Source organism: Lontra canadensis, unplaced genomic scaffold (assembly GCF_010015895.1).
Source record: "Lontra canadensis isolate GAN:19392208 unplaced genomic scaffold, GSC_riverotter_1.0 scaffold8, whole genome shotgun sequence".
Classification (NCBI taxonomy): Eukaryota; Metazoa; Chordata; class Mammalia; order Carnivora; family Mustelidae; genus Lontra; species Lontra canadensis.
Genome location: NW_022631002.1, coordinates 8,123,162 through 8,411,519, shown reverse-complemented (window position 1 = coordinate 8,411,519; position 288,358 = coordinate 8,123,162).

The window sequence follows — 288,358 nt, the reverse complement described above, 5'->3', positions numbered from 1 at the left end:
CAGCACAAGCTTCATGCACTACGATGTCACTGCAGGATGGCTGTTCTTTGCAGACGAAACATCTGAGGTCTGAGCCTTGAGCTCCTTAGCTAAGGCCATACAACCAGTAAGTATCAGAACTGGAATCCGAACCTAGCTCTTCAACATTCTAAAACTCATGTTCCCTCTAATACAGCCTTTGGCTCTGTCCAGAATAGTCCTCTGGGCTCTGTGCCTAAAGGAATAGAAAATGTAGACCAAGGACATCAGACTTGGGACCGAAATATTCTAGCACATTTTTGCGGTTAAATGCTCTGGACCTCAGGAGAAAGCCTTCAGACAAAATCTGTTAGGACAAGGGCCTGGGCAGACATCACCTCTGTTCATTCAACCCAGGAAGGGTGCTCCAGGCAGAGGGTGTGGCACGTGCCAAGGCATGGAAATGGGAACGGAAATGTGCTCACTGATGTAGGAGCAGAGCCAGCAAATGAGGGAGTGCCAGGAGGGATGGCCAGAAGGATGGCCTATATTGCTGGACCCTTACCCTGAAAAAGGACTCAGTGACTACACTCCCAAGAGTGCCTCTGATGGTAATGAGGCTCAGCCCGGTGACCATCTGAGTGGGGGATAGTCTCCCAAATATTAGAGGGTTGGCATACTTTCTCTACAAGCTGGTGGGTGGACAGTACTGAAGAGGAGGGAAAAAATACATAATTTTAGCTGATTCTGAAGAACTTAGAAGTAGGGTCTTGCTCTCTTCTAATGTATGTTTCTAGGAGAATAATGAGTAGAAACATCAGATTCACATTTATCCTGTAGTTCACACCAAAGAAGAGGACCAGGAGCCCCAAGACAGCCATTTTGCCCACAAGATGGGGGATGTTGTGATTCATAATAAAAAATAAATATTTGCTGTCTGGCCCCTTTTCTGGCACACAGTTCCTAAAACCCTTGGAATTTCCTATGGGGAGAGTGGAGACAGGTATCATTTGTTATGTTAACGAAGTGACCTTTGGAACTACCCAAAAATGGGGGTGGTTGCCAGGAGAACCAACCACTTCATTAGAAGGTTGGAGCTTTCAGTCCCACCTCTCACCTGCCTGGAAGGGGAGAGGGACTGGAGGCTGAATCCTTGGCCAACGGCCAGTGCTTTCATCTGTCAGGACTGCAATGAAACCTCCAAGAAAATCCAAAAAGGACAGGGTTCAGAGCGCTTCCTGGTTGGTGAACAGAGATTTGGGAAGAGAGGGCTCTCCGAGAACACAGACGCTCCCAGCCCTTTGTCCATACCTATGTGTCTCTTTCAGGGGTTGTTCCTGAATTATATCCTTTTATAATAAACATGTGATCTAGTACCTAAAATGCATCTCAGTCATCTGTGAGCCACTCCAGCAGATGAATGGAACCCATGCAGGGAGTCCTGCTAACCTCTGATCTACCGCTAGTCGGTCAGACGCCCAGGAGCTCTGGACTTGAAGCTGGCGTCTGAAGTTGAGGTGGGGGCAGCCTTGGAGGACTGAGCCCTCAACCCATGGCATCTGATGCTCTCTCTGTGTATGGCATGTGGGACTGAGTGGAATTGTTGGAGCGCGCAGCTGGTGTCAGAGAACTTCTTGGTGATGTGGAGAACCCATACACACACTGGCACTGGGAACAGAAACACAGACGTGACTGGTATTTTCTGTACTTAAACAGCATGGCCAAATGTCAGTGCAACTCATTCACACACACTGACCAGGTTCTTCCTGTGTGCCAGGAACTGGCCCCGGCCCAGAGGAGGAGCAGTGAACTCTGTCGGCATGGCCTCTCAGGGAACTTGTCAGCCAGGCATCAAGCACACAATCACACCCAAGCTCCGTGGCCAAGTCACTACCACTTTCTCACCTTAGTCTTTCACCAGCATAGTGGGGGTAATTTTGTAAGCAAAGTCAGGAAAGGGATGGGGAATACCTAGAGATACTAATATGGTGGCACCTGGGTGGCTCAGTGGGTTAAGCCTCTGCCTTCGGCTCAGGTCATGATCTCAGGGTCCTGGGATCGAGCCCCACATTGGGCTCTCTGCTCAGCAGGGAACCTGCTTCCTCCTCTCTCTCTCTGCCTGCCCCTCTGCCTACTTGTGATCTCTGTCTGTCAAATAAATAAATAAAATCTTAAAAAAAAAAGAAAGAAATACTAATATAGTACTTAGGGCCATAGGATTTGATTTCCATCTCTGGCAATTCTTCCCCCAGCCCCTTAAGACTTATTTATTTGAGAGAGAGCATGAGCACACGGTGGGGGGGGGTGGAGAGGGAGAGCCTCCTTAAGCACATCCCCTCCACCCCCACTCTCCGCCCCCCTGACTTGCTCAGTCTCACCACCCATGAGATCATGACCCAAGCCAAAACCAGAGTCAGAAGCTTAAACGAGGGAGCAGCCAAGTGCCCCTCTGGCTGTTCTTGAGAGAAGACATTATCTCCTCCTGTTCTCCCTAAAGAATCAAAGACTATTTAGAGTTTAGAACACAGTCCTCTCCCCCACTAAGGTAGCTCAGGCAGTACCATTCTGAACTGTAACGTTGCTTCATGGTAATTTTTGCCCCCCCAGGATCCAGAGACCTCTCTTTCCCTTTATTTTGTTTTCTCTTTTCCCTCTGCCAGCCTGGGTCCCAGTGTCTATGCTACTTTCTAAACCACAGGGGTTTTTTGTTTTGTTCTTTTTTTTTAAGATTTTATTTATTCATTTGACAGACAGAGATCACAAGTAGGCAGAGAGGCAGGCAGAGAGAGAGAGGAGGAAGCAGGTTCCCCGCTGAGCAGAGAGCCCAACGTGGAGCTCAATCCCAGGACCCTGAGATCACGACCTGAGCCAAAGGCAGAGGCCTTAACCCACTGAGCCACCCAGGCGCCCCAACAATAGGTTTTTAAACAAGTTCTGTCATGGACATGTGTGGGGGCTTGTCACTTCAACCCCAAGATTCCATGATGAGACTGGAGACTCACGGGAGTTTGTGGCCAGTCAACTCTACTCTCAGGACTGTCTTCTCTCTGGTAACTCATACCTTCCAAGAGCTCCACTCCTGGGTTTTCATGCTGGTATCCAACCACCACTTCTAGGTGGTCCCAGACCTCTTAATTCCTCTGGTCTCCTGGAAGACTGGTTCTGACACCGTGGTGTTTGTTTCTCCCTGGACGGCCCTGGGCCCACCAGCCGGCAAAGCAGACACAAGCTCCACATCTGTGGATGGAGATCGGAGCGAAATACATCTGATCTACATCCTGACAGAGAAAGGGCGAGAGGCTCAGAAGACAGTGTGGGATGGCGAGGTCCGGAAACACGGCTGTGAGATGAGAATGTCTGAACTAACCCCCCATCAGCAGGATTCTGACCGGCAGAGTCTTTGTTTAGGAAGAGATCCAGGGAGTTTGTAATCCCTCATGCCCATTTGGTGGAAAAGAAGTGGAAGCCTGAGTAGCAAGATTACGTATTTGTAAAGAGTATGAGAGCTCAGACTTGAACTCTTCTCCCTCCCAAAGAGAAAAGAGAAGAGATACACCCTCTGGGCTTGAAAGGCCCAGGGGATTTGGGCCAGTAGGAAGGAGACAAGACTAGCTGCTTGTCCTGGACAATCACCATCGCCTCAGACACTATGCTGAACACTTAGCGTCCGGTATTTTATCAAATCTGTATTGTCACTAAGCATTATAATCTGTGCCCATCTTATTGATGAGGTTAAAGAACTCACTCAAAGCGTCCCACTGAGAACACGAAAGAGCCAGGATTTGAACCCAAAATCCATGCTGTCCCCAACGGCAAATGCTGCCTCCACTGGGTGAGACAAAAAGACCATGGTTTTGCTTTTTAAGGCACAGTCATCCTCTGAGAGGAAAACCAAACCTTGCTCTAGAAAGACTTCCCCGAATTCTCCAAGCCACAACAAGCATTCTCCTGACACAGAGGTCTAATCCTAGGGAATGTGCTTTCCCCACCTTGTTTCCCGTGGATCTGAATGTCCACATCTTGAAGAATGACTCCTGCTTTCCTCACACTTCCTGGTACCAGTTCCCTCCATCCCACGCTTCCCACATTGAATGCAGCACCAAACTCGAAGGAGAGACTCAAAGAAGATGGGCTAAGGCACAGGGAGCACGTCGGGGAAGGGAAACCATGGGAATAAGGACTTTCCTGCTAATCCTTGATCTTTCATTGACATCAACACTTCAAGAAACTCTAAGGAAAAAGCAGCTGATTTTAAAATCAAGGCATTGTATCACCTTGTGAGTTTCCTCATCTGCCACTGGGAAGAATATGTTCAAAGCCCCCAGGCACACATGGGTGTTCCAGAAATGGGCATGATTATTACCGATATTTTTCAAGACTATGACCTCCGTTGATTAATTAACTTGGATGTATTCTGTGTTTAATCCGAACTCATTAAGCATAAGAGGGTGGGCAAAAAGTCATGGTGTAAAGACAGTCATTTAATCCCGACTGTGATCCTGATGCACAGGAATCACCGGGCCTCTCCCAGTCCCAATTCCCTTAATGTTTTCACCTCGGTCTCATCTCACTTGCCAACACTTGGTCATGGCACTGACTGACACCACATCCCCTAGCCTTTCTCTGCTCACTTCCCTTTTTCTTCTGGGTCCCCAGCTTGACCTGTCAGCCCACTGACTGAGGGAGAAGTACGCAGAATGCCTAGAAAACAGCATGGGGTTGCTTAAAAATTAAAATTAAGGATTAAAGATCAGCACAGCTAGTCTAACTGAAAATAACTTGGGGAGATAATTAGCCAAAACTCTCAGCTGGATGAAATCAAGTTGCACAGGCGCCATGACAGCAGGGCGCCCGCCAAGTCTGTGCATCTATCTCAGGCGAGGACTGCAAACCAGAGAAATCAATCCCCAGCCCACTGCTGGCCACCTGCAGCAAAGCCACTCACAAGCTCTATGGTCACCATGCTCTGGACCGGAGTTCTTCCTCCGTCACTCACAGCAGAACCAGGGGCAAGTCACTTCCCTCTCTGAAGCCTCCCTTTCTCTACCTGATCAGCAGGAATCCTAATCCCGACCTCCTCAGAGGCTGGGGATTGGGCTCAGAGCCCTGAGGAGCGGCTTGCTCCCAGCAAGTTTGGTATTAGCTAGTTTCCATTCTTTCTGCCTTTTCTTGCCCAAGTTCTTGCAGAGAGACATTAATGTCTTACAGCCCAGGCTCTGTCCCTGTGTGTCCCATACAAAGTGTTTGTTGAGATTGTTTATCACTCCAAGGTGTCTTTTGTTTGCCCCCTGGAACTGAAAACACAAGGAAAAATGGGTCAGAGCCAGGGGCTGTTCAGCCGGGAGTGACTGCTGACAGCACCACACACTTCTGCCTTGGGATCTGGAGGGGCCACCTTCTTCCTCTCCCTGCTGCCCCCAGGGCTGAGCCTCCGGTCTCCAGGTTCCAAGATGGGTTGCCAAGGCCATAGATTTTACACATCTTTCGCTCTCCCTGGCAAATGGGGGTACACGTGGAGACGTGGAGGGCCCTAAATCACAGCTCCCACCCCAAACAAGCCGATGCCTTGATTTTGTCACCAAGGGTTTTTTTTTTTTTTTTTTTTAAATCTAAGAAGTAGTTGAGATTAATAGCGGCCTAGAGCAGAAATAAGGTCACGGTGAAGATATGGCCGTTTTGAAACCCCGGTGAACTTCAGGGGCCAGAGCAGAGCGGTAATCACTTTGGTTTTGGCTCATCTTCCTTCCCTGTGGCCTGTGACTTCAAGGCCAGGGGCTGTCCCTGCCTCTCAGACTTCCTCTCATGCAAATTGCCGCAGGCGGGGGTGGGGGCACGGCAAAAGGAGAGAATGGAGTGGAGGGAAGTCATCAACTCCAACCTCCCAGACCTACTTTCTCTTTCAGAGGCAAGCCACACACAAGAGGGGCTCTACCTGAGCCCATCACGGCCTCTGCAAGGACCGGCTTGCTTCCACTAAAATCCCAAATCTAGGAGCATGGGCTTAGAGGCGAACCCAGCCTGACTGTTTCTCAAGAAATGCATTGGTTCCATTCAGAGAAAGACCACAGCTCTGAACGGTTTACGGGTTTTCCTGCAATCCAGTCTCCCTGTCATGCGGCATGTGTCAGAAATAGGAGTCTCAGAACTCCCTCTCCCTAATGGGTGAGGCTGCGGGAGCTACCAGGCACAGAGAGCAGGGAGCAGGAAGCAGTTAGGACAGAAGGCCCAAGGAACCCTCCAAAAAAGGTCCTGTTCACAGTCAGCCCCACAGAGAACGCCATAGCCAAAGCATCCCGGTGCCCACGTTTCTTTGTTGTGTGCTGACCTACGCAGGGGCTGCACGGGGCTCCTCTCTTCACTGGCTTCCGTTAAGGGTGACATAGTTCCTGAGAGCCCAAAGCGCCACGGCGGCCCTTGAAGGCAGAGGTGGCCACGGGCAGAGAGGAGACCAGGCCAGGGGCTGGTAGTCCTCGCTCTGTACTGAGTCTGGGAGACCTTGAGGCATTCAACCCCAGGTTTTGGGCCTCAGTTTCCCCCTCTGCAAACAAAGGGCCTGGAAGACACCATCTCTCCAGTCCTCTATTTCACAGGCAAGCCACTGAGGAGAGATTGTCCTAGCCCCGTCCTTGTGTTAGGCAGGACTGACTCCCTTCGGCTAACATCTAAGTTCAGACATAGTGGCCTCCAGCTCAGCTGTTTCTCAAGAAGTAAATGCACTGGTGACTGCAGGGAGGAGAAGGTGGAGAACTTGCCCCACTGGCCCCGTTTTGTGGGGACTGCTGCACGGGCTCCTTTCCTGCTGAACTTTCCAACAGGCTGAGTGACCCAGGGTGGCTTGGGAGGCCACTGCCCCCTTTGATCGGGAAGCACAGAGTCAAGACTTGTGAATGTGACTCACATCACAGACCTAGGTCCCTACTGCTCCGTTTACAAAGGTGGCACATAGAGCTCAAAAGGCCCATAACCTCCATAGGTAACTGTGAAAATGTCCAAGTCTCCTAGTATATGCAAATACCTTTAAGTCTCCGAATACAAATAAAGCTATTCAGTGCGGTGGAGCAAGTGCCAGTGACCTTGGCCCTCTCAGTAACACTTTTGGGATGGGATTCCTTTAGCTGCAAAATAAAGAGGTTGAGTTGATACCCCCTCTTCAATGTGTCCCCTCCAGCCTCTATAACTGCATATATGTAGACAGCCACAGGCTCTGGGTAATTAAAAAAAAACAATATCCATGAGCCCTCAGTTGCTTGTTTTCTCTCTCATACTCAGGTCTGTTGCTGTCGATAAAGGCTGGTGGCCGTTACTGATGAAGGACTACCAGTATACATCTTTATGGCTAAAATTGTTCTGGGATAGGATACAGAGCAAGGGGTGAGGTCTCTGTGGGTGATGACTTGGGACATCGATCGAGCTTTCTTGCTTCTTCTAGCCAATGGGACTAAAGGTTTTCTTTCAAATACATTATACATGGGGAGCTAAGGCGCTTGATGGGAGACCCAGAAAAATCTCAGGTGTCCAGCATCACAGGCGGGCTGTACTGAGGAAAGGACCTCTATCTTGGCCATAAAATGTAAAGGAGGGGCTACACACCATTCCTCTGCCTCCTCCACAGTCTCAAAAAGAATAAAGTGGGGGTCCCTACAGAATGGGGAACCCCACAGGGGCCTCCCAATCCTCCACAGAAGGCTGCTCAGAGAAACAAAGGTGGCCTGTTCTCCCAGGGACCCAGCATGTGAGCCAAGGCTGGAGGGCAGCTGTGGGGGCCCAGCAGGGGCCCAGCCGGGGCGGCTCTGATGGAAACGTTCAGCTTGATGTGGCCTCTCTGGGTTCCTCTGAACACATTCAGCGACAGGCACCAAGCAACGCTGTCTGTTTGAAGGTACTTCTCTACAGCAAACACCAGGGGAGGAAGAGAAAAACCCAAACCACTTCAAGTGGATTTCAATTTTGAAAGACGCCACATGAAAAGTGCAGAAACCGAAGCCCCCTTTAGTCCAGGCCCAAGAGGAACAGATCCGACGCGGGGGGTGCTGCCTGGCTCCTCGGCAGCCCTCTCCCTGGGGGCCCCATGCGGGCCTCTCCTCTGCCAAATGCCTCCACAAAGGGGCTGTATGGGCTTTCATCTCTGCACATGGATTCGGAGATGCCTAAGAACTAGACCACAGCAGTGCCCCGTGTGGATGCCCCAAGTAGGACAGCTTTCACTGGGGACTGTGCCACCCCAGCCAGCCCCGAAGGCCCTGGGGCTTAGGTTAGATCTGGGAAGGGGTGTGGCCTCCAGGGAAGACCTCAAAGCACACCAGGACCCCATCCTCTTCTTTACCTGTAACTATGCATCTTTAACACACCAACTGGGCCACTCTCTGGCCAGCCACCACCCCATAGGAAGGAGCCCCTACCTTCTCCATTCAGAGTTCTCTAAATCACTTTGGTCCTTTGGTCTTGGTGTGCACTTGCCACCTCCTGACAACTGATGTTTGTTGATAGACCCTTAGCCAAAGACGGATCCGAGGCCCTAAAACTTAGCTTAAATTATTTTGTCCCTCTCCTTCACCTGCATATCATATAATCCAAAATGTTTCAAGGTACAGCAGCATGCCAAGGAAGAAGTATGTAGAAATCAAAACAGCATCCATCCGGACTTATTGATCGTACAATGCTACAAATTTCACCAGTGTTGAAATTCTTTGTTGTTGTAGTTGTTTGTCTTGCCCTGTTATTATTTTTGCCGAGATCCTAAGACATGTTTAATTGGATCCTCATTAATCTGGCACTGTTCTTCATTCCCCATTCCCAACCCCTTGGGATCCTCTTGGGGTCCTGAGCCTGGCTGGGAGAGGAATTCCTTTCCTGAGAAAGGAATAACATGACTCAGAAAGACTGGCTTTTGCCCTTTCCATTACAGCCATACAAACCCACTCTCCGTTTCGCTGGTATATTAGATTCTTATTGCTGCTATAACAGATTGCCACAAATTTAGTGTCTTAAAGTGACACAGATTTATTATCTTAAAATTCTGGAAGTCAAAAATCCCAAGTTGGTCTCATTGGACTAAAATCAAGGTGTCAGCCAGGGCTATGTTCCTCCTGGAGGCTCCGGAGAAGAATCTGTCTCCTTGCTTTTTCCAGCCTCTGAGGCCACCTGCATTCCTTAATTCCTTAACTTGTGGCCCCTTCCTCTGTCTTCAAAGCCACCACGATTGCCCCTTGACCACCTCTGCCTCCCTCTTTCGCTATAAACCATGACTGAGATTACATTGGGTCCACCCAAATAGTCCAGGAGAGTCCCTTTATTTTAAAATATGTAATTAGCATCCTTAACTTCTCCTTCTATGTAACGTAATAGTCACAGGTTCTGGGGATTAGGGCATGGATGTCTCTGGAGCATGGTTACTCTCTCTACCACACGTGGATGTCCATAGGATCCAGATGGGTCTGGGCACTTCGTCTGTTATGCATCTGTATTTGAAACTCTAATCCCTAAGGTGATGGTATTTCAAGGGGGAGCCCTGGGAAGTGATTAGGTCATGAGAGTAGAACCTTCATAAGTGGGATTAGTACCCTTATAAAAGGGACCCCTGATTGTTCTCTTGCCCCTCGTACCATGTAAGGACACAGTGAGAAGATGGCCATCTATGAACCAGAAAGCATGCCTTTCCAGACACTAACTCTATCAGCCCTTTGGTCTTGGACTTCCCAGCCTCCAGAACTGTGAAAAATAAACGTTTGTTGTTTAAGCCACCCTAGCCTAAGACGTTTTGTTACAGAAGCCTGAGTGGATTAAGACATCATATCTTCTTCTTTTTATTTTCAGGTATATCCTCCCCAATCATACCCCACTCACCTCTGGCTCTCTTTCTTTGAGGAGGAACAGTGAAGCTGTGGCACAGCTGTGGCTCACAAAGATTCAGGAGAACCATGTGTCATGGCCACAAGTCACTAACACAGACATCTGGTTTACCAGTGGAGATTGAGATATACCAAATCTAAAAGAGGCCCAGGATTCTGCCTTTTAACCAGCCTGCCATGGGATTCAAATGCAAACGGTCTAAGAGCCACACCCTGGGAAACCCTGGACTCTGGGGAGCCAGGGACAGCACCTGGATGTGGGGATCATCAGTCTACTTCCAAGAAAGAAGCCCACTTGCCCAGGGCGGACAGTGGCCCCAGCACGGCTAGCAGTCACTGCCATCTACGGTCCAGCCTCACATGGGTCCGTTCTGGAGCCCAGAGAGAACTCAGGGCTTTGAGCTGCAGAATGACTTATGTGCCACTGGCTCTCCAACTCTGCCAGATCGGGGTGACCAGAATGCTATACCCTGCTCAGGCCTAGCATAAAGGATCGAAGCCATGGGTCATCTTTGTATGGGGGAAACTGTGTTTTCTGTTTGTTTTTGTTTTTGTTTTCTTTTTTAAAAAGATTTTATTTATTTATTTGAGAAAGAGAGAGATCACAAGTAGGCAGTGATGCAGGCAGAGAGACAGAGAGAGAGAGAGGAGGAAGCAGGCTCCCCGCCGAGCAGAGAGCCTGACACAGGACTCGATCCCAGGACCCTGAGATCATGACCTGAGCTGAAGGCAGAGGCTTAACCCACTGAACCACCCAGGTGCCTGGAAACTTTGTTTTGAGTGGAAATATGTTGAACAGTCCAACATGATATACAGGAAAGGATAAAGACTTTGGGCTCCAGCCAGGCTTAAATTCACGTGTAGCTGTGTGACTCTGGGTGCACTGCTGATACCTGATGACCTGCCAAATAATGCCTATTATTACAGGTGGTAATATTAACTGCGATGCATGTCAAGTTTCTGACACAGAGTTGGCTAAGTGAAGGCCCTCCTCTCTAAAGAGAAAAAAGAATCAAAGTAATAATTATATCTGTTGAGAACTTACATGACTGCCACTCTGTGAGAGTCTTTTTGTGTATTACTCATTGGTTCCTCACGACTCTGACAGGAGAGGGGTATAACAGTACCAACTTCACAAGGAGGAGTCAGCTGAGGTGTGGGCAGGGGAATTGCCTTACAAGGCACACAGACCGATGGAGGAGGTGAGATGCCGGCTTGGGGAATTAGTCTAGAGGGTGCCTTCATGAACAGACGGTCTCAAACAATTTAGGTTTTACATATCCTGCCCCATTGTCAGTCGTGGCTTCTGTTTCTGCTTTTTTATTTGGAAACTATGGTCACTGAATAGACAAAATTTACAGCATCACGATTTTTTATTTCCATTTTTGGTGAGAGGGGAGAGTAAGGGGGATCATGGTAAAGCCTCCTCTATCCAAAAATTGAAACAAAGGTCACTGGCTACCTTGTATTGATTGAAAATAACATATGAAATGGGCCCCAGACTCCATTTTGGAATATTTTCCAGCAAATTTTATCCAAACAGTGTACATTAAGGGACTTTTTATATAGCAGGTCCTCGACCCTTTAGACTGATCCAAATAAATGTTTGAAGTGGGCCTCCTTGGGATTTGGGGGCCCCACCACAGATTTGTCATCCAAGAAAGGAAGGTTATGAAAAGACCTAATGTTTACCCAGTGTTCTGCGGCTACCATTTTTCCGTCTTTCTGTCTCTTGAACATTTCCCTGGGGAGACGTCTACATTACACAAGTCGGAGGGAGCTTGGGAAAACATCAAACAGCACAAATGTGTGTATATCATGAAAAAAATATTTTTAAAATTTGGATGGAAATCAAACCAGTCTGCATTGAGCGAGTCCAAGTAGAGGATATGACTGAGACTTAGCAGCCCCATCAACACCCATCAGCACCAGTCAGAGCTCTGTGTTCTGTGATCTGAGTCTGGTGCCCTGCCTTGTACTCTACAAGGTAAAGATGGTGGATGGTGGTGATGGCAGATGGTGGTGGTGGCGGTGGATGGTGGTGGCGGATGGTGATGATCGTGGATGGTGGTTGTGGCAAAGGGTGATGATGGTGGATGGTGATGATGTCAGTTATGATGGTGATAACGGTGATGGTGGTGACAAAGATAAAAGGATAAAGCTTCCATATTTGTTTCCTAGGGTCACTCTGACAAACTACCACAGATTTGGAGACTTACAGCAATAAGAACTTATCTTTTTTTCACAGTTCTGGAGGCCCAAAGTCCAAAATCAACGTGTTGGTAGTGCTACAATCCCTCTATAGGTTCTGGGGGAGAATCCTTCATTTTCTTTTTTGGCTCCTTGTGGTTCCTGGAAATCTTTGGCTTTCCTTGACTTGAGGCTCCATAATTCTAATTTCTGCCTCTGTTCACATGGCCTTCTCCCCTCTGTGTATCTACATCTTTCCCCTTATAAGGACACCAGTCATTGCATTTTGGGCTCACCCTAATCCAGTATGACCTCATTTTAACTTAATAGATTATGTTTGCAAAGACTTGATTTCCAAAAAGATTGCATTCACAGTACCAGGATCTATGAGGTCCACATATCTTTTCAGGGAGGTGACACAAGTCCATCTACAGTAGTTTCGAAGAATACTTAGTGTTTATGGAATATTGCTTTATGTCCGCTATTCCACGCAGCATTTTACAATTATTAGATAGACCCCTTCAAGAGTGCTCCATCTCTAAGTTATAAATGGTTGAAGGTCAACGATTTTATATGACCAAACGTATTACCTTATTTAGCCCTCTGGGATTAGTATCTACTCTTACTATGCTCTTCCTATTATATCTGCTAACAGATGAGGAAACAGGGGCACCTGTATTTGTCAGGGAGATGGAATAGGGGGTGGCTTTAAGAATTGTAGTGAAGTTGATAAAATCTACCCCTTCCTCACTGTGTGACCTGGAAGAAGTTACCTAACTCCTCTGAGCCATAACTCCTCCATCTATAAAATCAGAGATAACTTTTTTTTTATAAGGTTTTATGTGTATAAATACAATAATCACTCCAGTCAATAATTTGGAGGCATCTTACAGGGTGTCTGTAGGTGCTATATGTGGTCCTGGGAACAGTATGCTTAAGAATCATCTGGTGGTAGGGCTATGGGGGGCGGGAGAAGCAATTGTTAAGAATGTAGGTTCCCAGGCTCTATCTGGAGCTACCGAATTGGAATCTCGGGGAGTAGAGCCTGGAAATCTGCATTTTAATTGGTGCTCTAGCGATTCCTCTGCTTGCAAAAAAGGCAACCGCAGCACTAAGTGAATACAAGTTTTTTGTTTCTTTGAACAGAACGTGGCAGTCAGATTAGGACTCGACTGAACTGTCCAGGTCCCTGTACATTGCCAGTTCCGAGACAGCAGGGAGAAATTCAGGGACCTAGTGACAGCCCTCTTGCCGGAGATGGGCAGGCTCAGTGGGGACCTTTTAGGAGGAAAGGGAGTCTGCAGCTCTGACTCCTGAGAAGCTGCAGGCCGGTGACATCTCCATTACTTGAATGAAAATAAGTACCAGGCTCAAAAATTGCATGTTTCAAAACCAACGCCATGTGCCTCCATGGGGCTGGTTTTTTTTTGTGCCTTGTGGGTATAGAGAAGACAAGAAACCAATCAAATCTCTATCCAAGATATTTTCCCCTCCTACAAATCCTCCAGCCTGCTTTCCATCAAATCATCCCCTTACCTAAGCACCATGATTCTCTCATGCACGAAGAGGCCCTTGACTTTAAAACCGAGCTTGTGGGAGTAAGATGCCTGCTTGAGGTGCCCTTTTCCTGTGTGTCTGAAAGCACAAATGCTGTTTACAGGCTCGTCGAGTGGCAGGTTCGGGGTTTCGTGGGTGCAAGGGACCAGCAGTTTCAGAAAGCCAGCCGCACTCTGCTCTCGGTATGTGCGATTTACGTAGTCAGGAAGCCTGGGGAGCTGCCCAAACAAGGACGCACCCTGCCCCAGCGGCCAGCACACGGCTCCCGCCTTCCTGCTTGCCTGCCTGCCCACCTGCCCGCCTGCACGCCTGCCCCTAGGGATCCCCGAGGGATCCCTGGCCTAGCCCGGGATCTGGGGATGAAGACATGACCTGCTGAAGCATCTATGAAACGTACCCAGATTGTGTGCCTGGGGACCGGAAGACAGAAATGGATGGCACAACACCTGCGTGCTGAAGCAGGAAGGACATGGGACTGGGACTCCTGCACCACCCCCCAAAGAGATGTATGCTTCCTGTTTTCCAAGGAATACGAGGAACATCCTGCTCCTATTTGCTCATTCAGTTCTCACCTCTGGCTTCCCGAGAGGAGCCCTGTCGTTAACACTGTATGGACGGGAGCGAGCAGTTTAGGAGGGGTCACATGACTTCTCCCTGGTCACACCCATAGAAAACGGGAGAATACCGATTCTCCTTCCCTGGTCATCTGACTCCACGGACACATACATGGGATGCTAGTCACCCGTCCATGTTTTCTGGCTGTGTCACTGCGGCCACCCTGGGTCTTCCTGTCCTCTTCTGGAAAGTGGGACGAAGGCCGCACCAAACTGGGGTGAGGAGGAAATGGGTCTGTAGTTTACAGCATTCTCCTCTGGTGAGGGGTGTATAAGGGTTAGCGGCTCCCACTTCTAATCTGCTCTGGGCTCTTCCAGGAATGCTAACTGAGGATCCGTTTTCTGCGCAGCTGAGGCGAATGGGCCCCGAGGCAGGGGAGAAGAGGGGCTCGCTCAGCTCAGGACAGAATGGAGGTGCCCTCTGCAGGGGGATCCCTGTGTCACTGGTGAAGGACCCAGAGAGGAACATTTGGGGACTGACCCCCACTAGTGGACTGTAAGCCCCTGGAGGATAAGGGCCAAACCTGGATCCTGCACCCACAGCACAGAACCCAGAGCCTGGGGGCTCCTTCCTCAGCCAGAGCCTCCTTTGAAGACTGAGCTCCATTTGAATAGGACTCCAGATTCTGGTTTCCCTCCTGCTTCTCCTCCTCCTCTTTCTTACACAAGCTGGCTGTTTTAGATAACCAGAGCCTTGGCAAAGCATTGAAGATTTGGGGGCAGGGGACAGGGGGCAGAATCCAGCTTATTCTTCATAAAAAAGCAATCCAAATGACACTGATTCAAATGTTATAAATCCAGGGGCTTGCCAGGGAACAGACTGGGGACTGTAGGTGCGCTCTTCAAAGTGATCTGGAGCAGGCTTTCTGCTGGCTTTGTCATGGGCTCCAGGCCCCCATGCTGCCTTCTCATGACAGTGAGGCTGTGGGTCGGCAAGGAAACAGGAAGGCCACCAGCCTGATAAGCTGCCTTCAAAGAGGGAAAAAATGACACTTAGGAAAATCCACAAAGGGTTAATCTAGTTGCAGGTGTCACTTAACAGGTTTAGAGCAGAAGGAATTCCACAAATAGGACTTTAGTCATGAACCTGGTTTTGGGTAAATGCTAGAAGAATAAAGGTCCAGGGTGGGCTCGCTCAAACATTTGGGGGAACCTGGCCAAGAGTGCAGCTGGTGTCTAAGTTTCTCAAAGTAACAAATAAAACTAACATACCGTTAAGCGAAAACCTCTATTCTCCTGCCTTGACCAATATGTATGTGACTATAAAAGTGGAGGACAAGTTTTCAATTATAAGTTTTAGAACCCCTGGAGTTCTGCACCAAAACCTGGAAGCACAGGAAACACCAGCCTGGGGCTAGTCACTCTTCTTTTCCCACTTGAGACTAATTCTCTGCCATAACAGGCCTCAGGAGCATACATCATAACGGTTTCCTGGGGCAGTCATAACAAAGGACCACAGACTGGGCGCTTAAAGCAACAGGAATCTATTCCGTTACATTTCTGGAAGCCAGGAGTTGGAAATGACAGTGTCACTGGGCCATAATCCCTCTGAAGTTTCCAGGGAAGGATCCTCCCTGGCTTCTTCCAGCTTCTGATGGTGGCCGGCCATTCTGAGCGTTCCCTGACTTGCAGCTACGTCCCTCCAGCCTCTGCCTCTGTCCTTGCATGGCGTCCTCCCCTGTGCGTCTGTGTTTCTCTGCTTATAAGGACACTAATCATTGAATCTAGGCTCCACCTGAGTCCAGTATGACCTTTTTTTTTTTTTTAAGATTTTATTTATTCATTTGACAGACAGAGATCACAAGTAGGCAGAGAGGCAGGCAGAGGGAGAGAGGAGAAAGCAGGCTCCCCGCTGAGCAGAGAGCCCAATGCGGGGCTCGATCCCAGGACCCTGGGATCATGACCTGAGCCGAAGGCAGAGGCTTTAAACCACTGAGCCACCCAGGCGCCCCGACCTTCTTTAAACTTACAAATGACATCTGCAAAGACTATTTCCAGGTAAGTTCATGTTCTGAGTTTCCAAGTGGACAGACACTATGGGAGACACTATGCTGCTGAGTACACATGTCCAGACTCCAGCTCGCATACGCAGCTCTGTGACTTCTCCAGATGGCCACCTGTCGGCCCAGGGGTGCAAGCGCTATTCTTGCATGGCCTGCTCTCGGGAAGACTGAACTGGGGAAGAGGATACACAGGACCCAGAGATAGGCCAGGGGAGCTCCCTGCTCCTGGCTACTCAAAATATGGTCTAGAAGGGATAAGTGGGTCAGCATGCCTCAGTGGCCCCCATGAAACCCTCCAGGGTGGGTTAGGGGGAGCCCCTCCATGATGCGGGACCCAGCACAGGGGCTACCGATGATGTCCCATGGAACTCGTGGAAGGATCAGCGTCATCAAGTCAAGCAGAGGAAATCTAAGGGTAATAACAGATCCCAGTAATAAGAATTTCCAAATAAATGCTCCCAGCACACAGAGACAAATGAGGAGCAGGACGGCCTGATCTTACAGACAGGCTCTGAATGTAGTTGACAGTAATAGCATGAAGGTTCCTGGGGCACCCCAGAACACCTCCACGCTTTGCAATGCAGCCAGAAGGAGGAGATGATCACAATAGGCGTAACTAATGAAAATAAACACAATGCAGATGGGAATCAAAAAGAAAAGGGGAGTTCTTAATTCTCTGGAATTAAATGGCACTTGAGGGAATACATAAGTTTAATGGGGAAGATAAGGAGTCTTGGGGAGGTTTTCAAAGGGCGGGTGTGTTACCTTGTAGATGTGGGACTCAGATCCCCTTTCCCGGGCTGGTGCACACGACCCTCCACTGCACTGAGCACTCAGCCACCCCTTCTGAGATTTGCCCTTGGCCATCAGAAGCCTTCCTCTAAAAATGCCTGGAGTTTAGGCCCTGCCCCTGAGGGCAGCAGCAGCCACAGGCGACTGGTTTGGGGGAACCACTACAGAGCCTGCCCCCCTCCACCCCGCAACAGGATCAGGCTGAGACTACACTGCCACTGAATCCACTCCACTGTCTGGCAACTTCGCCCGCTCTAGCCTGCTTCCCTTACCCCTTCTAGAGAATCACCTTCTCCTGCTCTACTCCTAGGGAACCAGAGACAGTGTGGGGGTACTTTCAAAGACTCTGATGCTGATTCTTTACGGGGTATCAATTTACTCTGTAACATCTGATTTCTCTTTTCCTTGATCCATGGTCAAGACAGTCTGACTCTTCCCAGCGCTGGCCATCGTGAGAGCAGTGGGTCTCCCAAGTCAGCATGGGGGACAAGCAGTGAAGAGAAAGAAGCAGAAGAAAGCGGGAAGAGAGATGTAATGAGATGGAAGAATAAAGAGCAGAGGGCCAGAGGGAGAAGAAAAAAAAAATCTATATATATAGAAATGAATGATTATCCAGAGGTGACCAGAATGAAGAACCAGGAGATAGGAGGTTGGACAGGACACATGCACACTCAATAAAGAGCTGAACACTTACAGGGAAAGGAGAAGGATATGGAGGCCAGCGAGCGAAGGATACTGGGTAATGTTGCCACTAATCCCCAAGTCAAGAGGGATGATGAGAAACCCAGGGAAGTGGAAGCCTTTGAAGAGTTAGAAAACATAATCTATGGTTTAATAAAGGAGGTTAGAGGTTATAACAAATAAAAGAGAGAGCCATGGAGCACTTAATACTCAAGATGGCCCTTGCTTTATGCAGTTGGTTATATTCTTGAAAGAAGTTTTATAAATAAGCTGCTTGTGTATCAAGTCCTGTCTGAAGCACATTGAGAGACAGAGTTCTTGGGAGATATTTGTAAGGGAAATCCATGACAATCTTTACACCTAAGGCACACACTCCCATCTGTTGTTTCAGTGACAGAATCCTGCATTTCTGCAGATGCTGGTCGCAGTCTGGCACTAGGGCTCTTTGATATGGAACAAGCCAAATGGGCCTCATGGTAAAAAGGATAAAAAGAAAACAGCAGACAGTTCCCTCCTGGAATACGGACGTAGAGATACTCCAAGAGCAGAAGATGACAAATGCTGCTTCTGGACTCTAGAACTGGCAGGAGAGGCAAAAACACCACCATATTAGAAGCAGACCATCTGTGCCTAACCCTGAGACACTGGTGGTTTCTCAGAAGAGAGGAGCCCCCATGGGGCAGTGGGACAATCTCATGAAGAGCCATGGCCCAGGCCTTGGGGACTCAGTCCAGGTCCTTGGGAGAGGGAGTTATGAGACTGACAGGAGCATGGGGAATTAACTTTCTTCTAGGTTTGAGATTATAACAACAGTAGAACTTCGACAACCACAGATGTGACATCAGTAGTGCCCTCAGCAAAAGCAAAATATTAATGGAAACACCAAAGATTGGGAGCCACTTGAGCTAAGAAAAGTCTTGCAAGTTGGGAGTTCTAGGAATCACGTGTTTGTAATTGACTCCAGAGCCATGGGTTCCCTAAAGGCTGAGGAAACAGGGTTAAATCATTCCCTTTTGCCTTTGAGATCAGTGCTCAGGTGCAAGTTCTCGAATTACTCAATATCAGTTTGTCATATAATCTTTTCCATCCCAAATTTAAGTAGATCTCTTTACTTTTCTCTTTAGTTCCATAGATAGCATTGTCAGATGGTTTTCTTTGGGAGTTTACTGTACCCCCTGGGACAATGTTTTATCCATTGAGGAGAATGACTGTAGGTACAAAACTACAAAGTTGATCTCAGGGAAGAAGCTGGGCTGTCAACTATGCTCATTCATTGATTCAAGATTTCTTCTGCTCATTAGTTTCACTAAGGACACTATTTAAATTCAATCAAATCCATTCACCAGCAAAAATGACAAGGATGAACTTTAAACCTAAACATGCCAAAGGTCTATTGTACCAGATTCCAAGCTCCTTGAGGGTGGGGATTAGGGAATGTTTCTGATTCAGGCCTGTATTTCTGGTAATTAGCACAGTGATAGGCATTGGGAATGAGTAAATGGATTGGTGGATGGATGGATGGATGGATGGATGGATATGGATGGATGGATGGATGGACAGGGTTTGTGTAAGATAACTAGTAATTCTTTAAACTCAGTGATGATCAAAGGAAACTACCCTTCTAAGAGAAGTGTATCGTATTGCATTAGACGTAAGAAACTTCCTCATAATTCCCAATAAGTATATTTCAAAGATGCTACAGATTGGGCAAAAGTATGCAGTATTTTGTTTTCAAGCTCTTTGGAAGTGGTGAGAATTATTATTATTATGGAGTAGTGTAAACATACACTTATACATTCTTAAAAGACCCCGATATCTTAATTTATAGCCCCAGAGCTTTGCATACATCTCCTTTTTAGTTCATTAATATGTTTTTCCAATCACTAAGGGAAAGGGAAACACAAAGTTATTAGAAATGTTTTAAAACATTTTGCAAGTCTTCGAAGCTAGATCACAAAAATCTTAGGCAGTTTCTTAAACTTGTCCAAATATGGTAGTGTGCCCTAACCAATTGCTCAGCAATCATTATTGACTCAGGGTTAGATGTGACAAAGGAAATAATATTCTGAAAACGAAAGTGTCTGAGAATCAAGCAGAGGCCACACTAAAGCCCCAGACACTCTGCCTTGGGGACTCACACTGCCCTTCCAAACCCTGGACAAACACAGCTGATTTCTCGTCATGCTGTTTGACCATACCCTTGAACAGAAGTGCCAGTCTCTTGTACACAGGGCAGCTAGAGGAGCTCTCCCATTCTGCTAACCTTCCATTTACATGAAACTTTTTTTTTTTTTTTCTTTTGAAAGCATGAAGGTAAGTGGTGGTGTGCTTGGGGGCGGGGCGGGGAGGGGAGGGGAGGGGCCTTTTAGGACCAATTTAACAACCTACCCTCAACTACAAGTTATTTTAAGAAAATTAGCCTCCCGATATTTGCCGCGAGCTATGGCTAGAAGTTGCTGGCATTAAATGGTAGTTTAGAAGAGCATCAGTCAGCGATCTTTGAACTTGTGAGCAGAACATAAACAGACAATGGCACATGACCACCACCTTCCTCAAAACCCAGGTCCTAGGGGGCTGGGGGAGCTCCCTTCATTATGCAGGATGTTGGTACGAAAAGGATTTTATGTTACCCTCTTTCCTCAATATGCATTTTTGCAGCAAGAAACAGTAAAATGAGTGTACTACTTTCCAATATGTCAGGATCCAAAGGGAAATGCCAAATTCACTCAGCAAAGTCACCCCTTACAGGGTCCCATAGGGTAATCACAAAATACCGACGTGGCAACCCCATGCTGAGCCAAAATTAAGGCATCAAGGGATTTGCCAGAAACCCTTCAGTCTGGTTCATTACTGTACTCTAAAACAAAAGGGCGCCAAGAAAAAAAAAATCAGGGAGCACTTCTAGTTCTGCAGGTGTATGCCAATGCTCTCCCCATAGTTTGCCAATGATCATAATAATCACAAGAATATAATAATCACAATACGTGCATCCTACATTGGGGGTGGTTTTTTTAAAGAAAGGCTGGGAAGTTGTTTTAGGCAGTGCAGGGCTGGTCAGGGTACAATGTCAAACTTTCCTGACTAACTTGTTTCTTCAGGTAGGAGCATTTTGCTTCCGGGGGCGATCTTGGCACTACAAGAGTTCAGCAAGCCTCACGCGCACCCCCTTTCTCTTCTCGGCCCATCTCTTGCCTCTCACCTGGACTCATTAAAATACAGAACTCCCCGTCCAGCTAGACTGAAAATCAGCTCTTCCCAACCAACAGCCCAAGCCTGGATCTCCACCGAGGCACACGGCTCTCTTTATAGATCGCACGTTTACATGGTAAAAATAGAAACACACGGCGTCACATGCATATGCAAATTTGCCAACCAAACTCTGCGCTGAAAATAGTTATTTACTATTTGGCTTGCATATTGGCCCAGAAAACCCTCTATACCTATTTCACGCTCATTGAAATTCTTTAAGAGTTCCTGACCCATTTAAATTCCTTGAGGGATGCCTGGCTTCACTTGGGCATTGTCTGCTCCTCTCCCTGGCTACTTTTAAAAAAATACTTCCTGTCTTTGCAGACTGGACTTTAGAGAAATATCCTGGCCGCCACTTTCTGGAGGCCCATTCTGTGCACTGCTCAGCCATCAGTGGCCTCAGACCTAGAATCGTAGCTTCCTTCTTGAGAGCTCCCTTAGATACAGGGAAAGGGGGCTCTTCAGCTGTACATCCAGAAAATTTCTGAAGGTCTATGATTCTGGGACACCCACATCAGAGTTATGTCGGGGAAGGGGTTAGGGAAAAAGCAAGCTCTTGGCTCCTCCTCAGAACCACTGAATTCAAATTTCTGGGAGGGGGACATGGAAAGACTGCTTCCTCAAGGAACTCAGTGGGGTCATACTGATGACCTCCAAGGGTTGGGGATCCATTACTGAGAAACCACCCAGAAATGCTGACAGCGTGCTTCTAGGGAGTTGCAGTGCTAAAGTCCAAGCAAAGCCAGAGTTCACCATGGGATGGTCACCAAGGGCAGTGGGGTACTAAAGTCCTGCAGGAAGATGGTGAGAGAGCAGAAGGGAGCTTCCAAAGTCAGTCCATCTCAGCATTCTTTCAGAATGGTTCTGTGGTTCTGAGGCTCCTAGAAGTAGCCCTTGTCCCTGATTGCAGAACTACAGAACTGGCTGAGCCTAGGGGCACCTTCACTGTCCTTGTACCTAGGGATGATGACTTGGAAAGTGTGGGGTCCTAATGCCGGGGATTATGTGTTCAAATCCCACCTCGACCGCCTCTTAGCTATGGTGGTCTATCAACTCTACAGAGGAAATAATAAATAATAAGGTTATTGGGAGGGTCAGATAAGATCAATGTTGAAAGGCCTCTGTGGCAATGCTGGCCACATGCAGCAAACTCTTAATAAGCATTAACTGTTATTTCAATGCATTCAAGCCCCCTTGGATTTTATGGTATACCACTGACCCCCAGAAAGTCCATCCACGTCAACAAATTTGGTTCCAAAAATAAGCCGAGGTGCAAAAATGAAGCCTAGAGGAGATACACAGCCTTCTCCAAGAAGTCCCTTTGACCCTCCTTTGCCATAGAAGGAAGGCAAGTTTCCTGGGTTTGGAAAGACACCACCCCATCTGTTGAAATACCCACACAGACACAAGGCGCCCCATAGATACCTGCCAGCTTGCTCGTAGCTGCCCACAGACCCATCCCCACATCTTTTCTATGAGAGACATAGCCATGGGGACGCCCGTGTGCACTTTCTGATCTGGCATAGTGCTATCCAGATCTTCTGCACAACCTGGACCATAGTCCTCTATGCACCAACACAAACACCTTTGTATAGACACAACTGTATGAATTCACACACATGTGAGGACCATTCCTAGGAGTATGGCAAGAATGTGGCTCTCTGGCAAAAACAAAAAACAAAACAAAACAAAAAACCTGAAAACAAAAATAAAAACAAACAAAAACCACTGCAGAAACCCATTTAAAAACAAAAACAAAAACTGAAGCCAGAAGGGAGCATTCCCTCTCCGTTATGTCAGCAGGCGGCAGATCAGCGAACAAGGGCTATGAACACAAACGAACATTCCAGAAACGGCTTTGTCACTCTCCATGTACTCTGCCTTCCGTTTTTGTTTTGTTTTTGTTTTTTTTCCTTCAGCAACAACAGAAATCTGTGAAATGACCGAGGGTGGTTAATTAAGCATGGCAGCCCATATTCCACTGCAGTTTCAATTGGATATGGTGTTCTCTCTCACTTCCTGTTATGCAGGATTGCAGCGGGCTGTTAGACACCTGCCAGGCTCCCAGCCCAGCTGCTGTTCTGCGGCGCGAGCAGGGAGGAAGCATTCAGGCCCTTGGCATTGAGAGGGTCTCACTCGGCAAGCCAGCCCCTTCCTGGTGAGGTGGGGGTAGGAAAGGCAGACACAGCCGATGTGAGTCCACACTGGAGGCTTAAGGGCCAGCAGCTGGCAGTGAAGACCTTGGTCTACTGTGTGGGTGGGGACAGGAGACCGACTATTTCCCCTCAAGCCCCTAAGCCCCAAGTCCTGCCATGAGATCTGGGATGGAAGCTGGAGCATCTATGTGGGCCAGAATTTGATGTGATTATCTGGTTGGCCTTGTTCCCCAAGGCCAAGAACAGCACTGTGTGCAAAGCGCTCAGCCACTCATTCATTCACGCAGTAGCTGCATGGGAGAACTCTAGCGGGTCACCCTCGCAGGGCAAGGCAGGGGCCAAAGAGATACAATGGTTTTTATCTTAACACTATTAACACTCCTGACAATAGCACCCATTTAGTGAGAACCCGTTATGTGCCAAATAACTCATCAATGAGGTCCAGTCCCTTTATGTGAAGAAATCACTTTTAGTTTAATGGGGAGATTTTACACCATTTATAATTATTCAGTTCCTAGAGGAAAGCAGAGAAGGGGTACCCAGGGGTTGGGGGTGAATCAAGCAAAACTTCACTTTCTCCTTAAGGACCTATTGACTGTGGGGCGTTAAAGATGGCCACAAAATTTTTGCACACCGGCCACTGAAAGGTGGGGTCTGTATCCCCTCCCCTTCGGTTGGAATTGGTCTGTGTTGACCGACAGCCCACAGCAGGAGTGGCACTGAGCCAGTCCTGGCCTTTTAAGAGGCAGTCTCTCTTTCTCTTCTCTTGGAGACCTGAGCTGCCATGTCAGCACCCCGAGGCTGCCATGCTGTGAGGAACCCTAGGCTGGCCACCTGGAGAGGCTCTCAGCCCCCCAGCCCCTGGAGTCATCTCGCTTTGGCCCCCAAGTCATTGAGCAAAGTAAGCCATCCCTGCTGTACCCTGTGTCATTTCCTGACCCATGGAATTCTGAGAAATAATAAGTTGTTTTGAGCCATTAGGTTTGGGAGAGGGGTAGTTTGTTGTGCAGAAATAGAGAATCAGAATAATGAATGAATAGTGGAAGTTTAGTGAATGAATTAGGTGAAGGTGAAGGAAGGGCATTCCAGGTAGAAGACAGTAAACAAAACTGAGGGAGAGAGAGACGGTCCTCCAGTAGTTCTGTCTCTCTGATGTGTGAGGCAAGGAAAGGTCGTGCAAGGACCCATCTCCAAGGTTGAAGAAGTTTTGCTCTATTCCCAAGATTGTGGGGAAACCCTGGAGGAATTTCAAGCAGGAAGTAACAGGATCTCTGGCAGCACAGTGGTGGGGATGGGAAGGTCAGCGAGGAGGTGGTCCAGACGGCGAGGCCTGAGAGAGGGGGGCAGTGGGGTCGAGGAAAGGGAAGAGATCTGGGAAATATCTAGGAGGTTAAATGGGCAGATCTCAGAGAATGGCCGGATGAGGTGTTAGGAGGCGGCTTGGGACAGTTGGGGATGACATCCAGGTGTCTGGCGCAGGGGCTGTTTTGTAACTCACTATGAGAGAATGCAGAGAACAGGGGTTTGTGGAACTGCAAGGAGATCTGAGTGTAATTGGTTAAACCAAAGAGCATTTCTAGATGATTCCAGGACCTCTGCCTAATGCAAGGGAACAGTGTGTGATGGCTGTGACCATCATGTGCCCATCAGATGAGGCCCAACGTGGTGGACCCAGGGTGTGCACAACAGCCTTGAGAAGTAGCCTAACAGGGCACCTGGTACCTATGTCAGGGATGTGTAAACTGAAGCTTAGAGAAGTCACGTCATTCTTCTAAGGTGTCAAAACCTGCAAGAACAGAGCTAGATTTGGACTCCGAGTGCTCAGAGCCACAGCTAGCTCCCTTAGGCAGATTGCCCCCACTGAGATGAAGGAGAGGCCAGATACGGACTTCTAGATCCTTTTAAAATCCCGAGACTGGGACCCCAGTGGGGTCTAATCAGATATAAGAGCTGTCTCCCAGGTGGCTTAAATTAGAGGGCAAGGTATGTGGGCAAGACCTGGTGCTTATCTGGCAAGAGACATGGGCAACCTTAACATATTAATTTCTCTTAAGTCATTAGGGCTCCACTGCAGTTGTCTTTCCCCAGGACTAGTTACGTGGGGCACTGAGTCAGGGCCCAAGATGGAGAAACCTTTTCTTTCTGAATATCCTTTGGATTAAAGAAGGTAATGCCAGCATCATTGTTTTAGGGGGAGTGTAGCCAGGAAGAAGTGGGTTTCTACCCGGGCGAAGCTGACTTAAGAGTTCACATGCCTACCCTCCATGCCATGTCTGTGCCATTTCTTCAATCTAGAGTCAAAACCAAACATTTTAGGTACAAGATTTGGGCTGGAGAGATGACCGAATGGCTCCTATTTTCTTGTTGGTCTCATGCATTAAATAGATGTGCTTTCAGGCACCATGTGAGATATCCTTTTTTGTTGTTGTTTTTTCAAATTTATTTACTTAAGTCCTTTCTACACCCAGCGTGGGGCTCAAACTCATGACCCCGAGATCGAGAGTCACACACTCTACTGACTGAGCCAGCTCTGCGCCCCTCTATGCAAGAGTGCTGTTCCATACACCAGCTTGCAAAGATGCCTTGTTCCTTTCTGTGGAATCTGAAAGCCTGTCCAACTCCTGGAGCTAACTCCGTGTTTCTCAAATTATTGACCTTTGATCAACTGCGTCAGAATTAGCAGGGTTGGTTCTCCATAAGAGGGCAGCCTCTGTTAGAAATACAGTTCCCCAGTCCCTGTCCCCAAAGGGTATAAACCGGAGACTCAGAGTAGGGCCTGGGAATGTGGATTGCACATGTCTCCTCAGAGTTCCTTATGCACAGGATGGTCAGGGACCGTGGGGAAGAAAGTCTAGACAAGTCTAACTAGAGACTGCTTTCCATATCTTCCACAGGACCCAGCACAAATAGCAGGAGGCCGGTTCACGGATGCATCAGCCCAGGGGAAATGGGGAAGTCACCTGCTTGTTGCCCCAGGATTTCTTCCTTGCCCTCCTCTCCCTTGCTCTGCATGGCAGGGCCTTGACCCCTAAGGATGACATCCCCCTAGCGCCTCCCTTGGCAGACTGTGCCAGGATAGATGTGAACAATGGGAGGTGCTGGCAGGAGGTTGGGGGATGAAGGTCCCTACGTACCCTCCTCAGGTGTGACCCTGTGTGACCCTCCTACAGTAGACCCTGTAGACCACAGGCTCTACTCCCACTGTATTGCCTGACTTCCTTGGTCCAGCTTCTGCCTCTGGCCTCTGGTCCCCAAGTCAGGCACACCTGGGTAGTAGTGGCTTTCTGCACTGGCTGATCTTGGGGCAACCTTACCTTTTCTTTTTATAGCCCTACTAAGACCTTAGGACCTAGTCTCACATTACGTTTCCTCCTCTGAGATGACCTGAGGGTGAGTTCTGTTTTCCCCACTGTATCCTGAGTAGCACGAGGATGAAGTCAGCAGGAGTCACATCATGGGAGTGACTAGGGCTAGCTACCAGGGATGACGTGTCCCTGGTGGTCTGGTGGGCCAGGCATGGTGCTAAAGGTTCTATGTACATGATTTCTTCATTCACAAGTATTTATTGAGTACCTATGAGATGCTAGGTACTGGGCTTGCTTTTAGGGGAGCACAAAGAGGGGGTCCCTGCCCTCATGAGGCTTCCCCTCTATGAGGAAGGCCCACCCTGCACAGGAATCACATAGATGATGCCTGGAGCATAGCAGGGAAGTACACCAGGCTAGGGCGGGTGTGACAGACAGCCGAGCTTGATTAAGCAGGTGGCATGTCCCCCTTTTGAACAGGAAACTAAATCTCAGAAGGGAACAGATAACATCACAAAGGTATGTGTGCCCTCATCCCTTATAAAGGAAGGACTAGTGTAAGGTTTTGCAGGCTGAACCTATAGGATATATCGTGGGTTGAACTGTGTCTCCCACCCCCACCCCCCACATTGAAGTCCAAACCCCTGGCACCTGTGAATGTCACCTTATTTGGAAACAGCGTTTTTAAAGATTCATTTATTTATTTATTTGACAGACAGTGATCACAAGTAGGCAGAGAGGCAGGCAGAGAGAGGGGGGAAGCAGGCTCCCCACTGAGCAGAGAGCCCGATGCAGGGCTTGATCCCAGGACCCTGTGACCGTGACCTGAGCCAAAGGCAGAGGCTTTAACCCACTGAGCCACCCAGGCACCCCGGAAACAGCATTTCTGAGCTGTAGTTAGTTAAGATGAATTCATACTGGGTTAGGGAAGACCCAAAATCCAATGATGGGTATCCTTAGAAGAGGTGAGACCCAAAGACACACAGGGGAGAATGCCATATGACAAGTGAGGCAAAGATGAAGCCACAAGCCAAAGAGTCATTGGAAACCACCAGAAGCTAGAAGAGGCAAGGAAGGATTCTTCCCTAGAGCCTTGACAGGGAGTGTGGCCCTGTCAGCACCTTGATTTCCAACTTCTAGCCTCCAGGACTGTGAGGCAATGGACTTCCATCGTTCTAAGCCACCTAGGTTGTAGCCCTTTGTTTGGTTGGCCGAGGGACGCCTGCTTTCCCAAGTAGAAAGAAAGTGCTCACCAATATGAACTGACCAATACCACCTCGTGGGGTATCCTAGGCCTCAGGCTCAGCCACTCCAACAGGACCCCAATCACTGGGGACACCCCAGACATAAGTTATATGAAAAGAGGGTGTGTTCAAGGGCCTGGCCCACACAGACATCCCTGAAAAGAATTGCATTCATTTTTTAGAAAAAGGGAGAAGACAACAGAACAGGATCATGGTTTGTCTGTTACTTTTTTTAATGCCCACTATTTGATACACACATTCTATACATGAACTATATATTTTTTCCTTCTAAGACTCTTAAAGGTCTTCGTGATGATCACCACCTGTCAAATGAGCCACTTGGACTCACCCACATCACAGCGCTAGGGACCCATTATCAGATCTGCCGGCATGACCCTTTGTGCCCTGGCTTGCCCCTTCTGGCAGAAACTGGCTACCAGGCCTTCAAAGGTCGGTCGCTTCTCTTGACCCTTGCACTGGTCTTGGTTGATGTTCACGGAGTAATTGTGCATAGTATGTCCAGGAAGGGAAAGGCAACTTCATCAGAGCATCCCACTGTTGGATCTAAGACACAAGAACCACACCAGATTCTATTCTCTCCCTGGCTTTCTCGACACAGAAGGAGAGAAGTGCTAGGGGAGAGGTGGGTTTGTCTCTATCTGAGAATGTGATCAGACAATTTCAGTCCTGCGCCCTCCACAGCTGTGAGGTCGCTGCCTGGATGGGGCCCGCTGGAGAGATGCTCCCCACAGATTTTCTGGAATAAGGTATGACTCAGTGATTTGCAAGAAGTAACGGCCCCCAGGGTCACTGAGATTCCTTCTCCACCTACCCGGGGATCTACAGAACCTTCCGCACGAGTGTTCTTAGGTCATTCTGAAAGGACCTGAATTCAGGGGCAAAACAACATCTCAGCTCCTTAGGAGACAACGTCAGGGCTATTCTTTAAGATGCCATGAACACCTAAGTCACACAATCCTTTGTGTGAACCGTGCTTGACGCCCATCCCCTTAAACTCCTGTCTCCCTGCTGGTCCTTTTTTCCTCAGGGAAAGAACAGGATCGGGGATCTGGGAGAATCACTGTCCTTGGAGATGAATTGTCTCTAAAGGCTGTTTCTTTTACCAGTGGTTCTCTGCTGTAGGAGAAGCTCTTCATTAAATTTGATCAAGGGTGTGCACGTGCTGCCCTTGGCCACCACGTTCTCCATGTGACAAGGTCAGAAGGTTGGCCTGGCTGCTCTCATGTCCATTCCAATGAAGGAATTTGACACTTTCTGGGAATCAGTCATTGGCCGTATTGCAATCTCTGGGAAATATTTAGGTAATTGTCATATCAAGAAGGGGTGTCTCATCGGGTCCCTGCCTCAGTGTAGTCAGATGATAAGGAATTCACTATCCTACTATCCTACTAGAGGGTGGAAGAAGCCATGGGATGCAGGTTCATCAAACTCCAGCATCTATACTGGTGTCTCGGGGCTAGCTCTCCAACCAGCATTGAGTGACCATGACCTAGTCAGGTACTCCCCCACAGCCAAACCACAACAACAACACAGCATTCATCCAGCTTAAACAGTAGCTGAAGCATTGAGCTGACCCTTTTCCCCTCTTCAAATCCTCCCAATGCAACTCCGAGGTCGGCGCTGTTGGCATGCCCATCTCACAGATGAGAAATGAAACCGTGTGTTGTGTCCAAGGCCTTTAGGACAACTAGTCACTAGTTCCTGTCATGTTGCTGTGCTCTTTCCCTAAAGCCGACGCATCAGGTGCCCTGGCCTTACTTGAGACACTGATGGTCTGGGAATCCACCTCTCCATATCTCTCCACTTACTCAGCCCCTCCACTGGCCGAGTAAGCTCTCCCAGTGGGCTGATGGCTATGGGATGGTAAAAGGATGTCTGCAGCGGACTTGACCTCGATCTTTCTTAATTTCATCTGTGAAATGGGATCAGAGCAAAACCTTCCCTTTAGCATTTCTGTGGCATGCAACAGAACATCACATATAAGACAAGCATCTAATAACCACAGTAAATGTGAGGAATGTGACCAGGAAGACAGGTGTCCAAGGAGGCAGTGAGAGCTTAGGTGACCTATATAGGTGTATGGGTTATTTATTAAAAAAATCAGCTCCATAAAGGGATGATTCAGCAGTTTCCCAGTCCCAGCATACAGACCCTGAGTTTCAAAGATGCTTTTTTTTTTTTCCCCGAACCTCCCCTGCTCTTCAAGTCTGTGGGTTGCCTTAAGAACTTGATCTGGTTCCTCACCTACCCTCGGGTTGGGGAAGCAGAAACCTCCAGGCCCAGGAACGGCCCCAACCGCACCCACTTGGAGTAACGGGAAACATGCTATTTTCTCTCCAGACTCACCTATTGTTTCTCCCTGTAGTTTAAGGCCACTTAGATGGTTCAGATCCTACTCCTATGTTTTTTGAGCTTGCATTTTGTCTTCTCTCCATGCCCTGCTGAATGTCAGACTCTCCCCTGTACAGGCACATAACTTTGCTTTTTGGAAAAAGCAAAAGCCCTTTGTAGAATAAATTCACTCCAATCTTCCCATGGATGGCTGTGCACTGTGCCTGGCGATGTCCTCTGCTTCTGGCCAAGGGCTCTGATTTAACGGCCCCTTCTTGCTCCCAACCAGCCAGTATTCCAGGATAATATTTGTGGGGATGTGGTCTGGTTCATGTTAAGGTTCCTGTCTTAAGGTCCTGCTCTGGGCTTAACTCAAAGCCATCCAAACATGATGGGGATCCAAGTAGGACAACGTGAAAAATACATCTGGGGGGCGTGGTTCTCAGCATATACTCTTCTAGTACTGAAAGCAGCATGAAGTTCCCCAGCCCCCAAAACCCCCACTGAAATTGCAAAATTGTGGCAACATCTTTCACAGCGAGTGGATCCTACAAGCACTGATGAGTAGGTATGGTGTGTGGGTGGGATGCTGGGGAGGCAGGGACAAAGAAGGCGCTGCCAAGCCTGGAAACTCAGACCCTAATGGGGGAAGCAGAGCCCTGAGTCGACCAACCTGGAGAGATCTGAGAGCTCAGGGCTTCAGCTTCCGGTCTGTAAGTGGGGAAAATAATGGGACCCATCTCGGAGAGTGTCAGACTCAAATGTGATGATACATAAAGTACCTGGGAGAGCGCCAGGCTCAGTGAGCACTCGATAAATACTATCATTAGCGTCGTTCGTATGATTAACACCGTGAGGTGGTTCAGAGCTATCACGCAGGTACAAGAGGTACTGACTGACTTCTATAGAAGCTGGGGCACATCTTTCTGGAGGAGTATCAGGGAGACGGTGCATTTGCTCTCCTCCAGGTTCCTTCTATGCACAGGTTCCCTCTATGGAGCACTGGCTCCCCCTCCCCCAACCGGCAGGCCACCTGGAAGACCCATCTGATCATATCCAAACCTCCAGGGCAGGACCTAGGATATGGTTAGAATCCTTCACAAGTGATCGTTACTCGTGGCCACAGTCATGACCAGCTGTGTAATTTGCAGGGTCCAGTGCATAATGATAACGCAAGGCCCGCTATGACTGTCACTAAGAATTTTCAAGACAACAAATGCTGAGCATTAAGCCAAGGGCCGATGTCTCTACAAGGCTATGGGCTGATGATGCCAGCCTAGGCTGAGGTTGAGAACCACAGTGTGCACAGACCTTTCTAGATGCCACCTTCCCATGGAGCCTTTTGTCCCCAGAGAAGGGAGAGTGGCTTATCTGGTTGACAAATCGAGGGAAATGAGCGGCCATGTGGGGCCCAGTCCGGTGTCCTCCTCTTTTCCGGGGTGGGCCTGTCTGAGAACAGTGTTTTGCTTTGCCACACTCGCTCCTAAGTTTTTTATTTTTTGTTTTTTTTTTTTTTTTAAAGATTTTACTTATTTATTTGACAGAGAGACAGATCACAAGTAGGCAGAGAGGCAGGCAGAGAGAGAGGGAAGCAGGCTCCCCGCTGAGCAGAGAGCCCAATGCGGGACTCGATCCCAGGACCCTGGGATCATGACCTGAGCTGAAGGCAGAGGCTTTAACTCACTGAGCCACCCAGGGGCCCCTCGCTTCTAAGTTTTACAGAGGCAGTCCTGGCAGGCCTGAGTGGGCCAGCACGTCCTTCTCTGGGGGTTATGTCTGTCTAATTCCGAGACAGACTCTGCAATCCACCCTTCCTTGGATAATCTGAGGAAGAGAAGCAGCAATTCTTTCCTTTGCAAGTGGGATCTGATCAGAGAGGATCAGAGGAGGCTAATTCCTGACTGCAGCTTTAAAGGGTTCCAACAACCAGCGCTCTCTTTAGTGGATGGACAAGTCAGACAGCTGACAGCAAGAAAACACCAGGAGGTAAAGACCCAAGGAAGAGTTTTCTCCTTGTGGGAAGAGCAAGGCCACATCTCTGGGCTTGGAGAGGCCAGGCCTGGGGGCTGATGAACCATGTGAAGACAGGGCAGAGGGCAGGTGAGAGAGAGAAGCTGATGCACACACGCTAGCAAGGACCTGGGAGTTTTGGAGGGCCTCGGTGGGGGGGGGGAACCTCAGGGGGGCTCTGCACTGGAGAGCCAAGGGCACCTGTGCCATGACTCAGCACATTTCTGCTTCTGTCTGGGGTCCCTTCAGAGAAGTCACTAGGGTGGGGGTTGGAAGGCAGGTGGTACGGGGGCCACGGGTGGTAGACTGACCCCCTGAACCCTGCGGCCCCCCCCACCCCAGTACCAGCCCTTGGTGTGGTGAGACGGCAGCGCCCCTTCCAGGGCGTCCTGCAGCGCCGCAGGGCCCTGGGCTCAGCCTAGCAAACGCAGTTCGGGATTTGTATCCTGAGTGCGGCATAGATCATTCACCATACTTCCCTGATTGCCATTCCAGAGAAGCCAACGTGAGAATTAAGAGCAAATATTTGACTTTTTCTCCCTTTTCTCCCTCCCCTCCCTGTCATTTTACACAGCACTGTTTAGACTGGATGCTGGTTAATGGGCGACCTTTGCCCTTTGGCTAAAAGCTGTGACCAGGAAATCCCACCTCCCATTAATGAGGGTTTTGTTCAGAATCTGGGGAGCTCCTAGCACACAGCTTCTGCTCTGCAAATGCATTGTCTGCCTGGCTTAGGAAAAGAAAACGGGAAAGAAAAACAAAGAAAGAAAGAAAGAAAGAAAACTCCTTGTACTGCTGAATTAAAACCGCAAACTCCAGGCCCTAAGCGGGGTTTCAATCTCTATTAAGACAACAAAAGGTCCTAAATGCCAGGCTGGGCACAAAGAGTGGAGAGAAGTGGGGGTGGGAGTCAAGGAAGAGAAAGAAACTTGACAATTAACTGTTTTTTGTTTTGTTTTGTTTTGTTTTGTTTTGTTTTGTTTTGTTTTAAGCATGATCTCGGGTGAATCTGTCCCAGCCCCCAACAAGTGTTGGTGCCCTGAGCATTTTGGACTTCAAAAGAGAGGCCCTGGGAGGACCCACCATCAGACCAAGTGTCCTGCACAGAGAGGGCATCCCAGAGGCGCCTTGACCTTGATCCTTTCTATGCTTCTACGCAGCTCCGTTTGCCTCCAAGCTCTAAGCCAGAGCGTTCACATCACATGGTCAAAGTTGCTTGCTTCCTTACTTCCGCTCTCCTTTGTTGATGCTGAGCATAGCTCTTAAAGTCTTTCTTCTTTTGTTTGCTATGAAACCTCTCTGGCTCAGGGCCATCTCTTTCACCCAAAAAATTCTAAACCTGAGAATCAGGGCTCTCTGTCTTGTTGGCTGTCTACCTGGCTTGGATTGTCCATCTCTGAGGACCTCTGTGGCAGCATCAGTGACGGCCGAGGGCAGGGAGCATGGCTTACATGTTGTCCCACACACATGGCACGAAGGACACTCTCCAGGAATGTCTGGTCATGGAAGGCTCAAATATTAAGAAATGCTGGCTACTATTTGTATCCTACTAGGTATATAACAGCTAATGATTTTTCCTGAGCCAGGTAGGTGTATGGAATAAAAACTCAAAAACAGCCAACACTTATTGACTGTTGACGATTTGCATGTTAATGCATTAACTCTTCAGTGGCCTCATTCTCATCTCAAGATTATCCTAGGATTTCTCTAAGTTCCTAAAAATAATGAAAAAAAAAATTTTTTTTTTTTTTTTTGGAGGGAGAGGGCAGACATGAGCAATGCTTGCTTCTTTTTTCTTTGTTTTTAAGAGATTATTCTTCTGCCTACTGAATTCAACTTCAATGAGAAGTTTGCTTTTAAAAAAATAAACTGAAAGGTCTACTGCAAGCTTTGATAAAATCAAAATGCTCCTATTTGGGTTTTCGATTAACCCAAGACAGGAGAAGAAAGAAAAGGAGAGCAGAGGTGGGGGCTGAGGACGCACTCAGTCACCAAGTAGATCCCCTGCAGAAACAAAGATGAGACTTGACAAAGGGATGCTCACCTTCCCTTCCTACATGAGACCTGGCCCCATGGGTGTCACACGTGTTGGACCCTGGGAAAGAAAGAGAAGTGGAGAACACCTGGGGTTTGGGTGCCGTGCCCACTGGTCACTGACCAGCCGGAGTCACTGCTGAGACTTCCCTTCTCCCGTCCCCTACCGGCCTTCCTGCAGGGTGGGGACGTACCAGGCCGCAGAGGCTGGTTTTGAGGGTTACAGGTAATCATCCACAGCAGGAAATCGGGCCCATCCACTGCTTTTGTTATGAAATTTAAGGAAATACATTTTTTCCCAGTTAATGGAATGAACTATTCTCTGTCAAAGAAGAAGGAAGACAAGGAGGGACTGTTCTGTTACTGCCTTGTGGGTAATGGAACAAGGCTCCATTACTGTGTTTTAGACCTGTATACGCAGTGACTATGCATACACATTCTTCATACATTTACATGTAAGGTTGTTTGTATGGGTTTTATTATATGTATGTGCATATACGCACACATGTAACACATTTATTATATATTATAGATTGTGTTATATATATTATGTATATGCACACACATATATAACGTACAATAAACTACATATACATTTTATACACACAAGCACACACACATATTAGCCATTACTGAGCACTTACTGTGTTCCAAGTACACTGCTATGGGCTTTCCACACTTGATCTTATTTAAGCCCCATAATGATCCTGTAAAGTGGGACCCACGCTAGTATCCCTATGGAAACTGACTCAGAGAAGTCAGGCCACTCCTGCAAGATCTCACAGCCTTTTGGGGACAATGCCAAGAATAGCAGTGGTTGCACGGCAAAGTGCGGCACTTTGAACCCACTAGGGTTCTTGACTCTCGTGGAACAGACGTGACCTCAGAGCGGACACAGCACTGCCCCACTTTGCTCTCAGAGCCCGCTCTGCACGTGTGCCCCTCCCACGCCAGCAGGGCCTGCCTCCCCAAACCCAGGGACCACGGTGACCACGGTGCCCAGCAGGGGCTCCAAGGCCAGGGTGAAGCGGTGGCTGGGACCACCACCTTGAACGACTCTGAGCTCCATCCTGGAGAAGCCTGGGCAGCTGGGTGATGAGCCGAGACACAAAGGTACTGGATTGCCTTCTGGCTGTCTTTAAATCAGGCCCTTAGCCCTCTAATTTCTAGTGAGAAACGGCCCCTTGGACTGAGTCCCTTTTGGAGCAAGCTTTTAATTAACCCACCGACCACAGGCTCCTGAGCAAAGCGGTCCGTGCGAGGACGACTCTCTTTTCTGTCACTACATATTAAGACCTCAAGCAAGAATCGGATCAATTGACACGGTCATCGCCTGAATCAAATTGAGTGTCCTAATACCAGGCTGCGTGGCGATCGCTCGCAGCAGGACAGCCCCAGCCTCCCTATGGACACTTCCCAACACCTCCCTTCGTGAAATTACCCGTATTTGGTATTTCTCGCAGAAAGTTTGGTTATGAATATGGGCTTCTACGTTTTCAGCTATAAACAGCAGAAATCCCCCTTCAGGCACTCCACTAGACCTTTTATCCGTACTCAGGAAAAAGAATTGATTGATTTTGAAGTTAAATGTTGGCATCTGCTGTTATTCAAAACCAGGACCTTGGCTCCAGTAATCTACCGCGTTTCCAGCCCCGCCACCCGTGTGCAGCAAATGAAGGCAAGCTGCTGTCAAATGAGAAATGCAAAATAGTCAATCTGTTTGTCTGTTTAATGTAACTGGGAACATAAGCTGCTAAAAGTGGTACCATTCGGCACTGTCAGATGGGAGACACTCTCCAACAAACAAAAGCCTAATGACCCATTTTACTCGGCACTCCGGAGTTGCTCCTAATGGTACTTTCCATATGCACTCGAACATGCTTTTATCTGAAACTGCAAATGGTACGATTTTCCATCCAACACAAGCGTGTAATCTGTGTATGGGGGGTGGGGGGGAAATGGAGGGGTTGGGGAGGTAGGAGGTGTTCCCCCCCGCCGCCGCCCCTGCAACGGCACCATGGAGGAAGGCTGATGTTCTAGACATCTTAAAGCGGGAAGCATATTGCAGAAGCATCTGACTCTCATCTTCCCTTTACACCTGTCATTGTACTGTATTAAAGGGAAAAAATCAAGTCATTAACCATGATAGATATGTTTTTAATAAGTAAGTGTTGTGCCTCGCCAGGCGGATAAATAGCGAGGCTTAAGATAGCTTCAGAGCCTGGCGTGGGATTACAGCGGGGAGTTAAAGGCACTGCTTACGTCTTCAAAGAGTATGCAATTTGGGAAGCACGAGGCCCTCGACTGTACCGGGCTGCCACTCTTGAAGAATGTTCCCTGCTGGGGCTGGGCTCTAACATGCCTTTACTTTGGGAGCTGTCTCTCTCTCTCCTTTCTCAAGACTTCTGGTGCCTGCAGACTCGCGCCCTCCCCAAAAGGATTCTGGCCAAACCCAACACCAGCTAATGCCTGTAAATGTGCCTCTCATTAGTATGGCAAATGATGATGCCTCTGGATGCCTACAGACTGCCAGGAGCAGTGTGTTGAGAAGGATTCTGAGGTGCACCCACAGAAAAGAGTGGTATAATTGGTTATTAGACCCTGATGTGATTTGTCTGCTGCCTCAAGCCAGTGTTTATTCTAACAAACCCAAAAGAAATAAAGACAAGTTAGGACGATCAGAACTCATTTCTTCATGTTCAGGATCCAACAAAGACTCCTGTATTTGTACCAGAAAGTCAAATCCACTCGAGTCATGACAAAATGTAGAAAGAAAAAAAAAAAAGAGGTTAAGGCGGGGCTGATGCACTCCACTCAAAAGACTCATTGCAAAAGAATATGTCTGGCCTCAACCATCGTTTGGATACGTTCAGTGGAAATAAGGCAAAAGCATATGGTTTACATTTCCGCTATAAAGAAATATGGGTGGGAACCTTGCGGGACCCAAGATGCAGTAACGAATATAGACAGTTGACAAGGCTTGGCAGGCGAAGACAGAATATTTCTATGTTTACCTGACAATGCGACTGGAGTCCAGCCCACCGGGGAGCAATCCATTTGGTTGTGACCCGTCGCACCCTGGCAGAATGTCCTTGCAGAGACATTAATGTCAGCCTGGGAAGCATCCCCCTCCCCCTTCTAGGCAAGCGCTCCCTCCAATGAGGAATGCGTGTACTGTCACAACTGCTAATGATGTACAGGTCCACGGCTTGGACACTGGGAGATCCTGGGTCGGCTTACTGTGCAGGAGGCACAATAGAGGTGGCACTGACTTCTGTGGGCTCAAGTTTCCCATCCTGAAGTCTTTAAAAAAAAAAAAATTGAACTCTGACTTCTCTTTTGGTGTATGATCATGTGAATGGCTTGTTTTATCATTAATTTGGGGGTTGCTTTTGTGTGTGTGTGTGTGTGTGTGTGTGTGTGTGATCTCTCTTTCTCTCAGGAGGAGCCCTTTCTGCTCCACTAAGTTGGGGGCAAAGGGAACAAAAGAGAAGTCAGGGAGAGTGAGGAAAAGAAAGGTGTTTTCTGCACTGGGATCATGAGAAACAGGAATAGGACTTTGAGACACCAAGCTCACCGGGACAAAAGTTGGGGAGACACCTCTTTCTTAATCGTCCATATCGGTTTCAGAACAAAAGTGTCATTTGTAAGCTAGAGACTAAATAATTACTTTTCTGTCCAGCACACCTTTCTGTCAGGGAAAAAAAGAAAGTTCATAAATGTAGGGGTTCCTTTTTCCATTTCTTTCCCCGACAGATGAAAAGTCACATGAGAGCTGTTGCAGTGCAGCCGCCTGGATTACGCTTGGCCTCTGAATAATAAATAGGGAGTTTCTAGAACCACCAGCTCATTAATGAGCACTAATTCAGAATGGATGGCACAATGTTCAGTAATTTAAGCAACGTGGACAATGAAGGTTCTCAACTCTGGTACAAAGAGTGGCCTACAGAATCATGTGGAATGAGTAATTACAGTTAATATCCATTTCAGCTTGTATTAGAACGTCCAAAGAAACAAGGTCGCCGCAGCAGGCCGGGAGCTGACCCCGGGAGCATCCCTGGGGGAGAGGGAGTCAGCGGGGCAGGTGAACTGTTCCCATGACGTGGGCTCATCATGAATAAGCCCCTAACAGTTCCCGTCATTACTTGCAGAAGTGGTGGTGGCTTAGTCCCTGAGCATGGCCACTGGAGGCTCAAGTGTTTGGCAGAGGGTGGCCACGAAAGCAGAGGTGGCTCCAGCCCCAACCTGTCTGCAGCCTTGTTCTGCCGATGGAACAGAAGCGGGCAAGGTTCTGGCTGCTTTTCCTCCCTAGGGCCCATGGGGAAGTGCTGCGGCTGAGGGGTGCTCCCTGCCGGGAGAAGCCCCTGCTATTCTCTGCGGTCATTTGCTGAGGGTCTGCAAGTAAAAGCAAGGAACTCACCAAGTCGGCAGAGGTCACTGGGAGGTGCTATGTTGGAACGGGGGACTGTGGACCCTCCTGGCACACCAGAGAGAGAAGAGAGAAATGGGATATGACTCTGGGCTCTCTGGAGGAGATATCACTTTTATTCAGAACTGGACTAGGCAGAACTCTTGGGGACAAGCAGTAGAACTCGACTTGGGAAGAGTTAAGTGGAAAGAAGAACTTACTAAAAGGGTAAGGGGGACTCACAGGGTCTTCAGGAAAGCTAGATAGCGAGGCTCAGAAAATGGACTCATCTTATCAGACCAGCTCTGCGCCCATGGTCTTTGTGGCCAATGTCCTTGCATAGCGAAGGACACAGGCTTGTTTCCCAAGCCCCTGAAGACCCTGGGCTCTGGCACTGACACCCTGAGCTCTGGGGGTCACTCTTCCTACTTCTTAGCTTCTCTGACAACTGATTCTAAGTCTAGGGTTGTCATATCTGTCTGGTCAAAAGCAGGGCAAGTGCCTTATAACTTCTAAGGGAAGCCGGGAATGGGAACCCTGACCTTTCTGGTTTCCACATTGGTGGTGGTGGTGGGCCTGGGGGGGGGGGGTCTCTGCCCTAAATTCCCCTAAAATAGGGCAGGGCTGCACCACAGGGTCAAACATTTGCTCTACTGCTCTGTCTTGTCATCTCTGGGTGACCTCTGTGCCACTTTCTGGTCCTAAATTTCAGCGTCTTGGGGCAAAATGGACACAACAGAACTATCTTTACAGGCTATAAAGATGATGATACTGGGCACCTGGTTAATTCATTCCACACACATTTACAGAGCTCCTGCAACATGCAATGCTTTCTGTAGCTTCATAATGAGGCAGACGGCAGGCCGTGCTCCTTACCCCTCCAACAGCCTTCCGCCTCGTAGTAGAGATGGAGAGAAGGGATTTATGAGTAACCTGGGTGTGGATTTAATAAGACTTCCTGATGAATTTGATGTGTGGGATAAAGAAGAGGAAGGAAACAGAAGACATCTTGTTTCTGGGAGATTCTACCGGTAAAGCCGCTGACTCAGTTCTTGGCATATAGTAAGTGCTCAGCAAATGCTCACTGCTAACACGGTGGTCACCACGTCACTGTCATCGTCACTTTTATTTGCTCCCCAGCTGGCCAGTCCTCACAGATAATGCCAGTATCTAATACAACAGGAATTACAGGGTGGACTCAGCCTAGCAGGGCTCGAACCTGGCTCTGCCATTTGCTGATGGCGTGACCTCTGGCCAACCACTTGACCTTCCTGTGCCTCAGCTCCCTCCTCTGTAAAACGGGGGTGGTAAAAGTAGCTCCATGCTGGGGTGGTCATGAGGCTCAAAGGTGCTATTTTATGAAAACGCCCTCAGAACCACACCTGAGCAGCTCTTTCCCGACTGCACACGTCCCTCCCATCCCACCGAACCATCTAAGCAGCCCACTTGCAAGAGGAACCCTGAGAAATCTGACTGTCCTTTTCTACTTGAGCATCAAGGAGAGAAAATGGATCTTCCCAGTCCACAGGAAATGAAGATTTCCCGTGAACCATGAAACTGGAGGCTTGTGGTGAGTTTGGTGATCGTGGGGGATTCTGTGGCTCAGGTTGGGATCCCTAGGCTCAGGGGAGCTGACCCTGCCCTCTGGTCATGGCCACCTTCTTGCACGGACTCAAAGTCCTCACAATCTTCCTAACTGCCTCGGTTTGGAGGTGAGCACTGCAGGGGGTCAGGAATGAGGACTGCTGTCCTGAGGTTAAACGGGAAGGGTGGCAGTGGGGAGGGAGACACAGCCCAGGCTCCAGTGCGAGGACACAGGCTGGACTTCTGCTTTCTGGCCTGGCTGGAAATAACACATCAGCACCTTGCCACATGATGGTAGGACGCCCGCAGTTCCCGTGCCTGCTGAAACCAGAAGTGAAGAAACACCCACACGCGCTCCTCACATCACCCCAGAACGACAAGCAGTGGCACTAAAAAATGGTAGGACCCTTTGCCACCCGTGACTTTGAAAAAAGTAATAGCGATGCTATCTAGCAGATGTCGAAACAAAAAACGGGTAAAACATAACCACAAAATGGCCCGTGTGCAGCATCACCAGCTGGACTCAAGGAGATATTCTCCCCCTCCTCCAAAGACCTATTTTTTCTGGAATGACGTCGACCTCAGACATGGCATCTAAAATAATTAGCCCCTCGATTGTGCTGCAGGGACCTTTCCTGTGGGGTCCGACCTTTGTGAAGCGGGCGCTCATTCTCATCGTGGTATCTCTGGTGTTGGCAGGAGAAGGGGCACAAGAGAGACATATATCCAAGTGAAAAGGCACGTGAATGTGACTTGGTGCCACGGCTGGCGGATCACTATTATTTTGGTGCACTAAATAATTTATATATACAGAAATAGACTATGAAGGCATACTAGGTACTGTGCTGCCTCGGTTTCCCCAGGCAATGAGGACAGGGCCATCTGAGCTCAGCCGGCCCAGTGCAAGCAGAGTTCTTTGGTCCCTCTCTGAGCAGATGTATCAGCCTTACTGTTCCATAGGCAGCAACCATTGCTCACAGTGGTCGAGGCCTGATTAAAGATTAAGTCCCCAGCAGCCAAGAAACCAAATAGCATCTGTCCCTCCCAGAGGTCCCTGAGTTGGTCAGAAGGTCAACACTTCCAGCTTCTGTCTAACCCCTTTGATTGGGTGGAAAATGCATTAACAGGCATGCGTGTTGGTGTGTCAGGGGCTGGGGCGCAGTTAGGCTGGGGTGCATTTTTCCCAGGGTCCACCCTGAAAGTCCTGCATCCCAGGAAACCCCTCAGTTCAGGCAAACTGCAGGAGGTCAGAATCATTGTCTCACTTCTCACTTCGGCATGGGGGAAACTGCCTCTGTGAGTTACAACCTTGTCCCGAGGATATGCGGCTGCTAGGGAAGAACAGAAGTAACCATCAAACCCAGGCTGTTCTGGACCAGAGCCTCTGTCTAAGCTGCCCACCTTTACAGAGAGCAGTTCCTAGACTCCCTACAAGCCCCACACCACGGTTGACCCATGCCCTGCCCTCTGACTCACCGATCCTTTACTGCAGTGGACAGTGGATTGGACTTGGCCAAAGCCCAGCTACCTCCCTGTCCTCTAAATCCAACCATCTGTCATGAGATCGCTTGCCCATGCCTCAGTTTCCCTTGTTTTAATGACAACAGTGATAATATCTGACAGAGCACCGGGAAGGGTCAGACCATGTCACATCTGTGGTGTCCCCAAAGACCCAGAGCCCTCCTGACCCAATCGATGGGGCTGTCCAGACGATCAATACTGATGGCTGCTGCTGAATTGACCCGACACAGGTCTGCATTGATCATTTAAGACACCTGGAATGGTCAGATCGGCTGGGCCATGGTTCAGGGACTTTAGTCACTAAGGCCCTCATTAAATGAGGATCTCGCCTTTAAAAAATGTAAGATGTTACTTAAAAAAAAAATCCCTTGGACTTGGAGAAGTCCTTGGATGGTGGGAGCTGGGTCTCTGGCAGGCAGAGCTAAAGCCACCTAAGGGCCTGTGTAACTACAGGAAAGCTAGACAAACCTCTCTGAGCCTCAGTTTACTTTTCAGGAAAATGGGGTGGAGGGGTAGTTGCCTCATGGAGTCATGGGGATCAGGTGATATGATGAGGTATTAAAATGCTTAGGCAGAGACCCTGGAAATATGAAGTTTTCAATAAAATTTGATTGCTATTGGTATGATTTATGCCAAGTTGGAACTGTCTCCCTTTCAAAAGCGCTTCATTTGGTTGGCATCTCCCAATATTAAGGCCATGAAAAACTGCCTGGGCCTGTGTTGAGAGGCTATCTATAGCAAACATACCTGTGAATCCTCAGAATAATGCCGTGAAGTTTTAAAAGAGACAAGGGACCTCAACGCATCCACAGTCACAGAGCCAGGAAGCAGCAGAAGTCGAGAGAAAACCAGATTCTCCTGACTCTGGAGTCTGCCCTTTCTCTGAAAGCCCCACAGTGGGAATACAGGAGATGAGGGACCACGGGCGCCTCGACTTCAGGGAGCTTGGGGTCTATTGGGGGATGAGCCATTTCTGCAAATAAGGTAACATGAAAATACCGCGGAAAGGGTACAACGCGGTGATACGAAGGAGGTGAGGCGGTTAGCTGGCCCTGGGTGTGGCCAGGTGGAAACCGAGTAGACAGAAGAGGCTTTAGCATCACGCTGGTATCTGATCTGAGCTCTCATTTCCAAAAACTATGATTAGCGGGGAAACTGAGGCCAAAGGAACAATGCAAGCAAGGGTGTGGAGGTCAGAAGCCGCCAGGATAATTCAGCGAATGGCCCCAGTTGGCTGAGTCCTTGGGTCATGGCCAGCAGCTCACAAGTGCCTTGTTATATAATAGCCTTTATTGGCTATTTGTAGAAGATTCACTTAAGGTTACCATTTTGTCGGGTATGCAGTTCTCTCTTTCTCCTGCTCTCCCTGTTTCTTTCTCTCCATTTCTGTATTTCTCTCTATCTCCCCAGAAGTCCATCTCCCCTCACACCCGACTTGTTTTTTCTGCCTCACAGTGAGCAACTGTAGTGAGGACTTATGTTTTCATATTCAAGTTGGTTTTTATATGTAAACTGTTTTGCCCTAGATTTTGGTGCATTGCCTTGCATTATAGAGTGTGAATATTTTATCTGGACATATATTTCATTTTTAAAGGAGGCTCATAACACTTGTCCAAAGCTAAAACGTCTCCACTTGAGTACAGACTCCAGCAATGAAACCATATTCCGGTCCCCATCCTGAGAGGGAATGGATGCTGAGTTTTAGAAATGTGCTCCCTGCACTAAACTTCTACCATAAATTATGAGGCAGCCACAAATTAGCAGATCTCCCTCCCAGCCAGGCACGTGACATGGGTGATTCCCACCCCCCACCACCACTTCAAACAAAGCTGCAAGAGCAAATTGAGGGAAATCAGCCCTATCTCCCTTCTGTGGGAAATTCACACCCCAATTCTCAGCTCCTACGAAATGGAAATAAAAATTTTCAGTGGCTGCTTTAACTCAAGGGCTTAGAAAATTGACTAATAATGCAAATATCCAGAGGTTAATAGCCTGGTGACATTACTGTAACTTACACTGTGCCGTAAAGGGCATTATCCATCACATGGCCGGCAGTGGTCAGTTAGCAGAACATATGGATAAATATCAAAAGAGGAATGAGCTCCCAGGATCGGGCATTCATAAAACCTAGGGGTTCCGCACCCCTCTCCCCCTTTTTCTTCCTTTAATGGAACTGGGCAATGTGTAGTCTTGGTCCTTTTTCTCTGAGGCTCACAGGCACCCTTTTTCACATAGGAGGCCAGTCCATGATGGGGAAACACGTGACAGAGAGCACAAATGCCCCCACGTTCTCATTTCCCATTTGTGGGGAGGGAAAAGTCAGGGAGAGCCAACCAAGGGAAGAGTCGTAAACAAGCAAAAGAGAGTCTACGGGATGCCTCTGGCTGTGGCTGTTTCGGACAAAAAGAAGTTAGCTAGGAATCAGTTGGAAAAGGCTCCCAATAGATGCGGTCCAGAATGAGGCCAGCTGGAAACGCCAGCTCTCCAGGCCTTGGGCGACTACCCGAATACTAATTTCTTGCCCTCCCTCATATCTGAAGTTTGGATCCAGTGACTGCTGCCCTGATCGGGGGTTCAGGTCACCCCAAGTGGGTTGACTTCAAGCTACCTCGCTGTCCGTGGTCACGAAGAAAGATCCCTCCCACTGATCAGCTTGTCTGGCCAAACCTCTCTCCTCTGACTCCGTTTTGGGCTCTTCCAGAGAAGGGTGGAGGGTTTTATCTTTGGGAAATCATAGGTTCTCAGCTCCTGCTGCTAAAAGGAAAATTACTGCCCTGAGCAGTCACTGGTTGGGTTCCAAAGGAGTCTTGTCGCATTATTTAAATAGTGAATTGCGATATGATTGAAGTTGGTACCAAGTTGGTCTTGGCAGAGCCTGGTGGCTGGCAGGTGCTGGCGTAAGGGCTGTGCTGCTTCAGCGAACTGCTTTGGATCCGCTGCTCCAGGGAGCGCCAGCCAAGACCCAAGCTGCCGCTGCAGCTTTTAATTTTCTCTTTCCTGCAAAATGCACAGGATCCAAACACCCACCCTCTCAGCACGGGCCACTCCCCAGGCCGTGTTGCGCTCCCTAATCCGGATTTCTCCCTAGGTTCCTTCACCTTGCCAGGTCATCTCTCCCGTGCACAACCTCCCTCTTGGCTCTAAATGGCATGAAGCACCACAAAAAGGAAAAATGCCCCCATCCAAAGAGCTTCCTACTCCTACTTCGTGCTTTCTTGCATATATGTGTACACACACACACATATATTTCCCCCCCCCCCCCAAACTAGCTTGAATTTGTACCTTTTAGCCCCAAGGATGGCATGTGACCATTGTCCTCTTGCTTCTTTTTTGAAATGGAAAGCATGTATCAATGAGCCCTTTCTGCAGTCCTTGGTGGTTGGGCTTGGGGGAGTGGGGGAGGGCCCCATGATTTTTTCCAGAACTGTCCAGAACATCCAGGTTTAGTGTGCAATGGGGTGCCACACTTTTACCAAATCTGCTTGGGGATTTTATTTTGTTTTGTTTTAATTAATTAATTACTTTAACTTTGAGAAGCAGCTTTGTGCATGCCCGTGGCTGCTTTCACTGCAGCCTTCTGGGGGAGTCCGTGTGCGGGGAGTGAGCGGGCCTCTTGGCGTGAAGGAGAGGTGTCGCCAGGCCCTGGCTGGGCTGGGAGTACCTCCTCCTGCAGCTGGTTCTCAGTCCAGAAACGTCTGCTGTCTCACCCCAGAGACTCAATTTCACAGCTTGGAGGATTTTTCACCAGAACCCTTCAGCCCACTTCTCCTGTCTCAGCAGGGTGCCACTCCGGCATGTCCAGGGCCACTGAACCACAGCAGCATCCTGGACCTGGTCCTAGTCACCGGGGGCATGACAGGGAGGGAGTGGGTCTTAGCACTCAGCCTCTCCATGGGAGAAAGGCTGCATGGCCCAGAGGGACTATAAGGCTCAGGGGGTAGAGTTGCTGATAAAAGCCCACATGCCCCACTGCTGATAATCTTGAGGAGCTTATAAAATTCATCTGAATTTTGGGTTTTCACTATGGTTCCTTTTCACTTCGTCTCTCCCTTCTCCCCACCCCAACTTCTATTTCTCTTCCTCCCCCACTTCATTATTAGTACTATCATTATTATTACAAAAATAATACTTGCTTTTTGTACAAAGCAAAAGGAAAATAAATAGATCAATGAATAGTAAAAGTTGGCATTCCTCCATCATTAATCCAGCTTTCCCTGGTATATGGTCACTAGTAACACTTTGCTACATGCCCTTCCAGCCCCTGGGGGTGGAACCACAAAGCCACACATTTGCTAATCGTACCCATGCTCAAGAACCACTATGAGCATTAAATAAGAACATGTCTGGGAAATAATAATATACATAACTCTCCCTCCTGGTGTCTGGTTTGATTTTATTTTGCTAACCTCTACGTGTGCCTTTCACATGGGCTGGCTGAGTGTGGGTGGCTTCTCTGCCACAGCCCACCCCAATTCCAACTGATCATTTGTTATTTTGTTCAGACTCCCTCAAGCCGTGGCAGGGAGACAGAAATCCCCTTCTTCCAGGTCTTGCGGTCTCGGGTCCATTTGGGAGACTCAAGACGGTATCTAAAGGAAACATCTCAGTTATCAAGGTCAAGAGAAGGCAGTAATTATTCTGTTATCCAACGAGCCGTACCTTCATAGCAAATCACGAGGTTGGTTTTCCGGAAGCGTCTCCCCGGGCAGAAAGCATACCTTCCCTTATCTCCCACTGCATCTCTGATGAGGGTATTTGATGAGTCAGATTGTCCTGGCTACATCCGAGACAGGCACTTTCTCAAGTTTCCTTATTCTGCAACTGGGAAAGGGTCTGTTTTATGCTTGGCTCTTTGGGACCTAAGAGAAGCCTGGAGAACAGCTGTCTCCTGGTGTCACCTGCCCAGTGTGGGATGAATGGAGCTTGGACAGTGAAGGGACAAGGAGTTATGTGGTTAGAAACACAAGCGAATGTCGGAAAGAGGATGACTGGCCATACAGAGCTAAGTGACCCTGGGCAAAGACAGAACTTCTGAGCCTCAGTTTCTTTATCTGTAGTAGGGAATGATAATACCCATTTCACAATTTGCTGTGAAGACGGACTATCCCAATACTTGGGAAGTGGTTAGCCTAGTGCCTGGCTCCTGGGCACATGGTAAGTGTTCAATAAATGAATGCTTAAAAAAAAAAAAAAAAAAGGAAAAAAAGAAACAAACGGGAAAGGATGGTAACATTTTTATTCAAGTACAAGGATTAATTTTCTCTACACAGCAAAAGCGAAGGAGAGAGTTATAGAATGGGAAGCAGAAATGCCAGTATTTTTCTAAGATTATCTAAAGAGAAGAAAGGCAGAGCAGAAAGGGAGGAGGGGTCAGGACTGAAAAACCAGGCCCGCTGTACAGAAAAGGCCCTGTCAGTGCCCACTTCCCTGACGCTGGCATGTCCGGACATCACCTCCCACTGTGCACATGGACTCTGATCTCAGGGGCTGTTCAGGGTCCTGGATCCAAACTGTGACCTTCCCCCAACACTCTTATTTTCATTGTGTTGTCCTTTCCTCCAAATCCCAGGAACCAGACCCATCTCTGCCTTCCTCAGTTCGGGGCACATCTTGGGGCATCTGGACTTTCTGTTTCTCTGGTCCCTTTGCTTGTAGTATCTTCTGAGGCCTCTGGTGAGAATGCTCAGGTTTAGCCCAGCTTCTGCAGGACCCTGAGCCTTCCCTATCGCATTCCACTCTCAAATGGGAAAATGAAAATGGTGTCAGCTCGGCTTTCCAGTGGGTAGATGCCAAAGGCCCCGGCTTGGAATCAGGCAGACATGTGAGCAAGCCTCACAACTCCCCGGTCTGGTCTGGGAAAGTCACGGAGACTCTTGGAGTCTACGTGTTCACGGGAAACTCTGCTGCAATGCTGCCTTCCATTCAGGCCTCTGTGATGACTCAAAGATATAGGAACAAACGGCCAAGGAGGATCTCACGGGTGGAACACAGCAGCCTCCTGCTGCGACCAGACAGACCTCTCTGATTGGGAGACGTGTGCACTGCACATGGTAACATTTCTGAAACGGTGATGTGTGTTGAAATCGCCACGACTGTTTCATGTGGCAGAGCCCTCTCTTCCTCTCTGCCCTTGGGAAGCTGTTGTGAAATCGGAGGCATATCCCATGGTCACCCGTACCTTCCAGGTGAGGAAGTGTGGAGGATGATCACACTTTCAAGGTGTTCGGTTTTCCTGGAGCAGCAGCACATTGATGGGAACACCCTACAGTGACCATCACTTTCCCGACGTCTTTTTCATCCGTGCCACTTTGCTTTCCACAGCCACCCAGGGCTCCTTCTCGGGCCCGGGGGAAATGGCCCAAAGACCCAGGCTGGGGGGCCGTTTATGGGAACACTGGTCCTGAGGTGGACTGCTTCCGGTCAGGTGTTCCACAAACCTCAGGCTCTGCTCTCCTGTCAGGAGGTGTGACTGAAGCTGAGGGGTAGGGGACATTGGAGAATGGGCATCCAAAGGTGACAGGATGCCCCTAAAGTTTTCCTACCGAGGGGGGCTCCTGTCTGGCAAATTCAGGAGGAGCTGATTCAGAACTTCCCATAGCAAGTTCTGGTGGGAAGAATAGGTTTCCCGATTTCCTTGTTGCAGAAACTGACATTCTGAAGGCCAAGGAAGAGGGAATGTGCTTATTTCCTCCACATATTCCTCTGCAGTGACACACGGCACTTAGCACAGAGGGAGCTGTGCTTCATGCTGTTTTGGGACCCGCTTTGTCCACTACAGGATTTGTTTCATTGATTAATTCATTCATCAAGTGTTTAGTGAGCAGCTACAACATGCCAGGAACTATTCTAGGAACTTGGGATCTAGGAATAAACCAAATGAAGTCCCTGCCCTCATGGAACTTACATTCCTGTAGTAGAAATGAAGCCACAACATGTAAATAACCATGGAACATGCCAGGACATGGTAAGTATATGAAAAAAATAAAGCCAATTAGGGAAATATGGAATTGAGCAGATGGGTTGGCAGGAGACAAAACTCTCTTTTCATTGGTGGGAGATTAAACTTAACTTTTTTTGAGGTTTTTCTTTCTTTTTTTTTATTCAAGTAATCTCTACACCCAATGTGGGACTTGAACTCATGACCCTAAGATTAAGTGTCACACACACTTCCAACGGAGCCAGGCAGGTGCCCCAAAACTACTACTATCTGAATTACAAAAATACTTATACTCCACTATTAATAACAGAAGCTAATATCTATTGATTATAAACTTTTTTTTTAAGCATGCTCCATACCTGGCCTGGAGCCTCGTGTGGGGCTTGAACTCACAAACAGGAGATCAAGACCTGAGCTGAGGTGGAGTCAGATGCTTAACCAGCTGAGCTAACCAGGCGCCCCTAAAGATTTTAACCATAAAAATTAATGATGATAGGTTTATATTCTTATGACGGAAGCATCACTGAACTACTAACAGGTACCACATACTTATTAAACCCTTAAAAGTGTGTTATGATTGAATCCACCCATTTTAAAGATGGAGAAACTGAGGCTGGGCCTTCTTAAGTAGCTTTCTCAGTTCACAGCATTGAGTGGTGAATTTGGGTTTCTAAACCTGTTCTGACTCTAGAAACTATGTTTTAATGACGTTGCTATAACAACCCTAGGTTGGGTGGCTTTTACTCATTTAAGTTAAGAAACTGAGAGGTCAGAGAGACTACAGACTGGCAAGGCAGAATTCAAATTCAGAATTGTTGTCCTCCAAAACCCACATCCTTTCCTCCTTACCACATCCCTCCTCATTAATTAGGGGAACTTTAAATGACCAAGGCAGAGGCTGTCGGTGAAACTTTCCAGTGTTCCCCAACTGCCAGTTCCTCAGAGGGTCCCTGCTGTTCTGCTGGACTTTTGGTGGCCCTAGGAATGGCACCTGCTGTTCTGAAAATCTTGTGTGAGTTGTCTGTTCTTGCAAGGTGGACTGGCTTGCACTCACAACTAAGAATCACTTGTCACTTTCGTCAACACGCACTACCTTAATGTGCAAAACATGTGCTTTATTTTGGTGAAAACAGAGTCCAACTCAACCTCAGGGTGTGGGTGCATGTCAGAACGTGACTCACCCTATCTCGAGCTTTTTCCACTCCCAATCTGATGATGGAGTCAGCTTTGAAGTTGCTGGTGACTTTACTTAGCAAATGACCGAAACAGTGAAGACTGAACTGACAAGCTCACCACATTCATTTCCAGAGAACTCTGAGCCTATGCAATGTTCTAGAAGCATCTCTCCACAGAGCCATGTTCACTCATAAATAGAGAAGCCAACTGCCCACACAGTGTGGTCTGTAGGACACTGGTAAAGCCTTCCTGCCGACTCAGGCTGCCTCCTCCCTGATGTGCACATACCCTGCTGAAAATTGCATCACCCGTGATGTTTATGCTATTTCTCCAAGCCTCAGTTTCTTCTCCTGTGAAATGGGATAAATGATAGCTCCTCTGAGTTGCTAAAGCATCATCTCTCCAAATGCCATTGACCCAAGGACCAGCAGAAGCTACCATTGGTCACTTCCAGCTGAGTGTCAAGCCACTTTTCCTCACTTACAGCTGGTCAAGAATTTCAATCAGAGGAGACAGAAAGGTTGCAACAGGAAGGGTGAAAAAGGAGGGCTCAAGGGTCCTGCAGACTATTCCCTGTGCATTAGAGAGGACCCCTGGAGGTTGGGGCAGAGGAAAAAGAACTCAAAACACACAGGGATCTCTCGTTTCATTCTCCCTCTCCGGGCCTGTGGCCAATAACTTCCTTTAGTCTAAAAGTTAGGAAATGAGGGGGCGCCTGGGTGTCTCAATTGGTTAAGCATCCAGCTCCTGATTTTGGCTCAGGTCATGATCTCAGGGTTATGCGATGGAGAGCATGGTGGGCGTGGAGCCTGCCTAAGATTCTCTCTCTTCCTCTCCTTCGGCCCTTTCCCCACTCAAAAAACAGAAAATAAAATACATTAAAAGAGTAAAAATTAGGAAGTAAGAGAAGAAAGTGTTTGTTGAACACTAACAAAGAGCCACTTGAAATAAGGCACCTGATGAATTTCCTCAGTTAGCCCAAGGGGAAACCAGGACCCCGCGAAATGAAAATGCATGTATCACAAGGAGAAAGAAGTGGGACTAGGAGTCATCTAGCCCCTCAGTAGAGTCCTGGGATTCTGGATTCCCTGTTCTCCTCATTCTCCTCACCCTCCCTCCTTTTCTCTTCTCTTTTCCTCCTGCCTTCTTTACTGTCTTCCTCCCTCCCTTCTATAAATTCTTATTTATGCCAGGTTCAAGGGCTATATCAGTGAGCAAAACCAACATTTTTCCTGACCCCACTGAGGGAATCGCCCAGGAGTAGAGGCACACACCATCTTCCGCTTTCCTTGCCTATTGTTGCCCATATTCCTCACAGCTGGATTGCTGACAAAGCTCTGGGCTCCATGGCTCGCTGGGTACTTGACACTGTCCATACTTCTCTTTGTAGGACAGATCCAGGCAGACTGTACTTTCTAATTCACAGGCTCCACTTAGACAGAATTCACAATCTGGGGAGCAGTCACTCACTTACTGTTACCCTCCTGTAACATGAGCACATCCTGAGTTCTCCTCAGCAGAGTAGGCCTTATCTTTCCTTCCTCCCTCCCTCCCTCCTTCCTTCCCTCCCTTCCTTCTCCAGATAGATCTTGAGCACATATAATGTGACAGAAATCACACTGTTGTCAGTGCTGGAGCTACAGAGGTGGACAGGACAGTTATAGTCTGGAGCCCTCAGGCCATCCAGAAAGAGGATGTTACTCAAGGGATGACCCACTGTGCCCAGGTTGAATGTACAGCAAGGCACAGTACGTGCTGTGCTGGAGACATCAGTACAGACACAGTAAGGCTCGGTTCGAGACATCAGTACAGACGCAATAAAGCTCTGCTGGGAGAGCATCATTGTGTGGAATATAAACAGAAAGGAGCAAATTAGATACCGGGCAAAATCACGCTAATCAGGAAGGGCTTCCTGGAAGAGAGGAATGCAAACCCTCTTCCTAGTAGGTGAGCGATTTCTAGAGTCCTTACTCCCATCCTTTCGATTTCCCAGGGATGCAGAGGGGCAAACCCACCTAGAACTAGGGAGGATAGAGTCCTAAACCTGGATCTGCACCCGCCAGAAAGGAGGCTCTGCGACTTGATCGTGGGTGTCAACTAAGTCATGGGATGACTTAACTACCAGAGCCCCTGCCACATCACTTATTCTTGGAAGGAATAAGTTAAACATTGTATTTTTGTTGGATACATCCATTTCATAACTCCTTTAAAAATCATCTGTGTGACACATTGTATCACTTAACAGTGTTTGCACCTGGTTCCTGAGTATCACATATTGTTTCATAAAATACTCTAAAGTTGAGAAGAGACGCAGAGAAAAGGGCATTTTAGGGCATAAGAACACATGGCCCGTGCTGGAAGAATCCCCTATTTTGCTGTATCCAAGGCTATGATTTGGAAGAGAAAAGGTGCCCATTACCAACCTGCTTGCCCAAGCCTCCATGGACAGGCTAGTAATTCACACACGTGGCCTACAGTCAGAGCTGCCAAGCCTCAGTCAGACTCACACACGCAATATTTAGAGGGCAAAAATGAAATAGCACTTCTTGTGCAACTATTTGTTTCAGCTAGGAAAACTGGAAAATTCACTTATATGACAAGCCACAGACTTTCACTACCACAGACTCATCCTTGTTTTGGCAAGTTCATTTTCCCTAAATGCCCCGCACACAACCCAGGCAGAGAACCCGGGCCATGCCATTTGTCAACACCCTCCTTGAGGGGTGGGGGGGTCCCCCTGTAATCCTCCTACGTCCAAGTTGAAACCCAGGCAATGACGAAACCACCCTGAAAGAAACAATGGCTAATTAAGATAGACTTTAATGGGGGTGGGGAGAACTTAATTAATTTGATCTTTATCTGAAACTCTTCCTAATTGAAGTAAACTTTAGAAGTTCTGCGGATCAATGCCTCAGGCTATTTGTAAAATGTACATACAGTGCTTCCTTATAAAGCGAAGGTTGAAAAACCGGATGTTAGCTTCAATTAACACTGACCTTCAGCCCTCTTCCCCAAGTGCAACTGCTTGTGAAAATTCTCATATCTACATATAAATAGAAAATTATAGTTGTAACAGAAGTATAAGGGGTCTGGGACAACAAGAATGGATTTTACAACAAACAGGTCTGATGTGTGTCCTATCCCTTACTACTCTTAAAATATCAATTGATGTATTTATTTATTAATCTATACCTTCACAGATTCTTTGCTCCGATCAATAATTATTTAGCAACTATGGCATGCTAAGGCCATTTGGAGCACACCAGGTGTACCAGTGAAAAAGCAGGATAATTCCCACCTGGAGTTTAAATTCCAATGAGCATGAAAAGCAATGACCATGTAAAGAATTACAGAAGTCATGTTGTTTCAGCTAGAGGACGGATGGAGTGTGGCTGAGCATGTGGTGGGTCATGTTTCATCTGGATGAGTGAGATCAGGCCCTCTGCAGAGAATGCAATTTAAGCTCAGCCTTGAATATTGAGGGGAAATTTAAAATACTCAGCTGACAAGTGATTCTAAGGTCTAGCCAAGGGGGCCACCCATGGCTTAGTGCAAGGGTGTGTGTCCAACTAAGCATGGCTTATGTTGCAGACAGAAGGAAGATCAGTGTCAAGGTTTCAGGGAAGAGAGGCACAAAGTGATGTGTGAGGGGAGGCAGAAGCCAGGTCCAGGTGGGCCTTGTAGCTGAAACATCTGGTCTGCTAAAAACATCTACCAGAGGAGACCCAGGGTCTCCCGCTGTGGGATGAATGTCATGTTAGGGATGGGGATCCTTTGTTTAAATGCATAAATGTGTTATTGAGTGTTCCTGAGAAGGCTACTGGCACCACTAGCCACTTCAGAGGTCCCCAGAAGCCCAGGTGAAAAGTGGATGCTTGACTCTATAGCTTAGGTCAAGGATGGTGATTTATTTTTCTGGATAGTGCTTGAACAATAGATTTGCTGCAGAGAAAGGAAACAGAGAGTGTCCAGAAATTCTTTGCAGAAGAAAGCAAACAAAAATGTGTTAAATATCTGCTGTGAGCTAGACATTGTATTGAGGGACAGAAGTAACATGGTGAGCAGAAAGAGGCCTTCCTGTTTTCTAGAGGACACAGGCAAGGAATCACACAAACAAATATGAAATTAGATGGTGCTAAGGTCAAAACAGGGGAACCAAGCTTTTGGCAGTTTAAGGGGATTGATCTAGCAAGGTCTGAGGTCATGGCTGAGAGTGTGCCCACCTGGAGGCTGGAGGCCCACAGAGGGAGGGAGGGAGGAATGTGGTCTCTCTTCTAGCTCGCAGGACCCGGTGGGCCCTGATAAAGACTTAAGGAGGGGGTGATTGATTCGCAAGCCAGCCTGGCCCAGGGCTGCAGTCCAAAAGTGGAGTGGGGCTCACGTGACAGGCTTCAGGGAGACCAGGAGGACTTGGTTATGTCAGGGGTCCGGATTAGAAGAAAGGAGGCTAGAATTATGTTCTTAAATATATACATCTCTGTGAGGTTTTCTACACAGAAAAGTAACACACAAACAAAAGAGTATTTTTAAATAATAAATAAAAGGAAAGGAAAGGAATAAACCTGAGATTGTAAGACTCATGGAGAAATGTGCATAAAGATGGAAGGAAGGAGAAAATGAAGCAGCCCATCCACCTGCCCCAGGGGCGCCATGTGGGCGGGGGGGGGGGGGCGCTGAGAGAGGGGCCATGCTGTGCCCTGGACAGTTGGCACCAGGGTGAGGCAAGGGCTCTGGGAGACTTCCCTGATGCACGTGCCACTTCTTAGAGCTTTACTCCCCCTCACCATGGCCTCTACTGCACTGACAGAGGATTTTCCAGATGCTTAAGGAAGTTAACAGGGGAACTGTAGGCCCAGACTGTAGGCCCAGGAGAAGGAACTTTTGGGTAAGGGACAGCAACATGACCTTGGGAGAAAGTGACCATGAACCTGTAACTACAAATCTCTCCCTTTTACTTTCCACAGTAAGGTCAGACAGCTGTGCATAGACCATTTATTGAATGATTACTACCTGCCTGTAGAATGCTTAGAATTTTCTCCAATTTATGTCTCCCCAGTTAGAACCTAAGTGCTACAAACTAAGAAGAGACATTGAGAGCCAAGAGACAGCATTGTCTTCACTGCCTGTCTTCTGTGCTTACAGCAGAATACATTCTCAGTAAAGATTTGCTTAAATCATAAATTCAGGAATTATGCATTTACATAACTTTGGACAAGCTATTCGAAACCTGTATGCCTTGGTTCCTCATCTTTAAAATAGGGGCATAGTACCGCCCACTCACAGGGTTACCCTAATCTAGAATTATCTCTCCTTGAGATCCTTAATTACATCTGCGAAGACATTTTCTCCACAGAAGGCGGCATTCACAGCTTCAGGGGACCATGTGTCTTTCTCAGAGCTGAGGCACTACCCAGCTCCCTAGAGAGATGCACACCTCCAAGGGTAAATGAAACAAAGAAACTTGATCTTTGAGAAGACAGAAGCCCAGAATCCACTCAGTAACAATCACCAGAGCAAGTGGCATTATCATACACTTCCAACATGGCGGGCACCGGGCTAAAAATCACTGCTCTCTTGACACTATCCCATTCAACCCTTACCACAGCCACGCCACTCAGGTGCTGTCACAATCCTGTCTTTACCGAGGAAGCAGATGAGGTGCAGACAGAGGAAGGAAGTGGCCCAGGCCCCACAGTGAGTAAGTGGAAACCAGGATTTGGATGCAGCCAGGCTGTCTCCAGAGGCCTGGCTCTGTTACGGCACACACAGATGCACACACAGAGGCCTTTTGAGGTCTGGTAAAAATCAGAACAAAGCAAGATACAAGTACACTGCTGGAGGCTGGCGTGTCGAGTTAAAAGTGACAGCGAGAAGGCAGGAAACACTCAACCCTTCACTTGCTTTTGTCTTCTCCATCAAAGAGAATGAGCTTAAACCGGAAAGAACAGAACCGACATGGTTGGGAAGGGAGCTGAAGCCCAAGATAGGTGAAATGATGAGCCCAGGCAGACCGGACTCCAGCCTTCTGGAACCTCGCAGTTTGGTCCTACAGATGCCGATACTTGGTGAGGCTGAATGAGGAGAGACAACAGAGCCTTAAGGGTAAGCCTGCAAGAACTTGTTTCAGCCAGAGTCTGACCCCTGCATCCACGACCTGACCTGCTGTGTGACCTCTGGCAGCCACTCGATCAGCTTCGACCTCAATCTCTCTTCTACAAAATACAACTTTCTCCAAATGGTCCGAAGACTGAGATACTTCATGGGTTATTTTTAGACTGAAGATTTCCTTGGTGACATGATGTACCTTCCCCTTTGTTCTCAGAATTTAAGACCTCCTGTAGAATTAAGATTATTCTCAACCTCGTAGAGCTGTGTTGCGGGTTAAATGCATTAATACCTGTATATTTACTTAGCATGATACCTGGCTTATTACTTGTTCAACAAAGTTAAGATGTTTTGCTCAATCCACTATCCAAAAAGTAGATGAACAGGGTTTCCCCCCCACCCTACCCAATTTAAAGATTTTTCATCCCAAATTGCAGCTTTTAAAATCTGCATTATAAATGATACCTAATTTAGCGCAACATCCATATTTAATGAATTTCTGTTGAATACAGCGACATTATATACGTTTCCACAGAAATCATCATGACATTAGATTTTCTGCACCCTAAACTGGTTTTAGAGACACTGAACTAGGACAGGGCGGGCAAGCTTTTTCTGCAAAAGGCCATCTAGATAGTGAATATTTTCGGCTTTGTGCATCTTATGGTCCCTGTTGCAACTGCATAGTTCTGCAGCTTTACTGGGAAGCAGCCACAGAGAATATGTAAATGAAGGGGAGTAGCAGTGTTTCAGTAAAACTTTATTTACAAAAAAAAAAAAAAAAGGCGGAGGCTGGATTTGGCCTAGTTTGCTGCCCTCTGAACTAGGGTGCTCAGATGTTTCACAGATGCCATTAACTTTTGAGGCATATGGGGAAACAAGGTCATGCCTGGGAGCCTCTGGACAGGAAGTGAGGAGAATTTTAAGAGAGGAGCTGATAAGAGATTCCAGAGGGATAAACTTGCCAAAGGCAACTCTCACTGAACGTGGCCGGTGTGGGTTTGAACCCAGGCATTCTGGCAGTGTAGTCTGTGTGCTGACCTGCTCCAGAAGAAAACAGACAGGATGTGAAGGGCAGGGGAAGTCTCTGTGGGTGTTGGGGGGAGGAGTGGAAGAAGGGCTTGGGGTGGACTGCTGGGAGAAGTGGCAGACTATTTCAGTGGTACCTGAGAGGAAGGTACAAAACTGACTGCCATGCTTGCCTGCCACCTGACATTTATTTTCTTATGACATTTAGTGGTGAGAATGTGTTTTATATTCTTAATCGCTTTTACTCACTTATGAGTCTGTTTTCTCAGTGATGGGCTCTCTGGCAGGCAGATGGGTCAGGACAGCTATGCCCAAGTACAGATAAAGCTGTGGGTTATTATTTGCCAAGAGACAAAGGCCTGAGGCGTCAACCTGACAAGGTCACACATGTAGCTTCTGGAAAGACTTGCTGTAGGTGAGTTAGCTCCACCCAAGGCGGCCCAGAAGGAACTACGGAGGAAGTAGTGTTTTACCTTGCGAAGATTAAGAGCTCTCCCTCTTCCGATCCAAATGCTATCCACTTCTAGGGTAATGAAGGGGCCCGTGAAGCCATACACAGTGTCTCAGGGACTGTGCCACAAGTCTTGATTGATTCATCTCCTTTAATTTTTCCAAGTCCATGAGGGGATGCTCTTAGAATCCCATACCTCAGCAAGGGAGGGGGGGGATCTAAAACTCAGTCATAAAAACATGAACACTTGCGTTAACCCCTATGTAAACGGTCTCTCTCCATCATGGTTTGATCGCCCTAAAATCCCATGAGGTACCAGTCAGACTTCTGTGTGAACCTTAGCTTTGCTGTTTGCTGAGGTTATGAGCATCTGGGCAGATCCACCCAACTCCCCAAGGCTCCGTTTCCTTCTCTGTGTCATGGGGGCAAGAATGCCCATGCTCCGAGTTGTCAGAATTAAGTGAAGTCAGAGAAGTTGCAAAGCGCCCGTCTTCTTTCTTCCCTACAAGTATGCATTAGGTGCCTAACACGTACTGCCTCCCTCAGCGTCTCTTATTTTCTCCTCACTGGTTTTCAGAGGCCATCGCCTGGCCAAGAGCATCTTCATTCTGTACAAGATCCAGTGATTGCGAATCAGAGGCTCCCTGATGTAAAACTCAGGTTTTGTTTTCGGGGCAGCCTCCAAGACCAGGGTATCAGTTGGGGACATTCAGGGCAACTCCACTTTTCAGGACCACGTTGTTGTGTTAGAAAAACGGGGGCAGAAGAATTTCAAAACCTTGTGGGCTCTTGGGGGGCTGTGAAAATTATGGGCGTGGGGCCCTGCATGAAAACACATTCCTTTTTTCTTTTTCTTTTTCTTTTTTTTTTTTTTTTTGATCTCTTGCCAATTTCTTAATGAAATAGGAGGGCAAGAGGGAGCTAATTCTCAGCAGAGTCTAAAATCCCTCGAGCTGAGCCGGCACTTGAATGAAGACAAAGCACACCGAGAGTGGGGTGGGGAGGGAGTTGTCACCGTGATTTGGAAGCCTTTCCTTTGGCCCATATAACTCCATTAGGTTTTGGAAGTGAACCCAGGTAGCACGGGGGGTTCTGGAAGTAATATCCTCCAACCAGTATGTAATTAAAATGGAACTTTGAAGAATAGCTTCTCTCTCAATTGCTCCAGCCACCCTGTATCTGATTGAATGCCGGGAAGCTGTCGCTGTGAGCTTCGGCTAGTTTTCTGCCAAGACATTTAACTACTGGTTCTGCATTTCCTATGTATTTAGCACTAAGGACATACCTGCATGGGCCATCAGGCTCCTCCTTCATGGGATCTATCTGCCTCTAACTCTTTTCAGTAACCACAGCTCTGAGACACAAAGGGGCTATTTTGCAAGCCTGGTCTCTCCCTTTTCTCCCCAACCTGCCCCCTTCCTGCTCTGATTTTTTTTTTTTTTTTTTAAACTCGTGTTTCACTTCCTACATTCTGGTTCTTGTTCTTCCTGGAGACCCGGACCAACAACAATAACAAAAAAGCCACCAGGGCACATTAGGTTAAAGGAAACTTTATTTCCCCCTCTCTGCTGGAAAAGCTGGTGGTCTCAGAGTTGACTGATTTCCCAAATTCAGGTCCTCCTAAGTCAAGTCAGGGGCCGCAAGTGACTGACTGAGAGCCGGTCTTAATAATCGGGCTCTGGGTTCACCAACCTGGACTTCAGAGGAGTAAGGATCTGCGTCAGACCCGTTGCTTCCAAAAAACTGTATATAGTCAGAAAACACAGTGCAATTCCCGTAGGTATCTGGTGACTATAGTACCATTTCTTCTGGGTCCATTGTGGGATTCATGAAGAAAAGTGCCAGAGCTAAATTGCTGCATTAAAAAATTGCTTTCCAAAAATCACCAGTTAGAACCTTAAAAATTCAAAAAATATACAGGAAGCAATGAAAAGGGAGAGATTTATTGTCCCAGGAAAGGGTGGAAGTGGCTCCTATCAGTGGTGGTGCCTCTCCCCAGACTCAAACGTACATCAACACTGCATCACTATGCTATGATATGAACAAATGTTATTTGTGCGATCGCCAGTAAAATGAAAATAAAAGCAACTTTAGAAAACTGTCTTATTTTTATTGACCTCATATTCAATCTAACTAAAAACAGCATGGTTTCTGTTAAATACGGCTTCGAAACAAACTAAACATTTTCCTCTTCCAACTTGATCATTTTCCTGATTTAGTCCCACATGGAAATGTTGGTTATAGGGTTACTATCCACACTATAGGAAGAGAAAACCACAAATAAAATAAATACTAGGTTACCATGGAAAACTAGAAAAGGTTACAGATTAGGATCTGGGCAACACACCAATCCACCAAAGTTTATTTTAGTAATAATCAAAGAGATCTCAATTAAAATACATTTGCATTATTTTTTACTAATCAAATTAGTAAATCTATTTTGTCACTGATTGACTCAATGCAGACCACAGCATGGGTTATAAAGACTATTGCTCTGCTGTTGCATTCAAAGGGGGCAAAGGTCATCTATAAATGCAGCATGGCAATCCAATTTTATGGTTCAACCCCCCTCGTGACCAGATCGTTCCAAGCATAATCTGATGCTATCGCGCATTTACTTTTTGAGAATAAAGTACTATAAGAGGTGGGTTTGCTGGGGAAACTAAAGTTTCAAAGCCTCCCACTGACACTGACTCCTCCCAAGTCACCAAGAAAGGGCCTAGCTAACTTGTACGTATGATTTTGTAAGCAATTCAAAAATGTTACAGAGCTCTAGGCCCTCATAAACAGGGGTCCACCTTCAAGCACAGCTAGAGAAAAGGTGAGGACTGTCAGAGAAAACCCTAGTTATGGGATGGCTGGTGCCTCAGGTCAGCTAAGCCTCGAGGAAGCTAAGAGACAGGACATGGTGGGGAGAAGCACAAGCGGGACAAGACAGAGACCAGAGCCAATGCCAGCTGGGATGAGGATGCTCTGGGAATAACGAAAGGGAGAGATGAACGCAGACAAAATTGCCCCCAGGCGCTGAGTAGCTAGGAAGAGCCAGGCCCAGCACTGGCACTGGGGGACAGGAATGTGGGCACCGCTGTATGGGGCTTGGAAAGAAAAGGAGCTTGCTACTGGTCACAGAGTGAGTAAATAGCTGGTTAAGAGTTAATCCCAGCCGGGCCTACCTGACTCCAAAGTTCCCCTCCCCTATGCTAAGCCACCCTTCCTATCATGCAAAACATCATAAACCCTGGATCTGGAGGCTACCCCTGAGAGTGACAGACAAGGGTAAAAACCCATGTCAAGTTGTAAAACAAGAACAAAAACTAATCTCTGGGCTCACGTGGGAAATTGCTTCAGATATTTCAAGAAATAAAGTTGGGCCATTTGAGGAACGGAGAACCGCCATTTCCCATTTATTCGATGCTTGACAAATTGATCCATAACGAGATTAAGCCCCTTAACAAATAAAGACCTAATGCAGCCCTAATCCCACGTGGAAGATGAAAGATGTAAGTCGGAATCTGTGGCCTGAAAAAGCCGACCTTGGAGCACACGTGGCTGCCACTCCCGCTGGCCGCCCTGCCTGAGGAGGGTGACTTCTAGCAAGGAGACTGGGTGCTGCTGGGTGAAGAGGCTTCAGTTAAAATGTGAATGCTGGCTAAGTACACCTGGGGCTTGAGAGTTTCCCATAGTTCTAGACAGGTGGAGAGAAGTACTGGACAATCTCCCCTCCTTCCCAGTTCCGTTCTCCATCACTTGCTCTGAAATTCAATTTTCTTTCCAGCTGCTGCAGACTTAGTTTCCCCATCTGTAACATGGGACAATAGCGTATGCGCCTGACAGGGATGCTGTGAGCACTGAACGAGAAAACACTTGTGGAAATGCCAGCATGGTGTCTGGCCCCCAAGAGCTACTACCTACTTCCATTGGACTCTAGCTGTCTTCCTGGATTATTTTAAATTCATCGTGACGCTCAGTTTTCTGTTATTTCCTTACAAGGTTTTGTGGCTCATGCAAAACTGAAGCACTTTCCTTGATGGGAACCAAGTCACTGTAATTTGGGCAGTTATGATTAACTCTAGTTAGTTAGTTAAGATTAGCTCTACTTGTTCTTTGGCCTAACTCCTCCTCCACCATATCTCTTGCCTGGTTGAGAGTGCCATTTTAAGGAGAAATTGAGATTCATGTTTGTCTATTACGTTCATCGATGGATCAGCCATTGATCCATATCATAGGTGGTCCAAGAATTCTGGTTACTGAATGGGCTATGGTGGCAGTGATGAGCTTGGGTACGTAGAGTACTAGTTCTGCCACTAACTAGCTGGGTCCAACCCAAGAGAAATGAGTGCATATGTCCACCAAAAGACATGCACAGGAATACTGACAGCAGCTATATTCATAAATCAAGATGGGAAAACAAAGCAAGAACCCATCAAGAGGAGAGCAGCTACACGGATTGGGGGTGAGTGGTACAACAGACTTCTTCAGAGCAAAAGCAGAGAAAGAGCTGTGGGGCCATGCAACAGTGTGGCAGAAGAATCCAGACACTATAGCAGGAAGGGAAGGAGAAGCAAAGGGATACACATTGTATCATTCCATCTGGGAGCACTTGGACAGTGAGGAGGTCGGGCTGGAAGTCACCACTAGGGGGCGCTGACTGGGAAGGGGCAGGAGGGCATTTCAGGAGCCTGAAACTAACTTTAGCTTGATCAAGGAGGTGGTTACAGGGCAGTAGACATATATAGTAATTCACTGATCTCACTGACATAACTTGCAAGACCCAGAGCAAAATGAAAATGAGGAGTCTCTTGGTAAAAAATTATTAAGAATTTCAAGATCGCAGAGCATTGGCTCTTCTAAGTCTGGGGACCCCATGCACGGGAGCAGGTCCCACTCCCAGGAAACCGGCCTTGGTTAAGCTGAACACTTAAGATGAATGCACTTTGTGCACTGCAGTTACACTTTGATGAAAAGCCAAAAGCAAACATAAAGAACCGCAGAAAAAGAAATCTTGGGGGCCACTGAGGAATGGGGTGGTTTTAAAAAAGGATGTTGCTCCCAATCATTCCTTTATGTACTTCCTGTCCGACTCATCAGGGCTCACTTCCTGCTGCCATGGCCGGACAGCCTTCCAGAGCTCATTAAAGGGGCTTATTCTAAGGAGAAAAGCTAAATCAAGCTGAAGAGCTAAATCAAGCTGAAATGTGCATTTGTAATTTATATTTGTATTCAACTCAGTTGGGCTTCAGATGGACCAGGGAAGCCAGGAAGGGCCCTCTCCTGATGTGTGTTGCCCAAGGAAACAGTGGGGCCCTGGGAAGAGTGACATTCCAGTCTGGCCAGACTTCTCAGAGATGCCTGGGGTCGGCCATGGAAGGTCTCTCCATGGAGGGGGAAGCAGGCAGCGAATCCCCAGGAGGGAGGGAAGGAATGATGTGCCCAAGGCAGGGAGAAAGGATGAGAATGAATTTCCACGATGGGCAAATCCAGCAGCCAGCAATTCACAGCAGGGACAGGGCATGAGCAGGGTGGGAACACCCCACTAACAAGGACAGGCCTTTGCTGGCTCCACTGCTGCTTGGTGATTGCCTTCCTGCTCTTGAGTTTAATTTTCCTTTTTGCTCAGGAAAGGGCAAGAAGCAGGGGCAGAGGCAGCCTGGAGACACTGGATCTCCCAGGGAAGATGTTGATCTTCTCCCAGGGGAGATCAAGCACTGACCGACTCCTGCCCTGAACACCTTTAGAACAGACATGTCCCATAGACCAGACAGGTCCAGAACCCGGCTCTCAGGCATGCGGAGGTGTGGATGGAGCCATCCCCACTGTAGAGGCACCGGGGGTCCTATTTTCTTCCCTTTCTCTGCAGCTCAACTGTGCAATGACATCATTTACCAAATCTAGCTCAGTATGTAATGAAGAAGGGACACCCCAGAAAGGTCAAGTAAGTAGCCCAAGGTCACACAGCATGAATACACCAAAGCTGACAACATAATCAAGCATTTCACATTTTACTCTAGAGAGCTTCATGACTTTCTACGTGGACCCACGTGTCACTTAATCCCCGTTTTCTTTTTTTCTGTAATTTGGTGAGAATCTTTCTCTTTTTTAAGTTTGGAGGGGAGGACCACTGTTACACATTAATGAACACAGACATAATCTTGGTTGGGATTTATTTACGTCTTCCATAAATCATATTTATTGAGTGCCTGGGGTGTACAGGCATTGTGAGAGGTCCCACACATTAAGGCAAGGAAAAAATAAACGTTACAGACACTTGGTGTAGACTGCAGACTACTTAAATATCCAAAGGCATCAAATAAATCATCCGACTGTTTAGAAATAGGCTCTGGCATGTTCCCTGCAAACCTTCATACAAAACCCTGCAATTGTGCAATGTGGGCTGAGGGCCGGGAATATTTGTTCATATGAGTGAGTGGGTCATAGGTCCCCAGAGTGATCCATGTTTTGGACTTTGGGAATAATTGTGGCCTTCTTCTCAATCACCCATCTCAAACTACCATTCTTCTTGAGACCAGCAATAAAAAGAAATGGAACCATAAAACGCTGACAGCATCCCATTTGAAATGAAGCCGAACCAACCCAGAAACGGTCTGTACACCATCTTTAAAGACGTCGAGAACATGATTGTTAGAAGTGAGGGCTGGTGAGCTGGACACACACACACACAAACACACAAACATGCAGGCCACCCCCTTGCTTCCCTCTCAGTGTGGTGGGGAGGGTCACAGAAGACCCTGTGTGAGTCTTGCTGTAAGCTAGAAAGCCCTTCCATGCATACACAGAGCTGCTACTCTCTGCTTAAAGCATGGCTGACCCACACGGTAGGTTCCAACCTCCCGGAATGACTGCTTTTCTTGAATTTAAAAGCCCACTGGATGTAAAACCACTTCCTCCTTTTGCATATCATGGACCTCAGTAGTAAGATTCATTCTTTCTTTTATGCAATAAAGATTGAATGGGCACCCACACCATGTTGGGCACTGTGCTAGGCGCTAGAGACATGAAAATAAACAGGGCATATCTCTGTGCTCAAGGAGCCTACAGTCTAATGTTGGAAACTCACATGTAAGTCAGCAATTATAACCCAGTGTTAGGGTCTTCCTTTGGGCCCACACTGTTCTTTGGCATCGCAGAGTGGGGAGTCTCCACTCTAGGGTGAAGTAACTGAGCAGAATTTTGAAGATGGGATTGCTCTTAGCTCAATAAGGACAGACAAAGCAAGAACATTCCAGGCAGAACAACAAGCCCAGGAAGCAGCCAGACAGGGAAAGTCACCATGTGTGTGGAAGACGTTAGCTCAGCCCAGAGACTGCCAGACACTGCCAACTCCCTGGTCTGAGTGAAGGCCAGGGAGCTCCCGAAGGGCCAGATCACAGCCTCACAGATAGCCTTAAGGGCTGAGCCATGGCATGTGAAAGCAGGAGGGAGGCATCAGGATTATGATTTAAGGGAGTGACAGCATCAGTTTTGTCGTTTAGAAACATCTCTTTTCTATCATTTTCCTTTTTAAGCTCCTCCCGCTTTTGAGAGCAAGAATGAACATTCCAGCAGCTCTCAGTATGCATCAGACCAATCTCCTCCAAGGTAAAGAGGATTTAGTGGGGGTCATTTGCCACCCCAGAAGAACAATCTTGTGGGAAACATACAAAGTTACAGAAACACAGTGTTTGTGCTTTAGAAATTACCAAGATTTGAAAAGAAAGAAGGGAAGGAGCAAAAGAAAGGAAAGGAGAGGAAGAATGGAGAGACACAAGCAGAGAGGGAAGACAGTGGTCTGTAATCTGTAGAGATGTGCATCTTACATCTCTGCCTTGCCCTTGCCGATGGAATAAACCTGGGACATGTGCTTAACTCATCTGAGCCTCAGTTTCCTTTAGGGAAAACCCTAACAATTTCTTACGTGGTTGATACAGACTGGATACCACCTGCGGCAGAACAGCCAATTATTCACGGAGGCCCATGCTCTCTCTTGCACAACAGGGAGCCCATCACTGGGAAGGACACTTTCACCAGGCCTCTTTTCCAGTCGGTATAATGACATAACTAGTCTCACCCAGGGGATGTGAATGGAAGTGTATTACATCTGGACCAAGTCTTTAAAAAATTGAATGTACCTTCTCTATGTCCCTCCTTCCCCTTCTGCTAGCTGGGAGCAGATGACATGGAGGATAATGGAACCACAAGACAAAAGGAGCCCGAGTCCATGAATCACTTCATGGAAGAGAGAGCTGCCCTCAAATGGGAACTCTGACTGGATTCTTACAGGAGTGAGAAATCTCATGGTAAGCCAGGAACCGTGTGAGGCTTACTTGTTACAGCATCTAACACTATCCTAACATAGTGTCCTAGCGTCAGGCACAAACAACAAATAAAGTGTGTTTAATAAGCACCAGAGGATGGGAAAATGCAGCACTCCTGCTTCTGCATTTTCCTTCCAAGGAAAAGAAATAGTACAATTTCAAGATGACTGTTTTTCACCCGGGCCTTTGGAAGAGCCTTTTAATCAAGCCGCCCCTAACGAGATTATCTCTTTGGAGGAAAACAAAGCCAAGGCAGGGTTTCTTCCTTCCCCTGCCCCATAAAAAGCATCCTGCCAACTTCTAACTGCCATTATTTAGTGAGTTCTTCAATTTAAAAAGTTACCATCTACTCGCCATCCTGGCGAAGCTGTCAGTTGCTGAGAAGTGGAACACAGCCAACTGATTAGTTTTGATGGACTGCGGTGTGGAAATCCAGCCTCTGTCACTAAAGTGCCTGTTCATCCAATTAACCAAATTACTACAGGAACTCTAGCCAAGTGCAACACTTAGTGGACGGCTGCTCGGGAGGTCAGGGATGGCGGAGGAGGGGGTTTTATCAAATGCTTGCTCCTCCTTCCCTGTCCTCCGGCCAAAAGGAGTGCCAAGCAGAGGGAATGGGAGAACAGACCCACCCCATCCTTTCCTGCCTGGCATGAGAACTTCAGTGCGACTCTTTGAGAGGTTACCTCAGTGTCAGCGTCAACACCATCATCATCACCATCGTCATCATCAGTAGTGCTGTTAATTCTTATTTATTCATTTAACCCCTGCTTCTAAGGCACCTACTCTGTGACAGGCACTGTGCTTGGAGCTGAGAAGACCGCCAGAAAGGAAGAAGTCAAGGCGATGCCTTTCTGGAATTTGCTCTTGCAGGGAGAGACAAATAGCCAACAGGAAAGTTTCTCAACCCTGACACTGCTGGCATTTGGAACCAGATCTTTCTTTGTGGTGGGGCCATCCTGGGCACTGGAGGGTGTTGAGCGGCACCCTGGCCTCGGCCCAAGACATGCCAGGAGTACCCCCTGAGTTGTAACAATGAAGAATGTCTCAAGACATTACCAACTGTCCCCTGGGGGCTAATTTGCCCCCTTGGCCTATACCCCCATTGAGAACCTGTGCTCAGTGGTGGGGCAAATAAATGCATTAACTACTGACTGTGATCCAGGGTGCGAGGGACAGAAGCTGCACAGGGAGACAGAGGCAGAGGGGTAGTCAGGGAGGGCTCCCTGGGGAGGTGATGTTTAGGCTGGGACTCCAGCTGACGAGGAACCAGCTGTGTGAACAGCTAAAGAACTTTCTGAGCAGAGAGAACAGAAGGACAAAGGTCTGCAGCCTGGATGAGAGGAGAAAATGGCAGGAGGAGCCAGGTGCGAATGAATGGCAGGAGTGCAGGTAGGATGCCGGATGGGGGAGGAGAGCACTGCAGGAACAGATCCTAGCTCTTGTCACCAGTGTAGAGAGCAAGGATTTCATCTGAAACACAACTAAGAGAGGAAGAATAGTGTGATCAGGTGCTGGAACCAGACTGCCCGTGCCTCAGTTTCCCTGCTTGTGTAGTGTGGAGCCTGGTGCCTGGTACCAAGGAAACCTTCAGAGGATGGCCAGCGGAGTGAGGGAGCTGGTAGGAACCAATTCTCCAGAGCAGATATGCATCTGTTCTCGGCTTTATTCACTCAAGGGCTTGCAATTGGCCATGGTGGGAGTATGTACCCCAGGGACACTGGTGAGGGCCTGGAGTCAGGGTTTCTCCCCACCCTGGAGTGCCGAGATCTTAGGCACTTGACCAGCTCAGCCCTGGTTATTGACTTGTATTATTAGGTTGGCTGCTGAAGGGCTTAGAACACAGGAGGAGCACAATTAGATTTTTGTTGTTTTTTTAAGATGTTATTTATTTATTTGAGAGGGAGAGAGAGAGAGAGAGAGAGAAATCGCAAGCAGACTCCCAGCTGAGCAGAGCCCGATGTGGGGTGTGATCCCAGGATGCTGAGATCATGACCTGAGCTGAAATCAAGAATCAGACGCTCAACTGACTAAGCCACCCAGGAACCCCGAGGTTTATGTTTTTAAAAAGGAACTTTTGACTGTTCTGTGGAGAGCAGCTGGAGCAGTGAGGGTAAGACTGGAGGCAGGGAGACCAGAGGAAAGGCCCAGGTGGTGACATTACCAAGAGACGTAGTGATGGTTAGGTTTGGAGATGGGGGCAGAGCTGAGATATAGCCTGGGAACAGACTTGCTGTTAGGTTGGATGCCATGGAAGAAACAGAAGAGGGTGGTGTTTCTGGACTTGAGAGCCACGTGGAAGGTGATGTGATTGTTATGACACCATTAGCAGCAAACAACATCGTGTTTGTGGTTGCCGTTTACCAAGCACCTGCATACAGGGCATAGACAACTTCCATATATTTTACTGATCTTCTCCAAAATGCCATCAGAGAATTACAATTAAATTTAACCACAAGTCAAGGGTGTGACACTGAGGCTCAGAGAGTGAAGGGACTTGCTCCAAGCTGCCCAGGGACTAGGAGGCATATGTGGGACCTCAGTCTGCTGTCTCTGACTTGCAGCGCCCGTCCACTGCCAGCCTGCCTCCCTCCCTCTCCATTCTGATCTGCTCCACAAGCACCCTGGCCAGGGAAGAGGGGTCGCCTTGCTCTCAGAGAGTCCTAGGGGCTGACGCATAGGCAGCTTCTCCAGAGCATTTCCCAAGTATGGAATTCAGGTGAGGCCACAGCATGGGGAAGGTTAAAGGGGCTTAAGTCTTGGTCTCTGCCTCCCTCACTTCCAAGCCCTTCTCCCCAACTTTCTGAGTCTCTTCTTCCTTGTCAGATTTTATAAGGATTCAAAGAAGGGGCTCTGAAGTCCCTGGGCAGGTTGTCATCATCAACACCATTATCATCACCATCATCATCATCAGACCAACTAAGAGTTATAGACGTCAGTACATTATCATATCCTGTTGAACTACCAACAATGCAGTGGGTACTGTGCAAAATGTCTTACTTTCTTGGCTTATGAGAACTCTGTGAGGTGGCCACATGATTAATCCTAAATACGGATGGAGAAACTGAGGCTCAGAGAAAATTAAAGATCTGATTGCTCAGATAACACGGCCAGTAAATGGCACAGCCAGAATGCAAATCCATTAAGAGGTCATGGGGTTCTTGGTGTCTGAAATACTACTTCTTGCGACTAAATTGCTCTGTACACCATTGGTTACTTCCAAAGGCTAAGATACACAAATGCCCTTCAGGTCTTTTTTTTTTTTTTTTTTCATCAACATTGTTAATAGGGAGTTCTTACAGCAATCCCCTGGGCTCCCTGCCTTGTTCCCACCCCAGAGTAAGTCAGCCACCTCAGCCAGGTGAAAAGTGAGCTGGACACAATAATTCAAGGCTTATCAGAATAACTAGAGGTGGTACAGGAACTGAGAGGCACTCGGGTCCCTTTGGGTGAGAGCAGGAATTGTGTTCCAGTCCCTTAAGGAATTGTGTTCCAGTCCCATGAAGCTAAGATTATGACAGATTCTGCCTGTGGGGTTGGATCGGCCAGGAAACAAAACAAAACAAAACCTCAAAACACCCTCCTTGTGCGTTCCCGTTCTTCTCCTCCCTATTCACCGTAAGTGGTTCACGGAAGAGGACACTTTTAGAGACGCTGTATGTCAGCATCAGACTCCGTCATCTCATCTGAATGGTCCCCGTAAAGGGACGGAAGAAGTGTATCTGGAATTGGGCAGTTGTGTCATCCTGTTGAAACCCACGTCCGTGTAGATAACTCTGAAGATGTTCCATGGGGTCATCAAAAAAGTACACTCACCACCACACCAACCATAATCAGGAGACGGAAACTTTCTTTCTCTTTTCTTTTTTGGTTTTTTGTTTCGCTTAGAAACAGATCTCCTGGCCTGGACTGTCTGCACCAGTTACTTTGACACTTTCCTTTAGACACGCACGTAAAGTGACTGTCATGAATGCAAATGTTGTGGTCAAGGCCATTTACATTAGCAAACTCGACTTTTTAATCAGTCATCTTTAAAATGTCACCTGGATTATGTCTTTCTTTGGATTATTTGTCAGAATTCTTCCCGCATGCACACGGGACGTCAGATTCGCCCACTTTTGGCAAAGGGTCTGAAAGTTTCCAAATGGTTTATGGACCGGGGCTTTCTATCCCCATGTCCCCAGCATGCTTGCTTGCTTGTTTTTTTTTTTTTTCTTAATAGGTCAGTGTAGTGACATATAAGACAACCTCAGGGTGTGGTTCTGACAGTTGAAAACAAAACTACTTGCTTGGTGAAATCAATCTGATGCTTGCATTTCTGTGTCCCCTGAAAACACTGAAATGTGTATATGTGCTCACAAGACCCTGGCCCAGTGCCCCTTCTTCACAACAGAGGGATCCGCATTCCACAGAAGCACTGGGCCCATGACCTCGAGCATGCTGCTGAGGAATGATCCAAGAAGCTCCCTGACACCCTTGATGGAGGGAAGCTTATGTATGCTGAGTGTCTCCTAAACATTCCAATTCTTTAGAAGGGATGAGACATGCATTTCCCAACAACCAAGGGCGGGGTGGGGTGGTGTCAGAATCTTTATACCCATTTTCCAGATGAGAAAATTGAGACCCTAGTGAAGTTTAGTAACTCATCCAAGGCTACATGGCTAGCTAAGTGGCTGATGGAGATTGGGTCCTGGTCACTGACATTCTTCAGAGCCGTGCTTATCCTCTGTTCTTTGGAGACAAACCACCTCTGGTCCTGGTTAAACATTTGCCTCATTGTCCAGACTGGGATGATGGTGAGCATGAAAGAGGGTGTTATTACTAATTATGTTCCTCATAGGTTTGTCATAGTTCAGGACAGTCCCAGACAATCAGGACATGAGGTTACTGCATTGAAAGGGTTGAAATGCCATGCCCCCATCCCAGACCGCTGGAATCAGATCTCTAGAGGAGGGACTGGACACTCTGTTTGGTAAGCACCTTGGATGATTCTCACTGGTGCGAAGTGATCCCAGAAATGCGGCTGGCTACTTCAGAATCATCCAAAGAGCTTATCAAAACACTGTTTTGGGGTGGGCGTCTACCACCCTGTGCAGTTACATTTGCTGTATCTGGTCTAGGGCTCAGAATTTTGTTTTGTTTTGTTTTCTTAGAATTTTGTATTTCTAACAGTGCTTTCTAATGCTTTTTGCTAAACTTAGGAATTGTGATCAACACATAGGGACTGAATTGGAAATGTAGCTTTCCATTTTGTCACATGGGGGAAGGGAGGAAAATCCTTTGTATTAACTCTTCTTGGAAGTTTACTATGTTCTTTTGTGAAGAATATAGTCAAAAAGAAGGCACATTCTCCCCCAGCCCCAGGTTGCTGTGTGAGCTTGGGGCAAGTTTATTTACTTCTCTCTGCCTCACTTTACTCACATTTATAAAAGGATTATCAATGGGAATATCCTGATTTAACTGGGTAAAATTCAAATTATTTAAATTATTTCTAATTATACATAGCATGTAGAAAGAGTTCGCTAAAATGTAATGACCATTAATGATTTTTGCCAGTACCTGATTTTCCCCAACTTGCTTTGCAATTTTTATTTTTAAAAAATAAAAAAAAAATTATTTTTAAAAAATAAAAATAATTTTATTTTTATAGTCTTTTTGCTTCTCATTACATTTATATGTCACCTTGCCTGATTACAATATGACACCTTTCCTGACTTTAAACCACTCCACCCTTAACTTGTGGCCACTTCTTGTCACTCTGGTCAAAACCAATTTTGTGTAACTCTTCCTACTCCATCTGACTTTGTCCTGCAATGCAAAAGGTAAGGATTTGCTACAATGATGTGTTGAAAACTAGTAAGAATTGGTATTCTGAAAAATGGAGAAAGACGTAATTAAAACTCTTTCTTCAATGCCCTTTCTACTGTCTATATAGTATTCCATTTTAAGTATAAGGTTCACTTTTGTTCACCAGTTGGATATTGTTGGAATGATTTCCAATTTGGTATGCAACTCTCTTTCTCATCCCAATGTGTTCTGAGGAAGACCAGGGCCAAGAATTGGCAGAAATGAGTACTTGCTAAATAAAAAATAAATGTATATATTATTAATAGTCTGAAAACAGAAAAAAAAATGGGCCACTGCTGTTTAATGGCAAAGAAATATAAAGAGGCCTTCTCTTTAATGGTGAAATGCAAGTAGTAAAGTCTTCTGAGGCTTTGGTTTTCAACCTCAAGGATTTTTAAGCTGAGCATGGGTCGTTTCTGTCTTATTCTGTGTGGCAAGAATAAACATCACAGCAGATCAAATGAGAGCAGAACATACGTGTGTCATCGACTGTATGTGTGTGTCCTATTCTCCCATAGGAAGAGTTACATTATATATTTATAATAGCCTGAAAACAATGGTATACATTTCTGAGTTTTAAACACCCCAAACATACTTTTGCATTGTTTTGCTCACTTCCTAGGGACAACTGACAAATGATGCGCTTAGTATTTGATAAGGTTTAACCTGCTATCAAAATAATCCTACTGGCTTTTTTTTCTTTTTTCTTTTTTTTTAAGCTCACAAAGTAAAAGCAGCAGCATGACTGGTGGAGTTATTAGACAGATATACCTGGGTGAATCCAGACTCCATCATGTTGCAGCTGTGTGACCTTGAGCAAGTTTCCAAACCCAGCACCTACTCTGGGGTCCTGTTATGGTTCCCCTTATGTCAGGAACTGGCCACGTTATATCATTTGCTGAGCTCTCTGCTATAACACGGAACTTCCAGGAGGAAGATCGGCTCTTGCCGGAGGAATATAACCTTCCATTTTGATTTCAGCTGCAAAGACAACCATCTGGGTGTGCAGAAATATGGGTGAGGGGCGTGCAAAGCCCCAGGCTCCCTCCTTGCACGGCTCTGCCTTCCAACGAGCTCACCCACTGGGTCTCACCCAGCGGGTCGCCAGCAGGAGCCAGGAGCAGTGAGCCAGAATGTTGGCTTTAACATTTGCATAGCGCTTTCCAGTTGACAAGAAGCATCAGCTCTGAACCCAAGGCGGAGCTGTCCCCTGGATCCCTTTTAATGGGCATCGATGACTTTCGTCCTGGCACGGCTAGAGTACGTCTTCCCTGACACTGCTCCCAGCCCTCCCTATTATCGAGAAAAGTTCTTGTGCTTCGCGCGCACCAAGGAGGGAACAAAAGCGGCAGGGGAAGCGTCAGAGGGAGATCTGAGCCGGGTTTAAAAATGATATGCTGGCAGTCAGCTCCGCCAGTCTGGGGACAGTGTGGCCATTATCGGGTCCAGAGAGGTTACACAGGCAGCTGGAATTCCAGCTCTGCTCCTCTCACAACCCTGCATTCCTGCCTGCCTGGGCTAAGAGCTCCTTTTCACGGCTGTCTTCTGCTCCCAAGTGGGCCACCGCCATCCACCTGTGGTCAGACCCGGGAACAATGGGCTCTTTTGTCCCAGGCAAGAGCTGTGGGTCAAACACAGCCACCTTTTCCCTTCATGGCGGAGGAAAGGGTCTCTCTCCATACGTAAGTATATATAATTTTTAAATTAGGAAATGAAGGAAATCCACTCTCTCCTTTTTTTTTTAATATTGTCCTTTCAAGGATGTCTCTATTTGCATAGTTTGATCCCCTTCCTGTACCCAGCACCAACATTAGTGTGACCTTTTCCTGCTAATTGGAAAATCTTACGGAAATAAACCCTGTCAGAAAATGAGAAGTGACTCCCCCTTTGGATGGCCAAACGACCTCAGAGGGGGAAAGAAGTTCTGAATTTCTGCTCCTTTTGCACACACTGCAAAATCTTTATTACTTCGGAGAGCCTTGAAGCTCAGTAATGCCCCTCCAGTGCAAAGCGGAGTAAATAAATTTCTTCTTATGACCACTTTGGAGAAACACACAACCAGATTTACTCAGCAGGGATAGATAGTGGACAGGATAATGAAGAGAGAATAAGAATATGATCGGGGTTTACAGCCTCTTCTGTCTCTTTAAAGGGTTTTAATCCTTCAGAAACAGGATACGGGGTCCATTTCCTTAAAGATACAGTGTCCCTTCTGGGACGAGTAATGTTATAAAAAGCTAAGATGTAACATCTATCTCGAAATATTGATTGGCACTTTAGTGTGATAAAAGGGGTTGAACCTGAAGGGGAAAAAGAGGAAAAAAAGTAAACGGGAATTACTCTTTGAAGAATTCAGAGTGTCCCTATAATATGAGGCCAAACTTCTACGACAGAGAAACAAAAGCACTCTTTGGGCTCGGTGACATTCATCGGCAGAGCTGGACAATGAGGGCGGGTTACAGGAAACCACTGCTGTCGTAAAAGCAATTTTGAGGCTTCTCATGGCACATTCTGAGGATTCTTAAACCGACCCCAAATGAGTCAGGCCAGATATTCTGATCCATTGCCACTGAACTAAAGGACAGGGTCCTATCTCTTGACAGGTATTGAGATAAATGCTCCAATGACCCAGTGGGTTCGCCTCATGTCCCAGATTCAGTGAAGTCGGTTTTGGTGACTCTCCTGTGCATTCCCCCCGCAGCACTCTGGGGTCAGATCCCCTGTTGCTTTGAGCCCTGGGCATGATCTGGGCAGCTCCTTCCCCTGCGATGAGAACACCTAATCTTTGTTGAGGGCTCACATGGCATCAAGTACTCCCTGACTCTTCATAATGACTTCAGGGGCAAAGTTATGAATCCCAGTTTACATAGCAGAAAGAGGGAGCTCAGAGACATCTCACATCTTGGCCAAGGACACGCAGCTTGCAAGGGGCAGAGCTGGGATTCAAACACACGTCTGCCTGAATCCAAAGCCCACACTCTCTCCCACTGGTTACCTCCCGAACAGGGACCTCAGAGGAATGTGAGGTTGCTGTCCTGTGATTCTACCCCTGACACCTGTCATCCTCCCAGAACTTCTGGTGGCCATTCTGATTTGTGGAGGACTTCAAGTATAACCTGGCTCACCCAGTCAGGAAAATATTTCCCTCAAAGATACTGTTCTCTCCCTACCAGCAAAATGGAATAGTCATCATCATCTTGGAAAATGACATGTAATCCAGGAGTCCCATATCTGGTTTTACTCTACAACTAATCACTAACCAGGTCGATTCAGATCTGCTCAAGAATGCAGAGAATGTGCTTCCCCCTATCCATCTCTGCCTGCCTCTCTGCCTACCTGTGATCTCTGCCTGTCAAATAAATAAATTAAAAAAAAGGGGGGGCACCTGGGTGGCTCAGTGGGTTAAGCCTCTGCCTTCAGCTCAGGTCATGATCCCAGGGTCCTGGGATCGAGCCCCGAATCGGGCTCTCTGCTCGGCGGGGAGCCTGCTTCCCCCTATCCATCTCTGCCTGCCTCTCTGCCTACCTGTGATCTCTGCCTGTCAAATAAATAAATTAAAAAAAAAAAAAAAAAAGAAGAAGAAGAATGCAGAGAGTGCCTCTGTGCAGACCTCCTCACCCAGAGTACAGCCTCTGTCTGTGCAGGTGCTCAGGGTCCTTGCCTTCTCCCCTGCTGGAGCTCAGGGGTACTTTGTGGTAGCACTTGGCTTGAGCACAAAGCTCTCCCCTAACCTAGCCCAAGAACACTTTTTACACCTGTCCTGTCCAAGATCCTCCATGGGGGGCTAAAAAGCTTGAATACCCATCTCTTCGCCTTAGCATTGTGGTAAGGCCCTTTGCAGTCTGCCTTTAATACTTCCTCAGCACTGTGCTGCCCCCTCCCCGTAATTCCAAACACACACACTCTGTGCTTCACCCTTACAGAATTTTTCATTATCCCTCCCAGACACATCACCCTTCAATGCTCTGCTTTTGCTCTGATTGGCTTTCCCCCTTGAAGACATAATAAAAAGTCACTTCCTCTGAGAAGCCTCCCCTGATTGCCCCAGCATGAGTCATATCACATGCCTCCGTGTTCTGGCTTCCCACTGCCCCTCTATATTGCCTCTCTCCCCTACCCAGCATTTGCTCATATCCTGCCTCTCCGTGGATTTGCTAAAGCAGAGACTGTGTCCTTTTCACCTTGGATCCTATATACCTGATCCATATATGCTTGTTGGTGAAATGAAAGAACTTGTAGGTGAGTAAATCAGCACTTCTACAATCTCACTATGTGCCAAATCATACTAGGCCCTGGAGTCAATGAGTCAGTCATGCAGACAATCCATGACCTTAGAAATCTTTCCACCTTCAGGGAGATCTGACCCAAGGAACAGGATTCGAGTCTCTGGCTAGAAACAGAGGGAACCCTGAAGCACATGTTTGATACTGTGGCAGATACTGGCTAGGTGTTCACCAAATCATTCTTCTTCTTCTTTTCTTTTTTTTTTTTCTTTTTGGAACACAGGAATGGACTACATTTCCCAGCCTCCCTTGCAGTTAGGTGTGCTCATCTGATTGAGCTCTAGGTGGTGAGCAGAAGTGATGCTCATCACTTCCAGGAGTGGCCGGTAAAAACCTCCTGGTGCTCCTCTCTGCTCTCTCCCTACCTAACTACAGACTGGAGGGGATTCCTGAGACCCAGCAGAGGGTGGAGCAGCAAACTCAAAGGAGCCTGGGCTGCTGAAAATGCCCCTGCAGAAGGGCTGCCCCTGGGCCTGGTCAACCAGGCATAGTGTATTTCAGGCACAGCAAGAAATACCATTTTTACTGTGTTCAGCTGCTGAGATGGTGGGGTTCTGTGTTACAGCAAACAGCCTGCCCTAACAGAGTGACAACAGTGCTGTGTGTGTATGTGTGCCTGTATGTCCGCAAGATCTCTGAAACCCAGCCTGTGCACAGGAGGAATCCCAGACAATCTGAGGTGGCTTGGCCAACATTGTTCTATCACCTGCGGCTTCCAGACTCAAGGGTCCTACAGACACATGGCCACTCCCATAGGAAGCCTGATGCCCCCATTTGTCAGCTGTCATAACAAGGTTCCTGCTAACTTGAAATACTCCTCCTCCAAGGGTTCCCTGTTGTTGAGCCTTGTTTTGGAACTTGACTGCATTCCCTGTGGGTTCTGCTTTCTCTCTCTGCCTTGGGCAAAGACCCCCTGCTTCATCCCCGCAAAGGCTACAGAGCTCAGTGGTCAGCCACCTTTAATGATCCTGTTTGTGCCATCCTGAACCACAGGGTGCTTCATAACCGTTTCCAGCCATGGTTAACGAGGGGTCAAGGTGGTCCTCTCCTGAATGGAAAAGACCTCTTGATTTGGTATTCACACAAGAACACTCAGTACAACTGACTGTGCTCCTCCCACCAAAGTAACCTACCTTCAGCTCTTGTCCCAGACTTGGGGGGTGAATTTTTGTTGTTTTGTTACTGGCAGGGTACTAGGAAACAGGAAGTGACATCACTGTAATTTCAAAATCCACAAATCCATGCAAAAATGATCCTGGAGTGTCCCAGAGTTCCAGACGCACAGAATCCTAAGACCTCTAAATTCCAGCATCTTGGAATCATGGATTTGAGGAATCTTGGAAATGCAAAATCCTATTTTAAGGCATTCTCAGGGCTACCAGTCTCTGGGGTGGAACTGGGAGCCGTGTTCCAGCCTCAGCGACCAGTGTCCGTTCCCCACCCAGGAGGTGTGGCAGGATGTGACATGCCAGGTTCTCCAGTGACAGGTGTCAGGCAAAAGCCTGGAATGGCAGCCTGAGCACGCACTTGTCACCTCAACACGTTGCTGGGAAATTCGGCGGCTCTGCCCATGGACAGTCCTCCCCTGGTGTCTGCTACTTTTTCTTTCTTATCCCAGGGGGAAAAAAACGTAATAATGTGGAACACGCCAAGCCACCATCCTGAGATTTTTACATCCTGAGATAAGCACACTGGGATTCAGTCCACTGATGGAAATGTCACTGTGGAGATGACACTATCCCTCCCTTTGCCTCAGGATCTGAGCCTCCTGGGAAGTGTCCGACCAAGCCGTGGGCAGCCGGAGACCTGGGGCCAGTTCTTAGGGGAAGTGACACCTGCTTGAGGGCCTTGAAAAAGTGACTGAAACACAATGTCCTGCCAAGGGGCTGAGGCAGCCACACCCTGGTCTCAGCATTTAATCATTCTCTCAACTCCAAGAAGGTATACAGCTCATCTCTAGTCCAAGAATAACATCATACAGAGACTCGCCGTAACTCCTTTTGTCATTCCGGGACTCATTAGCACTAGTCACATATGACACCTTTTCTAGAAGTACGCAGAATGTTCTGGGGGTGTTTTGGTCTCCATGCTGGTGCATAGCTGGGACTAGGGCAGCCTCACGGCACAGTGAGATCCAGGGTGAAGAGATCCAACAGGCAGAAGGTTGGTTCCTGAGCGGGTCCTTTTCTAGCTGTGGGAGCACTGCATAGTTTCGGAAAGTCTCCAGGCCTAAGAATTGCAGGAATTGGTGAGCTGTGCACTAGGAATTGTGGCAAGGATTACCTCATTTGGCAAAAACCTTGTCTGCTAAGTATGGTTTATCTTTTTCTAACAGTTTCCAAAAAATGGGTCACCAATGCCCAAGGTCACTCAGCCAAAAGAGATGGAGGCTGAGAGAAGTGATCTTCCAGCCATGGAGGCAGAGGGGCTTCTCAACCTCAGTGCTATTGCTGTTTCGGGGCAGAAAACCCTCTGTGGCTGGGGACGGTCCTGTGCATGGCTGGCATTTAGTTAGATGCTAGTAGCATACAACCCCACCCACTTTTGACAGGAAACAATGTCTGCAGACATTGCAAGGGTCCAGGGGTAGAGTTAAATACTCTGAAAACCACTGAAAAGAACAAAGAATCAGACGGGATATGGGCATACAGACGTGGTCCCAGAGACATGCACTATTGATAAATGTCATTACTGGAATTCAAAACGTGGAACACTTGCCCTATAGCTCATGTCAAGAGCGAGCGCGCACGAGAGAAGCAGTTATCAGCCTTCTCTGACGAAAGGAGCACAGAGCAAAATCCAAATGGAATTGATAAAATATGCAAATGCCTGGAGGATTTTTTCCAGGAGGGAATGAGACGGGCGTGTGTGAGTGTAACATTGTGCACACGCTCCACAACGCCAATCTTAGCACACAGAGTGACCTCCACACAGGGGGAACTGGAGGCGAGGGACACTGGTGGGGAGAGGGGCTGCCTGTGTGGCACCTGTTGGAGATCAAACCCTGTTAGGGGCCTTGCATTCTGTTCTGTCCCCCCATGAGCCCTGGCAGAGGACCCTATTCTTTCCTGTTCTCCTGCTTCTACAGTCCAACCTGTAGCGAGCCAGGACTGAAATAAAAATCATTCAGACAATTGTCTTAACTCCTGAGGTCCCCAAAGTAAAAAACAAGTTGGCCCCAATGCTTCTATAGCTTCTTGTACATGGAGTGATCATTTGTTCACACCCACGGGCACCCTTCAGGGTTTTCTAGATGCACAAAGGTTTCTGGGGATCCCTGTACACCTGTCAGTGAGCCACCCAGAGACAGTAACACAGAACCTTTCAGGGCAAGGTCGAGAGTGCGAGAGGACAGAATGCAAGAGAGGCCAGGTGAGCGAAAGAGAAGGTGCATCAGTCCTGGGGTGCGTATGTGATAAATGTCATTACAAATGCTGAGTGACAGTCACCCATTCCACAATGCTCCATTTGGGCAAGGCTGGAGCTGGGTAGGAGCAGGTGAGGGGCCCTTCCCAGGAGAGAGGATGCCGACTGAGTTTTGAAGATGCGAAGCACAGAGGCCAAGGTGGGCAGAGCAAGGAACGTGCAGGAAGCAAATGGACCGGTAGGAGCCACAGTCGACTTTGGGAGCCAGCGAGGGACTACACACCTTCTGACTATACACTTCCCTTGGCAGGAGCGGAGGGGATTGGACCAGCGGAGAGAAGGTGGCAATCACAGTGCCCCGTTCTAGGAAAACTCCCTGGAAACATTCACATCACCCTCCTTAAATGTATTTTAATTTTAATCCCATATTCTCCCTGCCAGGTGTTATTTCTATGACATCCTTCATGTCTAGACCAGTGGAAAACATAAAGCCATCTCAAAAGTAACAGGAATTTAGTTTCTTCCAGTGGAAAGAAAAAAAGAAAAGAAAAGAAGAAATATAAGAAATGCAGACAGTGTCAGACTGGGTGGGGGTAGGGGTATGGGGTGTGTGGGGTGGGAGAGAGAACCCCAGAGGTCACAAAGCTCTTGGGAAAGAAAAAAAAAAAATCCAAACCTTGTTTGGGAAATACTCAGAAGTTGTTTCATAACATTGTAAAATCAAAGTTGGCTCAAATATAAAAGATTTCTCCTTCCTTGATAAGATTACATCGCCCCCCTCAACCATTTCAACAGCGCTAAAATAATCTGTACCTCAGGACAGTTCATCCAAAGTCTACTTTCTTGAAGGATCTTTCTTAAAACTCCTGTGAGCATTGGCAGTGCCTGGAGCTGTCACCCCAGGATTTCACAACCATCCCTCCCGGAAAATGCATCCCACGTTCTTAAAATAGCATCAGCTCTCTGGCTGACGTTTGTGGGCAGGGAGTCGAATTCACGCACAAAGGGGGCAGAGGGCATCTGGCCGCCAGCATTGCCCGGCCAGGGACCAGGGTCTCCCCAGACACGGAGGGGCAAAGGAAGAGCAGGCAGGCCCATGTCCAGCCATTGCTCTCCTTCTGGTCCCAGGACTTTTTAATCCTCAGAAACCTGATTTAAGACCTAGCCTTGCCCCAGTGGGACAAGGAGAGCCCTGTGGGATTTAGTGGGAGCCCCTCGCTGGTTAAAGGTGGTGCTGGCCTGCTCCAGGTCCTTCCAAGGCTGTGGGATTGTGACACTGCAGGGCAGTGAAAGAAAGGCGCCTGCGATTTGGTGTTGGAGGACATACGTTTGAGACCCAGGTCCGCGGCTCTGTTTGACCTCCTCAAAGGAGCAGCCCCAGGCTCCTCTCCCTCCAGGAACTCAGCCCTCTCTCCCTGAGTGGTTTGATAATTCAATGAGAACAGCACATAATTGGGATTCAAATATGATCTGTCTTAAAGCTGAAGTTGTTCCTAGTACCCAAGAGGAAGTGGTTGGAAAAGTCTGTATTTTGCAGGGACAGCTGACCTACACTGACCCCACTGGCCTCCAGCAAAGTGCCTCTGGGGGTGGGTGGGGGGCTGAGGAGGGGGTCAGGCAGTGTCCGCACAGGAACTGTGATGGGGTCCTCAGTCCCGAGCAGCTGCCCCTTTGCCAATATTCCCAAAGAGAGATGAAGATCCAAATGGAACTTAGGTGAACTCCAAATAACAACCGTAAGCACCTAGCTTCTTAATATTCTTTTCCACAGCCAATATTTCTAGAAACTTCTCCATGCTTTGCTCCTTTCTCATCTTACAGCTGCAGCTCCACATGCGTGCACATTTGTACACATGTATCATACATACTTACACACATGCTCGCACACATACAATGGCAGCTGCAGTGCTCACACACACACGTGTAGACACTCCATACAGTCCTGTGCAACACACTCACACACCTTCAATAACCAACTCACTCACCTTCACACATGTGCAACACACTGAGTTTCACATGCATGCACCCCCCCCCCCACACGGTGTCTCGCCAAAACCCACTTCTTCTCACCAGCCCAGTTTCAGCTAAAGAGCAGGAAATCCCCAAGTCACACAGCCGTCTTTTCAGATGTCTGACCCAGCCCGCCAGGTTGCCTGATTGCTCCAAAGCCAATGCAAGCAGCTTTTCTGGGTCAGACTTTCACTGGTTCTCTTGCTATGGAACTTTGCAGCCCAGGAGTGAGGGCCCTTGGAGCTTGCTCCCAGTTCCCCTCGCCTGCCTCCCATATCCTCAACCTTGTGCCACACACTCTGCAGCTGGGGCCACATTTCCTCTGGGCTCAGTCTTCTCTGAGTCTGAGCAAGCCGTTCTGTCTTCACCTTTTCCATCTGGCAAACTCCATCTTGAGGCTGCACTACTGGCTTCGCGAGTGTTTACTCAGCACCTCCCACGTGCAAGATTTGGAGCTGGGAGTGTGTGTGTGTGCGCACGCGCACACACGCGCACATGCTGGGGTAGAGCTGATAAAAAGGAAAGCATCATTGCCACCAAGAACTCACAGCTGTTTATAGCTTAGCCTAAAATGCTGCTTCTTCTGGGAAGCCTCCCACCATGTCCTCTCCCACCACCCCTGTAGACACTCTTTCTTAAGGATTCCCCTGCCTCGATGACCACAAATCAATGGATAATGTTCACCCCTAACCCTGGTGCTTCTACAGCAATCTGTGCGTGCTGGAATTCAGCTCCAGGAGTCAGCTGTGTAAGGCAATCCTTGGGAACCGTGCTTGATCTGTCTCTCTCCTTCTTCCATTAACTCCCATCACCATGAACCCCAAGCTTGCTGCCTTCTAAATGTCATTCACATCTGCTCTTTCTCATCTCATTGCCACATCCTAGTCTTGCCTGGCTTGTTGCAATCACTCACCCCAGTTCCCATAATTCAATCTTCTCACAGCAGCCAGGGCAATTGTTTGAGATCACTCATGTCACCAATTATACCATGACAGCCTTCCTTCCATTATGTTGTCAACCACCTCTGAGTTTTCATCACTCTGATATTAAACCCCGAGACCACTGTTTACCCCGGCAGCCCCGATATACACCATGTGACCCTTCACTTTCTGCAGAACTGTTCAGTTTCTTAAACCCACTATTCTTGCCCACCCCACAGGGCCTTTGCACATGCTGTCCCCACTGTCTGGAACTGCCCCCCTGCTGATAACTCCTGATTTCAATCAGCTCTCAGTTTACGTACTACCTTTGCAGGGAAGCCTCCCTGAAGCCCAGGACTAAATCGGTCCATGCTCTTAAAGTCCTGGCAGCATCAGGCTCCAGGGACATATTGTGCTGTTCTGGGGCCTTAAGCACTCTGACATTTGTGGGTCCCTTCCTTCACTAAAAAATCCTAATAAAAAATGTTTATAATTGATAGAAAGGTAAATGTAACCAGGTTGGATTCATTATTATGTACTCATTATTATTATAATCACTTTCTATAATCACAGTCTCATGGGCACTGTGCATCCAGCTTCTGATGAATTTGTTGGCTGTGCTGGGTCAGTCCTTCACTGAGCCCATCGTACATGAATGTTTACAGTTAGGGGAGTGACGTTCCAAATCGAAGTCAATCTGTGTCTCTGAGCTCTATGGGTGTCTGCCACACTGGTCACTCTCACTACTGACTCCTCAGCAGGCATCCAGGGCCAGGCACTGCCCAGGTGAGCACTCGGGAGACAGCCACCAGGTGAATGAATGATGCGCTGGTCCCCCGGTCCAATGCTGAGCTGTGGGCAGTCAGGGCAACATCTCAGTTTCCTCCTCTTCCAGTGTCTGCCGTCGGAGGATTGTACCAGTTCATATACAGAGGACTGGATGTGTCCCTCTTGCACAGAGCTCTGCTGGCCTCCCTGGGCCAGCACCCCTGCTCCTTGATGGCTGACCCACTCTGGGCTGCGGATGCCAAGCCAGACCCTGGTCGGAGTACAGAACAGCCTCGCCTGGATGCCTCACCACGTGAAGGAAAGCAAACGCTCCACCTGGGGACACGGGCACTTTGGTTCCAGCAGCCCCTCTTGGGTGTGGCGCTGGGACTTGAGACGGCTATTCTGGGGTAGAGCCACTTCACTTCACACCCCCAGCCACAAAGAAAGGGGCATCAGGACCACGACCCACAGTTGAACTGTTTGTTTTATAAATGCCTGTGATGGGATGGGAGCTGAGTTCCTGGAGGGGCAGATCTGGCCCACCTGCTTGGATCCCAGGACCCAAGGGCTGTCAGAGTTGTCCCCCTCCTGCCAGACCGCAGGTGACAAATGCCAGGATCAGCCTTGTGTGCCAGCTTCACCCGCTGGAGCTTAAAGCCATGAGAACATGACAGGCGGGTCTGCCCTTGATGCCTCCTGTTCACTGAGCCCACTGATTATTATTTCCTTTTAATTTCAATGATGTTCCCTTGGGAGAAGGGAGCCCAACACACCTACACCATCCCATCCAACTCCAGAGATCCAGGACTCGGGTATCTCGGGGCGGGACAGAGCAGTACTGGGGGGCACATGAATGTCATAGTGAAGCTCACCTCGATGGCAGGTCATCACATACAGACAAATCACATACCCTTTTTGTGACAAGTACGAGAGGTAAGGTAGGTGGTGGGCAAATACATGCCTGGCAGACAGAGAGGCAGTAAATACCACTAGAGTTCATTTTTAAGTGTGCAAGCTTTGTCCGAAACAAGAACGCCTCCAGTTACCAAAACTGTCAGCGACCTGATCTCTTCAGCTTCTCACTCTGGAACCCGTTTCTGGTGGGTCCAAGATCGAGGCTGTGGCCAGGATGGTTCTGAGGCTGTTCTGGTGTGATGGGCATTGCCCCAACAGGAGTGATCAATGTCTCGAGCATCAGGGCAGGCCACCTCTCACAGCCCAGAAAGGGCACGGGTCTGAGTGCTGGAAGGAACCAAAGGCTTTTACACTTTGGTTACACAAAGTGTAAAAGCCTTTCTCAGGGAAGCTGCAGGATGGGGAAACTGAGGCAGGAACAGGGTTGGTGCCCATGGCCCCTGGGGCAATCCCTGGAAGCTGGCAGCATGAGGGAGCCCGGCCCGTTTGGAGCCCAGCGTGGGTTCAGAGCGGCGGTGCATCCCCACACGCTGTTCCAGTCCGTCCACTTTGTACGCCCTCCTGCACACCCAGGCCCCCACCATGCTGGAAATGGAGAGTCAGGAGGGTGTTTAATGCTGTTACTTTCCTAAACCAGGTCATGTGTCACCCTGTACCCCAGAGAGCATGCTGAGAGCCATCTGAATGACGGTCTGAATGAGGTCTTGGGAAGTGGCGCCGGCATCCATTCTGTAGCTTACAGAGAGAGGTGCTGCGGAATGACGACTTACAGGGAGTGCTAGGGCACCCCAAGAAGTTTCCTTGATAGGATGCCAGTGTTTTAAGGTCACACTTGCTGAAGAATCTTGTGAAGAGAGGACGGTTTGGTTCACTGTCCTCTATGTTCATCAGACCATCCCTCCCCCAACCCCTACCCACGACAGCACCTAGAGCTGATGTTTACTGAGCTCTCATCATGACTGGAGAGGGGTCATGCTGGGGGACAAAACCAGCCTCAGTGTTTGTGCTTGGGATACAGCCAGCCAAGAAAAAGAATTCAGACAGCAATTAAGTAATCACCCAGATCAAGCCAACATTTTCCTGGGATAAGGGCTATAGAGCAAGGCCACAACGACATCCCAGGTGCCCAGTTCTTGTATGCACCTTCAAGAGGTACCCTGATACTTGGGAGAGGTTCCAGAAGTAGGTGACCATCATGATGGTGAATGGACCCACTGGTACACACCCAGGATAGCTGGAAAGTGGAAGGACCTCAGTCTGGACAAGAGAAGAGCATGGGATGTCGGGATGCCATCTCACGACACGTGAAGGCTTCCTATTAAATGGGCAGAGTTAATCCGAGCAGGACCAGAAGGAAGAACGTGGACAGGTGGGTGGAACAGGGTGGGAGTAATTCTCAGGCCCACGTAAGGGACTCCTGATTCATGGAATGGCTGCCTCAGGACATGAGGGGCTGCCCCTGAAAGAGGTATCTCGTCTCCTATCGTCTTCTGTCCTATCAGCTACCTGCCCCCATGCTTGTGACCAGCTCCACTGAAAAGGACATTCCACACTTGCTGATGGCTTATCTCATCCTTTCGAACCTCCTCACCTCCTTCCTGTTCTGCTGTTGCTCTGTTTCAACTTTCCCAGGAAATTTCACCTGTACTTCCCAAATGCCCTTGGATGACACTCTTTTGGGATGGGGTGGGACATGGTAGCAGCTAAAAGCATGGGTATAGGAGCAAGGCAATTGTGGTATCAAATCTTAGGGCCACCACTAAAAAGTCAAATGGCCTCAGGTGCACGGCTTCTCTGAGTCTGTTTCCTCATCTGTAAAGTAGGGGGAGTCAGGGGTGACACCGCCTGCCAGGACTCTGTCAGGCATTTGATGAAATCCTGGGTGGATACCCACAGGCTCTGGGGATATTATCTACTTCATTATTATTATTTTTTTTTTTTGGAAAAGCAATTAACCAATTTTACTGAATTACTCTATAGCCGAGAGCTGAAGAACCAAGCAGATGCAGCCTTGGGAAATCAAAGTAGGGCAGGTCTTGCTCTTTCTGCTCATTCTACAAGCGCTGTGGGCCTTTCTATGACATCCAGAAAAGGCAAGATCTGCCTGACAGAGACAAGGGATGAGGGCTCGGACTGCCCTGGAGGGGGGTCCTAGGCAACCCAACAAAGGTGACATTGGCATGCTCACCTGTCCTTTGACTGGCAGTGACCTGAAGCTGTGGGCGCCCTGACTGTGCACCTCTGCGTACAGTGACATCACCTCGTTCGCTTGAATCAGCCATGCTAGGGGGAATGACACCATGGAAACTGGCAGAAGATCCAAAGCGGGGCTCGCCCGCCCCCAGAGAACCGATTAGTAGACATTTCCCAGCACATCATTTCTTGTGATGGTGGGAAAAGAGCAGTCCAAACTGCACAATTCACCTTCGAAATATGTGCTGGTAAGAAAGAGGAATTGGGGGTGGGGGGGCAGAGGAAGAGCAAATTCCAGAGCAGCTCCTTCTGTCTCAGATGGATACAAAGTGAGAGCCGTTTAGCGGAGCCTGCACCCAGGATCTACATCCTTGTCTATCTGTTGTGTCTTCACTGGAGAAGCAGCGGGTTCCTACCCGCTTTGACCTCAGATGGCTAGCATTCTGGGAGAGTCTTGGGAGCTCCACATTTGGGGATGATATGGGGCTTTCCCGTGACTGGGGACAGTAGTGCCTCTGAAACCAGGAGCCTGCATTGGAGCCTCTCGATAATCTACCATTGCCTTACAGGGAATGGAGGAGTCCAGGCATGGTGTTGAAGTTTGATTAGTAATAAGAACATAGCAGCTTAACCTCTAACATTTAGCACTCTCCCCCGGATTGAATGACTGATCTCTATCTGGGTGAGCCATGCTAGCCGGCTGCCTGGGAACATTAGACCTCTCTAAAAGCTGTCAGTCTCTGTCACTGTCTTTGCACAATGGAGCCCATAGCTATTTTTAAAGGACTGTGTCACCTTTCAAGAGAAATCGTGTCTGCACAGAAGATTGACTTTTTTTTTTTTTTTGGTTGTTTTACATATGGATTTGGTGGTCTTTGATCTCCCAAGGTGAAGTTGGGTGCCTAATCCCCTCCAAGTAGGCATTGTTTTGATTCTTACTATAGGGAGAATATGAAAGAATTGAGAAAAATGCAGTAATTACCAAATGCCCGTGTTTTCTGTAGAAAGGAAAGGAATGGAACAGGAGGGACACTTGTCCTGTAACTACCGGGTGACAAGCATTTCACTGAAATAATCACTACTTTGCTTAATCTTTTCTAAGACGCTGTATGACAGGAGTTGGTGGGTAGTCTTATTTGCCAATGATTCCAATTGGCATAGCAGGATTTGGAATTAAAGCTCTGGGTTTATAATCCTGTCTGGAATTGGGGGCTGCTTCCTACCTATGACCCTGTGCCTCAGTTTCCTCATCTGTGAAATGTTGATATGAACTATGCTTACCACACCACAAAGTCACTGTGAGAATTCAGTGAGTTCATCTGATTTAAGCATTGAGACTAGTGCCTTGAACGTAAGTGGCCTATGATATGGGCTTGTTTTGGAGAGAGTGGTCTTACGACCCCTGCTTTCCAGGCTCTTTACTAAAACTATCACTCCAATTAATCCCCTCTGATGCCCTGCATCATGAATTCTCTCCACTTTCCATGGGGAGACAACAGCACTTGCCTCAATGGCATTTTTTTTTTGGGGGGGGAGGATTACATCGAGGTTCTTAATTTCAAGTGTTGACTCAGCACCCAGCACACGGGGAGCTCTCAGCACATGATGGCTGCTTATTAGTCATCCTTAGACATACTCCTACAGCAAGGAAATGGAATTTTAGAAAGTTTCGATGAACTATGGGTATAAAAAGGAGTTGGTGTGGTGAAAACGCATAGAATGTTCTAGAACTTATCAAAGGTAGATGAGGTGGTCCAATTAGATGTGGTTAGACTATTCAAACCACCGATAAAATTCTAGACTGCATGACTTTAGGTTCTCCTTAAAGACCGTGAAACCTCAAGTTATAGATGATGCATTACGGGTGTGGTTCGTGCCATGGGAACATGGTGTTCTCCAACCAGCCTGTTCAAAGCAAACGCCTTACTCTTATGAAAGAGATCAGTGAGAGTGCGCCTGTGCTTGCATGTTTTAAGTTAAAGCACACTGTTTGCTACAAGCTGGTGTGTGTGTTTTTATGATTCCCTGCTCGGACTACCTTTCTCAAGTAACCATCCAACTGTTAATGCTGTTAGCGTGGTGTAGGGACTTGGTGGTTCATCTGCAAACTCATTCCATCTTCAGGAGCTGTGCCACACCTTCTATCAATGCCCAGTTTGGATCTCTAAAAGGGACAGAACATGCAGGAAAGAAGAGGGGCCAAAGTGGAGTTTATCTGGACATCTATTAATTTAAAAATCATTTGGGAATTTCTTAACTCAAGATAAGATGTTAGAGATGCACAGAGGGAAAAGTGAGGTGGGGTAAGGAGGTCCTTTGTCTTGAGGATCTTTCAGCTCAGTTCAGGAGACATAGTAAAATAATAATAATACAGAGAGATTGGTGCTCAGGTGGATGTCTGATGAAGCATACAGAGTCATAAAGGAAGGGACGGTTAATTCCTCCTGGGGTTGCTGGGGCCAGACTTTAAAACGGAGAGGAGATTCAGGGTGGCTACGGAGGGTGAGGAAGAGTTCACTACCTGGACAAGCATGAGAGCAAGGCGATGAAAAGAGCAAATACCTGGAGGAAGGAATCCTATGACCTACTGCGGAACTAGAGAGTTCAAGGTCATACTTTTAATGTTTATGCTGTACTTTCAGAGCCTAGCATAGTGGCTGGAACTATACCAACCTGGCAAATATCTATTAAAGCAATGACTTATTGTTGGGTAGCCTCTTCATTACACTTTGCGGTCAGGAACCCCAGCTCTCCTCTTCAAGGTGCGATAGGTTCCAAGAGTCTACTGCATCTCTGGTGGGGAGGGGGATGGTGACTGGATCTCAGCTGGGCTCACTCTTATGTCATGGACTGGCTGGGAGCTGGCTGATCTAGGTTGAATTGGTCAAGACCATAATGTCTTTATCTCGCTGTCTTCAAAATGAGGTCATATACCCAGAGGTTGATAATCGACAGGGGAGAAGTTCCTCAGAACCATGACACTTTTGGCGAGGTGCACATTCCTTTAAAATTGTTCTGCATGTGCTGTTTCCAAAATCACTGAAGCAGTGCTTTTCAGGACGACACCTAGACTCGGTTGCTCACTGGTCTGTGCAGATTTGACCTGTTAGGATTTCATGACTTCCACTGTCATCTGACTCTTCTTTCAAGTCAACTTTTCAATGACATATATTTCCACAAACAAGTGTTTAATTTCTTGAGATCTGGTCTCTCTGTAAAACCATTTAAGGTTGTGTTTTTCCTTCAGCAAAATGAGTATTTGTTTACCGTTGCTAAGAATACTCTTGGTTTACCAGCTGTCATTCTCATGGTGGTAAGCTTTTCCCAAGCCTGGGGATAGTGTCAGGACATTCGAAACCTCAAGAAAGGGAAATAGGCAACAAGAATTCAGCTGTAAGAGAGTCAATGTTTAAAAAATAACTGCAGGGTGGAATCTCATGGTACTGAGTATCTTGTGGAAACCCAGGTAGAAAATAGAAGTCAAGAGTATAGGATGTGTAGGGCCTATGAATAGAGGCCAGATTGCCTAAGTTCACATCTTAAGCTGCTTTGTGACCTTGGGTAAGTCTCAGAGACTGTCTAAGTCTTGGTTCCCTTAGCTATAAAACTGGATTCATCATAGTAATAATATTAATGTATAGTTAGGGATTTTCATATATGTTGGGTTTCTTGCCATTCTAGACACTAGATCATGTTGTACCTTCTGGTTCCTTAAGGTTAGGTATAAATATGTGACTTGCTTTAATCAAGGAAATGTGAATAGGAGTGCTGAGTGTTGCTTTTCTGGTGGAAGTTTTGAAAGTTGGGATACAATTTGTCATGCCTTCTTTCCATGTCCCATTGTAACTGGGAACCCGGCTGGGGTTCTCAGTCAGAGGTTGGGGTCCTGGCAGAAGAAACATGTGGAAGCAGAGACACTCACTGACCCATGATGGGCAGGTAGCATGAATAAGAAATAAGTCAATGATTCCATAAGCCATGGAGATCTGGGAGCTGTTTGTCATTGCCGCACAGGCTGACCCATACAGACTCACGAAGACTTACTGTGATAGTGCACGGAAAGGACTTACCACAGCACCGGTGTGTAAACACTTGCTCCATAAATACTACTTGCCATTGTCATTGATCCCCAAGAAAATGCTTTGAAAAACTCAAGAATTTTTCCCTCTGACAAAGAAGGACTTCCCTCAAATCTGTCAATTCTTCTTCACTGCTCTTTGATTCTCCCTGTGAGTGCAAAGACAGGCCATGTGGAGACTGGAATCTTCCACACAGTGAGTCAAGTTTCTCCTCCCCTTAAAGTAGTTCTCTGTCAGTCCTATGGGTCCATTTCCCTGAGGAAGTTAGCTTCCCTGTCCCTGCTCGGCCACTCCAGTGATAGTCTTGCTATTGATCAGTTGTGTTTTGTTTCAGTGGCTGCCAGGTGATGCCACTGTGGACAGGGCCCCACCTCCCTGCCTGGGAAGATAATGGTTGTCGTCTCCTACAGGGCTGAGGGAAGCAAGAAAACCCAACAGACCCAGTCCCAAGGCTGCTTGCGATCAGAACAGACTTGATGGGGTCTAGATTTTGCAGCCAAAATAGGGCCTTAGGAACTCTTATTTTACTTCCAAAGTGTTTATATTAAAGTAAGTAAAGATCCGCACCATCAGGTGAAAGGAACCCAGAGACTTAAATGATTTGACACCCACAGACGCAGTTAAATGGTTAACTTATGGGAAAAGAGGAGGAGGATTATCACATTGGAAGCCCCAGATATACAATAAGTTTTCTCATCTTCCGGGATGTGGGCTCCCCAAATTCAAATAACCTTAGTCACCATTTATTGAGCCTGAACTCCTTCCCCAAACTGGCTTACATGGGTGAACTCATTACTTCCTCATGCGAACTCTGGTTGAGAAGCATTATCAATTTTAGCTTCTTTGACAAATAAAGAAATTAGGAAGCCGGGGGGGTCATGCAGCCCAAGGTCATCTGCACCCCCCCCCACCATGATCATCAGGGCTAAGATTCTAGCCTAGGTTTGTCAACCTCAAAAGCTTCTATGTCTCCATCTAGTGTGTCCAGCTTTGACTTCTCCCAGATTCTCTGATTATAATAATCATCTGGGAGCTTGTAAAAGTTAAAAAAGAAAAGAGAAGGAAAAAGAAAAGTCCTCAAGCTCCTCTTGAGAGATTCTGCTTTGGGACATTGGTGGCAGGGCCAGGATGTATGTTTTGGGAAGTTCCCTGGTGATTCTTATGGCCAGGTGAGTTTAGGCATGACCGGCTCACAGCAAACCTACGCAGTCACTGGGGGCCCACTCAGTGGGATGCTGGCTACAGTTTGGTGCTCTGCTGTCACTGTTCTGAAACCTTAATAATTTCATCTCTGAACCTGTGTTTTGTGAGTGACATCCCATGGGACAAAAGAGCACGCACGTGACCACAGAAGATACCCCATATGTGTGTCCACCGTCATTGCCGCCCTGGCTACATACGGCATTTTCACCACCCCCAGAGCACAGAATTCTGGGAGGACCACAATGCAAGGGAGTTTGGCGAGATGCAAAGCAAGTACCAAGAACATATGTCATATCCACGGCGGAGCAAGTTTTAGGCAGCCAGTGGCCCTGAGAGGCCACCTTTTCCATTCAAACCAGACCTCACTTTGAACATAAGACTGTGGTGCCATCCTAAGGAACACAAGTGACCAAGAAGCCCTATCATATCCTGTCTTACTCGTGTTTCTCCCCTTTATTAGGCAACCACTTAGGTTAAAAATGATGAGCCGGAGGCACAGGGAGAGGTTGGGCAACTCATAGTTCCCTTTCCTTCCAGCCCTTCCCTGCCTTTCAGGAAGCTAAGGTAGAGAACGTTGGTAGGATGTGTGCGTATCAAGAAGCAGAATAAGAGCAGCTGAGTTGGTTTCATTTGGCATCGTCACCGTCCTGATCAGGAACGTGGCGCATTTGTCTGTTGGAGCTACAAGATACCAGTTGTGCAATTTTGGCAATTTCACATAGTAAGTTAAATAATCTCATATTTGCATTTAAAAATGGTATGGAATGATTTAGAGGTGGATATTAAAACTCATGCTAATAATTTAAAGTTTTCATTTTTCATTACTTAGAATGACATTAAATTGCTAATGAGAAAACACTCTGCTGATGCAAGAGAGACACAATGGAAGGAAGGATAAGGCTTTATATTTTCATACCATGAATGATACTTTTTTTCTCCTTATTTCTGAGTAAAGAGCTCACATTTCATTGTGCACTGGTCCCTGAAAATGATGTAGCAGGTTCTCCTGACCAAAATATTCAGATGATCACTTTATGTTTCCATTTCTTAAAAAAAAAAAAAAAAGTAAAATAAGACTGTTCTGACTAAGAAAAATATTTGGGCGAGTCCCTTTTTGGAATTGCAGTTATGAGTTCTATGGATAAGGAATGGGGGGAAATACATCCTGAACTACTCCGTGGCAGATAGCCCCCCTCGATGACCAAATCCCAAATCATGTTGTGTTTTCACATTTATTTGCTCAGTCATTAAAAGAAAAAATGTTCCACAAAGGAGGTTTTGGGGACGTCCAACTCAGCCCTCAATTAGACGCTTCATCTCCCATGTCAAGTTGTTGAGGGTGCATGATGGGGAGGAGGGAATCATGGGAAAATTCCCCACTGAAATTATGGCAACAACAGAGGCTGCCTGGCCCAGTGGAAAGAACACACATTCTGTGACTAGTCAGCCACTGGCTTGAATCCTACACCAACTACCCAAGACCAACCACCCATTATCTCTATCACTTGGAACAAGCCTTCTTTCTGGTCCTCAGTTTTCTTTCCTGTGTAAAGGGCATGCCAATACCTTTCCCATGATTGCTGTCAGCATTTAGAAAGAATCCTATTCCTTTTCTTTTTCTCCTATCTCTGTCTCTCTTCTAAGTGGTTCTTTATAGTTACCCCCAGAAAAAGCACAGTGGAACACAGTGATTGCTGCTCACCTGTACCAATCCGAGGGGCCATAGCCCAAGAAAGGAAGGAAGGGAGAGAGCAGGGGTAGGGAAGAAAGTGTTTAAAATGGAAAGGGCAGCTTTCTAAAAGCATTCATGCCCCCCCCCCATGGAAGTACCAGCTTCCTCACAGGGAACAGCCGTGTCTCTACTGTTCTGGAGTTTCCACAGGCGATGTAAAACCCCGAAAACACAAGAACTTCCTGCCTTCCAGGTGTGAGCCTCCCATGTCCCACCTCCTCCTGGCCCTCCCATGAGGGCTCCAAGCCCCAGGGCTCTACCTCAGCTGCCCGGTGGGGGTTCTAGCACTGCCTTTAGGGGTCCAGGGAGGACTCAAGGACACAGAGCAGTGCTGTCCAACAGAATCTTCTTGGATGACAGACACATTGTCTATCGGTGCTGCCCACATGGGGCTACTGAGTGCTTGGAATGTGGCTTAGTGTGACCAGGGGACTGAATTTTTAGTTTGACTTAATTCTAGTTCATTTAGATGCATGTGGAAGTAGCTACCCATGCCTGTGGCTACCGCCTCCTCAGAAGACACAGACCCAGCAGACGCATAAGCCTCTTGTGTCAGAGCCGCTCGACAACCCAGCCCTTCGGTACTTCATCATCCTGTTTCTGCCAGACTTCGTACAACCGAACCTCCTCGTCGGGGCCTTCAGCTTTCAGTTGCCCAGCCAGCGGCTGGGGGCTTTCACAGGAGGGAAAAGTCTGACCAGACACCAGACCAGGCCAGTCGGCGACGCTCTGTGTTATCAGACACGCCATTTGCCCAACGAGTGACAAGTGCAGAAAGATCTTGGGCACGTGGCTCCCTGCAGGCTTGCTCTGAGGCTGAAGGCTTCCCCATCGGCACCCTGCTCCCTGATCTCCCACCGAAGCAGGGGAGGGCATCTCCGGCTCTAGGATGAAACCCAGGGATCACCCAGGCTGGGAATCATTCAGAGGGCATCTTGCCTGCGGGCATATCTTACTGAAGTTCATTTTGTAACAGTGCTGTATAAGTCACGTCTGCTGTTACCAGGGCTCCTGATTTTGTCTGCCCGAAGCACCCACAAGAGAAGAGAATGACCTGAATTAGGAGAAGAGATGATGGTATCTGATTTTGAACAATCAAGACCAGATTTCTGGACCTTTTCTAGAGCTCAGGTTCCACGAATCTAGGAGAGTGTATTTCACAGAGCGAGCCATGTGATAGCAGTGGTTTTTAGCACATGAATATGAGGAGAGTGATACTGGTCAATTTTCAAAGGAAACATGTAGATGTTTGGAAAGTGCCTACTATGTACCAGGCATGTTACTGGAAACACACCCCTTCTCAGAGCAGATGCTAAAGACTTTCTCCAAGTGGCCTTCAACTCTCTACCAAGATGGCCTCTGCTACCTTTTGGCTTCACCTCTTACTTTTTTCCTTCCCTCTGCCCATTCTAGGCACAGCAGCTAGCCTCTGTTTCTGGAACATGCCATTCAAGCTCCTACCTCAGGACCTTTACATGTGCTCTTCTGATATCCACATGACTGACTCCTTTCATCTTTAGTCTTTGCTTAAATATCAGCTCCCCAAGCAAGCCTTTTTTGAGCTTCTCTCCCAATTTAAAACTGGGAACTTCTTGCTTTTGACCCCCTGCCCCATTTCTTGCCTTAATTTCTACATCCAATATTTCGCTTTTTAATGTACCATGCTTTGTTTATTTATTGTCTATTCCCCTACTAGAAAATAGGGTCCATGAGGGCTGGGAGTTTTATCTGCTTTGTTCTGTGCTATATCATCAGTACTTAGAACATCAGTGTGCTGGGCACACTGCTCAAGGAATGCTCACTGAGCGTAAGAATTCTCTCTTATTCAATCCTCATTATCAACTCTCCACAGCTTTACAAATGAGATAAGTAGAGCTTAGAAGGTAACTGCCTAAAGTTTCACAGCTAATAAGTAGAACGCCATTAATTAATTCCATCAGCAAAACAAAGACTTCTTGAGAATTTGCTCTGTCCTGGGCTCTGGCTTACAGGGAATGAACAAGTCAGACAAGATCCGGGTCTGTATGGAACTTACATTCTAATGACTCCAGCGATTCTCAGGAGTCAAATTCAAGTCTGTCTCATCCCAAGGCCCTATTTCTTTACTGCGCGACACTACCCTTCATGTTTAGGCAAACATTATTGTGTCCCAGGAAACAAGTCAGCTGTTCTTCTTGAAGATAAAGGATACTCTGATATCATACATTCTGAAAGAATGCTGTATAACCACGATGTTTGGCTCATTGGTGTGTTTGTAAAATATTTCCTCCTGCAATGGCTTCAGGGCGCCGACACCCAAAACTTGAGAGTTTGTATAAATGGAATTGACTCTGGAGCAACTGTAGCCTGGCCTCTTACTGACATTTGGAAAAAGAGACATTTGGGAGGCTGCCCCAAGTCTAAGGCCAGATGGCAACCTGACAGATCTTTGCCACCGCACATGCCGCCACCCTCCATGACGGAGTCGAGACTTGGCACACACACGGGGGCACCCCGGCTAATCTCCAATCATGAAAACTTTGGGCAAGAGCAGATCACCATGACCTGAGCCCCAGCTGGAGTGAAGCAATAACCTGAAAGGGAACTGAAATCCAGCAAAGGCTGGGCCTCCAAGTCCTCAAAGATGGCCTCCTCCCCCAGCAACCTCTCCTGACCTTCTCAGGCTGCTCTGTCATTGGCCCTCACTAGAAATGTAATGGGGGTGACTCAGCCAAGAGCCCAAAAGAAAATGCTGATAAGAGGAGACTGACTTACCCACACGACTAGTTACTGGGTCAACTAGAGGAGACTTAGACGTCTCCCTCCTCCAAAACTTTCCTTCCCTGGGGGACTACCTGGCAAAAGTGTACCTGGTTAATTTCGAGATGGGTAAAGGGGGGTGCTGAGACTTTCCTGTAGTCCAGGGAATAGGTGGGGAAAAGACATTGGAAGGTGGTTGGTGTTGAGTCCTTCCTCTTGGGACTGAGAGAGGAGATCATAGGCCCACGATCACAGTGGGCAAGGACAGATGGGCAACAAGCCGGCATCACAGACCAGAAGCCCTTAAGACACCCAAAGCGGGAGCACTCAGTGTGCTGGGTGGCCCACTGGAGATGACACTTCCAGACATGTCAAGGTCCCAAGTACATCTCCCCCTGCCCACACTGAAGCTTGCCAACGGTAGCCAAACCCTTCTTGCATCCCTTGCAAGGGCACACACCTATTGTCCCCGGAGAGAAGAGCATCTATAACGAGCAAAACCCAAGTAGGGCCAGTGTCTTATCTGGGTAATGGAAAGGCAGTGCCACCTCTCCAGGATTTAGGTCCAGGGGCTCATCTTCTATTTTTTTTTGCTTTACTATCCAATATTCAACCTATTGGTGAATTCTGGGTTTTGTTCTTATTTTTCTTCAAAGCATATATCAGATTCACTGCTTTTCTGTTGTTGTGCCTCAGTCTCACCTGGATGACTGAAATAAACTCTAGACTCCATTTTCCCAATTCCACTCCTGCCCTCCCAGTCCCTACACAGTGGCCAAAGTTACCTCTCTACAGTGTGTTCACAAAGTCACAACTCCCTGGCGTCCTCCCAATGACTCATCTATTCGTGAGGAGCCAGTGCTGTGCAACAATCTAAGTCAAAATACTAGTTTAAAACAACCACAGTTCCCTGGCAGCTTTCTGCCTGCACATCAAGAATTCAGACAGGGCTCAAGCTAGATGGTTTTTCTGGTTTCACTCACAGGTTTTGGTGCTTTGGTAGAGGTGGCTGGAGGGCTGGGCTCAGAGGGGATTGTTGACTAGGGCATCTGTATGTCACCACCCCAACATGACAGCCTCATGGCCATTTGGCTTCTTACATGGTGGCTTAGGACTCCCAGAGAGTGTTTCAGAAGAAGAAGTAGAAGATGCCCCTTCCCTTGGAGCCAGGGATGGGAAACTGGGAGAACATCACTTCTGCCATATTCCGTTGCTCAAAGAAGACAGGCTCCTAGATTCAAGGGCAAGGACATAGAAGCCACCTCTTCGTGGGAAGAGGGTTTAAGAGGATGTGGCCATCTTTAATTCGCCCCACAACCACACTCAGAAAGACATCTTCTTTCTTGGCTGACAACAATACCCTCATGCTCCAGCCCTTGACTGCCTTATACACCATGTTCCTTCCCCCAGCTCTTCCTCCAGCCATGCTGGACTCTTCCCTATTCCACGAACACACCTAGCTCTTGCTTCTCACCTCAGAAACGTCACCTGTGCTTTCCCTCTGCCTGAAATGCTGTTCCTCACACTCTTCCCATGCTGGTTCCTTGCATTTCAGGTCTCAGCTCATGTGTCTTCTTTATACTGATTACCCTCACCAGCATATTCTCCCAGGGAGCCTCTGAATTCATCCCACTGCCATTCAAAGCATCTGAGCTAGAATCTTCTAGAAGGTCAACAGCTTCCTTTTAGAGATTGAAGGAAAGCACTGGTATGAGGCCCTAAGAAGATTGAACACACCTTGTTCTTGGACAGAGACAAGTTTAAAGTCTGCCTACTGGTAAGCTATTTATCACCACACCCCCCAGAGATAAAGCTTTACTTTCCTCATCTGTTCAACGTGGAAAAACAACAATCACCTTAAAGTGTTGTCGTAAGAGAAAAAAAATGAGATGACCCAAGTATAAGCATTATAGGGAGTGCCTGGACATAGTAGAGTTTCAATAAATAAATATTTGTCAAAAAAAAAGAGAAAATGTTTGTTTGTTTTTCCAAATGCAAAGCCAGTTGTTAGTAGGCATTCTGGTTTGGCCTCTGAGTTCCAGATGGTTCTTTGTTTAATTTGAGAGCAGTAATCTCAGGTAGTCCCAGTCAGAAAATTCGATACACGCCATTCCTCACAGGGAGGGTGAAGACAGAGTAACTTGCTCAGAGTAAACAAGCTTAGGAACTGTAGGAGCAAACACATAACTGGCAAGAAAGATTTTTTTAATAATAGATGTTTAAAAATGAATCCAAACAAGGGAAATATACCCACTGAATAGGAATAAGTGTAATGTCTATCATGAACTGTGATATATGTCTGCTCTGAGACCAGCTCAACAAAAGGCCAAATTTTCTTAAAAGCATGTTAAAATATTAATAGAGATCTGAAACAGTTTTCTTGCAACTGCTGCCAGTCCTCGCAAAGATTACATCAGACTGGAAAGAACAAGGAGAGGCACTCTAATGTCTTAGCAGTGGAGACCTACTGAGGCACCTTCCAATCCCCTTCAGTGGGGCAGGCTGTGGTCTGGTGGGCGGGCCCCTGGCAGGCTCCACCATGGGCATCAGAATTATTGAGAAATTTCATATTTGACCTCAGGAGCCATGATTCACTCCCTCCAGCAGGTTCTTCGTTCCTGACAATACCCACAAAGGCCTGTTTGGTGTGGTTTCAACCTCTCTCACTGGCCTCTTTGTCCTCCAGGACCCCTCTCAGCTCTGACCCCATAGACAAGTGTTTGTGACTCTCCTATTTATCTAGCTCTCTCCTGCTGCAGGACCATCAACCTGCTCTTGCCTCTTTCTAGAACACTCTTTCCTCCCCCTCTTAACTTCTTAGGTTATGTCTTCCTCGTCTAGATCTCTGTTGGAGATATTCTTCTAGAACATCCCCAGACGCTTCCTAGAAGTTGTACACAGGGCCTCTGCTTCCTCTCCTTTGCTGTTTTTTTTTTTTTAAGATTTTTATTTATTTATTTGACAGAGAGAGAGATCACAAGTAGGCAGAGAGGCAGGCAGAGAGAGAGGAGGAAGCAGACTCCCTGAGGAGCAGAAAGCCTGATGCAGGGCTCGATCCCAGGACCCTGGGATCATGACCTGAGCCAAAGGCAGAGGCTTTAACCCACTGAGCCACCCAGGTGCCCCTCCTTTGCTGTTTTGACATGAGCCATTCTACACGGATACACGGATATGGGTGGTCACGGAACATCCACAACCCCTCTCATAACCCTTGTTGCACCAGGGATCTCATGTCTGTTCACTCACTATCGCTTCGACAACATCCAGGAGACTAGAAAACCAAGAAGTAACTGCAAACACAGGAATAGATCCAGCAAAATTTCCCAACACAGCAAGGGAGTAAAGTTAATCTTCATGATTCTGAGAGGTGGGGGGATTCAAGGCTATGTTTCATTAACGTTATTGGTCTGATCTGCCATGGAACCCTTCAGTCTCCTCTTTGCCTTGTCAGTAAAAACACATCAAGGGACAGGAATAAATGCGACATGTCGAAGGTGCTCTGGGATCTCTGACCTCCGGTGCCATGCTGGTGCTTATCTCTCTCATGCCCCCATCTGTCCCTTTATCCATCAATTATCCTTACTGACTTTGCTCCAAAACCAATTGGAATTCATGGTGCCATTTTCCCTCCCGAGCTGCCCAAGTTCAGAATCTCGGTATCCCCTTTGGCTCTTCTCCCTTCTCTCACCTTCTGCAGCCAAATGGCCGACAAGCTCTGTTGAATATTTCTCCCACCCTCCTCACTGTTTGCTCTCTCCTCTCCAGCCCTTGCCTCGGCTTTAGTTCATACCCTTCCCTCTTGCTCCCCGGTTGCTCACGATTGCCACAACAGCCTCTTACTGACTCCTCGCAATCACCCCTGGCAGTTGTCCTTTTTCCAGTGACACCTGGTAATATTTCCAAGTTACAAAGCATCCATTCAGCAGCTACTTATTGATGATGCTATTATAAGACAGCCGCTGTGAAGACACCAGGGATATAAGGCCACTGTGACCTCCGAGAAGAGACAGGTATGTAACCAATGACAGCATTCTAGGAGCAAGGGAGTGACCGCTGTCACAGGGGAATGAGCAGGCACAGGGAAAGGGAAGTTGGGAGAGATTATTTATTCCTTCCTCCCTTCCTCCCTCACTCCCACTCTGGCTTTGTCTGTCTCTCTTACTCATTCATTCATTCATTCATTCAGAAAACACTGTCCAGTGAACAACCAGATAGATACATTTGACAGGATGTGAGAGATCTATGGAAATGAATGTGGTATGGAGTCACCCCTTAAAGGTCTAACTTCTCAGGGTGCATGTATGTACTTTTGGGTACACACAAGCCCACCCATGTCCACACTTGTGTGCTGGGTGTTCAGCTCATCTAGGGCCAGAAACTTGTTTGATCTTCTAGCCTCTAGCACTTGAATAGGGTTGGGACACAGTAATTTGGTGGTGAGTATTTATGTAATAAATCCATGCAGGTAAAGGAAAAACTGACCTAGTGGGAAAAGCCAAGGAGTGTTTTCAGAAGAATCAACTTCTCTCTGTGGGAGAGTTCTGATGCCTCAAGTTAGGTAGGAAATTCCTTATGACCCAAAGGTGGGAATCTCTGGAATTTTGCCTGCATAGAAGGGTTGGAGGCACTGACTCCATCCAGCTAAAAAGAGAGAATCCCTCCTCCCCTCCCAATGTGCGCGTTATTGTCCTCCTTCGTGCACAACCCAGAAGCCCTGGCAGTTTGACCAAAGGCCTCGCTCACCACGCTCCAGAAGAGAGAGAAAGGGCTTAGTGATTCCACATTGAACTGATGTTCTTCCCTAGAGGAGATGATGATGACGGCGATGGTGACAACCGTGACGATCATGGCCACCATTTCCTGCACACCTATTATGCACCAGGCACTGCCCTGTCAGCTGACCAGAAGCTTACCACCACAGAGGTTATTAGCACCACATCACAGAGAGGGACACTGAAGCTTCGAGACACAAAAAGAACTTTACTGTAGCTAACGCCCCGTTGAAGAATCACCCACTCTCTGCCCTCCTACATTTTGGAAAATTCCAGTTTAATTCCCCATGGTTTCCAGGTTTGGAACCCAAAATGTTCTGGGAAGCATGAGACAGTAATGCAGGATGAAGGACCTCATAGGCAGGTATGGAAACAAAGAGAGAATCAGAACGTATCAGATATCGTGCGGGAGATGTGGGTTAGAAGTGTGAATTGGCAATGACTCCTTCACAAGGGAAAAACAAGTCAACGTGATAGCTCAGTTTCTGTGTCCCGAGAAACCTGTCAGCAGTATCCTTTCAAAATAACGATATTGCCTGGGAGAACAGCACAGCAACTCTCTGGGACAGAAAACAGAGCAAAGAAACAGAAATGTTATTCCTTCACGTGATTTAGGATCTCACTTTAAGTTAGGTTGAGTTTAGTTGGCTTCATTTTTTTTCTGGGTTTTCTTGTTTGTTTTTTTTGTTGTTGTTTTGTTTGTTTGTTTTTTGGACGTTTGCTTCTTTCCTTTGGTTTTATTCTAGGATTTCTTTGGGTCTATTACCCAAAAAATATGGGAGCTTCTATCCCAATCTGGATTTCTTGAACCTTCTCTGCTTTTGCTTTTGACAAATGGAGTTTTAAATATTGCTGTATTCTAACTTATTTATTCTTGTGCAGTGGAAAAGTTGTTATCCTGAGACCCAGGACTTTTACTCCTGGATACACCCTCACAGAAAGGTTCGGGTATGTTCATCAAAAGCCAGAAGTGTTGCGACTGGAACAGCCCCAAAGTGGGAAAGTCCACCAGTTGTGCAAAGCTACAGTCCTGGAAAGGAACGCCACACAGCAATGCCGATGAGTAACCTGTCACTAAACACAACTACCCGGCTAAACTTCAGAAGTGCGATAGTAAGAGAAAGAAGTCCATGGGGAAGAAGCGTTCAACTCTCAATTGCATTATTATAAAATTCAAAACCAGAGCAAAACCAAGCTGTTCTGTTTCTTGATCTGAAACACGCAAGGTACATTAGCTCTATTAAAAGTCACTGAATGGTTCACGTATGAGCTGAGCACTTCTCTGTATATGACACTTCCATGGTCATTTTAGGGCAATATAATCATCCATTATTAAGACTAGCATTAGGGACAACCAGAATAAAGGAATTAATATGTATCCATGATCTGTCCACCAGAGGTGATCACTGTGTATACCTGTTCATATCCCCAAGTCTCTTCACATTTATTTTTTAAGGCATACATCTTCTAAGTACATTTTTCAGCTGCTACACGGTAGTAAATCAAATGATTAGGTACTGTTTATCTCTCTTGTTACTGATGAGCATCTAGATCACTTTTACTGGCATTATAAGTACTGCTCCAATGAATAACTTTTTCTTATAAGGAATTTCCTGAACTAACATTTTTTTCTTCAGTTCAGAATCTCAGAAATAGAATTATTGGGTCAACTGGTATACATATTTTTAGTTGCTATTTATAAATGGTCAATACCTGTTTTAATTTAGACTCAAGTGAAAAAAAAAAGACCTTGTCTCAGGACGACTGCCCTGGCTTGGTCCCACAGAATATGATTTTCTCCTTGCGAGGAGTTCTAAGTTTTATTAAAAAAACAAAAACAAAAACAAAAACCAAAACCAATAACGAGATTCAGCTTGTGACAAAATTAAATGATTGGTAATGATTTTAAGATAATGTGAGTAACTTGTACCCTGGATCACAGACCGGGCATGAGGAGTTTCTCCGCCAGGGTGAAGGGTGAGACCAAACAGCCTGCACTTTGGCCTGCCAACTCCCACTGAAGGGTCGTGTCTGCCTGGACAACGGTGCTGAGCAGTGAGGCCGAGCCTGGCTGGAGTGGAAGAGTGTCCCTGTCCATTAGCGGTGCCTGCCAGGATGGTGACACGGAGTTCTAGGATACTGGCCCCGAGCCTGCCAGCCCTATTCTACAGTCTGGGGATGGCTGCCTTGCCGATGTCATGTTCTGTCATTGCATTTATGTACAAGTTGCCCAATGTGGAACTGCCGGGCAACCGTATATCTAAGATCTGGGCAGGATCAGATGTAGGAGCAGCAGCGGTGTGTGTCTGGGTCAGCACTAAGTGCAAACACACACACACATGCACACACACCCCTAGAAAACACTGCTTAAGAACACAGGCACACCACTTCTGCTCAGGTACTCCTACACAAAATTATGTTATATTTTCTCTTACTTTCCAGCTAAACTTTTTTTGAATTTTAGCATCTCTTGACTAAGGGACGGTTTTATCCTAGATGCAAGAAACAGATCATTCTGGATAAATGAAAGTGGCTAATCCCAGGGACTGAGAGTTTGGCCCCGTGTCTCTTCCTGCTTCACTTTTGGAGTAGGGGGGAGATGCAAGGAAGAAGGTGCATCTTGGGTCTGAATGTCCACCAGGGCATTATTACAGCAGAAGACCAATGGCTTGAGGAGCCATTGTCCTGTCAGCTGGGGGGGTGTCTCACTGAGGCCCCACTTCGTGGCAAGAAGCAAGCACGTCTGAGCTCAGAGACACCACTGGGACACAATCTGAGTACATGCGGGAGTAGCTCACAGGCTGAGGTTGTGAAAAAAGCTGTGAAAGAAAACAAAACACAGGTCCAATGTCTCTAATTTGCTCCCAGATCTAAGGAGCATGCACTCTTCTGAGGCAGTGAAGGGTTTGCAGTCAAACCTCTAAAATACGTAGAGGACCTTCTAGGCTAATGTTCCTTTGGCCCAACCACTTTATTTCCTTACTACTTCATCTTGGCTGAGAGCTCTCAAAAGTCTGTTCCACAGTGGCTAAATGCAACTTGGGCTTTCCAGCAGAACTCCATTTGAAACAATAAGTACACTGATTATGACAGCTGTTCACTGACGGTGACTCCTCACTTTCCTTGTCTACAAGACAGAATAATGCCACCAACTTCAAGGACAGTTGTGGGCATCATGGGGGGGTGATAATTCTAAGAGTCATAATATTAACAATAGGCGTGGCAACTGAATGTTTCTCAGGGAGCAGGGATTGTGCTAACAGTGACCTCACGTAATTCATCCAACAGCAATGTGACAGAGGCATTTTTATCTACATGAAAGAGGAAGAAACAGAAACTCAAAAGGAGGAAGACATTTGGTCTTGGCTGCCTGGCTACTTAGACTATTTCTCTTCCCATTAACTGCTCTTCATGTGGTCCTATCTTCTGATTCTTGCGTCTTTAGTAGTGTACCTGCAACAAAGTAAGTATGATAAATGCTCTCTCATAATGCTTAGGAGCATTGTTGCTGCAGACCAATAACTAAACATACTCCCCATATGCAGCATCAACCCCATTATACAGATAGGGAGACTGAGGCCAAAGCCTCAAAGCTAATATATGGCAGAACCACGCAATAGTTCCAATCCGAAGCTGCACACACAGTGGCCATCAGCCCCACAGCTCTTGTTTTATTCCGATCTGGTACTCATCTGTGCAGTGACTTGCTTTTTTCCTAACTGAAGCTGCCTGCCAAGTGTGGGGTTGGACAGAGGTGGCCTGAAGACTGACAACTGCTCTGGTCTTCACCTGAAGTTCAGATGGGATGGGAAGGAGCTGTGGACGAGTCTCTCAACCAAAAGCGTCTAGTTCCGGAACCAGAGCTGCACTCGGAAGTCCCTCGGCCGCCAGGCCTGATGCGCTCGCTTCTGTTCTGCTTCTGTTCTGACCTCCCTAGGCAGAATGGAGGCCACGGGTGCATGCTAACCTTTGCGTTTGGTAGCTGGCAGCTGCTGCGGGAGATCAATGATAAGTAGAGAGCCTGCCCATCAGCCACGTTCACCCGCTCTCCCTCAGAACCATGTGACTTCCTATTAACCGTATCTCTCGTCTTACCAAACCGATATTTCCTGTAAAGGGTTTAGACTAATTGTGGTTTTAACAAGGGTAATATTATGCATTTCTGTGAGAGCAAACAACCATAGGTCAGACAGTCAGACGGTCAGTCTGGAAAACAGATCCATACTTTAAGGCTGATATGAAACCCAGATAAGTGCGTTTGTGATGTGGAAGTTACCCTGGGAAAACAGAACGGGAGGAAAACGAAGCCCGCACAGAAACAGCTGCTTGGCTAGTAGGGACTCCTGAAGGCTGAAGCACGGCATTTTCCTTTGGTGTTTATGTGTGGAAAGCCACCTCTGGAGGCGGATAGCCCTACACGCTGATAGACGACGCCCCTGCCATGCCTCCTGCAAGCAGAGTCAGACAGGTTTGTGGGGGCTGTTGCTCTCCTCGGGGGTCCCCTGCTCTACCTCAGCAGTTAGAACACAAATGACGTGGCTGCGGATGGCGATCTTTTCTTAGAGAGATTCCCTCTTGGCTCCGATCTTTCTCAGCAGCTTGGAAGCCTTGCCTTCATTCTGCTCTTGAGAAAGGCAGAGGCTGCCTCGGAGAACACGTTTGCCCTGACTGGCTTGTTATTCTGCAGAGTGGATAGGCTGTGATTGAACTCAGAGCTCTTGAACTCAACCTGTGCCTTGAAAAACAAAATGAAGATGAGGGAAAGGTTTGAACTTCCTCCCTTAACCCACATCTGGCTCAACAGCCCCCTTTTCCTGTTAAGACGTCAAATGTGGTATGACAGGGTACCAGTGATCACTCAGACATCCTCCGCTGGCTTCCTCTTCCTTTGCCCTGTCTTTTCCACTTACTTTAGGTCAAACTGAGACATTTCTTCCAGCGGAGCTTTCAACTTGGGTGACACATTCCTGATTCTGAATCTTGTTCCAAAATGCCACAAGCAAAGTCGCCAGCCTAGAATATCAACATGTCAGTGGGTTTTCATTTTTTTAGACACAACTCAATCATTTTTCTTCCAGCTCATCTAGGAGTTTCGTTTGGTAAATGAGTGTCTAATCCTACTAGGGAAATTCAAAACAATCCCCCTCCGACAAGAAAACCTGCTCCTCTCTACCCCTTTGACTGATTTAATGGAGAATGCATAGGCAGAGATTTTACACTGGAGCTGTCCAATAGAACTGCCCACAAGGATGGAAATGTTCCATATCCGGGTCGTTCAATAAGGAAACTGCTTAGCCACTATCGAGCAATTGACAAGTAGCAATTGAAATGGAAGAACTGGATTTAAACTATGTTAATTTTAATTAATTTAAATATAAAATTAAATCCGGAGACACACTAATGTATCATTATAGACTAGTAGGAAAGATTCTACCCTGAGCTGTGCTACTGGTGAAGTAGTGGTAAGTTTTTTTTTTAATTGCAATTATCCATTCAACTGGTTTCTCTCGCCCCAATCACAGGTAACAAGTCCCCATGTTGCAGATGGTCTCACTTTTGTTGGCCTGAACATAATAGCTCAGAAAAGGCTAAAGTTGAAGATGCCAAACTGCTGAAATGTTGCATTTCTATAGAGGTCTGAAGCAAGACAAAGAGCAAAAAAAGAAATGGCCTAGCGTGTGGGTTAGGTAATGGGATGCAACCATATCAGAGTGGGAACACTGCACAATATTACTAATGGGATGGGATTTGGCATTCTGGACCCTGGACCTATACTCCAGTATTTGTTCGTTCATTCATTCATTCATTCAATATTTACTAAATCTCTACTACACACCATGTACAATATCTCAGTTTCTTCACCCATAAAAAGGGATGAAATAATATATAATGCATACATAGATAATGTATGTAGTATATGGATGAACTGTGAGCCACAAGGGACATTTGGAGAACGGGTGTGTTGCAATTTTCTTTAGAATTCTCAAGTAGGAAGACATGTTCAGATGGGAAGCCGTACCTAAACCACAATTAAAACTCTGTTTAATTGTGAGTAGGGTGGGAGTGGGGTGAAGGCAAGAGATAAAGAAACCATTAACCATTCTGGGTGATTATTTGAGATGGTTCAAATACCTGAATCCATAAAATTAATAATAGCCTGAGAGTATGAAAAGATTCACAGGTGGAAATTCAAGAGATCAAAAGGAAAGGGAGAAGGGAAGAAAACCAGATTTTCAAATGTCTTATTTCAAAAACCAAAACCAAAAACAAAGACAAACCCAAAACATGAAGAGACAACAGATTTTGGAAACCATAGGATGGTGACTGCATACTTGCATGATCTAACAATGGATTATTACCAAGTTGATTTTAGAATAAAGAAAATGGTAACTAGTATCTCAAGGAGAGAATGGAGTACAATTATGTTTGGGTCTCAGGAAGGCATATGATGGTGTCCCTCAAGAAATAACTGAGGACAAGAAGGAAAAATGTGAAATGGATGGGAAGAACTTGAGGCTGTGCAGCTACTTGACTTTATTCAGAGAGATCCTTATGGATTCATTCTTTCTGACCTGGAGAAGAAGCATCTATAGGTGTTTGGGCTGGTCCTGTTTGAGTGCATTATTTTAAATAAGGACTTTGAGATGTGCTCATTAAATATGCAGTACAAAATGAAAAAAGTCAGAAAGCTAGGTGACTTATGAGGGTCCAGAAAGATTTACAAAGCTTAAAACAAGAGACTAAAACCATTAAGATAGGACTCTATACATGAGTCAAGTCTTACAGCACTGAAATCAAAAGCTTTTATTTTTTCCAAATTATGAGATTTACAGGGTCCTGCCTGAAAAGCTACTCATGAGAAAAAGCCCAGGGGCAAAAGTTCTCCCTGACAATAGGAGAGCAATGAGACATAAATCCGGTGTTGTAGGCCAGACTAAGGGAGAGGGTCCTTCCTGGCTTGTATAACCCAGATGAGGCTGCCCAGAGCAGGAAGGGGTTCAGGAAAGCATTCCATCCGAGCCTCATTTAAAAAAGACTGGAGTTGTTCACCTTGGAGAGGTAAAGATTCAGGAATGACATTCTTCCAAGTAAGGAAGATCTTTTACATGAAAGGGACTTGAGCCCAGGGAACAGTTGTGTACCAAGATGTCATCAGATCTTGAACAGCTAAGGCAGTGGTAGTCAGAGTGGGATCCTAGCACCACAGCATCAAAATCACCTGGAAACTTGTTAGAGAAGCAAACCTGTCCCCCACCCTACCCCCGGCATCCAAACCCCACTGAATTAGACACCTTGGGATGGAACTCAGCAATCCAGGTTATAATCAGGCTTTCAAAGTGATTTGGGTGCCAATTAGTATTTGGGAGTCCCTAGGCAAAAGTAAGTCTCTGCTGCCTCTTGAATTCTCACCGGCATTAAACTTGGAATGCCATCCCAGCTGGATGCTCTGGCCAAGATTCCTGGATGGTGATGGGAGAAAGAAAGGTGGGAGGCTCAATCATCCCCTTCTGCAAGAGAATGCTTATTTTTTAAAGTGCCTGGACTTGTACTTTCGAAGGGTTCTAGAGAAGGAAGGTGAGACTAACATGTAGGAGCTAAGTACTAGAGGGTACCTACTCAAAAAAGAAATTATAAACTACCCATGAAAGGTCTGGGGCACTGATGGGGGTGGGGATCTCCTCACAGAGCTGCAAGTTCTCTTTTGCCAGAGGGAAAAGAAATGGCAGGTACTTTTAGAAGGAAGTTCTGCCTGTAGAAGTCTGGATCAGACAGAATGAAGACTTCTTCTAGTTTATGTTTTCTGTCTCAAAGTGATGACTTTCCTGTCTCACAGCTCTCAAATGTCCACAGAACTGTCTTTTGTAACCACCCACATCACCCCCTCCCAGGAGGCAAGATGACTCCCTGGGATTTTGCAGATTTGAACCCACTGACAAGGAGAATATGGGGACTCTTGAATTTCTCCTTTCCAGTTCAAGATCAAATTCTAACTCTGAAGTTGGTTTTACCAGTAGAACTTCTGCTTCATGGAACCAAGCCACGATTCCAATTTCCTAGTTTGTTCCCTGGTCAGCAGCTGAAGATGGGCCTGAAACCCTTGAGTGGTGCCATCTGCTAGATTTTTCTTTTTCTGATTACTTTCATCAAGAGAGGCAAGATGAGGCCATTAGCTAAGGACTTAGCTCAACCCCAACTCAGTCTCCTGACTGTATGATTTGGGCAGTTACTTCCGATTGCTTTGGCTTCCTCATATGTAAAATAGGGAGAATCAAATTAGTCAATGCAGGTAGCAGGCATCTGTGATCATTATGAAAGACACAAGAAGGCTAAAGTATATGTAACCCCAGCCTCACCCCTTCCCTGATCTTCCCAGGAGGAGTCTCTAGCTCACTTTCTCTGCTCACAGTAAAGCTGCAGACTTTACTGTGAAGCAAGCAAAGCAAAGCTACCCATGAAGGTAAATGGAGGGAGTCCAGAAAGGCATTCTAGATCAGAGGGCTGGGAAGAGGATGAAAAGGTGGGCTAGAGTTTGTAGGGGAACAGAGGAGGAGGAATGGGGAGCAGCTGACACGACAAGAGGACTTTGGAAAAGTAAAGTGGTCTGTGTGGGATAAAAAATAATTCTGCCCTGGCCTCACTAAAGACTCACATTACTGATCAAGGCTCCTGAGGTCAGAAGGATGTTTCTTTTGCACTAGGCACTAGGACTCATCTAATTGGCATCTACTTGGCAGGGTCCAATTAGACGGTCATTCCACTGGCAAGAGTCAACCCAACTACTGTATGACTATCTGGGTTGCAATCATCCAAAATCAACCCATTGCCATTGTCCACCTTCCCAACTTCCAACATATAAATACGACCCATGTATAAGATTATTTGAGTGTATTTCCAGCTGGGGATTGACCAGCTGTCTATCAATGACAGCAGATCCTGCAAGCAAAATTCTAAGGCAAGCCTCATCTTATACCATGACACAAAAGAAATACCTGAAGAAAATACTGGAGTCATTTTCAAACAATATGTTCTGGCTGTGGATTTCTGGGAACACATCTTGGAGACACAGTCAGGGAAGGTGTGCAGAGAAGAGCTACCACCAAAATACGGAGCAGAATTTTAAATGTATCTGCCTACAAAGATTGCTGAGCATGGGTGGATTTTTTTTTTCAACTTCCCCTTCCAAAAGCATTTACTCTAATAAACATACAAGATGAAATAATGATCATGTCATTGGTGCATAAGAAGGATAATAAGATATTAATATACAGCCCAAATAAATTCAACCCCCTTTGAGGGAAATAGCTAACTTGCCAATATGTATGAATCAATTTAACTTATAAAGGGAACAGAGTTGCTCATTGGATTACACCAAGAATAGTGATTAATAGACTGTCAATTCTAATATGAATTTTGTCTCTGCCCAACTAAAGGTTTAAAATTCATTTCATTTTTTATGCATAAAATTCTGCTGCTTATTTTTTTTTTCAATTTTAAACTCTATATGTTCTATTAGGAAAAAAAATTTGAGAAAAGGTTGAAATGAAACCCCCAAAAGCCTAAATCTTCTCTTTTAATATATGCAAGCATGTATTGTTATGTCTTTAAGGTAAGATTATACTTTACGCACCCTAGTCTCAGTTTGGTTTTTTAAAATGCATTAATGTATTTAATAGATAGTTCTTGAACATCTACTAGGTGCCTGACTCTTTATTAAGCTCTGAGGGAGTGAAACGAGGAGCCTGCTCTCAGAGCTTAGAGTTTAGAGGGAGAGGAAAGAAAATCATCAAGCAGATAAATAAGTATAAATTATAGACATTGATATAATTTATATTATGTAAAATAATCACAAATTATGAAGTGAAAAGATTGAAAAAAGGAGGAATGGGAAACAGAATAAGAGGGAAGAGCTATTCAATAATGAGATCGTGGAGGGCTCTCTCAGAAGGTGAGATAGAAGGGGACAAGCCACCAAACATCCTTCGAGCCAAAAGAAGGCAGAGTTTCAATCAGAGAGATTATTATAAAGTGTTATAAATAAATACTCCATTTGTTTGGTGTGATTAGAAACCTCATTGTACAGAAGGGGAAACTGAGGCTCCAGGAGCCCTTGGAGCTTTCTCAAAGACATACATTCACTGCTGAGCTGACCTAGTTTTATATCTGGATATGAACTCAGCTGTTTAGCCACTTGGTTTAACTATGCCCCATGGCTTTGAAAGCAGTTTTCTCCAGAGTAAATATCTCTTCAAAAATGTCACACCTGCTGTTTTGGGTTTTGTTATTTTATCTTCCATTATAGTGAGCATGTTCTCCACTAATCATTCTAGAAGCCAGTAGCACACAACAATGGCAGAGGCCGCTCTCCCCTGTGACCCACAGAATGGTGGTACCTTTCATAAATGGGCACCAGATGCTACCAAGCATTTCCATTCGATTAGCCATCCCCTACCTCTGCACTTCTAACCCTTCCTATGAGCATGTGGAGGAGACGGAAAGTCATCTTAATTCACAGAATGCCAAGCGAAGCTCTCTTTCTCATATCTATTTATAGCCTTCCTAGCTAGATGGAAATCCATCTTTAAGATCCCAACATCTACCACTACAGGAGAAAAACAAAAACCACCAGGTCAAAGCATGAGTCCCAATGGGAAGTTATTAGTGTCATCTTGGTATTACGCTAAGTCTGGATCGCCATTTTACATGAACAGCCAATGCATGTTGAATAAGGCAATGTTTATAAGCGCACTCACTCTGAGCTCTGTGTGTGTGCGTGTGCAATCTTTATTACAAATAATGTAATAATACATACTTATTGACCACCTGTATACGCCCAGATCTTTGAGGACAGTATGTCTAAATGGGATAATGAGAACAGACCAAAGTTCTAATGTCTCTATCACAAATATTCATAATTCAGCTCTATTACTTATAACATTGCTGCTTATAACCAATTCTGGTAACTTAAGTGAAGCCAAATAGTTAAGGTAGAGCATTAGAGAACACTCACATGAGAATTCCAATGAAGAAATATAGGTAATTTCCAATTAATTAAATCCCTTGAGGGCAGAAGTTTTATTCAGTGACTTCCCAGTTAGCAGAGTGCATAGTCGATTGGAAACAAATAATAAATAGTAAAGATTTCTTCATGAATGGGCGAAAACACAGTGAGCTTGTGATGTGATGAGATTGTCTCAAGCTTTCTGCGTCATTTTGTTAAAAAATCCATTTTAGATTTGGAACTAAATTATAGGGCCTAATCTCCTGTTTTCAGTTCCTTCTCCTTTCTCAGTGCTTAAGTGATATAGAAGATCTATGAGGAATTGAAATAAATAAATGCATAATTATGTTCATTTATAATGCATTAAATTCAGCTACATATATTTGCCCAAGTTACGCCTGCTGGTCCGGCTCGTGGATAAATAGCACGCATTTTATAACCTTTGTGGAGTGTTCATCTTTCTTGGCTATTATGACTTCTACATTATAGTAAAAGTAAGTCATGCCAATGTTTAAAAAGCCAACTGTCTGCTCTTAGATGGATTCCTCACCATGCCGCGTCCCGCTCGAGTGGAAATCCTCAGCGTGAACATATCTGCAGCCATATACAACACACACAATATTTTTCTTCAACAAGTAGAGGCCACTTTTTCATTTATTTCTCTTGAATGTGTATTAAATCTATTTTACAAGCCAAACAACTCTGAGGCATCTGCTTATCAGAACAGCGCTCTCTCTCTGCATCTATAAGCCTTTGCTGTTTGTTTTTCCTTATTTCTTTCCAAGAAACAATAGGTAATAAAATGGCATGAAAAAAATGAGTGATTTCCAAAATGACTGAAATTCGCTGATCTCTACAAGACAGAGAAACACAGAAAATTTAGAGTATCTTGAGGACAAGGCTGGGGGGAATATGCTGTTTACACAGACCACAGCATTAGCGTCTTCTACACACATTCTTGCCACACTCAGGGAGACTAGGAGTGGGGTCTGTCCATTTCACAGGTGAGAAAACTGAGGCCCAGAAAAGTTGAGCGACTAGCTTAGCAGGGCCCAGCTCATTAGTCAGAGAGCCAAAAACTCAGCCAGCTTGACTTGCAGTTCATGCTTTTTCCATGTTCTAGAATGGTCTTCCTACCCAGCCTTATTATCATTGTCCTAGGAGGAGGCCCTTTCAATCTGAATCTTGAGGACATGGAATCTGGATCTGTTTCCCAAAAAGTCTTTGAATTTAGAAAATCAACCACACATGAGACCGTCCCGTGTCTGCTTGCGGTGGTATAGGCTGGGAGGCTGACGTGGGAAAGGATTCCACCAACGGCCTGGCAACTCTTCTTTGCCAAACGGTCAATGGTCAGACTCTATCCAACTCCTATCCTACCCCTGGGAAGCCTCTCCCCCTGGCTACAGATTGTTCCTCTTTTGGACTTGCCCTGACCTTAGCTAATGAAAACCAACAAAAAAAAAACCCACCTTTTTTAAGTTTCGGAAAACCAGATGGCCTTTTACACACTTGTCTGTCTTGATCACCTTGGGGATCACATCTTTAGATCATTCCCCCTCCTACCTTTTTTTTTTTTTTTTGCAGAAAAATCTTTCACACGGCTCTTCACGTGGAGTGTGTGTGTGCACATACATGTGTGTATGTGTCCCAAGACATGTGTTAATGGCTGTGTGTATGAGCCCATTCCCAAATACTGGGGGCGACGCTGTGGGCGTTGGAGCATTAACTGGCTTTGGCCCATGCGAACGGCTCTCCTTGAAAGCTGGGTTTATTTTGGCAACACTGCATTTCTCCCCAGTTTCCCCTGACCTCCTGCATTACTGTCTGTGGATTATTTTTTTACCGAGGGAGATACTTAGGCATGGGCTGGAGGAGATAAGTGATATGGTCAAATCACTACTGCCAAAGCTTGAAATTCCTGACCACTTTAATAGCTCTGGCTGACCTCTAAATGAAACGCCACCTTTGGTTATTAACATGTCTCTCTCTGCTTTTATGATTTTTCAGAACATAATTTGTCACAGTTTTTATCTGCACAGAGCAAGCTTTAAGCTTTTAAAAATGTGAGTTATCTTTTTACAACTGCTAACAATTACACATCACAGAACAGGCTGCTCTGAAAACCAATTATGAAAAACCGGCATGGACTCAGCATTCAGCCCTGGAGTGTGCTCTTGCCACGCGGAATTCTACATTTCTGAACTCTTGCCATGGAGCTGCTGGTGCTGGGGGACGGGGAACCAGAAACTGAATTTGGAAATGGCTTGTGAGATCTGGGAGATAAGATAGGGGCAGAGAAATTAATTGTCCTTGTTCATCTGATCACCGGACCACAGGGCTGTTCCAGGCCTGACTGCGCGGCAGGGCGGGGTGGGAGGAGGGGAGTGCATTTCTGCGGGAGGAGGGCTTGCTCACCCCAGGCATTCCCGCGCTGTCTTTCAAAGGCCACCTGCTTGCCCTGAGATGCTTATCAGGGAGGGTTCTAGCTACAGTTTCTGTCTCACATATGCACAGGACATATGTTTGCAGGACAAGAGTGTACTGTCTCGCCACTGTCCTGGCTGTCCCATGCAGCCGTGCTCCCGAAACACTCGCCCTCTTTGCTCTCATCCGTGGGCTAATTGAGGGGTAGGGTCAGGTTCATTCAAAAGAGTGTGTGGTTCAGCCTGTAGTCTCTGGAGAGAGGCCACATGGGCTCAAACCTTGGCTCTAAAACCCAGTGCTCTGAGACTTCGAGCAGATTTCTCAGCCTTTTTGTGCCTCAGCTTCCTTATTGGTAAAATGGGATCAACAAGTCCACGCCTCTCAAAGATGGCTGGGGAATTAAATGAGCCGTGCAGAGCACTTAGGAGAAGGTCAACCAGTTATTTTATTATGGTAGTTGCCTTATTCACACTTTTAACCCTAGGTATCTGCAAAGAGCTGAGGGGCCCAGGGTCTGAAGCACAGTGAGAGACACGAAGGGAGCAACAGACTCCACAAGGGCTCCCTTCGGAGCCCATTTGGATTAAGGTGAAAAGATTTTATTTCATGGCAGTTGAGATGATGATGACGAAGTGGCAGGAAATGGTGTGAAAGCTAGGGGCAGCCTTTTCAATGCAAGATTGAAAGAAACACCTGTGGTTAGACCACGGAGAAAAGTAGGGCAGGGAGGGAAACGGGGCCGCCCTGGATGGGAGCCCCTGCCCCCTGTGGCCCCCATGTAGGAAGCCAGGCCAGCTTCTGTGTTTAGGAGATGCTCAGGGAATGGTGAACAAGGGGAGGGAATGGAAAAGCAGGGACTTTCAGGTGTCCTGTCCTTATCTGCCTCCCTAGGTGTCTGATGGACAGTGTGACCCCCATTCCCTGAAAAGGCAACACTTCTTGATAAAAGAGAGACAATGAGAGAGATGGGGAGAGAGAACAAAGGGGATAGTAAACAAGAGAGTTGATGAGCATGGGCTGACCTGCCTAAAAGGGGCTGTGCTTCCGTGAATTAGATCATTTAAGTCGGAGACAGCCACACAGTGTCTAAGAATGTCGTTACTGATGATTGTTTTACACACGAAGTAGGATGTGCACTTGCTAGGGAGGAAGGGAGCCTTATAAGAGGCCTGAAGCCTACCCAAGTCCCCAAGTCAGGCATGTGGCACAGCCGGGACTCGAATCTACCTCCATTCAGCCGTCTAGAAGCTCACCCTCCCTCAGCCCGTGGGAAACTGAAGATGTTATGCAGCCTGCCAGGTGCCAAACCCAGGGAGGCTCCCAGGACAGCCACGGCTCTGTGGCCTTGCTCCTGGTTGAGGGGTTCTCGGCTCCCAGCGCCGAGTGAATGGAGACACCCCAATAGCAGAGGACTCGTTCCAGGCCTTGGCTGCGCCTGCCTCCCTCTTCAAAGAACTATTAAAAGACTCTCTTCCAGGAAGTGATCTTTTTTTTTTTTTTTTCTGTCCTTTCCAGGACCACTGTCTGCCTGGGCCCCGGGGGTAAAACATTCCCTCTGCTCCCGTCTCCCTGGCAGGAAATCCATTCAGAAAGGATGTTGATTATCCTCTTCAGCACTTATTTCCTTGACATTATTTTGATTCCGTTATTTCTCATTATACCCCCAATATGTTTTGGCAGCCCGGGCTCACAGATGGGAACAAACAAAAGCTTTGACAATCCTTGGGCTGTACCTTCTGACTCGACTCCAAACTGATTTCTTTGGGGGCTGGCTAGTCCCTTGCAGGGCTGGGCCGGCGGGCCAGGGCTCACGCGCATGGCTGGCTAAGTAACACGCAGGGTGAGCCGGTTTCCGGAGCGCAGGATGCCCAGACAGGGCTGCAGAGGTTGGGACGCTGAGCCCCTCCGTCACATTTGATGGAGCTAGGACCATGAACCCAGGCTCTCTGAAAGGAGAGGAGAGTGCAAGGAGACTACAGACTTCACAGAGTTCCCTTGATGGACCTTCTCCCCAACTAGTCCTCTGTGCTAGTAGTCACAACCTGTCACCCCCGGGCAGCCCTTTCTTTGGGAGACAGACCCAGCCCAAACAGCCACCTGTGTGTCAGCACCCTCCTCATAACCATGGGACTAGATCAAGGGGGACCTCATACTGAAGGGAAGTCCATTCAGAGGCAACCTGGTGAGCTGGGGCATGGATACCTGGCCAGCCGGATGACATGAAAAGCCTGAGCTGGCAGGGGGCAGGATCTGAAGTAGAAGGTGGCATTTATAGAGGGGCTAGACAGTTGCAGGGCCAGGAGAACTTACAAGGAGGCCAAAACAATAAACAAACAGAAGAAGTGATTGGTGATAGTGAAGATAATAAGAATTGGGGTCACGGTCAGTTTCGAGTGTTTACAGGTACCAAGCACAGTCCCAACTACCTTGCATGTTTTCCCTCATTTTAGCTGCACAGAAACACTCTCTGAAGTAAGTTTGTGATGCTCCCTGTTCCCCAGATAAGGAAATTAATGTCCCAAGTGTGTCTTCTAAAGCTCATGTTCTTTACCATCATGTGCTCTATACGGTCATGCATATAGTTCTTGAGAAAGAGAGAAAACTAAAGCAAGAACCCAGAGAGAAGACAGGAGTTGGAAAGGGTCTGGCTCAGGGCTGCCACAGACCCCATCCAGACTAGACTGGGCCTGAGAGGGAAAACAGCCTCCTTCCATTCTTGCGGTAACTTGATTGGATCTCTATTCCTGGCAGCCAGGAGTCAGACTGAAAACCTTCCTCCCAGACTCTGTTTAAAAGTCTTTTCTGCTGGGAGGCTCTCCCTGACTTCCTCCTTATCCCACAGGCCAAATTGGTTCCTCCCTCCCCTGGGCCTCCCTGGCGGCTGGCTCATACATCTTTTACTTTGTCTGTCTCACTGCATTTTGATTATTTGTTTACAACTCTGTTTCCCCAACCAGACAGGGTACACGTTCTTTAAATCCCAGCACACAGCATAGAACCGAATATATAGTAGGTGATTATTAAATGCTTATTACATTTATTCATTCTCCCAACTGATAGATACCGTGCCAGAAACTGTTCTAGGCCAGGGGTCCTCAAACTGTGACCTGGGGGCCAAATATGGTCCCCTGCCTACTTCTAGTAATAACTTTTATTGGAACACAGTTATGTTCCTCCATTCATGTGCTGTCTATGACCACGTTCATGCTCGACCACATGGAGTTGAGCAGTTGTGAAAGAGACCACATAGCCTTCAAGGCTGAAAATACTTACTCTCAGGCCTTTACAAAAAGTTTGCCGACCTCTGGTCTAAGTGAATGATCCCCAAACTTGCCTGCATATTTGCAAACCTCAAAACACACTACTGTCTATGTCTCACCCCCAGAGACTGAGATCCACCTGTCCTGGCCTGGGTTTGGGGAATTAGAAAAGATTTCTGGGTGATTTTACTGTGCAGACAAATTGGAGAACCACTATTCTAGGCACTGAAGACTAGCAAGTTAGCAAATTATACCGAATTAGTAATGAGAGTAAGAATCGTGATTGTAGCAAATTAGTAATTTGTCAAAAACAAAAACAACAGATCAGGCTTGAGAAAAAGCCTTGGGGCAGGTATGAACAAAGCAGGTGACCCTTCAAGGCTATACAGGTGACCCTGCAGGGCCACACAGCATCACGCCTTGGGCTGGGAGCCAGGTGTTCGGTCTCCACATCCAGGGCTCCTTCTGTGCCCCCGCAGTGGCCCCTTATCTCTGATCCTACTTCACCCAGAGAAAATGACCGCAGTGGCCTGAGACCGGACCAAAGAAGCAAAGCCACTGAGACAGAAGGAACTTCAACTAGCGTTCCAGAAGTGCTGAGCCCCAGGGGAATTTAAAGTCCAGAAATGTGGCTTCGTGAGCTACAAAAGCAAGGTTTGAGCTGAGTGTGATTGGAAAGTTTAGAGGCCACATTCAACAAGCTGTAGAAAGCCCTGAGTATACATACACATGCCTACTGCTAGTCACTCTCTAGAAGGCAAGGTCCCCAACACAGGCTTCATCCACCAGCACCTAGCGTAACGGCCGGTACATGGTAAGGACTCAGACGAGCTAAGTGAAAGAAAGAGGGGAACTCAGGGCAGCGTCCTGTAACGAGTGGGGTATTTTCCCTGTTCTTCCTCTGTGCCTTGGAGACACAGCCACGAACCAGAGAGAAACCATGACGGAGAAGACAACGAACGTGCCACAGAGGAGGAAAAACTCATTTCACGTGTGATAAGTGTTCTGAACAAAATCACATCGCATTCCGTGGGTTGCCTCTTTGTTTTGTTGACTGTTTCCTTTGCTGTGCAGAAGCTTTTGATCTTGATGAAGTCCCAAAAGTTCATTTTCGCTTTTGTTTCCTTTGCCTTTGGAGTCCTATCTTGAAAGAAGTTGCTGTGGCTGCTATTGAAGAGGTTACTGCCTATGTTCTCCTCTAGGATTCTGATGGATTCCTGTCTCACATTGAGGTCTTTTATCCATTTTGAGTTTATCTTCGTGTATGGTGTAAGACAATGGTCGAGTTTCATTCTTCTACATATAGCTGTCCAGTTTTCCCAGCACCATTTATTGAAGAGACTGTCTTTTTTCCACTGTATATTTTTTCCTGCTTTGTCAAAGATTATTTGACCATGGAGTTGAGGGTCCATATCTTGGCTCTCTACTCTGTTCCACTGGTCTGTGTGTCTGTTTTTATGCCAGTACCATGCTGTCTTGGTGATCACAGCTTTGTAGTAAAGCTTGAAATCAGGTAACGTGATGCCCCCAGTTTTGTTTTTCCTTTTCAACATTTCCTTAGCAATTCGGGGTCTCTTCTGATTCCATACAAATTTTAGGATTATTTGCTCCAGCTCTTTGAAAAATACCGGTGGAATTTTGATTGGAATGACAACCCACAGAATGGGAGAAGATATTTGCAAATGACAGTACAGACTGTACAAAAAGTTGATATCCAGGATCTATAAAGAACTTCTCAAATTCAACACACACAAAACAGATAATCATGTCCAAAAAATGGGCAGAAGACATGAACAGACACTTCTCCAATGAAGACATACAAATGGCTATCAGACACATGAAAAAAATGTTCATCATCACTAGCCATCAGGGAGATTCAAATTAAAACCATATTGAGATATCACCTTATACCACTTAGAATGGCCAAAATTAGCAAGATAGGAAACAACGTGTGTTGGAGAGGATGTGGAGAAAGGGGAACCTTCTTACACTGTTGGTGGGAATGCAAGTTGGTGCAGCCACTTTGGAGAACAGTGTGGAGATTCCTTAATTAAAAATAGAGCTTCCCTATGACCCTGCAATTGCACTACTGGGTATTTACCCCAAAGATATAGATGTAGTGAAAAGAAGGGCCATCTGTACCCCAATGTTTATAGCAGCAATGGCCACGGTCGCCAAACTGTGGAAAGAACCAAGATGCCCTTCAATGGACGAATGGATAAGGAAGACGTGGTCCATATACACTATGGAGTATTATGCCTCCATCAGAAAGGATGAATACCCAACTTTTGTAGCAACATGGATGGGACTGGAAGAGATTATGCTGAGTGAAATAAGTCAAGCAGAGAGAGTCAATTATCATATGGTTTCACTTATTTGTGGAGCATAACAAATAACATGGAGGACATGGGAAGATGGAGAAGAGAAGGGAGTTGAGGGAAATTGGAAGGGGAGATGAACCATGAGAGACTATGGACCCTGAAAAACAATCTGAGGGTTCTGAAGGGGCGGGGGGTGGGAGGCTGGAGGAGCCAGGTGGTGGGTATTATGGAGGGCACGTATTGCATGGAGCACTGGGTGTGGTGCATAAACAACGAATTCTGTTACGCTGAAAACAAATTTTTAAAAAATCACATCGCAAAGTATGAGAAAGAATAAAATACGCTATTTTACATAGAATGGTCTGGGAAGGAATTTATGAAGAGGCAACATGGGAGCTGAGATCTGAAGGAACAAGGAGCCAGGGCTGAAGGGAGGGTCCCCCAGGCCGAGCCACAGCAGGAGTGTGGAGGTGTGGGCACGGCACAGTATGAGGCTGGGGTGGTGGGCAGCAGAGCTGAAGGGGAGGCCGAAGAGGGAACCAGAGCCTAACCTTACAGGAGCCAGGAGGCTAGGTCAAGGGTTAGATATTATTCTAAGGGAAACAGGTTATTGACAGATGGGTGATGTGATCCAATATGCACTTTGGAAGACCACACAGCTGAGCTGTACTGCTTTGGCAAGACAGAGAGCTGGCATACTGGGCTCAGCTGTGTCCTCCCAAAGCTCATGTCCACTGGAGTCTCGGAATGTGATCTTATTTGGAAATAGGAGCTTTGATGTTGTAATTGGTTAAGTGACATCATACTGGATTGGGGTAGGCCCTAATCCACAGACAAGTGTCATTATAAAAGGGCCATATGAAGACAAAGGGAAACACACTGGGGAGAGAGAGAACAAATGCCGTGTGACACGGAGGCAGAGATAGGGTGATGTTTCTGCACACCATGGAACACCACGGATTGCCAGCCCACCCCGCCAGCTTGGCGAGAGGTGGCAACTGACCTTGCCAGCACATTGATTTTGGACTGCTGGTCTCTACACTGTGAGAGAATAAATATGCATTGGGTTAAGCCCCTATGTATATGATGATTTGTTACAGCAGCAAGAGAAAACTCATACAGGAGGGGAGCCATGGCCTGGGAATGACGAGAGATGAAGAGAGGCTCACTAAGAAGGAGAACTAGACAGACAGATGAAAAGAACGGAGGTAGATGGAGAGAAGGTAGCAAGAGGGAAGTGAGAGCTAGCAGCAAATGCTCCCTGGTTGTTTACAGACTGAACAATTCCCGCAGCCCAGCCTCCTAAGGGGAGGCTTTGCCTTAGTGTCTTGGAGTCTTAAAGACACCAGACATGTCCCCATTGGTTATGAGTTAAAAGAGGAAATGACCTGAATCTCTTGTGCACGGAGTACCCTATGCACCATTCTGAGAACTTGGGAAACTCCAGAGAAGGAGCTTATCCTGAGGGACACGACCGGCGAGACACAGGTCAGGGTTAGGGACACCAGGAGGCCACACTCCTAGGGGGCCTTGGAAGCAGAAGCCCTCCTGGGTCTCCTGAGCCCACTCGGGTCTACCTAGACCTGCCCCGTGGAGCTGCTGTAGCTGTGAAAGACAACATATAGGTTTGAGCAGATTCAGTTAAGGGTTTAAAACTCCGGAGGAAAACAGGGATGCTCACAACAAAAAGAGTTACACCTTCACCATCATTCAATGAACTGGAAAGCCCAGATGGGAAAGGAAAAGAAAAAAAGAAACAAAAAAAAACTTGATTCAATTTTTATATATGCCTAAGGTACAATGCATTCTTCTAGAAAACACCTCTTTGGACCTACTATCAATATCCCACTAGGAAGATATTGTAGTGCAGTGCTTAAACACAAGGGTTCTAGAATGTTCTGGTTCAAACCCCAGCTGGATGGGTGTCACTCAGCTTTCTCTTCTTTAGAACGGGTCAGTATTACTAGTTCCTTCACAGGGGTTTAGGGGATCTCAGCGAGAGACCGCATAGGAAAAAAGTGGTTGGTTCCACAACTTGGTTGCACTTTGGAGTCATATGGGGATCTCTAAAAAGCACTGATGCCTGCCTCCCACCCCCAGACATTCTGATTTAATAGGTCTGGGGTGCAACCCAGGCTTCGGGTTCTTAAAGCTCCCTGGGTTATTCTAATGTGTAGCCAAGTTTGGGAAGCACTTCCTGCATGGGAGTAAGCACCCTGCTGTCCACAGCTCCAGGTGGCAGGGCCCTGAGTCTCTTCTACCCCGATGAAGAAGAGCATGCGCCCTCAGGGGCCAGCCGGCCTTGCCCAAACATTTCCCACCCCGTGGCCACGTGGTGGCCCATATCACTGGTCCTCTCTGAGGTCTGTTCACTTCTTTGTAAAACCGGAACTAAAATGCTTATCTCCTATAGGTAAATTGCCAGGATTCAGTGAGCAAAAGGGTAAGAGGCCCTTCCTGAGCGTCCTGACACAGGGTGTTCAGGAAAAGGTCCTGTCCTTGGTTTTGCAACCCAGCTCTGCCACAAACAGCAAGGCCACAGGCACTGAGCCTTTACCACAGTTCTTGCCCTCGGAAAGGGAAATGCAGGGTCCCGTCAATGCGTGCAGAGTTCGAAGTAGATTAATGTCGCTTTGTTCTTTAAATAGTGCAGAGCCCATGTCTTACTCTCTGTTTAACTGCCTGTCGAAATCAATGGTGTAAATAATGAGGCCGTGTGATATCTGGATATTTCTACTGCTCATATTTTTCATTCTAATTAAAGCCAGAATGTTCCTTTTTAGAAATCAGTAGGAATAATAAAAACCCAGCTGCCTGAATATTGTAGTTTTTGTTTAAAAAAAAAAAGTAGAGGAAAGCACTGTATGATCATGGGAGACTGGTTATGAGCTACAGGCTCACTTTTCAGGGAGGACAGATGTATCCTTGGAATTCCTGGGCCCCAGGACCTCCTAGTTTCCCTTTCCTTTCAGGGCCCCAGGATTATCAAACTGTCCTGGGTGTGGCTATGCTCAGCGGTATTAATTACTCTGTTCCTTAGGGCGAGGCAGGCTCCAGGGCCGGATCCCACCTCCCAGCTGGAAGAAGGACGTTCTTCAGGGCCCAAGACATAAGCCTAAAGTGAGTGAGGCACCGACCGGTACACCTGCCCAGGTGGCCGGTGACTCTACAGTTCACCTACCAGAAGTACAGGCTTGGTTCTGGCCCAGAAGATAGACATTTCTTAGGGCTTTTGCAACAAATGACCATAGACTTGGTGCCTTAAAAACAAACACAAATTTAATCTCCGTTCCAGAGGTCAGAAGTCTGTCCCCGGTCTCTTTGGGCTAAAGTTAAGGTGTGGGCAGAGCTGTATTCTTCTGTTTCCTGGACTTTCCAGGTTTTGAGAAGGACCCTCATTCCTAGGCCTGTGGCCCCTCCTTCACCTTTAAAGCACTTTACTCTGACCTCTGCCTCTTGTTACATCTTCCTCTCGACACCTTCTCTGACACCTCTCTTCTCTGACTCCTCTTTCCCTCTTACAAGGACCCTTACCTTAGACCCACCCAGATAATCCAAGATAATCTCCCCATCTCAAGGTTAAGTGACTAGTAACTTTCATTCCACCTGCAATCTTAATTTCCCTGTAACAAATTCATAACATACCACATCCCTATTCATATTCACCTAATCCCCAGGGACTAGGATGTGGACATCTTTGGGAGAGAAGGGGCATTTTTCTGTCTCTAGCAGAAGAGGAATGGAAAGATGGAGGGAGATAATGTTCCCACCCAAGTGGCAGTCAGAACTCCCTGGCACCCCAGACATACACAGGAGGGGTCTGATGGTATCAGCACCATGAGCCTGTGGCTGAATTCTGTGTGTGTGTGTGTGTGTGTGTGTGTGTGTGTGTGTGTTTGTTGGCCTGAGTGTAGGAGTGTGTTGCATGCAATGGTGGCACAAGGCCCTCTTGTATCCCCACCTTGGACTTGCCTATCCCACCACCTACCCTGAACCATACGTCTCCAACCATTCTGGTCTGCCTTGCTCAGTTTCGACCCCTGCCTAGTATTCTCTTCCCCATTTCTTGCCCAACTCCCACTCAACTGACCCTGAAGACTAGATTCAGATGTCCTCCCTACCCAGAACTGGGCTAGAGAGCCCCCCTCCCTGAATGCAGGCTTGGTTCAAGGAATGCCCTGTCCCCCCATGGCTCCTTGCTTACTACTACTTAGAGAGAACACTCTGCTTGCTGGGTTGTTTGCCTCCCGTGCTGGACTCTGGGGTCCTGATAGGCAGGGAGAGAGACTCTCACCTGTCCATTCTTTGGTGCCTCACATCATAATGGGAACAGGTGTTCATTAGATGGATGACTACTGACCTACTACATTGAGAGGACTCTGTGGGCTTTGGGATTGACAGGCCTGCCCTCAAATTTTGATTCTATCCTCAGGCAACTGTTTGAACTGCCCAAATTATTGATCTTGCTAGAAACTCACACCCCAAGTCTATAAAATGAGGATAAAGATAGCATCATGGGCTGTGATAAAGATGAAATGAAATAATCCATGTGAAGTGCTCATGACAAGACCAAGTTATAGCAAGTGCTCATTGTTAGAACATCAGTCATCATCATCACCACCATCATCACCACCATCATCATCATCACCATCATCACCACTATCATCATCATCATCACCACCACCATCATCATCATCACGATCATTACCACCATTATCACAATCATCATCACCACCATCATCACATGACACGGAAGGAGGGAGCACGGTTCACCCTATCCTATTAAAAACAGGTCCACAGGGTTGACCAGGAAGATATTCCCCAGACTGTGGTTCCCAAGTAGAAATCAGGTCTCTGTAATTTAGGTGAACACACCGAGAACCCTAATGGGATTGACTCAGCTGAATCAGAGAGCAAAGAAAACTACCACCAACTCCTTGGGGTCATTTTCCATTTCCCAACCAATTTAAGAAAATCATGAGCTTGTCTGTGGATAGGACCTACTCAGGGTCCCTCCGAAGGGTAGGGGAAGGTGGGAGGAGCCAGTGCAAAGATTTCCAGAGCCCTTAATCTAGGAAAAATCCCCAAAGGCATCAGTAGCAAATACAAAGCTGCAGAGTCACAATTCTGGCCATTTTACCTGGAAAGCAGGGAGCAAGGGCAGATATGCATCCGTGCCGTGGTGCCTGTATGCTGACATAATTATCTGTAGTCCCCATTTTCCTCTCTACAGGGTCCTGGTTCGGATGTAAGTTACATGTTGAAGCTACCTGCGTCGGTTACCTGCCCAAATGCAGGTTAGACACTGGCAAGGACCTCATAATCGTGACTGCAATCTCAATGATCGTGTACTCATGAATAAATAATCTCGGTCCCTGACATTGGTGTACAGCAGTGGTTCTCACCTGGGGCTATTTTGCCCCCAGGGAACAGCTGACAATGTCTGGGGATTTTTTTTTTTTTTTTTTTTTTTTTGCCTGTCCTAAGCTGGGGTGGGTGCTTTCTATTGACATCTATCAGCCAGAGACCCAGGATGCTGCTAAGACCCTGACAATGTGCGGGCAGGCCAGCCCCTCGGCTGGGAATGATCCATCCCAAAATGTGAGCAGTGCCCCAGGGAGGAGACCCTGGGTCGGGGAGCTTCTGTTTGGGGTTTAGAGGGGCATCTGGCACCGAAGGGATAGGTTTGAATTCTGACTGCTACTTTCGCTAGCTGGGTAAATTTGAACAATTTTTTAAAGCTCTCTTAGTGTAGTTTCATCGGAGAAATGGATGCCCCAGTCCCTTTGGGTCCTTTGGAGATTTCAGTAAAATAACAGTGCTGTGCACAACTGGAGACCATGCTGGCTTCCAGGTAAGTGCTACACACCTGAGCCAGTGGGGCTCCTTCCCATGGATTATTCCAACTGCTCCTGTTTCCCTATCTGAGAAACGGAGAGAAGTACCTCTCCCCGCAGGTCTCCTCTCGGATTGATGGCAGAGGCGACCTGGGTCAAGGTATCTGGGGATTTGGATCTCACTACTCTGGAACACTCTACAAAGTGAACGGGGCCAAGGTTATCAGCCCTGGCGACATGAGCTGACGGGGATCCTACTGCAGGGAGGAGGAGCCCGGAGTCGTGGCGCCCAAGCAGCGTCTCGTCCTTGGACATCACGTTTGCGGAATCCCAGCAGTTGACTTTCAACCTTTTTTTATTAGACTTGACTGTTGAGAAATGAGCTGGGGTATCCCCAGGGGAAGGAGGAGCTGCCACGTCCAAGCCCAACTATGTCCAAAGTCTGGGCAGCTGACCCCCACCCGCACCCCAGGGAGGGGCCTGATAAACACCCTGAACCTCTACACACGCAGGCATCCAGCCCCAGTGTCCTGGACTCTGAGCCTACCGATAAGGAAGCTGGGCCCTGCCTTCATGGAAAGCTGCAGATTTCACCAGGAAGTGCAGAGGTCATTTCTGAAGGGGCCTTGGACCCTGCCCTTGGCAATCTCCCAAAGGCCTGCCTCTCTCAGGAGGGGACACAGTGTGGTGCTGGGTCCTCAGCTCTGGGTCTACTGCCCCATCTTCCCCAGGGGGTTTCTCCAAGCAAAGTGTATTTTTTATTGCCTTCCTAGCTTCCCAAACTACTTGTGGTGGTGAGAGCTGGTTCAATTATCTCCTGCTTTAGTATTTTATTGAGCACTTACTATATACCAGGAACAACTTGCCATTCTCTCCCCAAATTCTCTCCCAAACCTTGCAAAACATATTCTGCCCCTGGGATCATTCAGCCCTAATTGGAAAGGAAAATGCAACTCAGAGGCATTAAGTGAGCTGCCCAGAGTCACACAGCTTCTAAATAGCAGAACTGGCATTTCAATCCACATTCTATTGGCAAAGAGCTTCACACATTTTACTCGGGGTACGATGATCTCTGCAAAATAAGCCAGTCCAAGTGAAGTCAAAATTAGTTGGGGAAATTAGGTGGGAGTTTTTTGGGGGGCAAGGGGAGGATGGCAAGATATCATTCTGCCATCCTAGCAGGTACCCTCACAGAAATAAAAACAGAGCTCAGCCCAGGCCTCTCTGGGGCTTATGGCAACTGGGACACAGAAGCAAAAGCAATCTGAAAAGAAGGGAAACAAAGCAGTCAGGTGCTGTAAGGTGAGCAGGAGACAACAGAGTCTGGGACAAAAGATTCGAGGGAGGCAGCTGCTAGACAGCTGATGTAAGTGCCCCCATGTGGGAGCAGCCGCTGTCTGGGGCCGCTGGGAATGACCATCACACAAATGTCGTCTATTCTCATCGACGCAGGTCCTTCCAGGTGGGCTTGCACTCCAACAGGCTAAGCTGGCCCTGGGGAGCATCACTCAGATACGCCGGCTCTAGGCTGGCCTGTGAGCTCTCGGCCTACCAGGCACAACTGGGGGAGAGGCTGAGCACTGGGCGGGGCCTGGCCAGGGTCCAGCAGCAGGCCTGGCGCCTGCGCTGAGGCCAGAGACAGGCCAAGGTCGGCCAGTGGGGCCCAAGGGAAAAGGTCGGAGGTGCTGGGGGTGGGGTCAGATAAAGGCCACTGAGGTCCAGCTGCTTGGCAGGGCGGGTTCCTACACTGAGAGAAGCAGGGGCTCACTGGCCATGGGGCAACACAACAGTGTCTCCTCCTGTCCTCCCCCGACCCGGGAGGGCCCACTGGAGAGACCGTTCCAGGAAGGCCACAGGAGGAGCTCTGAGGTCCTCGGAGAGGGCCAGAAACCAGGAGCGCCTCTGAGTCAGGCTTATCTGGAGGCTGGAGCCTTCTACTCCCTTGAGCACTCACAGTGATCTGGACAGACCAGGGTAAGATCCTGGCTCCGACAGGTCCTAGTCTTTGATGTGGCAGGTGAGTTCACCTGCACTTCACTTCCCGCATCTGCAAATGCCTCCTGACTTCGCCAGAGCTGGGCTACTGGCCAGCACATGCTGCTAACATGTTGGTTCAATACTCAGGGTTTGCTTCTATGACTCTATTTTCACAGAAAGCAGGGGCTCAGTCTCATTCAGCTCCTAACTGTCTATAACCGTGAGAGGCTGGTAGCTCAGGGTTTGCTAAGCGGATGTGTGGGCAGGAGCCATCCACTCTCAGCAGCGGGCTGAGAAGCCAGGGAGCCCTGAGTCCCCCGATGGCGTCCCACTGACAGAGCAGAGCATCAGGACTGCCCCACTGCCCAGTGAGAGGCTACGGTCCTGGCTGAGCCAGACTCTCTCATGTCCCAACCACTGCCAGGAACACCCTTCCTGGTTACGCCCACTCCCAGCACAACCTCCCTGAATGCCGCTCTAGGATTCCAGCTCCTCCAGGAGCGTCACCTGACCGACCAAGCTGGACTGGTTGCCCACTGGCCTCTGGAGTCTCCCAAGAGTCATGCCCTATGGAGATGGTTTACTTGATCTCCCACTGGAGCCCTGAAGTCCTGGGGGCAGTGACGCCATGCAGAATAGATCCTAACGTAAAATAAGCACTTGGTAAATACTTCTAAACAAAACAACAGATGAGGAGGTGAGTTAGAAACCAAACAGTCTTCATAAACATCACAGTTTCCAGCCCCAGTACATCGGAGGATTTCCCAGAATGCCATTCTCTAGGGCCCGGAAAGGATTTCATTCCATAGTGCTTCTCATCTGGAAAACTGAAATGCGTGGATGAAGTGGACGTAAGAGAACGACATGAAGAAAATCACTTCCGCGCACACAGTGTGAACGACGCATCCCCATGTACTTCTAGAAACACAGGAGATTATTTTGAAGCACTTTCCACCAGGATCTGTTTCCACTATGTGTTAAACCCCACAGACAAAGGCGTCTGATTTGCAAGGGCTCTTAAAATGCATTTTAGTGTCGGGAGGTAGTTTCTTTCTCTCTCTCTCCTTCTTTATCTTTCTTCCTTTCTTTTTTTTCTTCTAAGAATTTTCCCTTTTATAAGCCTGTACCGAGAAGGGATGGGTTGGTGCTTGGTGCCCCTCGGACATAATCACAGTTTTACAGGATAGGGTGCCACAGAGTCAGTAAATGACGCACATGGAGATGAGAGGTGCTGCGATCTCTCCTTTTTTTAGCAGCCTGAGCGCTATTTATTCTTAACTGTGAGTAAGACTGGGGACGTCTCCCCAGTGGATGGCAGCGAGGCAAGAATGGAATTTGCAAGATCAAAAAGGGAAATCTCAGATTTACATGGAAGTGTCAGCTTGGCTTCCTGCTTTTTAGCACGATCGAGGGGCGGCAGTAAAGAAAGCTGCCAACTTCCAAGCCTACTTTTTCCTGTTAAAAGTGGTGCCGCTCCTCCCCCTCTCGTGTCCAGGTGCATTTCCAGAGTTATTCTTTCATTCACACACTCCCTCATTCATTCAGCGCCGACCTACGTGCCTGTACCACAGACGGCAGGGACTACCGGCTCATACGGAACTACGTGAACACACGCACCAGCGTCACTGAGCACTGGAAGATTAGAAGCCGAGTCCCAAATGCATGTTCGAGGGTCCCTTCCGAGGGTGAGTAGCACTGTGGGCATGAAGGTCCCAAACGCTCCCAAACACAGCAGCATGGCAGTGCCCATAACCATGCCAGAGGGGTAAGATTACATCATCTAAGAACGCACTGACAATCCAAGGAAATCATCCTGGGGTCCTGTGGGAGAGGCCAAAGATGGGAATGAAGGTGCCTTTCCTTTGGGGTGTCTAGCCGCATTCCCTGAAGTCTAAGCAAGAGGCCCCGGGCACATATGCAGGGACATTGCCTCAGCCTCCAATGGAGAAATGCCAGCGACCCCACTGCATTGCAAAAGTAATGTTTCCAGTGATCTAAAACATGAAGGACTCTGGCCAGCAACCTTCAGAGATAACAAACAGACCACGTGGTAGACTCTTGGTTGATGGATTCATTTGCCCCCACCTGGGATGACAATGCCCCAGCGTCCCTTTGTCCTCTGTAAGCATGGCACATGGAAGTCACTCGTTCCCTTGCTTTCTTACCGCAAGAGGAAGGGCCCATTCTTTGGCTAACACCATTTATCCCTTCCACTCCCTTTAATGTCAAACAGATAGTAAGTTTATTTTCCAAAAGACTAGGTCTATGTTCCAAAGAAAGCCTTCAAACGTGGGCAAGTAACCCAGGTCTAATATAGGGTCTGAACTGCAATAAATGGACCCATCCTTCCGGTTAGCATGAATCATGACTAACACTCAGTGGGGTCATGTAGTATCTCATTTAATCCTGGCAACTTGAGGCAGTAGGAGGTGCTGGCCTAGTTTTGGAAAAGAGGAACTTGGGACTTCAGGGTACAGATGCTGTCACTCTGATTTCCTCCCAGGCCTTCCCATTTCCGTGCATGCCATCCACACTTCTAAGCACCAGCAGCCACATTTCTGTGCCTGAGGCTTGCCAGCTGGGGAGGGTGGGGGGGAGGCAACTCCGCCCACCAGCATGCAGACAGAAACAGCTGGAGCAGCCCTCAGCCAAGACTGACAGAGTGGGTGTACCAATGCCCCAGCTCCCTTGCCCCCCAGGGCATGTGTCCCACAGTGCCTCCCAGAGGTCCCCACTGGGATTACATCAAGTTGCCCACTGTGGAAACTTAACTTCATGCTGCACCACTCATGGAAGCCTTCCCTTCCCAGCCGCTTCCCCCAATAAATTATTTGCCTTCAAATCCTTGTCTCAGGGTTTGTTTCCCGCAGAAGCCAAAGACAGAGTTCTCAGGCAACTTGCCTAAGACATACAGGGAGGAGGGTTCACACAGATTTAACTCTAATTTCCCAGCCTGTGCCTGTAATCACAAAACTCATGTGTTACCTTACAATCCCCAGACCTCTTTATGTGCACATACCAGAAGAGGGCTGAAGCCAGTTTGTGCCCTTCAGTGGACAGAGGAGGACAGAGGGACGCCGGATATGGACACCCCAGATGCAGCAGGGGCTGGGCAGAGGCTCTCCTAAATTTTTTTTTTTTTTAAGATTTTATTTATTTGACAAACAGATCACAAGGAGGCAGAGAGGCAGGCAGAGAGCGTGGGGGAAGCAGGCTCCCCACTGAGCAGAGAGTCCGATGCAGGGCTTGATCCCAGGACCCTGAGATCATGACCTGAGCCGAAGGCAGAGTCTTAACACACTGAGCCACGCAGGTGCCCCAGTAATCTCCTAACTCTTTGTCTGGTGCTCTGGGCAGACAGAAGCAGCGGACTCTGAGAGCAGCCAGGGAGGTGTGGGGCCAGCCCATCACACCCAGCTGGGAGCGATGCACCTAACTTTTCCCGGTTCGCTCAGCCCATTTCCAGCATGTACTAATATGCGAGGCTGGCACCAGGGAGGGTGTCGTCTGGCAGCGCTATCCTTCATACGGAACATTAAGCTGAGGTCCTGCACAGGCTTGAACATTAACCATCCCCTGGTACCCATGAAGAAGAGCTACGGGTTTTATTAACCTCTGTGTCCTGGACACATTGCACAAGGAGCGCCATCATTAACCCACCTCCAGACGGGGGACAGGGGCCTCTTTCCCAGCCCTGTTCCAAGAGCGCAGGCCCTACGAAATGCCTTCAATAATTTAAGGAAACTACCAAAATGTGACCATAAAGGATATAACTTCACCTCAAGGAGGCGATCCATAAAGATTTTGTGATAGTAAAAACTGTGCTTTGTTCTGTTACAAGCCCTTTGAAAGTTTCCCTCTCTCCCTGTGCGTGTGTGTGTGTGTGTGCGCGCGCGTGTGCATACGTGTGTGCACGGTGGGGATGGAGGTGAAGTCACGGAGTCATGCTCCCGCCGCTGGGACTCGCCTGAACTCATGGTGTAATTATTCCTAACATCATGGCGAGGCAGGCCCACTAACCACAGCTCAGTCTGCACTAGAAGCCCCACTGGTAATATCAGAAACACGTCGTATCACTCATTTTTCCCCATGTCAAAGACTCCCCCCCACCCAGTTCCAGACATACAGCTTTATTATAAAAATGGAACAAGCCGAAGAATACGCCTGACATCCTGACATGTGAATTTAAACATTGATCCAGCTCAGCCACCCTCCGAGGACTGGCTGCTCGTGGGCTTTGTTTCCTGAATGCCTCAGTTACCCTCCGCCTGGTGATACATTTTCCATCTGTACCCCTCATTCAGGCTTGCAACTGGCCTCTGACAGACAAGCGGAGGGGTGGGTTATTTCAGGGGAGGGAGGGTCAAGGCTCCCAGGATCAGAAATTCCTTCTCAGAAGAAAATAGACTTTCTTCCACAGTTTCATATGTTAAAAAGCTGGTGCTATAAAAGAATGCCTACTAAGTACTCAAAATGGGCTTCTGGCTCAAAAAAAACAAAATGGGGGGGGTGAAGTATGGTTAGAAGCATGGGCTTTAAGGATGGAAGAAAGTGCATCGTGGCCCTTCAATTCGTTGTTGACCTAGTAAGTCACTGAAATTTAATGCATTTCTTATTGTTTCTTTATCTGTAAACTGAAACTGACAATGATGCGTCATAAACTCCTCCCTCCCTCCCTTCCCTCTACCCTTTTACTTACTGTCCCTTCTTCTCTCCTTCCTCAAATAACATATTTAATGCATACTATGTGCCAAAAAGTAAACTAGGTGCTGGGGCACAGGGAGGAACAAGAGTCTGTGAACCCAAAGTCTTCATGCCAGCCTTTGTTGAGAAGATCTGATGAGGCATGATACAAAAAGCACTTCACAAATGAGAAAGACTTGCAGAAATATGCATATGTTTATTACAACTGATGAGAGAAGTGGGCATATTTTTTTCCCCAAAGTCGGGATTGTAGATGGACCACAGTTTTCAAATTGTGCGTGCTTCTGTGCAAGGCTACAAGTGGGTCAAACCTCGACTACAGTGTGAATACTGCCCCCCGGAGTTGTGCATTCTGATGGAGCTAGAGGAAAAACCAAACAAGTGGGAGCCAGGTTCCCCTCACAACTTTCAACCTAAGCAGCAACTTTTTTTTTTAATATGCTTTATAAATTGGGCTTACGTTGTACTTCTAAGTACAAAAATTATACTTCTAAAACAAAAAAATATTATTTGAAATTCACTGATCTTGGGGTTCAATAAAGGCCCTTCACTGAATTAGCAAACCAAAGGAAGAGGTAGGTATTTTCCCCCCAAGAAACACAAGCCAGAAGACTCTCAAATAGCTCTGTCCTTATTCTGCCCATTCAGAACATTTTCAATTAAGAGCTGAGAGACATCTGTGTTTCTGAGCCTGCCAGGTGTTTCGGAAGCTTGCCTTGTCTACGTGGAGCTGAGCTCAGCTTGCTCTGTACTTTGGCTCTGGATTTTCCCATGACAGGTACCTGTGTCTGAACACTGCAGCCGCTGGGCTCTCTGCAGGCCCAAAGCCCACCCACAGGGAATGATTTGATTTACACAGAACAGGAATAACCCTAAGCAAAGCCCACCTTGCCAAATTCCTCTGCAGTTCTCGGCATTATCCAAGTAGTGATATTTGATTTCCCCAAAGGATTAGCCACAGCAAACCTTGGGGAGGAGAAAGAGGGTATAAACAGGGACAGGAAGATGGACACAAGAGGACATTATTTTTTTTTTTTTAAGATTTTGTATTGATTTGAAGCAAGAGTGCTCAAGCAAGAGCAAAGGGGAGGGGCATAGGAAGAGGGAGAAGCAGGCTCCCAGCTGGGCAGGGATCCCGACCGGGACCCGATACCAGCCCTCTGAGATCATCACTGGAATTGAAGGCAGACACTTAACCCACAGAGCCAGCCAGGCACCCAAGGCCATTCTTTATAAAGCTAAGACCAGTGTTGAAGTCTGGAACTTTCTGAGGTGCTGAAAATGCTCTGTGTCCGAGCTGTCCAATACCATAGCCACTGGCCATGCGTGGCTACTGAGTGCCTGAAATGTGTCTAGCGACCGAGGAACTGTATTTTTAATTTTATTTCATTGTATTTAATTCAACGTTAAATAGCCATGACTGGCTAGTGGCTACCATATTGGACAGAGCAACTCTAAACACACCCAAGGCTCTGCGAGTAAGCTGGCTCTTTGCAAAAGGTGTTCAGTTTCTAGTTCCATTCACGCTTATGGTCAACAAGTAATTAATGCACCTTCAGAATGAGTCACAGCCTGTGCTTGGTACAGAGGTGGAAAGAAATACAAAGTTAGACAAAGTCCTAATCTCAGGAAGCTGCTTGCAAGAAGCTACTGCGGGAGTGGGTCAGAGCATCCAATAACATGTGGGGTTGGGATAAGACATGGGATAAGAGCAGAGGAAAGAGTGCCAGGAATGCAGGAAGGCTGCATGTAGGAGGCAGCAATGAAGTTGCTCATAGAAGGATAGAGTTCATCTTGCAGAGAAAGGAAAGAACATTCTAACAAAGTAAAGCACATGAACAACATCTCAAAACCGTGATGGGACCATAGATTGAAGATAACTCTCAGGGTGCTGGGCTTCGGGTGTGAAGTGGGGCTGGGCAGAGCAGTGAGGCCAGAGACAGCCAGCAATAACCAGTGCCAGGAAGAATGGGGCTGGGCAAGGAAGCACCTTACATAATGTCCTCGGGAGTTTGGACCTGACCCGAATTTAGAATCCTCAGACTTTTCCTTAGGTATTATAGTCTTAGGGCTCTTTATTTGCTGCCTAATGAAACGTCCTCAGTAGCCTACTTTCCCTCTCTCTCCTGGCCTTCAAGGCTCTGAATCCTGCCTTCTCCAGAAGCCTTCCTTGATCTTACCTCTGTACATTAATCCTTCTCTTTTCTAATTTTGGTTTCCACTCCACAGCCACTATTGGGTAATTTTCCACTACAGTCTTGACTTCGCTTGCCTTGCAGGTTTCCCCCAAGGCCTCAAAGTCTTGGTGTCTGGGATCTCACCATTATCGTTATTCTTTGTCTCCCATGTGTTCAAGAGCAGAGGAGGTACTCCATAAATAACTCCCCTAGGTTCATTAATTTGATTTGATGTGTATCATATCTCTATTATTTGCATCTGAGATTAGTCCAAATACCTAAAATTCTTGTGTTATCAACACTTTAGTTGGCTCCCCAGTTAGAGAGACCCTGTGCCTTTTATTTTTGACATCCAACCACAGTGTCATTCAAGGAGCCCCCGAAGTTTGTCCCAACAATGGACACTGGGGAAAGCCCTGGAAATCACTGCCAGGGCAGGGGAAGCTGAGGACTCCCAGTGCTCTGACCAGTTCTTTTCAAAAGTCAGCCTGGAGACCCTTTGACCCTGAGTGATGGAGACAATGTGTACACTGAGCTGAGGGACATGGCCAGTCATTACAAGATTCACTTGTGGGTTCCAGACATTTGGTCAACCCCAAATGCTATCTCTATTTACTGAGAACTTTCTAGACTCACCATGAGTTTGGTCCCTCCAGGCTTTCCTCATGCTGATCTTTCTGCCTCTGATGCCCTCACCCACATGTACTCCTTCTTTCAGATCTCCACTTAGACCCCAGCCCTTCTAGGTCATCTTCCTCAACCGCCTATGCAGCCTTGAGCATCTCCTTCCGAATCTGCCCGGCACCCTCCAGTAGACATAGCTCATAAAGTCCCTAGAGGGTTACAAGAGCTGATGCCTGGAGGGTATGAAAAGTTTAGTAAGTCCTAATTGCCATCGTTGGTACTGTGAGTACTATAATCGTTCATTTTGTATTATGCTTTGATTTTCCCTGGTGTGTATTTAGCTCCCAGCATAGGCCAGGCACAGAGTAGGTGTTTCCTGAAGGAAAAGAGCATATCTGTTAGAGCCTGAGAGGAACAAGGCAGGCCTTCACGTTCAGAGGTTTGTGATCTAGAGTAATACAGAAACCAGGCTTAAAAACATAATATGACAAAAACGAGCCTTCAGGGATACTGGTACCAAGAACGCAAGGCCACACAGGTGAGAGGCCCACGCCATCAGAGAGGGGTCAGCTGACACTGTCGGGACAGTGGTCAAGGTGGCACCAGCTGTCAGCAGGTAGTGAGCAACCACAGGGAGACACTAGGAGGAGGGCCCTATCGACTTTACGAGTCCCATACCCATCTGTCCTCCACTGTGAGGATTAGGCCTGAGTTGGGGGTTCAATTCCAGCCCCACTGCTTGAAAGTCCCATGACACAGCTAAGTTCAAATTTCTCAGCCAAGGCCTCACTGACATTGCACCGGTAACCCTGTCATTGTAAGACACTCAGTAGCACTACTGGCCTCTACTCTCTTGGTCATAATTCTGCAGCCCCCACCCCAAGCTGTGACAACTGCCCCCAGCTGCGAAGCACTGCTCTCAGTGAAGCCTGGGCTTCCTGGCTGTGACACGGAGCTGAGTGACCATCCTCATCGGGCCAGGCAGCTTGTAGGACCAAATGAGGTAATGCCTATGGAAGTGCTCAGCCGGGGTCTGGGGCTGGGCTTAAGCGACATAATACCGGGCGGGCGGAGGAAAGAGTGCTCTCCCCCACCCAGAGGCTGTTCTGGGAGGGTGCACAAGAGATAACGGGGAGGAGGGGACCATCAGTCTCTGTCCTGAAATCCCACCAGAGTCAGCAGCTCACAGACCTGCCTTGCCCTGTAGGTATGTAAATATGGGAATTATCACAGCCAGCATCTGTGAGAGTTAAAGCAGGAAGTCCTTACAGCTTCCTGTAAAACAACAAGCGACGAACTTGGATAAACAGCGGGCTGAGAAAAGATATTCCTGTATCATCACCAGCCCCCAAAAGAGTTGTGCTCATTCACGCACACTCTTTCTCTCCCTCACACACACACACACACACACACACACATAAGCTCCTGACATGAGCAATGAGATGCAACATAAAATAGTTATCAGAACCCTCCATGCAGCAGTCAGACCCAAGTTCACGCCTCACCTCTGCTACTTAGGAGCTCTGTGACTTTGCCCCAGTTACTGTGCCCCTCTGAGCCATAGTTTTTCCTCTCTTTAACCCACGGACGACAACCGGACCTACATCAAAGGGCTAACGTGAGAATTAAATGCGACTCTATAGATCAGTAACGTATGGATTTTTCACGCAGACGATGCCCACGGTGGGACCAGGTGTCTGGATCCCAGTAGATACTCATTCCATAGTAGTTGTTCTCCTTTTCAGTGACTGCACGACCAGCAGTCTTTACTAAAGGGCAATCCCAGTGCTCCCAGGGAAAGGGAGGTTGTGGGGATGGGGCATCGCCTACTACGGAAGAAAGCTCAGCAAACGGAGTTCCAATCCAGGGGCAGTCAGGGGGTGTGCTGGAATGCCAAAAGGCTGGGCCTTGAGGTCCGACACATCTCAGTTCGAATCCCGACTCCACCACTTAGCGGCTGGACAAAAGCCTTACTCCATCCATCTAAGCGATCACAGGCCCCCTTTCTGCACCCTGAGGGGTTGTCCTTTGCCAACTCTGTGGTTGCCCATTGCTCCCTATCGCTCATCACTTGTTCAGGAGGCCTCTGGTTGGCCCCGAACCATGGATGAGGGAGACAGAGGTAAATAAGGCAGGGATTCTGCCTCCAAGGAGCTCAAAGTCTGGTGGGAAAGCTGAACTGTGCAAGGGAAGGTTTGGCTAGAAGACAAGGCATAAAGGACGGCATCGAAAGCCAAGCTCTAAATGTAGTTGCCTTAGTCAGCAGAGGCAAAGGTGTGCCACAGCGACAACCTTCAGATCCCAGCAGCTTCGTATAACAGAGGGGAGCACGCACACAGGGTCTGCTGTAGGGCCATGAACTCCTCTGGACAGTTGTCCCTTGTGGTATCTTAGGATTCTAGATGTTTAAACCTCAGGGCTAGCAGGGTGTCTGCAGTCATTGAGGGAGGGGAAGGGAGAGCACAGGCGTGTCACACCCTTTCTTGAAAGCTCCCACCCACAAGTGGTGCGCTCCTTTCCCTGCATCACTAGACGGAGTGGGTCACATGTTGTCTTTCATTAGCACTGGGCACAGTGTCTGGAGCAAGATAGAAACTCAACAAACTTGGAGAAAGAAGGGAAGGGATGGAGGAGAGGAGAAAAATGATTGAGTTGTTCAGGTTTCTAGCTATTAAGAAACTTCTCTGCTGTCCAGGAACAAAACTGTGAGTTGGGGAAGAAGTCTCCCTAAATTAGGAGTGGTTCAGCTTGTGGTTGAGGCTAGCGCAGCCCAATACGGCCAGCCTTCAAAGCTGGGAGAGCTTTTCTTTCTGCAGCCACAAAGCAGCCCACGTGCTACACCTCTAAGGCCTTTGGCCCCTGATCCCTGCGCCCTCCCCCTCAAGGCCTCCACCACCGTATTCCCGCCCAGGCCATATCACAAAGCACATGGGTGGTGGACTCCGTTCAACCAGCTTTTGATTCCCGGACCGTCCCCTTTCCAGCTGTGTGCCTGTGCCTTTGAGCAGCCCCTTGACAACGCTGAACCTCAGTTTCCCTGTCTATGAAGCAAAGACATTTATAAAGTCACAGGCCCTTGGACAACTATCACACCCTATAAACATCCAAGCTGTCCACAGAGCATCCCCCACGGGTGAGGCCTCACTCACCTCCTTCCTGCAAAGTGCCATGTGTCTGGGAGATGCCAGAGCACAGCACCTGTCCCCTCCCAGCAGCACTGACAGAGGGGATGTACCCAGCTCCGGGCTGGTCGCAGCTGCTGTGAGTGCCCTGAGCTGCCACATGTCGCACAGGATGGGAGCAGGGGCTAATAATTACAGACAGGGACACCACCAGGAGACGGCTGAGCTGGGCGCCTGGGAGCCCACCGGGGAGGCTTTCCTTGCCTTCGGGTTCCACTGCATTCTGGGAGGGTTCTTGGGGATTCTAGGGAGCTGGGGGAGGTCAGCCCCATTTCACACTCGTACCTGTGAGTTTGTGAGCAGTGACTCTGTGCCTGGCTCTGTATCATGTCAGGGCCGTAGACAGGATAGGTATGCTGAACATACTTTATTTTTATAAACTCTTCAAAATATAATTGGCTGCTTGTTTCTCTTCAGGGTGATACCAGACATTCAGAATTATATATATATATTATATATAATATATATATAGTATATAGTATATATGTATTTATATGTTACATATAAATATATATATATATATGTGGGTGTATACACATACACACAAATAAAAAAGCAGGCTTTTATTGTGACTTGCCCTGAATCACATTTTTTTAAATTATTTTATTTGGCAGACAGAGACCACAAGTAGACAGAGCAGCAGGCAGAGAGAGAGGAGGAAGCAGGCTCCGTGCTGAGCAGAGAGCCCGATGCAGGGCTTGATCCCAGGACTCTGGGATCATGACTTGAGCCAAAGGCAGAGGCTTTAACCCACTGAGCCACCCAGGCACCCCTGAATCACATGTTTTTAAGCTGAGAGGTTTACAGATCCCCCAGGCAGGAGTGCCCCCCATTCCTTTCTTCACTCTTCCAAATGAATACAGGGAACCAAGAGAGAACTAATTCAGACCTCGTGCCTAGGAACCCAACGCTCCAAACTCCCAAATTTGTCCCTAATCTGGGGTCCTGCCTCAGGGACAAGAAAGGAGAAGAGCATTTGAGGTACCACAGATCTGAAAGCATCAGATAAGCCTGGATGTTTTTGTCACTTTCTCCCTGTATATAGCTGGGGAAGCCACTTTATTTTGTGACCATTTCTTGATGGATAGAGGAAAGATCATGAAGCTTTTCATACTGCTGCTTTCGGAGGATTGAAAAGAGTGTCACAGTCTCTACTAGCAAGTGTTGTACCAATTTCTAGGATAGCTGCCATAGTTGTTCTCATTTCCACACCAGCACACCACCCTTATTTTCAAGTTAGAAAAACAGAATACAGGCAAAGGCGTTGTTTTCCAAATGCCGGAATCTCCAAGTCCTGTCAGAAGCCCAAACTCACAGCGTGGAGGGACATTTTCTCCCTGATTTTAGCAGAAGTTACCAAGCGAGGGGAGTGTCACTCCCGTCCTCACAGCTGGCTCCGGAGGTGCCTACAGCCCCTTCCAGCAGACTCTCAGACATTAATAGAACCTAATTCTTTAATGGACTCTGGTGCATTTCGTTCTTGCATCCTGAGGTCTTTTAAAATGTCTGTGGTGGATCGCACGGACATAAACCTTTTATAGAAACAATCAAATATCACTTGGTAAGATAATTAGCATAAGAATAGCACAAAGTCAGTCTGTCCCATGCTTGGTGCCAAATGCCAGAAAGGGCTCCCGCCAGCCTCATCCCCACCTGATCTTGGTGGACGGAGGGGTAAGTTTTCTCCCTCTCCTCGCCAGTTTCCAGAGAGAAGCCAAGCTCCAAGGTGTGCAATTTGGATGTGCTAAGTTATTCTGGGTCGGGGGTCACATGATCCCCCAAGTGGGCTTCCTGTGGGGCATCACGGGACAGAGGATGAGGAAGAAGGGAGGGATGGAGGGAGCAGGAGGAGTTCGGTTGTCCCCCTCCAGCCCCACCAGGCCTGCCTGACCAACTTCCCTTTCTGGAAGCAGTGCGGTCATCTATCCCCTGCCCACTTGGCCTCTAACTTCCTGCCTGTCTTTCCAAGTATTTTCTCTTGTTGACTAAATATCAGGGGCTTGGTTTTGTTTATGACTTTTGGATAAAATATCGCAGGAAAGGAGTGTCCTCTCTCAGGTCTAGATAAGACGTGCAGAGGAGCTCCATACCGACCCCGTGCACGCTACTCTCTTGGATAAAGCACGTGTATCTTAGGCTGGAAATGGGACTTCTGAGAAATGGTAACTTGCAGGGGTCCTCCCGCTCAGGCCTTACTCCATAAAGACCCCCCACCTTCCCACCCCAGGGCCAGCTGTTCTGCCTGCCTGTTGACGTTTTTCCCATACTTGCCCTGATCACCAAGAGAAGCAACAGATAATCAAACCGTTTAGCTAAACAAGAAAAGGAAAGCACATTGCACTTTCCCATTTTCCTACATCTCAAGTGTGAACCGGCTTCAGTAAGGAAACCACGGTCCATATTCCAGGCCAGCCTGAAGCTCAGTGATCCCCATCTCATTGTGTCTCCAGGACACAGACTCCGGCCCTGCTAAGCCTGAGAGAGACCATCTTCTCGTGTCTCCTTTAATTTAGCTGAGAGATAGGAAAACAGGTTGAGTTTTTAAAATAAAGAAGCATTTCTCATTAGCTGGGGGCAGTTTGCAGGCTTCAGGCCTCTGTCAGCTGGGAACAGTCCCGGGGAAAACAAGAGCCCCTGTTCTCCCACACAAAAGCCCTGAATACCTGTGCCCCATGTTGGCTGGGGGTGATTATTCACTCATTCTGTTGTGACAGACAGAAAGGGAATTTAGCAAAGCACAAAATTTCCTAATTAGTGAGCTGGGAGTTCTTCGGATGGTAATTTGGAACAAAAAGAGGCAGTCCCATGACAAGAGGGGGAGGGGAAGGAGAAAATAAAGCAAAACGGAGAGGTGGGGAGGGGAGGAAGTCCAAGTGGCCAGCTCACGATAGGCACAGAAAACACTTGTAGAAGTTTCTCATAGGCAATGGAATTTTTCTTTTCCAGAGACTGCTGCTCACATATGGCAACATGGTCCCCAGGTACCTACCATATGTAAGGACACAAGGCTTTATGACTTATTGTCGGTAAGATTTATGGAGATGATATATGATCAGCAATTTTTCAACTTCTCATCTCAGGAGCAACCACGGAGAGGCACAGGCCCCCAGGTGGTAACGGCGGCCGGGGCTGCGGGATCCTCACACGGGGCTCCAGACATACTCGGGCCCTGGCCGGGTGCCACTACTTCCCCCTTAATAAAGGAACAGCCCACGGTAGTGGCAGCAACAATTTATTTGATTAAAATGAGCTACTCTGGAGCTATTTTGCGGTATGTTAATGAGTGCTCTATCGTAGACATTTATTAAATTAGATTTCATAAATGTCAGCCGTGTTTGCACAGGAAATGCACCAGTCTAAATGTGGACAGAACACAGAATTAATTTCCCCCCTCAGGAGCATGAGCATTCCTGCAGGGGGGAAGGTATGCCAGGGAGGTGAGGACCAGGGGCCCCGCGCACACTGTTCACATGAGCGCTGGTCCAACCCGGCCGTCCTGGCTCCTGGCTGCCTTGCCAACAAGGAGAATTCGAGGAGGCCAAAAAGGAAGGAAATAACAGAACTCAACACTTCCTTGGAACAAGCCTTCAGCCTTCTGTGTCACAATATTTCACCTTTCCCTTACATTAGGATCAGCACAAACATGCACAGCTTGAGAAAACAGTCCGCAGGAAGGGATGAAGATCTGGGGCCAGAAACATCCTGGCTTTTGAGATCAGTGATTCCTTGGCACCAGCCACCCAGATGTCCTCGACAGCTCTGGGGCATTCAGACCTGCTGGGAGGAAGGAGCTTATTGATGAACCCACGTCCGACTTCCAGACGGAGGGTCCCTGAGCCTGGAAGCTCTGTTTGCCCACGAGTCCTCCATGCCTTCCCTTCCATGCCTGTTCTAGAAGAGCTTAGATCACACATGTTCTCCTTGAAGAAGCAGAGAAGAAACAGAGAAGAACAGCCCCATTAAAATGAATTCCTGGGGTCACAGAGATTTTCAAGGCAGATGCCATAATTCAGACAAAAATCTAGATTGAACCCCCCCACTCCCTACTTGGCATCAAGAAGGAATCAGCTTCCAATAGGTACTTGGGGTTAGGGAGCCTTCAGAGCCAGGCCAGCACTGCTCTGCCATGCATTGCCATGACCTGTGATTTGATGAATGGGTCAAACCTCACACACTTTACTGTCTTGTCTCATTCACGATCCAAGGCATTTTACACCTGCAAGAAATGTTTTCCACTCATGCTTGTTACAGGCAGCCCAGAAGTAACCAGTGGATTCGAAGAATTTTTTAGAATGTAACATGTGATTTTTCTTTTTTGACCCATTGGATGTATCTCCTGTGTCTTATTCGAGAAAGAAGTATCATGGCTACAGAGCTGCAGTAGTCCAACGTGTGCCTCTGGATTCGAAAGACATTTGAAAGACAGGCTGATGCTTTGTGTTCCTTCTGACAGAAGCACTTGGGAAAAAGAAAATCCGTAAGATTGATCGTTCAGCTGTATAGTTTATAGATGTGTATCAGTGTTCTTGGTTGACGAACACTGTGTGTGTCGCGTTATATGTGATTTTGGGGGCAGAAGACTCCCAAGGGACAGGGCACCCACTTTGGCCATCAACAGCCACACAGAAGAACATGGGAACACAGTCACATTTCTAGATGTAGTGGCGGTGGGCTGAAATACCCTCCCCACACAAACAAAGGAGATGAGAAAACAGGGCTTCTTGGCTTGTTCAGATTGAAAGACACAAACCTCTGAAGGTAACATGATAGACACCAGGACCATGATGGAGAACAGGCAGAGAGAGTTAGTCAAGGTGGCAAGGTGAACTCCACATGGGAGCAAGGTCAAGTACTACCACCATTTCCATATGTTGAGGATGGAGAATTCTCCAGGAAAAGTAAGCCTGTGCTTGTGCACTACGCTGTTTTGCTTTGTTTCGTTTTCATGGCCACTCATTTTGAAATCTTGTTTGACATGTTCTATAGCTGCTAAGAGTTAGCTTAAGAAGAAGTGATTTGATCAATGAAGCCAAAGTCAGGTGGCCTTTCCTTTCCATGTGGGCCAGATTTGTTTTCTTCTTTTTCTAGGAGTGTTCCAAAGAGATGAAATTCAAAGAAAGTGAGCACACATTTAATACATAAAGACTTTTTTTAGAGGGTTCTGGGAATTCTCAAGTCTTGGGTTAAAAGGAAGACCTGATTTGATTCCCACCACTTACTGCCTCTGAGACCTCCTATGTGCTCAGCAGACTTAATGAGGCCCTGTCTCCTCTTATCTCAGCTGAGTATACAACTTCCTTCCTGAGCTTCTGGCCTATAGAAGAGATTAAGCACCTGGGCCACACCTGCTACACACTTGGGGTTCAGCTGATGTTAGTTTTAGTTCATATTCCCATTGCTTTTGGCATAGGTAGCTTTTGGATGAATATGATTTCAGAGTTCTTCATTTATGGGTTCATGTACTCATTCAAGAAATGTTCGTGGAAAACCTGTTATGTGCCAGGGACTATTAAAAGCAGTAGGGAAAAGATAGGGAACACGAGAACTTAGGTCCCTATTCTCATGGAGAAACAGGTATTAATCAACTAAACAAATACATACAATAATTTCAGATATGGAGAAAATAAGGCAGCCAGAGGGACAGAGTGCCCGGAAGGGGGAACCAACTAAAGAGGGTGGCCAGCAAAGTGACACCGTGAGGAGCTGACACTGACAAGAAAAACAAGAAGCAGGCGCAGCCAGATAAAGAACAAGAGGAAGGCTATTCTAGGGTAGGGTTGACAAATAAAATACAGGACATTCAGTTAAACTTGAGTTTCGGATAAACAACCCTTATAGTCTAAGTATGTCCTGATACTGCATAGGATGTAATTATACCAAAAGTACTATTAACTGTTTGAAATTCAAAAGTTTTTAAAGATTTATTTATATATTTATAAGTGTTTGAGAGAGAGAGAGAATCTGAAGCAGATTCCATGGTGAGCGCAGAGACTAATGCAGGGCTCCAACCCACAACTGCAAGATCATGACCTGAGCCAAAATCAAGAGTTGGACACTCAACTGACTAAGCCACCCAGGTGCCCCTGAAATTCAAATTTAACTACATATCTTGTATTTTTATTTGCTAGATCTGGGCAGCCAACTGGAGGGGACAGGAACAGTAGGGACAAAGATGATGCTGTGGGAATGAACTTGGCTTGTGCAGGGAGCAGAAAGGTCAACACATCCTAGAGGTGGTAGTTATGGTTGCTGACAGGAAGTCAGGGCCCCACCATGAAGGCTCTGAAGGCTCTGATGATGAGTTTGGGCAAATCAAACACGATGTATGTATTTAATCCATGGAATTAGCTGGGCCATGAGTGACAGCTAAACTACCAGCAAAAGTTGGCTAATAAAGCCTGTGGGTCATATCCAGCCTGACACCTGTCCTTTTCAATAAAGTTTTATTGGAAATTAGTTTCACTCATTTGCTTACACAGTGCCTGTGACTGCTTCCTCACTATAATGACAGAGTGGAGCAGTTCCAACAGAGACCATAAATTCCCCCCAAAACCTTCTATATTTACTACCTTGTCTTTTAGAGACATTATGGAATGTCTCAGGAACCAAAACACAACAACTCCAAGCAACCAGCAATTTAGCTGTACTGAACTCTTATTTCCAACTCTTCTTAGCTTTTATCTTTCTATATTTTCCTGTTCAACCATAACTAAATTTTTAGATAAATGTTTTAAAACAATCATGTTTTCAGGCTTTTGAGGGTGGTACTAAAATGGAATAATTTGAGTCTATCGTGTGGTTACTAACAATACTTTATTAGCCAGTTAGGGCACAATCATAAATGAAGCCTTGTTTCTTATTTCATGTACTTTTGTCCATTAAGACTATTGCTTTCTCAGGTAAGAGGTACAGAAAAGACATAAGTGCATGTTGTTAAGTATTTATAATTTACACAGACTACATGTTTGCCAAGGTAGGGCTCATGCAGATTTATCTAGTTTTGAGGTCAGTTATGAAAGAAAGGGGCAAGACTTTGCAAATGCTCTGTTCCCCTTTAGAAAAAATGAAATAATAATAATAAGGCTCTACCAAAACACTGAAAAGTAATGCTTTTAAAAGTTAATGGTAGGGGCGCCTGGGTGGCTCAGTGGGTTAAGCCTCTACCTTCCACTCAGGTCATGTTATCAGGATCCTGGGATTGAGCCCCCTGTTGGGCTCTCTGCTCAGCGGGCAGTCTTCTTCCCCCTCCCTCTGCCTGCCTCTCTGCCTACTTGTGATTTCTCTGTCAAATAAATATATAAAATCTTTAAAAAAAAAGAATTAAAATACCGTTAAAAAAAAGTTAATGCTAAAAAACAAAACAAGACAGCACGGTGGTGAGTCAACAGATCATAGCTATAATTTGGATCCTTTCACGTGCCAGCTGAAGGCAATTATGTCACCCAAGTCAGGGTTTCTTTCTCCATAAAATGGGAACAATCCCACCCAGGGACACGTTATGATTTCTGGGAACATCAGGCACTTTTGCCCTCACAAATGCCCCCTAATAAAAAATATTAAAAGTTAGGGGCGCCTGGGTGGCTCAGTGGGTTAAGGCCTCTGCCTTCGGCTCGGGTCATGATCCCAGAGTCCTGGAATCGAGCCCCACATCGCCTGCTTCCTCCTCTCTCTCTGCCTGCCTCTCTGCCTACGTGTGTCTGTTAAATAAATAAATAAAATCTTAAAAAAATATTAAAAATTATATTTTGCAACTGCCTTGATATAAAGATGAATATAATTCACGCTGAGTCATATTCACTTGTTCTTTCTGATTTTAAAAGAAATTAAAATGCTTCTATAGGATGGTAAAAGTGTCCTGAGTCCTAGGGGCTGTGTCTGAGAAGTTGGCCCCAGCCCCACCTGTTTCCAGGAGTGTGGTGGTGTGTGAAGGAGGGGGGGTGATCTCCTGGAGGGAGAGCCTGAAAAGTGGGGGCCACATAATAAACACTCTATGGCTGTTGTTGACTGTCTACTGTCTACTGATACACATACCACTTAAAAACCAAAACATCCATGTTATAGCCAATTTATTGAATGGTGCCTTTGAAAATTAAAAAAAAAATGCATTCCTATTCAAGTCCTAATATACATACATTTTCATTACCAAAAATGAAAGCATACCAAAATGAACCCAAAAAGAGAAAATAGAAATCACTCAGAATATGCTATTACCCAGAACTATCAATTCCTTTTTTTTTTTTTTTTTTAATGATTATGTTATGTTGGTCACCATACAGGACATCTTTAGTTTTCGATGCAGTGTTCCTTGATGCTCTTTCTTTGTTTATACAAGGTGATTTTAGTTTTTTTTTTTTAATATTTTATTTATTTATTTGACAGACAGAGATCACAAGTAGGCAGAGGCAGTCAGAGAGAGGAGGAAGCAGGCTCCCTGCTGAGCAGAGAGCCCGATGTGGGGCTCGATCCCAGGACCCTGGGATCACGACCCGAGCTAAAGGCAGAGGCTTTAACCCACTGAGCCACCCAGGCGCCCGTGATTTTAGTTCTTAACAGAACTGAAACATACCCTAGGGGCACCTGGGTGGCTCAATGGGTTAAGCCTCTACCTTCCGCTCAGGTCTGGGTTAAGCCTCTACCTTCCGCTCAGGTCATGATCTCGGGATCCTAGGATGGAGCCCCGCATTGGGCTCTCTGCTCAGCAGGGAGCCTGCTTCCCCCCTTCTCTCTGCCTAACTCCCTGCCTCCTTGTGATCTCTGTCAAATAAATAAATAAAAATCTTTAAAGAATTAAAAGACACCCTATAAACTTTCTTTTTGTGACTTGTTTTTAACCCATCTACCCAAAGAGGATGGCTATCTGTCATGATGTTAATTATTCTTTTACAACATCAGCTTACTGATATTAGAATACCCCATCTTAGAAAATGCACCAATATTTATTTATATGATCTCCTCTCATCCAGCATTCCCAACTGTTTTTTTAATTCACCATTATAGACAATGTTGTGATGAACAATCTTGTGGCTACTTCTTTGCACATAAGTCCATGATGTCTTTTTTTATTTTTAAAATGAAATTCCTGTGGGCTTAGCACTATCTGGAGTGTGGCCTCCCTGGGTAAAAAAAGATCTTACTACACAGTTGGGAGGAGGACAGCCACAGAAGTAAAGGGTGCAATTAATAGCCCGGCTCCTCTTTAGCAAACTGGGTCCAGGGTACAAAGTTCCTCTTGACCGCAGGGTAGGAGCTCAGTCGGAGAATGGAACAACATCCCCCATGTGTTTCTCACTTGAATTTAAAACCTAGTGGCTTTGGAAGTCAGTCAGTAACCAAAAATCCCGTGAGTTCCTGACCACTGCTAATAAGAAAAAAGGTTAATTTGTTTAGAGAACATCAAGTTGGACTTTTCATGTTCTCCCTGCTCTCACTGCAGTTATGGAACCTGAACGTCGAGCTCTATCACATTATGAGCTGGGTAACGCTGCACTGGGTCCTTGTGCCAACGTTTCTTCTCTGCAAAACTGGGGATGCAGTACCTACAGCCCCCAAGACTGGAAGGACATTGTTGGACAGGAATGCAATGGAGCTCGCATGGTGCCCGCTACACAGTAGGTACAAAACCCTGAGCTCCTGCACTCACTGCTCAGCAGACTCCTTCGTGAGGGCGTCCCCAGTTCAGCGTGAATATAAATGAGACAATCTGCTGAAAACCTTTGCTGCTCCTAGGCCACAAAAACCAAGAGAACTGGTGATTACTTAGGTTTATCCTTTGCAATCTTATTTAAATACACTGAGTAAATTCGTCTTTTTACTTTGTCTCTGAGTCAGAGAAGACAATCAGCCATTTGAGGGAAGATGAAGGAGGGGCACAGGAAGACAGGTTGTGTGCGACCTGAGTGCAGTTGATAACAGCTACTGCTTTGGAGTCTCTGCTCAATTCCAGGCGAGTCAGTTTTCTTACAGGGAAGCTGTTGAGTGGGTTTCATTATTCCCATCTAACAGAGAAGGAAACAGAGGCTAGGAAGGGTGAAACGACTTGCTTTGGGTCACACAGCCAATAAATGCCAGAAACAGGATCAGAATGCAAGTCAGTCCCTCCACATGAAGCACTAAGTTCTTATCAGGACACGAGCATGGTGCTCAGTTCCCTTCCTATATTCCAAACGCTTCCAGATACTACTAGATGCTTCTGGGTGTTTTGTTTTTCTTTTTTAAATTGAGATGTAATTGATAAAACCTTGTATTAGTTTCATATTTGTATATATTGCAAAATGATTCCCCACAGTAAGTTCAGTTGACATCCAATGTCACAAATAGTTACTATTTTTTTTCTTATGATGAGTATTTCCAAGATTTGCTCTCGTAGCTTCAAATGGACGACCCAGTATTATTAACTCTGGTCATTGTGCCATATACTACATCCCCGTGGGAAATTTCCTCTGGAAACTTGTACCTTTTGGCTCCCTTCACACACATCCCAAACTCCAGCCCCCTCGCCCTGACCTTATGCAACCACAAATCTGTTCTCTATATCCATGAGATTGGTTGTTACTTTTTTTGCTTGTTTTTTTAGATTCTTTATATAAGTGAGATCATGTGACATTTGTCTTTCTCGGTCTGACTCATTTCACTTAGCATAATGCCCTTAAGGTCGGCAAATTGCAAGACCCCATTCTTTCTTGTGACTGAATAATATTCCATTGTATATATACGATTACCCATTCATCCATCAGTGGACACTTGGGTTGTTTCTGTATTTTGATTATTGTAAATAAGGGTGCAGTAAACTTGTGAGTGCGTGTATCTTTTCAAGTCAGTGTTTTCATTTTCTTTGGATAAATACCCAGGAAGTAGATTTGGCGGACTGTATGCTAGTTCTGTTTTTAACTTCTGGAGGAACCTCCATACTGTTTTCCAAAGCGACTGCACCAATTTACATTCCTTCCAGCAGTAAAGGTTCTTCTCGATAGGACACTTCTAGGTATTTCTAAGCACTTTTCCCTTCTAGCCCTGTGCTGCCCAATATCAGGCTACTAAGCACTGGAAATGTAAGCAGTGACACCCAGGAACTGATTTTCTTATTTCATTTACTTTTACAATTAATTTAAATGTAAATACTAATAACTTCATTCGGTTATCGGCAAACTTTTAAGTATGTTTGGAAAAACTCGGGTGGGTGAGTCTACTCTTTCAACGTAAATATTATGAAAGCTATATACAGATCAAGTATTCCTGATTAAATTATAGCATCCAGTTGAAGACGTGCTGTCAGTATAGAAAACACACACTGTATTTGGAAGACATCCGGTGAAAAAGAGAACATAAAATATCTGGCTCACATTCCCATTTTGATTACACGATGCAATGGTAAGGTTATTTTAGACGTGCTGAATTAAATAAACTATATTATTATAATAACGTCCATCTGTCGGTTCTTACCTTGTTCAATACAGCTAATAAAATCTTTGAAATTACGAATGGATACTGGTTGTTTTCCATGACCACACCTCCACCATCTCTTACTTTTGGAATCTTACTAAAATTTCCCCTGGGATCTAACCCTGCCCACTCCACAGTCAGATCCAACAAGTCAGGTGAGACCCTGTCTCCTGCTCCAGAATGAAACTTGTGACCCAGGGCTGAGCAATGAGAATACCAAAAATCCCTCATCAGTATGAGTGGGGTTCAGGGGTCCACCCAGGGAGCTCTCGTTCCATCCTCATGGTCAGAGGCATTGGTTCACAGAAGGACATGTGCCCTAGGATAATCAAAACAGAGTGAAACCACGGGTCTGAATGGAAGGTTCACACAAAGAGGCTTTTTCCCTCCAGGTCTGTTCACAGGAAGGATGGTGTGAATTTGGAGATGCCAGAGCTCACACTTAAGAACTAGAATGAAGTCCTAACATGAAGCTGACACAAAAACAGGCACTACTGAGAGATGCAAGGTAACACCCTTAATGATATTATCTGTGCGCCTCGATCAAACCACACCTGAAGCCAACTATACCTGGATTGCTGTTTGGCATGAGCCACTAAACCACCTTGCTTTCTGCTCCAGCCCAGCAAGCCACATTCCTGTCATTGGTACCAAAAGTCCAGGATAATGTTCTAATTCCCTTAAATTTGTTGTGAGGACCGCATAGGATCATGGGTAGGAAACCCCTAGGAAATTATATGCTATGACGCATTTCAGCTATCACTGTGGTTTTAGAAGAGAAAGAAAAATAAATAAACACAAAGAGCAGGCAACCTGAACAAAGGCCACAATCAATGACTCCAGATGCAAATCAAAACCTGTGTTTGGAAAGAGCCCCATTCAGATCACTGAGCTTCCCTGGCTGCTTATCTCATCCAGCTGTCACTGGATGCTCTTCGATTGTCCCCCTGCTGTGCCCTGGGCTGCCCCACACCTCTGCTGCTACTTCGGTTGCACCTGAACAACGCTGTTAGTTGGCCATTTCTATCTGGGTCTTCCTGCAAAGGATTCTGTTGTTGCTTATTCATTTTCTCCCATTCATTGGCATATTTACCTATTTGGAGCTGGTGATGTCAGCCCAGTCATGTGGGACTGTGTTTGGAGAGCTGGCACGCAGGCAGCTGGACATAACCCCTTAGGCACAGCCGTGTCTTTCTCAGGTTACAGTCAGGAGAGCTCCTTCCCCCTCTCCCATCTTGAAGGCCCTGCCTAACGGCTCCCTCAGACCTCTCTCTCCACTTTCTCCCTCTCCACTGGCTGCTTTTCGCCTCTCTGTTTGAGATCCACCTGCCTGAGCAGCCTTTTCTGCCAGCTCCCAGCTGGCCTCTGTGCTGCCCTCTGGACTGCCCATGCTGGCCCCAGTTACACTGGCATGTAGCCGCTCTGTTTATTTGTCTAGCAAGCTTTCCGGTAGACTGCGGCCTCCCCACGGGCAGGAATCAAACCGTATTCTGCTCCGTGCCTCTCTGAATGTGGACCGCAGTGACTAGGGCGTCCGAGATGATTAATAGGTATAAAATGAACAAATGAATGGAATGCAAGTGAGCAAGAATGGCCCTGATCTCTCACAGCTTCAAGCTGGCCTCTAAGCTTTTCTGTTGCAAAGCAACTTCCAAGAGTATCCACTGATGTTTAAAAATGCAGCACTGAGGGAAACTGATGAAGAGTCTCTCAAGTATCTGGGCCTCTTCCACCTGTGCCTGGCGATTTGGGGTGGGGGTGGGGGTTCCTGGTCTCCCCCCCAAACCCTATAGATGGCATTAATCATCTGAGCAGGTCCCAGAGATCTCTACCTTAGGGCACGGGCAGCTGGTGCTAATGGACAGACCTGTTTTCTGCAGCCATCTCTTAACTCAATACTCAGCTGTGTCAAGGAAAAAGGTGGCAGGGATCATGGTGTCCCATTGCTACCTTGGAATCCTCAAGGTATATCTTCCCTTGAACTGTGAGCTTGGGACAAAAAGAGAGGAAGAGAGAGAGAAGGAAAGAGAAAGATTGAGGAAGAGGAGGAGGAAGAAGGAGGGACTGGGAGAGAGAAACAGAGGGAAGGGCGGAGAGAGAGAGAGAGAGAGAACACTGTCTTCTCCCCAGAGATCAGAGAAGGGAGGGATCGGCCTTGAGGTTACCGAAGGCCATGCTGAAGCAGCTGCCATCAGAACATCTCCTGTGATGGACAGAGAAATGGAGACTCCACGGAATGCATGAATAAGTCACTCTGGAAATAGTGCATCTCATGTCCATCACTTGGCAAGAACAAGGCTAAGATGTGCTGTAAACAACATGATGTCTTTAAATGCCTATTGGAGCTAATGAAGTTGGGAGTGGGGACATTTGGATGCTTTTCTTCGGTACATCCTTGGAGGGTTACCTTAGGGCCTTACTTGGGAACATCACCTCCCAGAATTAAGAAACTCTGGGGGCCTCACGCTGCACTGGCCCATCTATGAGTAAGCTCAGATTATTCCATAAATAGTAAATACAACCCCCCTGCCCACTGGTCTGGTCTGCCGGCAAAGAAGGAGCAGACATGAAAGAGATCAATGGAGAGGATGGTGTCCACAGTCTTCTGTGAGTCTCCCTTTCCTCTCTCTGACCCATATGCTAGGCTGTTTCTGTCCCTAAGTGGGAGGCCTCCCCTCTGAGGAGCACTGCCCTCTCCTGATGCCATAAGACTAAGTAATTTGCTTTTAATTAGGACTACAGTCATTTCCGAATGAAAGGGGAAAGCAGGCTGGCTCTTAAAATTTAAGTGGATTCGATGCCCACAGTAAATTCAGATCCCATCGTGGACACCCAAGTTGAGCAGCTGGTCCCTCATGCTCCGGGCTTCTTATACCAGTCTCCAAGAGTCTACTCGTATGTACAAATTAATGAGATGTCACAGGGTATGAAACCCTGACCCCCCGGTTCCCTCTGTACCAGGTGCTGAAATTCTCTCTGAATTCTCAGCTGATCCGATCTGTGTTGTGCTGAAAGCATCTGGCTAGTACTCTGGTCTACAAGACATTCAAATAAATGCTTTTCCCTTCAGCTCAGCAGCCCCAGGATGGGTAACCACCCCCCTACCAATAATTTGCAGTTCTTGCTGGGAGAACCTAAACAGTTTGTTGGGTGTGAGAAAGAGAAGAGAAAGGGACAGGAACACTGGATTTGTGGACTTCACCCCACCAAGATCCACCCTGGAGTTATGGGCTGGGGACCAAGGCTTCCTGCCTCACTATGGTTCCAGGTCAGCTGTCCACCAGGGCCCCTTCATTTCAGAAGTCATACACGGGAGCCTCAACCTGGTCTCCACTCTGGCTTTCTGCTCCCTTCTCCCCGCACCTGCACCCACACATTTTATGAAGATAATTGGAAAGGAAAGAAAGGTAGCAGCTTTGTTTACAATGCAATTAACATCTGAATAATTTACTACGAAATAAGCTGGAGCTATATTCAGCACACAGAGCCTGCTCCCTTTGTAAAGCCGGCCTGAAATCTTCAGAGGCGAGACTGTCTGCCTCCTCCCCCTGGGCTGAGCTGGGTCTCTGTTAGAAAACCAGCCATGGGCATCAACACCTCCCTACTTTTGACAAATCCCAGCTGGAAATTTTCTCCAGAAGAAACCACTCCCTGATTTGGACCTTTCCTCTGGCATTGCTGTTTCTGCCCATGGCCCTGGTGCCCCTCACTCCAGGCCTGTCCCCCCTCTCCCCACTGAGCACAACTCCACTGCCAGATGGCTCCTCTGTCTGGCACAGAGCCCTTTTTTTTTTTTTTTTTTTTTTTAAAGAAATGCCTGTGGAAGGTAAGATGAGAGGCCCAGGGCTGCTGGTGAGCAGAGAAGGCTGACTCATGGCTCCCATGCTTTGCAGGGGCCCTGCCCAACGCCCACCTTGGGAGATCCAAAGGTCTCGATGAGTTGGCACAAAGAAAGCCACTTACCACGTGGGCCTGGCAGGGGAGAGGGTGTTGTCTGCTTCAATAGCACCCGGCTTACCCCTCCAGCTGGCTTTGATTTGTGCTTCTGGTTCAACAAATAAGCACAATCCTGCTTCATCATGCTAAGCGTGCCCTGGAGCAGCTGTCTCACTTACAAATACATAGCTTTGCTTTGCCCACTGGCCTTGGCCTTGGCACTCTTCCTCCCTTCCCTCATTTTCCATCAGACCCTAAGGTTGCACTTTCTCTCAGTTACGACTTTTTAAGACAACAGACATTTGGAATCCCTGTAGGGAGACAGGGAAGATGCTCTTGGATCCACACCCACATTCCTTTCTACTGCTCCTGACTTCCACTTCCCCTGACACCCAACTCCCTGCCAGATCCGGAGGGCTCACAGGAGCCCATGCTGTCCATAACCATTCTGCTCTGCCACTAAGCATTTTAGACTGTAGGGATATATATGACCTTGGGCTGGGGCAGTGGGAAGTTCTTGCTGGGAACACTGGGACAGGAAGTAGAATTCTGTTAGACTTCCTGGGCAAAGTGACTTAAATCCAAGTAGGCAAATAGGTAATCAGTCTGTTTTATATCCTGGGAACTTAGAGGGCTGCAACTAGCTCACACAGTGCTTTTATTTAAATTAGGACAGGCTGACCCTTCCTCCAGGCAAAGAGAGCCCCTTCCCCACATGCCAGGGCCTGCAGCTCAGTGATTCATATTCGAGTTAGGTTTCCATCCTCAGTTGGACCCTTAGCTGAGCACCTTTGTGCAGTGTACAACCTACTCAACCACGCAGAGTAGCCTGAGTACTGGATAAAGGAAAAGCAGCATGGTGGTGAGCCATGAGTCCTGAAACCTAATACACAGGCTGCAGATAGTAGTTAAAGATTGAGGTTTGTGGAGCCTGCAGCATGGATTTGAATTCCACCCGGGTTATATACTAACCCAGTAACATAAACGAGTTAATTTCTCTGCACCTCAGTTTCTTCATTTTTATAGTGAGCACAAAACAGGTCTTAAGCCTATGCACATATCCATTAAATACCTCCTTACTAAATATTCAAATATTCCTAGGTCCTTCACTAATAGGAAACTCTGGACCAATCATTTCATCTCTCTGCATCTCAGTCTGCTCATATTCAGAGTGATTTTATTGAATGTGCTTCTTAGAAGAGCTAACTGGAGACCTTCACCAACACCTGTGAGTGTAAGAGACACTCTAGCTCATGCTTGGACTTGAGGGGGCCACTTTTGCAGACCTCGACTCTTCCTTTATTTGCACCATGAGCACTAGCATTTGAAGAGATCACGGCCCTTCTGCACCAAGAAACATGATTTCCTGTTACTTCTGAGGAGTTCCTGTGCAAGGGGCTTGTCAAGAGAACAACACGGTATGGTTGATGTGGAGCAGGGCTTGGTTCCCTTACCAGGTGTCCTGGGGCGAATTGTGTTCCCCTCACCCCCAGAGTCATATGTTGAAGTCTTAACCCCCGGGACCTCAGCATGTGACTGTATTTGGGAAAAGGGTCTTTGCAGATGTAATTAGTTAAGATGTGGTCACACTGGAGTAAGGGAAGCCTTATTCCAACGACTGTTGTCCCTATAAGAGGGGAGATTTGGAGATAGACACACAGCACCCCATGTGAACACAAAAGCAGCCATGGGGTGATGTGTCTATTAGCCAAGGAACCCCAAAGATGCCAGGAAACCCCCAGAAGCTAGGGAAGGGCTGGAACAGATGGCTCCTCAGAAGGGACCAACCCTACAGACATCTTGATCTTAGACTTGTGGCCTCCAGAACTGTGAGACAATATATCTCTGTCTCATCAGCCACCCAATCTCCTACCCTTTGTTATGGCAGCCCTAACAAACTAAATAACCAGGCAAGAGAGTTTCTCTTGCACGTTCTGGAAACCTTCAGTGCATTGTGGGATCCCAATCTAGGCCTCAGCCAAGCTACACTTTGCTATACTGCATGGCCCTTCTGCAGTAGTTCAAGAATTGTCAGAGCTGGGAATCTGAGATCCTGGTTGCCAAAGGGGTGACTGGGCTTATTTAATATGCTTCTCTTTCCCCACAATGAATCTGAAGTAGCTTAAGGGAAGTGCATAAAGTTAGACAGTATAACCAATAAAAATACAGCAGTAGAACCAGAATAAATATAAATCCAACTAGACGGTTGGTTGAAGGATGGGGCTGGTGATGCGTGCGTGACCTTCTTGGCTGATGAGAATGTACTGTGGATTGTGTTTTACTTTCTGCTCTGGCCACCAGGGAGCTCAGAACCATGTCTGCAGCTCAACTGTGTCTTCTATTCAGAAAGTAGCTCTGGGCTCCTTGGTGGTGGTTACACACCAGTCCCACAGGAGTGGTGATACTTTTCTAGCCCATCATTCTAAAATAACAGGAATGAAAGGGAGATCGAAATCCCTTAAGGAACTTAGGAGAGAGACCTAACCTCCAACTGCAATAGGAAAGGCCCTACTATGTGAAGCCTGGAGGAAATGCTTAACCTTGCTCTTGCTACCGTTCTTGCACACGGACAACCATTAACAGGCGCCTGGGCTCTTCTCGGTGCTACCCCCTGAAGGATGGTCATAGGAGATCTCATTTAGGGCCATGAGTTAGGCTCACAGTGTTTTAAAAACTAGGAAATTTTTACATGTGTTTAAAAAAATCTAGATTTTTTTCTTCCTTCATATTAAATCAGAAAGATCCAGCATCACTGGTCCCCTGCATTTTCATGTAGCAGTGACAGACTATAGTGTCTTCTTTACAGAGGGCACATGGCCTCAGTTTTCCACAGAGCTACCATTCCCTATTTTCTTTCCATTAGGACCCCAGTAGGTGCTGACCTTGTGTGTCCTGATCTATTAGCATCCTCAGAGTGAGCAGGTGTGATAGTGACAGTTCTCTCCATTATACAGGAGAAGGAACTAAAGCCCAGAGGCAAGCAGGCTCTGATGTGAAGAGTGCTCCCTGAGTTGTGCAGTGAACAATGTGTGCAACTGCACACCAGGCCCTCCAGGATGGCGTGAATCGCTGGCATCTGCAGATTGTAGTGAAGTTGAAATGAAGTAATGACATAATGTTTACATGGTATGCTTATACCATGTGCTTATACCAAGCACACTGTCCTATGCTTAAAAAGGCTTAACAAGAATCTCACTATGGGAGGGAAAACCTAATTTGTAATGTTCGCCAATTTCTGTGGTGTAAATGCTTCTTCCACCATGGCTAATTTCAAGTTACCCACGTGAAGCCAACTGGCTTGCAAAGGAACTGAAAACTTAACAGCAGCCTTGTAAGGACCAGTTACAAGCAGGATATAGTTTGTTACTACACTGGCTCCCACCGGCTTATAAGAGCCAACTGTTAAATGTATGTATGTATGAGTTTTATACTACCTAGTATGTTACATTTAGTTATGTTACATTTTATGCTTATTAAAGTATACTAGATTCTTTTAGTACATGATATATATTTAATATATCATTTAAATAGGAATGATACTTTAATAAATGATATATGGTTTTAATAGATAACAGTAATTCATAAATATTTTATTCCCTGTTAAAGATTATGTAATAAATGTTACATTTTTAAAAATGATAAAGAAAAAAGTAGAACACCCATAAAGGTTAATTTCTTCCTTTCCTTGCTGCAAATGGTAGGTATAAGTATCAGACCAGCCCTCCCTCCTCCTCTAACCTGGCTTCCAGAGGTTGGAGTCCAAAGAAAGGTCCAAAGCTGGGTACAAAGGCTTTAGTAGCTCAGTTGGATGGATTCCCTAGAGGGAAAAACTTTTTAATGCCTGGACCTGCTGATAGGATCTCTCCCAGGCCCAGATTCTGTGGCTTATCTGATGGGCCCCCGGCGAAGTGTGGAGCAGCCTCAGGGGGCCATGTGTGCCTTAACATACGAGAGACTGTCCCATGCTGGTTACACACACATGCACACACACTACATGCAGACACACACTTGTGTGTGGATCCCTATGTGCACAAGTGCACACACGTGTATTCACACACACACATATAACACACACATACAACACACATATAAATGCAAATTTTTCTTTAGAATCGTCCTGCAAATGATAATGATGGACTGAAAGCCTCCACATTCCCCAAATTCAAGGGCACTGCCTCAGACTTAGGAAACCAAGCACCTTCTGTGATCAAATAAATGCAACCCATCGAGAAGTCCTTTTAAAGTTTACTATCCACTGAGCTTTTACTATGTGCCTGACCTTCATGTACTTCCACCCCCCAGTTCCTACAGCCATGGCAGGAGAGATGCTGGGTTTTGTTTTTTTTTCTTTAACCCCATTTTTCCAAGAGGAGACTGAGGTCCAGGAAGTTGGAACAATTTACTTAGGGTCACACAGCTGGCTGGGGGCAGATTTTCTGGCTAGTCACCTCTGAGGGCTTTCCTCTCTTCTCCCAGAATTCATCCTTCAAGCTCCCCCTGCCAGAGGTGTACTGGTTTTAGGATTTTCATCAGAAGCCAGTCTTCCCAAAATAATGCAGAAATTACTGGTGCAGCCTGCCCAGTACAGACAGATAGCCGGCTGTCTTTCGCATCTGCTCAGTTATTTCCCAGTATAACCTACAAGTTCAGCACTCTGTGGCACCCAAGTCCAAAAAGTCATAAAGGCGTCATGGCACGAAGAGGAGCCCACCACAACGCGTGAGGAGAGTGTGGCTTTGCGTTCAGAGGGAGGTGGGACTTCTCTGGGGCAAACCTGTTAGGTAAGAAGTTGTAGGAAGCACAACCCAAGCCCCGTGATACCAGGCATCCGGCTGGGAACCTGAGCTGCTGAAACCCGTGATGCACTTTGTAAAGGAGCAAAGCCTGTAAGCAAATAAGATGACTTTATTTTTAACCTAGGTCCGTTTACCCTTTTCTAAAGCACCTACTGTGTGCGCGGGCATGTTAGCACTCTTCCCAGAACACTGCCAGCGACCCCTTGGGCTCTGGTGTGCTACTGATGCGAGAGGAGGGCTTTCTCTGCTTTATTTTCACTCCTAATAGATTTACTTTTGTTTACACCGAAGGGTGATTTCCCACCTCATCCACTATGCTGGGCTCTAACACACATTCCTGGGTTTCCCCAAACTGAGTTCACTTAACTAGGATTTGCCAGCTGAGATGAAATCTTAAAGGGACACCCTGGTGTCAACCTCTCTTTTATCACAAGCCACACACTACATGGGATGGGTTAGCTGAGCCTCTGCTCCCAAGGGGAGTTTGAGCTTCTGAGGGGGAAGAGTTGTCAGCCTGGCATCCTCAGGGGGCTGGGGAGTGGGGGAGTCTGGGCACACGAGTTCAAGGACAGAGCTACAGATGCTCACGGGACAGGGTTTTTACTGTTTTAGGCAAAGTGGCATTATTCCGCGGGGAAAATGTAGTCACCCTACATGACTCTTTCCCACGGGCTGGTACTCATTTGAAAGTGAGAGATGTTTGTCCAAAAATCTTGCACTTGAGAATAATGGGTTGGACTGCTTTCAGACATTGTTTAAACAGAAATGAAATGGTCACTGGGGCCTGGCACTTTCACTAGAACATCTGACCTGGCCTGTCGGAACACGCGTGTTAGGTACTAGGAATGGGACGGTGTGTGTGTGTGTGTGTGTGTGTGTGTGTGTATGCCAGTCTGCAGATGTGTACAGATTTTATATAGGAAGAGAGTATGCTATAGGGAAAACAAGGAACTTTAGGGTCATATTGGTTTGCACTGAAATCCTGTCCCTGGTGGACAGAGGGACCTGGGGCAAATTATACGTCATCCAAGAGCTAAGGATTTCATTTTCAAATGGGAATATGAAGACCTCCATCACAGATGTGAGAGAACCCCAGGATGCAAACCACTCTGGCCTATTGGGGATTATATAGTGATACTGGACATAGCCACATGTTCCACTCAAAACACCTCAGAAAGACTCTATCTCCCTGTAAAATTGGGCCACAAGCCCAACTACAGAACAGCCAAGCCCAAATCCCCACCTTCTGAAGGCCCCTCGCCATTCTCCGGAAGTTTCCAAAGTGTAGGCCCCTCATCCATGTCCTTCACAGAGAGGAATCGCAGGCTTGGCACTGGCCATTGCTCAATCACACCACTTCCTTTCCCCTTATAATAGAAACTTCTGCCTGGGCTGGGAAGGGGGCCTTGTCCCTTCCCTCCAGGGAGAGCAAGAGGGCAGGCCGGAGTTTCTGCCGGGCGGGGAGAGGGCTGGCCTCCCTCTGCTGGCTGGGCTCCTAGCAGGCCTGTCCGCAGAGATAGGATTCTCCAGGAACCGGGAAGCCAGGGCTTCTGCTGGGCGCATCTCAGGGGCTGGAATGCCGTCCCTGGGTGAGCTCGTCTCTTAGAGACGCCAGGTCTGAGCAGCTTCAGGAAACAGCAGAAGCCCGGGGTGCTGGGGGTGGGGGAAGGGGTTCAACACACGCCACACTACAAGGCCCTTTGTGGGGGGTTCCCTCAGGCATTTCTAATTACAGAAGTTATTTCTGCCCTGCAGATTATGTGGTTCTTGCACTTGGCATGAGGAATGAATCAAGTCATTATTAACTCGGCAAGTGTCAGCCCCGGGTCCAGAGGCCCCCGTATGGAAGCACAGCAGCTAATACACAGGCGGATTAGGTGGCTCTTAGGCTTCGCCACAATTAGAAACGCAGGACGTTTGAAATATTAACTGGGGCATGTGGGTAAAAGGCAGTGCCCAGCCTCACTGCCAAGAAGATAGCAGCCCGAAGGAGGCTGCAGAAAGTTATGTAAGGACGGGGCCGTGGGAAGTGGCGTTTACGGACAGGCTGCTGTGCGTCAGTGGTTCCTGTGTGCGTTCAATGCCCTGCAGACAGGCTCATCTCCAATTGTACGGAGGATGGAATGGGGAGGAGGTCAGAGAGGGCAAATCAGGTCCCCAAGTCTGCACAGCAAGGATGCATGGATGGAATCTGGACCCCGGCCACCCTTCTCTCTCACCGCTGTACCCTGGGGCATATCTTCCCACCTCCAGGGAGACCCTGGGGTACCAATAAAAAGTCAGAAGTGCTAAGAAAAGAACAATACTAGCAAGGTATCCTAGTGGCTGTTTTAACTGAGCATATACTATGTGCATGCACTGTGTTACAATTGGGGTACACTGGCCTCTTGTCCTTGGGACAAGCACAGAAGGCAGGGACTATCATTGTCCCCAGGACAGGTGAGAAACGGAGGCATCCTGAGATTTGTAAATGAGTTAAAAGAGCCAGGATTGGGGGCGCCTGGGTGGCTCAGTGGGTTAATCCTCTGCCTTCAGCTCAGGTCATGATCCCAGGGTCCTGGGATCGAGCCCCGCATCGGGTTCTCTGCTCAGCGGGAAGCCTGCTTCCCCTTCTCTCTCTCTGCCTGCCTCTCTGCCTACTTGTGATCTCTCTGTCAAATAAATAAATAAAATCTTTAAAAAAAAAAAAAAAAAGAGCCAGGATTCGGTCTGACCACAGGCCCGTCTACCTCTAAAACCCACACTGTTTCAAAGATGATACTACATCTGCCCAACCCCAAAAGGCAGAAGCAAAGGAGAGTCTGTGCTTTGCACACTCTAATCTCAGGTTCTTCACTTTGCTGCCCTGCCTCGCCTTCATCCACCCATCCACCCATCCACCCATCCACCCATCATCCATCCACCCATCCACCCATCCACCCATCCACCCACCCATCTGTCCATTCATCCATCCACTCATCCTGGATAAGCATTTATGAAGCACCACCACACACTGGGCATCGTCCTAGGCACGTAACATATACCCACCTGTTTACCTATCCCTGCCTCCCCAGGGGACAGGGACTGTCTATTACTCTTACCACAGTCTAGGTTAGAAAACTGAGTGTTGGGGAGTAGCTTTGTCCACGTCTGCACTAACCAGTTCAAAGGCACAAAACCATTGGCTGTCACACAGAAAAAGGCTCATGTCACATGGACCACAAAGACAGAAGAGAGCAGATGGCCAAGCGGACAGGGAATGTGCCAGGGAACTAGGACGGACCCCAACATGGCAGTCACTCAGAACATGGACAGAAATGGCACGGACAGGTGACTGGGGAACCCAGAGTGATAGATGGAGAAATATTGATTGTAGAAAATAAAATTCAACAAAACCTCATGTCTTACGGACTTCACTGTGTGTGTGTGTGTGTGTGTGTGTGTGTGTGTGTGTGTGTGTGTGTTTAGCGCTTGTTTGGTTTTTCACTCTGCTTTGTTTTACTTTTTTGGAGACATCATCTGGCTTGGGGCACCTCACTGAGGTCCCAGTTTATAGTCTAGGGAACAGACAGGCATAGTCAAAACCGGATTCCTTCGGTTCATTTCTATTTTCCACTTCCCTAATTACAACATTCCTTCCTTTTGGACACGGTTCAAGTTCTCCATTCCCTTGAGTTGCACTGTTACCACCTGGATGTGGGAAGGAAGCCATAGTTGGTGCATTTCTAAGGATGATAAGGGGGGGAAGCCAGCAAAGGAGGCCCTCCCTGGCCAGGTGGGCAGCCCCTCCCTAGACCCCAGATCCTTGTGGCCGGTGATGGGAGCATGGACCTCATCAGCCAGAAGGGAGCGGAAGGGCTTTGAGCATGACCTTCATACTCCAGGTACCAAGCACACGTAGGTGCATGCAAGATATCCAACCAGGACGTGTCCACACTCAGTGCAACACAAGCTCAGGTAATTTCTAATTACAGCCATGAAACCGTGGAGGCTTTAGAATGGGTGGCTTTTTAACATTTTTAACATTTTAATTAAAGCAGTTCTGATGCCATCCCTAGGACACTCTCACTCATACTGGCTTGCGTCTTGGCCTGTTTTCCTGAGTGAAAAAGAGAAACATGCAGCAGACAGGGAAGATGTGCCTGACTCCTAGCCAGCCACTTTCCCCACAGCCCTGGTAGACTCTGGGTACTGACGCAGCCTTAATCTCAGGGATTTCAAACCGAAATGTGCTGCTGCCTCCTCGAAATATGGTGGTGGAACTCACTGAGATCTGTGTCCCTGCGGTGCACATGAGGTGCCATGAGGTGCAGTCCCTCATCTATAGCTTCGCAGAATCTTTTCCTTAACTGTAACTATGGCATGTTTGCAGTGTCTTAATAGTACATGCTAGCTTTCTCCTCTCTGGTTTAAAGAAACAAGTGAGAGGCTAACGTCATTGCACACAAGACTTCTGACTTATCTGTCACAAATTCAATAGTTGAGTTGTTGCCCTTCGGACATTCATATCCTATTTCTAAATGTTATGAAACATTTCCCCTATACTGGCAAGTCATAGGGATGCACTTTCCTCTTGCTCCCAAACTCTCCCCCTGTTTCTCACTTGAAACCAGGGAATCAAACATTTACAAATCACTGCTTTAAAGCAGGAGTCACAAACTCTTTCTGGAAAGGACCAGAGAGTGAATATTTTTGGTTTTACTCACATCCTTCCTGTGGCATCTCAACCCCACCATCGTCGTGTGAAAGTAGCCCCTAAGAAGAGGTGAACCAATGGCCATGGCTATGTTCCAATAAGATTTTATTTTGGACTCCAAAAGTTGAATGTTGCATGAGTTATGAAAAATGACTCCTCTTCCGATTACTGTCAATCATTTAACATAAATGGAAAAATATTCTAAACTCACTGGCCAAACAAAAATTCTGGCCTGGCAGTGAGACAGTTTGCTGATCCCTGAAATTTAAGGGATTTAGTTCTACCACCAGCCATAAGTGTCCATGGGTAGACTGGGTGCTCCTTATGGGACCTTCAGTTATTGTACTTACGATGGGAGGTTGGACCAGGCCTGTGCTGCCTGGTGTGTTCATCACTAGCTATCTGTACCTACTTAAATGTAAATGTGAGTTCATTAGAGCAAACAATTCGGTCCTGCAGTGGCACGAGCCACATTTCAAGCATACCACCAACACAGCTGGTGGCTCCCATAATGAACAGTACTGACAGAACACATTGCCATCATCATGGAAAGTTCTTCTGAACAGCTGTGGACTAGAATGAACTTGAAGACCTCCTCTTGGTCCAAAAGTTGGTGCACCTATGATCACCAGTCCTGAAAGCATGGGAAGGGAAGGGAGGAAAGACAACAGTAGGCTCCCCTCCAGAACAAGAAGGAAGATGTTGGAACTGTAATGAGTTGAATAGCATTGCCCCCAAATTCTTGTTTATTGGGAGCTTTAGAATAGGACCTTACTCGGAAATAGGGTCTTTGCATGTGTAATTAGTTACAGACCTTGAAGTGAAATCATCCTGGATTTAGGTAAAAGGGTAGCCTCAAGGCGAGGAATACCAAGGATCACAGCAGCCACCAGAAAAGGAGAAAGCCATGGAATAAATTTCCCTTACAGCCTTCTGAGGGAGGTTGGCCATGATAGACCTTCTTTTCAGATTTCATCTTCAGAATTGTGAGACAATAAATTTCTCCTGTTTTTAAGCTGCCAAGTTTGTGGTATCTGGTACAGAAACTAATCCAGGCGTTGAAGGAATTTTGATGAGAAAGAAGACGACCAAGTTAATAGCGACTATGTAATCCTTGAAATAATTTGGGACCAACCAAAAGGTACAAGCGAGGATTTCAAAGAACTCCGGAAAGAGCTGGGAACAGAGAACACAGCTTTATATACGAAATTCCATCCCCCCTCCAAACCGGCCCGGAGTCAGTATGGCTGAGGAGGGAGGGGGCTTGACAACACAGAAAGGACAGAGAAATGCAAACAGGACCAGAGGGAACAGCTTCCTCCCCCAGAGGAAAATGTCCCAGACAGATGTGGGGGAATTTGGTCCTGGCCACAGCAGGGGGGGAGGGATCAGAAAGTGAGGGAGCCTGAGACTTAATCCATGGCAATTTGCAGAAAGCCTTTGGTCACAAGCCAGTGGCACTGTGTGTGTGTGTGAACCGGGAAAGGTTAGCGAGTATGTCACAAAAGTCCTTGTCTTTGGGGAGTGCAGACCAGGGATTAAAGGCAGAATCTGATGGGACTGGTTAGGGATCAGGTGGGAGGGAGATGACAAGCGCAAGACCATTTTGCTGAGTTCATTGTCCCAGTAAAGACAGTTGTAATGCTATGCACTGAGGGCTAAGGGGTAAAACCAGAGGAGAGTCGTTTGCCGCTCTCCTTGGAGTCTGAGATGGCACAGAGGAGGTCCCTTAGCATCCAGCTGGGAAAATCCTCAAACTGAGACAGCTGGCCCAGCTTCAGAGATGTCAGAGATGCCCCCACGCAGCCCCTGCCAGACACACGTGCCCCGCAACCATCACACCCACACGGCGGGGGATGGGAAAGCCTACCCCTGGGCTCTCCCAGCTTATTGGCAGGGCTATATCTGAGCCCACGCTCCAGGCACTTGCTGAGTCTAGGGGCAGTTGGTGGGCTGTGGCACCTTGCTGAGGAACCAGCCGCTTCTAGCACTGCTAGAGGGAGAATGCTTGGAGGGAGGTCAGTGTGGTGACTGATAACAGAACCCAGAGAGAGAAGTGCCTGTTCTTGTGTTGGGCCTCTCCCCTTCCACGAAGGAGTCCTAACAGGCTAATGTCAGAAACAGAGCCTGGTAGGGGGTCCGTAAGGCAGAGGACACAGGCTTGACCTTCACAGAGTCTTGTACTTGACTCTGCCTCTGTCGCAAGCTTTCTGTGTCCGTGGCGATGATGCATTTCACCCGTTTAGCCCTCTGCTTTTTCATCAGGAAAAGAGTGTTGATAAGAGCACCTCCCTCACAGGGGCGTGAGATGAGATCCCGTTGAATATCTGTGACACGCTACATCCTTGTGCAAGACACTCAACCAAAGGTGGAACCACCTGCTGCCCTTAGCTGCTGTTTTTGAACAAAGATCTTCATTGAAATCTTATTAATGATCAAAACAGAAACTAGAAGCAAGCAAGATGTCTAAAGATAGAGAGGATTCACTGATGATGTGTATGTGTATATACACATGTGTGTGTGTGTGTGAAGGACTGTTACACAGGCTGTCAACCATCATTTCTGGAGACTGTTTAATAATGGTTAATGATATGGGAAAAATTCAAAATAGGATATTAAACATGGACAGCAAAAAGGAATTTGGTATAGCTGTAAAACCCATAAAACCCTCTTCGCTGTCATTACTGCACAGAAGACGCACACACACACACACACACACACAGCCCTATAGGAAAAACGGTAAAGATTTATAGCAAAATGAAATACGATCTATACTAGTGGTATGGATGATTTTTACTTTTTTCCCTACTTTGACTCGGCTTTCAACATTTTTTTTACATCTGAAAATTAGATGATTAAAGAAAAATAAGCTAACTTTGATTTTACAATCAGAGAGATGCAATCTAACAACAGGGCTTCCTGCTCTGGAACCGTGGAACATGGGGCCAGTTCTCCAACCGACTTCAGTTTCCTCATATTTAAAAAAGGGCGAGAGGAGGGATCACGGAATGCATCTTAGCAGATGGTGCTGACTTAGATGAGGTGGCCTAAGGGTGAGAAGCCCGACAGAGAGGAGGAGTCTGTGAGTTCTTCTCCCAAGGTCAGAAGATCTTAATGGGAACATGTGGGCCAGTGTGGGGAGGATAGCAACATGCTTAGGAGATCCCTGGAACTTCTGAAACAGAAAGCCTCATCCCCTGGACACCAAAGCCAGAGCACCATTTCTTGAACTCAGGCATCCCCCAGGAGGCTTTGGAATGCTGTCTGAAGGAGGGACTGGGGCCGAGTACTGTCCAGCCCACGTAATCTCTCTTATCACAGTGACTTGTTTCAGAGTCCACTGGAAATGCCAGACTGATTTCACTGATAGGTCACCCCTGCTCCTCGCACCGCACGGGCCAAGACCATGGACATTTAGGGGAATATTTTTTTTTTTTTAAGATTTTATTTATTTGACAGAGAGAGAAATCACAGGTAGGAGGAGAGGCAGGCAGAGAGAGAGAGAGGAGGAAGCAGGCTCCCTGCTGAGCAGAGAGCCCGATGCGGGGCTCGATCCCAGGACCCTGGGATCATGACCGGAGCCGAAGGCACAGGCTTTAACCCACTGAGCCACCCAGGCGCCCCTGGGGGAATCTCTGAAAGAACACCCATGGCTGGAACACAACGGCTGGTGTCTATAGGTGGGAGGGCGGTTCAGTTTCTGACCAGATAACGGATAATAAAACAGCGTGCCCCAAACACATATAAGGCTGGTTTTTATGCACGGGCTTGTGTGAAAAGCACGCTATGTATGCTGGAGTGTTTTTCTCCCTTTTCTCCAGCTTCACTGACATAACGGACATAGAACACTTATGGTGCACGAAGTGACGACTGGATACACATAGCATTAGTTAACCCTCCATCACCTCATGTAATAGTTAAGAACCCTGTATCATACACTAGAAAGTCGCTGAGAGAGTAGATCTTCAATGTTTGCCCCACAAAAAACAAATGGTAATTATGCATGGTAATTATGTGCTTCTCCAGTGGCCCTCCATAGCAAACTGTTTTAGGAATGAGGAGACCAAGCCTTAGAAAACCCAGCATGTCTAAAGATGCAGAGCTTGTAGGGGACTCAGCTGGTATCCCAAACCTTGCAACGCTAAGTCCAGACCTTGCGTCCAACCTACAGCACACAGACACCCCACCTGGAGGCGTCACGGCAAACTCCACCATCCACAGACCCTGGGAAGAGGAGGGAAGGGGATCGGTTTCCATCTGACTCTCCCTCACCCTGGGCGGTCCAGGAGGTGGTTGTGAAATATTCCAATTCCTTTAGGCCTTTTTAATATAATAATTGCTCCTAAACGTTTTGATTGTGGTGTATTATGGATGTTCTTTCAAATCAGTTTTCAGCCTTACAGGACACTAATGCAAGCATCCAAGACTGTTCTCTTGAGCAGACCATCCTTAATAAAAACAATATATCAGGCACGGACTCTTATTAAAGGGGCACTTAATCCCCAATAGTAAGTCTCTCTTCAGACAATGCCCTCTCACAAAATGTCAGTAACTTGGCTTAGAAATCAAGAAGAATGAGAGAGAGAAAGAGGGAGAGAGAGAATAAGAGAGAAAGAGGGAGAGAAAAAAAGAGAAGGGGGGGAGGGTTATTTTATCTCAGTTTGATAAATACAAGGGGGAATGCTTCTCTAGGATATTTACAAAGCAGACCATGGATGGAGCAACGGGGTATGGCTAATAGAACACTAGAAGAGCCTGAAATCTTGGATCTAACTAAGATCAGCACTGCCAGTGACTGGTATGCGTCTTTGAACAGCACTCACCCTCTGTGTTTCTGTGCTGGTCACCTGAAATTGCTTCTGCCTTGCCTAGCTGGGATGACCACAACTTAGTTTGCCCAGGACAGCTTCAGGCTACACCTGTTGTCCTGGCATGATTATTAATAGCTCCCCTTCATCTCTAGAAGTGACCCTGTTTGGGTGATGAATTTCATATTCACCCCATACCTAACTCACAGTGTTATGATGGCTAAAGAGATAAGAGTTTGCAAATGTTTTGTAATAGTTAAAACCCTATTATTGGTCTAAAGGATAGAAGGCACTTCTCAATGGCTCTAAATACTACTTTTTAGAAAAAGGAGATTTGTTGAGGAAGAGTTTATACCAACATGAGGAAATTGCTCAATATATAAACTGAGTATATTCAAAATGATCTGTGCAGGGGCGCCTGGGTGGCTCAGCGGGTTAAAGCCTCTGCCTTCAGCTTGGGTCATCATCCCGGGGTCCTGGGATCGAGTCCCACATCGGGCTCTCTGCTCAGTGGGGAGCCTGCTTCCCCCTCTCTCTCTCTGCCTGCCTCTCTGACTGCATGTGATCTCTGTCAAATAAATAAAGAAATCTTTAAAAAAAAATGATCTGTGCACTGTGCTCATTATACATCTATACAAAAATAAATAATGGAAAAACACAAAATGGAAACAATGATAAGTGGCTGTGGGTAAGATTATGCCACTTTTTTATAAATAAGTAGGTTAGCTTTTATTTTGAGGGAAAAAAAACAACTTCAAAAGTACAGAAGAGATAAATGACAGTTGGCAATCTGCTTTAGAGATGGGCACAGTGAGAAATGGAATAGACATTCTCTTTGCATCTCCATATGAGGAGGAGGCAGGAATGGCTGCCCGGGAGAAGAGAACCTTCCACAGCAAGGATTTCTTTCTCACTGAGTGACAGGTTGCAACATTGTCCAAGTCACCTCTGGCCAGACTGCAAATGGGGAGAAAGAGGACCCTCGTGAGCAGTGGGATCCAGTTGGCTACGTGGGTATGTAGGATCTGCCATAACCTGGATGGGACTTCCATCCTCAACCCGAACACAGCTTCATGCCAAATCTAATCCGAAAATTCTAGAGAGTCAAACAAGTTCATCTAAACACTGTATCATAAAACTTTCAGCTTTTTGGGTCATATAAAGAAAATTAGGAATAGTTAATTCAGGACAAAAACTTTATTTTGGACACAGCAACAAATCCTATTTCCCTAAAATGAAGCTAATTCACCAAGATCAACATTCACTGAGCACGGATATGGCCACGTGATCCTCAAAGCAATGTTCTGAGGTGGGGACTAATTTCATCATATTTTGGCCAAACGTATAGTTATGCTTTAGAAGGATAATACACTTGCTAAGAGACAAAGAAACGGGGAAGATCTGCGTTTCGCCCAAGACATGTCACTGGCAGGTGGCAGAGTGGGGAGGTAAACCCGTGCCTGCTTGCCTCCCCAGATTTCAGCTGCTGCACACGTGACTGGGAAGGAGCTACGGGCAGTCTGCATCCCTTGGACACCTGGTGTGAATCCCAAGCCTCTCCGTGAACCGCCTCACTCAGCATCCACCTTCTCAAAGACTTAATCCCCCAGCCTGGTCTGCTCCCAGCCACATGTGCAACCCAATGACTTCTTGGCTATTTCCTGAGCCAGACTTCCACCCACCCAAAAATACTACCCTGTCCTAGAAAGTCATGCTATTCATGTTTCTAGTCCTCCACTCGTTCTAAAGGAATGAAAGGATCCCTTCTTCACACATGCATGCAGCAAATACTTATGAAGCAATTACTATATGCCAGGCAGAATGCTACAGAATTACTATACGAGTCAGCAAGACCAGGACAGACACAGTTAGAGGCAAATCTGACTCTCACCAACCCAAGGAGTGACCAACCCATTAAGTGACTTCTGAGAAGTTTGTTTTGTTTTTTTTTTTAACAGTTTCTCCACCAGGAAAATAGAGACAGTTGGACAAGACGAATTCTAAGCTCCTTTGGCACTAATGAGCTATAATAACTCTTTATTATTATTAAAGTAACTCTTTAGAAAAGCTTCAAGATTAGATCTGAACCCCACTTCTTTCTCCTCTCCTTCCCTCACCCTGAGAATTTCGGAAATGGCCATGCAAACTTACAGCTTTAACTGTCTATGAGATTTCGGCTTTTTCTTCTAAGGTGGGCAGACACCTGTTTTCAGAGTAGTTCAGGATTCCTAACTGTGTATTAAACAATTGCATTTCTCTTAAACAACTCTGAAAACCTTAGGGGAAACACATGTTATGTTTCCACACTATTCCCTTATGAAGCGATCAATGAGGAGAGTGTAACTTTTCATTAACAACAGCTCTCCCCCTAAAATCAACGTGTCATCTCACTGGGTTAAACCTAAAGCAGACCAATAAAATGGGGTTTAAAAACAAATACGTCCACTCACAGTTCATTAACTTAATTTTAGCACAATTTATAAAACTGGGATTTTTTTAAAGTCATTGGCAGTCTTCCCATATTAGACTGAATTTGTCTTTTATTGGCTTCACTTTTTAACGGATGCTAACTTGCATGATGCAGGCTACCGTCAAATGTACCTGCATTGGAGAAATGTCCATCTATCCACATAGACTCTTGTAAAGCATTGGAGGCGTTAGATAAATTGTTTCCATTAAGCCGAAAATACTCCTTTGGGTATGGGCTTCTAATTCATGAGTTGCTGTAAACTGATTCAAATAATAAGGCTTTTTGTTTTTTTCCTTCCTGGCCTGATAATAATCTGGTGGAGACCATGCTGAATCCCTAAAGAAGATATCATCTAATGATTTCTACAACTGTCCTGAAGTCCAAACAAAGCTGTAGTATTAGAATGTAGTTTTGGTGAGCGATCATTTTTCCGGCTGTTTTTTTTTCCCCCCATTTTACAAAGACAGTGTGATATTTGACTGACATCTCGGTAGATGGATGGCAATCAGAACTGTAGTCCATGGAGAAATTAAGAGAGAAACCAAGCACTGATAAAAACTGAAATCGGAAGAAAAATGCCGAGGTATTTAAAGTTTCTACATTTCTCTATTTTGGAAAAGTACCAAGCAGCACACAATAAATGAGAAGGAAGCCTGATTAAAAACTGTTTATCACCAGAGCAGACAATAGACACTGATATCTCTTTTCTTCATGATAATGTTCCTGGGATGCTGTCTCGGGTTAATTTAGGTTAATCATACCACCTAACACAAGGTAATCTCACTGAGAACAGCCACGGTCTTGAAGTCTCCTGAAATGTGTCTCTTTATTGTAATTCTAGTAGGGAAAGCCACATCCCCACAACTCCCAAAGGAGTAAGGCAACCACGCCTGGAGAGAAAATGCCCATCCTCCACCTTCCGTTTGCTGCCTCTATCCAATTAAATCCAGTATGAATGTGTTTCATGAGTATGTAATACAGGCGCTGGCCACCGGGAAAGAAGGTTAGGTATTCCGGCCAGGAGTGTCTCTAAGTGCCCACTGCATGCGGTGCGTGGTCCCCGCCTGTCACCAGGAAGCTAACAAGAGAACCGCGCGTGATGTGGGTGATAGCAGAGGGCTAAGCATAGGAACCCAAGCAAGATCCTCAAACACCACTCCTCTTCCCCCTTATCAATGTCCCTGTCAGCTAAATCGTCGAAAGAGGAAGTGGAGGGCTTTGCCTTCCTCGGAGCATTTCAGGCTATGTCTAAACTCTTCTGTGGTCCAGGCTACCATCCGGAGACATCACTGCAGCTGGTTATTGAAAAAATGCAAATGAGTCACATGTTCAGGATTAAAATGCAACATTCTCCTCTGAGTCAGCAAAAAGTTGGAAATACATACATTTAAAATGTCTTTTTTATTACAATAGTAAAATATGCTCATTGAAAAGAAATTCAAACATCGTAGGAGTAAATAAAGGTTAAGTAAAAATATCCCCTTTCCCCAAGCCCCCATGCTTCTAAACTTCTTTCAGTGTTTAAGATCCGTGCTCCTAGACTTTCGCTATGCCTGTCTAAACTTGTATCCATTGAGTTTTAAGTGCTTGGAAGTCATACAACTGTATTCAAGTTAAGTAGAGCAAATGAATATTCCCTGAGCACTCTTTGTGTGCAAAGCTCAGTGTTTTCCATATGTAACTTCGTATCTGTCACATACTGCTGGGGTTGGCACACATTTGTCAATAAAGTTTTACTGAAACACAGCCATTTATTTACGTGCCAGGGACGCACTTGTTAACTGTTAACTGTTAACACAGGTTAAATAATGAGTGACTCTAATTTTTTTCTTTCTCCATTACTGTACTGTCTAAACTTTCAATAATAATGCACAGATGACATTTGTGGCTTAATTATATATACAGTTTAAGGAGAGTTCTATATGAAAATGAACAAAAACTCAAAGAAACTATTACCAAGTAACCTCCCAGAAATTAAGCCTGTAGCTGGCATTTCCACTCTTTGCATGCAAACACAATACTCTAAAAGGGATTTATTTTTTATTTTTTTTAAAGATTTTATTTATTTATTTGACAGACAGAGATCACAAGTAGGCAGAGAGAGGAGGGGAAGCAGGCTCCCCGCCGAGCAGAGAGCCTGATGCAGGGCTCCATCCCAGGACCCTGGGATCATGACCTGAGCCGAAGGCAGAGGCTTTAAAAACCCACTGAGCCACCCAGGCACCCCAGGATTTCTTTTTTAAAAAAAGAATTTGCAAACACGTTGTAAAATGACTTCTCTGCAGTAATATTTACTGTCTTATTTTCTAAGAACATATGCTTTTTTTTCCCTTTGTTTTTGTTTTTTGTTTTGTTTTGTTTTTTGAGAATTGAGAAATGTGGCAGACACTGCTGGCTGATAATCATGTCTGCTTCCTCTGCCTGGGCAGCTAGACTACATTCTTCAGCTTCCTTTTGAAGGGCATCCAAAGAGTCCCAGGATTCCACTTCTAGTCCTTCCCCCATTAAACTTCCCTGCCAGTGGCCCTCCAGGTGGCTGACATGGAGATAACCTTTTGGTGGACTTGGGAACGACATAAAGAAGACAACAGAGCCACGAGGTAGAAAGAACCCAGGTCTCCAAATCCACACTTGGTACAGAGTCACCCAGGAGAGGTGCATGTTACGCGAGCAAACACTCAATTTTGCATCAAGCCTTTCAGATGTGGGGGTTTATCTGTTACTCTTCCTAATGTGAACTCATTGTACTTATGGAGCTAGCAGTTCACAGATGGCTTTGGGATCGGGGAACGATAGAGAAATCCCTTCTCTAGATAACGCCATTCAATAGCCTCCCCTTAAAACCAAAGCGCTGGAGACCCCGGTCGGGGCTCTTTCTAGCTGGCACTCAATCACAACGAGTAAGTGGTAACTGCAACTCCCACCCTGGCCTTTGTCTGCCTCCATTCTGAGTTCTCTATTCTAGCAGTAATTGTGCCCATAGGGACCACCTCAGTCTCTCTCCTGCCAGCATCATATTCACCACGTTTCCTGGTCAAGCCTTTTCCTCTCTGCCACATGGTATTGGGTTCCATGTAACCCAAGATGGCATCCGGTAACAATTTTTAAATTTATCAACCAGGATACTTTCTCACCTACTGACTCCTATATGTCTTGATAGAAGATAAAGCACCATTCTGCCATCAGCAAGGAAGCAATGTAGATAAATTCCATGCCATTTATAATTCATTCCACCTTCATTAAGTATTCATACACTACTTATTGGCACATCACCTAAGCATTCTATGTAACAGAAAACAGAAAAGCTAGAAAAGAAAGTGGGAGAGGCTGGTTCATAAGGAGATGGGGAGAGAAGAATAATTGATTTGCTGTATCCCTCACCCCAACCCTCTTGCAGGAAGGATTTCTGGATGGGTCACTCGCAAGTGAATGAGGTAGCTACCTTGACGGTGAGTTGAACAACACCAGTGGGAAGATCACGGCTATTCTCATTCATTACTGCAACCCATATTTTTTGAAGACCTGCTCTGGCAGGCCCTGAGAATAAAACGGAATTCCTTTCTTGAAGTCTGGACTTCTTAAGCAAATATATACGGGGACTGAACACAATGAATCCATACTGGAAGTATTAAATAGCTAGCTTCCTGTGGAAGGTGAATTTCTTTGATTACCATCAATCGTAACAATCACAATATTAAGTCATAATAATTTATCATAATTAGGATAGTCAAAATGTATTGAGATGGTACATGTCAACCCCTAGAGTGAGAAAAAATGTTGTATGAATTTTCTCATTTAATTTTCAGAATCCTGAAATTTAATACCTGTTATGTGTGCCCATTTTACATATGGGAACATTGAGGCTCTGAGAGATTATATAATTGCACAAGGCAAGTCAGTAAGTCAATGGGAGACTCATATTTATTTGGATTCAGAGCCCATGGCTGTGAGCCCTTAGTGCCGTTGTTCCCTAAGACAGGATGGTGTCTCAATAGAGGAGATGCAGAGGCCATGGGTCCTCAAATGAAAGAATGGACAAGCAAGAGGTCCCCATAGAGTCAGAGGAAGGATGTAGTAAAAGAAGGCCACCAGACATTGAAAACCAGCTGTGCCCACCTCCTGGATTTGTCAAATTGGCCTTGATTACTTGTCACAAATGGCACCCAAAAGTAACCCAATTTGGTAGCCTACAGAACAAATGATGTTAGAAGAGGTAAAGGAAGAATCCCCAGTGTATTCATTAAGTTTCAGTAACGTCAAAGAATTATTCCTTCATACTTACAACTATTCAGAACCTCTTTCCTAATGGAAAATATTCTTGAATTTAAAAATCTTCCAGATAAATTTACAAGCGACCAGAACCCTATACACTTCTTTCAAGCATGTACTTCTCCATGAATTCTCAATTCTCCATGAGTTTGGTCAATTCCAACATGGAGGGCCTTCTTCAGACTGATCCCATCTATGAAAAACAGCTCTGGAAAGCAGGGTCCCATCCTTCCCTCATAGCACTGATCTGGCAGAATTTCCACTATTCTTTGTAGTTTCCCATGTCTACTATTTCTCTTAAAAGCCAAATCACCAACATTTCTTTAAATGATCACAGCAGTCAGAAGTACCTTCAAAGTGGAACCATGGTGTGCCCTGAGCTAATTTCAGAACAAAGCTTACTGTACATTAAGGGCTCAAGGGAACGTCTCTCTGGGTTAAAAAAAAATGGCACTTAATTTAAAAATTATGCTCTTTGCTTAATTATGTGCTGTGAATTGTTTTGTGATATGGATGGAGAATGAACTAAAGCATGGTGCCTGTCCTGAGGGAGCTCTAAGTCTAGTACACACATCCGGTAAACACATCCAGTATACACCTACAGAATACAGTATACTCATAGAATGACTTCTATATTGTATTAGAACTGGGGATTGAGAAAAGTACAAATGGAAGGAATGAGATACCTTTGACTTCTCCTGTACTACCAGACATACTCAAGAAGACATCTTTTAAATTTACCAGAAACACCTTTTTTTTTTCCTTAATGAGGTTATTTTATTCCCACCTGTCATAAACAAGATGCATCTGATAGATTTGATTTAAAAACTGATATCAAATAAAATAGGTAAAGATGGCTCCTGTTAGCCTTGTAAGTATCTAAATGTTAAGCCATAGAAACACATTAATATGGCTATTTCTTTGGCAAAGGAGACTAATTCTACAAGGAAAACAGGGAGTTAAATTCTCCCCATGACCCAATCATCTGCAGTTTGCTTACCTATCATCCCTGCATGCACACAGCTGTGTCCACACCACATAAAGGCTGTGTGCTAACATACAGCTTAGAAATTGTCCTGTGTGAAGACTTCACCACAGGATTTATGGAGAACAATCTAATTATTCAACTCCGTTCCATTCACCACCATTAGGGCTCCTATTTAAAGCCTCTGTGGAAAAGGCCATTTATCTCCAGGGACAAATTGTCAGAGCAGTGTTTTATTGATAGAAATACACCCGTTCTGTTTTGACAGCAACCCAGCAAGAGATAAACATGTCTCCTTCTCAACAGGTCCAAGGAATTAGGGCCTGAGGGTTTACACATTCCAGAAGAATCCCCTTACAATCAAGAAATGCTTACTGGAGGACCCCATTGGATTGATGAATAAACACCAATGTTTCCAGAACTCTCGATTTTAAACTGTGCTCAGGGCTTGGAGGAAAGTGATTGGCTACTAAGTCAAATCAACTAGAGAAAGCTGTTCTTTACAACCTTCAGCTAAGTAACAGATGACAGAAGTCCCCTTTGCTCAGCAAGGTCCTTCTGCAACATGAGCTTAGAATATGCCTACCCCATTCTTCACACCCTGGCAGCCAGCATCCAGAAAGAGCTCTTCACAAGGAAATAACTCAGGTTCTACCTCTCAGTGAGATGGCCTATTCCTGGAGCCTCCTCTTCTTTCTGGGACATTTGCTAAAAATTAAACTTTGAATATGGAATGATTGTATTTATATGCAAATGAATGTTGGTCCTTTGCAGCACAGAAGAATAAATGTTTTGTTTATTTCTCCCTACATAGCCTTTTTAAACGGATATATATATATTATATATTATATAGTTATTAATATATATAATTCATATTCATACACATATTCATACACACACACACATTTGCCTAGGTGATTCTTCTATCTAGGCTTCTAGGAGATTTGGATGAAGTGTAACCTTAAAGAGACTTATCAAAGACTGATAAATATGATGGTCATTGGTATTGGAAAGAAAACCACCTTAAGACCACAAATATACTTAGTTGATTAGGATGAGGTTGAAAGGGGCCATTCTGTTCAAGAAAAGATCTCTCCCTGAAACAATTTCCAAATTAGCTCTGCAGAAATTTTCCATGCAACAGGTATCACCTGCAGTTTAAGCCCTAGTTTAACATGCTTCCTTCCCAGCTCCACGGACGGGGTACAAGACAGCACCCAAAAGCTAGGCACCTCTTCAGAAATGAGAAGCACTTGGGTTTTTTTGGGTTTTTTGTTTTGTTTTGTTTTGTTTGAAGTGGGATCCCATTCGGACAATGATATCACATGGAATGAAACGACTAATAATAATACTAAAAATGTCAAGTGCAATCCTGAAACATGTCAGTATGTTTTCATTCAACCATGTCAGCAGCAAATCCAATCTGAAATATGCTGACAATAGGAGAGCTATGAAAACCAATATACTTGATGAGCCAGCCGTCCAATAAATTATATATGTGTATGTATACATTTGTATGGGCTGCCCCCAGAAGTAGGAGACATGGACAAAGGGACTTCATGATGGCAAGACACATTCCAGAATCCATTAGTTTATGCTCGACAGTCTGTCCTGCTCAAATAAGGATTAACCTTAATACGTAGTGATGGGACAGGCACCCCAGAGTGATCAAGTACCCCAAGGAGGTCACGGTATCTTTCATCGGGGCCTGAAATGCCACGACAACTGGGAATCAGGACAAGCACCTTCCCCAACTACCTCCCAGTGAAACAAGGGTGGGTCCGGCTTACCACAGAAGTCATGTTATTTTATTATTCCAGCATGTTTCCTGCAATCTACCTCCACATTTTAAAGAAACCCACCACTATTCTTATTTTCCCTCTGCTCATTAGAAAAACGTTTTTAAAATATGGATGGATGATCAGAAAGAAGAAATAAAAATTGCCCGTGATCCACCATCCCAAGACTCTCACGAGGACTTCAGTGTATATAATTGTGGGACTCCTCAGCTAAACAGCAGAAGGAAAGAGCTCATGGTTCCCAGCTCACTTCTTTCCCCAAACCCTCTCCATTAACTGAAGATCAGACGGAATGGGAAACCAGAGTTCCTGCTTTTCCTTCCAGTCCTGAGAATGCGTGTGTGTCTCCAGGCATTTTTGTTCGAGTGAGTTCTTCTGTTCTCTGTGTTACCAACAGAAGCCTGCTTTGCCAACAACAGAAACCACTTTGCCCTCAGAGGTACGAAAGGGAGTTTATTTCATAAGCTAAAACACATTTTAAAATGTTCCCTTATTTAGCAATATAGGAAAATACAACTTACAATCAGGTGAAAAACCAGCTTACAAAATAGACTCCAGTTTGAGTTAACTACACTCACCGAAATACCAATCACCGCCCACTCGAGACAGTGAGGGAGGTAAACTTCTACGCTCTTCCTTGTATGTTCCTATATCTTCCAAAAATACACCAGTTAGCAGGAATTGCATTTTTAATTAAAAAAATAGTGGTGTTAATAATAAAAACAATAGGTTCCTACCTTATTTGTCATTAGGCTCCTTTTTAGTGTCTTGGTTAAAAAGTACCATGAAGGATAATGTGTGACCTTATGCATTAGCCAAAGGTCAAAAAAGAGAGGTTAGGCCTCTCGTTGCTCAGGTTAGAGTCACTAAGAAATGTTTCTTCCCAGGGAAGTCTCAATGTCTGGAGATTTTGTGGAAATGCGAAAAAAGCCGCAGGAAAATGCAGGAAAACATGTCTCCCCCCTACCACCACCTTTAACATATATGTTGGTTCTTCTTCCTTTCTTACCTTTACAGGGAAGTCATGAGTTACAGAGCATTTTAAACAGCAGTTAGCATTCACTGAGCTAAGTGCTTGATTCTCTCCACTATCCTCGATATTATTCTGCCTTCATACGTTTAGAATAAGAGACTCAGATCAGTCAGAGGCAAAGCCAGGGCCCAAATACAGTTCCGCGTGGCATAAGGGAACGCTGCCTGAACCACAATGGAGTACATATATGAGTCAAAGAAAAAATAATGTAAGAGCAACGCCTGGGTGGCTCAGTGGGTTAAGCCTCTGCCTTCGGCTCAGGTCATGGTCTCAGGGTCCTGGGATCGAGCCCCGCATCGGGCTCTCTGCTCAGCGGGAAGCCTGCTTCCCCCTCTCTCTCTGCCTGCCTCTCTGCCTGCTTGTGATCTCTGTCAAATAAATAAATTTTAAAAATCTTCAAAAAAAAAATAACGTAAGAAATCCCAATTCCATTTTGACAGATACTCTTCCAATCTCTTCCCACCTACCATACAGGTATATAGACATGGATTGTATTAGTGGTAGGGCCACAAAGCAAATAAAACAGGGAGAGCACTGTTCTCATGGGCTTTCCTTTCCCAGAGAGAGTTTTGTCATGGATCCCCTACTCTTTCTGTCTAGTGTTCAGTTGTCTAGTCCTGCAGCAAATACCTATCCATTCGTCTCCTGTTTAAGCTTCAAAACGCATTTTTATCTCCAGAAGGAAAATACACTTTCCGTTACTTTTCATTTCAGTAAATTCTTGCTTGTTCTCACTCTTTTAAGCAATATAGCAAAGCACGTCCTCGTACATGTGTCTTTGAGCACTGGGTGGATTATGTACTTCAAACCATGGAAGCATATTTGCTGGGTCAAATGGTGTGTGCATTTAAAATATGCTTTCTGCCATGTTAGCTTCTGAAAAGGCTCATTATGCCTGTTGTCCATCTTAACGTAGATTTCTATCTTTTTACAATTGCCTAATAATAGACCTCTGTACATGGTAGATATTAACATTTAGATGTTCAAAGCACACAAATATTTTCTTAGCTTATCATTAATATTTTAAACTTTGTGTGTTTTTGCAATTGTGAGTTTTATAGTATTTGGTAACCAACCTTAACAATCTAGACCTTTACTTTTCCTAGCATGAGGTGTCGGGCTTGCAAAAAACTTCCACATCAGGTTTTAAAATAGCTCATGTACTTTTTTTCCCTACAGAATCTATCTAGAAAACTCAGAAAACCTTTTTTTCAAAGGATAACCAATTGTCCCAATGTTATACATTAAATAATCTATCTTTTAGCCCCTAATTTGAAATGCTACCCTTATAAGATATTAAACTCTCATACATACATGTCCAAATCGAGAACTCCTCCCTCTGTACCATCACACTATTTACCCACTCCTGCAACACTATCATATTTTAGGGAACACATCCTTAGGTCAGAGAGGGCAGGCCAGAAATACCCTTTCCCTGTCATTCAGTTTTAGTTTTAATCTATTGGCTCCTCTACATATCCCTTCTTCCATATGATCTTTAGATTCAACTTGTCATTAAAACTGTCATTTAGGATCTTGCCTGAAATTCCCCTGAACACACGGCTGAATTCGGTATTGTGTTGACTTTTTGAATCCCCCATTCATGCTCCAAGGCTTATTATTAAACTCTTAAAATTGTAATAAATTTTCTTTTATATTTCTTGTTAACTTTATCCCAAGGATTTCAAAGTTTTTGCTTTTATTGTGAGGACCCCTTGCCCAGCAACATTTTCCACTTTTTTATTGCTAATGTTTAAACAACTGGTTTTTAAGTACACACATTTTTCTCTCTTTTTCTTTCTTCCTCTTTCATCAGCTCTCCAAATCTGCCATACTCTGGGTCTCTTTAAACTCCTATTACTTAACACACTTACAGGCCCATGGTAGAAAGTGTATGGAATTTGGAGCCAAAAAAACATTTGTACTGACATATATTTGTTAACCTTAAGAACCTCTGGTTCTTTGTTATCAAGTAGCCATAACACTAATGAGTTTAGTAATCCTTATAAAAATTAGAGTTGATGTATGTCTTGTTTCTTTAAAATGTCATTCGTCCACTCTCAGTGTAGATGGCTATAGGACGTGCATGAGAGAGCACTCAGAGGATACGGATATTTCGTTAGAGTACATAAGTTACTGTAACAAACAGTTCTCAAATTTCAGTGTTTCTTGCTCACATGATAGTTCAAAGTGGGTGTTTCTGGTCTCTTGTGTCTCTTTGACCTAAGCTCCTTCCATCTCCTGGCACCATGGTGATCCAGGTCCTTGGAGCCCATCTCGCCTCAGCCAGCAGATGGGCCAGAAAGGTCACGGAGCAATTCATAGAAGGTTTCCATATACCAAGTCAGAAAGGGTCTTTATCACCTCCAGTGTTTCCCACTGGCCTGAACATGGTCATACGGCACATGCAACTGCAAAGTTTGCTGGGAAATGTAGTCTACCAGGAGGAAGAGGACTGGGATTTATCTAGTTTAAGTTGGTCTCTACCATAAGTACTATTTGGGGAAAGGAGAGAGAACACTTGTGTCCATGTGGTTAGTCTGAAAATACTCCAGGAACATGGAGAGGGCCCCTAAGTAAACAAGTCCCTTCTTCCTTTGTCCAGTGTCCTATCTTCCTTCACCCCTGGGATGGGGAGACCTATGAGTTCTTTTTAACAAAATCAGCCCTAATGTGGGTTGGTTTTTTGTTTTGTTTTGTTTTTTGTTTTGTTTTGTTTTGTTTAGAGTGGATAGGGAGGAGCGGTTTCCAGCTGTCTAATAAGAGGTGCAGACTGAAGGCTAACGCCCACTTTGATGCTCTGGTATATGAGACAGCACCTGTCACGCTTGCATGAGGTTCTACTTCCTACACGACCAGACAGCCCCTGGTTCTCTATGTTCCCCTGTCACTCCCCTGCCGACCAGGTCTGTCGGCAATTCCTGCCCACACAACTCTGTGGCTCAGCTCAGTTTGGGAAAAATGCTAACAATAACAACAATGGCTGTCACTTACTGATCCCTTCCTCTATGTCAGGCATGATGTGAAAATACCCTGTACATAGCTCATTTTTTTCTAAAAACTCTATGAGGAAGCAAAGTTCACCCTTTCCGTATTCAGGTGAGGAAAGTGAAACTCAACCTAAAAGGGTGAGTACCTCACCCCCCCCAAGTCACAGAGTGGCTGAAACGCTGGAAGCACCAGGTCGGAGTCTCACTCTGGAGCCTGCACTATGAACACTGTACCACGAGCTGAGAAATCCCCGCTCCCGCTGCTCTGAGTTTAAAGTCTAAACTTCTTACCCTGCCAACAATCACCCACCTAGTCCGGCCCGATTTCCTCTCCAGATTCACCTCTTGTCAAGAGTACATGCACACACAGTACAGTTCACTAACCCCTGACAGGGGCACATGAAACATGGACACACATGGGCAAAAGGACAGTCTCTTCAAAAAATGGTGCTGGTAAGCTGGATGTCCACATGCTTCAAAATGAAATCGAACTCCGACCTTACACCATACATAAAAACCACCTCCAGATGTATTAAGTACATGTGAGACTGCAAACTTAAAAAAACCTGCACATGTATGTGTACACACATGCACATTTGCATGCCCACGCATGCATTCACATCCCCAGCACCAAACACTTTCTGTCCGTGCTGGACAGGCTAACAACTCATTTCCTGCAGTCCCCCATGCTTAATTGCCTTTGGACCGCTAACAAATGTTTACGGAGCAGCACCCAATGCCAGGTGCTGTTTTAGGTGCCAGGGATAGAGGCAAACACAACAGACCAAGAACTTGCCTCTGTTATTAAGTTTCTGTTCTTAAGGGGAGACAGGTAGCAAGCGCACAGTATAGAAACACGTATTTTGGGGTATCACTTAGTGTTATGAAGACGTGGAAATCAGAGTAAGGGTTTCAAGAGTTGGGGAGGGGAGGGCGGTTTCCATCAGGGCGCTCAGGAAGGCCCACTCCAGGGAATGAGTATTATACTTGACGTGTCTTCAGTGCAGCCCCATAACGTTGGGGAAGAAAACCATCTAAGGCAAAAGGAAAAAGCAAATACAAAGTCCTGGAGAAGGAACAAACTTGGAACAGAGAGAAGGTCCTTATGGCTAGAAAGAGAAGCTTTCTTCGCAGAGCAGCTCTGGCAGAAACTGCCAGAGATGGGCTCAGAGAAGACGTCAGGGCTGCCTCCCACAGGGCCGTGGGCCGTGGCAAGGAGTCGAGCTTTAATCTACAGGCGGTGGAAGGTACTGGATGGTTTCGAGCAGGGTAATGATATGATCTGATTTACATTTTAATAAGATCACTCTTGCTGCTTTTGTTAAATGCCAACTTACCTTGACACCCTGAAAGGCTTCCTTCCAGCCCTGTTTTAAGACAGGAGGAGCAGATATCATTAACATCCAATGACAATTTGATTTGAAACCTCCATGTCTTATATGAATTATGGCAAACCTGCACGGCAGATAACATCAACATTATCCAGCTGCCACACCAAATATACTCACTTGGGCCTACGCGTTATACAAACCAGAGCTGAGCACACTCGAAAGCTCTGATTAGGACTCAGGTTGGCACGCGTTCTTCTTTGTCAAGTCAAGCCCTTCCTGGACCTTCTATGGGTCAGGGTAGGTGGGCACATTTGACATCTAGGCTGTCATCAGATATGCAAATAGATGAATTCTTCAAAACCTCTGGGGCTCTCTTTTTTAGAAAATTTCTTAACGTTTGTTTATTAAGATTTTTTCTCCCTAAACTCCATTAACATATTTTTTTCTTGACATAGCAGATCGCACTGCAAACCTGAGAGCGTGGCTGCATTTCTCATTTAGTTGTTTTTGCAGGTGCACTCCTCGATGACGCGCCATCCCGCCCTAAAACAAATGCAAACTGACACTGCCTCTGTAAGAAGAGTGCTGGAGACAAAACCCTGGAAAGAGCTGAGGCTTGCAAAAAAATGCAAAGGACGATAAAAAAGGGCTTTTCGAGCTATGTTTGGAGCAAGAAGGAAAAGGAAGGGATTGGGAGCAGATGATGCAATTCGAACAGATGATAGCAAGAAAGCAGAAGTTCTCCACTCGTTTTTGCTTCCACCTTCTCCCCCTGAGGAACAGTTGCAAAGCTGGAAAGGGTCACGTACACATTGTTGAGAAGGAACTAAGCCATTACTTTGGGACAGGAGCGCAAGTTTACCACACCCATGGCAGGGTGGTGGGGGGCGCTGCTGACTCAGGTGACTTTTAGGACCAGAACCCTGGATTATAAGCATGAGGGGTTCAGGTGAGGCTGGGGGAACCCAAGTGAGAGGTTACAGCAGGCAGGCAGCCCAGGACCACACCTCTGCAGAGCGGGGCCGCCCCACCTTGGAATCTTCCAGACTAGCCAAATCAGAAGTGATTCTACACTTGCAATGCCCAGATTTTTAAATGCTGATGAGGAATGCAGATTTTTTTTCAAAACACCACGCAGACCCCAAGAACACCTGCGACTGCAGAGAAGGCTCAGCCCAAGGCTGACATTCTGAAAATTCATGCTAAGCCAATCCAGCTCAGCAGGGTACCTAGAAGATGGCATCCCCAAATATCGCAAGGGCTAGCAGTCAGAAACTAGAGCCATGAGGAGTCACGGGAAGGGTCCGGGGTTACTGTAGGGCTTAAGGTGTGTTCCCCGAAGTGGACAAGCCCTTGACCCTGGTTTCCAGCAAATTCAAGGACAGGTTACTAAAGATAATGAGTACTGCAAGGAAGGCAGGCATGGGGCCTCACTGCCACCAAAGCCTGGGTAAGATCAAGGATGCCTGAGAAGGATGATCAGACCAGGAATTCAAGGAAATTCTGTAGAAATGGCATAAAGGAACAGGTCAAGGTCTAAGGGAGGAGAAACATGGCCTAGTTTCTAGTAATTGTAGGTGAATTTGTAGCCAAGAAGCCATTCAAATCCCAAAGAAAAGACTAATGGATCAACAGCCAGCAGGGAGAAGGTCCTTAGCAACCATTCTCTGGGGCCTACCATCTTAAGTACTTTCAGTAACTATATGCATGAAGAACTGATGGCAGAAAAGATCTTCAAAACATTCCTAAAAACAATTTAAAAAAAAAAAATCAGACTGTTATGTGTTTATGTTTCCACTACCACAAGCTGTGTGGCCTTGGCCAACTGACTTAAAATCCGTGGCCTTCAATTTCTTTCCCAGCCAAGGGGGAGCTACAGAAGGTTCTATCTCTAATGCGTGTTATGAAGAGTAACTGCAGTAATACAGTAAAGGCCTGACACGGTACTTCTCATGGACGCAGTGCTTCTCATGGGATGTGTTGGCATGCCCACTGGCTTTGGGATAGGTCACTGAGGGGTGCAGGGTGACGGGCTCTGAAATCTGTAGGAATAAAAAGCGATTGTTTCTTAGGTTTCAGAGATGCCTGCTAATGCCAACCCACTCACAGGATTTCTCGTCAGGCTCCATCACTTATGGCTGGTTTGGGCTCTGTTTTGAAAAGATGAATGAGAAGTAAACAAGCACCTGGATAGGAGTTCTGCTATTTAAAACATAAAAAAGAAGTGAAATCCTGAATTAGAGCTGGCCGCCCATACTAAGCCAGAGACTCTGGAGGCAATGGTTGGCCTTTGCTCTGATCTGGGGTCCTCACAGCTGGTTGTCAGCACAGAGATTTTGAATGCATGTGCTCAAGTGCAGTTGTTCTACAGATAAATGATGTGTGTGATGACTGAAAGCAAAATCCTTGAGAAGATGGTGTATGTTCTAGTTCCTCCAAGTCTAGGGTGACCACTTAACACTGGCACCTTCCATGCCATGGGGACTCATTAACTCATTAGACAGGGACAGGGTATTTCAAATCCTTTGCAAGTTCACCAGTGTGGGAGAGGAGACCATTGGGGAGACAGAGATCCAGAGGGAAATGGAGTCTCAGAGCTCAAGACCTGGCGGGTTCCAGTCCCTGCCATGCGTTATCTGTTCTCAGTGCAAGAGAGCCATTCCTCTAAGCTGCAGCTGGCACGACCTTTTAACATACGCATACGATTCTGTTGCTTCCCCTTTTGAAACACTCCACTGTCTTCCCATTGGTCTTATGATACTGGTCAAACCCAGTTCGGTGGCCTCTATGAATGCCAGCCTCCCAGACTCCCATATGTCCTTGTCCTTTCCTCTAGTTTCTGATCTATTTCTTCCAGAGGCCCTCTCTCACCTTCCCAATTAAATACCCCTGTCGGAACCTCTCAGCCTTGATCTCAGTGTCATCCCTAGGTTTGTAGAGCCCTCTAGGAGGGAAGCTCCCGGCAGGCGGGAACACAGCTGCTTTGCTCCCGTGACAAAGTGAGGTGACAAGTCTAGAATGCTTATTGTGTCCCAGGCACTGTGCTGGGCATTATAAAGGCAAGACAGAATCGCCCTAGTTGCCGGAAGTGATCCTATCAATTAAGTTTTTTATTATTCCCATTTTAAGGGTTTGAAAACTGAGGCTTAGCTAAATGAAGGAACTTGCCCGAAGCCCTGCAGCTGGTAAATGGGATCTGCAGGCAGATGATTCCAGAGCCTGAACTCATAACAGCCAAGCCAGTGGTTTTCAGAACGTGGTCCCTGGACCAGCAGCATTAGCACTGCCCAGGCCTTGTTCAAATGCGTATTCTCGGGCCCCGTCCCGCACCGCCCGGCCAGAGCAGGGCCCATGGATCTGCATCTGAACAACCATTCCAGGGGATTCCACTGAACACTCAAGTTTGGAAACCATGCTCCAGGCCATATTTCTATCTTGTTAAGGCCCTACATCCTAGGCACTTAATAAATGTTTAAATATGGCAGGGAGGGAGGGGAGCAAAGAAGGGAGCAGGCAAACCTCTTCCCAAAGAATATGCTAAGGTACGTAAACGATTCTGCGGGGCTGGGGGGGTGGTGCTGCAGAGGCTTGGCCATACTTTAATCTCCAAATTGCAAAAACATTAACATTATTGATTGATCCGACATCAATCCAACAGAAATTTAATTAAATTAGAATGTGTCACCGAGCAGACCTGGCTGCGTCACGCATAAATCTCAGGTAATAAGTTGACAAAGAGCCGCCAGCGGTGCCCAGCCTGGCTGAATCCGTCCCCCCCACCCCAACCACAGGCCCTTCCCGGGCCGCCAGGAGCCCTGCACTGTCGCATGGAAGGGACAGGTGAAATGGGGTGAGCCCCTGATTTACGGGACCCACGGAGTCCCCGGCAGCGTGGCGTCCAAGGAGTGCCTTCTCCTGCGTGATTTACGGCTGCCCTAGGGTAGCCTGCCAGGACTGGGGGGATGCCCCTGCCCTCGCCTGAAGTGCTGACCATGCTTGCATCTCCCGAGTGAGAGGATTAACACACGGGGTGTCCTCACGGCAAATGTGTCCTCTGGAGGAAGCCAAGTCCTGGGAGGGAGGGCAGAGCCCTGCTCTTGTTTGGCCTGTCTGCCCTCGCCTTGGGAATGTATTTTGATGTCAGTGCCCGGCTGCACCTGCTGTCCCAGAAACAGGGCTGGAGCAGCCCCAGAGCGCTCTAGCCTCAAGGCACACGTATCCTCAATTTGCCCAGCCCTGGCTCGCCCGGGGCAGGCCAGGGGTGTTGGCACTACGGACTGGCAGAGTATACTGGGAGGCCCCCATGCCCAGGAAGGTCCAAATTCTTGGGGGAAGAGGAAAGGGGTGGCTGAGGACAAGATAATCCAGGGGGCAGAAAAGAAACCAGAGAAGCGACCGCTCCAGGGAGCATGATAAATCACACAGGCTATTCTCGTCCTGGGTCAGGAAGGCTACAAGGAGGAGACCCTTCTAATGGAGATCTCTTGTACTTAGTCCTCCAGCTTTCTCTGATTGCCTTCAATCAATGGCAGGCTCAGACTTCATTTTTAATAGCCATCTTCCACATGAAGCATCACACTGTAGTGACAATCAGGCTGGCCTCACGTTAGCAGGCATTTGTTCCTTAACCCCCTTCGTGGTGTATCCCAGACACCCAGGCCTGGCTCTAGAGCAGAAGTCAAAAAACTGTAGCCCTGTAGGCCCAAGCCCTGTCCACCACCTGTTTTTGTAAATAAAGCTTTATTGGAACATAGCCATGCTCACAAGTTGGCACACGGTCTACAGCTGCTTTCCTGTTACAACGACACAACTGAGCTGAAAATATCTAACACCCGTACCTTTACAGAAAGATTGCAGTGACTTGTATGCTTAAGAAATGGAAACTGGTGAAGAACGTAGCACACAGAACATAAAGCAGAGCTTGGGATTTAGAGAGATCAGGGGTCAAAGGCTGGTTCTCCCCCGTCAGCTGTGTGGCCTTAGGTGAGTAAAGTTACTCTCAGCTTCAGTTTCCTCCCCTGCAAATGCCAATAATAAAATTGCCTAATAAACAATACAAACTAAGTTATGGCATGCAAAAATGGTCATGGCAGAGGCAGGCTTCGTCCGCTTAACGATCTCCTCATGATACGTTTTCATGTTCTTCCCATTATACAGACACAAGTGAGCTTAGACTCGAAAAGCAAGTAATATAAATACGCCATCTCAACCCTGCTCAGAAATGCAGAGTCAGCTTCTTCCTTTCCCCACCCCCATCCTCACAAGCAGCACCACTGTATTTGTAAAGAAAGACATTTCATCACACGACCGGCCAACACTGGCATTTTTCCGGGACGTGCTTACATTTGGAACGTGAAGGATGTCCCAATAGATCATGTGAGCCACAGAGATAGGAACACTGGCTCTGAGGAAGTGGGAACTTCCTTGAAATGTCCCTTTCCTTTGTCCTCTGAACCCCAACACTTAGCCTGGTTGGATCCTTGCCAACAGGGACGCCCATCCGCCCTTTCCTGGCAAAGCTGGTCAGTGGGTGCAGGGTAAGCCATGATGCTGGGCCCCAGAAGGGACCAGGGACCAGGGACCAGGACCGCAGTTGGGGGCACAGCAACAAACGTATCCCACTTCAAAGGCACTAGGACACAGAGGACCAAAGGGGCGACATCCAGCCCCACTATGAGCTCCCTCCCAGAGAGAAGGGTCCATGTCTTCCAACACTATGCAAATACTATTACTGATGACAACAGCCAACATTTGTTAACTTACACTTGCTGGATGCAGTGTCAAGCACATTTTACTTAATTCTCACAACAATCCAGTGCTGTTTTATTATTCTCCCCATTTTTTTTTTTCTGAGAAAATGGAGATTTAATGATTTAGTGTATTGTAGGAAGAGGATCCAGGATCCCATTGTCCAACATGGTGCTTGGCCATAGGAGGCAACGCAATATGGAGTTTCCAAGTGGAGGGACGGATGCATGGATGACTAGAGGGATGAATGAATGACATAGATCTGACTCTAGAACTTGTGCTCTTTACCATAATGCACCACTGTTTCTTATTCATCTTTGTATTCTGAGAACCCAACACAAGGAGAGGCACTCAAATTATTTAGCTTACTATGAAAGGACAAAAGATTGGAATCACAAGCACCAAGATTTCTTCTAGGTCTGTTATCAGCTGGGTGAGATCCATCATCTGTAAGACAGGAATAATGATATTTACCTCATGTGGTTGCCATGAGAAGTAGAGAGGGATAGGTGGAGATAGACAGATAGACAGACAGACAGGAGGAGCCAGATGGATGGCTCGGTGGGTGGATAGATGCATGGATAGATGGATGAAGTGTGTTACCTAGTGCTTGGAAGACAGAGGGTATTTCGATAAATGGAAGTTACCATCATGGTCATGTTCATTACATCATACCATCTCCAACCACATTATAATTACTCTAGCAGATGTTTGCTGAAGACACTGCTAGGTCAATGCCATTTCACAGGTCCATACTTGGACTTTCCTACTGGCCTGCCTTTCTGCTTCTCATTGTCATTCTGCTGAGGGAGGAGACAGCAAGTGTAAGGTGCTGAGATAGAAGAGGTACCCTTCTATGTTTCACAGCAGAGCTGCTCTGCCCATCTATGAAAACTTTTCTTCTTTCCCCCTGATCTCACAGATCTAAAAGATCCAAGGACATCCCAAAGAGCTTGGCAGATTTCTCAACTCCAAATTGTCAGCATGCCCTGGATAAAGAGCAGAGGGTTAAGAATGCTGAGATTTAATACACAAAGACTCTCAGACATTTTCACCCAGGTCCTCGTGCTTGGCCTCACTGCAGATTTCTGGGGGCACTAGGTGTTTGTCATTTTCCCCACTGTGCGCTTATAAAGACCTGAGGTTCAGAGATACACCACAGACTTCTCCTAGGATGTCTGGCCATGCCAGGAATGGAGTGTGACAGGTGGTCTATTTCCTTCTTTATTGTTCTGTATGATCAAATTTTCCATAAGGGATGCAATCTGTGTTTATTATTAGTGGAAAACACTTCCAAAAGATGATAGAAGGAGAATCATACGGAACTCAGGAGAGGATGTCCCTCTGAAGCATACTTTCTTCCTCATACATAAGATGGAGTGTAGCGTCCTGGTAGGGAAAGAGCCCTCCCTTGCTTCCTCCCTAACCAGCAGATCTTTCCTTTCCTTCACTCTAAAGTCATTTATAAGGAGCTACCATGTATAAGTGTCTGATTTAAGTCCCATCAGAACTAGCTAAGACTCCCAGCCAGCCACCAAGTGGCTCAAAGACTCCTGACAGAAAGGAGAACTCTATTACATGGAAACATGGCCGAATGCCACTAGACACCCAGCAATTCCACTCTGAGGAAACTACCCAAGAGAGATGAAAACGCACATTCACACAAAGATGTGCATGTGGATATTCATAGCAATATTAGTCAGGATCGTCAAAAAAATGACAATCACCCAGATGTGTATCTACTGGTGGAAAAAGAAACAAAACGCCTTCTTGCCACACAGTGGAATATTATGTAGCAGTGAAAAAGAACAAAATAGTAAGGCCACATAGTAGACGAACCTAACAAACACCACATACTAAGGGAAAGAAAACAGTCATAAAGAGAGCATCGTATATGGTTCCATTCACATGAGATGTCCAGAAAAAGCAAATCTACAGGAGGGGGTAAGTAGTTATCAGGGACTTAGAGGTAGGGAAGGAATGGGGGTTGACTGCTAAGAAGCAGGGGTGTTTCCTATTGGGGTGATGAAATTGTTCTAAAATTAGAGTACTGCTTACATAATTTATAAATGTACTAAAACCTATTAAATTTTACTCTTTAAACAGGTGAATTTTGATGGTATGTATATAAAATATATCTCAGTAAAGCTGTCAAAAAAAAAAAAAAACCCTGCCACAGGAAGAAAACAAGGCGAGAATGTGTGTCATTGCGGCTAGTCAGCGATGGACAGGTGTGTACTGAAGGCCAGGAGGGACAAAACAGCATTCCTCTCCCTACAGAGTCTGCATTCCGGAAGGGAAGGACCGAGAGTAAGCAAAGAAACACAAACACACCACAGGTTGTGATGAGGAACATTAAGTAAAACAATGTGGAATAACAGGCAACGGAGTCAGGGTGCTAATTTTCTCTGTGCCAACAAAACCTTTTCTGATAAAGTAACCTTTTGAGCAGAAACCTGGATGGAAAAATAGAGGGACCTAGGGGCTGACACATTCCAGGCAGAGAACAGAAACTGCAGAGGCCCTGAGGCTAAAACATGGTTCCTGAGAAACAGCTATGTTTTACGGAAGAGGTGATACTAGAGCTGGGCTTTGAAGCGTGAATAGGAGTTCCCTGCCATCTTTCCCAGGCAGGTCTCCTGAGGCTCTTTACATGTCCTAGTGCCTTTGAGCATAGCACCCACTAGCTCATACAGTGCTGACCAAGCTGTGGGTTCCCGACACAGAAGAGTGAACAAGTGCATGAATGAGAACCCCAGCTTTCCCTGGGTCTGGGAGAGTGACAAGGGGATCTTGGTGCTCCAATACCAAACCAACAGCCCATTTCCTGGGACATGGCTCCCACACCCGTTCCCAAAGGTCTTGGTGGTGTACTCTGCCACTGACCTCTGGACACACACGGTACTTAAAGCCCCAGCTGAGCCTAGCACCGCACACAGCAATCCAAGCACATTCTCTCCAGATGCAACTGGACCCTTTTTCTTTCTTTTCCCGGGACTCTCACGTCCACTGATAAAGGCAGGCATGACTTCCTTCACTGCCATCTATTCAGGAGCAGTCTCAGGACGCCAAATCCAAGCGGGAGGTGTGTGGCAAGATAATCCAACAGGACAATGACTGCTCTGGAAGTTCACTCCTCCCCATCAGCCAGGGTAAGTGCTGGAGAGACAGAGGCACGACAGGAAGGACACCATCGCATCGCCCTGTTGGCTCCCGCACTAGTGCATATGGCAGGTGGATGTTTCCCTTTGCAAAGAGTCAGAAGACCCATAAAGAAGGCTCACAGCTCACGCCAAACAAATGCCCAACAAAAAAGGAGAGAGAGCACATATGCACGCATGCACGCACGGCCCTGGATGTCCCGGGCTCCCTGGACGGTTCGGGGCATGCAGGCCTCAGCCACTCCCCTGAGCTCAGGCTTGGGGAAAGGGCACAGGGTGAGGGTGTCTTTATGACGTTATTGATCAATTCTCCACCTACAGTTAAAAACCATGCCCAGACAGACAATAAAAATAAGTACTTAATCGTATCGCAGCTCTGCTGGCTAAAAATGGATTTTACACTTAAAGATACAGCTGATCCGGGTGAGGGTTTAATGGCATTTTTGAGTTTTAAATTAAAAAAAAAATCAAATCTTTGAAAAAATTAAATGAGAAAGCACCAGTGCTGATCTTCAGGGGTTCTTCTCATAACACCTGCAGACCCAGGGGACTGGGGGTTAGGGTTTATAGAGCATAGGGCCGGGAGAAATCTGCTCGGAAGTGTACTTGGGAGAGGCGGGCCTTGGCATGTGTGTAAGGAGAGGGAGAATGAGCTAGAGGAAGGGAAGGGAGCAGCACAGATGCGTGGAACAGAGTATCTCCCTGGAGGGAAGTGCCAGGAGAGAGGTGGAAACAAAAGAAGAAGGAACTAGAATCATTTGTTGTCTTTCAATTAGAGATCAGGGGCCACTCCCTCATCCACATCTTTCCAGATGGTGCAGGAGAAGAGAACCCCACCAGAAACCGTCAGGCATTTTGTTACTTACTTCTTTGGGGGGAAATTACCCCTGTCTCATTTCTATGATTGGTGTTTATAAAAACTCCTCTCACCCCTGCCAAAGGGACAGATTATGTTTGATGGATCTGTATATTTCCATCCCTCATCTTTCCACCCCTCGTATAAATTAGGTGGTGAGAGATGGTGAGAGAGTGACTGGCTGGACAGACAGCTAAATGAGAAAACTCACAGTCAAGGGGAAAGGACTGGGGTTTCCCGGGGCTTTCTGCGGAGTGCCCCTGTGTTTCTAGTCCATCTCCACAAAAGCTCAGGGAGGTTGAGATGGGGTACATGGAAAAAGAGACTTGGATGTTACAACGGGACCAAATCACAAAGTTGCGGTCTGTCTGTCTGTCCAATTCCGCACGTACTTTTTCTCCTCCAGATTCCACACTGCCTTGTAATACCTATCTTTTTTTTTTTTTTTTTTATGGTGAGGGAGAAAAGCCCTGAGCATAGCTATGACCCAGACCTGACCAGTGACCCAGTGAGGAGGCAGGAAATCACTCACTATCAGAAAATCCAGGGTAAGAGTATTCCCACCTCAGCTTGGAATATGTTAGATCATGTGGCTTTAAGGGGGGAAGTCTAAAAGCTGAGGGGCTTGACCGCCCATGGTTGAATATGTGCCCTAGCATTAGACATGTATGGACTACCCAGTGGGTAGTCTACTCAAGCTTTCTAGATGCTGTGCTGGTAACAGGGCTGCTGATGGTCACACCACCTACCCCCAAGATAAAGCAGCATACACACATGCCTTCACTGGGCATCCTGACCACAGCATTTCCAGAAATCTCTTCTCCAAGGCCACGTGCAGCTCAACTGGGTCTCTTCTCTTTGCCTTCATGGCATCTCATACAGAACTGGGTCTTCTGGTTACCAGAATGGGAAGGAATGGGAAGGAAGCTAACATTGATGGATTGCCTGCATTCTGTTGGGTATGATACTACATATTTCTTGCAACTTCTAACGTACTTAAAATTAAAAGTTATATGTAAGTGTGTCTGACTAGGAAGAACTTCCTCAGGAGATGAGGATATTCTCAGTTGTCATGAGGGTGTGCATTACGTAGGGTATAGATATTTGCCAAAAGTACAAAGCTAAGATGTGTGCATTTCAGTGTATAAGACTTTTACCTAAAATACTATAAAAATGAATAATGATTAGTGGGGGGATAACAAACAAACCTGGCAGAATGTTAAGCATTATTAAAGCTACATCATGAGTATACATGGGTCATGCTTGCAGGCAGAACTCTAAGATGACCCCCAGTGACCCACACCTTTGTAGAATTCCTTCCCCTTGCGTGGGGGGCTAAGCCTATGACTATGATGGAATGTCATTCCTGTGATTATGTCACACCACGTGGCAAAGGCAAAGGGATTTTACAGATGCAATGAAAGTCTCTTACCAGTTTGACTTTGAGTTAATTCAGAAGGAGATTATCCTAGGTGGGCCAGACCTAACCAGGTAAGACCTTGGAAGAACATTTAGGCCTTCCCTGAATCCAGAGTCACAAAGCAGGAGAATCTTAGCCAAATAAGCCTCCAAGAGTACTATGGCTGAAAAGAAATGAATTCTGCCAAAAGCCCCATGTGCTTGGGAAAGGACATCCAGCTTTGGATGAGAACTCCTTGACTGTGGCCTTGTAAGACCCTGAGCAGGGGACCCAGGTAAGTCGTGCCCAGGACCCTGACCCACAGACGCCCGCCGTGAGATAATAAATGGGATTCCTGTTAAATTGCTTAAGGTGTAGAGATTCACTGTAGAGCCCTGGGAAACAAATGTAACCTTACCCTGTTTACTTTGTATACATTTGAGATTTTCTATCATAAAAGGACAACAAATTAAAGTAGGCATGAGCACTTGAGACTTCAAGAACAGTGTTAAAGAGTGGGGGTGTGATTTACGGCCCAGTTCCACTCCTCTCTTGCACTGGAGGCTGGGCACATTTACTTGCTCTCTCTGACCCTCGGTTTCTTCATCTTCAAAATGAGAAGACCAAGAGGATCCTCCCCTAGGAAGGTTGTGAGGCTAAGGCAGGAGGATGCGGGTCGTCAAAGTGTTAGGTGAGAGGACACATACCACTGTGGTGAGGCTGACAGGATGACAGCGAGTGAATGGATTTGGAGTCACATGGCAGAGGGCTCCTGTCACTGATTTCCTGTCTAACCTTAGGCAAGGAAGCCTGTCATCCCTGTGCCTTGGCATCTCCATCATTGAAAGTCTTTTTTTTTTTTTTTTAATGTGATTTCCTATAAGTGCTCGTGCGCACGCAGGCTTGAGGAGAGCTGCCACAGGGATTTGCGTTACTGAGACTCATGTCCACGGCCATCTTGAAGGTCTCTTCTGGGTTTCTTGTTCCAAAAGGTCAAGTGCAACCCACACCTGTCACAGGTGATGATCCCCACCTCAAGGACATCAGGCATTTCTGACAAGGCCAGTTGAAGTCCCCAGGGCACTACAGGGCTTAAGGGAACAAGGATACCAGCAACGGCTGAAAGCACCGAGAGACAGAACTGCTGTAATTACTTTAATTTGAACTTGGCAATGGTCAGAGCTGTCAGCAACACTTGAAGAAAAGGTGCCACAGGATCATTTTAATGACCATGAGGGCTCTGTTGTGCACTGCAGCTGAAAGATGTCACTTTAAGGGCCACAGGAGCCAGGTGCATGGGCTCAAGGAGGGACAGAGATGAAAGCCTGCCCCTCTGAACCTCCCCCATCCTACCTCCCCACCCCTCAGCAGACAATATTTGTTGTGGACACAGAACTCCAAGGGGCTGTTCTCAGGTCTGCACAGCACAAAAGAGCCCAGTTTCTGCGAGCCCGGCTCTCTTTGTAGAAAATGTCGTTTGCCCCATATTCTCCTCCCCCATAAGAAAACTACCTTGAAAACCCTGTGTTCTCCCAAGGAGGGAAAGTATACATGTACTGGCCCTCCTACCAGGTGCCAAGCATGGCCAGCTGCTTCATGTGCATTTGGTGCCTTACTATTCTTATGACTGGATTTATTTTCTTAGCAGACCCTGATTTTCCCTTCACCTTGAACTATTTTACATCTTGTTTGTTGTGTGAGCTTTTACAACCTGCCTGAAATTCACTGGAGAGAGGTGACTTATTCAAAAAATAAGCAAATGCACCGAGCTAGACGTTATTAATGTGCTTTTATAGATAAAAATACTAAAGCTTAGAGCACAACTTGCCAGGGGCTCAGAGTTACTGCGCTGTAAAGTCTAATCACAAAGTTTTCCCACTAAGACTCCGGAGCCCTCCTCACCTCTCCCCTGCATGCCAGCTCATAACAGCCAATAACAATCACAGCGAACCCTGAGCAAGGATGTACTCTGTGTGCTTCTGGGTCTGCGTTTTACAAGCCCACGAAGAAGATTTTCATTTCTCTATTGCACAGATAAGAAAATGAGCCAGAAGCCAGGGGCCTTATGAACCTGACCAAGGTCACACAGAAGAGCTGTGGGGCCAGCACTTGAGACCAAGACATTTGTTTCCAAAGCCTACACTGTATGTAGTTCTGGGGTCCCGACAGGGAAGAGCAAAACCAACACCATCAGCCACAGTGACAAGCAGTGTAGCAGAGCTTAGACACGATTACAGTGGGGCCTCCTTATTTGCAGAAACCGGAAAACTTATTAGCATGTCACTGGAACTGCGTGCCATCCCAGCATGCCCATGTGCCATCTCTGCACAGCATCTCCGTGCACTGTTCTGTGTATACTTCCTGGCACGCCTGTGTCCCCTCCCCACGTACCATTCCAGTATGTGCCACCCTGATACACCATCCCAGTGGTCCCTGCTAGCATGTGTGTGCCATCTCTGTGTACCTTCCCCATGGACCAATGTCACATCCCAGTGTGCCATCTGATGTACCATCCCAGGGTCCCTATGTTCCATCCCAGTCTACTCATGCCCACTCGGGGTCCTATGCCACTGCTGTAGCAGACCTGCATTCTGTCCCAACACACTAATCTCCCATCCCCATAAGGACTCCATAAACTCAAGAACCATATTCTTCTGCTGGGTATGTTTTAGGAACAAGTGAATGCTTCATTACAAATGTCTGGATATGCATGGGTTTTAAGACCTGCCTTGGCACTCCGGTTCCTCTCGGTGGTTCCGTACTTGAGTGGCATTTGCAGGGGAAGTGCCATCATCACAGGCTTTAATAGCTGCACTCGCAAGGGACCAACTCCCTGCTGACAGAGGGAGTCCTCAGCCTCTGCCGGCAGAGCTGGGCCGGCTCACCAGAATCTGAGAGGGAAGCCAGCCAGGTGTACAGACCACAGCATGGCGTGCTTGGAAGCTCATTTTACCCTGTACCCCAGGCAGGGTGGGCGATTTCCTTCCAAAGAAAAGAAAGAAAGGAGAGAGGCTCCTCCAAGCTAACATCTGTGCCAGTACTTTTTATCAGGGATTGGATTCTGTCATTTGTTGGCACTGTGGACCCAATTCTAGAGATGAGAAAATTGATGAAGAAATGATCGCTAGGCTCAGAGCATGGGGTCACTCAGTGATGGGGCTGGGACCCAAAAGAGCTCTTCACATTTCTACCCGACTTCCCACAGGCTTTGGATGGGCAAAGTGATTAGGAGATCAGCTGCTGGTGAGAAAGAACACACGCATCCCTGAGGTCGGAGGACACCACTGAGGCCCACACTAACTCTCTCCTTTGGGTCAAGCTCAAGGGCATAATATTAAGAGAATATTTAGCCTGTCCCCAAATACACCTTAACTGTGTTGCTGGGTCTGAGAACCAGCTCTCAGAACTTTGATTTCAGGTACAGTAAACTTGTGATATCCACACACTGGAGAGACTACATTAAAAACCCATGTCATACAGAAGGGACTGCTCAAACTCCCCAATTAGTAACATGTTGTCGGTTTCAATTCTTTTCCAGGTGAAATTGGGCAGGCGGAATTCTCGGCTAAGGAGAAAGACTTTTTTTTTTTTTTTTAACTCTTTTACAAAATACATTTTTAATTGGTTTGGATTTAAAAAAAAAAAAAAAGGCAATTCCAGGCACAAACTGGTATGACCCAGATTGGGATAAGCAGAGGAGAAAGGAGACAGGAAGGGCCAGAAGGTTCCTCCTCCAGGCCTCAGATCAATAGCGTGGGTGCCATTATGCAGGAGCAAAAGTATCCAAAGCCAGGGGCTCTAATTTGTACCTAGTATCCAGATGTTCTGTCAGGTTTCACAATGGGAGGAATGTATGGGGATTAAGGTGAGGTGGGAGAGTAGGAGGTCTATATGGGAGAGCATCTCAGGGGCCATGGACAGAGCTGGAATTGGACAGGGCTGGCTTGGAGGTTTGAGGACCTTGTACCATGTACCCAAGAGTGGACATGGAGGGCAGGTTTAGCAGAGGCTGCTAGGTTTTCAACAGACCCTGTCTCCCTTTCCTTCTGGGAAAACAGACTACATTTCCCAGCATCTTTGGCCCTTAAGGTAGTGTCATGTGACTTTGTTCTGGCCAAGAGATTTGAGTAAGGTAAATGGTGTCATTTCCAGCCTGGTTCCTTCAGTTTCTTACTTGATCCTTTTCCTTCTCCTTACCCACCTACTAGCTAAACAAAGAGGAAGATAGGAATCTAGGAAAATGGTAGAGCCACAGTCTAGAGTCCCTAAACCACCAACTGGAGGAGGTTTGCCTAACCAGGAACACCCTCCTTGAATTTGCTTCATAAAGGAATGGATGTTGTCCGCTTAAAATTGTATTTCCTGGGACGCCTGGGTGGCTCAGTGGGTTAAGCCGCTGCCTTCGGCTCAGGTCATGATCTCGGGATCCTGGGATCGAGTCCCGCATCGGGCTCTCTGCTCGGTGGGGAGCCTGCTTCCCTCTCTCTCTCTCTCTGCCTGTCTCTGTCTACTGTGATCTCTCTCTGTCAAATAAATAAAATAAAATCTTTAAAAAAAAATTGTATTTCCTGAGTTGACTAATTCTTTTTTCTTTTCTTTTTCTTTTTTTTTTTTTTTTTTTTGAACCTATCTTGATCAATAAGCAGGTTGAGTAACGTCAAATGCCTGGTACCATACTGAGGGCAAGAACTGACCTAGGGAGACTCAGTATCTTTAGCAAGAGAATGTGAAGTGGTAAACCAGGTAGGAGGCTCACAGGTAAGCAAAAAAGAAAGAGCACACTTTTAGGGAGACTGGGCAGCGCTGTGCGGCAAGGGAGAAGCTGGTTCTTGACCACTGTGTATGGTCCTAGTACCACTGTGAATACTGCTCCATCTCACACACGCCCATGCCTTTTTACCTCTCCCTGCTCCTGACAATCCCATTCATCCATCCGTTCATCCATCCCTCCATCCATCAGTCCAGCTGTCCATCTAACCATCCTTCCACCAACCCACCCACCCATCCATCCCTCCACTCATCTATCCATTCAGTCATAAACATGTCCTGCGTATCTTCTGCCTCCCAGACCCAATGCCAGCCCTGGCCCCAGAATGATGAACACTAAATGGGTGCACCTAGGGAAGCACCCATCCGGACAGGAGGGACAGTCACGGGAAGGTGCTGCCGCTGGAACAGGGTGTGACCTGCTAAGACTTTGGGAAAATTACTCTGACATAAGACTGACTGTCAGCACGGAAGCGGCAGAGAACGAAGACCAAGGACGGGCCATGAAAACAGAAACTGCTGGGTCATGGGATCAGGTCTGCAGAGGGCCATGAAAAGAAAGGGAGATGTGAAAAGCGTTGGTACCAGCCCCTCCTCCCACTAAGGGGAGACTATAGTCATATGACAGTTTCATTTCCCTCAGAACATTCTTGGCACTTTCCTTCTTCTCTTTTTCCCCCCTATCTGGGGGTTTATTTCCTTCTGCAGGGGAAGTACGGCGTGCAAATCTCTGGCCCCTCTCCAGAGTCCAGGAGGAGCCTCGCAGCTGCCTTCTGCCTCCAACCCGAGATCTCTCCGAGGCTGGAGGGATTGGAAAATCAGCAAGCTGGTCTCTTACAAAACCTGATCTGGCTGATGGATGCCAAGTGATGCTATCAGTTGATTAAAACACAGCCTGCCAGCTTCCTGTTCGGTAAGAGGGAGCACGATCTGACGGGGCATGGTCCTGCACATCACCTACGGCACCACCCGCTCCTTCCCACGTGACATCAGACTTTCTGTGCCCACTTTCACGCCGCAGGGAAGCTCTGAGCATGCTCGCATGGAGGCCCTTCCCTTTCCTAGGATGGGGTAGTGGCGGCAGGAGGGGATCACCGGGCAAAGCAAAGCTACCTGTCCCCAGGGACTGAGGGGGAGGGGCACAGTGCTTGCCTTGTCCCGTGTGGCACGCATCCTTCCCTCTCCCTTCCTCCCATCCATAAACATGCCCCAGGATCTCTGTGTGCAAACACTGTGGGAGGCAAAAGGGATAAAATGGGGCAGAAGGAGAGGCAAGGAAGCACTCATCTGGGGTCTGTGCTCTCACAGGGCACGTCAGCTGCAGAAAGGCAACACTAAATCAGGAGAAGCATGGAGGGGAACTGGTGTGCAGGCTCCCAGGAGCAGGTATGGGGCAGGAGTGACCAGGCCATGGAGCTTCTCCAAGGCAGTGAAAACCAGGACCAAAAATCAGTGTTTTCTCTGTCCTAGCAGAGGCACAGAGCCTGCTAGAAGGGGGAGGTTATAGTTCCACTTGGCTTGAAGAAGTTCCACACAGATGAGGTGGCGAGAGGAGCAAAGCCTGATGCGGCCCACAGGTGCACACACAGGAGGGTGTCAGGTGAGCCCCCCACCCCGAGGTGGGGGGGCAGGTCTCCAACCTCACAGTACTCCGCTGTCTGACAAGCACATACACCTTGACAAGCTTGATCGTCCATGCCACTGACTGGCCTCTGGTGGGAAGGTGAGGATGTGAGTCAGCCTTCATGGAACAAGGCCATCCTGACCAGCCCCAGTGGCTAGCAATGGGAGACAATACTCACTGGCTGGGGAGAGGTGTGCGAGGAAAAGGCTGAGGGAAGAAATGGTGGGTGCCAGGCGCTGCCTTGGGCAGTTCCCATCACTGCCTCACTGAGTCACCTGGAAGCCTTTATGATGCCCTTTGTTAACCCCCATGTTCTACCTTGGGGACAATGAGACCAAGAGATGGTTAAGGGGCCTGCCCAGTGTCACGTAACCAGCACGCGACAGGACCAGGGCAAAACTCCAGGTTCCCTGCAGCCAAGTGTCTCCCTCCCTTGATAGGCAACTGATGATAAGGCTCAGGGATGGGAGAGAGGTTCATAATTCCTCTGAGAGTGTGACTCCGGGAACCACCATCCTCTCCTACACTGGAGCCCGAGCACCCCAGCGCCTGGGCCCTCGGTGTCTGAGAAAGGAGCAGAGCAGGATATCTGCGGATGACCTCAGAAGTGACTCAGCCCTTCTGGCCACAGGCACATCCACTGGGTGTTCCCTGGGCCGAGTCCTCACCAAGGGTCAAGCAGGTTCACTTTTGTGGCTTATGGTCCCTACTCTGATGGGGCGCAAAGGGGCCTGCAGGAAGGGCACAGGAGACAGCTCCCTTGGAAAATCCCTGAGCATATTCCCAGCTGCAGCCCAGGCCAGGTGACTGCCACAAAGGTGGTGATGACACCCCTGGTCCCCTGGTCGCTCCAGCTTGGAGCTAAGTTCTGACAGAAGGACCCCTGTTTCCTTGGTGGCAACACTCCATACAGGGCTGGAGTCAATCGAGCTGCTAGAAGTTGGGACTGGTAGCTGGGCGGGGTGGGGGGGAGTGCATGTATGTATGCATGTGTGGAGTTGAACCTTGGATCTGCCCCTTGAAAGCTCCCTAACTCTGGGTGAGCTGCTCAAGTTTCCTGAACTTAAATCTTTCACCTACAAAAGTGGATATAATACTTATTGGCCTAAAAAGCTTTTATAAAAATTACAACAGATAGTACAAGAAAGAATTTAGCATGAGACATAGGATACAGTAAACCCTCAGTTACAGATGCCTTCCTTTAGGGATCTTGTCTGGAAAGCCCATTAACCCCATCTCTGCCACTGACTAGCTGTGTGATCCTGGGCCAGTGTCTTAACCTCTCCATGTCTCAGCTGACTCACACTGAAACAGAGATAATAACAATACATACCCCATGGGATTGAGGAGTCAAAGAGATGAGACTTTATAATGCTAAGGGCAGTGATAGGCACATAGTAAGCACTGCCTTTTCATGTGTACACCCATGTATTATTGTTTCATGATTAGCTATTTTTTTTTTAAGACAGATGGCCTGATCTCCAAACAGGCAGTGTACTCCTTGAGAACCAAGGCTAAGATTTGTCTTCTGAGAATCCCTCATAGCATCTAGCACATGACAGAAGTGCTAAAAAATGTGTGCTGATTATATACTGAATTTGGTTGAATTTGGTCCCCTAGCACAAGACTTGGCACTCCAAGAAAACAGAACTTAATTATAACAAGGCTCTCCTGAAAAGTTTACAGCAGGTGACTCAAAAGCATCATCAGACTCGCAATGTGCCTTTTCTGAGCAGCGAGATCCGTTGGGTCCTTCATGAAACTCTCCTCTCTCTCAAGGACTGGAGACAACCGAAAGGCTTTGAGTCTGGCCAAAGCAAAGTAAGCTGAAAGTGGTATGCACATGGCCAGTGGCTGGGACAGAGCAGATGAATGAATTACCTAATTAGTAGAAATGACTTCAGCTGAAAACAAGTAAAATGTCCCTCCAATGATGGGATAGATTCTTAATGATGAAACTCCACAGGATTTCTGCAGACGGGAACTCTGGACCACTGCGGAAAATGGGAAGGAATTTTGGACGCATTCATTGATTGCTCCAACACACAGCAGAGAGAAAAGAAAAGGTCACAAGAGATAATAAACCCTGATTACAGAGTGTCTCGTATGACTGTCTGATAACTATCACTTCTCTGCTCACCCATGACCTTCCCTTGCCAGCTCAGGGGCCTGTAGTTCTATTTTGGGCTCAACTCTCTTGATTTTTAGAGGCAGCAGTGCACTTAAAGAAAAGAGAAGCATTTTTGGTCCCCCTGTGATTCAAAATGTGTCGCTGCAGAATAAGAAAAATGAAGTTTACATAAAACAAACTTTTCCAAAATGGTTATTTTCACTCATATTTTGATAAAAGTTTTGGAGGTGATATTACATTCACTTTGATAATTTAAATATTTTTCTTTAAACCTCAGGACAATCTGAGGAAATTCAGATGGAAGCCATATGTTTATCAGAACTAAAACATAAACATAAAATCCTTCTACCCAGGGGCTCCTGGGGGGGGGGGCAGTCGGTCAAGTGTCCGACTCCTGATTTTGGCTCAGGTTCTGATCTCAGGGTTGTGAGATGAAGCCCGGGTCGGGCTCTGCACTCAGTCCTCAGAGTCTGCTTGGGATTCTCTCTCCCTCTGCCCCTCCTGCTCATGCACTCTCTCTCTAAAAGAAAGAAATAAATCTTAAATAAAATTCTTCTACCCAAAGACTGATTTCGTTTCTGCTGGCTTTGAGTACCTAGGTTATAGGAAACATGAGCTCTGTGAGATAGAAAAAGATTCTCCATCATAGACGGGGTCAGTAGACAAAAATATTTAGTTAATGCTGAGTCAACCAAATGAAACAGCTCTCATCACAGCAGGACTTAACAGTACCTTTACTATCTAATTGTTGATAAGCATTATAAATCTCCAAGAGGGAGACAGAACATGAAATACTTCACAAATTCATTTGACCAACAGCTATCACCTACATCATTTAGAAAAAAATTATTCAGTAACCTAAAATAAATAAATCCTTACTGCTACTCACTCTGGGTGAGCTAGAGCTGCTGAAAAACAAGTTTTATCACAAATGAATGCCTATAAATTGTTACAGGATATCTGCCTAAGTCTTTGAGAGGTTCTTCCACCCTCCTACCAAGTGGATTTTAAGTAGACTAGTTGGCATATTTTAAGTAGTCCATCGTAAATATACTGCTCAGGTTTGGTGCAGATTAATTCAGTGGTTTTTCATTTCGTGTGGGGCTGGGAAGGAAAGAAAGGAAGGAATAAAAAGGATTAAGGTTCTTTTCTTTTTTGCAAAGAATATCTGTTGAACTCTCCCCAAAACACTGTTTCATACCCTTTCACTAAGACCTTTTATTCAGGGATCCTTTGATTTTAGAACACCCAGCTTGAATGCCAAGTACATGTCTAATGATGAGCTAGCACAAACGTACATACTGGGGGACCCCACCTTCATAACAATCAAATCAGACAAAACTAGTCTGTGATGACAGAAGTCACAACAGTGGTCACTCGGAGAAGGTACTGACTGGAAAGAGGCAGGTGGGACCCTTCTCGGGCGCTGGGAGGATTCTACTTCTTGGTAAGCACAGGAGCGTATGTGAAAACAAACATTCGCCGAGCTCTTAGGCACCTAAGAATTGGTATACTTTCCTGCATGGTACACCTCAATAAAAAAATAAATGAAAAAGAAATGGAATGACTGAAAAGAGAAATGTTTCCTGTTTGGGACAACTCTGAAGTTACTGTAAAATGAAGACAAAGAACAAGAAGAAGCCCTTTTCTTTTATTTGAATCTACTCCAAAGACATGAATAATTCCCAATGCACCCTTTGGGGAAAAAAATCTATTTTATTCCCCAATATGCAAGAGGTTCTTATGAAGGTCAGGAGAAGAAAAACATGCTCACTCTCTACACAGACCAAACACCTCTAAGATTTGGGAGGCTTAATTGCTGGGGAGAACCCTGGAAGGCATCAGAGCACCCCCAGGTCACCGGGAATGTCTGCTTGGCTCCAAGAGGCTCCATCCCTTGCTCCCAATGGTAAATAGCTCTGCTTTTGTCTTTGCATATGGATGAGCCTCTCTAGCCTGTATTTTAAATGAGACTCTTGCCCTGCAGAGGATAAGACCCTGTGCTCACTACAAGAAGACACGAGGAAATTAGACAGCCTGTCAATCCATGTATTTGAGAGGGATGTGGTTACAAATCAGTGGGAGAAGCATTTGCATCAAGAATGAAAAGTAGAAGTCTCGGCCTTAAAAAGCCTGTCACTGGAGACCAGAGCGGTGCACTGGTGTGCCTGGCACCGGCACCATGAATCACGCACCCTGCCCGTTCCCATTTGGAAGAGCAGGCAGAGAGAGAGAGACCTGTACTCTGACTCGGCCCTGCCCCTTGCCAGGCAGCCGGGAACCCCTGCTGAACCTGACCCAGCTCCTTTTCCAGTTAGTGGGGAAAACAACTCCTCCTGCAAGGGCTTGGGGGGACCAGGATGGAAGAAAGCACCTTGCACAAGGCGTCCAGAATTCTTGGGCCTTCCACCCTGGCCCCTCCTCCTGGGGTGCAAATGCCAGCAGGCTCTGGTGTCAGACTGCTTACGATTGGAGCTTGGTCCTGTCACTTCGTGCCCAGGTGATCTGGAGCACGTTCTGAAGCCCCTGCAAATGGGAGGTTGTGTGGTACCCTCCAGTAACCCCTGGGGTTACCCTGACATTGGCAATACTGAGGGGACAGCACTGAATATGGTGTCAGGAGCACAGATGTGCTCCTTACATTGTAGGCTGCTCTTAGTGTTTGATCATTACCATTGTCACCGTCACTAAGCAGAGTCCAAAGGAAGCAGCCTTCAAGGGGAAAATCCAACTGGGCCACTTGCTAGTTACCTTGTACTTTGTTTCTGGTCAAGGTGCCTGGGGACATGGGGAGTCCAGCAGTCTACACCTATGAGTGGCAAGATAGAGAGGCGGTGATATTTCAAATTGAAGGCAGATAGGAAGTCAAGGAAGTGGATGAAATTATGTTGAATGAGAAGATAAAAAGGCCAAAGATGAACCACTGGGGAGCCCGGACATCTATGCAGCTGCCATTCTACGGGTTACCTGCCCTCACAGGGGCACGGCTTTAAAATCTCTCGGACACGGGCACGGCTGGAAATCTCCCTGCCTCTTGACTGGGTAGCCAGCCATTCATGAGGCAGAAATAAAGACACCACCCCAGAGACTCGGATCCATCAAAACTTTCTGTACCCAAGGAAACCCAAGACGTGTGTGGGCTGGGCTAGCATCCCGCAGAGCTGCTGCAGAAGTCCTCGGCCTGAAAGCATGAGCCGTGTTTTAAGATTCTCTGGTTTTAATTGGATAAATAAATTATGGCACATTCATACAGCGCAACTCACTGCAGCCTTTAAAAAGAATGTGACAGATCTCCACGTCCTGACGCGAACAGATACCTCAGATGTACGGTTAAGTGAACAGAGAAATACGCGCACACAGACACACAGACACACCCGTCAGTATATTACAGGATTTGGGAACATGTGCCAAACTGCCGGTGAGGCTATTATAGGTACTTCTCCTTTCCACGTTATATGCATTAGGACATACACATACGTATTTCCTTCTCAATGAGAACAAAACGGTGGCTATCAAGGTCTGAAGGTGGTGTGACTATGGTATTTCTACCCTCTTCGGGCTGTCACATCCCCCAGCAGGGCCTGGTGCCCCGGGCTATTGGGGGAGGGGAAGGAGAGAGCGGGAATAGCACCCGGGTTTGCTGAGGACGTATGATCACGTTACTGGTGGATGCCAAATCCAAACAGCAATGACGAGCGAAGGACAGGTACAGAATGGAGAAATCACATGTGGATCAGAGAACGTGGGAATGAGGATCTATAAATGAGATCGTGTCCCACATGATCGAAACTCAGAGAATAGAACTGGAAACAGAGGCGAGACGCAAGGGCGAACGGGGGACTTAAGACAGAGCTGTTTGGAAGCCCACCAGCCTGAGATGACACGTGCCTAGGGGGCGGCTCTGACTGCTTAGAGCATCGGTGAGGACCAAACACGAGGGCACAGCCAGGTTCTCAAATAGAGCAAACACCAAAGTAAACAGGTGGCTGGTGAGGCGAGCCCCGGAGGGTGCAGGGGCTGCCTCAAGGAATTAACCAGAACACAGACAGATGTGCAGATAGAACCCCGGGTCAACCAGAGGAGCAGGCAAAAACAAACTTCCTTGATGTGGAGATTGCATTCTTAGTGTGAATTCGTCTTTAAGGGACACAAAACAGGCTGAGAACCAGCTTAGCAGCCCTGGGTCCCCATCTGTTCCGAAGTGGTCATTCTGTACCCAAGTCCCCAGGGGAGGCAGGGGGGTGGGCAGGGAAATCGAATGCCACTATCCCACTTGTCTGCCCCAGGTGGCCCCTGCCTCCCAGCTATAAATGAGCCTGGTCTGCCTGGGTCACTGCTGTTCCATAACACCCGACAAGGAGCACATAACAGAATAAAAAAATCTCTGCTCCTTGGGGAGCCTGGGTGGCTCAGTGGGTTAAGCTTCTGCCTTCAGCTTGGGTCATAATCTCAGGGTCTTGGGATTGAGCCCCACATCGGGCTCTCTGCTCAGCAGGGAGCCTGCCTCCCCCACCACCTGCCTCTCTGCCTACTTGTGATCTGTCAAATTAATTAATTAATTAATTTTTAGAAAAGTCTCTGCTCCAAACACCTAAATTAGGCCGACTGATAGACCGTTTTTCTTAAGAGGATTTGCTTACCTAAACCCAATCAACCGAGCCCTGGAAAGTCTCATCCTATCAGGCTGATACCTGCTGGTGTAAGCCTTGGGATAGAGCTGGCTAAAGAGATAGGAAGTGGGTGGTTGAGAATCTTTTCGCGTTGAAGAAATGGAAGAGATGAATTTAAGTGAGCGGCATTTGGACCTAAGCCGGCTGTAGGGACAGGCCCTCCACCCAGCTGGACCTTTGCAAAGAGCACCTGGCCTTACCATTCTTTTTCTTCTTTAACTTAGTCTGGAACTGAGAATGGGGAGACCTGAGAGGCCAGGCTGGCCATCCCAGCCCGATTAATTAATCAACTTAATTAATTAACCAGATGTCAAACTTGAAATATTTCCCCCCAGGCAACAAATCTCAGACCACACTGCAAAGTTCTTTGTGAATAAAAACAGCCAATTTTAAAATAAAAGAGACTGTCCTCCCATGAGACAGTACAGGCAAGACATGGAGCTATTGGCTCCACTCCAGCCAGTACAGCCTGTGGGGGACCTTTCGGGACCAGACATGAACAATGCACACAGGAAGCATTTATTATGCTTCATAGACCCACTGGGGTTGGAACCAGGGTGAGGTGAGTGAGGCATCTGTGTTGGGAGCAAAATTTAAGGGAGCACCCCAAATCAACATTCCACTTAATACAAAAAGTCAAAGTCAATGCCCAAACACGCTTGATGAGGAAGATACCAAACTTTTAAATAAAGACAAGCCTGGATCCTGTATGTGCATCACTGTCTCTCATTTCATTCAGCTCCAGGCCTATATTCCCTGCACCTAATAAAACCAAGAAAGATGCTTTTGACCTAGGACCCCACTTTCTTCTCCTCACCATGAATATATACCCAACAGAAATGCATTCACCAAGAGACAGGTACAAGAGGTTCCCAACAGCGCCATTCACAGTAGTCCCAGAGCAGGACTAAAATGCCTGCCCACAGTAAGAAGGTTAAGTACACTGTGGTCTATCCATTCAATTCCCATTCAGCAATGAGAATAAACCAACTACTGCCACATGCACGTGCAATGAATCCCACGTGGGTGTTTTCACTTCATGGAAATGCACTGATTTGTGCTCTCTTCTATACGTAATGTATACTTCAGTAAGATTATGTAAGGAAATAAATAAATAGAAGCAAATGGCAACTGACTCCCTTTGTGTTAACGTGTACGTTTCACTTCAATGTCGTCTTTATGTGGGCCTGGAAGAAGGACATTTCCCTTGCTATCTTCTGAGACAAGTTTCAAAGGAAGATTTTCTCCTCTCCAAAGCCTTATCGGGAGCAAAGATCTCACCCTGAGTCTCTAACCCTCTGTGGATGGGTATCAGTAAAAATGGAATGTTCCTGGATTTCCCTGAAAATCAGGCTCTTTCAAAAGGCCCAGAATTGACAGTCTTTGGGTAATTTGGGGGTTAACAGCAAACACTAAAGCCCTCCACTGTTACTTCCGAAGCCTTCTATCATGCTATCCTCACCTGCACCCAGGGCCGTGGACCATGGCTGTATTCATTTTCTACTGGCGCCCTAACAAATGACAACAAACTGCCCGGATTCAGAGCATACACATGTATTACGTTGTAGTTCCTGAGGCCAGGGGAATCCAGTATGGACTCCGGCAAATAAGCACTGGAGTGTTAGCAAGCTGGGCTCCTTTCTGGGAGCTCAAGGGGGAGAGTCAGTCCTGCCCACTGAGGTTGTGGCAGACTTAAGTTCCACATGGTTGTAGGACTGAGGTCCCCGATTCCTTGCTGGCTATGAGCAGGGGTAGCTCCTGGCTCCTCAAAGCCTCCCTCTGGTCCTTGCGCATTTCCCCCTACCCCACAGAATGAGCCAAGAAAGCATCAAATCTCTCTCAAACTCCCAACCTGGGGAACTGCTGTCAGCACACCCAGGAAAATCTCTCCATTTTTAAGGACTCATGAGATCTGATGGGATGTGTCCAGGTAATCCAAATGAATACCTACACTTTCAGGTCTACAACTTCAATCAGATCCACAAGCTCCCTTTTTTGCTATGTGAGAGAAGAGAGTCACAGGCTCCGGAGACTGGGGCTCTGGGCATCTTTGGGGTGCCATCACTCCACCTACCGCAACTGGTAAAATGACTCCTTTTTCCTGAATGGTTGTTACACTATCTCAACCTCTGACACTCAAAACTCTCCAGGTCCATTTACACGGATAATCAAGAATGGAAGTAAGACACACACACAGGACTTCTCTGGGGAGCAAAAGCAGGCTCGACGTTGGTTCATTCATTTGACAGATATGTGAGTGCCAACCAATTCCGGACGTCAGAGACCTAGTGAGGAACAGACCAGAAAGCTCTCAAGGCCCCTGGGTGGCTCAGTGGTTAAGCCGCTGCCTTCGGCTCAGGTCATGATCTCAGGGTCCTGGGATGGAGCCCCGCATCAGGCTCTCTGCTCAGCAGGGAACCTACTTCCCGCCCCCCCCCCCCCCCCCCGACCACCTGCCTCTCTGCCTGCTTGTGATTTCCGTCAAATAAATAAATGAAATCTTTAAAAAAAGAAAAAAGAAAAAAGAAAGATCTCTGCCCTGCATTTCTATGTTAGTGGCATAGAGACAATCTACAAATAAATAATTAAAATATGTGACTTGATATGTATATAGCCTCAAAAATGGTTCCCAGTGATTCCCACTGGATGCTTCCCCACTTGAGCCTTGAGATGACCACAGTCCTAGCCACTCTCTCGATCACTCCATTGTAAGGTACCATGAGCTAGAGGATCTAGGTAAGCCACACCCGGGTTTCTGATCCACAAAGATTACAAGATAATGACCTTGTTGTTTGAAGCCACTAAGTAGTGCAGTATCCGTTAGGCACCACTAGCTGATAATTCTTAGTAGGAAGAAAAAATGGGATAAGGAAGGTGAATAGGGAATCCTAAAAGAGATTTGGGTGAATTTTGGAAGGAGTTCATCTGGGAATATTCCACACAATATAACAAACATGAGATGCAAGAAAAGCTTCTAGTTCCAATCTCTGGATAGGGTGGGGTTGTAGCATTGCCAAATGCTATCAGCAGGCTTAGAACTGTCATAGGGAGTGAGTTTCAAAGACACAACCTGAATTCTTCTACTGTACTTTATTACTTGCCCTGTATGACACTCCCTTGGCTCTGTTATCACAGCTGCTACTAGCAATTCCCTGAGTTTTATTAACAGAGCAGTTCCTTGCTGTGTGGTATTACGTAACATACTTTGTATATCTGCCTTCATCTATACATATGAAGAATTCCACATGGTTTTAGTTTTCAAGGCAGGGGATTCACATAAGGAGGGTCTCCTCTTCAAAATGCAGATGGCAGAGTCTACAGGTGCCTTAAATGCAGGTATATTTAATAAACAGGAGGAAAATACACACACCAGTGGAAAGAGAAGCAGGTCTTGCAAGGATTTCCAGCGCTGGTTCAGCACGCAAGACTGCCACACACACAAATTCATCTCTACAGCAAAGCATGCTTTGATTTCCCCAGATCTGATGGTCCAATCATGATAAATCCCTACGATTATTTCTTTTTTCTTGCAAGTTACAATTTAAGGTTCTATATGGTAGCAGTGGGCCTGAGAATATTGGTAGACGTAATTCTTGGTCTTGGTTGAGGCAGAAGCTTAAGTGAGTGTAACGATTTATATGATCAAATAAAAACTTCTGAATAATAATAATACTAGTAAAAACATCTTCTCTTCATCTCCCAACTCTCTCAGGTCATTTAATGCCTCTGCCAAAATGCAACACCAGTGACTGCATTACAAAGGCCTAAATGGTAGCATATAAATTCTCTCTCCTTTACAAATGAAGTTTGAGAACAGGTAAAGGATTAATTGACCTCTCATGTCTTGGAATCCCCATATTGAAAAGAAACAATAACAGGGAAATAAAAGGCTTATTGTATGGCTGTTTTCACTGCTGTAGGTATTCACCACCTCTTAGAAGTCACCCTCCTCCTCCTCCCCTGCCCCTGTGAGATGCCTCTTTTGGCTCAACCAGGGTTGTAACAGATGCTGCTCTGCATGCCCTTCAATCTTCCCCATACCCTCCTGTGTTCCCTGTCCCTATTAGCTGCTGGTGCCTCCCAGGAGATTCAGTGCCATGTACAGTTGTATCGGTTGTACACTGCACAAAGTCACTGGCCTGGGAATTGGGTTGGACTGATAACCGGTCCTTATTACCTGTGCTGAACCATGCACTCTGACGAGAGGGATGGAGTGTTTTTATCTAATTCATCCCAAAGTTCCCATACATGGGCCCCATATGGATCAAGAGTTTAGTTAGGTCTAGACCAATGGGTTCATCCTATTCATTGTTTGAGCCTTAGCACCTGACACAATTCTTGGTATATAATGAATACTTAACAAATAGGTGTTTATTAATTACTGAATGGGTTACGTAATTAATCGGAAAAGACAATAAGGCAGAAAGGAGGAAGCTCTATACTGTTCACAGAGAACATCGGAGAAAGCTCAGACTACAGTGAACTTGTAACCCCTGAATTATGTTCTTCTTTGCTCACCTATTTGTCTATATCTTTCCTATTTACTCATTTAGTACCTAAGGGACACCATTCAGATGCACACAGGATGCACACAGAGGACAGAAACAAAAGGAGAGGCGAGGAAGATGTGAATTTCCATTTCCCTCCATCCCTGGTTCCAGATGAAATCAACAGTACTGTGATTTAATCTGTGTTTCTTGCAGAAATCATCATTAGACTGGCCGGCTGGGGTATGATCAAGCAGAGGGCGAGTGCTTCTGGCCCCCTGGCTCCCCTACAGGGGCACATTTGCTAAGACCGTAACTTAGAATAGCTTAGGTCAAGAGCCAGTAAATTTTATCCATAAGGAACTACATAGTACACAGTTTAGGGTTTGTGGGCCATATGTGGGATCTGTCACAACTATGCCATCGTAGCACAAAAACACAGGCATGATATCAACAAGTAGATCTGGCTGTGTTCCCATAAATCTTTATTTGTGGACACCTAATTTTGAATTTTATATAACTTTCATGTATCATGAAATATTATCCTTTTAAGAAATTTCTTTTCAACAATTTAAAAATGCAAAAGCCAAATCTTAGCTTACAGGCCATACTACAGGCCACAGGCCAGACCTGGTCCAGGGCCCACGGTTTGCCAAGTCCTGGCTTTGACGGGACTTACATGGTGCCAGCCACTGTTCCTAGGTCTTATTCATTTTCAGCTCACATCAGCCCTCTGGGGGCTATGAGTACTCCAGTTTTGCACACGGAGACAGAAACAGAGGGGTAAGGAGCTCGCTCACGTTCACAGGTCCAGTTAGTGGAAGCACTGGGATTCAAACCCAGGCAATCCAGCACCAGGTCCCTTGCATGGGGGGACCTTGCATGGGGGGACCATAGCCCAGTGCAAAACTGTTTTTCATTCTTACAACCCTGAGAAGGTGTAGCTGCTCCAGTCACCTGCTCATTTGTCTTTTTATCCATTCATTTAGGCATATGGGGATACCTAAGCACCATCCTTAACACTGAAGAAAAGGCTAGTGGGCCAGATAGATATGTGGAAGCAAGGCATTATGAGAACCTCCAGCTAGGTTTTCCAAGGCTTCATAGAGGAAGAAGAGGAGGAAGCACTTCCCAGGTAGATAAGGGGTCATGGGCATTTCAGGGGGACCATCATGCTCAAGTCCCAGAGGTATTAGAGATTCTTACTCATAACCAACTTGCCATCTGGTTTTGTATTAGTCAGCTTTTGATGCAGTAACAAGAAGCCCCCAGATCTCTGTGATAAGCAGTAACAAGCATCAATGAGCAGCACCCTGCTTTGTGACCCGACTGCAACAGCTGTGCTCCAAGCTGCAGGATGGGTCTGTTCCTTCGGGGTCTCCTTCTGGGCCCAGAATGAAGGAGCAGCCACTAACAGGGACATACTCATCCCACAGCAAAGTGGCAGGAGTTGCAAGCGGACAGAGACATGCATGGGTTCTCGACAACAACTCCACCTCCTGTCATAAGAGGCACTGCAAAACCACATGCCACAGAGGCTATCGCGGGCTGAATGCGGACTCCACAAAACGATGTGTCTCTGTCTTACCACCCAGAATCTGTGAATATTGCCTTCTATGGCAAAAGAGGGGTTTAAGTTAACACTCTTGAATTAAGAAGAATTTATCCTGGATTAGGAAAGTTGTTTCTAAATGCAATCTTGGGTACCTTCCCCCACCCACCCCCCCAATCTCACATATCCTTACATAGAGGGGTGGGGACGGTTTAAAGACAGACACAGAGGAAAGCCATGGGCAGACAGAACAGAGATGCAGCCACAAACCAAGGAATGCCAACAGCCGCTCCAAGTCGAGAGAGGCAAGGCACAGATTCATTCTCCCCAAGGGCCTGCAAAGGGAGTGTGGCCCACCAGCTTCATCTACATGTCAGCCTTCTGGCCTCCAGAACTGTGAGACGATGAACCACCGTGGGGTTAAGCCACCCAGTGTGCAGTGATTTGTTACAGGTGGGGGTTGAAAAGCCAGGAACGATAATCCTACCTGCTGCCCCACTAACATTCAGGAGCGACACTGCCTGCTCGGTGACACATGTCCTCTGAGGTCAGACCACCCTCGGTCTGCACAGTAGACTTCCCAGCTATGGGACCCGACAGGTAAGTCCCAACAAGACCTCCACCTGCAGAAAGGCAGGGTGCCAGTGTCACAGCCCAGTGGTTGCTTGTGATGCGAGCTCCCGCTGCCCCAGATGTCCCCTCCCACTTTGCTCTCAGCCACTGTCTCTTCACACCAAGTCTTCACACTGTCTCTTCACACCAATGGTGAACCCCATTGGTCTCCCTCAGACTACGGGGTGGTTCCAGGCAGGAAGGGGCTCAAGGGGTCCTCCCCTCCACCTCTCCCATGCTCAGAGCAGACTCCACAGAAAACCATTTGGGCTCATCCTCTGGTGGAGGTCTACTGTGTCAGCATCACTACAGTTTTTCACTATAAAAGGAGAACAGGCATTAGCAGGGAGGCAGATCGGTCTCCTGCTGGAAGCTTTAGGGTTCACTGAGGCTTCTGCTTCTCAGCCACTGGAGGGGAGGTGGAGCTAAAACTTCTCAAAGGGCGTCTGGAAGAATCTCAAGTGCTGACTCCAAATACTGTGAACCCAGTTTCTCTGTTAGGAAAAGCCACCTCCCAGATTCCTGGTACTCTGACATCATGATTGTGAATGGGCTCTTGTTTCTAGAACCAGGAGAGGTCTTACAGAGCACCAGTGGATGGGTCTTCCAAGGCTGCTGGAAGGATGCCCCACATGTGTGACTTAAAAGAGACATTCATTCTCTCCCCATTCTGGAGGCCAGGTGTCACAGGTGGGATCAGACCAACCCAAGGTGTCTGCAGGGCCACACCTCCTCTATCAGCTCTGGGGAGGGATTCTCAGCTCTTTGAGCTTCTCATGACTCCTGGCAACCCTTGGTGTCCCTTGGCTTATACCTGCATTATTCCAGGATCTCCCCCATTGTCATATTCCTCTAATCCCTGGTGTGTGTGTCTCTGTGTGTCCCCTCTTCCTCTTAAAAAGAGAGCAGCCATTGGCTTAAAGGCCCAGCCTTATTCAGTATGACCTTATTTTAACTAATTCCAACCACAAAGACTGATTTCCAAATAACGTTACATTCTGAGGTTCTAGGTAGACATGGATTACCAACCTACTACAAACGGAAACAGGTCTTTTCTGCTTCCTATTGGTCATGACTCTAATAGAACACCTTACATTACCCCAAAATGCAGAATGCCATATTGCATTTAAACCCTAAGTGAGATTTTCCTGATCAGTAAATTCTTACTCTACAAATCTCACAGAGACACCCCGATCCCCAAACTTCAGCGCTGATGCTAAAATTATGCTGAGTGTCAAAATTACATCAAACAACTGCACTTATTTCCACCAGAAAATTTTGATTATTTTACTTTGATTTACATGGCATTTTCCCCCTTTCCTATAAATGCTGACTTTGAAATCCCCTTCAGCACTGGACAATGAGAAGCAGGCTGTGTTTTCGATGGGAAAGAAAGCTTTCATTATATTTGATACCGCATTTTCCTCTCCTTGATTTGAATGTTATAATTGGATTGGTGAGATATTTATTAGGAACTCTGTGTTTTTTTTTTTCCCCCCAGCTGCTTGAAGGGCATCTCTTAATTTGCTTCTCTCTTTGGACTTCTGAGAAGTGGCTGTGAGGTATTATTCCCAACAAAACTCATTTCTTTCAAACATTTATTTAAGGGCATCATTTTCTTAATAATTCTGAGGATAATTCAGAATAATTTCCACCACCACTGCAATTTTTAACTTCAATGAAATGTATGTCACCTACTCTCTCCCTACCCAATCCCCTTCCCAAGAGCCCTTCAGTATCAGCGCTGGGACGGTGCAGTCAGGACAGATGGTAGAAGGAGTTCTGGCTCATGGGCTCTGAATGGTTCCATCAACTCGCTGCTGCTACCTTGCCTACACCAAGCCTGCTGGCCTCAGTTTCCCCTTCCCTAAAGTAAGAGGGTTAGCCTTAATAAGTAGCCTCCAAATTTAAACCTTCTGTTCCACCTAAATCTTAATTTTAAGACCAACATGAGAAACAGATTAGGAACTCATCAACTCAATCACTGGTTGCCAGAGGAAAGGGATGGGAGAATTAATTACCAAGGGACCCAGGGGAAGTCTCTGGGGTTTTAGAAATGTCTCCTTTGAGGTGGAGGTCCCAAGGGGTGATCCACTCTACAAAACTCATCGAGCTCTTCACTCAAACTGTGCACATCTTATTGTATGTAATTGTGCATCAGTAATGTTAACTTAAAAACTATCTGCTTTTATCAGAGGAACTGAGTCAATATATGTGAAAACCAGAAAATGAATATTTTCTAGTTCTAGCACCGTAGGGTTCCCTGGGCTTTCTAATTCAAAGCCTAAAGTCGATGGGAACTCAAGAGTAGCTTGGTTTAGCAATGGGATACAAATTCAGAAATCCATTATTCATGAATTTGAGGAATTTCTGGTATTTTATTAAATTCATTCTCTGTTTCCTTGTGCTCAACAGCCACCTTGTTTCTATTCTATTCCTTCACTCGGCAAAATTTTGTTGAGTGTCTACAGTGTGCCAGACACTACGCTAAGAAGCTAAAATTCCTCATTAAACACCTGGATGTATTGGCACAACTGCAGAGCTCCCAGAATTTAGAAGAGTTGCAAAGTTTATTAAAAAGAACCAACATTTCCCAAGAGATTTTTTTTTAGGTGATAATTTTGAAAAAAAATTTATTGAACATTAAAGTAAATCAAATTCTCAAAAACTGGGAACTTAAGCCACTATAATTCCCACCTGGGAATCCTTTCTCTTTCCTAGGAGACACATTTTCATGCTGGACTGGAATCTGGCCACTACTGCCTTCTTTTCCTCATGCTGTGGGTATCATAATGTCTGGATTCTCTGAATTACCCACTGGAGTATGAGCTTCTCCTTATCTTTACCCCTAGAGAAACTGCATTGCTTTTTCTTCTTGGACAAGAAAAATCACATGACTGACTCTGTTGCCCTTTCCACTTTGTTCACCAGGAAGCTCAGAGCCAAACCTGTGGGCCAATCGGTGCAAATGTGTAGAATTACCGGGTCTGCACTTCTGCCCTACGGTTACTCCCTAGCCTTGACTTGCTTTTACAATGTGTTATTTCCATCACTCTCTTGTTCTTGTTTTTTGGTTGTCTCCCAAGCATTATTTTGTTCATGAAGCCCATAAGCCACTTAGGAAATTCAGCTAAGTATTAATAGATACAGGAAATAATTCAATCTACAATTTCTATCTCTATGACACATACCATGTTAGAAATACACACAAACACAGCACACAGCAGGGTACACAGCAGGGCCTCCGTCATTATCTCCCTCATTTTTTCCAATCCTCACACTTTTCATGACAGGATAAACTCTTCCACTTGTGTTATTTTAGATGCTACCTATGAGAGAGTTTGCTACCTTTAGATATCCAGTTATGACTTTGATTTCACCTTCCGTTTGGGGCCATCTCAACTTAACTATCTTGCTGTAACCTGAATTCAAAAATACTTGAGCCAAGACATTTGAAACCCTTTTTAGAAGCAAGCAGGGCTGAACCAATACGCCTGTTTTAATTCACCCCTTTCCCTTCCCTCTTAACCCTTCTGTCTGATAGCACCCACCAGACACCCTCTTTTTCCTCTTCCCCCTACCCTACGAAGCCTGATGTTACAGCAGAGATGCAGGTTCTGGATTTAGACAGTGAAGGACTGGATTCTAGTTCAACAGCTTTCAGCTCATGACTTAGACAAGTCACTACCTTGAGTCCTGCCTTTAGTACCTATGGGAAAATAATAAGCGCCTTACTTTTCATGGGTTTGTTGGGAGAGTTAAATGCAAATCCCACATAGCTTACAGAGCACCATGTCCAGAATAGTACAATAAATCCAGCAATTCTCAGCTGAGTGGGTAGAGGGAGGGAGGGAGGGATGGATGGGTGAAAGCCAGAGGTAGAGGAGGGGTGGTGAAGCAGGTGGACAGACGATGGGTGGGTGATGGCTGGACAAGTGCGTGGATGCAGGATGGATGAATACAGCACAGACTGTGTTCTAAGGGTGATGACACACATTAGGGTGAGAGGTTCTGTGTATTTTCTTGCCAGAGTTTAGAAGAGATCCCACTCTCTCCTCCGCACTCCCTCCCCTTTGTGGAGCCCCGGCTGTGGCTATGTATGGCCATGTTTCTCCATGCACACAAATGCACACACACAAACACACAGAGTGTGGAGTTACTACTCTGTCTCCCAGGGGCTGCCTCTATCATATCTGTCCACCTGGGGTACAATCAGTTGCAACTGTACATACCACGTGTACACCTCAGATAAACAGAGCCCAAGTGTTAGGTAAGGATGGCATTATCTCCATCTACATTTGCCTTCTTCCTTTTTAAAGATTTTTTTTTTTTTAAGTAATCTCTATACCCAACATGGGGCTCCACCTCACAACCCCAAGATCCAGAGTCGTGCGCTCTACCGACTAAACCAGCCATCTACATTTTCAAAACACCCGTCACACCTAAAAGTAAGCTATTTTATTAACTCATTTTTAAACTAAAAGTCCCAAGGAGGAGGAAAACAGGTGAAAAATCTCAATGCTTACCAAAATGTTGGCTTATAGCCTTGACATTTCTCCTCTCTGAACACCACTACAAAAACACAATTGAAATATAATCTGGAAATTCAGATTATGGGTTTCTTTTTCTGTCCCCATATTATTCTATGGAGTGAGCCAGAGATGAGATAATGGGGGCTTTTCCATTGGGCAGGTGACAGTGCAAAGGGTTTGCTGTTTTGTGAGGCTGGTTTGTCCCTGTCCCTTAGTCATGAGAAAGGAGGGAAGTTTGACAAAGGAGGAAGATTAAAATTTATAAAAAGGCCACCATTGAAAAAGGACCCAATGTTCCTAGGGGAAGAGTCTTCTGATTGCCAGTTGGTCCGGAAGCCCTTGCTTCCTGTCCAGAACCATAGTGATGGACAAACAGCCACTCCTATGGCACTGGGACCTGGGGCGGAGGCAACAGACGGGCCTTAAAGGGCACATGGCTCTGGCAGCAAGGGCTGGCCTCAGGGTCTACACTATCAACTGGGGCGTGTTAAGAGTTGCAAGGTAGTCTAACACCTAGGTCTGTGCCTTGATCCCCACGGGCCAGGTTCTCCTGAGAGAGGTGGGAGCCCTGAGGTTGGCCCTTGGGACAGGGACCTGGAGAGTAAGTGCACTCTTGAGAAGGGAGCCCAAGATTTCAGCAGTCCATGTACACAGGCAGCCCCGGGCACAGGAGAGCTGAGGCCCCAGCAGACGGAATCAGCAAGGCCGACACATAGGACAATGGATGAATGGAAAAGGAGGAGGAAGGAGAGAAAGAGAGAGAAAAGAGAGAGAAAAGAGGGAGAAGCGGGAGAGAGGGAGGATGAGGTAGAAGGAGCCACCATTTCTTCCTAGGCTGCGAAGAAGGTGTTGTCTGTGACTCAGCAGTGGAATTCAAATCCCCAAATCTGGAACAAAGCAAGGGGAAAGAGAGCCGGGACTTGCACAGGGGACAGGCAAAGGGGGTAAACTGAGGAAGTATTTACTGTGGAACTGGACACCGTCCCATGTCCTTCCTTTGCACTTCATTTTCAGAACTCCCCCTGAAGTGGGTATCTTCTTGAGCGCCATTTTCTTACCAAGGAAGCTGAGTCTCAGAGAAGTCTTGGTCCCTGGTTGCTTTGCCCAAGGCTTTTCATTCTCTGGCTGCCAACCAAGAGTGGCCCAACCTGAGAGTCTGCACCCGTGACTGATACCTCCTAGTGCTTCCGACAAGAAAAGCAGCAGTTGAAGACCCCAAGCCCAACACCCAGAACGGGTGAGGGTCTTTGGCCAGGAACCCTGGAATCACATTACAACAGAGGGAACGTGGGGAACGCCTGATGGCATCAAGGGCCTATGGAAGCAAAGGAAGATCCCGAAGCATGGACCAAGAAGTAGGGCTGCAGGAGAGGACCCAGGGGAAGCTCCTGGGTGCAGTTCACCACGTGCCTTCAAGGAAGGGACAGCTGGAGCACAGCTGAGGCAGTGTGTGTGCTGCGTGCACAAGACGAACCTACAAAGGGCACTGGCCTGAGGTGAGCCATGGGGGCCTCCCGGCTGAGGAGCAGCAAGGTGACTAACAAGCCTGCAGCTGAGGGAGAGGAGAAGATGGGAGAGCATGAGAGCCAAGGTGCAGCCTGGCAGCCATGGAAGGTTGCATGAGTTTTATTCTTAGTGGGATGGGAAGCCACTGTAAGGTGGAGAGCCAAGGAAGAACCAGAACTGGACACGGGAGTGAGTTGGGAACTCTTCATACATGGTGCTCAACCCTTCTACAACCCTAACACTTCCCTAATTTAACACGAGGGTAAAAATCTCTATCCATCCACCTACCCAACCATCCATCATTTATCTATCCATCTATCCATCCATCCGTCTATGCTTTTTATACGTATCACTAGTGGTTTATTTAAAAGCAAACCACATTATTTTCCTGACTTCTCTGCGTCTTGCCTTTCTGCTTAATATATGGAAATCTCTGCAAGTCAGCTGATAAACATAAGTCAGTGCACCAAGAGCGGTTAGACGCACCATTTTATTCAATATTCCTACCCTAACCAACTTTTCTCTCAAGGTTTGTGTGCTTCCATCATGAATATATATGTAAAGCACCTCATTATTATTATGCAAACAAATTAGCCTTGCCTTTCATCACACCTCATTCCTTAAATGGGGTAAGTATGTATTTCTTTTTTTTTTTTTTTTTAAGGTTTTATTCATTAATTTGACAGAGAGAGACACAATGGAAGAGGAAACACAAGCAGGAGCAGTGGGAAAGGGAGAAGCAGACTTCCGGCCAGGCAGGGAGCCCGATGAGGGAAAAGATACCAGGACCCTGGGATTATGACCTGAGCCTCAGGCAGATGCTTAACCAACTGAGCCACCCAGGCACCCCAGAACTACGTACTTCTAAACTAAACTGAACTTCAGGCTACCACTACCTTTTTATTTATGTCTTTACGTGTTCCCTTTAGGGTTACAAGTCCAGCCACACACTTGGGCTGCATCCCTGGAGTGACCCGGCTTTCTCTGCTGCCTGGGTGAAACCGCCTCAGAGGGGAGGTGGTAAGAACAGCAACTCCTGGGTGTTGTAGCAGAAGCAGAATAAAAATAGGACAGGTCTTTGCAAAGGGGAAATGGAGCCCAGAACCACATGGGTCTCCAAGAAAGCCCTCCAGGCCTATGGTTCTGAGGGCTGAGGAGGCTTTGAGGAAGGAAGTACACAGAAAGCAGCATACACGCGGCCACATCCAGTCCTGGGAGGGGAAGCCTCTCATCTGTCCCCTCTGTGTCGCCAAATCCGCCAACAGCGCTCGAATGTTTTCACAGCTTGGCTGGCAAGCGCACTGGCAGGGAGGCCCCGGCCTGGAGGAGCACCAGGCCCTGCCGGGGCTCTCAGACCAGCTCCGATGCGGCCTTCTCCTGGGTTCCTACCTGTCTTCCCATTCCTGACTGCACAAAGCTGGGTCTGGGCCGGCACAGGGCAGGAAAGACCTGGGGAGATTGGCCAAGGCCCCTGGTACCTTGGCCTCAACATGTTATTCATTCACAGTGGGGGGCGTGGGGGCTGGCATGGCAAGCACCCAGCCCTGGACTTCTCTGGGGATGTGTGCTTTCTTAGGCTCTGGTTTTGAGATCACGCCACTGTCTTCCACAAAAGGACCAAACCTATTTTGTTTCCTAGGTTCTGAGGAGTCTCTTTTTATTGAATGCCTCTTCTGTGTTACCAGTGAGAAGTCACTTGGCAGAAGGTCCACCTCCAGCTTTGGTGGAGTGGCAGGCTGGAGAGGGGGTATCAGACTACCCCAAGCAGGACACGGGCAGCCACAGGGAAGGGGCGTGTACCCTGAGCTGGGAGTGTGAACTGGGGACCACACCCCTCCATTGCTTCAGAAATGGCTAAGCACTTACGAAGGGACTCTCCAGAACTGGGTTCAGAAGGCACCTCTGCCACCTGCAGAAAGCCACTGGACTTTCAATCGGCCTCAATTTCTCCTGTAAAATGGGTGTCAACAGTCATGCTTCCTCCTGTGCTGTTAGGGAGTTAAATGGAGGTAAAACACGTACAGGTACAATAAAGATGAACGAGTACCAGAAACTTCCCTCCCTTCTCTCTGGAACTCAAAGTCCACATTTGGAAAATACGGCTTGTTAGAAGAGATGTTTTCTAGGGAATCCTCCTACTGTAAAGTTGTACAGATCTGAGATCTCAATGAGGTTTTCTAACTCTCCCTGGAGATGAGGCATCTCTTGAAAAGTCTGTTGACTGTCACTAGCCCCCTTTTCAGAAGGGCCTTCTGGGCCTGCCACACCTAGAAGATCCGGCTGAACTTTCCTCCTCTGACCTGGTGGGTTCCAGAATGAGGGTTCGGTGGCATGCTCAGTCCCCTCCAAGGTAGCTGCTGACCAAAGGGACCATGTAAAGCAAACCGTACCTCCCCATTTACTGTCACACCCACACCACTTGTGACCTAAAAAGGTGGCAGCTGGGTATGGCCTCATGCGTGTGTGACCCATGTAGTCATCCAAGACCTCACACTTCAAAGTTCCCTACATATTTAGGCTCTCCTCTGGCCGTCTTGATTTTTTTATTATTTCTTGAACAAGGGGCCCAGCATTTCCCTTTTGCCCTGGGCCCCCCACAGTAACAGGTCAGTTATGCCACATGTAGGTACACTCCGCAAGGTCACCGTAGGCACACCACTCTGTGTGTTTGTGTGTGCGTGCGTATGTGTCTGGGGTGTGTGTCTTTGGATTTTTAACTTGCTACACGTAAGGCATGGCTCCATTAGCGCCCCCTGCACATAACCAGTACAGCTAATTGCAAGAGATCTCCAAACCAGACCCAGCCCCGCAGAGAAGAGAGAGCCAGGCCCACAGCAGTGGCAGAAAACAGCAAAGGCGCTGACTCAGGAAAATCTCCCAGTTCACAACTCAGGATGGTGATTTTTCTCTGCCTTACTCTTGTGTCTCTCCCAGATGATGTATGAATTGCCTTATTTACCTCTTCCCTCCAAACCTTCTCCTTTATTATTTTTATTAATGTCATGCCAACCCCAAAAAGGTGTTTCCTTTACAAAAAAATAAAGAAAAAATAAAAGAACCCCCAACACCTCACCTCACTCACACACAGCAGAGGGAATATATTTTAAAAAATTATCGTATTTGTGTACGCATGAGAGAAAGAGACACAGAGACAGAGTAAGAGACAGAGAAAGACACTTCAAATGGGTTAGTTATATGAGAGTCTAAAATCTGAAGACAAATAGTAATAAATTTAGGTCTTTATTTTGGAAAGGCCAGAGTACTCAGGAAACTTAGCATCGTTACAGACTATAAAAGCATGGCTGCATTTAATGCATTTTAATTCCAGGAGTAAGGGGAGGAGACGAGGCTGCATCTGGACTTAGGAACTGAGCGTCACCTTGTTAAGCAAGCACGTTACTGAGCTCACGATGTGCGGGCCTGGCGCCTACTGCTGTGTGTATACATGCCGCTGCCGCTGACTGAGCACAAAGCACTTAGCATTTCATGGGCCACTGAATGAGCAAAACTCCCTGGGAGACAGGTGTCCAAATGACAGAGGGTAAAACTGAGGCTCGCACAAGGTCACGCAGCTCATGCTAGAGCCAACTTTAGAGCCCGATCCATCCAGCCTCAGAGCTCTCCTGCACAAGCTCTCCACAGCCTCCTCGGTCAGTGTTTATAAACACGAGCCACTCTGATTAGCTGCGGCAAAAACAGCAGTCACACCTCCATGCTTGACAAGACTGCTGATCATGATAAGCTCAACATCTCAGGGGACAAAGAGACTTGAGAGGTCATCTTTCTAACATGTCACCCAATGTGTGGATTTATTCTCCAATATCTCCCATTAGAGATTCTTTTTTTTTTTTTTCTGTATTATTCCCCATGACAGAGAGCTCACTACCGGTTGAACCTGAACAGGTTCTACCTGAACCCAAACAACTACCTAAACTCACTACCTTGTCCATGATCTCACAGATATTTGAACAAAAACATTTGTCTCTACCTGGCAAGAGAGATCTCTTTCTCCTCTACCCTTGACTCTGAGCTAGAGACACAAAAAACAAGCACATCCTCATCTCCAGGACAGGTTCCCCAGTCTCCTTGACTCTGCTCAGGTCAAGGGGCAGCCCTTTTGTCTTCCCGTTTCTCTTATGAGCCAGTTAGCAAGCCAGTTCGCGGCACCCACGTCTAGCTGAAAAGGACGAAAACTTTCAGCTCCGCACACTTGCACATGACTTCTGGGGTTTGGGGCTACATTCCTGGGCCAGCAGGGCAACGGGCTCTGCATTCCACAGAGGGGATATGATGGTGGGCTCTTGAGATTGGAAGACAGTTTGCCTTCTGAACCTGGGGCCATCTCAACGGGTCCTCTTTGGGGAGGGATGGGTGTCCCATCCAAGCTGTGTTTCTCCTGAGAAAGAATCTCTTTCTACCTGGCAGTGGGGAAAGTCCTTGAAGACGGTAAGAAGGCGAGGGCGGCCTGTTATGAAAAGAACTGTTTAAGAGCTCCCAGATCATCCATATTCGAATGCGAGGAAAATAATGGTAAAAACATCATAAAGAAACAGATGTGCCTGAGTCAGGTTCTGTGGCAGGAAAAACTAATGTGGGTTTGCTGGTATCGATTTCATTCTTCCAGCTGACGACAATGAATAGTCCTCTGTTTCAGGATGTGCCACGTGGAGCCCAGTGCATGGCTGCCCCATTCTGGGGACTCTGCAGACGCGCCATCCACTTTCACAGGCACACATACCTGCGGTGTGGGGTGGGGAGGGGGAGAGGGCCTGCAGACCTCGAGCAGCTGGCCGAGGGCTGATGTCTAGCACAAAGGTGCTGACTCCTGCCCAGACAGGGTGCCTTTCCCCTTTCCCTAATGTGCATAAATGTACCTGTAAGGACTGGATGCATGTGTGCATGTGTGCATATGCGTGCGCAAGCTCACACGTTGACAGCAGACCACACCAGGGTAGAGAAGGGACCGGACCCTACGGCTTCAGCCACAGCGCGCTTGGCTCCAGGTATCCACATAGGGATTCTGACCTTTCAGCTTGGCAGCAGCCCAGAGGGAGGACGTGGAAGGTGGAGGAGGGGTTTTAGTCAGAGCATGAGAATACTAAAAGACAGTCACCTCCCAGATCTGTCAAAAGGACGTGGGATAATATATGGAGAAGTTCCCTATGCCTTCCCTGGAATCTCGTAGAAGCTCAATTTTACTGAGTTTTTTGGACATCGCTTTGCAGGAAGGGACAAATATACAGGAGGCGACTGAGCAAAGGGATTATGCCCAGTGACTCTGTTTGGAATAGGGTTCCCAGTCCCAGCTTTAACCAGCTGTGGGATCCAGGGTAAGTTAACGATCTTTCCTGCACCTCACTTCCTCCCCCGTGAAATGTGGACAATGAGAGCACCTGCTTTGTGAGCCTGCTGTGAGGATCAAATGAAATGAATGAGGAAAAGTGCTCAGCTGAGGACCCTGCATGAAGGACGCCCTCGCCATATACCAGTTACTAACACTGCTTTAACCATACGGCGCGAGCTCTTCCCTACATGGGGTGGGCTACATGCGCATCAAGCAAAATGCCCTACATGCTCAAACCCCAGGCTTGTTCAGCACCACATATCTCCCAGGCAAGTGAAGGCACAATAAAGCCTCATCAAGGGAAAGAATGGAATCAATAAATACAACACCTTCCCCAGCCCGCCCCTTGCCACAGAAGTGGGACATCTGATCTCTGTTCTTGGTGTCTATTCTAAACTGCCTTCCCGTGCATTTCAGTAAGTTTAATTTCTGGGATGCTTAACAGTTGTTTTTAGATAAATCACAGTTGCGTGTTCTGGCCCAATTCACAGGACTTTTCACTGCACAGGGAAATAAGCCCTTCCAGCTTGTTGGAGAAAAGCAAATGTGTCTTCATTGTCTATTCATGGTGGTGTCGCTCGGAAGGGACCTCAAACATGCAACTTGTCAGACTTCCCATTACCTATCATTCAGATGTGTAACGGAATTCTTTTTAAAATGGATTGCTATTCAACTTTCTTTTCTTTCCTTTTTTTTTTTTCTTTTTGTGAGGAAGTGGTTTGCAGTGTGATCTCATGAATATCAGCCTTGTAAAGATGAGCTTGGTTTGCCTAAAAATAATAGAAAGTTTTTTTAGCATGGGTGCCAATACACCATGTACATATGATTTCAAGGGAGGGCTTCCTGAATATCTTGTCAGCTGAGAATTGAAGACCCTATCAGCCTGCTACTCAGAGCTTTGATTTTCCCAAGCAGGTCCCTGCATGGCACCGGGACTGCCAAGTTCTTCCAGCAGAATGATTGAAAATTCAGGCTCAAGTGGCCAAAAACTCTGGGTTTCAAACTCAGTTTTATCATTCCTCTGGACATCTTCTGCTATTCCTGCAGACTGGATCTCCAGTCTTCTCTACCCAGTTCTAGACCAGGGGAGGCCATTCTGTGTGGCCTCCATCAGTTGGTGGGCCCCCTCTGACCTTGGGATGCTGGTTGGATTTGGCCAATGGGGGGCAGTGTGCGGGGGGGCTGTTGCCAGGCAGATGACAGGGTGTTTGGGTGTATACGCTCTCCTGGCTCCCTTCCCAATACACTCCTGTTTGCAGTAGCTAGCTGCCTTGATGTCTGCCCTCTCTTACCCCAGGACTGTCTCTGGGTTCTGACTTGATGGTCCCTTCAATAACTTGTCAACACGAGTGTTCAAGTCAGCATGAAAGATCCCTCATACTTGCTGTGTCACTGTGTCAATGACTTCACCTCTCCAATAAGTTATCTTTTTCTGGGCTTTTCATTGGTGACCTCCCAAGGCTGCATGGGGAAGTGGTTCATAACCCAAGCTTTGAACTCAGACAGACATATCTCGTATAACTATCATGGGGAGTCCTAAAAACCCCCAGTAGGGTTTCTTGCCCAATAAAACATGAAGAGTGGTGGTTAGGAATATTGGTTCTACAGCCAACTGGCCTGAATTTGATGCTGACATCAACTCCCATCAGCTATCTGACTTTAAGAAAGTTACCAGATCACTGTATGCCTCAGTTGCCTGATCTGTGAAATGGTGGTGATAGTATCTTACATAGTAAGCTTATTGTGAGGATCAAATGAGTTAATACACATAAAATATGGAGAACAGGGCCTGGCACACAGTAGGTGCCTTCTAAGACTTAGCTAGTATTATCAACTTTATTATATACACAAGGTTTATAAGCTTGTAGAAGACCCATGTGTCATAAATCTGGGCACCCCCAGCACCTAGTACATAGTAGATGTCCAATAAGGGTTTACTGATATTAACTTATTATTGCTGCTACTACCACTGAGACTAATAACATAGATACATTCTACTTTCCAAAATTCTTCATGCTTATTATCTTTGCTGGTCCTCATAACCTCCTCGTGGCAGGGCCACACATGACTATGATCATTCCCTTCATACGCATTAAAACTACGGAGGGTCAGAAACGTTCAGTGACTTGCCCAATGCCACAAAGCACTGACTAGCATACCTAGAACTATTATCCAGAACTCATGAAACCTAGAAACAGCAATGTGACTTCATCAGGGACATCTGAGAACAGGGGAACCACCAGGAGATGGGGTGCCAAATCTCTCAAGCTCTGAAGATGGGCTGGGCATGCTATTAGAAGTTCTGCCCATGATAGAGAGGAGCTGGGGTCTGTGACCTGCATGGTCTAAACTGGATGTTACAGCGGGTCTCCCTCAAAGTTTCCAAGGACAGCTGTCATCTCTGGCACCCATGCCTTGGCTACCCTGTCTCAATCTTCCTGCCTCTGGCCTGCTATAGAAAACCCAGTTCCTTCTTGCTTACCATCACTAAGTATCCCCTGGACCTTGGGGACCAGGAGGGCCTGTAACCCGGGTAGAAGCCAGGCGGCGCAGCCTTCATATATCCAGGTTTCCTGCCTGTGGTTTGCACTGGTAACTGTGCTAGTTTGCACTTCCTGTGCTCACCCACATGCCGGCGTAATGCCGCACTCCTCCAGAGGCTCTGGGTTCCCAGCGCAGGTAGGCAGATGTGTCACATGACCTGTCACCAGGTAGGAGAAGAAACCAGAGCCCATTGTGATCACTCCCCCACCTTGGCTTGGCCCTCCCAGCCTGGCCATATACCCTCCCGCCCCCCCACTGCCCCAGCCCAAGAGTGGGCCTCTCCAATGCGCTGTCTCCTACTGGTCAAGTTCTCTGTCCCTGCAGATGGGGCTGGGCGGGAGGTGATACTGGCGGCCTTTCGGGAGACACATCTGCATCAAACACACACCACAAGGGTGTGCATTCACACTCTGAGCTGAAAGAATTGCACATATATTGCAAAGAGCCAAGGCTCTTCTGGTTTCTGGATGCAGATGGGAACACCCTTCTGGAATCCATCCCCTTTAGAGATTCTGCGGAATCTCTAAAAGTCCTTTACCTATTCTGACTTCCCCTCTTAGAGACCACTCATGCCTTCCAATTCCATCTCCATCCAGCCATCAGAATGATCTTATAATTCGGATCAAGTCGTCCCCATGATTCAAGTACTTCAATGGTCTTCAGTCCTTCTGAGAAGGGAAACTAAAATGCTCACTGTGGCCTAATAGACCCTTCCATATCCGACCCCTGTGTTCCGGCCATGTGCATTTCTCACCGCAGCAAGTCCACATCAAGCTCCTTCCCACCCTCAGGAGGTGGCCCAGGGCACACCAAGGGCCTTCTCCCACCCTATCCTCTCCCTCTAGAGTTCTGTCTCTTGCCCACGGATTCTGAAAGCCTAATAAGTACATGGAAATGCCTTCTCTTACTTACTAACTGGTGCCTCCCTAACAGTGACCAATTTGAGAGAGAAGCGTTACTCTTAAAATGCTCACAGAATACAAAAGAGCACTGGCTTTGGAGCCAATCAGATCTGGTTTAAGTCCCAACTCTGACACTTAGGTGGTCTCGGGCCATGCTCACCTCCGTGGCTCCAGCCCACTTCTGGACAGGAGAGCAAGGGCAGCACACCCAGGGCACTCACCAAAAGTTGCTCCTGCTACAGATTAACTGTACTTAGCATTGAAAGAGCATTAGCCATGGGCCTTGGGTGCAACTAAGCACTTCACCTGCGTATCTTATATCATCCTTGCAGAATCCCTGGAAGTAGGTGTTGTCATCACTGTCATCTTGTAGGTGAGACAGCTTAGGTTCAGAGAGCTTAAATAACTTATCCAAATCATTCAGTTAGTAATACTAGAGCCTGGCTTCAGAGAATTCCCTCCCAACCAAAACATGGCACTTTCCTCTAGGAAAAATTCAGTATATCATGAATTAAAAGTGAGAGCTCCTAGAAAATGCTTTGATGTTGTTTGGGGGCAACAAGGTGCACAGAGTGTTCAAGTGAACCCCTTGTGCCCCAGAGACCAGGAGTTCTAAACCCAGGCTCCACAGTATGTACTGTCCCTATTTACTTGTAGTTAATAAAATCACAAAATATCATCGGATCTTAATGGGACCCCGAGGGGGTTAATTACATGGTGGGGAATTGTCTGTGAGCTCAACCACTGTTGGTTTAATAGATGTGCCTTCAGAACAAAGATATATAGCACATTGATCTTTAAAAAGGAAAAGTAAAGATCTCCCCAATGCAGATGAGGAAAAGGGAAAAGTCCTCGCTCAGCATTCAGACCCACCATTAATCCTCGGGACACACTTCCTACAGGATCTCCAGGCCCTTCCTGTTGTGGACTCCGGAATCCTAGGTCTCAAGGCTTCCAAACAGAGCTGTTTCCCAACCACTCTGAACAAGAGCCTCTGCCTTCCCCTTGGAAAGAAAGCAGTCCTTCCGCCTTCTGCAAACTCTCCCTACCATGAGCACAGCCTGAGCACCAGACAGCAATGTCTTTCCTTACAAGAACCTCCCACATGCTCATGTCGCCAAGACTCAGTTGCTGCATTGTAAAATGGGGATAACACCACTGATTTTGGTAGGACTACAAATTTCAGTTACTGAATAAATTATTACAAGAGCCGATGATTTTCTTATGCTTTCTATGTGAAAAAGTCACCCTATTAAGCACTTTAATAAATATATCCCTATCTTACAATCCTATGTGATAAGTAGTAGTATTATCATCTTCATTTTCCATGAAAGATGCTGGGCTCCAGGGAGAGAGGGGTAAATAAAATGGAGTCACAAGCACTGAAGAGCTCACCTCCTAGTGGGAGAAACCACCTTAGAAGATGATATTCACTGGGAAATTAAGTCTGTGTGAAGAGAGATGTATGTTGGCTTGGGGTGTAGAGGATCGGAGATGCATAAGGGGCCAGAGACAGTGTCCTGGGCATATGAGATTCAGAAAGGCTGAGTATCTTCCTCAAGGACACACAACCACTTAGGGGTAGAGCCTCGATTGAAAGTGAGGTGGTTTCTGCCCTAGCACCATGGATCTTCCACTGTCCCAGGGTCAACTGATCTCTTCAAACCCGTTGTCAGCTTCTCTGGGGGCAGAAGTCATATTTCTCTTTCTGCATGAGTCTTCCCCTGTGTAGGCAAGACTGTGCCTCAATGACTCCATTGCATGGAAGAGTCACAAGCTTGCAGGCAGAGCCCCATCCCCTTTGTCAGAACGGCTAGAGGAGAAGTGTTTGTTTTCACCCCAGCCTCATGCACACATGGAAGGACGAGCCACCCAGAAATACATAAGTAACTTATGTGTTCCATAGTGGGAGAACACCACTACCCCTGTGAAGGGTACAGGATGGGCATGTCACAGCTATCTAGACTTTGCCCTGCCCCTTGGGAGTTTACAGTCTAGCCAGAATGTCAAATGCATGCATGGCACATGTATCTGAAGCCCAAGCAGAGCGATCGCTGTCAGCCAAGTCTCAGCAAAATGCTCTGGGAGTCTCATGATGCCCGAGATTAAATCAAAGAGGCTTCTTGATCCAAACAGCTCTGTTTGGATCAATCCAACAATGGCTTGCTTACTGGAGCTCTGGGCAAAAGTCATTTACTATCCCCAAACGTTGTATGGTTCAACTTGATTAAGACACCAAATGTTTGGAGCTCCTTAGAGAATGTTGCTTCATAAATGCCATGCAACTGTAGAGCTCAGAGGAGCACGTCTCCCTGGGAGTACTGTGTTTAGATTTCCAAATTCCAAAGGGAAAACACAAAGTTTTCTGCTTCAGAATCTACCCAGCACGGAGAAAGGCAGAACGATGGAAACAGAATTTTGAGGGTTTTCTGAATGATAGCATTGAAACCATCAGAAAAATGTCAGTCCCGAGAGATTTCTTTCCTGGCATCTGATTGTTTTCTTCTTGTGCTTTTCCTGATCCGTTGGTCAATACTGTTTGATAGTAGATATTATCATGAAATAAGAGCACAGGGCTTTCTAAGTGGCAAAATCAAACTAACATCTATTCGATTCAATTAACAGTTGATCTTCTAGCCATGGTCATTTTAACAGGAATTCTCCCTGTAGCTAAGGGGAGAACCTGCTTCTGCAGCTGCTCCCCTATGATGGGTAGGGTGACTTCTCCTGGGATATGGGAGGGGTACTTGCCCCCCTCTGCCCTAGACCAAACTCCAGTATAGGATATGAGGTTGTGCGGAATCTCTAAAAGTCCTACAAGAACTTTGACACACACTGCCCGTTCCTGTTTGCACAACATTTGTTAAGCATTCATTCACTCTACATATATTTACTTTCGAAACCCACCGTGGCCAGACATGCCGCTGAGTGATCACAGTGGGCTGGGGAATGACAAATACCTGCTGCCTGGAGAACGCGGTTTACAGAGTTCACAGAGGAGTAAGCAAAGAAGGTAAGTAAGCAAAGCCAGTTCTTGAGACAGCAGTCACAGAGGTGGGAAGCAGTAAGCTCAATAAGTCTTATAAACCCAGTTGTACATAAGGGGAAACTGAGGCAGAGGCAGATTAGAAGACTCGTTTGATGCCACACACTGTTCAAGTGATAAAGCCCTTGAATGATGGGCATCACCGTCCAGCAAGGCCTACGGACTGAATCCCACGGAAGTGAACGTACTAGGCCAATAACAGCCTCGATTAAATGACTGGGTTTTCAACAAGGGGGACTAGAAAAGTTAGCTGCGGTTTACTTCTTTTTTCCCCTCTATCCTGGAATAATACGGTTGTGATGATCCTGTGATTATCCACATGAAATGGCCTTAAGCCATCTAGTATAAATATATACACACCTATCCCAGAGATCCTTGGAATCCCCCAGATATACTCAAGCCTACTCAGGCCCTCGGGGATTTGGGGAGCTTTTGAAGGGATGCCCTGGCATCCAGCTGTGCCCATCAGCAGCCCCAGATGCTTTTCCTAATCGATAAACCTTCTGATCCCTGTTCAGGTCAGTTTCAATGGGAGAACCGGAAGCCTGGCAAGCCATCTAAACGACTTTCCCCTTATGCAGGGGAGCTAATTTGCTGCATTAGCTGGGGGCCATGCAATGCCTCCTTGATTTCCTGCTCCACGCTGACCCATCTCTCATAAGGATTATGCCTTCACGGTGACCCAACTTGAAGGCCGGTTTTTCAGATGGGGATTATTCGAGACGAGCAAATGAAAGTTATCTAGCCATTTAGCCTGTTGCAATTATTCCTGTCTGGTCAGCCAAATCAGAGCTCAGCTGGAGATCCCAAAGGTTCAAGTGGGCAAGACAACGTTCATAGAGGATTCTGGGATTTCCAGGAATGGCAGTAAAATAGGAACACTGTATTTGTTGTTTGTTTCCCTATCGTTTCACTCTATTGCATCACAAATTTTGGTCTGATGATTTTTTTTTTCCTTTTGAATGCTGATTTCCTCGACAGTTAAATGCCAACAGATACTCCATGGGAGGAATATAGACCAAATATAGAAATCATTCCGTTATTGTCCAAAGAAAAAAACATATATATATATATCTATATATGTCATTACTTTCTTTCCCCAAAATTCTTTATCCCATTGGATATGGGAATTAGATAAGATTAAGTTCTTAGGCAACATCATCTTATGGGATGGACAGATTCTGTGCTGTTTAACTGTGTCAGGACAACATTTCTATCTGCTTAGATGGAAGACAATGCGGCCGACATGCACACAGAGCTAGCTGCATGAGATTCGCGTTAAGTAGAGCACCATTAGGTTACTTTAAGGTGACAATTTCTAAATGAGAGCAAAACTGTGTAATAAGATTTAAAAAATTGGACCCATTCTTAGTTCACCAGCTCCCCAGCCAGTGACAAAATATGCCATTAGTGGCCACAGCACGATTCTGAAAATATACCTTCCTTACGATTTAACGCTTTTTTTTTTTCCCTGTGAGCTAAAAATTACAAAGCCCCGGATTTCATCGCTCTTGCAATCTATTCTTTTCCCCTGACTTCCTGTTTTCATGAAATTTTAATCAGGCACTTAAAATAAATAGCTATGCAGAGCTTCTCTGCCTCCCGCAATACCCGGGATGGATGTTTTGGGTAAAGTGATAGCCCAGAGACCTTGAGAACAGAGAATCCCATTCTGACTTGGCAAGACAACAGAAATCACAGTGTGGCTCCATCCAGGCCATGCGCTCGGAGGGGACAGAGTGGTCTCAGAGGATGGCACAAAGATGTACTATGTTGGATCTTTTTTTTTTCCTTTCTTTCTTTCTTCCAAATATTGACAGCAACTTGATCAATTTAGAAAGGCAAACAAGAGAAAGCTTGATGAAATTATTCTAAGAGAAGAAAAGGAATAAATCAAGGTAAACTTTTCAAATCCCTTCTGAGTTGAAAAACTGAGGCATTCAATGTGGGCTGCTGCTTTTCCTTCCTTTGACAAATGTATATTTGTGTTCCCTTCGCAGAAACCAAAAGGACGCTTGGTTTTTGAAACTGCTAAGATTTGTCTTTTTTTTTTTCTTTTCATACAATGATTATATCTACAAATGGATGGTGTAGAGAAGTATAACACATTTGGCCCCAAACCATTATATTCCAAAGTAGATATCTTTTCGAGCAACACCTGCAGGTTTCACGGAGAGCATAAGGACCCTCCAAGAAGATGAGATTAGACAAAGGATCCCGCTACAAACATTCATGCCCCATAAAGTTGAAGTCCCTAGAAACTTGGAAAGAAGACTTTTGGAGGCATGTGAGATCAGCTTCCTTGCCTTAAAATGCCAAAGTTCTGCATGACAGTAGCTAAACAGGGTGAAAGGCTCTTAATTGGTTAATAAAAATGAAATGAAATGGTGTGAGAGTGAACACCATTCGATCCCATCACCAAGACTCATCCTGCCTCCTTTATCTCAGATGGAAATAAACTCACAGGAACTGCAGGTTCTGACCTTCCTTACACTGGTGGTCTCGCTCCTGGTTTTAAATACTGGAAGATAGGTCCTGTTGAGTACTGCTGTGCTGGGAAATGTTTTACAACTGGCTCTCCCAAGCCAAAAAACAAACAAAAACCTAGGAGGAAGGGTTTGATTTGTGGCATTGGCTCATTTGTATGATGTAAATACTCCCAGTATGGTCAACTTTTGAGCTACCATGATGTGGAGTAGGGAAAGGATGTGTAGCCCTTCCCCACTGTATAGTATGTTATACCCATCATGACAAGGGCAGAGATAATAGTACAATACAGTAAGATAATTAGGAACTGAGGATTTCTGACTACTTAGTACAATTTTAGGAATAGAATTTATTGAAGTTATGTGATTTTGTTTTTAATAGTGGCTGGGTATAACAATGGACTCGGTAAATTTCTGAAAATTTAACAACTTAAAAATTTAACAATAGGCCCTGTGAGCCAGTCTGAGCCAACTCCAACACACCAGTGCTGCAGGGGAACCTGGCACTGTTCGGTTGGAAATGGCTGTGTGTCATTTGTGGTTTAGTGAACTTGCCTGTTTCCAGGGACAGACCGTATTTCTGGACCTGTGCTAGAGAGATTCAGTTTGGTCTTGGTCGCTCAAAGCTCCCCCACAAAATACAACTGCCCACAAAATGTCAGAGCCCTGTGTGGTTTCTGTGATATAGGGTTTCATCTGCTTCATTGTCTCCAAATATAGCTCTCAGCTGGCTTTCTTACCTTGCTTCAGGGGAATCTAAATAACCTCAAGAAGAGAGGAATCAACACCCACCAACAAAAGAAGTCATTCAGCTTTGTGGCATCTCATGCTGGAAGATCTTGAAAACGTTTCCTTTCCTACAGGCCCAGAGGATAAAGTTCCACTAGGGAAGAGACAGGAGGCTGAATGTCCACCAAATCCCCTTTCTGATGCCAATATTTGGTGACCTCAGGGGACAGGGGTCTGGGGTGCTTCCGCCCTGAGGTGGGTCCCAGCATTTCACCTCAAAATCCTCAAGACCACTTCTCGCAGCACACTGCTGGGGGAGCATCTGTAAGAACTCTCAGAGCAATCTGAAGAAGAGCCTATCATCAGGTGATTAGAGGGAGCCCTGAGAGAGTGCTCTTAGTAAGATGGCGCCAGCAACATGTTGGTTCAAGACCAACAGGAAAAAAAGGCAACAGTTTCAAAAAGTGAATTTGAGGATTCAGTTCAAGATGTCAGGGGTCTCATATTCCAAGAGTTTTTCTCTGCCCCCTTGAGTTCCTTGGCCGGATCCACTTCCGAGGACCCAGAGGCCCTCTGCTCCCTCTCATAGCACTCCTAGGAGCAAAGGGATGATTTTCTGGAATCCTGTTCATGGCGAAGAAAGCCAAGCTCATGTGGTTGGTTGCATCTAGCTTCTGTGAACCACCCACACTATCAACAGACAGTGTCCCAGTCGCCGGGAAATCATCCTGCTCTTGGCAAAGGCCCTGCCACTTGGGTAGAAACTGAGCAAAATCATCCAAGCCAAGCAAAACTGAGCAAAGCAGGGCTCTCTCTGTACTGAAATCCAGGTTGAGCACAAAGGATCTTCGCAGAGCTTCAGCTGGGCTCGGCCCTGGTTAATGTCACAACCGTATCTCAAATAGCCCATTCTCTTAATAAAACACAGTTTGACTCAAGGCTTTGCGATATCAATTCGAAGGGAGAAAAGAGGCAACGTAGAAGCAGGGGGAGAGCTTCCTACTATGAGTACTCTTACTGAATACATATGCTCATATGCATTTCTGACTGAATAATCCAAAATTCTGAAAATGAATTGGGCTGTGTCTGGCCTCCTTGTCTATAATCACTAACTAACTACTCAGGGATTCTCAGAAATGCCCAGATTTCTCAGAGCTGGTTGCATACGCAAATGTGTCTTCCCTTCAGTCCCATCTAGACAGCTGATGTGACCGGCGCAGGATTTCCCCGCCTGTGTGGATTTATAAGATCTCCAGATCCACCGAACAGAGGTTGGTGCCAACAGGAAGAAATGAAGCTGTCAGGAGTTTCTATTTTCATTCCTACCTATTGTCTTAGTAAGTCAACCCAAGCTCTTTTTTCAACTAAGGGAAAAAAAAACACCTTAGGACTCAACTCTACATCCGTGGCATCCAGGGGCAGGCTGGGAAGTAAGAACTGACTAGAACTCCTGGTTCCAGAGTGAGAGACTCTGAACTCCATCTGGGCTCTTGTGAATCAGGGATACCTTCCCCTGGGCCAACAAGTGGGAAGGAGATTTTTCTGTGGATTCGGATGGACCTGAGTTAGAGCCTACCCTCCACCCTTCCCTGGCTGGGTGGAACACAAAGAGGAAAACAGAAACATAAAAGGAACATACAGATGAAAATGATCTTCATACTCCTGTTAACTAAAAAGACCCTTACTAATATTTTGGGCCTTTGGTTTGTATGTTTTTTTGAGGCTTACATAAATACAATCATTTGTTCATATTTGTGTTAATGCCTAAAAACACTCTTTAGAGAACAAACAATGTCCTTAAGTATTTGACCCTAATTTTTAATTTGGGAAGGCTACTTAGCTAACCTGAGCCTGTTTCCTTGTGTATGGAAAGAAGGAAGTAGAGAAGGAAGGAAGGAAAAGGGAAGGAGGGAGGAAAGCAGAAATTCACCATTAAGAAAAGTTGGATGAAGTGTATTCAGAACTATGTACTATTTTAGCAATTTTGTGTGAACCTGTAATTATTGAGAAAACAGTTTTGGGTTTTGTTTTGTTTTGTTTTTCAGAAAAAGAGCATTAACAGTAGCATAATGTAATCTCACAGGGTGTTTTTGCAAGTGTTAAGTGGAATCACATATGTGTAAGTACCTAGTATAATGCCTGGCAGAGGTTAACATTTAATAAACCTTGGCTGAACGCATAGATAGATACATGGATACTAAGGACTCAGCAAGTGTTCCTTTGACTTAATTTCAAACAAGGGTTGAGGCATATGGGGTTCACCAAGTGTCAGGAGAGAACACGTCTCTCAAAGAACTAGAACAATATTTAGGCCCTCAAGCTGGACCCCATTTATGTCTACATTTCATCTAGCTTAAGGAGGACACAGACAAATCTCCACTTCTCATACGGGGAAGTGACACAAATGTCTGGCTGGTTTTCTGAGATCTCTGGAAGCGTTTTAAATGGGGCAGGGGGTAGACACTCACCTCTAGCCATTCAGAGCCTTTTCCATTTAGCTGGACCATCACACCAGGGCCCTAAAGGGCCTACTCAGAATTCAGAGGACCCCGTGGGGCATTAAAGGAAACGCATGTGAATATTGGGAAACACTTAAACCCCACTTTCTCAGAGAACACTGAAATGCCCTTGGAAAATACATATGGAGTATGCAAAGTAAAAAAATCAGGATAATGTATTTAAGGACAAACTGTGTTTCCAGGCACTTACACAAACATGGGTGGAGATATTTATATAGGCTTATATTTACACAGGCCTCAAAAAACAAAGAGAAAGAGCAAAAGGTTAATAAGGATTTTTCCAGTTAAAAGTAGAACTGGTTATTACCTCCATCTTTGCTTTTCTGAATTTTGTAAATGTTCTCTAATATGCTGTTACAGTAAAATTAATGAAAATAAGAAATTAATGATCAAGGGTTATTTAGTATTTCCTTTCAAAGTTAGTTATGGCCTCCTCTTTGCATAATTAGTGTCTTGAAGACAGTCAAGTGCCCAGGAAGTGACAGGAAAGGAAGAAAGGGCAATCAGTGACCTTGAGCCATTTCCCTGTGACCAGAAGAACATAAGAACCAGCCAAATGCTGTGTACCGACGAGCCAGCGCTTAGTGTGGAGAGGCCCAGTGAAACAGAAGCCAGGAGGTTTGCCGAGACTTGCCCCACAGAGATTTAGCCGGGAGCCTTTGGGTAAGGTCACAGGTCCTTAAGGCCTATTTTCCTACAATTCCTCACTCAGTGTTTGGAGGGTCAGCTCTAAGGACAAAGCATGTACTTCGACCACTTTAGATGAAACATGGTACCAGCGTGATACACCTTCATTCTCTTGCTGTGGAGCTATTAAATTTATGCCTTGACCTGAGCATTTGGCGGAAGAGCCAAGTTTCCCCAGCCGCAAAAATATATAAATAAATAAATAAATAAATAAATAAATAAAATTGAAAAAAGGAAGCCAGTGGATTCAGGTTGAAACAGGACCCATCTGCTGCTTCCCATTCTTCAAAAAAGGATCCTGGAAGTATTTCCTAAGCCAGGGAATCCTTCGGTCCTCTTAAGGATAAGAAAATTGGCATATGTGGGATCTAGGAGGTGTGGTGTGCTCTCCTGTTTCCTAAGTGTCCTGTGCCCTGAAAAGAGGCTTCAGTGTTCTAGAGTCCATGCAATTGCCTTGAAGGCAACTATCCCTGCAGGGAATGGCCAGGTAAAAGACATGTGTCCAGCCCCACTGAATTCCAGATAAACAATGAAAAATTATTAGTATACATAAGTCCCAGTATTGCATGGATGGGACCTACTTGTCCTAAAATAGATATTCTGGACTGGGTGTCTTGTGATTTTATTTTGCTACATCTGGCAAGCTGACCCCAGCAGCCCAGAGAAGCACCTTGGGGCCCCTAGACTCCTTTCCCGGACCCACAGTTCTCCCATTACTTGGATGGAGCATGGGGTAGAAATAGACCCCGATTCTGGGTGGTGAGAAGGCAGGAGGGTCATGGACACAAGGAAGCCTACCTGCTGTGCTCCACAGTGTCACCCACGGCAGCATCACCTGAGCCTCCCTGAGACCCATCTTTGGGGCAAGTAAGAGAGCTGAGCCATGAGAAGCTACTTGGATCAGAGTTTCACCGAATTAAAAAAAAGAAGAAAAGTAAAACCGATGTGCTGTGGGTAGGAAGGCCATGCATTTTGAGTGCAGTTTATCTCAGTGCAAATCACTAAATCCGATAGATTTTCAACTGCTCAGGAGCCAAATCGAGTGTACTCTACTCTGTAGAGAAGCCACAAATGAGCTGGCCGATAAACTTGGGCAAGACTTAAGAAGTGAGAAACAGGTAAAATAAGGTACCCTAATCAGATCATCAGGAGAAATGGGGAGGTCTTCTCTTCACGGCCTTACCAGCTTTTGATAAAAAAGTGAATATTAATGGGACGAGGGCTGGGGACACCCTCTCCTTCTTGGGCCTCTGTTGGGCATGGTAGTAGGTAACATGCAGGGTGAACCACTCCTGAGTGTGTGTGTGTGTGTGTGTGTGCATGCACGTGTCTATGAGTGTGTGTGTGTGTGCGCATGTGCGCGTGTGGTTGTGTGTGGTGCCCCGGCCTTGAAGATGGACAAAACTAACACAAAGGAATCATTCAGGGCCTCAAATATCTTTGAAGAAGCACATGGATCTGGTCTCGCCGTCCCCAAGTGGCCAACGGATCCCTGTGGTCAGTACTGGCTCTGGACAGTTAAAATAAAGAAAACAAATATCCAAACATCCGATATCATCGCTGGGAGCTGGCCTCTGGGTCTTTGCCGACATCTGAACTGCTTCACATAACCTCCTGGCCTCTAAAAATAGGTATTCTGTGGTACATATAATTTTTATAAGATGACTAATACAGGAATGCCCTTTGGGATAACTTAGTGTCTTACTTTCTTTCTTTTCTCTCTATATTTATCTTCCCTTCACTGGCTTCTTTGTATAAAAGTTAGACTGCAGCCACGGACCAAGAGCATTAGCCAGGAAATTATCTGCTGCACGAGGGCTATCATTTTCATCAAGAAAACAGAAGCTTGTATTTTCAAAAACGGGTAGAGCCATAGCCTAAGACGCATATGGTTTCTGTGTCTCTAAACATCATTTTCCATGTAAAGGACCAATCAGAAGGGATCTGCAGTTATCCTACTGCTTTTCTCCTTTATATAAAATTGAATCCAAAATGAATGGCGAAGTGTATGGACTCTAAAATGCCCCTATTAAAGTTTGCTGCTCTGAACCCCAGTAATAAGGGTAATATGGTCCTTCACGAGCACTGAAGCCTTTGCATTTTACTTGTTCTCTCTGAACTGTTGTGTGTGTGTGTGTGTGTGTGCACGCACACGTGCACACACACACACATGCATGGGGGGACAGTGGAGTAGAAATTGGGGAAACAGCTGGACATCAGTTCAGAGGCTCATAACGATCTGCTGTGTGGAGTTGAGAATTCTAGAAACGGAATGACAAGAGGAAGGAAGGAATAAAAGTGATCCATTCCTCACTCACTGTCACCTTAATTTCAACACGGACCTGCAGCTCCAGCGACCTCTGCGGGACCTCCCAGGTGATTAACTCCGCTCACAAGGACATGGAGAAATGAATTTTCTTATCCAGTGGGGTCCTCCCTTAGGGAACAGCATTCTGCCTGTTCCTTTGCCATCAAAACAATAACTGCTAAGCCCAGTGCCCTAACCAGGCCTCGCGAGAACCACCCCCCCAAATTATAAGTACCACGCCAGGAAGAGTGACACGACAGGACAGAGACTCCCACAGCTTCCTGCATTCTCTCCCACACACCTGGGTCCTCAGTGCTGCTATCCCTCTACCCCCACCTTGAAAGCTATCTTGTACCATCTCTTTGCCTGCAGTTCTCTGTGAAATTACAACCCACCAAGGAAAGAGCCCATGATCCACTCGGGCAGGTGACCGGCCAGAAGGTGGCTAAGCAGACTTACAGCTGGGGGACAGATGATAAGATTCCCTTCCTAACCTATGAAGTTGTGTGTCAGTTTGTTTTACTCTTCTGATGAAAACAGAAGCCAAATGTGGTTACACTTAGTAAAAAAGTAAAAATTTCATGTACTACTTTTAGTAAAAAATTTGAAAAGTTTGGTGCCAGCCACACTCTGGTTTTCCTCCTTCCTGTGTCTCCCTTCATCTCACTGCGTGACCACGGGATGTTTGTTCTTGGGAATATAGGAGTCCGCCCAGCTGGGCACCTGAATGTACCAGACTGTGTATCTCACTCTAAGAAGTGGCAGAAAGCCACCCCAAAATGCAGTGCCCCCCACTAACCCCTGCCATATACCTGTAGGGTTTGATATGTTACATGCAGTATCCTTTATCCCCAAGACCCAAGATTTACAGAATCCTGCCAAGAGCGTCCACCTTTAAGAGTGGTGACCAGTTATTACCCTTTCAGGGTACTATCTGTAAAGGGGGAGCACATGCAGGGAAGTGAAGGAGATGTGAAAAGAAACCCCCAACATTTGGGCCCAAATTCTTCCATGGACAGGGGGTTGGCTTGTAAGCTCCACAGGCCTCAATTTTCATCTTCTCCCGTACTGGGGATGATGACAACCACAGCACAGAAAATACCACCTCGTGAGCTTGCTGTCAGGACCAGATGAATCACTTCCAAGGAACTTCCCTTCTCGCTTCAAACTCCTGCTCAAGGATTTTAACCCTCTTGGGTGAAGTTTTCCTCCACCCACTTATGACAAGTTTACCTCATTTTACATCAGCCAGGAAAGGAGAGGCTCTGTGACTCTAAGAGCCATCCCAAACCTCCCTGGCTTTACCCTCAGGTTTAGTTCTCTCACACACTGAATAGCTGTTGCAAATCCGCAAGGGCAGGTGTCACAGGGGCTCCACACATTGCCCAGGTACTCTGGGACTCTGGCTATTGGTGGGGCCACCATTTCTGACACTACCTTCTCCTCACGTGGCTTCCTGGTTTGCCACAGCATTAGACGGGTGCCTAGATGATCCCACTCAACTCTTAAACGCTTCAAACACTGTTTCTTCCATTCAGCTACAGCCCTGTGCAAGATCTTGATGGAGACCATGAAGAACATCCATGGAGGCAAACACAGAGCTCTGTGTTCATTATCTGCTCTCACGGATGATGGTGTTTACAGAACCAGGATCATATCCAATTCATGCCTGGTTCTACATGCTAGGTGCAGAAGAGATGCTCAATAAACACTGACCAGATAGACAGAACAGAGAAATAAAGAGAAGCTCCTTTTAAGCTATGAGACACCACAATGCTAGTGCTGTGCTCAACTCTAAGTGAGGCAGCTCTTACCATCACTGCCTTGAGTAGGCAGTATACTTTTTATGAAACTCTGGCTCAAGCAGAGTCCATGAAATTTCAGAGCATGGATTTCACTACTAGTCAACAACAACAGCAACAAAAGTCACATATTTCATGATGATGTTGGTAGGGAGAACTTCCGTGTCAGATAAGTGCAAGAGCAAGTATGCGTGTGTGTGTGCATGTGTGTGTTGGGGGTACGCATCTACACATCCCTAAGATCCTTGTGAGACCATGCCCTCAACTTGCCCAATCAGCACAATGTACTGAATGATAAAGTGGGTCATTTGTTGAATCTTTTCTCAGCTCAGACCTGCTTCCAAATCACACTCAAGACATGCTGTTTTGCCTTTGGTGTCGCGTGGTTTTTCCTTGTGAGGTTGGCTAACAGGTACATGCAAACACACACTGATACCTGATAATAACATCAACAGCCTTAGCCTCCAGTAGTCAAAAGCATTTACTCTGCCAGGCATTCTGATGCATTTTTTATCTTCAAAATCCTGTTGACTTCTTATAAGAATGCTAGAAGAAAGGTGCTCCCATAATGCCCATTGTACATCTGAGGACACTGGCACTCGGAAAGGTTAAGCAGCAGGCCCAAGGTCATGGAGCAGCGAGTGTTGGAGCTGATCTATAAGCTTGGCCAGGCTAGCTCCAAAGCCGCACTCATCATCCATATGGTCCTGACCAAACCTACCATAGAAGGATGTCACTCTGACTTGGAGCTGCCTCCATAGCTTTGTGAACCCCATCAGTCTTTTTCGACTAGGAACAGGTTGTTTGTGGCACAGGACCTGAGAGCAGATGGCTCCTAGAAATTCTTTAGATGCCATGAGATCTGCCACCTTGAAATGTCAAAGCAGCAAAATTCAAACCCAGGTGCTCTGGGTGCCAGGGAGACAGCTGGCATCTTTTTCACCCCAGCAGATGAGGTCAGGGATGGTAATCAGAATCTGAGAATGGCAGGCACCATTGTCTGAGCACCTTCCATATTCCAGGCCCTGGTTCCCATGCATGATGTATGTGCACAAGGCTTCCATCTGACATGGACACTATCTCACCCCATTTCACAGATGAGTAAACTGAATCTCAGGAAGACAAAACAGTTAAGAATCTGAAAAGCCAGACATTGAATTTTTATCTATCTGGCCTGCTCAGTGCAAATTCTGTTCTAGATCTTGCCCTGAGAGAAAAGAAATAGAAGGTATTATTTTTCCTTTTTAATTTCAAAAACAATTTTCAAAAAAGAAGAATGCAAAGGATGATCACTCTCCAAAATATTAATATTTAACATAAATATCATAAAAGTGTTCTTTTTATAAGAATCAACAACAGATCAATGAAGTGAAACATGCTTGAAATGGAGTTCTCTGTGTGTGGCATGTGCAGTTAAAGCCAATAAGAGATGCATCAAAACCAAAGGAGAAAGGAAGCCCCTTTTAACAAATACTGTTTTAAAATTTGCTATTTATGAAGAAAAAGCAAGTTAGCATCCCCTATCGAATACCAAAATCCATCCTAGACTGATTAAAGATTTAAAGGTCAGATATCAAAATCATAAAAATGAAAGCATGAGTGAAGAGTTAACCGATACAAATGGGAAAAGAATGTTTTCTCTCAACATAAAAGCAAAGAAAGAATATATTTAGCTTGAACACAACACAAACACTGTACATGTAAAAATACAAGTATAATTAAAAGTGAAGAGATAAACGTGAAAACATTCTGCCACAAATATGACAGAGGGTTAAGCTGCAATATATAAATAGCTATGAGAAATCAACAAGGAAAACACCAACAATCCTGTCAAATGGGAATAAAGGTGCGGAGGGAAGGAAAAGAATAGACAATTCCTGGAAGAAGAATAAAAATGGCTATAACAAAGATACAGATACAAGACACTATATACCCTATGTAAGTATATAGATAGTATGTCTATATGTAATATAAAGATATAAAAGGAGTAACATAACATTGTGTTTACTATCAAAGAAATTTCTATAAAAGGATCTGATGAGGTAGTTACAATGAAACTGGTTGTCTCTTATCGTGTTTGTGGAAGCATAAACTGGCTCAGTTTTCTGGAAAGCAATTTTATTCTATATACTGAATTTTAAGATCATAGGTTAACAAATACTTTCACTTATTAGTATTTATACTAAAGAAATAATCAGAGATTCCAACAAAGATTCATGTATAAAAATATCTACTACAGCGTTATCTATAATATAAAAAATGGAGGTGTTTTAAATATCCAATAATAGTTTGACAATGAAATTATTTTATTCAAAAAGATTGTTCAACAGACTTTTAAAAATAATTTTTGGGTAAAGATAATCACACAAAGCCTAGAACTAGGTGAGACAATAAAGGGTGGATACCTGTATAAATACCACATGGTCATGATCATACAAATACTCCAAAGTGCGCACGCATAGAACATCGACAGCAACAATACTCTTCAGGGTAAGAACAGTGATTTTTCTCGGATGGGATTATGAGTGATGCTTGACTTCTCCTTTATCCTTTTTCTACGTGTTAGACTATTTTATTTCTACAGGGGGAAAACGTTTAAGCAAACATGACCACATGGGTCTGTCCTAGAGCCCGCTGTTCAGAGGGGCTCTGACTGTAAGGCTATTCCTGATCCAGGTAAGATTGGAGACCAAAGTCCTAACATCCTTCCAAAATGATCTCCGAGAGGTCACAGCTGTCACCACACAGAAGGACTAGAGGCTGTTTAGGAATGAGGGGTTAAAAGATGGAGATACTGGGGAAAGGCTTGCCACCTGGACGGGACACCGACTGTCTGCAGACAGATGTGCATTACAGCTCAGATTTCAATGCCCCTTGAAGACCCTGAGCTCTGGCCTCGTCAGCCTCCAGCAAAATCACAAGAACCAAACCAAGTGCTGATGCCAGTCCTCCTACCACTCAGCCTCACCATGAAATCAGAGGCTCTGACTACCAGGAGTCCTCACACAATGGACCTGCTTGGTCCTAAAGAGAAAACTGGCCAGAGGATGGGAATGGCCTCTTGCTGTATTTCCCTGGCCCCACCCCCACCCAACCCTGTTCATCTTTAACAGAGGCCTGCGGTCCACCGTGAGCTCACCCTGTGGGGTGTCTGCTCCCCAGTGTGTGCCATGGAGGAGGACACACCCCCTGGGGAAGGGGCAACAAAGTAGATGATACATGTGCACTCTTTCACATGCCCACTCTTTGACAGCTAGAAAGAAACAACTCTGAATTTAAATAGGGCTTCGGGAAGTTTTCTCTCCTGCTGCCTGGAGGGAACAGTGGCTATCTTAGGGAAGGAGCTGGTCCATGAAAGACTAGCAGTGCCTGCCACAGAGCGTAATCACAATCAACTATTACTACTATCACCACCATTGCTATTAATACCATTGCTGGTACTAATACTCTTAGCATTGCTCCTGGTAACTGTTGTACCCTGTCAAATGGGAATAAAGGTGCCACGTTACTGCTACAACTATTACTACTGCTGCCATTACTTCTCCTAGTACCGCTATTACCACCTGTTGTTACTCCAGGACGCTCCTAGGCAGTCACAGCAACCGCGTGTACCTGAACCGGGGGACAGCGTACTGATTCAAATTACTCTGTCCCCTCTCCAAAAAGTTCTTTGACATGTGTCAGGCTATGCCCCTGTTGGTGCAGAAAACCTCTGAGCCCGTGGTCCCAGTCCTTGTTGAGTGAAGCAGCAACACAGATGGCCAAAGGTCTTGTGGGATTGTGGTGGGAACTCTATGTACGTTCTTACCTCACTCCTCTCCCCACCCACCCCAAACGCTGCCCCTCGGGAGTTGTTCTTCTTCTAAGAACGAGGATGAAGTTTCCAAAGGTGAAGGGATAGGCCCAAGTTCACACAGCAGGTGAAGAGCAGGGCCCGGGTTCAGACCAAGCGCTCCCTGGGCTCCTGCAGTCCTTAAGTAAAGGGACGAGGTACTAGGGTTTCATAGGATTAAAAAGGAGCTGCAGGTGCTGGCACTGGACACCACCCCGATGGCAGGAGATAGCTTCTGGAATAAGCAGCTGAGCCATCCAGCCCAGTGCTCCTGACTCCAAGTACTGCAGTCACTGGGTAGACAATTCCCTCTGCCTACTCATGAGAATGCTGGCCATGAATTCTGTGACATGGATGCTGGGACCGCAGGACACAGGGCCCCTGGAGGAGAGCCCACACAGGACACAGCTGAGCAGGGACAGCGGTTGGGACCTCGGTACCCTGAGGAAGCAGAGAGGCCAGGCAAGCGCCAAAAGGCGATAGCCAGGAAGGCAAACAGGAAAGCAGGCTCCTAGTCCTGCAGGGCCTCTCGCTAGCTGGGCCCTGTGTCCCTAAGGTCCCCCTGGTGCATGTTATTTTTGGACCTGGCCACGTGATGTGTAAGCCTGTTGGATTAGATAGAGTCAAGGCCAGCTTCCAGACCGGTGTCGCCTGAGCAACCTGGGTCAGCCGCTACAGGGATGAGGCCCATGGCAGGCTTCCAGATCATGCCGCCCCCACCACCTCAAAGCTCTCCAAGGCCTGTGGGTCCCAGTGGAGAGCAGCAAGAGAAAGAAGGAGCTGCACCCCCTCCCCTGCACCTGAACTCCCCATGGCAGGGCACACAGGGCTGGGTCGAAGGGCCGTCTGAGCCACCAGGGCCTAGATGGTCTTGGGAGCTTGGACTTTCTGGGGCCCATGCTCTGAAGGGTCAGCTGGGTTTCCTGGGCTGGGAGGGACTGGCTTCCTTCCCCTTTGGGACTCATACCTCAACCCCGTGGCAGTTCACTGCCCTGACCGATTGTCAGGGCAAACAGATTGTCATAGATTTCAAGGGAGGAGTCTCGAGGTAGTTGGTTTCTGCACAATTTATACTTTATGTGGTCTTTATTTCAGAAAATGACAGAGCCTGCACGTGGCATATAAGCAGTGTGTACGTGCACACAAATACACACTGTGTCTTTCCATCACTCCCCCACAAACATGTAAGAATCTGTAAAATTTTAGGATATTTTTAAAAAGCAGAATCACATCACTGTGAATTTTGCATTTCACTGGACAAAGTTATCCAGGTGATGGCATCATGAACAGTGACAGATTCTTCCCAGGCTTATAAAAGGACAAGAGGCACAGATCATCCCCGCCAGTATCACCTGTGTCCATCAACGTTACTCCCCAGCGTCTTGTATATGCAGGAGTGGGAAGAGAGTGGGTTTCCAAACCAGAGGGAACTGGGTCCATCTCTGACAACATGCAATGTGTGGGCCGCACCTGCCTGGTCAAGGGGCCTCCACCATCCTGGATGTCCCCACGTAGCAGATGGAAACAATGCTCATGCTGAAGCTCGGGGAGATGTGTGCACACTATTTGTATCTGACACTCGGTCAATGTGCAGCAAATGCCTGGGAGTTCTCGAGAAAGCAGCGCCTCCTGCTTTTCCCTATTTTTAAAAAGATTTTATTGATTTATTTGTCAGAGAATCAGAGAGAGGAGAGCACAAGCATGGGGAGGGGCAGAGGGAGAAGCAGGCTCCCCGTTGAGCAGGGAGCCAGAGGCAGAACAGGATCCCAGGACCCTGGCATCATGACCTGAGCCCAAGGCAGATGCTTAACCAACTAAGCCAGCCAGGTGTCCCTTTTACATACTTTTTTTCTCCCACTTTTTCATAACTTCTGTGAGCAGGAAAGGAAAGCATGACCCCTAAGCAATGCTCTGTGTTCAGGGATGTCACTGTGCAGTACCTCTCAGGTGTGGCCAAGTTTCAATGCTAAGTGTGTAGCTGAGCAATTTCTTGGGCCAGTGTATGAAGCCAGACACCAAGACCCTCCATCACTCCATTTTGGACTAAAAAATGGAGAAGCGTTTGTCAACTTTTGTTTTTAAGTTTATAAAGGTAAGTTTCTTAAAGCTACAGAGCAGACGGTAGGATGTGGGCCACCTATGGGAAGACGTAAGCTTAGCTAGGGGACGGGACAGCATATACAAAATAAGAGCAATAACTCCTCAGTGCTGTTTGGTACAGTAGGAAGTAACTATGCATGGATATTTCAATTTAAATTAACAAAAATAAGCTAAAATTAAAAATTCCATTCCCCTGTTATACTAGCCTCATTTCATTACACATGGCTGGTGGTTACCATAATGAACAAAGCCCAGATACACCATATTTTCATCATCAGAGAAAGTTCTATTGGACAGTGCTAATTCAGAGAATAAGAATTCTGGGTGATTTCAAAATGTTATTTTTCTAAATGAAAGCACTGATTTATTTAATGTATTAATCAATACTGTACATTGATGGTATCCATGTTTATAAATTTATTAATACCATTATATGATCACTACCTAAGAAGAGCAAACTAAAATGACAGATTTACCCTGTTAATATCCTGGTAATATCAAACTTGTGAGATTTATACCCTCTAGTCTTATTTATATTTGACCACCACTGAGATGAGCCCCATAAGCAGCCCAGGGTTGTTCTGTATGAGCTCAGTCTTGGGCCAGGGACCTCAGTCTCCCCCAGAGGAGGACAACATCTTTCATCACCTTCCAAGAGACATTTGGCATGCATTTCTGTTGTCTGTTTCCCTACTAACTACTAGAATATTAAATGATGGTCTTTGAGACCTTCCCCTCCATGATTATAAATTCCATTCTTAAATATTGGGCGGGGGGGGTGGGGGGGATGAGCCTGGCAGAACAAAGTACTATAGAACAGATGTTACAAAGTATACCAGAAAATTCAGAGTAATTTTGATTCTTCAGTGCTAGCACATCAAATTGGAGAAGATATACATGTGGTTAAAGGTGGGGAAGGCAGAGCTGAACCGGCTGTGCCATTTAGAAGGCCTACTGCAACACGACAGTTTGGGACCTCTTACTTAAAAACTATGATGAATTTCAGGAGGAGGGCAAGCAGAGCGTTAAACCAAATATGGCCCTTCTGAGCAGGAGCCCCGGATGACTGCATTGTCACACACCAATGAAGCCAGCCCTAGTGGAGAATTTTAATTTTTCACAAGCCACTGCAGGGAAAAATGACTCCAGGAGAAAAGAGTGAATGTTCTAAAATCTACCAATAATCCAAGTATATAGACTGGTGTGTGTGTGTGTGCGCGCGCAGATAAATGCACCAATATTATCAAAGAATTAAGGAGACCAAAAAGAACCTAAAACTTCATCTCATTGGGGAAAAGAGCCCAGAAGTACCAATTTTGTGAGCACAGGGCTATGACCACCTTGCTATTCGATCATCTGAGGCAGCTTATTTAAATGGCATTGCTGGGTAATGCAGGTGAAAATCCAAATCAACCAGAGAACTTTTTTTTTTCTTTTCAGAGTGGGATGTTATAGGCTTAATCTAGAAATGACACTTAGAGAATAAGATAAACTTCCCAATCACAAACTTTAATTTATACCAGGCTCTGTATGGAGTCCTGTGACTTGGGTGAGAGAAGTATGTGGGAATGACACAGGGAGTAATGAGATCATTTTTAAGGTGCCCAGCAAGGGAGTCTATCTTTATGGAAATGTCTAGGAATTAAAACTATTCCATTTCAGGGTGCCTGGGTAGCTCAGTGGGTTAAGGCCTCTGCCTTCAGCTCGGGTCATGATCCTAGGGTCCTGGGATTGAGTCCCACGTTGGGCTTTCTGCTCAGCGGGCAGCCTGCCCCCTACCCCGTGCCTCTCCACCTGCTTGTGATCTCTGTCAAATAAATAAACAAAATCTTAAAAAATATTTATTCTATTTCATGTAAGACCATGAGTGTTAAGAGAAGCAGCTTGCTTCCCATAAAGACACATGATTCTTACAAGCACTGGAAGAAGTTGGCTATCAACCCTGTCTTTTGTATTTTATTGTTGGCCTCAGGTAGCAGCACCATGTGGCCAAGAGTGAGACCAAGAAAAATAAAATCTTAAAAAAAAAAAGGGGGGGGAGGGGTGCCTAGGTGGCTCAGTGGGGTAAGTCTTTGCCTTCGGCTCAGGTCATGATCTCAGGGTCATGGGAATCTAGCCCCACATCAGGCTCTCTGCTCGGCAAGGAGCCTGCTTCCACCTCTCTCCCTGCCTGCCTCTCTGTCTACTTGTGATCTCTCTTTGTCAAATAAATAAATAAAATCTTAAAAAAAAAAAAAAAAAGAGTAAGACCAGGAATTGCGGGCTGGCTCTAATTTACTACTGACATGGCCATATGTTTAGGAACAGAGTACATACTGCTGAGGGTGGGAACAAGTTAAGATGCTGGTTAGGAGCACACACTCTTTCAAACCCTGCCTCTACTGCCCACCAGCTATGTGACCCTGGGCATATTATTCTTTCTGCTTCAGTCCTCTAGTCTGTAAAATGGCAAAAATAAGAATACCTGCCCCATGGGGAACCTGGGTGGCTCAGTCAGTGGTCATCTGACTCTTGATTTCGGCTCAGGTTGTAATTTTAGGGTCATGAGATCGAGCCCCATGTCGGGCTCCACATTCAGTGTGAAGTTGGCTTGGGATTCTCTCCCTCCCCCTCTGTCCCTCCTCCTGCTCATGCTTATACTCTCTCTCTCAACTAAATAAATTTTAAGAAAAAAAATTTTAAAAAGAAAAAAAAAAGACTACCTATCTCCTGTGCACATGTGTGGACTAAAGACAAAAGGCCCAACAGTATATTGAACATAGACAACAATTGTACTCTAAGTATGTAATATAATAAATATTATTACGATGGCAACCATATTACAATATATAAATGTATCAAAGTAACACATGGTATACCTTAAATTTATATAACATTACATGTCAAATGTATCCAATAAAAAAAAAGAAAAAAAACCTTAACCAGACAACTGACCAACCACTAATATTATCACTAGAAATTACTGTGGGGCAGATGGACTTCTATTACATATTTATGAACTGAACTAAGGAGGAATCTAAATACAGGAAACATAAATTTTCTAGGCTCGGATTTGGGGACATAGGATATGACAATCATCAGCTCACTATCGGGGCAAGGATACAGCACATTTCAACTCATGCCTCTGTTGAAAAATGCAGGACTTGTGGCTGGCAAGGAAGTGAGCACCAGTCTAAAGTTTCTTCTCCTTTTTTGTCTGGAAAGTTCCTTTCTGAAATGAGGCACACAGTGCTATGGGGGAAGGGAACAAGATAGGGAAGACAGACACCTGGAGAGTTGGAAGCATCCTTCACACAGTCACACATGCACACACATGCCCATGACTTGACACTGAAAATCTACTTAGAAATACCTTAATACCTTTGTGGAAAATTCCTACAATTAATTTTCAAGCAAATGAAACACCATGTCTTATATATTGATGCACACATGCAAAATATAGCTCTTTCTGAATTGATATAACTCAGTTCACTGTGAAAGAGTATTTAAGATTCATCAGAGCTGCTTTAGATCCAAAGGAGTCTGGCTGCTGATGTCCTAAAGGCTGTGTTATGTGGATGCTTTGTAATCACATAAGGTACCCTATAGAATAAATTCTAAAAACCATATGGAAGCAAGGCTGGTACTAGGCATTTGTCTACAATTGATTGTTTCTCTCCTCTCTCCTCTATCCCAGTCCAGATCCCGTTTATTTTGATTTACAAAATTATGTGTGTGTGATATATGCACAAATATATAATAGCATAAAAAGTGTAAGCATCTTGTTTCATAAATACAGTCCTAATACATGGGCTCAGGAAAGACACAGATTCACAAAAAACTGAGATCCGCTGCTTTTAATAAACATATCATGGAATTGATATAGTGGTTGTTTTCTTTTTTAGACTTGATTTATCTGTCACTTTCTTTCTAAATTTGATTTATTGGCCAATTTCTTTTCAAGATTTGATTTATTGGCCAATTTCTCTTCAAGATTTGATTAAAACACATTACATAAGTCTTTTCAGATCTATTTCTAAATATCACATATATTTCTAAGTATGGATGCTTAAAGTCTTTATTCATAAATGTTCTTGATTGATGCCTGTTTTTTCATTAGTTTTTTTTTTTTAACTCCAGGTAGTCATTTATTCTGTGATCGGAATCAGCATAGACAAATCATAAAGCCCAATTGTGTAATGAATTACTCGTATCTCCTATTCAGAGAGAAAAGAAGCTTAAGAAACAACAAAGTAAAAACAGTTTGTGTTGGGGGGAGCCCACATGGGTTGGCTGGTCTTCAGTCTCTGAATTTATAGATACATTATAAAACATTTTCACAAGAAAGCCTTCTAGCACAACATCTCCAGTGACCATTAATTAGTTTGTGGCTACATGGATGGCCTTGAAGATGGAGAGTCTCGTATCATTCTGGGAAACATTTTATTTTAATGGACTCATGGTGTCCTGTTCCTTCTTTCTTCTTTGGTGCTTCTATACAGACTTCCAGAGGAGCCAGTATCTTGGTACCCTGCCTGCCAGACTCACGGACTTATGACAAGACAGTACAGTGTGCCCCTGGGATGCTGGGTGCCCTAAGGGGTGGGGGGAGGTGGCCCACACCCCAAAAGTGAAGCTGCTGAGTACAGAAGGCTGGCAGAGTAGAGAAGTCTACAGCTGACAGCCCGATAGCCGGAGCCTCCCCCCATGCTGCTTCAACTTCTCCGGAAAAGGAAAACATTCACGAACCAGGCACCAACCAGTGTGCCCGCGGGATGGTGGGATGAGGACGGATTTGATTCATCTTCTACATCAGCAGATATTATTGCTCAAAAGACAAACATCCTCTCCACCCCCCCACCCACAAACCACTGCAGCCTAGTTTCTTCATCTGTAAAATAAAAGCTGTATTTCCTACTTTAGAGGGCCGTTCTAAGGTTTAAATGAGTTGCTATATGCTAAGCACTAAGCCCCCTACTCAGAGATCTATTTCGAAGGCCAATGAGGGCTAACAACGAGGACCACGGAGGGAGCAGCCATGATGTGCCCAGGGGAGGGCACACAGGCGGCGACACACCAGCTGTGGAGGCTGTGGACCAGAGCACCTCTGTGAGGCCGTGGCTGTAGACACACCCCCACTCACGGCTGGGTCAACAGAGACAAGGGTGGCTCACATCAGCAGAGTCCGACTGCACCGCAGGCTGGGGCTGAACTACTCCTCAGTACGGTGCTCTCTGCTCTGAGAAAGCCACGAGATCCTGTCTGCGAAAGCTTATTAAACAATTTCGGGCCACCCGTATCAAATTCAAGGTGAGGAACTTGTGTGTTTTTAGCAAGGACTGAACTGAACCGATTCCCCGTCTGGCCCCTGGCATGGCTGGTGAGGCCCAGCTTCGATTACACTGGCCACCTCCCCAGTGTGAAAACCTCCCTTCAGGTTGGCACTTCTCTGAAAATGATCCCCTTTGGTTCCATTTTGTCTGTCTGAAGCCTGACACCCCTGTGGGTCAGCTTGCAGCATCTGAAAAAGTGCCATGGCAAGAACCACAGTGGCAAAGGCAAGACACATTCATCCCCTCCTGGCAGCCCTGATTCTCACTGACCTGGGAGGTGAAAGACCATCGCCCTCCACACAACGAATCTGCGGATGAAACGCCACTTCCATGCCCGAAGCTTACAGAGGGATGAATCCACAAATCAAGGAGGACCGTAAAAACAACTGGAGGGCAAGCAACCTCTGACATGGCTCTGCCTCCAGAGCACACCCCGCAATGAGCTGAGTTTGTGCACTCGGGCCATCTGTCAACACTGGGGCAGCACGAACCACCGAGGCCAGAGAAGCTTCTTCCCCCACCATGGTGCTAGAGACAGCTCAAGAAACAGCCTCTCCGGGCTGAAGGTCAGAACCACAGCCTCCAGGGCCTCCCTAGGCTGTCTCTTCCATGGCAGTGCCATGGCCCGTCTGGAAGAACACCATGTCCCCCAGAGAGCAGGCTGAGCACTCAAAGGCCCCATGTGGGTTTTTGCAAAACCCATGCACTGGGGAGCCGCAGAGGGCTGCCAAGGAGCTCAGCCCCGGCTGCTCCCCTGGAGGCCTGCTGTATGTGACTGCACCCTCACTGTTCAGAGAGGTTGCCTGAGGAAGAGATGACCTTCCAAAAGCTGGGTCTCCAACCAAGACTGGCGCCCCCTACTGTACTCTGTACTGGGGCCCAGAGCAGGGGGCCGCGAACTACGGTCCACCATCCAAATCCCCACTGCCTGTTTTCGTAGAGCCCAGGAACTAAGATTGGTTTTCACGTTTTGGATGTTGTCTTAAAAATCAAAAGAGTGATATTCTGTGACACATGAATATTATATGAGGGTCAAATTTAAGTGTCTGTAAATAAAATTTATTTATGCCACCCCCAGTCATTTCCGTATCTAGGGGAGCTCTCTCAATCCAGGGGCAGAGTTGAGTAACCGAGATGGAACCTGCTCAAACTCTTTGCCTCTGGCCCTTTTGCACACATATCCTGCCCAAGATTCACCTTGAAGGTTGGGCTTGGCCCTACCTAATTCCACCATGTGCTTCAACCCTGCTTTGCTGCTGTCTCTTTTATTCTTTGGAATTCGAAGGAATACAGATCTTCAAAATATTTGTAGGATAAAATGCATACTCCTTAGCTTGGCATAAAGATCTGAGACCTACTTGCTCTGAGGCCTACCAGTCCTAAGACCTACCCGTCCAGACGGCCATTATGCTGCACCTGCTATCAGGACAACGCGAGGCACAGCTGGTCTGAACACTGTCCAAGTCCCTCATACTTCCGAGCCTCTGCACCTGCGGTCTCCTCATCTGAAACCCCTTCTCCTCTGACTGGCTGGAGAATTCCCCATCCTCCCTGGAAATGATTTCAAGTCTTAGTTTTTTTGTAACATTTTCTCAGAGCTCTAGTATTTTGACCCCTTCCTATCCCCTCTTCCCTATTTCCTGTTTGGGACAGGATCTCAAATCCTTATCATTTGGCTTCATTAACCACAAACTGCCTTGCCAGGCAGCTGGTCCTGGAGCTGTTTCCCTGGACTATGATTTCCAGGAGATCACTTCTTCCTGGTGGTTATTCATGGCCCATGCATGGATGGTGCTGGTGAAATGAGAGGGGAGGACTATGTCTCCCCTGCCCAATCCCCCAACATCCCCAATCTACCAGCTTCCATGCTGCAATACCAGTTAGGTTTAGGGGCAATGGCAGGGAGATGTGACAAGGGCCCCACATGTCCATGAGGCAAAATTGAAGGAGCACAGAGGTTTGGGGTGTGGGCAACTTGAGATCTGAACTTCCAGTTTATAGGACCTGTGAGCCTCAATTTCCCTGTGAAGTAGGTTATGAACTTCCCCAACCTGGTTTAATCGGGGAGGATTAAGTGAAGCGAGAAAACACAGTGCCCGGAACAAACTAGGTGCTCAGAAACGGTCAGCTGTCATACTCAACCACTGCTTCGGCAACAGATTTGGGTCTCTTTGGAAGGAAGTACCCATTCCTTCAGCACCCCATCCATGTCTAGGGGCTGGCTTGGCCCTCTGCAACACTCCGCAATGCAAGAGAAGCCTGTTGTGTCCTAGAGGGGACACTGGTGAGTGCCAGTGTGAGCCCATCATGACGCTGCTGGAGCCTCACACAAGTCCTATTCTAGAAGCCTCTCCCAGGGGGAGGCTCCAGTAGACAGTTTGGAGTCCACCTGTGCTCAGAAAGCACCTTTGTCAGACAGACTCCTCAGCATGGTGTCTCTGCTACATAGCCTGCCTTCTACCATGAGCCCTGGGCTGGCGTGACTGAGTGGGCCCAGCTCCCTGGACTCCGGTGCTTCAAAGGAAGCCCTGGGGATGGCTGCAAGTCCCTGATCTCTTCTCTCTGCCTTCTGGGAAGAACGTCTAGCATGGTGCCCTGGAAGACGCTGTGGTCCTATGGCCAGCTCACTGGGGGAAAGATCAGCTGCACACTCTCCCCATGGCTTGAAACCCATGTGACAGCTAATGTGCTACTCAGTCCCCACATGGAGGGACCACGTGAGTTGCAGAAGCATTCCCCAATGTGACCCTCTTAGCGACCCCACAAGGTGGGGACCTGGGTCTCTAATCTGCAGATGAAGAGATGAAGGACCTGAAAGTGGTAAACTGACCAAGTAAAGAATTCCACACCTGCACCTGCTGGTCTTTGGGAGCCTGTCTTCTCAGACACTCCCAGGGGGAAGATGGTAGAATGTGTGCTGCACCACCGGTACCCTGACAGGGGGAAAGACCACTTCAAGGGAACCTGAGGACTGGTGGGAAAAGCCGATCAGAGTCAGAATTGGATCGGAGTTTTAGGGTTCTGAATGGCGTTTCAGAAAGGATATCAGAAGGGAAGACAGGAAAACAAGAAGGATGCTTAAGAAGGAAAAGATGCTTAAAGAAGGAAAGATGCTTAAGAAGGAAAACATGAGGATGCTTACAAGAGTGGGGTCCCCTTCGTGTCGCCCAGTGTTCCTGTGCATGTGCCCACTGAACCCTTGCCTCAAATTCTCCTAGGATGCTCCCTAGAAAGGGCAACTTCTGAGCCTAACTCCAGTTCTGAATACTCAGAATTCTCAGGATGGGTCCCAGGAAACTGTCCTTGGGACAAACTCCCACAACTGAAACTCTTGCACCCTACAGCTTGTAAACTGTACTGGACATATATCTCACGCACCCTTTGTTGCTTGGGGCCTCTCTTCTCTACCAGTCCAACATCTTGTGTTTGTTTCCACCCCACTCCCTACTCTTTTACTTCCCTGGAGCCTTACACATGCTGCCCTAGGACTGTACTTCTCAATGAAAGATCAGTACTTAATGCTTGCCTCAGGCTCTGCTTTTTCAGAAACCTGAGCTAAGACAAAAACCAATACTCTATAAATGATAGTCTGAGATCTCTGAAATAAATTCACTGTCCTTCAATACCTGGCCCCTTCTTACCTCCGAGCAGGTCAATGTGCTGGTCAATGTTAAACAACCAGCTCTCAGAGGCTGGGGAAGCCCAGAAGTCTAGTATTTGCTGATTTCAGTGGTATAAACACTCTCACCATGATCTTAAGCTACCAGTGTGAGGACTGAGCTCAGTCAGTAGTTACTTGAGCAGACTTTGGAAATCTCTTTCTGCTCTTCTTCATCCCAAGCACAATGGGCACCTTCACAGATCATCTGTATGAGCGAGGCCAAGTCAGATAATCTCTCTATGCCTCAGTTTACACATTTGAAATATGGAGATAATTAATCACAACCACTTTAGAGGGTGGTTGTAAGGACTTTATGTATACTAAATGAAGAGCTATTAGAACCATCCTTAACACAAGGAAAATGCTCCGTTAAGTGTCGGCTCTGGTGGTGATTTTCCATTGTGGGTTCTCTGCCATCTTTCTACACATACAAAGTCTTTTCAGCCAGCACCCCATTTGACAGACTTCAGCTAGTGAGAGTGTGTTTTGTTTTTCCTTTTAATTCAATTTCATTATGAGTGCCAGCTATATCAATGCATGGGCTGCTGAGGAAGAGCTAGGAAAGACTTTTCTGCCAAGGTAATTTCCCAAAGTTTCCATTTTTGGAGGAGAAAATTAGACAATGGCCAACATCAGCGGTTTAAGGTTGGAGGAGAAAAATGGAATTTCTCTGCCAGTTATCTTGCCACAGCATTTTCCAGGCCCCCAGGCACAGAGGGGCAGTGAAAACATCCCTGCCTGTGAGCAAGAAGCAGCATCCACTGGTAGTCAGGCCCCGTGCAGAGCACAACTGGATCGAGACCGTTTTCGTCCCAGGTACTGGTTGCAGCCCTCAATTTGTACCTGGCCCTGCTGCTTACTAGTTATATGGCCTTGGGCACATAAGATTCTCTTTGACTCAGTTTCCTCATGTGCAATATGAGGGATCACAACAGAGGGCAGCTCCGAAGGTGCTGCCAGGATTACATGCATGATCTCTTACACCTGAACGTGGCCATCCTCCAGTAACGCCACTTAATATAGTAAAGATAGGGCCACGTGTAGTTTCCCATGTATTCAACTAATATGTATTAAGTGCCTGGTGTATGCTGAGTACTCTGTGAGGGGCAAGGATACAGGAGGAGACACACACATTTGTCCCAGGGAGCCATGCTGCTGGGATGTGAAGTAAACACGCAGATGGTATGGGATCCTCCAACTGAGACTGAGCGTACTTTAGGCCGTAAGAGAAAGCTTTCTCTGGGAAGTGACCTTTGAGCCAAGGCTGACGGGTACATCAAGGAAGGGGAGTGATTGGTCCATGTTATGATGGGGGCTATTCAGGGGAATCATGTTGCCTTCCCTCACGCTCTCCATGAAGCTTGGCCCTGTGCCAAGCCAGTGAAGACCATCAAAGCCAACATAACTTCCAGGGGATCAACCAGGTTTTGGCCTGCTTTGGTCTGTGGGGCCCATTTTATGAGCACAATGGTTGTCAGAAAAAGTGGAAATCAAAGTGTGAAAGGGAAATGTGCCCATTACGCTTGAGCTAGACCATCCTGAAAGAGTGAGCACAGTGGAAACAATTCACTACAAAGTGAAAGAAGGGAAAGGAAGGAAGGCAGCACCCCCATCTCAAGGAAATGCCAGGGTATGAAGTCAAATATCCTTCCCTCTATCAAATCACACTGATTGGATTTGTCATTTCAAATGACCATAATTTAGCTCTTTTCTCCTTCAGGCTAAAATAAAAGGTATTATTGGAACTGACTTTATATTATCATTTGTCTGCTTACTTAGGAAAAAAGGGAATGCTGGATCAAACTTCTCAGGATCAGCTCCGTTGTTCAAACACAGCAAAGCACAGCGGTAACTGAGGCCTCTGAGGAAGCACAGAGTGGGGGAAATTCAGTAATTTGGAATACTTTCCTGAGGACAGAGTGTTGAGCCAAATGGATACTGCCTGTCCTCCTAATTTTGCCATCTAGCTGGGGTTCCATTCATCAGCCCATCAGTTTTCCTGGGGAAAACAAAACAAATCAAAAATCTTACCCCTTGTTCTAGGATTTTTAACCTGGTTCTCATGTTCCCCATGGGGGTTCCCTATCCTTAGGAAACGGTTAAACTTTATGACATGATCACAGACTAACCTCCCATGCTTCCTTTCTCTGAAGTCAGGGACATTATTCAAAGAATTTATTTATTCTTAGCTGGACACATGCACGTCTCTTCTGAACCAGCAGAAACCACCACGGAAACCACTACGCAGGGTGTGTCTGTACAATCTTGCCTGGTGGCTGTGTGTGTGTTTTGGGGGGACTGTTTGATCTGACCGCTGCTCCTGAAACCACAGTACAGCTCATCAAACACAACTGTCGCGCCTGAGGACATCGGCCATGGTCTGAGTGGGCTGGGCTACTGACCAAGAAGAAAGCCCAGGGAGGCCCCTTGATTTCAGCTACCAATGGTTTGTGCAAATGTTTAACACTCTCTTTAGAATGAACCATGGTTAAAAGCAGACGGTAGTTGGGTTTACCTCTTGAATCACCCTGACCATGCACACAGTGAGAACCAGAAGACCTCTGTCATCTTTCTCTTCAACAATGTGCCTCTTTCCACAAATTGCAACAACAGCCGATGAACATCGGACCAAGCCTTTCAAAGCAGAAGCCTGCGGGGATGCCCAGGGTGGCTTAGACAGTTGAGCTCTGACTCTTGGTTTTAGCTCAGGTCTTAAGCTCACATTTGTGGGGTTGAGCCCTGTTTCAGGCTCCATACTGAGAGCAGATTCTTTCTCTCTCGCCCTCTGCCCCTCCCCACTCATGCTCTCTCTCCAATGAATAAAATCTTTAAAAAAAAAAAAAGGGGGGGGGTGCTCAAGTAGCAGATTTCAAAAGCCAAAGCACCCACCCTGAGATGTTCACACTCCTTACCTGTTGCCCTGACCACGATTCAGTAGTAAAAACAGGAAACAAATATTAGGTGACTGAAAAGCTTGAGTCTTACACTGTTTTATTGACTTGTCACTGTAGATAAATTGACTATAATTTACTTCAAGAGTAAATTACTAGATGTTCATAAAAAAAAAAACTGTTGTACATTACTGTTCCTAATTAAGATGTTAAACATGATTCCATTTTTAAATTGGAGGAGCCAACAGAAATGAAAGATGCTGATGGTGCTATATTTCACTCTTTTTTTTCCCTTCCTTCCTCTCTGTACATCAGTTAATGGTTTGGATATTGATGGGCAGATGTGGCAAAGCAGAACATGGGTTCTTAAAATTTCTCCCATCATATTATTGTTTGGGTTCTGTTCATTTTGTTTACTTTTGTTTTATGTTTCTCCTTATCTTTTTTTTTAAGATTTTTTTAATTTTTTTTTTTATTTGACAGGCAGAGATCACAAGTAGGCAGAGAGGCAGGCAGAGAAGGGGGGGCGGGGAGCAGGCTCCCTGCTGAGCAGACAGCCCGATGTGGGGCTCGATCCCAGCACCCTGGGATCATGACCTGAGTCAAAGGCAGAGGCTTTAACCCACTGAGCCACCCAAGCGCCCTCTCCTTATGTCTTTGCCATTAACACTATTCTTTCAAGAAATTCCCTAAGTCACATATTGCTTTGGAGACCTAGTTGGTTAAATCACAGAAATCAGTAAAATTTCAGAGGGCAGAAGAGAGAAACCTATGTGATCGCTGATGTACGCATTTCAAATTAAGTAGAACGTAGTGCTGGAAATAAAAAAATAAACTAAAATAAAAAATTAAAAAATCCCGAAACAAAAAACAAAACATAAGCTATGTAGCTAAGAATAAGAAAAATAGCCTGCATTATATGTTTTCCTCCAAAAATGTGGCACTGTGGAAGAGGTCTTAAGAAGTGGAACAGAAGGGCACCTGAGTGGTTTATTCATCAAGGGTTTGCCTTTGGCTCAGGTCCTGGGATCGAGCCCCAAATCAGGCTCCCTGCTCAGCAAGGAGCCTGCTTCTCCCTCCCCACTCCCCCTGCTCATGTTCCTCTCTTGCTGTCTCTGTCTCTGTCAAATAAATAAAGAAAATCTTAGGGGGAAAAAAAAAAAAGATGGAACAGAACATGTTCTCCAAAGCCAGGGAAAGTTAGAATAATTATCTTCACAATTCAGAATGGAATTCAATGGGCTGAGAAAAGAGGTGGTGTGTATGGGTGCTTGACAGGAGTTTCTCCCAAAAGGTGGGAGTCCTCAGGATAATTCTTTGCCTTCACTAATTCAGAAAGTATTTGTTGAGCACCTGTGGTATGCGGGACACCAAGCTAGGTACAAAACAGCCCAGAATGGACACTGCAGCGTCTCTGGCCTTGACACGAGCCCTGTGCATCCCGGCAGTCAGCTTTCAGCTCCTTCCTGCCCAGCCTTCTAACATATTCCTTGTTCTACTTGCAACACATTCTCCCTTTCCAACTACCTTCCCCTAACTTCTCAAGATATGATCCTTCTCATCCTTAAATACTCAATGGAAATATCCCATCTTCTAATGTCCAGACCAGGTCTGGCCACAGGACTCTGGTCTCAGCCTTTATGGCACTTAGCACAATTGCAACGGATCTTTGTTTCAAGTCCAGCTTTGCCAGCTAATAGTAAAGATGTCGATGGGCAGGGACTAGCTCATTTTGCTCCCATCTATATTTCCAGTATCCTACTGCCTCAAGGAATAGTTCTTAATAGGTGATGTTAGGTGGATAAATAAATTAATGGAAAGAGGAAGGAATAAGTGAGTGGGCTTTTTCACCATGTTCCAGGACCTAGAAGTCAGAGGCACAGTCCTTAGCCCTTGAGGAAAAAAATCCATCTTATAAGCTTAAAGGTCGATGGTCTAACCAAAACATGGAACATTCTTCTGTTATCTTTGTCCTGGATGCCAACTAACACTATAGAGTTTCTAAGCCTGGGAATACATGATATATTTAGGCCTGGGAGAGTTTCACGCTCTAACCCCCGTTCTTAGGCTTCCCTGTTTCGGAGAAGGCCCCACACTTGCTGGGAAGCAAGTATCTAGAACTCTAACCCAGGACTTAACTCTTTAGCAAAACAAGCAGAAGAGGAGGAAACATAATCCCACCCAGATCCAGCCTCTCTCCTGGTCCAGGAAATATAGCCCCTTCTGCCTTCTTCAACGCCCTCCTACCTTTCCCCCAACAAAACCCAAAAACTCCTTCAGGCTCCTGTTCTAAATTCATGTGTACCTACCTGGCAGGCAGTCCTTAATTTGTCCCTTCTGTTCATATTTGCATTCAGCAAATATTAATTCCATATTACATATAGACAGCATGCAAGGTCTTTCTACTACACAGGTGTTCCCCTACCCTCTGGCTTCAGGGAGCATCTATAAGGCATGCAGGTGCCTAATACCAGACAATGCTAAAACTCAGCCGGGTACTTCGTGGTTTTTTGATACTTTGGGTAACTCCTCAACTCCAGAGCTTGCTGTACCGTCCAAGGACATAGCCTCTGGCTTCATGCGGCTACTGATCACTTGAAGAGTGGCCAAGGAAGGTAAGTTTTAATTATATTTGATTCTAACTACTTTACCTTTAAATTTGAAAATGGGAACAGTGCAAAAAATTTTTTTTCTGGGAAGCACATTAACCACTGACCATTTAGCATCCTATGTGAGATGCACAGCCAGTTTCAGGGACCTGTCACAAAAAGGAAATGCTTGGAAAATATCTCACGAGTATACTTTCATACTGGTCACATGTGGTCATAATAATGTTTTGATGTATTGGTTTTAAAAAATATTAAGATGGATTTCACCTCTTTCTTTTTACTTTTTTAAATGTGGCTGCTAGAAAATTGAAAATTTTTAATGTGGCTCATGTTTATATTGCTATTGGACAGCAATGTTCTAGATGTCTTAATAAATGCACAGCTAGCAGAAATGAACAAACATACACATAAAATGAGTCTGACTGCTTGGGTGATCTCAGGGCAGTGTCACACCCTATTCTCTATCTGCTTCTCACACAGCAGGTGTTCCATCTGTAGTTCCGGTCAGGAAGGAGGAAGCCTCTTGCTCCTTATAAGGTTTTCACTTTCATAAATCTCACCCAGAGTCCTCTGAGTAGAATCACCTGTGTCATTTCGAGATGCTGGGAAAGGCAGCCCCAAACTAATAGTTTAGGTTTGAAGTTTCTTAACCTAGTTCACAATTCCACATGGAGCAAAGGCAGGAAGGGAGAACCTTCCAGGTGGGAAGCCTCACAAGGGGCACAAACCCTGCTTTCAACAGATTCCCTCCCCCACTGTCCCTGCCACCTGCTCAGGCCTTGGGGACTTGCCACCCCGAGGCTCTCCCTGCATAACTATGTGCCAAGTCCTCCTGGGCAGCCTCTCTCCCCACCCCGGTAATTTTTTGATTTGTTGGAAAGAAGGTGGAAAGAGCATTTCTTGGCCCTAAGAAGCACATCTGCCTTGCTGAGACACTTCTTCCTTCTATCTGTTACCTACACAGTCCGTTTTCTGGCTGCAAGAGGGGAGGAAGGAGGAATCTGGGGGAGGAGGAAAAGTGACGAATCAGTCCACAGGTGCACAAGCTCAGCGGAGTCACCATGAGACCCTGAGCCAGGGGTGGGGGAGCAGCTATGAAGCAGTCCCCCCAGCTCATCTATCTGTGAGTCTCTTAACTCCCCTGCAAAAAGGGACTGTAATTTGTCAGCATCGTAAAGGAACTGGTGAGCCTTGGAGGGACATGGGCCAGTCAGGAAAGGGGTGCAAGTCGCTCTTCCCGGGCAGGGGTCACTCTGGAAGCCTGTTGCCAACCAACAGCGTGTGGAGGGCTGATCTCCGCCTGGCACTGCGTCCCCGCCACCTGACCCTCTGGAAGTCCCCATTTTCCAGAGGAAGGAACTGAGGTTAGAGAGTGGCAAACCTGAGCTAGTCGAGTTTGCCTGCATCTGTTTAGGCCTGGGGAGGTCTGAAGGGCCCCAAGAAACAAGTTGTGCCTGCCCCACCCTCACCAGCACCGGGCTGGCATCCTCATGTGGAGAGATAAGGTCTTTGGAACCTGGGGTCTGATCTCCAGATGGGCTTTAGCTATTGGATTCTCTGAGGCTCTGATGAATATAGGGACCCTCTTTCCAGGAAAATGCACTTGCAAAGACTCTTGAATATATTTTTAGGAGATTTTATAGAGTCCCTGAAATGGACTCATTCAATCTGACATTTTATTATTAAGTTTGTATGAATTATATATATGTAAAACACATATTTTATATTTTATATATTCTGTCTAATCAGTGCCGGTGAGAAATGGACCTATCTAAGCCACAAGCTAAGTAAATTTTGTTTTGCTTTTTGCTTTTTCTTTTTAAAAAATAAAAAAGAAGGAAAGGAAATTGCCAGTGATACTACCAACCTAGTTTTGCTTTTTTTTTTTTTTAAAGATTTTTAAATTTATTTATTTGAGAGAGAGTGTGTGCACACACAAGCAGGGGGAGCAGCAGGCAGAGGGAGCGGGAGAGGGAGAAGCAGACTCCCTGCTGAGCAGGGTGCCCGACACAGGGTTCAATCCCAGGAGCCTGGGATCATGACCTATAGCCTAACCCACTGAGCCACCCACGTGCCCCTATTTGTTTCTTGTTATGTGCTTGCTGTCTTGGTCACATGTCAAATTGGATGAGGATTATATGAAGTGAGATCCTGCTCCACCCCTACACCTGTTCTGGGGGGAAATCCCACTTCCCAGAGCTGTGGGGTCACACAGTTAGTGTATCAGAGCTGGACTCATTTAGTCCAGGAGCAGTGGTCTTGGCTGCCATGTTACCCTGGTCTTCTGATCGCACCAGTCCCTTGCCTTCTGGGGGCTCTCCCTGGGAATCAACAATGTCACCCTCACATGTTCTTATGGCCATTCGGGCAGAGATTACCAAAGCTTGCAGAGAGTACCTGTTTAAACTGACGATAAGAGCTCACTGTGCTAGGACAAGGTCTTCATCGCTGTCCCCTCCCTCCCCAGCATCACCTCCATGAATAGCCTGACATTTGGTATTCCCAATAAAAAAATTCCATCTACAGGTCAACAGTTACTTCCCATGTCTAGGGAGATATGTACAAAGTGCCTTGTCATTCACAGAAATGGAATCTTCTAGGGGCCAGTCGGAATGTCCATGAGCTTCCCTGGTATTTTTATAAGGCTCTAAGGGTGAATTTTCTCCTGTTTCTGAGAGCTGCAAGTTGAGCTTAACGTACAAACCTTTATTTTCCAAAGAGGCAGTCTGGCCTTCCTGTATCGACAGACTCCAGAGCTTAGATTTATTAGGGAATGGTAATCAGGCAAAAGAATAAATACACCGCATCTTTAATTCATTAATCACCTCGGAAAGCAAAATGAACTACAGTAAAGAAGACAATATGTTTTCGAATGCCGGGGGTGGGGGAAGTGGGAGTCTGTTCCTCAATAAAATCCAGTTGCTAAAAATCCATTCTGTGTGCAGATTAGAGAAAGAACATTTACCTCTGAGGCTGCTGTTCAGAGGGGAGCACAAACTCTCTACACAGGGTTTTGGCTGGACCGGGGTGTCTCCGGATGGCCCCTGGGTGTCCTTGAGGGTTTCTTTCTATTTTAACTCACATCACGAGCCACAGACGGGTAAAGACACCAACCCAAGAGAGTTGGGTTCAAATTCCTATCCTCTCTGGTAAGTGGGGAGGGCTGAGCGGGGATACGCACTTGGTCACTCAGTGCGCTGAGGCCTGTCTACCTATGGGATATGGGTCCCGGGAGATTTTGTCTTCTAAAAATTTCACACCACCCAAGTCTCACTAAAGCAGACCTGTACTAAAGCTGGGAACAGGTAAGCAAAAATTAAACTTGGGCTTTTCTGAGTAACCGTGTGCAGCTGGGCACTCTCTGGAAGCACTGTCCAGCTCTGGAGGCTCGGGTCTGGCCTGCAATGCTGAGAGGATGCTCTATCCCTGCTCCTGTTCCTGAGCCCTTGCAACCTGAAAACCAGAAATCAGCCAACTTTCCACCTGTATCACAGGCTTGCTAAGTGAGAAGCCAAAAGTCTGCATCTTAGACTCTTCAACGGAGACAATCAAGGTCTGCGCAAAGATATGATGGGGAAATCATCATCACAAGTATTTGCCGAGCGTGTCTAAGGACGTGACATAGCTTATTTCCTTTAATCTTTGCAGCTATCCTTCAGGGTTTGGCGCTACTCCTGTGCCCATTTTACAGATAAGAAGACAGATCCACAGAGGTCAAGTTTCTCAACCAAGTTTATATCACTGAGTGGCCTAGCTGAGTAAGAACTATGAAATCTGACAACACAGGAGTTAGGGATGCCAACCCCTGTGCCCTCAAAAGTCCATGTGTAGAGGGCGCCTGGGTGGCTCAGTCATTAAGCATCTGCCTTTGGCTCAGGTTATGATCCCAGGATCCTGGGATCAAGCCCTGCACTGGGCTCCCTGACCAGCAGGAAGCCTGTTTCTCTCTCTCCCACTACCCCGACTTGTGTTCCCTCTTTCACTGTGTCTCTTTGTCGAATAAATAAAATTAAACAACAAAAATACACACGTAGCTTTTGACCCACCCCCCACCCAAAGCTTAGCTACTATGAACCTATTGCTGGCCAGGAGTTTTACTGATCACACAGTCAGCTGACATGTATTTTGCAGAAATATTTGTATTATATTCTGTATTTTACAGTAAAGCAAGCTAGAGAAAGGCAAATATTATTAAAATCATAAGGAAGAGAAAATACAATGGCAATGCCGTCCATCTATTTATTGAGAAAGGCCTGCTGGTGGTGGACCTGCGCAGTCCAGATCCCTGTAGTTCAAGGGAGGACGGTGCTCCCCTTTACTGAGCTCTTCCTGCCTACAGTGCTTTATCTACAGGATGTTGTTTACTCTTACCAGCAGTCTAGAAAAACTAGTACGACGATTCCCACTTCATGTACAAAGCCAAAAGAAGCTCTGAGGCTTTAAAACAGGGGTTCTCAATCCCAGCACCGGCTGTCCTGCATACTGAGAGCACCCCTGCCAGGGGTCCCTCAGTCCCTGAGTCATGACACCCCAAAAGATCTCCAGGTGTTGCTTGCCACCTGTCGCGTGGAGAGTAATATCATCCTGGTTCAGACCCATGCTTCCAACACATGAGTGGGGTCATACAGACAAGAACCACAGAGCTGGGCCAGGGACCCTGGCCTACCCAACTCTTCCACCAGATACTCTTCCAAATGCTGCTTCTGTTACCTGGCAGCAGTGGTTTGTAAATGTGGCCCCATTCTAGAACGTGAGAATAGGTTAGAAATAGAAATTCTGGGCCACTCCAAGACTGCTTAAATCGGAAATTCCAGGGATGGGGGCAAGCAATCATAGTTGCAAGATGTCCTTCAGGGGAAGGCAGGGCGGGAGGCTGACGCTCACCAAAGCTGAAAGCCAGGGCCCTAGAGTACTGTGCGTTAGCCTTGGCTGCACACTATAGTCACCTGGGGCCCTACCAAAAAATAATAATAATAATAATAATGATGATGATGATGATCCCTCCTTGGGACTCTGATTTTGTTGAGCGGGGCTGGGGCTGAGGCACTGGGATTTTGAAAGCTTGCCAGACGATTCTCAGGGGTAGCTGACATTGAGAACCACCGACCTCAAAGGAGCTGACCCAGGTTCTCAGGGAGGCACTGGTCAACATCCAATGTACTAAAATTAAAAAACCAATGAGGTTGGTCCCATGACCGTCAGCCTGAATCTTGGACAGAAACAGCGAGGACTGTGTAGCGGTGCCCTCTGCTCTCAGCCTCAAACCACAGCCTCACGCAGCCCAGTTCCTCACATTGTTCCTTTTTTGGATCCCTCTCCCATCGGTTTACCTAAATTTCTAAGCTTTCTGGAAGCTATTTAGTTGGACCGTGCACCACCTCAAGAGGGTGAGGCCAGTACATTTGGCAGGTGAATGCTGTGCATTAAAGCTGACGTATCTGCAAGATACAGAAATCACTGTTGCAGGTGGCAGCGAGATTCAAGTTTCTCTTTAGCAACACCTAAACATCCTTCCAGGTCCACCTAATTGAATCCCTCTGTCCCGCCGTTGCCTCCCCTAACTGCCCTGGGCAAGGTGAACGTTCCCTTATTTACCTGCTCGAGTCCTTTCCCCTTCTGTTGCCAGAGCCTGGACACCCAGTCACTTCTTCCTAGACACCCATAACCTCTCTGTCCCCCAAGATCCTTCTCCGACGCCTCCAGCCTACAACTCTTCCCTTCGCAGATTCCTTTGTGCTTGCCATCACAGCAGCCGTATGGATGATGATGTTCTGATAAATATGCCTCTGCTCTGCTCAATTTCCATTTTTAAAAATGTGGGCAGCTCAGAGAGCGGCGTGGTGCTGGGTGTGTAATGGCCGGCTCTCTAGTGCACGGGAGCAGGGAAAGAGGCTCTGGTTTTACAGCATTTGCATTCCATGCTGCAAGTATTCATGGCCAACCCCACGCTCCCAGGGCCTAATACGGGCTTGGAAGAGATGCACACACCTGGCTCTTGCACACCCACGGGAGTGGGCTCTGGCATGCCACCGATAGGCCACCCAGCAAGCCTCTCATGGGAATCTGTTCAGGGACGGGCTCTGTGCTGAGTGCTGAGCACAAGGATGTGTAAGGTAGAGATCCTGGATCTCAGTCTAGCGGGGAAAGCCTGCCTTTCTCAGTGACACGTGGCAGGCAGAGAAACAGGGAAGAGGCAGATATACAGAAGGGAACCATCCGTCTTGCCAACTAATCTATGGGATTCCCTCGAATCCTAAGAAAAAAAGATCCTCAACGTTTTTGAGCCAAAAAAGACACGACTGTGACTGATCGTGTCTGCTGCCTCTGCTTATTCCATTTAACCTGTACTGAGAATTCCATGAGGCTGGTTCTGTCATCCCGTCTACAGAAGGGAAGTGACTTCCCCAAAGTCACACAGCTGGAAAGGCCTGGCAGTGGTTCGGTGCAGCCTGCTGCTCTGTGAGGGAGGGAAAATGGGCCTCTGCTACATCAAAGACCGTCTGAGCTCACATTCCCTTAGAGAATGATTTCTGAAAGATATTCAAAGGCTGCAGAGATCCTGGAGTCCAGGGTTGGGGGACAAAAGGCCACAATTTGGAGGGTCAGATCCCCCCTGTGTGGCTGCCTTTTTAGATAGCAATCCCACATAAACCTTTGTGTTACAAACGGTTCTTCTGTTGAAACAAAATGAGGTTGAAAACCTGTGATTCCTGCCAAATCCTTGTATTTATGGAGGTGGTCCCAAAAGCCCAGAACCTCGAGCAGTTGTTCCCCAACACACCTGTCACAGTGGAAACGTACCATGGGAATAAAATAACTTGGAAATTTCCAAGCCCAATGACCTCCTCTCAAATGGTGAACTCCTAAGGCAAGACTGTGAGTAGGAGCACATCAGTAACACGGGCCCTGCACTGAAGCAGTGGGTTCGGATCTCCCTGTTCTGTCCTTCCAGCACTCGCGCGGCATGAGTCTGCACGATTTCTGGGCTTGGCATCCAACTTGCCTCAACACCCAGTCAAATTCACATTCACCTTGGAAACACCCGACCCCATGTTGCAAATGCTTTTCAAGCCCAGTGGGCAAAATCTGTCTTACACCACTTCTCTGCAGGCAGCTTTGACCCCGAGTCAAGGCAAGCCCCTAAACGCAACTGGTTCAAAGAACTAGAGCTGCAACCCACCCCTTTCCTCACCGCCCCAAACCCGACTTCCTAAGAGGAGACTGGAACTGCACTGCTGTATTTTAACATATAACTCACAAATTAAAAACTGAAAGAAGAAACGCACCTTTCTGTCAATGGCTTAAGGGGATTCCACCTCTAAGCTGCTGCTAAAGCTCCCTTAGTCTTTTTTACATTTGTAGCATTTTGGAGCAATTTGCTGGAGTCAAAGAAGGCAGTGAAATTTCCACAACCGACTTCAAAGCCCCCAAATCCTGTATCAGTGGAGGGGAGCCTGGTAGCAACACCAGAGGGGACGTTTTTCAAAGAGGCATGTGTAGGAACGTGCCAGGCATTTCTGCCCTGCACCGCGATTGATGTTAATGGCAGACACGTGACCAAATCCCCATGTAGTTCTTTGAAAAATGCCCCTCCCTCCCTCCTTCACCTCCCCCCCCCAACACTTTCGGCTGTGACAATGCAGATGATACAGAAAAGGGCTAGTACAGAGGAACTGCTGCCACAGCTCAGTGAACAATACCGGCCTTAATTCAATTAACACAAATGAGTCTTTTATCCGGTGGGGAGCGGAGCACACGCAGACTGATCAAGGGGAGGGGCTGTACCTGGATGGGCTCAAGCTGGCGAAAACGAAGGCTGGACCCAGGGGCTTTGGGGAAGGAGCAGTGCAAACGGTCAGGGCACCCACCACCCCAATTCGTTCCCCTTGGTTTTCTACTTCTGTTTGCACGCCCTCTTTGGCCTGGATTTCCAGGTTCCCCAACAGTCCCTGTCCGGGGCAATCCTTCCTCCCCAGCTCACACCCGTATACATGCTGTTCATTCTAGCTATACCCACACTGCTGTGGTGAATTAAGATCCCCAAACAGGAAATGTGTAGAAACTGGCATTTTGCCTGTGAATACTCTGTGCTATAAGATATTATAAAAGCCAGCTAAAAGGCTGTCTAATTCACAGGCTCACAAGAACGGGTGAGGCTGCCCATCACCCCTCATTTTAGCCCAAATGCTACATTCTCGTTGTTATGATTTGATTAGGAGCAGGGGTGGACATTGTTCCCCAAGATTACTGGTCATTTGTGTTAATTTTTCTAAAAGCTGTCCATTCTTTTCTGCCCATTTTCCTATCAGCTTGTTGGTCTTCTTTCTCATGAATTTATAAGAGCTCTTCATGCTAAAGAAATTAGGTATTGGACTATAATGGTGGGTAGTGGTTTTTCCCACTTTGCTGCTTATCTTTTGATTTTGTTGGTGGGGTTTTTGCTATGTGTAGGTTTTAAATGCTTGTATAGTTAGGTTTATCAACCCTCCGCTGTATAGCATGTGGGTTTTAGGTCAGGATATATGAAGTTAAAATCATAATCTAATTTCCTTTTGCTTCTGCAGGGCTGTTCCAAAATGACAATCCCCCTGCTGCTCACCTCACAAACCCCACATCTTCCAGAAACTGTTTATCAAGCAGGACAAGTATTTATTGAATTGTCTGTCTGCACCAGTAATGAATCTCGAGAGCGAGAACTGTGTCCTGTTGGTTTCGGACTCCTCCAGCACCAACTCCATATTCTAGTACGCAGATCGCGCACAGTGAAGTGTTCACTGAGTTAAATCCTAAAATAAAGCATAATAACTCGGATGCCGATCCAGCCAGAGAAAAGGGGTTTATTTTCCAACAGCTCTCCAGAAAAGGACATTAAGAAATAGGTCTGGCTGGTGCAGACTATATTTAACAAGCTGTCCAGGAAAAGAAACTTATCCCACAGAAGTGTCAAGGAAATGTCAGGATATGGGTCTTTTGAAAAGCGGGAAGAGGATTAAGAGAACAACCTCTAATTTTTGACAGACTGCAAAGATGGCATCGTTGTCCCTTAAGAAGCTTCTACGAGGCTCTTAGCACTCATTTGTTTGTTTGGGCTCCCGTTTATCTGAGTGTGTTCTGCCGCTTTCCAGAAAGGATCCAAGGCACAGATGCTGTGTGCTGCTCACCAACGCAGGGCTGAGCTGGACACAAAAATAAATGAGGTGCAGACTCCATGCTCATGGAGTTTAGAAACCAAGAGGAGATGAGAAATTTAAAAGGTAATTGTCTCACAAAGTAGAGTGAAGTGTGCCTTCAGAGCGGGCCATTTTTGTGTGGTTTAATGCTACGCCTTAGTGGAGGATCAATGGGTCTGACAGCAGGTGATCAAACATCTTGGTTAAACCCAGCCAGCACCATCTTCTCCAGTCCTGTTGCTGCTATAAGCCCAATCACGCTAGCTAAATAAGGGCCTGGTGGTAAGGACAACAAATAACACAGCAACTCCTTGGTACTTGTAAAAGTTTGTGCAAGTAACGTGGAGCACATCTATCCTTGTAGCTCAATAACTAAATACATCATTCTCTTTTATATGCGTTGTTTTGTTTTGTTCTGTTTTTTCAAATACCATCACAAATTTAAAATCCCCCATTCTGCTAATTCAAAATCCTCAGTATCAACCCCTTGGTTCCTGGGCTGGATCTGTGATGAACTGGTCACTGAGCTGACTATGTAGACTCATAGAAGGTCTCGGATTCTGGCTTACTGGACCTGTTTCCCAAAAGAGAAGAAGGAGACTCTACAGGGTCATCAGGGCAATATCGTGTGGCTGCTTAGTGGTTAACTCAGGTGTAAGAAGGAGACCTCTGGATCCCACCTCCAATGTGCTTTCCCTGTGTGCCTTCCTTAAGTCTTCCTTATGTAGACTTGGTGTTAATTAAGGACTGGGGAGGACAGATGAAGCAGGAAAAGCACCAAGCAGTTGTTCATCCCTTTTAATTTAAACCGGTCCTGAAAAAACGCTGAGTTTGTGAGACAGAACAATAAAATATGGGAAATTCACCCATTACTTCTTCACTTTCTGGGTCCCTGAAGTCTTCTATTAGGAGTTCTAAGTCCTGGTTGTGCATGAGAATCCCTGGGAATTGTGACTTAAGCAAATACTGATACCTGAAGCCCTGATATCTGGAGTAACTGGTCTGGGGCAGGATCTCCGTGATTTTAAAAGCTCCACCGGCACATCCAAGGTTGACAATCTAGCCTCTAGGTTCCACGGTCTGTTCATGGCCTAATTCTACTCACGTCTATCTCCAAAAGAGATGTACAAAAGTCTGTGGTCCAAGTTTTCCTGCAAGTTGCGAAGTACCAATCTCCCAAGCCCTGCTGCACCCCATTCTCAGGAAATCTTACTGGGAAGGGGCAGAAGAGGAGGACCCTCCCCTAGTCACTGCTGATTGGATGAGAGACAGACACTTGACCAAGGTGAGCCAATCATCTCTCTTTTCCTAGAACTGAGGGGTGAGAGTCTCCAACCCACCTCTCCTAAGAGCTGAAAGCCAAGTTTAAGTGGAACCCAGAGGTGACCGTGGGGATCACATGTTCTCCGGAGAGAAGGCCTGGCTGCTTTCTGTAAGAATGAAGCAGGTGTATAAAAAGAGAGAAGGGAGGGAGAAGGCACAGGAAGAACGAACCTCCAGCCCCAACTGCCCTCCAGCCCCTAGCTTATATGTACGTGGCTTTAATGTACACCGTTATCCTTAGAAGAGAAGAATAGAAACTTGAAGGCAGAGTTTTTAATGTCCAAAGAGTCCCTGGCCAAGTTTCTAGGCCATTAACATATTCCTTACAGGATCTCTGATTTCCTTGGAAGCTCATCCAGTCACAAATGGCAGGATTTGACAGTGATTTGGGGTTTTTTACCAGAACAGAGGATCCCAAACCTGGGTCCTGGAAAGCCACTAAGAGCCCTAGAAGGCAGTAACAGCACCCATGAGTCACTCTTGTAATTGTAAAGACTTACAGGGTAAAAACCCCCATGATAAGGTTTTCTTTGCTTTCGACTGCATATACATCAATGGAATTATGCTTCTTCTCTTGCTGATCAAATGCCCTGTAGCTGTTACAAAGGGTTCCGATTAATAAAACAAATACACAGAATTACAAATGCGTCTTTCCGAACATGTCTTTCATGGGGGAAAATGAGCAAAGGGATCCTTGAGTCCTAAATAAAATTTAGTATTTCAACCACCTTTTTTCAAAACTGTCCTATGTGATGTGAGTTCCTCAAGATGGTTGATTAGGGAACAGGTTCCATGTTCAAGTAATATTGGAGGATACAGTGTGAAAGCTGTGCCATTTGTTTCCCTGGAGTGTCACAATAATATTAGCATATAAAGGCACTAAGAGGAATGACAGCAAAATTAAATGTTTGACTTTGTCTAATCCATAATTTCCCTAAATTATTTGACCACAGGACTTCCCAAGCACACATTTTCTTTAAAAAAAAAAAAAAAATTTAAGGGGTCATGGCATTTTTTCAGAGGAGAGCAGGTAATACTCATAAACTACTGATGTAGGTTCTTCTTTTCCAAGCTGACCACTTGGCAGAGGGGAGTAAGTGTGATATCCTAATAACAAAGCCATGTTGAAACAAACCAAAGTTTGCAAAGTGTCAAGGTCAAAGTTTCATTCCATTTAATATTGATCAAGGCCAAGCAGGGAACGGTGTTTCCTCCACCCCAGGTGCTTTTGATACATCATTGTATTTAATCCTTCGCACAGTCCTATCTTACAATCCTATTTTACAGATGCAGAAACTGTGTATTCTTTCTCATATTACTACAGATTTTGCTGACAACTTTTACTAAATGGGGCTTTCAATGGAGTGATTTAATGCTGATTTATCTTCACTATCTTGCAATTTCCTGAGTGTCAATTGCACACCTGACACTTTATACATTACAGGGTATTAAGGAAACGTATCATCTATTATTTTTTAAATGCTCTTGAAATGACAATCTTTACCTTTGAGAAGGAAAAGGCTGCTCTGTTACCTACTGAAATCAAACCATAGAATCATTTGACTTTAGAGCTAGAGGGGGTCCTTGGAGTCAAGATCATGAGAAGGACCAGTCCCAGTCTTGTAGACACTTATCAGATTATAAATCCCCCACCCTACCCCGGCTTCACTCATCCCAACTCAGAAAAAGAGGACCAAAGAGGAGAGGGCTACTAATCTCCTACATGTGCTAAGGGTAAATGCTGGGCTTTTTAACTGGGAAGGAGGGAATAAAATGACCTGGGCAGGGGTAGGATGGCATCCTAGAAATAAATACCTGCATGACTACAGTGTCATCTCAAATTATATTTTAATAGCTTTGTGCCCGAGTTTCCTCATCTGTATAAAGGGGATTAAAATATCTGCCCCTCTAGTTGTAGTAACGATCAAAGATGGCGTAGGTCCTAGCTCCCAGGAGACAATCAGTGGCAGCTGTATTCATCAAAGTTTGTGAGGCTTTGGATGACCTCCAAAGAGCAGGACTGGATGGAACATCATGGTCTTCAGCCCAGTGGAAGTTTTCTCTAACTCCTGATAAACTGGTAGAGCCCTACAGTGACCAAAAGAAATGCTGGGTCTGAACTCTCCCTTAAATATAAAAGAGCCTGTTTCCTCAAAGTCTCTATAAACTGCAGAAATGGAGGGGAAAAGCAAGCCATTGTCTTAAAGTCTAGCTGATTTCTGAAATCCCTGTTAAGTGGGATATGAAAATAAAATCAACATACATGTTTGATAAGATATAAGTTTTAGTAATCGATATATTGCCTTTAGGGAAAACATTTTGACTAAGTCTTATGGTTCAAAACCCACGAAAATGAATGTTCAAAATCTTGACCTTTGGACCTTTGTGCATAGTTGAAAACTTGTGTGTAGGCCTTTTTTCTACATTTTCCTCTTCACTGAGGTGATCTCTGCAGAAACTGAACTCCAGATCACCTCTGACCCAGTCTCCCCAATACTGCGGATGTTGGTGACATGTGCTGGCAATCTGGCTTCAAATTTATGTCTCTAGTACCTTTCTAAAAATATTTTCCAATGTCATGAAATAAAACCCTGCTAATAAGCAAATAACAAGTCACATATAACAAGCACCTTATCTGTTTTGGAAGAAATCATATTTCAACACGTGTAATAATCTGGCATTCACTTAAAATGATCACTTGTTTTACCAATGTGCATGTCATACCTTTAGGAAACATTTCATTGTACACCTGGTATGTGCAATGTTGGATGTTTGCAATCATAGGATATATTTATTTTACTTTATTGGAATGCTTTAGGGTATGTGTGTATCCTTAAGGTACCGTACCACCCATTTTCCCCCCAGTGATCCACACCAAGCTCACCTCAGTAGACATGAATCCCGTCTACATGCACGGGACCCAGGTGGATGCCGATATCCATATTGATACCTATGATCGATTTCATCTCTACTTTCACATGATGAATCATTTTTCAAAGATAAAGATTTTATTGTGGAGTGCCTTTCTAGATAGAATTCTATAGCTCTATTCATCTCTCATATTAACAGCTTAATATTTAAAGTTGGAAAGACAGACAAGGAAATCTATAATAAGAAAACTTGAGGGCTCCCCCAAAAAATAACTCTTATTGTCAACTGGACAAATGTGAGACACGAAGCCTTTCAAAAAGCCATCATTCCCTGCTCAAACCCAACGGTGCTGAGAAATATATGACAAATTTCTGTCTGATTTTAACCACAAATTATTTTTTCCTTTAAAAAATTAATTAAAAACACAAGATGGAATAAATATTTCAGGCGACCAGCAGCAAAATGGGAAAATACCATGTGTTTGGAGTTTTAGTGCCCTCTGAGTACAGAAATTTATTTGTAGCAAGCAGAAAATAGACAGCAAGCATAAAAATACAGCAGAGTCCCCCTAGTAAAATTATTTATCAAGCTAACAAGGGAGGGACCCTTCTAGTAACAACAAGCCAGAGAGGAAAAGACATGGCTTTATATTTTACCTTTGGGTTAGCAAACCAGTAAAAATGCCAACTGACAAGCACTTCACATAAACATTTCTTTCTAAATGAGCTTCCTTGTTAGAAGGAAAGAAAAAAAAAAAAAGTCTTCCCAGCTAAGGAGCACGACAGCTTACAGAGAATTCTAGCATGGATACGCGGACTCTTCAGTGCGAAAATAAAATAACTGAAAGAATAAGTTAATGTGAATTATGAACGGCGTTTCAAAAACAAATTAGAAGTTCATTAAAGAAAATGCGCATGCATTCTTATCGGAGTCTGCTCACGCTTGGACATTTACAGAAAGTCACAGTTTTGTAAGATGCCTTTTCAGGGCTAGCTGTTAAGAGTCTCCAGGAAAAAAAAATGCATACGTATATATTCATATACACAGATAGATACGTACTGACATTGCCTCTACTGTATAAGCCTCATTGCTATATTTTTTCAAATATTTATTTTATGAGCAAACCCCAAAGCCAGTTTTTGCAGTTTAGTTTAACGATACCAAAGTTTGATTATAAATTACAAATCGTTTTATTGCAGCTTGCAATAGCAAAAAAAAAAAAAAAAGAAAAGAAAGCAAGCCTTGAGTTGAAACCACATAGTGACCTGATCCCAATTAAATTTTAAAGAAATAGTAAAAATTGCATTCTCAGAACAACAGCCTCCTCAGTAGCTCTGCAAATAACTCCTGACGAATTTACAACGAAATCACACACCTGGATCTCATCTTCCCTAAAGCGAAAACCTGATCCGTGTTAACTGTGGCAAACACTGGAAGGTGGCCTTTTTTTTTTATTATTATGGAAGGAAATGATGGTGCAGAGAACAGGGAATCTGAATGACGCTGTAAAATGTTGAGTCCAGATAGACCAAAATACCTTGCGGGAACTGCACGCTCCCCACCCCCCCAATGCCATAAAATAAATAGATAAATAAAAGTTTTTCAGCAACAAGGACGGGAAGTTTCTCATCACTAGTATCGGCCACCTCAAACAAAACGGGAGGAAAGTATTAAAAATAAACCATTCCTTACTTTGTTCTTCCTCCGCGGAACAGGACGAGTCTCAGCGGGCCGCTGTGAAAACGCGGAGCTCTGGCTGCACATGGGAAACCTCCCGCTCTCGGTCAGGAACCAAGGTGGACCCTGGGCTTCTCTTCGGGAGTCGAGGCCCAGCCTCCCCGACTCCAATCCCGCCAGCTCAGGTTGGGGGGGGCCAGGCGTCCCACCTGCCCGCCAGTCTGTAGGGCGGGTCGGCAGCGCCTGTGGAGCGCGGTTTCGGGACCAAAGACCTGTTTGCCCTGAGACTGCGGTCTGGTCAGGATGCTACCGCGTCACCAAAGTTTGTAAACAACCGACGTGACTTTAAATCAAAGTTCGTAAACAACGAAGGTGACTTCTGAGTAATTAGGTCCGCCACACTCCCCGCCCCCACAGCCTGCGTCTAGAGCACAGCGCAGGTCCGCGAGCCACGTTCGCACCCACCCTACACGGCGGCAGACACGTGCCAAAGACGCCCGATCTGATTGGCTGGTCCAGCACATCCGGGGAACCAGGAGCACGTGGAAGGCGCAAGAAGGCGAGGCCAGTGGGCCTGGAATGTAAACTGGGTCTGCGGGAAACTGCTAGGGAGCAGGGCCGCTGGGGGCCATCAGCCGCCGGGCAGCCAACCGGCTCCGAGGCTGACCAGAAACGCGGCCCTTATCACAAGCTCCCCCTGCCTGGCGTCCCGAGAGAGCCCAGGCTCAGCCCTCCGTGTGTGCCGGGCAAGCCTGTGCCAGCCCCGTGCGCTCTGCACTTGCCTTCTACTATGCAACGGGGAGAAAACCGCTTCTGGGTTTTCCAAGGGGAAAGGACAGAAGAAAAAAATTTAAAAAAAAAAAAAAGTGGACGTCTGGGAAAGGCCAGAACTAATAAACAAAACAGCCTTTGGGCATCAGGACAGAAGTGTGTGTGTGTGAGAGAGAGAGAGAGATACTCAATGGAGCAAAGTATGAGAAAGCAGTTCTCAGCTCGTGTCTGAAAGGTCAGTGTGGGTGAAGGGATTTCTGGCTTCTCTTGGCCGCTGCTGAGAGGAGGGAGGCGCTGCTCATCCTTTCCAGCAGACTCACGTGCCCTTACAAAATGCCATGCGTGATTCCAAACACTGTGAAACCTATCGTGTGCCCCTTAAGATTTCTTGAAAGGATTCTAATTGCTCCGTTATAAGTAAGAGAGAAGGCAGGAAAATAAAGAAGAGAAATTTTTAAAAGGTACACAAGGAATTCTATTCTCTTACTCAAAATTTGCGGACCAGGAAGAGACACCCCCCCCACCCCCAGCTTTCCCCCCATTTCATGTACATGAGGAATGAACTTCATTTTCAAACACGAACCCGCCGGAGGCATGCCATCGCTGTACAGATTCAAGCCCTGTAATTAACTACCATCAGCAACCAAAGGTCTCCATTTTGATTAACTTTGTTGTTGGGGAGAGGGGGAGTCACCCCTGGTTCAGACTCCCTTTAAAATAACAGTAAAACCAGGACACAACTCTGCTGCACAAGGAGCCAGGGAAGAGGAAAAGAAACTTTGTAGAACCCAATTTAAAGGAAGTGTAACTTCAGGGTAAGTCAATTTCGTGCTCACCTCCACTGCCTACCTCTACCTAATGAAGTTAGAGGGCTTTTCAGCAGACCCCAATACCAAAAGAAGTCCTCCCTGACTGCATGTGAATAACTGGTCATTAGACAAAGCTTGCTGAGGGAAAAGGTGAAAACAAAACCCAACTAGTGTTCTGTCTTTCCTGTCATTCTCACCTCCTGCTGGTAGGGTTCAGGTTGTAGGATGCACACCCCTGTCTTGTTAATTAGGCGTTAATATCTTCCAGGGCCTTACATCTGAGGTCACTGCTCCCGTGTCTGAGTCGTCTCTGCATGACAATACCTGTGATTCCCACAGCTGGTTTGAGTTTCCCACCCCACACCTGGAACTGCTCCTCCCCTCCCCAACTTAGTGTTAATTCCCGCCTGAAATTATATCAATGCAAAAGGCTTTGCAATATTTTCCATGGATGCTGGAAACAGAGGCGCACTGAATTTTCCCCACTGGCTGACCCCTGCCCAGCATGTTCCAAATGTTGCCAAAAGACCCAAAACAAAAACAAAAACAAAATCAAAACCAACCCTTCTGCTTAGCTCATTTATTGCCGATAATTTCATTAGGTGCCAGGAAAACCCCAAAATGCAGACAATGAACAACAACTTTACAGCAATTTTTGGATGGAGGAAACGGAAGACTCAGCAACAGGAAGGTGATGAGGGTCTCCACATTGGCGTCTGTGAACGGCAGCAGTAAATCTGGCCTCCTGGTAGACTGAACGAGTGCTTTTTAGCACGGATGCTCTTTCAGGAGCATCACTTGGTGTTAAGTAATGAGCACTGTAATTTTACCAAAACTCTTTCTTCCTTTTTTCCCCTCTTAATGCGTAATTTCTTTAAGTTGCCCCTTCAGTTGTATGCTAGGGCTCACTGAAAATATGACTTCATATGGCATCATCAGGGTAGTTACCCTGCACCTGCTCTGCTATAATTAATTGATTAAATCAGCTCAGTAGCCAGCCAGCGCCCACCGAAAGAAAAACAGTAGGCAGACTAGGGGAAGGGGATATGGATGGTGGTTGTGTGGGAGCATGACCTAAATAAACAAACAACAACAAACAATTAGGTAAGTCCGCGTAATAAACACTTGAAATGAAATTATTCTCCCCCCCCCCCCGCCTTTTTTTCTCAGTGCCAACAAATATGTTGACGTAATTCGCTTAAGACATACTCATGGAACTTGTGATGGATGGGTCCGCTCCAAATCAGCATACAGGACAGCATTCTGCTCCTTGCTGCCGTGGGGGATGGAGGATGTATGGGAGAAACTGAGTATTGAGAAGGCCCGAGGGGCCTGTAATGAAGACAGAGTCAAGACCAGCCACTGTTCTCACTTGGGCTCTCTAAACTGAGGCACCAAGAATTTGGAACTTACAGTCTGTGTGTTTTCACATGTCCTTTGCATGACAACACCTGATTCACCATTTCTGTTAAAATATTTGATGGGCTCTGCAAGGGAAACGGTTATGACAGATTTAATTTTCTGTTTGAGTTAAATAGCCGTGCTAAGGCACCCACATTGACACAGGGCGTCAGGAAACCATGCTTGCGTTTTATTTCTCTGGATGATTACGGGCAACATGGGAGGTCAAGTTATACAAAATAAAAACAAGATTTCTGAATACTTCTCCTGGTTTTTTTGTTCCGTTTTTGTTTTGTTTTGTTTTTATCCCAGTTCATAAAACAATGAAGCCTTCCTTACATTTGTTGGGATTCATATTGGCATGGGTACAGTCAGGATAAAACATGTTCACTCAGCTAATTGTAAGACTAGAGAGAGAGGGAGAGAAAACAAACAAACAAACAAACTGATGGGTACTTAGAACCCAGGAAGTGCTATTTATACAAGTTCCATCAGCTTCTCCCACAGGCGACAGGAAAGCTACAAACGGGCCTCTCCCCTACGTATGTGTCCCACCTGCCCTGCCCCGAGGCAGCTCTGTAAGGCTTGGTTGCATCCGGATGGGTCTTAGCCAATGTCAGGAACATCTGAAATGGGCAGAGCATAGACATGAGCGGGCCAAGATCCGTCACCACCTTCCAAACTAGGGTTTCAGCACACAAGATGAAAGAACGTCTCTTGAACGCCACTTTCAACGTTGGTGTAACACAGGGCCAGTTGTGTTAATTTAAGCTAAGGAACAGCCCCTAAGGTAGATTCCGAAGGCACCCTTGGTATTAGGGTCAAGCAACATCATCACTTGTTTCCATGGCGAAGATGTTAACATCACACCAACCAGGGATGCTACCGTGGAAAATTTTGCGGTTGCCTCCACAGAGGTTCATGTGAGAAGACCTTCCTTAGAAGGCACAACCTTGATAAGTCATGCATCTGGGTAGATTTGTGTATGTTAGGTTGTAACATGCGCTCATGGAAAATGTTAGTCAGGATCAAGGGATGCTACAGAAAACGAGAACTTAATCTTTTTTATGATACCACTTAGGAGGGATATTTTGCAACATGCCGAAAAACCATAATATAATCTAGACTGTGTTTCTGAGAATAAATGAAAGGTAATTATACAGCTCCCCAAATGGTTTGCGGTTTAATTTCCATACTCTAGAAAATTGCCAGAAATAAGCCACGAAGCTGTACGTAGTGGAAATCAGCAAGAGAGAAGAAGGCTAGCAGGTCTCCATTTTGGGCTTTCACTACTAAAATCCCTTAGCCAAAGTGACTTTCTGAATATACACTAAGTAACTCTCCCAAGAGTATCAAGTATTGAACTTTTCATATATCCGCTTATAATATCTAATATCACGGAGTAACTCAGAGGAATTGTCCTCCTCCCCGCAGATTCCCCATCTGACCAAATGCCTTTCTCTTGCTTTCTCTCACCTGTCAATCAAGTTCACAGGAGAAATTTGATTTCTCTCCCACCAGTAACCTTATATGAAAAATTACCAGGAGGGTCAGGACCAGTGTGAACCTCACCTTAAAAGTTCATTAACTCTTTGCTCAAAATGGATGGTTTCAGTGTAACAAAACCTGCCAGTGGGCCTAGATCATCATATGTAATAGATGGTTCTCAAATTCCAATTATAAAGATAGAGACAAAAGAAAGGAATAAAAACAAGAGGAATAAAGCAGTGGTACAGCATGCACACACGCAGACACTCAAATTAATCCCCAAGGTATAGCATCAGGTTAAAAATCTAGGTACAAGACTATTCAAGAAAATGTTAATTTTGTATAAGGCTAGGAAAGAAACCATAGTTAAATATGCACAGTCTAGTTATTCAAGCAGTGTGTAAGTCATCAGATACTATTTTTGAATAATGGGGAAAAATGGGGTTCTGCTTCCCAACACTCGATTCATTGGATCCTTAAAGGGTCTTCTTTGCAAAGAGGAGCAAGCAGTTTGACGGTGTGACTTTTGCTCCCCTCCTCAGTTTCTCTAGAAATCAAAAACCGTATTTCATGCAGATTTCTCAGCAAGCAATTTTTTTAATGAAAAAAAAATCAAACTTCATTCCATTAGCCAATAAGAGGTAACAAGAATACATAAAACAATGACACTAAATAATTATTGGTGTACAAGTGTTGGACTAGCTTTCTAAACGAAGAGGTTTCATTATTAAATTCACCCTGGGATACTTACAATTGAAAACTCATTTAAATGTCTTAATTTCATTTTTTTCTAGTAGATGAAAATCAGATATCTGCCCCCCGACCGTAGCCTGTGCTCTCCTTCTGCCTACAGTTGAAGTGGGAAGTGGCTCCAAAGTCACATTTGGATGCAGAAGTCGGGGACACACTGTGCTTTAAAAGGACACCGAATTTTCCAAATGTGAATATGGAGTAAATTGGAAGAGGCTGAAAATCTGTAATGTTTACGAGGCCCGGGTAAAGCCAGACAAGGACTGTGGATGCTAGTTTCACGGGCTCACCCAAATTGTCTGACGTTCAAGCAGAAGGACTGGCTCTGTGAGTGTCAAGAGCGTCATGCTGGTTAAGGCTAAAGATGTGGGGGTTCCTCGGGTGAGATTAAGTGCTCTACAGCACACCTAAGTAATGAGATGAATACAGAAACGCATGCATGCTGGGCCCATGTACGCTGCCTCAGCCGTCAGCACCCAGGATCGCCGTGTACGTTCCATGTGAAACCCAGGGACTAAATTTACTGAAGCAGGAGCTTTGCACACCTAAGTGATTATCAGCATTCCTTGCTTGCTTGCTATCCCCCTCATGGAAAACTCATCGAAACAAGCACATGCAAATCAGAAATCAAGAAGTACCTCTTTGACTTCAGGCAACAGGGTTTTTCACATCACTGAGGCAGAGGATTCCCTTGGGTACCTGATTTAGTAAATATGTTAAAATAAACAAAGGGTAATTAATAAGCACGAAGAAGGTTTCAAGGACAGTATGTTCAAGGCAGCCTAGCTCTCTACGCAAAAGGCAGAATGAGACCCAAAGAAGAGGGACTTAGCTCCCCTTGCTTTGGCATCCTGGCCTCAGACCTGCCAGAGGAGGGGTTCACATGGAAGAGAATGGCATGGAACACAAGGTCACCCCCTCTGATGATCGCTCCCACCCCTGGGAGGTGGAGATAGAGATACTGACGGGCCTGGCAGCCTGGATCAGCTTTGAAGTTGTCCTCAGTTCGGACAACCCAGTCATTCCGGAGTCACAGTGGGGAGGGTCTGATGGTCTCAGATGGGCATCTCCCGAGTGGTCACAGACTCATCCCTCAGAGAACCCAACTGGTCCAGGAGCCCTTGGGTCTTTACTGGGGCCCATTCTCTTCCATCTGCCCCCTCCTGCTTCGTTGCTCTGGTCTATTCTGCTGGTACTGCTGACCTTAATTGCAAATGTTCTCTTAACAAATAGTAACATTTAGATACCACCCTTATATTTATTAACTTCCTCTCTGTTTAAATTAGTAGCAGGGAACGCTTAAGAACCGTGATATGAAAATGAGGTTGCTTTAAAAAAAAAAAAAAAAGGTCTTTTTGCTTCACAGTGAATAACAAAGCACAGTAATTCAAAGTAGTTAGCTTTCTGTGGTTCAAAAAACCCTATTGCTATTAGCTGTACTAATGTAAGTGGCAAAATAATTATCATTTACAGTACGGAGTCCAATATTTTCCAGACAGCAGTTTAATAACAAAGCAGACCTGTCATTTCTCCCTATGGTTAGTCACACTATACAAGTTCAGACTGTCAAAATATATTTAAAATCTAATTTTAAAAATTCAACATGGTTACAGCAAATCTGTGTACAATAACTGCGATAAACTAGCAAGTCAATCTAATATTTTTTTCTGAGATGGATATTCACTTATTTCTCTTTAATCCCCCACACTTTTATTTGGATTACCTTATAATTGGTATGAACAAATCCACTAAACACACACACATGCTGAAATCTGTAGGCAGCTCTAACAGCACATAAAATCTTTCTCGACTTAGATTTTCATCAAGCATAACTCTGCCACTTATTTCAAATGTCCCCTCTGGATGGTGTAACTCTGCATTAAAACACTTGGATAAACAAATTTGTACTCTTGTATCTGTCAGAGCTGCCCCCAATACATTACGTGCCTTCACTCACACCTCTTGTTAGAAATGCCTTGAAAATCTTATAGTACAGACTACTTTCCTTCATGTAATCGTATCCATTAATCTTCACTAAATATATTATTTCTATGCCAAAAACAAAAACCAAACCAAAACAAAAAAAGCACAACAAACTAAGAAAGAAAAAAAAAGAAAGAGAAACACACTTAAATTTTAAACCTGAAAGTGTTTTCAGTAATATCAATTGTTCTTCATTTGAAGTTCAGAAGGCTAATGTCTAAAAAACAAACAAATAAACAAAAACCCTTCCCATAGAAGGTTCTCCTTTTTTTTTTTTTTAACCTTTAGGAATAACAGATTCTTTTTAGAAATGCAAGTGAACAGTTTAAAAGCTTAAGAGATTGTGGAGAGAATATTTCTGTAATTCCTTTGAGGCAGGGCAAACATATGTTAAGCTTCTGCAAGGGGTATTTACATGAGATCATACACTTGTGAAGCATTTTTCAATTTTAGAAAAATATTACAAAGCAATAATTGAATGTAGGCTTTGCAAAATGCCCCTTTGTCTTCCTGATCGTCTCATTGATAGTCTCCGTTATTTTTGGAGAAAAAGAATCAGGCCTCATTAAATGTGATATTTGGCATCTCGCCTGTAATCTCATAAAGTAGATGTCCTTTTTAGATCATTGGTGTCATTTTCCTCAAGATGACCTCTACTCTTTGGCCATCCGGGCAACCCATCCTATTATCAAGGCATTTACTTTCAAAAGGGCGGGGGAGAGAGATTCTGTTTGCACACCTGAACAAGGTCCAAAAGCAACTGCAGTTTCTCCACTCTCATCAGCTTCACCCAGGCTAGTCATTGGAGAAGAGTGGTGGGGGCAAAGGGGTCTCGCATGGGAAGGGGAGAGAGGTTTTTGAGGCAGACCGCTACAGCATAGTCCGAGCCAGACGACTGCCAGCGTAGAGCCTCGAAGGACTGGAGATATTTACCTAACGATTAAATAGTATTTTTTAAATAGCATAGGAACATGCGTTGATATTCCAAGGAAGATTTTTTACAAAGGTCTGGGTACCCACACAGTGCAGGAAATTAACATGGGCCGTGGACCCCGCGAATGTGCTACAGAGAGATGGTCAGTCTCTGTTTCCACCCAGTCCAGCATCGCACCAAGTGGGGGAAGGTTTTATGGGGAGATTGTTTTAAGACGGACATTTCAGACCAGGTTTGCTCATGTCTACCAAAATACGGAGTACGCAGGTTAACTCTGCCACGTGATTGTTTTTATTTCATAATGTGGACACAGCAGACTGATTTTTAACAGCTTCTCCCTCTATGGCAGGTTAAAGAGCTCCATAAATAGGTAGGTAGATAGCAGATCATAGATAGCTGGACAGATAGATGTCAGATGAAAGAATATGTTGTATTCATTGCTTGCAAATGCAAAGACTCAAATACCATCTTTTAACAGATTTAATCCTAGCATGATTATCACACCTTTCCCCCCATTCTATCAGAAAGGATTTTAGTGTAATTTGACAGTGCAAAAGTGTCTCAGAGGCTGAGATCATTGTTTTAGTTTCAACATATTTATCTGCACATTAATGATTCCATCCTAAAGAGAAGGAGAAAGAAAAAGGAGACCTAGTTCAGAAAGTGTGATGTTACTTGGCTCTCTTCTTGAGTCTCTAAAAAACTGTGGGTCCAATAAGAAAAAGGCCCTCCCTACAGGGAACGGCTCTTTTCTGCAACTAGTAGTTTTGAAATCTGTCCTCGTAAAAACAGATCCTGAGGGCAGGAAACTGGACCAGAACTGTGTTGAAAATCTGAGAATGCAAGCAAGACCCTCATGACGGAGCTGTTGTCCAAATCCTAATAAAGTTTGTTTGACTGGCTTTCCTTTACCATGAGCATCAAACTATACCATCAAAAACCCCAACCATGTGGAGATTTCTATGAAGATCCTGAAATGCTATCTGGATTTCCTCCTTTCCTTTCTCTTTTTCCTCCTTCCTCTAACCAGAGCAGGAAAACAGATCTGAAAAATACGCCCGAAAATTAACAGAGTAAAAATCAAATGGCCTGGAACAGCCGAAGAGGATCTTAAGGCTCCTGGGGAGGCTCACGAGGGTGGGGTGGGAGTCCCAAGGTGAGGGGTGGAAGCTTTTAGGGCTGAAGCCCCTTCCCTCCCTCTCACCCACCCAGGAGCACAACAGAACGGGGAGTTTGGACGTCCGCAGGCACTCCACTCTGGCCAGGTCAGTCCTCTTGGAAAATTAAACCAAATTCCAACACAAACCCGAGGCCCCTGCTGGGGCGTGGGCACCCGATGGGCACGGGGCACTGGGGCAAGCTGGAGACTGGGGACAGAAGGCTGCTGTTCTGCCGCCGCCCCTCCTCCCAGCCCCCAGGTATCTTGGGCGCCTCCAAGAGGAGCCCCGTGGTGGCCAGGAGTGTGCCGGCCTCCGGGGGGCGCAGTGCAGGGCTTGGGGACAGCAGAGCAGGGACTGCCTGGTGACCTCAGGCAGCCTCTGCGACCTACCCTGTGGTTCCTGCCTTCTGTCCTTCCGTGCCTGCCACCAGTGCAGCCAGGGACCCCCCCCCCCCGGGTGGAGAGCACCCCTGGCTCCCCTCACCCCCAGCAGCCCCCAGTTGCCCTGCAAATCCCCCCCGACACCCCCCACGCAGACCAAGTGTATACAGGGACAGGGTCAGAAGGAGGAGTATGGCCAGTGAGGGGCAAGGAAACCAAGAAATGGGCAACCTCAGCCTCTTCCCGGCCTTCTCAGGACCCTTGTCACCACCCTCTGCAGCCAGTGCTAAACATTCCATGAGCCACCCCCTAGCTTCTTTCCCGGAGCTGCTGGCCAGCCCTTCACTCCAGCCCTGCCCTTGTCTGCACCTAAACTGGGGCAGGAGTGATGTAATGCGTCCAAGGCCTCAGCTTAGGCACTGCCTTCTGGCCCCGGGCAGTGACCTCTAACTCTCACAAGGCTCTGGGCGACTAGGCATGGGAGAAAGAGGGGCAAATATTACAGAGAGGACACTGGAATGGGGCAAGTGTCAGGTGATGAGAGGCCACAGCCCTGGAGCTCAGAACATGGGTATTGCATTTAGGAATCCTGGGGATCCTGGGGTCTGTCAGCCGCCTGTCGGTCACCCCGCAAGCAGATCTTTTCTGGTGGAAGGCGGGGCCCTGGGACAGACCTAGCTCTGATCCCTGGTTGGGGAATCCTAAGCCAAGGTTGGCTTGTGTTAGCGGTACTCCTCCAGCCCCACACACTGGCCCCTTCCTGTTCTCCACTCTGCTGGTCTAGTTTGGAATCACCTATTGTTCCGGGATCCTCAAGCCTGCTTTCCTGCTGGAGGACGCCCCCAACGAAGGCCAGAAACCCATTTCTATGGGCTTCCAGAAGTGGATGAGGTCACACAGAACTGGGGCAAATTCTGGATCCTCCCTGCTGACCGGACTTTCCGGCGCAGTATCCCTTCACAATCGTCCTTGGGGGTCTTCTCAGAAGAGCGGTTTTCAAGCCTCTCTGCCTGGTTCTGTAAGGTTTCAGTGGCCTCTCCTATTTCCTAACCGAAAGAACCAGCCACAAGGAAAAAGCATGTTTTGGAATCTTAGCTGGGAAATGCTCAAGGTTGGTGATCAGAATTTTCAGAATCCAAATCCCCTGTGTGTAGCTCACACCCAAGCCTGGGCGGGACAGGGGCTGAGGGGTGTGGGGGGTGAACACAGAGCTATTTCCTCTCCTCCCGTCCTCTTCCCGAATGTCCACAAACACCCCTCCCTCATCCTCCCTTCTTGAATTAATGCCCCTTTCTAATCATAACTAAAGATCCAAGAATCTGTGGAGAAGAGAGGAATGTGATTTTGCAATCCAAAGTCCCAATTATGGGGGAAAAATGTTATTTCACAAAAAGAAAGGAAAAGAGAATGGATTTTGTTGAACAAGGGTAGAGGTGCTC